The 255457-nt window shown below is 37.2% G+C and overlaps 3 protein-coding genes and 1 non-coding gene across 29 annotated transcripts in view; 3 read left to right on the top strand and 1 right to left on the bottom strand.

Moving 5' to 3' along the window:
* The first annotated feature begins 12083 nt into the window (after window positions 1-12083).
* On the top strand, window positions 12084-136359 carry LOC112665635 (mucin-19). 24 transcript variants are annotated; one of them, XM_049102619.1, is made up of 68 exons: window positions 12087-12203; window positions 14417-14449; window positions 17674-17700; window positions 20938-20958; window positions 23829-24011; window positions 24147-24314; window positions 24402-24584; window positions 25149-25265; window positions 26336-26453; window positions 28140-28186; window positions 29595-29654; window positions 30318-30546; window positions 31284-31398; window positions 31846-31906; window positions 32120-32217; window positions 33216-33426; window positions 34145-34267; window positions 34738-34861; window positions 36445-36580; window positions 37990-38082; window positions 38757-38844; window positions 39219-39356; window positions 40347-40496; window positions 48945-49039; window positions 49466-49592; window positions 51602-51848; window positions 54087-54139; window positions 54231-54331; window positions 54573-54724; window positions 55228-55366; window positions 56369-56473; window positions 56566-56760; window positions 57549-57788; window positions 57868-58024; window positions 59190-59315; window positions 60154-60295; window positions 60915-60946; window positions 61539-61568; window positions 62580-62621; window positions 63128-63160; window positions 63529-63573; window positions 70802-70840; window positions 71700-71795; window positions 72788-72886; window positions 73634-73672; window positions 74599-74694; window positions 75691-75726; window positions 76029-76127; window positions 76878-76916; window positions 80160-80255; window positions 81252-81287; window positions 81590-81688; window positions 82439-82477; window positions 83407-83502; window positions 83771-83869; window positions 84702-84740; window positions 85664-85759; window positions 87669-87767; window positions 106444-106539; window positions 128256-128309; window positions 129448-129477; window positions 131581-131612; window positions 131699-131861; window positions 132132-132169; window positions 133218-133328; window positions 134554-134593; window positions 135221-135329; window positions 135993-136359. In XM_049102619.1, the coding sequence occupies exons 1-68, from the start codon at window positions 12152-12154 to the stop codon at window positions 136174-136176; spliced, it is 6735 nt and encodes a 2244-aa protein (XP_048958576.1). In that variant the 5' UTR covers window positions 12087-12151; the 3' UTR covers window positions 136177-136359. The 24 variants fall into 24 exon arrangements, with proteins under 24 accessions (XP_048958597.1, XP_048958596.1, XP_048958598.1 ...); XM_049102620.1 differs by having other exon boundaries at window positions 23826-24011; window positions 63532-63573; XM_049102617.1 differs by having other exon boundaries at window positions 23826-24011.
* Window positions 136360-175250: 38891 nt separating this feature from the next.
* Window positions 175251-176018, bottom strand: LOC112667429 (BH3-interacting domain death agonist). The gene is given in 1 exon segment (XM_025459071.3): window positions 175251-176018. A coding segment is annotated over 1 exon segment (588 nt). The 5' UTR covers window positions 175948-176018; the 3' UTR covers window positions 175251-175359.
* A 55191-nt stretch (window positions 176019-231209) lies between these two features.
* LOC112667594 (small nucleolar RNA U3) lies at window positions 231210-231415 on the top strand. Its single transcript, XR_003141183.1, has one exon. It is a non-coding gene; the product is annotated as a small nucleolar RNA U3 (small nucleolar RNA).
* An 11764-nt stretch (window positions 231416-243179) lies between these two features.
* Window positions 243180-255457, top strand: part of CNTN1 (contactin 1) — a 349178-nt gene continuing 336900 nt past the window's right edge. The window contains exon 1 of one of the 3 annotated variants that reach the window (XM_025477276.3): window positions 243180-243339. The gene's annotated coding sequence lies outside the window, so the exon portion shown is untranslated. The remainder of the gene's footprint in view (window positions 243340-255457) is intronic. The other 2 variants (XM_025477273.3, XM_025477275.3) reach the window with 2 other exon arrangements.

Here is a 255457-nt window from a genome sequence, read left to right as displayed (position 1 = left end):
AAATGGTGTTGGGAAAATTGGATTGCCACATGCAGAAAAATGAAACTGGACCATTTTCTTACACCATACACAAAGATAAACTCAAATGCTTGAAATATCTAAATGTGAGACAAGAATCCATCAAAATACCAAGGATAACACAGGCAACAACCTTTTTGAACTTGGCCACAGCAACTTCTTGCTAGACACATCTGTGAAGGCAAGGGAACCAAAAGCAAAAATGACACTATTGGGACTTCATAAAGATAAAAAGCTTCTGCACAGTGAAGGAAACAGTCAATAAAACTAAAAGACAACCTATAGAATGAAAGAAGATATCTGCAAATAATATGTTAGGCAAAGGGCTAGTATCCAAGAACTTATCAAACTCAACACCCAAGAAACAATCAATCCGGTCATGAAAGGAGCAGAAGACATGAACAGACATTTCTCTGGAGATATACACATAGCCAACAAGCATATGAAAAATGCTCCACATCACTTGTCATCAGGAATGCAAGTCAAAACCACAATGAGATATCACCTCACACCAATGAGAATGGCTAAAATTAAGAAGACAGGAAATAGCAAATGTTGGAGAGGATGTGGAGAAAAGGGCACCCTCTTACACTGTTGGTGGGAATGCAAACTGGTACAGACACTCTGGAAAACAGTGTGGGGGTTCCTCAAGAAGTTAAAAATAGAGCTACCCTATGACTCAGTAATTGCACTACTGGGTGTTTATCTCAAAGATACTGATGTAGTGAAACACTGGACAGTCGCACCCTAATGTTCATAGCAACAATGTCCACAATAGCCAAACTGTGGAAGGAGATACAATGTCTTTCGACAGATGGATAAAGAAAGTGTGGTATACATGCAATGGGATATTACTCAGCCATCAAAAAGGATGAATACCCATTTGTTTCCACGTGAATGGAACTGGAGGGTATTATGGTGAGTGAAATAAATCAATCCAAGAAGGACAATCATCATATAGTTTCACTCATATGGGGAATATAAGAAATAGTGAAAGGGATTATAAGGGAAATGTGGGAAACTGAGTGGGGAAAAATTAGAGAGGAAGTCAAACCATGAGAGCATCGTAACTCTTGGAAACAAACAAAGGGTTGCAGAAGGGGAGGAGGGCAGAGTGGTGGGGTAATGGAGTGACAGGCACTTGATATGAGCACTGGTGTTATATGTTAGCAAACTGAATTTAAATAAAAAATTAAAAAATTATGGCAATGATTTGGAAAAGTCCAGCTGCTGAAAACTGAAAAGTTTAGATAAAAAGAAAGATCTGATAAAGTGCTATGGTAATATTAGGCCAAAGTCAACATGAGGGTTAGAACATGGTGATGTACATTTGTACACTGAACATTTGTTGATCCTAGCAAACTTGAGGGGCAGTCTCATCAGCTGTGAGTGGATTGGAGGGCAGAGGACATATCCCATCATACCCTGAGCTTGGGAATCAAATACACAGATGTTCCCATTAGGCAAGGGCTCTGACGGCATACATCTCAGAATAAGTGAGAAGCAGTAGAACTTCCCCATCCTCTCCCACTGAGACAGCATGGTCTTGAGATAACCTGTAAATTCTCCCTTCTAGAGCTACAATCCAAATTCATATCATCAATATTTTTAAAAACAAAATCATTCAGACGATTGATTCAATGACAAATAATTAAAGTCCTTGAATTAGGTAGGAACAGGGCAAATACATTTGGATTTTGATAAATATATATATTTTTCATTACTAGAGAAACCACTAAAAGAATAGGTACAGGGTGTATAAGTTCTAAAGTAGTTGAGGAGGAAAAGAAATTATAAAATATTTTTCAATCCAAATGAAGCAAGAAATTAATGAAATAGAAACATAGAAAAATTGGGACAGATAAGAAATATGCCATAGGTATAAAATTAAATATATCAGTTTTTACATTAAGTGTAAATAAACTTGATCCAATTAAGTAAAGATTTTTCAGATTTGATAAAAAAATAAAAATCCATCTGCACACTATGAGATATAACTATATTTTAAAAATACATAAAGGTTGAACATAATAGAAATATGAGCATACCTAGGTGATAATAAAAGAATCTGAGACACTGTGACTCTAAATCATAGCAGAATTATAGGCCAAATTGTTATCACACGTGTTTCCAAAAAACATCAGAAGATTTTTTATCAAAAGTAGTTCCACTGGTGGTATTTTGGTACCTGGAAGAAGAAAACTGACATTTACTGAAGGAGTATACACTTATTCTATCATTTAAATGATATAAATAAGTTTTTAAAAACAATAATCAGTGTAGTCCAAACAAATAAAGCCTCCAAAAAAAGAAGATAACATGAGAGAGAAGAGTCAAGATCATCTCAGAGCAGAAGGAGACTAGCTAAAAGTCTAATTATTATAATAGTGAAACATAAAATCTGAGACAAAAAGAAACTTGAAAATATCTTCAGAGTTATAATTACCATGAAATTATAGATATTACTGAGAAGATTTGATAAAGAATCAAGTGGAACTTCTGAACAAGAAAAAACAATAATTATAATTAAAAGTGTCATGGATGGGTTTAATAATGTTAGACACATAAACAAAAAGTTAATAAACTGGAAGATAAGTCAAAACAAATTTTCTAAAATGCAGCATGGATAGAAAAATAGATTGAAAATAGAGTAATCAAGAATCATGTAGCATGGAGTAAGAATGTCTCACATATGTCTGACTGGAATGCCAGAAGAGAGAATATAGGGGAGAGGTACATTTGAAGAAATAAAGGCTAAGAAATAGTTAGAACTGATGAAAGCTAGCAATCTATATATACACAAGAAGTCTTGAGAATCTTAATTAGGATAAACTAAAACTCATTTCTACACAGACACACAAAAATACAAATGCAGAATTTCAAATAAGAAGATCTGGATGATTCTCACAAGCATAATACGATTGAGAGTAGCAAAACAAAAGAACAAAACACAGAATGCTCCTATTTACATAAGGTGGAAAAGAACTGCCCTATTGTTTAAGGATGCATATATAGGTGGAAAAACACAAAACAAATAAAGAAATGATGATTACAAATGCTATGACAGTCATTATCTCTATAAAAAAGGAAAAGTATTGTGACTGAAAAGCAAGCATGTGGGGAATTCTGGGATTTCGGAAAACTTTGTATCTCCTGACTTAGTTGGTGTTAGATGTGTTTTTGTTGTATAATGCTTCTTTAAATTATGCACTTTTTATGTATTTATTCATGTACATCTCAATAAAAAATGGAACACACTAATTTACTTCCACCGAATGAAATAAAATTCTTCTGAAAACATTTTTTAAACTTCTGTAATTCTTATCCCCTCAGGTTTAGCTTTTTATTTTTTCCTAGTCTGTCAAGTGTTAGTAGGTTTAATAGGGTATAAATGATTCATTAATAATAAAATAAATCACTGTTTCTGGTTAACATCACTACATAATGCATCATTTATTTTTTAAGTAAATAATATGTTACATTAAAAAGTGAATCTGTTTATATTTTACACTTGCTCTCCTTTATTTTTTGGCTTAAGTCTTTGGGGGTCATATTTTGTCAGAAATTTTTTTAGATATTCTTTGGTTATACTTTAAGGTTTCATTATTTATTTATTTATTGAAGTATACTTGATATATGACATTAGTTTCAGGTGTACTACATAATTATTTGATATTTGTATATATTGTGAAATAATCACCACAGTAAGCCTAGTTAACATGTCTCCATATTATAGTTAAAAACGTTTTCTTCTTGTGATGAGGCTTTTGAAGATCTATTCTCTCATCAACTTTCTTTTTTTTTTTAAACGATTTAATTTATTTATTCATGAGAGATAGAGAGAGAGAGAGAGAGAGACACAGACACAGGCAGAGCGAGAAGCAGGCTCCACTCCATGCAGGGAGCCTGACGTGGGACTCGATCCCAGATCTTCAGGACCACACCCTGGGCTGAAGGCAGCGCTAAACTGCTGAGCCATCCGGGCTGCCCTCTCATCAACTGTCAAGTATGCAATGCAGTATTATTAACTGCAGTCACCATATTGTATAGGACTTATTTATGTTATAACTAGAACTTGTACCCTTTAACCTTCTTTACCCATTCCACCTACCCCATGCCCTACCTTTGGCAACCGTCAATCTATTCTCTATATCTACGAGCTTGTTCTATTGTTATTGTGTTTCGTTTATTTTTGTTTTTTTTTTTTTTTTAGATTCCACATATAAGTAAGATCATTATTTGTCTTTCTTTGACTTATTTCACTTAGCATAGTGCCCTTAAGTTTCATCCATGTTCTCACAAATGACAGGATTTTAACATCAAGTTTAAAATCATTCAATTTTAATATCACAGTTAAGACTATACATGCAAAATAATTCTGAAATTTTAAGGTTAAATTGTTAAGTATTGAAAACCTACTGGGAAGTAGAGAAGAGGAACAGGTTTGGTGCAGATGACTAGTGCCTACATGTTTATTTAAGCTTGCAAAACATACAGATAGAAATGTTCAGTAGACAATTACGAATGCCAATCCAAGACTCAGAAGAGACTATGGGGTCAGAGGTACATCTGCAATTGCTGAGAGGTCATTTGCATTAGTTTGTTAAGGACTGTTACAGCAAAGTATCAAGGATTGGATGGCTTAACCACGAAAGATCAATTTTCTCAGTTCTGGAGGCTAGAAATCCAAGGTCAAGGTGTCAGCAGGTGGATTACTTCCAAGGGCTGTGAAAAAAGAAGCTGCTCTGGGTTTCTCTCCTTGACTTGCAAATAACCATCTACTCCCTATATCTTTTGACTATCTTTCCTGTGTATGTATCTGTGTTTAAATTAACTCACAAGAACACTAGTCATATTAGGTTAGGGTCTACTTCAATAACCTCATTTTACTTTAATTACCTCTTTAAAGGCCATATCTCCAAATATGGTTACATTTTGAGTAATCAAAATATAGGGGGTAGGGTTTCAACATATGAATTTTTGAGGAGACACAAATCAGCTCATAACACCATCATTTCAAAATGCGGGAGAGTCTGAGATGGCGGAGAACATACTGTACAAAAAAAAATCTCCTGGAAACATCCATAGTCAGAAGCAATAGAAAGGGAGAGGCCAAGACAGAGATGATTTAAAGAAAGAGATGATTGGTGGACTCAAAAGTGTCAGAATAGTCCATGAGAATCCAACTGGACTGAATGAAACAAATGAGTATGGTGACCATTTAGAGAACAGTTTATAGGATGAAACTCTCTAACTAAAGTGGACAGAGAAGAATGTGTAACTAAGAAGATGCAGTGAGAATGAAAATACATTAGGGAATGTTGAGATGGAGAAGAAAGCTGGAGGGCAGCCCGGGTGGCTCAGCAGTTTAGCCCCGCCTTCAGCCCAGGGCCTGATCCTGGAGACCCAGGATGGAGTCCCATGTCAGGCTCCCTGCATGGAGCCTGCTTCTCCCTCTGCCTGTGTCTCTGCCTCTGTGTGTGTGTGTGTGTGTCTCTCATGAATAAATAGATAAAATCTTTAAAAAAAAAAGAAAAAAGCTGGAAAGAAGGAATTGATATAACTATGGGCATAATTATGCAAAACAAATGATAAGGTGATGCTTAAAATATGGCTTTAGATGAGGCACAAGAAACCATTTCTGTGATACTAATCCAGAGAGAAGACACAGATGATAAAATTTTTCTCTACAGATCTTCTTATTAAGAGAAGTCCAGTGTTCAAATTCTTAAATTTTTATTCAGGAAAGTTGACACTACAGTGATAAGTATCAATGCCTCTATGATATCCTGCTCAGAACTCTGAAAAAATGTCTTTACTCTTTAAAAAGTCACCATCTGAGAATCTATTCTAACATTACTAGTTTCTTCTGCTTAACTACTATGATAAACAATTTTGAGATGTTAAATTGGAGGTGGCAATTAACGTGAAAAATTATTTATTATTCATATATAATGTTAAGTATTATATATGTTAAATAATTATATCAAGTTAAATAGTATTTATTCAAGAATTTAATCGTATTTTTATTTTTCTTGGAGTGAAATTACCAATACAACAAAAATTTTCCAATATCTAGACACTCAACTTTCCAATATAATTTCAGATCATGATATATATGAAAGTAAGGAACTTCTTGTTCCATAATCCACATAAATATTGTTTAGCATTTTCTGTATTTGCTCCCAGTACAAATGTGCTTTAAAAACAATAAACTGTCTTGCCCATACTGATCCTATTGTTCTTTCAACTGTTGACTTTTCCTATGACAGTGTGTCATTAAGTGTACAGACACTTAAGCCACATTCTTTTAAATCAAGAAGGAAATATTTGACTATTGTTCTTTCTGATGGATGTGCTTTTACACTATGTACAAGTTGTTATGCAGTATATGTCTTAATATTATTAGATGGCTTTATCTGATTGATATACTGTTATAAGAGAGTTAGAGTGTTTAATTTCCTTGTAAAAACAAGCTACCTATGAAGAATTTCAGAACAAAAATGAGTCTGCCTCCCAGAAACATTAATTTCTTTTTAATAACCCTCTTCAACATTTGCTAAATTGGTGGTTTTAATTATTTTAAAAACTTTTCTCTTATAGTGATAAGACATGGACACTTTGAAATTTTTGAAGGTAAAAAAGAATAACGTGGTGAAATCTTGAAAGGAGTGGCTTGAGAATTATAAAGACATGAGAATCGAGCAAATGGGGTTGTAGCTTTCATATATAATCATTGAGTTCTCTGATCTTTCATGAAAATGGAAAGGCAACCAATATAAATATAGTAGATTGGCATTTTATTGTCATTTTCACTTTTGGCGCCAGTGTTGTGGGAGTGCTGAAAAGAGTGACTCCATCTTTGGCCCTCCATCTTGTTGATGCCCACGCAATGACCTCCCTAAAACATTTCATGTTTCAGGCCCTTTGGAGGTTAATGTATGCCTTGACCAAAATGTGAAAAGACTTGTTCTGATTGTCCCTAAAGTGGCACACAGATGGCACCACTTGAGGTAACCAGTAGAGATAATCTGTGCACAGAAGTTCCCATTTTAGGTAACTACCCCTGATCTCATACCCCTGATCTCAACCCAGTGCCCTTTCTCTATGGAAACTGTGGATCAACGTCCAAACTGGGCTGAGGATAGCCACACAACGCCTGGATTGCCTGCTTCCTGTCCCCAACCACCTTCAGTAAGTTACCCTGACTGACTTTATAAATGTATTGGAGTGGCTCACTTTGTTTTGGGGTCTTAAAGTAGCTTCTCAGTTTGGAGGATACTTTATTGTCCCTCCTCCACCTTTTGACAACTGTAAAGCCAATTTCATCTGTAATTATTAACATTATAGTGAAAAAGATCTAGGACTTTGACTACCAGGTAACTGAGCTGGTGAAATCAAACAAAACTGTTAACATCGCTGGTACAGCATTTCTTCCTTATAACAATCCAGGATGAATCTGGACTAGAAGTTTCAAGTGGTGGGAACCTTTTCAAAACCATCAATATCTCCTCAGTTTTACTCTAGTGTGTCTAACTCAGTGTATGCTATATTATATTGCATTTAATCTCAATATAAATAGTTTCAATACTAAAATCTAAAATGTTTTTTATCATTATTATGATTATTGCCATTGTTATTTAATGTAACTTTTATTTTTGAGCAGGGCAAAATTGTTCCTAAAATCTTCATTTAATATTTATTGAGCACCTATCATGTGCCAGACTCTTTTCTTGGCACCGGGACTCAGTAGTGAACAAAACACACGGAGATTCCTGACTTAATTAAATTTAAATTCTAGTACTAAACACAGACATAATTAAATGTATTAAACAGATTAAGTAAAAATATACATTAGATGGTGGTAAATTTTATGGAGAAATATAGAGGGAAGGAGTGCTGTGGGGTGAGGTTTGTAATTTATTCAAGGAAGGTATCCATGTGAAAGTGGATTTTGGGCAAGGACCTAAATGAGGGGAGGATTGATATCTGGGGGAAGAATTAGAAATTCTGTAAAAGTATGAATGACTTAGAAGAAATTGAAAAGGCTTTTAATTTTGAAATTAAAATATTTAGTTCTAATAGTATAAAATATTGATTGTGCCAAATATTGATTGGATGTCTGTTTAAAACATATGCAAATTATCCATATTTTAAATTTCTTACATAGAGATAGATTTTGACTCACTAAGGCTGAAGTTTAATCATAACCCTGAGAAAGGTCATTTTGGAGGAAAAATAATTATAGCATTAGAAGTAGATACTAGCTATTTGCAAAATATGTCATTAAAATGCAAGTTTTAATGAGGTTAAAGAACACATTCTGTGTATACCTGGAGAGAAAGTATTCCAGGGAGTAGAAACAGCAAATGCAGAGACTCTAAGGCAGGATTGCCTGGTGAGGAACAGTGACAGCAGGGAGGCCTCTGAGGCTGGAGCAGAGACAGAGCAAGCAGACAGGAGGTAAAATCAGAGTTGGGGCTGACGGAGTAGGGCCTTGAGGACCATATTAAAGATGTTAGTTTTATTTGGTGAAATGGGGGTTCCTGCAGGGTTTTGAGTAGAAAAATGAATGTTAAGAGTCAGTTTGCACAGGACTGCTCTGGCTAATGTCTGAGACTATAAAAAAGGAGCCTTGCTAGAAGTCCACTGTGGTAATCTAGGTCAGAGGTAGTGCGGCCGAATGAAGGGAACCAGGTGGTCATAGAGGAGTTGGTGCGCAGAGGTTTCACTCTGGGTTTATTTTAAATAGAGAACCAATAGGATTTTCTGATAGAGTGTGTGTGGAAGGGGTGGCAAAAGAAAAGGAAAATTCAAGATTGGCTATAAATTTTAGGGGGTAAAGTAACCCAGACAGATTTGCTATTAACTAAGTTTAAAAAGACACTAGGAGAAGTACATTTGTGGAAGGAGTGGGTTTAGAGTTTTATTTGGGGCACACTGAGTTTAGTTGCCTATTAGACATAGAGGTGAAGATGTGGAAAATAAGCTTGGAAGCAGGGGAATATTCCAGGGCTGGATATATGAACCTGGAAGTCATGAGTATCTGAATGGTATGTAAATCCATAGAACTTGGGTACAATCACCAAAGGTGTGAAGTGTCTAGAAAAAAAGAAGAAATCCAAAACTGAGTGTCAAGACCTTTATGTTAAGAGGTGCTGGAGATGAGGAAGAGTCAGCAGAGGAGAGAATAAGAGGTAGCAGCACATGAAACAGGAAAACCTGAAAATTGCAGGAGTCACAGTGTACTAAGAAGGAAGAATTGATCAACTATGTGTCGAATGTTGAGAGGTCCGTAAAATGAGGGCTGACAACTGACCACTGACTGGATTTACAAAAGATCACCTGTGTCCTTGATTCTGTGCATTGATGGAGAGAACTTAATGGGTGTTGAGTAAGTTCATGAGAGAATGAAAAATCAGGACTGGAGTCAGTGAACGCAAGGAACGCTTGTGAAGTTTAGCCATTAAGGGGGGTAGAGAAATGGGAAGGGAGCAGGAAGGAAGTGAGTGCAATTATCATTTTTTTTATGAACAGCTTTATTGACATACAATTCAGTCACCATAAAGTTGACTTTTTGTTACATTTATTTTTCTTAGTAAGAACAAATAACTGCATGTATTCATACAGTTGGAATAAATCCAAAAGAGGAAAGAAACCTTGGTAATATGGACACAGGTGAACAAATTACTGGCTCTAATGTTCTTGGATGGAATCCAGTACACAAATGACCTTAAATGGTGGCACAAAGAGTTCTTGTGTATTAATAATGCAGGCAGAGCAAAGGGTACAGATACCAGCAGATGGAGATTTTGGGGGAGGGGATCGTATAGAGTTTCTCTTTTGATAGCTTATATTTTCTCAAATTGGAAGTAAAGTCATTTCCTGAGAGGGAAGATGGAAAGGAGGCACTGAATATTGGAGAAGAGAAGAGAAAGCATGAAGAGTGTGAAAGCAAATGGAGCAGGAAATATAATTGCCTATCTTTAGGGCCCAGTTGGGGTCATAGACTTAAGAGAGAAAAGGAATGAAGGGTTCATGCAAGGGAATAATGATAATAATTAACTGTAGAATTTAAACCAAGTAAGTAAGAGAGTAGCTGAATTGCAGAGGGGAGCAAAACTGAATGGAATGCAGCAGAATCAATGAATTTTAGGTCCCAGTGGAGGCAATAGATTCTTGGAATCACACTAATAGAACAAGTGATCTAGAAAGTGAAGCGGGTGGTAAGACATTAGAATGCTTGAAATTGCATTTGACTTTTTCAGAATGCATTTTCCATTTAGAATCCTTCCTTGATTCTACATGTCCAGGTTTTATCTACTTTCTTTTCCCAGGTTCAGCCCTTGAACTACCCTCTCCATGAAATTTTTCCTGATTCTCGTAACCTATAAGAGTGCTACCTTCCTTCAAGCTTCCAAAGCATTTTACCCGATCCCTGCTTGTGGAAAATTTCCCATCTTGCATATAGTTTTAATTTCCTCAAAGCCTCAATGTAACTTTGTTTCATTCTGGTCTACATATCTAGGCCAACTGTTGACACATAGCAGAACAATCATGTCATAATGATAATCTGAGAAATGGCTCTCTAAGACCAAATGTCCTTCACAATGAAGTCATGTATGATTGAAAAAACAAAAGACCATTGTAAATAGTCATGTTTATATGAGTCATACGTCTCAAAGGGCAATATTCCCTTTTAACTAACTTTTTTTTTTCTGTTTTGGAGAAAAATCCTCAATATATAGTCTTTATTTGCAAAGTACTGAGACAATCAGAGTTGGGTTTTGGAAAAACTACAAAGTCAGTAAAGGCAGTCTTATCCCCTCCAATCTCTGTTACCTCCTTCTTTGCTCTTGGGGTGAGCCCCCTCCCCAGTACTCCTGTGTCTATTGTTTGCCCCCTTTCCAAATCCCTGCCCCACCAGGAAAACTCAGACACTTTCAGTGATGTCAGTTTAAAAAATGCATGGCCTTCAAGGAATGCATTACCTTGAACAGGAAAATACATTTAAAATATTTAAACCCGATAAATTCTGTCCCCCTTCAAGATGATTTAAGGAATCAACAAACAGACTAAGGAGATTTGATGGAGACAAGAAGAACAAGAGTAAAAGCATTCACAATGTATTGGTCAGGCCCTCTGACAAGGCAGGTATCATTTATTTCCTTCAGATTAGTTGAGAATGAGTAGATAAAGGGGAAGTTAAAGGATGCCTACCCATAGTTTTTGCATCACTAAACTATGGAGTTGGCTCTTTTAGTTTTCAGGTCTACCTTTCATAGCCGATTATCTCTGCCCTGCTCAGCACAGACCAGACTCTCTTCTCTTAGACCATGACTTGAACTTCCTCTCCCTACCCCAGAATATCTACATCTATAATTCATGGATGGTATTTTCCATTTAATTTTATTTTTGTTCTAAAACATTCTTTTTCTGACCTTCTCATTTTCATGTCTTCCAATTATATATCAGATTATAAAGTTCATCGTAAGCCTGTATATCATTGGAATGCCATGTGTCCTTGTGAGTAATAAAGCTATTACAGTAACCATAGTGCATTGTGTGTCTTAGTATATCTACAGCTATACTTATGCCTGTGCCTAAGTGATAATTATATACTTTTCTAAGGAAATACCTACTAATATATTGATAAATAAAGAATTCTTTGTTTCGAGGTAGGTTAATGTTTAAAGTACGTTTTGTTGTTAAGGGAGAGACAATATTACAATATTTAATCACACTATTTGAGTTTCTTAAGGTATGAAGACTTTTGCAATGATTAATGGGATACAGACAAATGTATATTATTGGCATATTTGGTTTTTAATCTTGGGGCTTTTAGTTCCTGCCTTTGCTGTTTGCACAGGGTGGCAAGAAGGTGTGCTCTGGGTTTGGTATAAGCTGGACTTGATCCAAGATAGAAGATGGCACAAATAAGACACTAAACTGACTTGAAACGGATTTCGTCTTTGGCATGCTATGATATTTATCTTTGCTCTTTCATCAACACGCCTAGCCCATGATGAGATACAGTGGTTAGAGTGGGTATAAAAACTCCAGCGAGAGGGTCCCTTATGGATCTAGTCCTCCAGGATGACTGGTCCCCATTTCTAGGTCCCAAATTACCACCATGAAGCTGATTTTTTTGTATTTGGTTGTGGGCTTATGTGTCTTCTGCAAAGGTAAGGTACTAATTTAAAGAATCATTTCAAATTTGATAGACATGTGTCCATGTTTGTTTAAATGTTTAGTGTTCTCTACCTCAAACATGTTTCTCCATCAGAAAACTTCCCTATATCTCAGTAGGATAAAAAGTAAGGATACTAGGATACTAAGAAAACTAGATTTTCATCCTGTTCAGCTTTAATAAGCCTTCTTAAGGAAATATTAGTGAACAGATTACTCAAGATGCATATAGTGTTTAGTTATATATTTTTATCACAGTTTATCTTTTAATAACTCAATCTTGAACTTAAAACTGCATTTACACCAAAGACCCACACTGGTAAATTGCCATTTTCACAAATCCTAAAAGTATCACCAATTAAAAGACTGGCTTATCACAAAACTTTTTTTTGTAGGGAAAACATTTCTTAAACTAACAACTTTCTTGGATATTTCATGAAGTCAGTTAATTTCTAAAATTAATTGAATACTAAGACATCATTAATTTTTTTAAGATTTTATTTATTTATTCATGAGAGACACAGATAGAGAGGCAGAGACACAGGCAGAGGGAGAAGCAGGCTCCATGCAGGGAGCCTGAGGTGGGACTCCATCCCGGAACTCCTGGATCACGCCCAGAGCCAAAGGCAGACGCTCAACCTGCTGAGACACCCAGGCGTCCCTCATTAATTTTGTTAATTAAAAATTGAAATGGGAAAAAAATCTAAAGAAACAAATGTATCACTTTCTCTTTAGTTCTATTTCTAAAAGGGCAGAAAAGCAGTAACATCTAAGCATAAGGAGAAAGGTCAGCAAAAGGGAGAATATTCCTTCTATATCTAAATTTAAAATCTATTTTCTAACTTGGGAAGTGAAGTGCATTTTGCTTTTCTATGAGAAGACAGAATGTGAAGGACTATGATATTTGTTATAAGAGAAAATATTTCTATCCTTAATCCTTAATTCAACTACCTGGGAAATCATCTAATAGACCATTAGAAAATGATTACTTCAAGTAATGGTGACCTTCATAATATTAAATAGCACTGTGTTATATTCTTTGTTTCTACTTGCATAAATGTATTTATTTTTTAAATAACAGTGCACAAAACACAGTATTTTCAAAGCATTTGTTAAGTGAGATCATATCCCAACAAAATGTTTTAAAAGTATTGAGTAAAGTATATTAAGTTCACCAGAGAATTGGAGTGTATTTCTAAAGTAAATTCTTAAATATCCCTGATCACTCTAAAAATGATTATGAATATTTCAATAGCATTTCCACAGATTGGTGATTCTTTTGACAAAATGCAGTGTTTATATGTATTAGTAAGACCATATTGAAAAATAAGAAACCTACCTGGAAAAATGCTCTGCAGAAATTCCAGATGCCTTAGTCAATGAGCTCTAAGTTCCAAATACAGATTCTTTTCATCTTCTGTAGGTTATAGAATGGTAAAGCTTTGGGGACTGCAAGTTGGTAAAGGCAGAAATTTAGGACGTCTTCATGTAATCAATAAGAAGAAAAAATTATACTGTTTAGCAATCATAACTGTACCAAAAAAAAGAAAGAAAGAAAAGAAAAGAAAAGAAAAGAAAAGAAAAGAAAAGAAAAGGAAAAAACAAAACCCTGGCTAAGTGGGGAAAAGCTTCAGTAATATGAGATACAGATCTGGTGTGAAATAGGTACATATAATCAAGTATTATTTTTTCCCACATTATTCTATCTTCTCAGTAGTAGAGTATAATCTATACAATTGATTATCTTTGTTTGTTTTGTCTTTTGTGTAATTTACTGCTTATGAACACACTAACCAGAAATGTTTAGGGGAAAATAAAACCAGATGAAATTTAAATCAGAAAATATACTTCAGATTGACAGCTGTAAAAAGTTTCAGTAGTATGAAAAAGATATAAAGTACCGGCTAATATAAATTTGTGGATTTAATTTATTTAGCCATATATTTTTTTCAATAATAAGTTGACACCGAAAACTTTGATTCTGAGTTTGTTGATAGGTAAATGCATTACATAGATCTATATATAAAAAAAGCTCTCAAATTAATGAATTAGTATTTAAAATAATAATTTTTATATATAAAAAGTTGATTCCTTGGATTGAATTTAAAAGAATGGGAACAAGAAGAATGTTATTTTCATTGTTTTAAAAAACATGCTATAGAGAAATATAAAATGACTTAATTATTGTTACTTTTTTCCTTTTTTATAGATGGGGAAGCCCTATTTTACAAAAAAAAGTCAGGTTTGTATCTTTCAGAAGTTAATCTTTACTTTGAGATATCGAGGTGTATTCTGAGCCTACTTCTTTTGGCACACAGGGATTTTGTTTTTCCAGCTTTGAGATATAATTGACATATAACGTTATATAAGTTTAAGATATACAACATGATTTGATACATGTATATGTTGTGAAACGCTGACCAATATGGTTGTTCAACACTTCTATCATCACACATAATCACCTTTGTGTGAGTGTGTGGTGAGAATTTTTACATCTATTCTCTTAGTAACTGTCAAGTATATGATACAGTATTATTACCTATAGTCACAGTGCTATACACTAGATCCCCAGAACTCATTCATCTTAGAATCAACTTTGATCAACCTCTCCCCATTTACTCCAACCTCCAACCCCTGGCAAACACCATTTTAGTTTGTTTCCATGAGTTTGAAGTTTTTAAATTCTACATACAAATGAGATTACACAATATTTGTCTTTCTCTGTGTGACTTATTTCCCGTAGCATAATGCCTTCAAGGTCCATACATGTTGTCCCAAATGGCAGAATTTTCTTTTATTATAGTTGGATAGTATCCCATGTGTCTATTACCACACTTTCTTTAGCCATTCATGTGTTGACAGACACTTAGGTTGTTGCCATGTCTTGGCTATTGTGCATAATGCTGGAACAAACATGGAACAGATATCTCTTTGAGATAGTGATTTTACATCCTTTTGGATATATACCCAGAGGTAGAATGTGTGGGTCATATGGTAACTCTATTTTTATTTTTTGAAAAACCTCCATACTATTTTCTATGATAGGCGAACCAATTTACATTCTTGCCAACGTGGAATACAGAAAATTGATACATTTTGTACACAATTGATTTGGGAATAAATTACTATGACTCCTTGCTCATCTATCCCATATGACTGTAAACTCCTCAAGGATAGGATTTTGATCTATCCTGTTTGTTGTGTATTCTTAATCCTGAGAACAGTGGCTGCAATGGAACAGATACTCAAATCATACTAGTTTTGAATTAACAATATAATTTGGGATTAGAGACTTGTTTTGTCCTGCATATAACATTTTTCTATTTGAAAATAACCCAAATCCTTTGCAAAGTAAAATTTATGAACTACAGATATTCTATATGTTTTTTAAAGATTATTATTTATTTATTCGAGAGAGAGAGAGAGAGAGAGAGAGAGAGAGAGAGAGAAACAGGCTCCTTGTGGAGCAGGAGCCGTGTGAGACTTGATCCCAGGACCATGACCTGAGCTTAAGGCAGACGTTTAGCAGCTTAGCCACCCAGGCGCCTGATATTCTTTTTACCTGAGAGACAAGGGACTTCTGAACATAGTCTAATCTTTTCTGGGGACACAAAACTGAATGTCAATTATCATATTATATATCATGCCATGCCATGCCTTGGGATCTAATGCTGTGTGTAAGATAGTTGAACCTTACTCAAAAGAGTATGGTTTCTATGTTTCTGCTTTTGATTTTCCTCTCTGTCTCCTCTGTTTCTACTAAACATTTAACTGTATATCCTGGTAGGATTACATCTGGTAACTGTAACCCAGTTACCAATTTTTACTTACTGCTTTTGGTCTTGTATCTGTTATAAGACTGTGTGTCCTAAGTGGAGCCTCAGAGACTTTTTTCTGTTGGGTAAAGTTCTTGGGTGGGTTTTGTAACATCTCTGTTGTAAGACAATTTGAGAATAACTTTTGACTGCAAACTACATTTTAGATAATTAGAATTTTTCAGGTTTTTAACCTATATGGAGAATGTTACTGTGTACTTTTCCTTAGAAGCATTTATATTGTCTCCAAACCATTCCTTCTTAGACTCTGGCTAAATATGTTATGTGTATTTGAATGTGTAATTACATACAACTTGGTTTTCATATGTTTATTGGAACACATGGGAAACTGTCTTTCAACTGGCTCTGTTTCCTGTTTTACTTAATATATGCCTATGTTTTTGGAATAGGTTTGGCATCAAAGTCCTGGATTTTTTAGGACACTAATTTCTGAAAGTTTATCTTAGTATCAGACCATATGCTTTGACTTTTGGGTTGGGTTTAGGAAATTTGTGAAGATTATAGAGCATGGAGAAACATTAAAAAAATCCACAATCTATGATCCATTAAGTACCAAACGGAAATGTTACCCAAATTTTTTTTTGAGTTTTCTTGAATATGTAATCAACATGTAGATTTTCTTTTTAAAGATTTTATTTATTTATTTATGAGAGATACACAAAGAGAGAGGTAGAGACATAGGCAGAGGGAGAAGCAGGCTCCCTGTGGGGAGCCTGATGTGGGACTCGATTCCAGGACCCCGGGATCATAACCTGATCATAACCTGAAGCAGAGGCTCAACCACTGAGCCACCCAGGTGTCCTTCAACGTGTAGTTTTCTGCAAAATTCTATTGCAATTGTTAAATGTTTCATTTTACATAATTCTTGAGAAAATTCTCAGGGAAACCAATGCTTTTATATACTTGATAAAAATGTTTATATCTGTAAATATAATTAATATATGTGCTTATATGTAAATTGTCATTTGTTATAAAGTACTTACTCTTAGCACGTTGATTCAGCTGTACTTATTAAGTATACTTTTACCATTTTAAAGGTAAAAGGTATAATTTTGACAAGCTTGCAAATTTACATACTATTTACTTAAATATGAAGAAAATTCACCTGGGTAAACAATAATAATACTTAAATTACTTGTACGTAAGCATGTAGTTTAATTTTGTATCCAGCAGCACAATAGAAATTGCAGCTATTTTATTCAAATTAAGTAGTTAGTTTCATCCAATATTTTTGAAAAAATCTTTTACCTAAAATTTCTGCATTTCACTAACAGAATAGTAATGCTTTGTACCTTTTCAGTTATCCAAGAATTATTATTATTATTATTATTATTATTATTATTATTATTTGCTATGTTCTAATTCCTGCATCTAGGGTTACTTTAAACTGTATGGAGGACCAATGAAGTCTTTTTCTTTTATGAGGGTATATATATACCATGGAGAGGTATAAATATACCATGGTCAATGAATAATTACCATATTCATGCCTCAGTATTGAATTCAATGAGCATATCTCTGTGGGAATATCTTCCAAGGACAAGAAATGGCTGTAATCAAAATTCACTTTTTGTTGGCAAATCTGTCTGATAAGCTACTAATGATAGCAATTCTCCCATTTTTTCCTCAGGTGAAAAAATAGCTGAAAGAACATCAGGTAAATTACTTTTATATTAAACAACAATAAAGTGACAGTGCTTTTATTTGGAGAGAAGGCATATCTCCCCTGAAAATAACATTAAAACATTTAAAATGAAATATTCCTTATTACAAGCAAATATGTGGTTTTTGAATATTCTGGGCCAGGTATTTAAAAATTTAATCAGCATTTTAAAGGTGTTAATATTTGAAATAGAAAATTCTGTGGTTACTTGCTTTTCTAAAATTTTTAAACTTGTAAAAGAAATGTGGATATAATTTAAGGATTCACTTTTCTTAAATAAGTATTTTGTATTATAGGATTAATTTCTTAGTGATCTGTTTTAATTAAAATTCATCCAGGTCCTGTTAGTTTTATTACAGATTCCCTCAGAAAATTGAATAACACTGAATATTAACCATTATTTGTTTCCCTATCCACCAAGATGAAAAAAGAAATAAGCCACAGCAACTCAAGACTGCTTTTATGGAATTTTTCTTAAATCTGAGAAATTTTGCTAATATCAATATAGATTCAATTTTATTCTGGCCTAATGCATATAGCAATCAAAATAGCCCAAGATTGCTTTTGTATGTTTTTTATGTGTTATTTTAGATATCTGTGTCTTTCTACAACCTAAAGACAGTAAAATATAATTGGAAAATGTGTTCTTTGAGGTAAATATAGACTGAGAATAAGCAACAGATCAGTTGTCTCATGAAGATGGCAAAATTTTCATTATGGACAGGACTCATTAGGTTTTACTATAATGATAAAGCAAGAGCTTCTTTCCTTCTAAGAGAACAAAATCTGACTGTTAATTAAATAATTAGGTCATTTGAGTCTTGAGTGTTCAACTAAAAGACCTCATTTGAGAAGTTTGTGTGAGGCAAGGGAACATTTAAAATTCTATAGTTCTCTGAAAGTCTTCTGAAATTATGAGTAATTGAGTTTTTTCCTATGTCTCTCAGGGAACATTCCAGGTATGGGTATTACTTAGGAGGGGCTTGAGGATCTCTAAGGTTAGAGCTGCATTGGATGAATAAAAATGCCAAGCAAGAAGCTTCAACCAAACCACTTAACCAGCCAACATAAAACTGGCCAAAATCCAGAACAGTGGTATCCCTCATAATCTTTATTCCTTAATGAGACAAAGATTCACATATTAAGAAAAGGATCCATAAGCCACCAGAGGACTTGTTCTTTGATATTTTTGATATTTTTTTTATATTTTTCAATTTTACTGATTTCAGACAATGTAACTTGTTTGTTGCCATTACCTTTAAAATCTTCCTTTCTAGGTAGCTTGTCCATATTAATCTCTCTCATCCAGCAGTTTTTCTCTATAGAGTGAAGGTGGAGGAGCAGAGTTATGTCTATTTCTGTTTTCTGTTTCATTCTGTGGTACGAAGTCTGTGGTATGAAGTAAACACTCAATCTTTAGCATTGTATAAGCAATTTATCTTTAAATGAGGTGAAGGTAGTATGCATTTTGCATGAGAAAAAAGGATTTCTTGGCAACTTTTACCATGTGACCTTAGGCAATTATTCAACTTCTTTTAAATATCTGTTTCCTTATCTATAAGTGAGGAATAGTAATAGTACCAACTTTTGGGGGGATTGTGAGGATTGAAGAGATAAGGCATGTAAGATACAGTTACACATCTAAGATGTGGTACATATAAAACACATACCAGCCATTACTGCTAGTGACTCTAATGGCAATATATTTCTGAGTAAGTTTTACATATGAAAGAAAAGGGACAAATTAGTTAGTAGAAACAAACATGGCACATTGGCTAAGATACCAGCCTATTCATTTTGACAATAGAATGAATAAATTCAGAGGAAACATTGGTTTAACAAAATGAGAGATCTAATGATTTATCCGTGGGGTTGAACTCAGGAGAGGTATAAGTATAATGAATACTTCTGAATTAAATGATGAAATAAAAAGATTCTGCATGATTTTCATGTGACAAGTTGGGTGAGGAAAATAAAATATCTTCAAAGATACTGTTCTTCCTTACTGAATACTTAGTATGTGCCAGATACTGTGCTAGGTGATTTCATCTTATTTGATACTTTCATTTAATTAATAACCACTATTAAGGTGGATAATGTTTTTTTTTTTTATCATTTATTAATGTAGTCTCCATTTAATAGATAAAGAAACTTTGTTTCAGAAGTACTAAATATATCTAAGGGCATAGCTGGGAGCAAGAATAGCTCATGTATAAATAAAGGAACAAAATTTAAAATAATTTTTCCTCCCAAGTTAACAAAAGCATATTTGTGACCACTGAGAGGGCCTGATTCTAATGCAGAATTAATTTTTAGATTACTGGAATTTAATGGGAGAACAGGGTGGGAGGTGCCCTTGACAATGTCCCTGTCCCCTTGTTCTTTCCATCCCTAGCTATACAGAAATATCCTTGCCTGACTGTCTCAACATCATCTATTTCTCCTGCAGAGAAGCACCTCCTGTTCATACCCCCAGGTCTAGGGGTTCTCATTGCTGCAATATGGTTTAACCTTGGGAAAATGATCTTGGAAGCATGCTTATGGATATCCTGAGAGCAGATTTGGAACTATGGGGATTTGAGGACTTAGTATGGTCTACAGTGGGGCAGGGAAGATGGCACAGCCTTTGAGTTAGTGTATCTTGACTGCTCTTTATTCTTTGCCCTCTGAGGAGAGCCATGGCATGAAGAAGGCCAAAGTAGGACTTGAGTGGTTCTGCGTAGGAACCCCCCACCTTGCTTGAGTCTAGAGAGGGATTATTATTAATTTTTTTTTTTTTTTTAGAGAGGGATTATTAAAGGCAATTCTGATGGTAGGTCTGGGAGTCCAGATAAGTTTGACTCAAATATCCATTGATTTCCCACTACTTAATACTGTATTATTTCTCCCTACTTTGACATCAAACTAAGATATTTAGATATTAAAATCTAATATCTAGACACCTGTGGTACCTCAGTAAATGGAACAGGTAAAAAACCTTGAGTTTATGGAGCTTAAAATCTAGAAGAAGCAGATAGGCAGTAAACAATAAAGCACTAAGTAGTAAACATGGTATATTACATGATGATAAAATCTCTGGAATAAATATAATGATAATTGGGAGTGTTAGAATGGGGATGGCAATTTTAAATTTCCAGAGTGTGTCTCATTGAGATGATATTTAAGCTAAGATTTGAAGGAAGTGAATGCTGCAATTTATGAGTAAATATTCTCATTGTTTTTTCTTTACAGGAAAACAGAAAAGACAATTAGGTATGTTATTTTAATTTTATCAGCTATAAATAAAGGATAAGCCAAGGATGGTGTGGATTCAACACAGCAGAATATTTTGATGGGGGGGATGTTGGACACTGGAACTCAGGGCTTAGCAATGAAAAGGAAACAGCTGGGGAGGTTTCTGCCCTCTTTATAAGAAGCATTTCTAGTGTAGGGTGGTGAAAGCTTCATAGCTCTATTCATCTCTCTTTCTTGAAGTCTTAGAATATGACAAAAAGGTGTGGATGTGGCAAGTAAGGCAATAAGCAATGTATGTCATTCCAAGGGCTTCCAGAATAACAGGGAAATAACATGCAGCTTTCTAAGTGTCACAGTCAAATCACCATTTTGTGCCAACAATACTTTTTTCAATTATGATCTTCTGTTATTCACATTAGGTGGCTTTTTGTTCAGTAGTCTGAACTTTGGTGACCCAAACAGAAGAAAGAAATCTCTGGTTGGTTCACTCCCTAACATTGTATTTAATGCTCCTGGAGGGGCTGAAGATGGGTCGAGGAAACATCGAGATACTGATAGTTTAGTGTTAAAAGACACTCCAGCAGGTACTGTTAGAGAAAAACGCTTACCTAGGAAACAAGTACTTCGTTTCATTTGGGATAACCTGATAATCCTGGCATTATTTGCAGCACATGGCCTTAATAGTAATAGTGGGGAATAGAGAGTCACTAATTCCAGGCCCAATGAGACTGATGAATTCTTCTTGTCTTTAGAGAATTTTGGCAAAGATGTTTACATTAAGTTACATTATTTTTCCTGATAGTTTTAGCGTTCTTATGCTATCTTTCTTCTTGGTGCTAATCTTATAGTGATCAATAATTTTTATGGTATTTAATTAAAATGCTTCCTTTTCCCAAATTTGATTCAAATTTGGCTCACATTTTATCTCCAACCACAACTTATTTTCTATACTGAGATTCTGTCTTTAAACTGCATGCTCAGCTTTATGAATAATATTATAAAACACAGTTCCTAAACAGTTTGTAGACTGATGTTTGATTTTATTTGAAAAAAAAATCAATTTTCTTTAGATGAGGCATGTTCTCCCCAGTTCTACATACTTCTCCCAAGTGGCCTACTTTTACTTTACTTGTGTGGTCCCCACAATCTCTATAGTTCATACCTGTGCCAAAATAGACAAGAAGGAGATCCAGTAAGGAAGATAACTTCAATATTTTATATTGAAATTTAATATTTGAGTCCAAAGGATGATAACTGAAAAGGGAGAAACATTTTGGGATTTAGGGGTAGAGTTGAACTATCTTCAGGAAGGACACAAGTGTCCTGTCTGTCCAGTCATCGATTTTTGGGACTGAGAAACTCAGTATGCCTAACAAGTTAGTACAGATACATTTGCTCTTGTTTATAATACTGAGGTGTTGTTTGCTCATGTTCTAAAGAACATAGTGAAATTTACCTTAAATGGCCCCAATGCTTTAGTTTTCTCATGGAATTCTCAAACCTCATGGTAAATCGGTTGCCATGCACACCCCCTGATTACACTGTATGGAATTATATATGGAAAGATATATAGAGAGCGATGTTTTGAAATGATAATGTAGGCCCAGTTTAAGCAATGTTTATTGAATAATATCTTGTACATTATGTATGAATGCACCTTTTTTCCTGATAATGATTATATTTTTGTATGGCAGAGAAAACCAATTTAGCAAGTGGTTTTGCCAAAAGTATATCTTGTGGTATTGAATTTGGTGGCACTGCTTCAAATCAAAATGACATTGGTAGGGGTCCATCTGGCCAAAATGGATTTAATGTGAATGCAGTAAGTAGATTAGCTGGCTCTGATTCTCCTCCCAGTGAAACAGGTATTCTAAGTTGTTCCTTAGTTTCTGCTTTTGACAGAAAAAAATCAACCATTTAGCAAAGCAGGGAAGATGGCATTGCTTTTACCAATACAGATTTAGAGTTAGATGAACTTGTGGAAATGATTTTTAAATAATATTTGATTCTTAAAAGATCTGTGTTATATTCAACAGAAATCAGCAAGTTGAACATTCTAGTGAAGAGGCAATTAGATTTCATTCTTTTGTGAAGGAATTTGAATGAAGGAAGACACCCAGTTTCTATCTCCAGTCTTTCCTGCTAACCTTCCATGGACTTTGGGAAAGCTACTTAAACTCTCTTATTCCCAAGTTTTGTCACAAGGAACAGAAAAAAATTGATTCTCATGTTTCTGTACTTTTGTGGTACTAATTTTTAAAATTTTGTTACTCATATTTCAACTAGTTTTCTTGAAAAAGAATTCCAGAAAAAATAACTTACAAAAGTGTGGATAAATAGTATTTTCTATTTAGAAATTAAAGTCAGTGAAAGAAGTTAGAGTCAGTAAAGTACAGTAAATCTTGCTATTTTTGTGTCAGAGCAAGTTATCTTAAAGAGGTGAAAATTGGTGGCAAGAGGAAAAACAGAAAGGAGTTTGTTGGTAAATCCATGAGCTTTGGTTCTTATATTAGTGACTCAGGAATTCTGACCCAGACTCTATTAAGAAAAATACAAATAATTTATATCCCTTGTTTTTTTGGTCTTGATAACAGTTGAATTTTACAATTGCTGATTTTGGACTTGGTGGTAGAAAGAAGGGTGATTTTGAATTTAGTCTTGGTAATTTTGGCTCATGTGGAATGGGTATCAGTGGTCTTGCATAAAAAGACTTTGGTGAAAATGAAATAGGAAACATTGGAAAATCAAATTCCAGTGATCTAATTATTACTATTTAGGTTTTGTGCATGGAAAGCAAAGAGTCATAAGTTGTATTTAATTATTACCTGGTATCATCTGGTAACAACCTTTCTTTTCTTTTTCTTTTTTTTTTTTTTTAATTTTAGCAGATAATACCAATCCAAGAAGTAGGGCTGGATTTAGTAGCAGTGTCTCTGGAAATTTGGGTTTTGGTTTGGGGGCACCTGATCCAAAGGGATTGGGCATTGGTAGAGCTGACTGGAGTGCAATGAGCAGCAGAGGATCTGCCGGTGGTGAATCAGTGGGTTTCGGATTTAATGCTCGTAGCTCAGGTACTTCAACTAAGACTCATTCTACAAACTTTGAAATTAATTAAAGTAACTAATTGATTAAAAATACATTTCTTTAGTATTTAATACTAAGATTATTAAGATTGATTTTTAATAACATTTTAATTTTTCTGTCAGTTGGAACTGGGTCTTTCGGTTGGGAACTTGGAAAAAGGAAGGGCAATGCTGCATTTGGTTTTGGAGCTTCGGGTTCAAGTTCATTTGGTGGCAGTGGTGGTAATGGCAAAATAAAAATTGAAGGAAGTCAAATGAGTAGTTCTGGAGGACCCGTTCCCCAAAAGCTAGGTATTGATATCTCATTTTTATGCATAAAAATTTCTGAATCATGAAATATTTTCAATACACTTGGTGACATCATTTTATATTCTGCAGGTGATACCAGTTTGAGAAATCAGAATACACTTGTTGGTGACAGCTCTGGAAAATCGGAAACCAACTTAGGGGTTTCTGATGAACAGGGATTTGGAATCAATGAAATTGGAGGGAATAGAATGAATGGCAGTAGATCTGCCGGGGCTGGATTCAAAGGCTTTGGATCTGACGCTGGTAGCTCAGGTACTCCACTGTCTCTGTTCCTGAGAAATTGGATTTCAAATATTTGTTATTTTATTTGATAATATTTTGAATTTCCTAGTAGTGAAAAGGCCTGGGTTTTTGATTTCGGACTTGAAGGAAAGAAGTTTGGAACTGAATTTTATTTTGGAGATTCTGGTTCAAATTGCTATAGTGACAATTGTCGTAATGGAATAAAATGTACTAGTGAATTTAGTTCCAGTGATTTAGATGTTGATGTTTAATTTCTGTGCCTAAAATATTTGAATCATAAAGTGTATTGGAATACGTTCTGATGACAATCATTTTACATTCTGCAGGCAATATCAGTGCAAAAATTGGGGATAATTTTGTTGATGACATATTAGAAAATTTGAAATATGATTTTTAGAAATTTGGTCAAAAGGGATTTGAAAGCAGTAGATTAGGTCAGAGTGATAAGAGCAGCAGGGACTCTGATGCCAGTGGCTCAGGTAGTCTAAGCGTCTTGGACTCTGCTCAGGTGAAATCTAAGTTGATTTCAGCCTTTCATCTATTATTGTATTAACATTTTTATTTCTCTGTTAGTGGAAAAGTCCTCATCATTTCATTTGAGACATGGAGAAAGGAAACGTGAAGTTGATCTTGGAGATTCTGGTTCAAATCGATTTGATGACATTGGTCTTAGTGAAAATGTAATAAAAGGTACTAGAAAACCTAATTTTAGTGGTATGGATGTTGATAGTTAATTTTTTGCTTAAGCATTTCTCAATTATAAAATTTATTAAGTATGTCTTATTGACACACTTTTAATATTCTGGTAGATGTACGAGTGCAAGAGGTGGCAGTGAACATGCTGGTGATAATTTTGAACATTCAGGATTTTGTGTTTGGGCATTTGATAAAAAGGAATTTGGAGGCAGGGAATTGATAGAATGAGCAGCACCATGTATGTTGTCCTGGATCCATGAATCTCAGGTCCAATGCCCATAATTCAGGCATTCTACTAACTTGCACTTGGTGAAATTGAAATGGATTTCAGTTTTTATCATTTTTAAAAATAACATTTAAATTTTCCATTAGAGGAAGGACTTGGTTTTCTAATTTTGAAAATGGAGAAAGGAAGGGCAAAACTCAATTTGTTGTTGGAGATTCTGGTTCAAATTTAATGGCTATATTAGTAAAGACTTTGATGGAAATAGAGTAGGTGGTCCTGGAGGCTCTAGCTCTAGTGCTTGATGGTTGATTTCTGTGCATAGAAAAATTCTGAATCATGCTATGCATTAAAAATAATTCTTGTGACCATTATTTTGATTTTTAAAGAAGATTTTATTTATTTATTTGAGAGAGTAAGTACATGAGCAGGGGAAGGGCAGAGGGACAGCACACTGCCTGCTGAGCAGGGAGCCCAATGCAGAGCTTGATCTCAGGACCCTGGGATCATGACTTGAGCTGAAGGCAGACAACCAACTGTGCCCCTGTGACCATCATTTTGTATTCAGCAGGTGACTCAAGTGCAAGAAATGGGGATGGATATTCTGGTGGTACCTCTGAAGAGTCAGGATTAAATTGGGGGTCATCTGATCAGCAGGGATTTGGAATCAGTGAAAATGGTGGGAATGGAGAGAGTAGCAGTGGATTCATGGGGGCTGGATACTTGAGTCCTAGTTGTGATGTCAGTGGTTCAGGTATCTAACCTGGACTCTATTCCCAAGAATTCCAAATTAATTTCTTCCTTCTTCATTTCTTTTAATCACATTTTGATTTTCCATTAGGAGAAAACGCTTGGTCTTCTGGTTCTGGAAGTGGTGGAGGAAGGAAGGGTGCAGTTGGACTTGGTGGTGCTTCTGGACCAAACGAATTTGATGAAACTGGTCTTAGTGGTACAGGTACCTGTGATACTGGAAAGGATATTACTGGATCTGGCTCTCAAGACTTGAGAATTAAGATTTGTGTCTGATGATTAGAAAGTCAGGATTCTAAAATACATTATAAAATAACAATGAAAATCACAAACATTTATAATGAAATAGAAAGCAAACTAAAATTCTGAAATGATAAACTACATGTGATCGGGGAAAAGTCATTTAATATTTTTAGCATAGAATGTGGAATGAATTTTACAACTCTGATTATACTGATATGGAATTGTTTATGTTGTGCAAAATTGATTTGGAGTTGCATTAGTTGAAGAGGTGGTTAGAGTAGCAGATAATCTGTTGGGTTTGAGCTTTGTATTCTGAGTCTGGTCTTGGTAGTTTACATTTTTTACATGTTTATTACTGACAAGAGTAAGGAACTTCCATCCCTTTTGAAAATCTCATAAAATTTAATATTTCCAGTTAATGGAAATATTAGATTGAATAGGAATTTGTGGTATATATTGTTAAAATAATATTTACCAAGGTATGGAAACTATTTTGATTTTGCTAGCAGTATTGGAAAGCCTTGGGAGCCACTAGACTAGATGACCACAGAACTGTGGCAGTAGACTTCTAATGACATGGGTGATGTGAAGAATATTCAGAATTCACATTTAGAACTCAACTTTAGGATTGATACATTTTTAAAAGGAAAAGTCTAATTAGCAAGAGATATAAGGTAGTGTAGTAATAGTTGATCTCAGTCAGGATTAACTATCAATGAATCTGCTCAAAAAAAGATTTGGTCATACAGAAATAATTCCATTTTGGGTAGTTCTTAATCTTTGGACCTCAGTTTTGAGGTCAATACTGCAATGGAATTGAGAAATTTGAAATCATTATTTATACCATCAATTTTGTTTAAACGCAGTCAATATAAATGGTTTAAGAGACTGAATATCTAAACCCCAGATCTGCTGCCATTAGTTCAGGTATTCAAATTTAGGATGTGTTCCTGAGAGATGTATTAAGAAGTAGTTGCCTCTCATCTTTTTATTGTGGAGTAGTTAATTTGAGATTTTTCTGCTGTTTGGATGCCAGCTTTTGACTGCTTTAATTTTTTAACTGAGACAGATTTTTATTAATTAGTGTCCTTTCAGATAGTATATCTAATTGCAGTGCATCTAGTGGCTTTGAAATGGCAAGTTCTAAATCTGTTGACATTATTGTCTCTTGACATTAGACACGTGATGAACATCTCAGCTCAACTAGATTAGTGGCTTTCATACTTCCAGTTTTTGTGTGTGCAAAATCCTTTGTTCAGTTGACATCTTGAAATGGTATCTAGATTTTGCAAATGTAAAGCAATTCAAAATGGAAGTAAGTGGGGTTAAAACTGGGATGGGAGACCCTGAATCCTGTTTACACAAACCTTTCTTGCTTCCTGAATACATTTTAAGGCAATTGATCTGAAATAAATTAATTTGGTATCAGTTCATTTGGTGGTGAGGCATTTCATTTTGTTTCTCCCACAGGTTGTTAAGTTGATAATATTTTTTTTCATATAGAGCTTCACATAATTCTAAATCTGCTATTAGCATTGCTGAATTTGGATCCATGATTTTACATCAGATTTTAAAAATTTTTTTTCATATTTTACCAAGTAAGATGTCCACATTTAAGAAACAGTTTAACTATTTTGTCTTAAAATAGGTACCACAAGGTCATCTGACAACAATGCCTCTGGACCACTCAGTACTCCAGGTAGTTTGATTTATGACTTTCAGTGTTTAAAAAATATACATATATGATGCATATGTATGTGTGTGTAGATATAGAATTTTGAAGTGTAAATGTTCTATGGATTATTGATTTACTAGGACATGATATTATGTCTTTTCCACGTTGAATTGAGCTTCTAAATGCTTCTCTTTGAAGTTTAGATAACCAACTGTATATTTTAAACAACTTCCTGAATAAGATAGATTAAATTATACTATAAGGGAACCTAAATAAAACATAATGCAGCATCTCCTTCACCATTTTAGATATATCATTTAAAAAATGACTTTATAAATAATTTTTTTTTATTGGTGTTCAATTTACTAACATACAGAATAACACCCAGTGCCCGTCACCCATTCACTCCCACCCCCCGCCCTCCTCCCCTTCTACCACCCCTAGTTCGTTTCCCAGAGTTAGCAGTCTTTACGTTCTGTCTCCCTTTCTGATATTTCCCACACATTTCTTCTCCCTTCCCTTATTTTCCCTTTCACTATTATTTATATTCCCCAAATGAATGAGAACATATAATGTTTGTCCTTCTCCGACTGACTTACTTCACTCAGCATAATACCCTCCAGTTCCATCCACGTTGAAGCAAATGGTGGGTATTTGTCATTTCTAATAGCTGAGTAATATTCCATTGTATACATATAAATTGAGTTCAATCTACTTCCACCCAATGTGAGAAAAGACAACCTGTAGTAAAGACAAGTGGCCTCAAGACACACAATAAATGGCATTGTAAAACATATTGAAAAATTCTATCAAAATATTGATTTTTGTAATTGTTGTTGCTCCTCTATTCTGCTTGATTTTAGACCTTGCTCTAAGATTTCATATAAATTTACTTGGTTACATAAAAGGGTCAGTGTGTTAGAAATAACAATCATGGGAAAGTATCAAGGGATATGAATTTTCCTCTTTGATCAGGAGAATTGAATTCTCTTTATATTTAGGTAATGGAATTATTAGTATTATGTAATAGACTGATTTAATAAAATCTGCCTTGGACCTGTTTAGCTAGTGGCTCCCAATAAAAGTATGCTAGTAAAGTTCTATTTTTGAATTTCAAAATACAGTTCTGTAGGGGATGCAGAGTATCTTAGTAATTGTACATGACCCAAAATGAATAAGCTCATAAGATTTCTGAAAATACTATGGCTAATTGTTCAAGAAAAAAAAAGTATGGATTTCAGAGATAATCATGTATATGACTTTGGTAAATCATAGCTCTCACAAAATGAAATTTACATATTTAAGATAAAGAAACTCATTGATGGCCTTCAGAATTAGCTTCTAAGTTCCCATGGAGAAGTCCAAATCTTCTGTATATTTAAAATCAATGTATCTCTTGAAATTTAAGTAATCTATTCATTGTGTTAAATAGCAGAAGGATCCAACATTCCAGAAGCAATTCCGAAATACTCAAAAATAAGCCCAATTATTGGTAAGTAAAAATGACTCTGATTTCTATCTATATTTTTATGTTCAAGCCAGCCAGTCCCTAATGGGGTTACAAAGTAACCAAAATTTGGAACTAGTTTTAAACTCATTACATGTTTGAACGGCATCACATTTGTACTATTTGTCCTCAAAGACACACATACACACACATGCACACACATATACACAAGACACCTACTCATGAACATATATACATATACATGTACATAGAGGAAAACGATTTTTAACACTTATTTGATATAAATGATAACCCACTAGAAAGATTATCTCTGCAAAAAGCAGAACAAGTTAGCAAACAGACCACAACTCCCTCCATATATTCCTTCCCACATTAGAGACAATTTCCCTTTTCTTTAGGAAAAAGATATTTATTCATATTCTGTTTGAGCCAGAATAAACACCATATTTTGTTTGAGCCAGAATAGACACCTGAGCCAGAATATTCCCAAGCATTTAGGTACTACTTTTAGTGTGTGTCTTTTTGCTATATGTGAGAAAGAAAAGTATTGATTTAAGGTGGTGGCAGGGAGAAAAGAACCTTTCAGTGATATTTTCTCTTGGTATATAAATACTTAAAAAATAAGAACTAGAAGTTATGTTAATGGTTCTAAATAATTATGAATATTTTACTCTAAATATTTTGTAGGTGAAGCTTCTACTTGGGGCAAAGGAGCATATAAAGCTTTCAATGGCCGCATCTTTTCCTTTGAGTCTTCCTGTGCATACACTTTCTGCCATCATTGCGTTGAATCTGGAGGAGATTTCAATATTGAAATCAAACGAAACAGTAACAGTGACTTTGAAAAAATAGCAGTTAAAATTGACAATAATGAAGTCTCTATTTTTGGTGATAACATTGTAGTCAATGAAAAAAGGTAAATGTCACAATTATGAATAAATGCTATAGAAGCACTTAGTACCTAGAGCAAAAAGAAAAAAAGTTGAATAGGGAAAAGATGGTATTCTTTTCTTATTTTGGTGCTCATATCGGTAACTATAATAATTTCGTGGACATAGTCTGATAGGAGATTTTGTTATATGTGGGATTATAAGATACTATATTTATTTTTATAACAAGGTAAGAAGAAAAAGAGTAGTTTTATTTGAGTATTTTGAATATCTAGATTTGGGCAACATGAATACTCAACAAATCTGTTAATATAATATTTCAATTTTCAGTTGTAAGTTTATCATTAAATATAAATATGAAACTTTCCCTATATTGAAACCTAGACCATTGTTTTTAGAAGTAGCAATTCATTTTTGGAAGGGATGCCATATTTGAATACTTTCTGGGATAAGAAGTTGAGGCATAATAATCTACTTGTGAACATTTCAAGTTTTTTGAACATTTATTTCTTACTGGACCAGTTTCTTCTTTTTTATTTCTCCAAAGCCCCAAGGATTTATTCATTGTTCTTTAAAGTCTTTCAAAAATTGGAAAACCAAAACTATTGTGTCCCCTTTCTGAAATGAGAGGGGGAAAAAGAAAACTTTAATATTTATTAGCCAGTATTATATTTATGATACTACAGAACATGAATTATTTAAAGAAAAACATGTTATAATACTATATTTATCATAATATGTATTTGAATTTTATACTTTTCAGTGTACAGATACCATATGACAATAAACTGATACACATTAAAAAATATGGAGAACATTATGTCCTGAAAAGCCGGAGAGGAATCCTGTCTTTGATGTGGGACAAAAATAAACTCTCAGTAAGTCTGGCTCTGATTTTCTTACATTCTTGTGCTTTTTGTTCTTTGCTTTCAGTTATAAAAACATTATATCATAAGGAAAATAAGAGCTAAGTTTTGTCGAAAAATCTGTATTATGCACTGTACTAAGCATTATCTTATTTAAACCTCAAAATACCTTGAAGTACATACTATCATTAATCTTATTTTACAGATGATGGAACTCAGAAAATTCAGGCTAATACAAGCTAAATAATCTACCCAAAGACACATAGTAAGGAAAAGAGTCAGGATCTTTCCAACTTCTAGATCCAAGTCCTTTAAGAGAGGTTCTGTTTACATGCCTAAGTAACCAGCTTAGGTAGACTTGAATATGAACAGACACTATCTTTTGGTTTGGATAGATTTTTCTCTTACGGTATTTTTAATATTTTATAAACATGTACATGTGATTTTTTTTCTTAAAAGCTTGCTCTTCACAAGCAATATCCAACTTGTGGTCTTTGTGGCAACTTCAATAGCACTCCAGGTAAGATTTCAGTATGTTAAGTCTAAGCAAATTGCTTCCCAAAAGAATTATAAAGTGATTGGTCATATTATTAACAATAATTTGCATTTGTCTAAGGAATAAGAAATTGTTAAAATAAAAAAAATTATGTTGTCAATTTAGCTATATTTAGCTTGAAAATAACATGCATATACATAGTGAGTATGTTGAACCAAACATTATTTTCTTTTTAAGGAGACAATATCAATGAACACATTGCCCGTAGTAAAATTCCTGGTGATTGTCCCAAAGCTGTTAGTAAAAACTATGAAGTTTGTGAAGATGGTGTACAGGTAAGAGATTTAAAATTCCTCTAGTAGCAAATTTCAGCACTATTCCCCTTGATTTCAATTTAGATAGCCAACATCCTCTTCTAAGCACGTGTGTCTTATTCTCAGAATTGTGCAACTGCTTTCTCTCCGATGTCCCTGCAGTCTTTCTTTTTCTCAGCTTTAGTTTATTTATTTATTTTTTAAGATTTTATTTATATATTCGACAAAGAGCACACAAGTAGGCATAGCGGCAGGCAGAGGGAGAGAGAAAAGCAGCCTCCTGGCTGAGCAGAGATTGCTTCAAAGCAATCTTTGAAGATTTTATTTCACTTACTCTTATATCTCACTTGGAGAATGTTATCAGTTGTCTTAGGGCTTCATTGGTACAAATTGTGCATTTGCTTGACAGTGGTTTCATGTTTCTCTGTGACAAATAGATTTAGAAAACAACTATGTGGTAGTTATGTTGAAATTTTAACTCCTATGAGTTCAATAATGTATGTGTTTTCCTCTTTAGCCAACATAACAAATACATTGTTTCCAGCACCAACTCACATGCCCCCACCAAGAAAGCACCCTACCACTCTATCTTGCTGCTGCATTTGCTCACTGAATATAAGACTGGCAGATAAAGGACTGGTTTTCCTTCTGTCTTTTGTGGTCTCAGTCGTTTACCATCCCACTCTCTGGCACTGACAACATCTCTTTTCTCTCTGCCCTTCCATTTTCTTAAGTTGTAAACTTCATGTCACCTTTGGAGAAATTTTGGATGAATGTAGGTATAGCCATTTCTGAAGTTGTTACGTAATACCCTTCAGAGGTGAAGTATGCTTTCAGGATTCACTGTGCCGATGAACATATTTCAAAAATGCTCCATGTCAACCAGCATTCAGCAACTCTCCCTGCCCCTAAAGTTATAGGTTATCATGCAAATACTTCTGAATTGATCTTTTCCTAATGTTCATTTGATTGTCAATTTTTTCTTATGTTTTAATAAAACTTCATGCTTTATTTGGCAGCACTGTGACAAAATTATTGGAACTTACTTTGAAAAATGTAGAAAGGTCGCCGCTTTTTCCACTGACTACAGAATGATCTGTGTTGATGACTACTGCCGAAATAGAGACAAAAATGCTACATGTGACACTTATTCAGAATTGTCCCGCCTGTGTACCTCAGATGGTCCTGGCATCTATGAGTCCTGGAGAGATGATTTGGATGTGACTTGCGGTAAGTTTTAAATTTGATTGCAGATTCCAAACCAGAAAGTTTTTGTAGCACTTTAAAGTTGAGCTGTATTTCAAAGTAATCTTCTCAAATAACTATTAGCCCGGAAAGGGATCTTAGATACAATGGAGTCTTATCTCTCACAGGTACTTATGAGGAAACAGTCCTGTTTTGGTGAAGTGACTTGCCATGGTTACAGTTTTTTGCTTTAAGATTTCAATTAGGAACTTTATAGCCTATAATTAGTAAAAGGCACTGGGAAAAATGAGAAATCCTGCAAAAAGTGAAAATAAGTAACTGGAAAAGTTATCAAAAGCATGTTGAGTACTACTCTGGTTTTCTTTCAAAAAATTAGTACAACATATAATGTGAATTTCACACAAGTGTAAAAATACTTTCAACTTATGCTTTACTCAATCCTTATAAGTTAAATACAAGCAGAGGATCCATTTCAAAGAAGATGAGATGTTATGACATATATAATATACATTTCTTCCTCACTTACGTCTTTACTTTTTTCTCCAAATTAAATATTGTATCATAAAATAATACATGAGGAATTGGCATAATTTAATTGTAGTGAGTATTTTTAAAGACTGACTCCTGTCTTGAAAATTAGACTCAAAGAATCCCATTGAAAATATCTCCATTGTAATATTATGTATTTATCACATTCATTTCCTTCTCATTCCCATGTATACGTATTTCTGTATTTCTTCAGGAAAACCTACATGCCCAGAAAAACACATCTACAAAGAATGTGGTCCCTCAAATCCTGCAACTTGTTCTGATGTGGCTCCTTTTCAAGACAGTGAATGTGTGAATGGCTGCATCTGCCCAGAAGGTAAGATACCCTGTGAGAATGTTTATGCTAAAACAACTGAAAACAGTGACTCAAGAATGGTGGGTCTTATTTCTTACTAGATTTCTAATGAAATCACCTCTCATAATCCATCCTTCTAGCAAACTGCAGAAGAGAGGTAGGAGAGGCTTATAAAGTTATTGTGTATATCTACCTCTATAGTACCTGAGGGCTCTGGAACTTCACATATGACCCAGTAGTTCTATATTGGGCTCCTAAGAATGCTCTATGGCCTAGAAAATTATATTCTTGCCAGTTCTCAAACTAGTTGATTGCTGAATGGAGCTTACCATTTTAAGTGGGTGTTTACACTTGAAAAAACTAGCTCAAGAGTGATTCCATAGTTCATTTCTTGAGAATTTATTGATGTTTATATAGTTCTTGTATAATATATTTATTATAATATAAATTATATTATAAGTAAAATAAATATATTATTATATTTATTCTAGGTTATCTATTGGATGATATTGGAGGGAAAGGGCAGTGTGTATTAAAAGCTGAATGTCCCTGCGATTTACATGGAAAGATCTATCAGTCAGGGGAAGTCCGAGGAGGTCCTTGTGGTTCTCAGTGGTATGTGCATGCTTTTTGTTCACATTTTATTAATAGTGAAATAATGCTAATATTTTGATCATTTGAAATAATTCCTAAATCCACCCTTAAAATAAAGTTTTCAGAAATAAACACTGAATTTTCTGTGTTGATAATTTATATTTTATTTCTTAGGGAAAGTGTAGTGTGCTTTTAAAATAAAACATATGAACTTTCTATGTATTTTTAAAATGTGATGTATTTCTCTAACTGAAATAGTGTTTCAAAGAGTAAATCAATTGGTGGTTGCAAATATAGAGCAAAGAATAATACAAGAGTATAGTTATAACACTGAAACAATTATACTAATTATCAAGAATATTAATAAAATGTATAATCAGAAACAACCCAATACTTTTTAAATAAATTTTATATGTGACTATATTGATAAATATATATTTAATCTTAATTTATATATTTGTATATATTTATATATGCTTATAAATATATGATCTTTATAGATTAGTAAGAGTGGATTTTAATGGGCCAAAAATTAGTGTAGATTATTTGAGTTCAGCAACAATATGCTGATCAGAGAGTGTTCAGCATTCTTCATTATGATTTTTCCCTGAAACTAAATTTCTGCAGAACCCCAAAGGACTTCCCTAAAAATGTATTGTGCCCTGGTAGGGAAATAATCTGACTCAATGAAAACTAATCTATTATTTATACTATAGTATGTTCTTTATAAATGAGAAGTATTGCTGTTAGTGTGGCAATAATATAATAGTAATAATTATGAATACAATAGGTATGATTTATTGAATATCTAGGACAATGCTATCCAAGAGAAATATCATGTGAGCCATGAATATGACCTACATACATAATTTAACATTTTTTAGTTGATGCATTTTTAAAAAGTGAAAAGACTGAGGTGGAATTAATTTTGGTTATGTATTTTATATATCCAAGATACAGTATTATCATCTAGAAATGGAATTTCTATATGATAGATTAGCTTTATAAAAAAGCTAATTAGAGATTTTACAATCTATTTTTCAAATTAAGTCTTAAAAGGCTGTATTTTGTATATATATCAGATGTCAATCAGGACTAGTCACATTTCAAGTAATCAATAGCTCTATGTTTCTATACTTTATTGAATAGTGAGGATCTACAATGCGGCATGTGGCAGGTGTTTTAGTACTAATAGTGAAAGGTATTCCATTTAAACAAACCTCTGAAATCGAGTTTAAAAGTTTTTATATGTTTAATGGAGGCAGAAGCTATTATTTTCATCCATGGAATTCAAGTCCTTTAAAATGCCAGGACGTCACCATCGATGTGACTTTTAATCCGATTTGAGATGCTGCGTGGAGAATAAGGGTAGTCTAACAGGGGTGTGTGGCTGGCTCAGTTAACAGACATGTGACTCTTGATCTTGGGGTTGTTTGATCAAGCCTCATGTTGGGTGTAAAGATTAACTTTTTTTTTAAAGATGGTCTAATAAAGCTTAAGTAAATGTCTTAGTTTAAGTTTTGATTTTTAATGTTGGGATATTTATTTTCACCACAGAGAAAACAAAACTGATGACCTTTAACATAACCATTGCATTTTAACAGCACATGCCAAGACGCAAAGTGGTCTTGCACTGAAGCATTATGTCCTGGAAGATGTAAGGTGGAAGGAAATTCAATCACCACCTTTGACGGTGTTAAATACCATCATCCTGGAAACTGTCACTACCTGGCCATCTATGTATGTAATAGCTTGGGACACTTGAGAAAATTGATGCACACACACACCGAGCTAGTCAACAAATTTGAACACAATCTTTACTTTAAATTACTATTAAAAAATAACAAGCAGCTCTTCAATTATTGATTACATATTTCAGTATCTGTTTTCTGTCACATATTGACATTGACAATTGGTATTACCTGTACTCCTTAGAAATTCCTTCCCAGGGGACACCTGGGGGCTCAGCAATTGAGTGTCTGCCTTGGGCTCAGGGCGTGGTCCTGGGTCTGGGATCGAATCCCACATCAGGCTCCCTGCAAAGAGCCTGTTTCTCCCTCTGTGTCTCTGCCTCTCTCTGTCTCTCGTGAATACATAAAATCTTAAAAAAAAGAAATTCTTTCCTAAACAAACAAACAAAACCCCCCAAATTTATCACTAGTAACTTTCTAAATATACTGGAAAAAATATTTCTTTTTTCTATTTTTCTTTGCATGTGTTCACTAATGCTTCAATTGAAACTATCTTTTATGTTCCATGAAACATCTTCCTTTTTCATCATTATCCCTTTACATTTATTTTTAGTTTTTATAATACAATTATCATCAGTATGATAGAGGCTATCCTTACTTTTAAATTCTTTCTCAGGACTAATAATTTAAGTAATCTGAATTTCAATAAAAGATGGATTCCATCTTATAGCTTTGTACCTTTAGGTAGTCTGAAAATACAATTGTATTTAATCTTATTGGTAAGAAACCAAAATGAGCAGAATCTGTGACTCCTGAAGTCAGAGAAGTGGGTCATACTCAGTAATCTAAAAAATGTAGCCACTGCTACTAAAAGGCAGTTTTCCAGATCTTTCCTTCCTTTTATATTCTTCATATAATCCATGAAAGCAGGGAATGAGGAAAACAAAAGGAAATATACCACAATACATGGAACTTTTGCTTCTTATATATTTGATTTCTGGATCTTGAAATGAGAACTGGAAGTCAGTGTTTGACATGGCTCATGTTATGGTTTTACAAATTCAATACCTCTCACATTGGATTTAAATAGACACTGTAGATTGTCTAGAGAATAAACCAGCTATGCTACCTCTAATTCCTACTAGTCTCTACAATGCAGCACTTTCCCTGGAAGAGAAGACAAAAAGTATTGATAAAAGAAAAAAAAACAGTGACTATGAAAATCCACTATTTAAACTATTTAAATATAGTATATGCAAAGCACTTGGACCTTCTATAAAACTTTTGGCCATTTCTAGACTTAGCACAGACTGAAAAGGTTTTATTTTCAGAAGAGACTGATTAGATGTAGGAATAGTGTGTGTTTAAAATGCAAACATGCATTGTGACTGAATCACATGGTAATAGCATATCATCAATGACATTTTAATAAATCAATGAAATTCGTTTTTTAAACAGGATAAAGATTGGTCTGTTAGTGTTGAACTTCGTCCATGTGCAAGTGGCCAGTCAGGAACGTGCTTAAATAGTGTTACACTCCACTTAAATTCAGTAAGTAATCAGCTTCCTAAAGTTTATCCAGAGTAAAATTGAATGATCCAATGAATTACTTCACAAATTCAGAATTTTAGTGGCTGAAGAGAGGCTTTACTGGGTAAGTTGAAATCACAAATGAGATTGTATAGAAAATTAGTAAAATCCCTGGAAGAGCTGGATAGTTCTAAGGCTCCTTAAGTATATAAAAATTATCATATACACACAACTGATGTGTTAATTACAGATCAACTCATGTGTTTATTAAATTATTAAACTCTGTAGACCATTTAAGAAGGTAATTATATTTGTTTAGAGTTTCATGTATTTGGAACTGACACTGTAAATGGAAATAGACCTAAATGGGGAGGGGGGGAGGGATGACCCCAAGATTGGCCTTTGGTACTTAGAAGCCATTTGATCTTTGGAAATGGAAGTCACTGTCTTGGATTGCAGTTTCCTCATCTACAAATTGTGGATGAAGATTCCTTTACAATTCTCCTCAAAGAATTGATATAAGAAACAATGAAGCAACATAGGAGTGCTTCAAAAGATGTTCTGTATTTTAGATAGTTAAAACTAATCCAATAAAATGAAACATTTTTATGGCACAAAAATTTAGGTTCATATATTACATTAAAATGAATTAATATTGCAAATAAACATGAACTAACGGTTATTTTCAATATTAGTCTGTTTCAGTTGACAAATATGTGTTTGATAGAAATGGAACAATCACAAGCAATAAGATTAAACACAAAAGCCGTTATGACTATTCAGGTAAGTTTAATACCATTAAAAAAAATCTAAGCTGCATTCATTTGTTCAGTTTTTAGGGACAGATAGGGACAGTAAAAAAATTTTTTTTTAAATTTTTTATTTATTTATGATAGGCACACAGTGAGAGAGAGAGAGAGAGAGAGGCAGAGACACAGGCAGAGGGAGAAGCAGGCTCCATGCACCGAGAGCCTGACGTGGGATTCGATCCCGGGTCTCCAGGATCGCACCCTGGGCCAAAGGCAGGCGCCAAACCGCTGCGCCACCCAGGGATCCCTAAAAATTTGTTTTTAATGGATATTAAAGTATAAAACCATTCTAATAAATAAAAAACTTAAATATTATAATCATTACTGTTAACATTATTATTTTAACAGATGGAGTGTATGTCTTCAAACCATCTTCCTCATACCTTCAAGTAGAAACAAACTTTGGTGTCAAAATGCAAATACAAATTGCTCCTGCAATGCAATTATATGTTTCACTGCCACCCAATGATTTCACAGAAACTGTAGGTAAGTCCCCTGGATGTGTTTTTATTTTCAAGGCTCTAATATAACCATCGTTTATTTTAATTTTCAGTTATCTTTCTATTAAGAACATGGGCTCATTAAGCATTTTTACTTAATGTTCCATTCAATATTGCAGTAAAACAGTTTCAACTGATAGTAAAGACAGTTTTATTTATTACAAAATCTATTCCCAAATGTTTTTCAGCAAGTGTAAACATTTTAAGGTTTTTAAATTAAGGTTGTTTTTTTTTCAAAGTGAGGTTTAATAATATATGTTATATCTCACTTTGTTAATGTAACTTACAAAAGCTTTTACCTACAGAAGAAAAAGGTGGAAATATTATACATATACATCTTTTGAATATCAAGTTTCAAAGACAAGCTATATTACAATTTGTCTTTCTGCTCATAGATGACACGGTTACCTCTTTCTCAGAGGTTTTCTGTCATAGAAATTACTTGTTACATACCATCATGGATGTCAAACAAAACAAACAAACTGTGGGGCAAGCCCACAGTTACTAGTTTCAGACCATCTGAGCTTTTGTGACATGTCTTTACTCCAGAAGGTGACTTACTTATACATAGAGAAAAAATGTAATTCATGGGTCAGAAGGCTCCAGATAAGAAAGCCATATAGCCCTTAACATGATTCAGCTCTCCACACTAATATTGAAAATATGCAGTCACAAATGCCCTGCTTTATAAGCATGCTTCCTACCTTGTTAAAGGAGGTTAAGTGATGGCGACACAGGAAAAACACAATGTTTGTGGCAAATGGTATCTTTGTGTTCCTGGAATTTGAATAAAATGGGCATTCATCTGAGGTGTCCTAAGATTATACTTATGTGTACAAAGGCTAACGACGACATTTTCTCAGATAGCTTCTGCTAGTTTTGATTTAAGCACAGAACTGAATGTGGTATGAGAATGTGAATCCAAAACACCGAGTAGGTTGAGGAAATGTTAAAATTTGTTCTGTGCTCTGTACAGGACTCTGTGGTTCCTTCAACAACAGAGTGGAGGATGATTTAATGTCAAGTCAGAATATATTGGAGAAGACGCCTCAGACATTTGCTGATTCTTGGGAAATGATGCCCTGTCCTAAAGGAAATCCCTCTTCATGCATCAGTATAGAAAAAGGTATCGGTAATTGAGCATCAAACTCTGTAATTTAATATTTGGTGCTAGGAATTCTTATTCTGATAATAACATGAGACTATCAGATAATCCTAGGTTTAGCTAGAGTTTATTGTACTGTCCCCAACAGTTTTACAGGGAACAGCAGAGAAACAGTCTGGCTGGCTGAGGGCGCAACTAGAAATCCCATCTTTAATCGATGAAGGGAGATCAACAGAGTTGTCTTTTCTATACCCATTCTGTTCCTCCTTGGACAGTTTTCTCTGTAGCTATAGAATAGTAGGGTCAGAGGAAATCTTACAGATCTTTAATTTAGGCATGGGAGTCATCATTGGTTGAAATAGGAAAACCCAAACTGCTGAGCTACTCAGTGATAGAGCTGTAGCTAGATCTAGGTCTCTAACTACTGCTTTATATATATTAATTATACCAAAAATCAAATATAGATTTTTTTTCATTTTTCTTTCACTTATTTTATTTTATTTAAATTAAATTTGCCAGCATATAGTATAACACCCAGTACTCATTCCATCAAATGCCTCACTTAGTTCCTGTCACCCAGTTACCCTATCCCACAACCCAACTTACTTTCCCTTTGTTCATTTCCCAGAGTTAAGTCTCTCATGGTTTATCTCACTCTCTAGTTTTTCCCACTCAGTTTCCCTCCTTTCCCATATAGTTTCTTTCACTATTTCCCCTTTATCCATATCCTCTCTAACATTTGTTGTCTCCTGTCTTATTAATTTTAGACATTCTCACTGGTGTGAGGTGATATCTCATTGTGGTTTTGATTTGTATTCCCCTGATGGCAAGTGATATGGAGCATTTTTTTCATGTGCTTGTTGGCCATGTTTTTGTCTTCTTTGGAGAAATGTCTGTTCATATCTTCTGCCCATTTCATGACTGGATTATTTGTTTCTTGGGTATTGGGTTTGATAAGTTCTTTATAGATCTTGGATACTAGCCCTTTGTCTGATATATCATTTGTAGATATCTTCTTTCATTCTATAGGTTGTTTTGTAGTTTTATTGATTGTTTCCTTCACTGTGCAGAATATTTTTATCTTTATGAAGTCCCAATAGTTTCAATTTTGCTTTTGGTTCCCTTGCCTTCACAGATGTGTCTAGCAAGAAGTTGCTGTGGCCAAGTTCAAAAAGGTTGTTGCCTGTGTTATCCTTGGTATTTTGATGGATTCTTGTCTCACATTTAGATATTTCAACCATTTAAGTTTATCTTTGTGTATGGTGTAAGAAAATGGTCCAGTTTCATTTTTCTGCATGTGGCAGTCCAATTTTCCCAACACCATTTATTAAAGAGACTGTCTTTTTTCCAGTGGATAGTCTTTCCTGCTTGTCAAATATTAGTTGACCTTAGAGTTGAGGGCCCATTTCTGGATTCTCCATTCTGTTCCAATGATCTATGTGTCTGTTTTTGTGCCAGGACCATACTGTCTTGATGATCGCGGTTTTGTAACTCAGCTTGAAGTCAGGCATTGTGATACCCCCAGCATTGATTTTTCTTTTTCAATATTACTCTATTTGGGGTCTTTTCTGGTTCCATACAAATCTTAAGATTATTTGTTCCAACCCTGTGAAGAAAATCCATGGTGTTTTGATATAGATTGCATCGAACATGTAAATTGCCCTGGGTAGCATAGACATTTTCACAACACTTATTCTTCCAATCCATGAGCGTGGAATGTTTTTCCATCTCTTTACATCTTCCTTAATTTCTTTCAGAAGTGTTCCATAGTTTTTCGAGTATACATTCTTTACCTCTTTGGTTAGGTTTATTCCTAGGTATCTTATGGTTTTGGGTACATTTGTAATTAGGTTGTATTCCTTAATTTCTCTTTCTTAAGTCTCATTGTTAGTGTACAGAAATGCCACTGATCTCTGTGCATTGATTTTGTATCCTGCCACACTGCTGAATTGCTCTATGATCTGGCAATCTTGGGGTGGACTCTTTTGGGCTTTCTATATAGAGTATCATGTCATCTGCAAAAAGGGAGAGTTTGACTTCTTTGCAAATTTGAATGTCTTTTATTTCTTTTTGTTGTCTGATTGCTGAGGCTAGGACTTCTAGTACTATGTTGAATAGCAGTGGTGAGAGTGGACATCCCTGTCGTGTTCCTGATCATAGGGAAAAGGCTCTCAGTTTTTCCCCATTGAGAATGATATTTGCTGTGGGCTTTTCATAAATGGCTTTTATGATATTGAGGAATATTCCCTCTCTCCCTACATTTTGAAGAGTTTTAATCAGGAATGGATGCTGTATTTTGTCAAATACTTTCTCTGTGTCTACTGAGAGGATCACTTGGTTCTTGTTTTTTCTCTTATTTTTTTAAAAGATTTTATTTATTTATTCATGAGAAACAGAGAGACAGAGAGGTAGAGACACAGGCAGAGGGAGAAGCAGGCTCCACACAGGGAGCCCGACGTGGGACTCGAGCCTGGGTCTCCAGGATCAGGCCCTGCGCCAAAGGTGGGGCCTAACTGCTGAGCCACCCGGGCTGCCCTGTTTTTTCTCTTATTGATGTGATCTATCATGTTGATTGCTTTATGAATGTCGAAACACCCTTGCATCCCAGGGATAAATTCCACATAGTCGTGGTGAATAATCCTCTTAATATACCGTTGAATCCTATTTGGCTAGTATCTTGGTGAGAATTTTTGCATCCATGTTCATCAGGGATATTGGTCTATAATTCTCCTTTTTGGTGGGGTCTTTGTCTAGTTTTGGGATCAAGGTGATGCTGGCCTCATAGAATGATTTGGAAGTGTTCCCTCCCTTTCTATCCTTTGAAATGGCTTTAGCAGAATAGGTATTATTTCTTCTTTAACATTTGATAGAATTCCCCTGGGCAACCATCTGCCCTGGACTTTTGTGTCTTGGGAGGTTTTTGATGACTGCTTCAATTTCCTCAGTGGTTATTGGCTTATTCAGGTTTTCTATTCCTTCCTGTTCCAGTTTTGGTAATTTGTAAGTTTCCAGAAATGCATCTATTTCTTCCAGAGTACCTAATTTGTTGGCATATTGTTGCTCATAATACGTTTTTTAAATTGTATTTCCTTGATATTGGTTGTGATCTCCCCTCTTTTGTTCATGATATTATTAATTTGAGTCTTTCCTCTTTTCTTTTAATATGGCTGGCTAAGGGTTTATCTATCTTATTAAATCTTCTAAGAACCAGCTCCCGGTTGTGTTGATCTGTTCTACAGTTCTTCTGGTCTCTATTTCGTTGAGTTCTGCTCTAATCTTTATTATCTCTCTTCTTCTGCTTGGTTTAGGCTTTATTTGCTGTTTTTTCTCCATTTCCTTTAGGTGCAAGATTAGCTTGTGTATTTTAGTTTTTTTCAAATTTTTGAGGATGGCTTGTACTGTGATGTATTTCCTACTCAGGACTGTCTTTGCTGTATTCCAAAGATTTTGAACAGTTGTATTTTCATTTTCATTAGTTTCCATTAATCTTTTTTATTTTTCTCTAATTTCCTGGTTGACTCATTCACCTTTTAGTAGCATGCTCTTTAGCCTCTATGTGTTTGAGTTGCTTCCAAATGTCTTCTTGTGATTAAGTTCTAGTTTCAAAGTTTTGTGATCTGAAAATAGGCAGAGGAAAATCCAAATCTTTTTTTTTAAAGATTTTATTTATTTATCCATAGAGATACAGAGAGAGGGAGAGAGAGAGAGAGAGAGAGGCAGAGACACAGGCAGAGGGAGAAGCAGGCTCCATGCAGAGAGCCTGACATGGGACTCGATCCAGGGTCTCCAGATCACACCCTGGGCTGCAGGTGGTGCTAAACCGCTGCGCCACCGGGGCTGCCCGGAAAATCCAAATCTTTTGGTATCAGTTGAAACTTGATTTGTGACCCAATATGTGGGTCTTATCTGGAGAGTGTTCCATGTGCACTTGAGAAGAATGTGTATTCAGTTGCATTAGGATGGAATGTTCTGGGTGTATCTGTGAAATCTCTTTGTTCTTGTGTGTCACTCAAGGCCTTTGTTTCTTTGGTGTTATTCTGCTTAGAACATCTGTCTCTTGCTGAGAGTGTTGTTTTGAAGTCTCCTGCTATTAATGTATTATTATCTATGTATCTCTTTTCTTTGGTTATTCATTGATTGATATACTTGACTGCTCCCACATTAGGGGCATACGTATTCATAATTGTTACGTCTTCTTGTTGGATAGATCCTTTAAGTATGATATAGTGTCCTTCTTCATCTCTTACTACAGTCTTTGATATAAATTCTAATTTATCTGATATGAGGATTGCTACCCCAGCTTTCTTTTGAGGGCCATTTTAATGATAAATGGTTCTCCACCCCTTCATTTTCATTCTTGAGGTGTCCTTAGGTCTAAAATTCACCTCTTGTAGACAGCATATAGATGGGTCTTACTTATAGATGCAGATACCCTGCATCTTTTGATGGGAACATTTAGCCCATTCACATTCAGAGTAACTATTGAAAGATACGAGGTTAGTGTCATCATATTACCTATACAGTTCCCATTTAAAAATACATCCTAAATGATTCCAAAGAAGTCAGAGACCAGAAAATAATAATAATAATAATAATAATAATAATAAGAAGAAGAAGAAGAAGAAGAAGAAGAAAACAAAATAAAACAAAAAGACTATTGATATGAAAGACAAATTTTAAAACAAAATCATAAGCATAATAATCAAAAAGAAAAAAAAGAAAAAGAATTGGGGAATGGTGAGAAAGTGGTGGTGGAGAGAGAATATAGTCTTTCCGAGGGGACCTAGAGGGTGATCCTCTTGGTTTTGAGTGTATTTTGTTCTGTGTGTTAGAAGATACCTAATTCCAAATTTATATAAATGAGCAAAACTTATACAGAGACCCAACATCGACCACAAAAATAGAAACAAGATAAAAGAGGGCAGCACAATCGGAAGGAAGAGAATATAGTCTCACAGAATGTACCAACACAGTGTTCCACTTGGTTCTGGATGTATTTTGGTCCATGTGTTAGAAGGTGTTAACTTCCACCATTGTAAAATTAAATGAGACAGAAAAAAACAAAAAAACAAAAACCCATAATTCATATACCTACCAAATTTATACCAAAATTATACCTACCTACATTATACCATATACCTACATTGAAGGAAATCCAATAATGGGATATATATCTAAGACATGTGATTTTAGAAAAATGAAATTCAAGAAGGAAAAAGCTTAAAATGAAGAGTTGGTAAACTATTGTAGTTAAGGCAGGAAAAGAGAAAAAAAATTGGAGATTTTTAACCTGACATATAAATGAATCATAATAAAAGAAGCCTCTAGTTCTATACACTATTTTCCCTTAGTCCTGGAGCTTTCCAGTGCTGTTTGGTCAGTAAACTTGCTCTTCCCTTGTTCTTCCAGCAGTTCTTCTGGAGGGTTCCTCTCTGCTCATTCACAGGTGTCTGTGCCCCGCCCCTTGCCAGGTGGCCTGGCTCAGTATGAACTGTTTATGCTGGGAGGTGTTTGCTCCCTAGAGGCCCTGCCTCTCCCAGGTGAAAGGCAAGAAGAAGAAAAAAAAATTTAAAAATGGTAGCACCCAGATCTCCAGCTCCTGAGCCAAGGGCTCCCTGAGAGTATGGAACTGCAATCTCCCAGTCCACACTGGCCTAGGTGCTCCTGGGGGCAGGTGCGGATGCACTGATCTGTACAAATTGAAGGGTGCCCAGTAACAGGAGAGCTCTTGATGTCCTGTGCCCTCCTGGGGTCTGTCTCTTCTGAAGCAAATTTAGGACAGGCTTCACTGCCCGTCCTGCAATTCTGCCCTATTTCCCTGCTGAGCACTTTTCAGAGAATACTCCAGAGCAGATTTTTAAAGTTCCCCCTTGTCCGGGGCTTGGCTTTTGTCTGGGGCTTGCTTTGTTTCCCCTTTCAGGCTGGGTTTTCCCAGCTTGCCGCGGTTCCCCTCCGTCACATTTTTTCTTCGCCTTCCTACCTTGTCAGAAGTGATCACTCTTCTCTCTGTAGCATTCTAGCTGTTCTCTCTTTGCATCTCAAATCAAATTCATAGGTGTTCAGAATGTTTTAAAAGTTATCTAGGTTAAGTTTGTGGGACCAGATGCATTGAGGACCCCTTCTCTTTTGCCATCTTCCCAAATATGAATCTCACGAGGAAACCTTTATTCTTGTGCGATTCAGCTCATGTTTTAGTATACCAAAGTCTTCCGTAAATGTCAATTCAGTTTATTCCCAAAATACTCATGAAAGGCATGGATAAGGTTATTATCTCCATTAATGTAGATTTTGATAATGGAGTCCAGATACAGTGTACTTAATAAGAGCTAAAGATGAAGTTGTAACCCAAGTATTTTATTATTTATTTATTTATTTAATATATTTTTATGGAAGTATAGTTGACACAATGTTACATTAGTTTCAGGTGTACAACATAGTGATTCTACAAGTCTATACAATTACAATGTCATACTCACTGCAAGTGTAGCTACTGTCACCATACCATGCTATTACAATATGACTGATTACATTCCCTGTAGTAGACTATTTATTTATTTGTTTGTTTGTTTATTTATTTATTTTTAATATTTTGTTTATTTATTCATGAGTGATGCAGAGAAAGAGAGGCAGAGACACAGGCAGAGGGAGAACCAGGTTCCCGGAGGGAGCTTGATGTGGGACTTGATCCCTTGACCCTGGGATCTCACCCTCAGCGGAAGGCAGATGCTCAACCACTGAGACACCCAGGTGTCTCTGTGCTATACCTTTTATCCCTGTGACATATTTATTCCGTAACTGGAAGCCTGTATCTGCCACTCCCGTTTGCCCATTTTGCCCATCCCCCCATCTGCTTCTCCCCTAGCAATCATCAGTTTGTTTTCTATATTTATGTGTCTGTTACTGATAACCCAAGTATTTTTAATTGAAATCTGTCTCTTATTGTTCCCTTAGTGTTGCTGACTTTAATGATCACTTTATCTTACGTTACTTCTTTCAAAAATAATGCAATGCAATGGAAAGTAAATTAGAATGTATTATGTTGGGATCCCTGGGTGTCTCAGAGGTTTAGCACCTGTCTTCGCAGGGTGTGATCCTGGAGGCCCAGGATCGAGTCCCACATCAGGCTTCCTGCATGGAGCCTGCTTCTCCCTCTGCCTATGTCTCTGCCTCTCTCTCTCTCTGTGTACTCTCATGAAAAAATAAATAAATAAAATCTTTTAAAAAATATATTATGTTTAGGGGATGCCTGTGTGGCTCAGTGGTTTAGCACTTGCCTTTGGCCCATGGTGTGATCCTGGCATCCCAGGGTGGAGTCCCATATTGGGCTCTGTGCATGGAGCCTGATTCTCCCTCTGCCTATGTCTCTGCCTCTCTCTCTCTCTCTCTCTGTGTCTCTAATGAATAAATAAATTAGATCTTTTAAAAATGTATTATGTTTATATGTTAGTTATTTATTTTTTAAAAAAATTATTTATTTATTTGAGAGAAGGGGCTGAATGGGGAGAGGAGAGGGAGAGAGAAATCCAAGCAGACTGTACTCTGATGCGGGGCTTGATCTCATGACCCTGAAATCATGACCTAAGCTAAAACCAAAAGTCAGATGCCCAACCCACTGTGCCACCCAGGCACCTCTAATTAGTTGTTTCTATATTAACCTGCTTATTTGAAACAAATGTCTGATCAGCTTTTGACAATATTTAAAAATTACAAAGCCATTCATTCCTTTTTTAAAGTTTCATTTAACCTGTTATGATTTATAGAATGAGTTGATAGAACCCCATCAACATGGTAATACATATTTCAGGGTTTAATTGTCATGTTATTTTGTTTTGCAAGTGTTGCAATGAGAATAATTAAAATAAGAGTAGGCAAAAACAAATGTATATCTCATAAGAAACCAAGCCAATTTATATTAAGAAGATTATATTAACACTTGAGAGCTATATAAATTAACAATCTCAATTTTCAATGTTTTTTATTTAACTTAATAAAATAAAATACAGACAATTAAACTATGCTTAAATAAGCTGTTAGTAGGATTTACATAAAAAATGGTGGTACCTCGGTACAAGTTTGTCAAAATTTTAGAAATAATTGTCCTCAATGTCCTTTTAATATATTCAGTCAGCTTCCTTTATTGCTTCCTGGTGACAGTAACTTTAGAAGCCAATCAATAGGGGATCCCTGGGTGGCTCAGCAATTTAGTGCCTGCCTTCAGCCCAGGGCATGATCAAATAAATAGTTTTTAAAAATTAAAACATTTTAAAAAGAAAGATTTTGCCTCTTAGCTGCTTAAGGTACTTCTGTTTATATCATGCTATATATATATATATATATATATATATATATATATATATAATAAATTAGATATGTTATAGCAAAAGCACTTTAAAAACACAATTACACTTTTTTAATTAAAAAATTATGACATTATTGATACTAATTTTGAATGCATGAATTTTCTTCCAGAAATATTTGCTGAAAATCATTGTGGAATTTTTCTTGATTCACCTGGGCCTTTTGCTTCCTGCCATCCAATTGTGAACGTTAAACCATATTATGAGGTATGTGAGGGTCTAAGATTAACAGCTCTTTTTGTGAAATATTTTGATAATATCAATAGAAGCCTATAGACATTAAAAATTTTCAAGTAATGGGCATTGTCTGTAGATTAAGACATGGGTTTAAATTTAACATTGGATTCCACTAATTTATTCAGTTGTTAGATATAGCAATTTTAAAAAATGGTACTGGAAAATAACCCCAAATGAGAAAAATCTTGAATAAGTTTCTCTGCTTTTTCCAAGTTCTTTGAAAACTTAGTTAATATTTGATTTGCTACTTTGCTTATTTCAAAAATAAATATTTCCCAAAGTTTTAAGACAGATTTTTTTTCAAGGAAGAGGAATGGTTATGAACTGAATTAAGATACCCAGTTTATCTGTTCTTGTGAATATTTTCATAATGAAATGTACATTAATTTCTTAAAGGAATGCAAAAGATACACTTGTACTTGTAAAAACAGTAAAGATTGCTTGTGCACGATTTTTGGCAACTATGTGAAAGCATGTGCTGAGAAAGAAGTATACATGGTGGGATGGAGAACTGGACTATGTGGTAAGTAGGACAGGGGCTTTTTAGGCTTTTTAGATAACTTTCCTTTCACTTTTACTATAGAGTGTGTCTCTGTGTGTGTGTAGTTTAGAAACACATACTTACAGATTTGTATTTGGTTTTTTCAAAGATGATTTTCATTTTTTTTAAAAAAAATATGTTTGAATGATGCTTGCATTTTTACTTCTTGAGTCTTTTATCTTGATTTAATATATTCATTTTTAAATAAGAGCAGAATATACATGGATTTATATATGAACATAGATTTCTGTTCAGTTTTATATGATGAAATTTAATATTCCAACTCCTACTACATTTTAAAAGGATAGTTAAATATTAATAACATTGTATTTTATTTATTTTAAAGATCTATTTATTCAGAGAGAGAGTATATGGGGGAGGAGTGCTGTGCAGAGGGATGGAGGGACAGAGTGAGGGGCAGACTCTCTGCTGGGTGCAAAACCCAAATTAGGGTTTGATCTCCTCTCCTGGAGATCATAACCTGAGCTGAAACCAAGAGGCAGACACTCACCCAACTAAGATGCCCTGGTGCTCTGATATTAATAACATTTGAAAAAACAAATAAAAATAATTAGGCACTCAACTATCATATTTATTGAATATTGCTTTAAATATTTATTGCAGTATTTGAATATGACTTTAGAAAAATACTTGGCTTACTAATAAAAAAACTTCATAGAAATACATTTTCTGTAGATTATACTTAATACCTCATAGCCCATATCTAATTAATAAAGGCTGTTAAGTTCACCTCCAAAATTTCCCTTAAATCCATTCACATTTGTCCATCTCTATGAGCATCACCCTAGTTTAAAAAAATTTTTTTTTCTCTTGGGTGATTGCAATTGCCTCCTTCAATATTCACTTTTTCTATAAAGAAATCAGTGCACTCTTTAAGTAAAACCAAATAAAACTAACCTGATTAGGTGACATTCCAGTCTATAACAAGTCAGTGGCTTCTCATTGTTCTTTTTTTTTTTTTTTACTTAAGTTTCAAGTGTTTATTTATTTATTTATTTATTTAGGTTTTGTTTTTATTCAAGTGTGATTTGCCAACATATAGCGTAACACCCAGTGCTCATCCCCTCAAGTGCCCTCCTCAGTGCCTGTCACCCAGTTACCCCAACCCCCCATCCACCTCCCCTTCCACAACCCTTTGTTCATTTCCCAGAGTTAGGAGTCTTTCATGGTTTGTCTCCCTCTCTAATTTTTCCCACTCATTTCCCCTCCTTTCCCTTATAATTCCTTTAACTATTTCTTATATTTCCCATATGAGTGAAACCCTATGATGATTGTCCGTCTCCGATTGATTTATTTCACTCAGTATAATACCCCCCAGTTCCATCTATGTTGAAGCAAATTGTGGTATTTGTCCTTTCTAATTCTATGTCTGGGGAACAGCCTAAGTCAGAAGAAAGGGAAATTCTTTCAAAGAACAAGTAGAAGAATAGAAGCTATAAATACAGAGACAAAAATCAGTGGTTAGAACTTTGAGGGCCTTCGATGTTCTTCCACAGATGAATGGATAAGGAAGATGTGGTATATATATACAGTGGAAATTTACTCAGCTTCTCATTGTTATAAGGCTAATGGCCATTTTTCTGCTTGCTCTTTGGAAGAATTTCCCTCTCTTCTGACAGATTTTCATGGAGTGCAAGTTCCCAGTTGTACATACTTAGAGCTTCCCATCTTCCTTCTTTATAGCATGTGCCATAATTGTCCTTCCCCCAGAAATATAAGCCATATGACAGCGGTATATTTCCTATCTTGTTTATGGGCTTAACCCCACCAGGATGTGTAAATATAAACATATAATAGGGACTCAATATTGACTTTAAAAAAAGAATGAAAAATAAAAATAACGAGTATTTTTTCTTGATTATTCATAACCTCAATTGTGAATAATTCACCTGTAAACATCAAGTTAAAGTAAAATTGTTAATTTTCCTGAATGTATACATATTCACTATTTTTTATTCCTATACCAACAGATTCCTCTTGTCCAAGTAACCTCGTTTTCAAGTACAATATAAAAGCCTGCAATAAAACTTGTCGATCATTGTCAGAAAGATATAGGAGCTGTGATATAGAAGGTGTTCCATTTGATGGATGCACTTGCCCTGATGGAATGTACCAGAATAATGAAGGGAATTGTGTTCCAAAATCTCAGTGTGACTGCTACGTAAGTGGCGAGGTCATGAAACCAGGAAAACTCATCAATATTAATAACAACAAATGGTATGGAAATTACATATATACTTGTTATGACTTCGAAATTAAAGGAAATTTTTTAGAGAAATAGACTTTTTAGAGAAATAGACTGTTCTTAAAGTCTTTGTTAGACCTGTCACTTTTTAAATTTTCTACTTCTTATTGAAGTTAGTTATTGCTCCCTTTAAACTTAAGTGCTCACTGCATTATAATGGCTCTAACTGATTTGTCCTACTTTTGTTTGGTTTTAAATACCAATAGAAAAACATTCTAGCAGTACGTATTCTACATACAGAGAATGCAAAATGATTTTCTATTGAGACAATGCTTTCTAGTTGTCTCTCAGCATTCACCATTCGACAAACACTTATTAAATAGATATTTGCCATGTGCCAGGCCTTGTGCTAAGGGCTGAATTTACAAAGATGAGTGAACATTGTCTTGGACTCACAGAACAAAGGTGCTGACTATTGCAAGGAGGTTTGTATACTATAATATGGGAGCAGAAAGGCCAGTCACTACTTGAGGAGATAATGAGAACTTCTCAGAGAAGAACATCATTTGAATTTTCCTAAGAAATGAAACTTTTTTGAGACAAAATTAAAGTGGGAAGAGAGATTTCCAGTAAAGTAAACAGAATGCATTCAAGTAGGAAATGCTTGAAAAGTGTTGCACATGTAGGTTCTTGTTATATAGGATCACACTGGAAAAGTAGACAGTGGCCAGGCTGCACTCAAGTTTTTGAACTTAGTTCCTGGGCAGTAAGAGAAATTGAAGAATTGACTTTTTTATAATGGCTAACTAAAGAGGTTGTGATTTTTACAATTTCAGGCAAAGTAATTTACCCATATTTTAATTCTATAAGCAGACATAGCAATTCTTAACAACATGAATGCAAAAATGAAGTAGCCATTCCAAAAAATTTTGGATGTACCTTCTCTCTTTTCTTTAGTTCCATGAAACTATCACTTAGCAATGAACGATTTTTCTTGGCCATTTAAAAGGAAACCATAGGTAACAACCCCTTTGCATCACAGCATACAAAAAACATTTGGTTGGGGTTTGATAATGATACTTTCTCTGCAGATGTTAAGGAATCATTAGGTTACTTTTTTAATGAAACTTAGGCTATCACCTCCAAATTATGGCTCCCTTTATTATTACCCTATTTCAGACCCACATGAGCTCTTACTGGCATCATTGTGAAGTATAACTTGCCTGTTCTTTTCTTTGCCTTGCTTCTGTCTCGTATTTCTTGCACTACCTCTAAAATGACTAACCTAAAACATTATTCCGATTGTGCCACTTAGCTGTTCAGGAACTTTAATGGTGACAGTTGCCGAAAGAATAGAAACAAGCTTGCTTGGCATTTAAGACCATCTAAAATCTGGCCCTGACTTGCTTTTACCACTTGCCCTTAGCATGCTTCTTGCCTCCTATCCAGACAAATCATTGGCATATCTATTGTTCTTTCCAGCATCACAGCTTCGCATCTTATCAGCAGTATCTGGTGACTCTTACTTGCCCATCAAGATCCAGCCATCATTTTCATGTTGTCTCTGATGTCATGTAGGACCTTGATTGTATATTCCTATGATATGAACAGGGCTGTATCTTATAATTGGGTACATGTAATAGAGTTTGTGAGGCACTGTGTCTCATTCATCTACTTGTGATAAGACTTGTGAATGAGAGGTTAAATTTGCTTTTTTGGGGGAGGGGAGGATCCAATCTCTTTATTGTCAGGGTATCCTCCCTGTGACCCTCCCCTCTCCAAACATATAGAAAAACTCAAAGCTTGAGAGTGTCTTGGGAGGGGAAGTAGAGTGTAGAGAAACCTCTGTGCTCTGCCCTCTGGCCTGGGCAGTGCCAACAGGGAGGGCGCAGGGGGAAGGGAGGCCAATAATCCAGCCTGCAGAGGGTGTGACACTGGCTGGGATGTGTGGGGGAGGAGGTGCCTGCTGCCAGATCTCCTGGGATCCACCAGGGGTAGTGTCCAGGGGTGGGTGTCTAGCTTTGGGCCTGGTCCAGTACACACCCTTCTCCTGCCAGTGGCCATTGCTTATATCAGGCTGGTTACCGCAAGGCCCCATCCTCTGCGTCCACGTCCTGGCTATGCTCCAGCTCTTCCTCACTGTGTGTCAGCAGCCCCTCCTCATCGCCATCTTCTGGAGCCTGTGCTTCTTCCTGGGGCATGCCAGCCTCAGAAGTTGTATTAAGAAGTTGTCATTGAAGTTTAAATGTATAATTTTCTTCTATTTCCAGTATCTGTCGGGATGGAATTTTTCTTTGCCAGACTCCCATTAATTTAGCCCAACGTAAGTGTTGAAATCATGATACAATCTATCTAGTTGGGTTAAAATAAGAAGATCAAGACGCCCTCGATTAACAATTTCCTTTATCCTGCAGAGAATTGTTCTGGAGGAGCCGAGTATGTTGACTGCAGGAACCCTAGGGCACAAGGAAGAGTTGATGGTAAATGTGGCACTTGGAGCATGCCTGGTTTTGATGTAAGTGACATGGCATTGCAGTTTAGCCTTTTCAAACATTTCATTGTGTCAAGATGGAAGCAAACTAAAACAAACATCAGTGAAAAATAATTGAAGGTCATATTTATTGTGTTATTTTGACTTGTCAAATGTTGGCTCTAAATGTATACTTGGTCTATATTTATGCATTGTAAATTAATTCTGATACTGTGACATGTTAGAATAGTACCTTACAGTGTACATTTTATATTTATTCTCATAGGAGAACTTGCCTTGCAAAGCTGGGTGCTACTGTCCAGTAGGCATGGTGCGAAATTCTAAAGGGAACTGTGTCTTTCCTGAAGACTGCCCATGTTCTTTTGGTGGATCAGAGTATGACCAAGGAAGTGTTACTTTGGTTGGCTGCAACAAATGGTGAATAATCAAGAATTACTATTTTATATGTTTTGGATATTAGAAAGTACAGTCTGCTTTTATTTTTATAAGAAAGAAGTCATACTTGGTTTGTGTGAAAAATAATGGTCAAATGTAGTTTAAAGTGCTCTTTTTAAAATAGAAACTTAAGATTATTTTATTTTTATTGAAGTATAATTGATATACAATATTATATTAGTTTTAGGTGTATAAATAACATGGTGATTCAACAATTATATACATAATGAAATGATCACGGCAATGATGTAGTTATCATCTGTCACCATATGAAGTTATTACAGTATTATGACTATATTCTCTCTGTTGCACTTTAGGAAATAGTTCATTTGGCATTTTATATGGTGAACATCATATAATATAATGACAACTGCAAAATGTAAATCAATATAAAACAAGGTTTTTTGCTTCTTTATAAAAGTAGTATGAATATGTGAATCTTGGCATAATATAATTACCACACTCTATCATTTTTTTTCTTTTAGTACTTGCATAAAAGGATCTTGGAGCTGTACACAAAATGAATGTCAAACCGTCTGCCACATCTATGGGGAAGGTCATGTTAGAAGTTTTGATGGTAAAAGCTACAGCTTTGATGGTCTCTGCCAGTATTCATTTGTTGAGGTAATGACTAGTGTATTTTGTTATAATGTTTTTATTCTTAATAATTAATTTGTAGATGAGCTCTGGAGAATTTTATTGTCAAAATGTGAAGTTTAAAGCAATAGTACCTCAAGTGTTTTTCAAAGAAAGTGAAATATTACACAATGGAATGCTGACTTGGGAGGCAGTAGGCTAGATTTCAGTCCTGACTTTATCATTTCTTTGATGTAACTCTGGCACATTCCTTAATCCCTCTGTGTCTCAGTTTCCTTATCTGTAAAATGGGGGGTGGAAATAGCCACCATAGTATAGTATTGGAACATATACTAAGTGTTTGATAAATGTTAGATATCACCATTTTAAGAGCAGCACTTACAGCAACAATGACAGTTACCATTTTATAAGTGCTTCTTTGCCAAGCAAATTTATTACATTTAATCATGACAATACTCAAAAGTTGTGAAGATGAAGAGATTGAGGTTTAGGGAAGTTAAGCAATATGAACTGCTCAGTAGAAGATGCCATATTCAAACCCAGATCTGTGTCATTCCAGAGTTCATGCTTAGCAGGTGCTAAGCTGCTTCCTAAGTCACATCTAATCACTGGAATTTGAATTGTTTTGTATTTATGTGTTAGTTTTGGCTGAATATCAAGTTTCATAAAAATCACAAAGGGAGGAAAACACCTTTATCATCTAGCTATTTTCAGAGCCTAGAACTAAATCAATGGTTATAAACTATATTATATAATTTAAGTACTGTGTACCTATGGTCTAATTCTGAACTTGTATAGAAGTAACAGGAAAACGGCCAAGTGAAAGCAAATTAACTAGGTTGGACTCAGCTAAGACTACTATCTATATATGCAGTTAAACTCTTGTCTTTTGGAAATTCCCTAATATAGCATATGGTAATTTATTTGAGTTTAAGGTATCACTGTCTAAGAATTAGTTGATGCAAATATTGTACTTGAGTTCCACATCACTGATATTTATTAACTATTATTATAATTTACTTCTTAAAGGATTATTGTGGTCGTGAAAATGGCACATTCCGTATTTTAACAGAAAGCATCCCATGCTGTGAAGATGGGCTTACATGCTCAAGAAAAATCATAGTTTCTTTTCAGGTACAGTACTATTTCTCTTTATATATTTTTTCCCTTAGATTATGAATAGCCAGATAAAAATGGTGTTATTGTAAGTCTATCTTAATTTACAGGATCAGAATGTTGTCTTGCATGATGGAAAAGTAACAGCATCCAAAATTACAGAAAGTAAGGAATGTGGATTCAATGGAAATACATATTCTGTGCATACTGTTGGCCTGTACCTGATTCTGAAATTTTCAAATGGAATAACCATAATTTGGGATAAGAATACAAGAGTTTCTGCTATATTGGATCCTCGATGGCATGTACGTATATCATTAATAAGTGATGAACGGGGAAGCAAAATAATTTGTTTCTGAGATAATTTGTCAATGGAAAGTGATAGAGTAGTAGTTTCTGTCATAGAACAAGCCCGCCACATACGGAACCTTATCATGAAACATGAAATGTAATCAAAGATGATAGAATCTGGTAAAAAAAAAATGCAATGAACCTGAGACATTCTAGTTTAACCTTGATTGGTTACTCTAGTTTAACCATGCTTGGGTACAATTTTAAGGTACCTGGTGAATGGATAAAATTAAGTGTATTTCTTGGAGCAAATATTCTAGGAACCTAGAGTGTATACTCCTGTATAATTTAAAGCTAGTGAATATAATTTGTTTTTTATGATTCTGAAATTGTAAAATTAAATTCTAATTCTCAATCTTAGTTAATACCAAATCATTTTGTGATATAAAATATCTTGGATTAAACAAGTGTAGACTCTTATCCACAGATTCTAGTTTCCTTACAAAATTTGGAATTTAAAATAGATTTGTGATAGGGTCACCTGGCTGTCTCAATCAGCAGAGCATATGACCCTTGATCTCAGGGTTGTGAGTTTAAATTCTATGTTGGGTGTGGAGCCTAGTAAAAAGAATAATAAAATAGATTCATGGTATTATATATAATCATAATTTCCTTATCTATATATGTCTATATACAACTGTAGTATTGCTCATTTTTAAATTTTCCTTTCTGATCTCATCTCTTAATATCTCTGTATCCATAGTACAACCTACTTGTTGATTTCCCTTTCTGATCTCTGTAGGGCAAAGTGTGTGGTCTTTGTGGAAATAATAACGGTGACCTCAAGGATGATTTCATAACAAGACATTCAACAGAAGCTATTGGAGCACTGGAATTTGGAAATAGCTGGAAAACGAGTCAAAAATGTTCAGACACACTACAACAAAATTTCCCATGTGACTCAAACCCATACTGTAAAACCTGGGCTGTGCAAAAATGTGAGATCATCCGGGACAGCATTTTCAAAGAATGTCACCACAAGGTAGTATGGCTCTGAGAGCCGTGACACCGTCCCCCACAAGGTTTTGCTCCCAGAGACTCATGTGCTGTACTCTATCTAGGTGGACCCCGAAGCTTACTTAGAAGCATGTATTGAAGAAGCCTGTGCATGTGACACGCAGGGGAAGTACTTGGGATTCTGCACAGCTGTGGCTATGTACGCAGAGGCATGCAGCGCAGTTGGAGTCTGTGTCACATGGAGAAAACCAGATCTCTGTCGTAAGTAAAGTCCATGTGTTGTTCTTTAAAAATGTAATGAGATCCAATTGTTTTGCTAGGTAATCAGTCTCCCTCTCATATTTCCTATAAAATACATATTCTTGGGCAGCCCAGTTTAGCGTTGCCTTCAGCCCAGGATGTGATCCTGGAGACCCAGGATTGAGTCCCGCGTAGGGCTTCCTGCTTGGAGCCTGCTTCTCCCTCTGCCTGTGTCTCTGCCTCTCTCTGTGTGTGTTTCTCATGAATAAATAAATAAAATCTTTAAAAAATATATATTCTTGTACCTAGAAAGTTTTAAAAACATGTTAATATGTTTATCATGGGAAAAGTACCTATTTTAAAAAATAGAGCACCCAGCACAGCACATCACCTTCAATTTTAGTTACAGAAGTTCTTGTGTTAACAGGAGAAAAATTAAATACTGATGGAAAACATCTCTTATTTATATTTAGATGAACAATGAACTGTTTACTTATCTTGGTATAGTCATATATCCTTAAACATTTACCTCATCTACTACTTTAGGTTAAAGTCCTCAAGCATTATTTTTTAAAACTTTTATAGAGCACTCGTCAAGACAAACTATAAAATGAATATAAGCTGAATCTCGGTATGTATGGAATATGATTAATTTAGCAGAAATCAGTCAACTCTTTCCATTCTAATGGAAAGTATCATGAGAGAGAATATGATAAATGAGAAATATTGCCATTGAATCCACATTTTGTTCAGTTTATCATGCAAAACTGAAATCTTTAGTTACCTCATTCAGGAATGGCTATTTATATATTAAATAAGCCTGATTTCCCCAGACTTATTTTTGTAACTTAAGCTTGACCATTGGAATTATGAATCTGGACTATTATCTAAAATATCTCAAAATGGGAAAATCAATAAACTTTTCTACTTCAAACCAACCTTAGTGTGAAATGTCAAAGGAAAGTGCTGTTTTGATCCTATATGCTTCCCCTCCGTTTTTTGTGAACTACTTCAGCTTGTATGGCAATTTGGGTAAAGCCAACGGGACTTGATAATTCAGACTGATATATTCTAGGTCTGTTTATTGTTAATATCATCCAAAATCCCTTTTAAGAATGCTTTGGAAAATGAAAGGTGAAAATCATCATATAATGAATGGCAGTAATTTGAAATGATTCAATTATAGCTGTCTTCTGTGATTATTATAACGAACCTGGGGAATGCAGTTGGCGCTATGAACCTTGTGGTACAGTGACTACAAAAACATGCAGAGACAAAGTTATTGGCCAGAAATTTTCTGCAGTTTTAGAAGGTAAAGTGTATTTTTGTAATATCTATGAAATAGTGCAAATTATATTGATATTTTAAAACTGAAAAATGATGTTAGCTTCTGCCAATTCAGTCCTATATTTTGTAAATTAATGAATAGATATTTATATTTATCATGACGTTAATATTTCTACATTAGAAACATTTTCTTTAGACATAAATAATTTGTTTAATAAGACAGATGGTGGGGGGAAAACACAGTGCTATGATCCCATTGTCAGTTTTTATACCTTCTGTTAGACAATATAATTTGTTGAGAATGTAGTTTCAGAATGCAATGTATAGTATAGTCCAGTTAACTATATCCCACACTTAAATAGTACTTTCTTCTTAGCATTACATATCTTAGGAAGAAGTGGCAAGAGAACAAGATGATGAAAAAACTTCCCAAAGTTGCCTCTGTGTTAGCTCCCAGGCTTTGGGATCTTTCAAACTCATTTTATTATGATATCTGGATCTTCATCTATCCTTATTAAAATAGATATTTAGAACTGGCATTCACATTTCAAGATAGGTGTTTATCAAAGCCTTGTATTATGTTCAACATCATGCCATCATTAAAGTAGCAAATTACTTTAAAATACCTTAGGAAACATTTTAGAAAAAAATAAACCAGCCAAAATTTGTAAGTTGTTAGGTTGATATTCCGTTGCAAGAGTATTTGAATCTTATTCAATTTATATATTTTCATTAAGAATGTGATATCATTTTGCTATTATCTGCTTCAGTTCCTGTAATCATTTACATAACTTTACAAATATATAATGTAGTATGACACATTTCTATAAACAGAAATGAACCGTGGGTCATTTTTCATACAGGTTGTTATGCTAAATGCCCGGATAATGCTCCTTATCTGGATGAGAACCTCATGAAATGCGTCACTTTATCTGAGTGCAGCTGCTTCTATAATGATATCATACCAGCAGGTGGAGTGATTCAGGATAACTGTGGAAGAACATGGTACATGTTCTATTAACTTTCCAATAAACCATTCTGTTTCTTACATTTTTATTTAGAAAAAAATTAAAAATATATAGATATAAATTTTAGCTCTCTTATTTCTAAATGAGAACGCTCATATTGAGTTTTACGTAGGTTGTGCCAGTTATTTTGTACTTTCAGTATATCAACAAATGGTTTGCTAAATCTTATAATACAGAAGACAGGACAGAAAAAAGTCACTTGTAATTTTAGGTAAAAAAAGTTTTAATTCTGTAAATATAAGATCATGTTTATAGGCTTCAGACAATGACATGGAAGCAAAGAGGGGAAGTCTATAGTAGAGCAGCATGACCATCAGTGTCATGTTTGAAGCCAAAAATGTAAGAACCAAACTTTACAGCTTGACTGCAAAACATTCCTTCAGGTATCAAGAATGCCTCAGTGAAATGATTATGAATAACAAATAGTACAGCATGTGAACAAAAGAAGCATATTCCCGGGGAAACAATTATTTACTGTGCTCTTATTTGTTTTTGTTTTGACTTTTCAAGGTTAGACATTTTGTTGTTAAATTTGGGAGGTGTATATCATTAGAAGTTAAAATTTCAACCTTATTTTTTTTTAATGTAACTTTCAGCTATTGCATCGCAGGAGAATTGGAGTGCAGTGGTGAGTACTTGCTTTTTACTTGACTTGAACTAGGGAAGGAGAGGTAAAGGCTAGGAATCTTTTCAGATCATCAACAGCAAAGGAGTAGGTACTTAAGGCTTCCAACTGCTCCTTCTTTACTGGTTTGGGACAATTCCACTGCACTGTATTTGTTCACTTTGGGTCACTTCAAAACCAAATCTGCTAAGGTATTCCAACAGCTGGCTAATGGAGGCAGTTTTGCTGCTGCATGGGAGACCCTGACCATATGTAGACACTGGGAATTGAGGGAGTGAGACATAAGTCACAATCATTTCATAAGGGAATGGAACAAAAGGTGAGGATTAGATGGATAGAATTAAATGATTGAAGGATCACTTATGAGCAACAGAGATCTTAAGAATAAATCTCAATAAGCTTTAAAAGAATACATGAGCTACTCCTTGTTTTGTATCAAAAAGGGTAGTAAGTAAGATAAACAAGATACAGATAATTCATAGGCATAGGTAAGTAAAATAAATAAGATACAGATAATTCATAGGCAAATTCATAGGAAATTGAGATTTTTTTCACAATGTTTCGTTCTTGTAATAGTAATTTATGATTATTTCAGAAACTACTTCTGCAAATTCAACATTCACAGGTAAAATCATCGTGATTTTCAATGTGTATTTCTGATTTCTTTTTGTGGGAAATCTTTTATAGTTTCACAAAAGTCTGTGCCAGTAAAAAGTATGCTGGTAAATCTGTTATAAAAATTTCAAATTAGAATGAATAGTTATTAGAAAATCTGTCAAAATATTATTTCACTATACTCCTGTGTATTCAGTTAAGAATATGATAGAACATACATTAGGTAATGTATGCTTATTAGTTAAATATCATCATCCAAAGCCTGACATTTTTAGATAGTAATTGGAACAAGTGGAATAAAAATGAGTTGAATGTGATCTCTCATGAAGTAAATATTTTAAAATCATGATTACACTGGGAAGTAATCTGAAAACATAGAAATTAAAAATTAATTTCTTTTTCTTAACTCATATATTTGCTATAAGGACATTACAGTTATGTCCATTCAATAGAGTGTGGAGAGAATGTAGTTCACCTTTAGTTTCAGGACATGTAATTTACTGGCAATATAAGTATACTTAGAATTGCTACAGTACACTTATATATTCCTGTTTTGCGTGATTCAAGGTGGGATTTTGTTTCCTATAGATTGATATACAGAGATAGTGTCAATTAAGAGACAGTAAATTAAATTGAAACTTAGATTTTGAGAATATATTTAAAATTGTGTTATTGTCTGTAAAATGCTATTTAAATTTTAGTTACTACTGATCACTTACCTATTGCTAAGTTATAACATGTCAGGGTTCTGAATCTTATTTCTTGGCCCTTAAATAGACCTTATAAAATTCCTATGAGATTTTGGCTAAGTGGTAATAACAGAAAATAGTTATTTTTGATGGACTTATCATAAATATATAAGGTTATTTGTGTTGATTTAAATGAGAGATTATTTTGTCACTTAACCTCTGAATACAATTTTAGAAATGTTTAGTTTATAGTAAATGTTTTTTTTAAACTAAACTTTCCAATAAAATTATTCAAGTAATTTAATTTTCATAGATATTTTCTTCTCCCACAGTTTCTACTACAACAGTTACCTCCATATTAAGCACTGAATCAGGTAAAAAAAAAAAAAAAAGTTTGCCTTTATAATTTCTAAATTGGCAGCAAAGTGAATTTGCAATTCTGGCAATTTGGCCCTTTTTTCAAATTTGTCATTCCCTATTTATTTCCTAAATGCCAAATAGCAGAGTCTATATCCAACTGTAATATTGGTGAAGAACATCTTCTCTATTCAGAGGTTATATATCCTAAAAAGAATATTCTGCATACTACTAATTTGGAGAAAATGAAGAAAATTCTATGTTAAATTCTTTAAAAGTAATTTGCCATTTCTCTTTTACTAATATCAAGGAATCTTAACTTTAATTGAATGATTTCTAATACAGCAATAGCCAAAGAACTAAAGTTTATTGAAATGCGTGAATATCTCAAAAACGAATTTAACTGTTACATTAATAATTATTTGCATTTTAGATATAAACATGTCACTAGATAAATATTTAATTTTGTCTTTTAACACAATTTAACATACAGTCTCAAATATTTGTCTCCTTCTTTGTATAGTAATTACATCAGTAACCAGTAGCTCAGGCACAGGTAAGTCATAATCTTCAACCACCCAACTTAATCAAGAGGGCATTAAAAAAAAAAACAAAACCACCTTTTGCAATATTATACCTTTATGATGACATTTTATGGGGAATTTTTTCTTGTTTTTAAGAATGTTTTAGAGGAACATTTTGGAAAAATGTTATACAAAATTATCTTTTATTTGCCTTTTACAGGTGGTCTAAGGATTTGAAAGCTTTAATTTTACATGCTAACATCTAATCACCTATATGATCAAATTTCTTTAAAATTTTAATTTCAAATTGATCCATTTGACATATAAATATAGATGTTCTCAGAGGCATAATTTCCCCACTATACAAAATTAATTTTTTCCATCATTTTCTCTAATTCAGCAGCTTCCATTCCAATGCTTATGACATCAAGCAGTGAAACAATAGGTAGGTGAATCAGAAAGCTTATAAAATGACAAATACACGTTTTACATATATTAAAAGCGGTTTTTTAAAATTTAAAATATATTTCAATCAACATTATCCACTCATTTGTACGTAGGACTTTTTCTTCCCCTAACTAAACACTATTTCTCTTTCTCTTGTTATTAATTACATACTCTATTTTTTAAAAATATATGTATATAAGGGTGCCTGGGTGGCCTAGTTGGTTAAGCATCCCACCCTTGATTTTAGCTCAAGTCCTGATCTCAGGGTCTTTATATCAAGCCCCATATGGTGCACTGTGCTCAGTGGGGAGTCTGCTTGTCTTTCACCTTTGCCCTCTGCTCCTCCCCTTGCATGTACATGTGTGCATGCTCTCTTTCTCACTAAAATAAATAAATTTATGATCATGGTATCTCCCCTGCCTTAAAAAATATGTATATATATTTAAATCCATGATATTTTTCATTGAAGTATAATTGACATATAACATTATATTAGTTTCAGGGAAACCTCATAGTGATTTGGTATTTCTATATATTACAAAATGATCACAAACCTAGTTAACATTCTTGAAATCTCAGACCATGTTTTGGAATCCCTGTATTTCCAACCACACCTAGTTCCAAGCTATATATTCAGTAAATATTGTAGAATAAATGGATGATATTTCTTTTTCCCTATCCCAAATTTCAAATTTGGATTTTTCTTTTTTTTTCTTTTTTTCTTTTTTCTTTTTTTTTCTTTCTTTCTTTTTTTTTTTTTTTTTTTTTTTGCAAGGGGGAGGGAAGAGGGAGGCACAGAACTTCTGGGGAAGGATAAACTATTAGATTTATTTATATTGATAAATCTTACACTTTATACATTTTATTCACTGATGCAATATTCTTTCTCTAAAATACAAATATATAGTGCAAAATGAAGACTATTTTTGGATTGTAATTTTATGTCATGATATAGAATTATGACTATAATTTTGGGTACTTTGGTAATTCTTATTGTCTGATTTATTTGACGATTAATATATGACTTATATTTAAAGGGCAAATATATGTATCCTAAAAGTATCAGCCATTATACCATGGAATATCATTAAAAATACCCAACCTAACAAGTTTAGTTCTTACCAAACTTTCTCTTATGTTGTATGCCATTAACAACACTAAGCACTACTGACTTGTTCAGTATAAATCTTAGAAAGACTGATAGGTTTTAGAAGTATTTTTCCCTATTCTACAGTTGTAAAGTTCCTTGCCAAGGCCTAGCTACAGTTTCATCCTGATAGTTCTTCTAGGTTGTTTCTTATACAATGCAGAATAAATTTCCAGCTACATATTATTTCAACCATAAGCAATGGGCTGACTTTCTAATTCTTGGCCTGGTTCTGTTTCCAAGATTAATTTCATTGCTTTATAGTTCTCTTTTGGTTAAAATCATTTGTTCAGCTATTAAAATTGTTGAATCTTGTGACCATGTAAGGAAATAAACCTACTCTTGACTGTTGATTTGTAAAATTGTATAGTTATGCATGAGTCACAAGTAATTTCAATAACTATTTAAGGTAAAGGTGTCATCCTTATCCTATATCACAGTAGGCACTCAGAACGAAGAAAACTGGCATGATTTTTCCAGTTAACACATATATTTCCTTTCATTTCTTTTCTTTCCCCAAGAATTCAGTTTTGAATATGATATTTGGCAATTTTATTTTTCCAACACTTGGTATTATAGCAAGCAAACAGTTTTATATAAAACAGAAGGTCATGAGTCAATTAAGGAGTTTTTGTGAGCAACTAATGAAGTTTTAGATAAAAAGTCTAATAAACTTTAAAACACTACAAAAATCTCATCAATTATCTCTACCATACTATTTAAAACTCCTAAATCTAATGTAGAATTGAGTTATAGTAAAAATTACTCAGACGATTTTTTCCCTCTGAATTCATGAGGTGTCATTTATGACATTTAATGCATAGCCTTGCTGAATCCTAGGGTTTTATTTAATTTCACTAAAGTTCCAGCAAATATTTCATGTTCTATAAGCATAATATTACTAATTTAGTAAAATGTTGTAATATACTGTATCACAAAGATCAGATGAAAAAGGAATTTTCTGGTGTGATGTAGAGAGAAATCAGCATTGTTTTTCTTTTCCTTGTTATCTGTATAAGCCAGAATTATTGCCAGAAATTATCATTTCAAAGATGTGAATCATTAAGGCTGTGTCAACATTTTTCTAAAATCAGGAGACAAAAATAATTTTTTCATGTTAAAATTGTCCATCTGTGCCACATATTGTATGTGTTTGAAATAAATTTACTCAAATAATCCCAATCTGCAGAAAAGATTGGTTATCAGGTTATCAAACAATGATATCTTTCCAGCATTCTTTAATAGTGTAATGTAGCTTATCTTACTGCTGGAATAAATCTGTATGTGCTTATTTCCCAGATGAACTGAGGCATACAAAATTGTGGTTATTAGTTAATTCTAAATTTTAAATGTGAACAGCAGTAGTAACACTTGTTTAACTCTTAGTTCCTCATTCTCTATCCCACATCTTTCTGAGACTATGCCCATATCATACATAACAGGAGGGAATTTAGAAGTCATGCAAGGAATCATTGATTTAGTTTTCCAAAAATCTGTGACTTTTAGGCTTGCATCATACCACTTGTTCATCTTTGTTGATTCACTTAACTAATTGAATTAAATTGTCTACTTCAGCTTGTGCTATGAACTCAAGGATTGGACACCAAATATTCAGACTGAAATGTGACATTTCTGAATTTGAACAACCATAAGAGACCACATGCCCATTTACTTCTGACTCAGAAATCATAGCAATTTATATAAAGTCAGTATGGCAATCAGGAGAATCTTAGAAAGTGCTAGTTGCATGTTTACTGGTTGGTATATTTTGAAGTTCTAAAAGGAAAAAAGAAAAGCCAAGTCTGGTGGTGGTGTTTTTCATTATCCATGTAGGAATAAAATACTTCATTTTAAGACACACCAACATAACTTTTTGTTTCCTTTTTAAACTTCGTGTTTTTTTCTAATTTCACCCAATAAGCATCATACCATAGTGAACATAAAACCATTTAAAATATTTGCCTTGTGAATATTTTTTAAAGAAATAAAATCTTTTTGTGGAACAATTGCCTTACACAAATTGTAGACTTGAAAGTCACTTTCCATTTCTTTTTAGTGACATTCATGGTGTAAAGGTTGAACAGCAACTGACAAATTGTGATGAATTCATAGCTGCATAATGATTTTTGTTTTTTAGCTTTTTAGGGGTGAGCTGCTTGATCAGTGATGAGAAAAGCAGATGCCAAAATAGGAGTGTAGTCATTATCACTATCAAAGTTTATTGTTACATTCTAAATATAGTATTCATCAACTAAAAATATTTAAATAGATATTTAAAAGCAGAAGCCTAACATTTCCAGATACAATAAAGCTAGGAAAGCACATCATTTTGAAGGGGTGCTGCCTCTTCATGAACTCTCTGCAATATGTGAAAGGATTCTTTCTTAGACATGGAAACCCATTTCACCCAGGATTTTACTTATAGATTAAGTGTTCTAAATGTAATTTCATTTTGGATAATATATATATGCTTTTGAATAGACCCAATGTGATTAGTGGTTTGATTTAATTTAGTCAAAGCTTTTTTACTTTTATTTTCTGCTTTAAGAAATGAGTTTGATATAAAAATATGATTCTAGAACATATAGGTAAGATTTATGTTTTTAAAAAATGTCTGAGCAGAGGGGACCTATAGGGCATTATCATGTTCCATGGATGAAGTAATTTTAATCAAGTACTGGATCAGATGCTTCCCTGAATCAAGGACTTTTCACTGACCATTAGTGTTTTGTTTTGTTTTTCATCTATAACTTGAAGGAGTTAAATTATTTTAAAGTTTCTTTCCATAAATTTAAATGAGCTTTCTCAGATGGATGGAAGACATTCTTGCCAGATAGAAGCAGAAATGACTAGGTCTTCAGGAGTGAATGATGTTTATTTGAGTTTACACTCAAGCCTCTTGGATAGAAGCTAAGGTATAATTACACTGTGGCATATATCTTTGAGGTAAAGAGCACAGAAATTAAATTCACTTTTAATGAAATTGAAAAACATTACAGAAAACTTTAAAACACATGGGAACAATAGGCAAAGAAAAAGCTTTCCTCCATTCATTACATATCTCTTTTCTTTTCTATTAAGTAAATGCTTTCAGAGGGTTAAAGTGCCCTGAGAGAAATCTAGCCAGCCATTCCAATAAGTAAGTTCTTGTAGAATAAAAAAATGTGCAATTGTGGGTTTTTTTTGGTATGTTTAATTATAAGATCTTGAAAGAGAGCTAAAATTTACTGAGCAGTATTATAAGTGTTTGATGCATTTGATACAAGGATTCTGCGAAGTAGATACCATAATTCCCCTGATATACTAACAAGGAAATGGAAGCTAAAAGAAGTTACGTTATGTTTCCAAGGATGTTTGCTAAAAAAGGCTGAGAGAGAATGAAACTTGAGGACATGATCTTCTAGATTACATGCCTAGTGCTGCTGTGTTATTTGAGAAAGAGAATACGGTTAAATTTAAGCAAAATCAATCAAGAAATGGAATATAATGGCATATTACAATTAAGATTTGGGACATATGTTAAATGGATGGTTTATGTAGTAAACTGCCTTTGAAATTTTAAAAGGCTCATTGAACCTATGGGATACTGGTTCATATAATTAAAAAGTGAGTTTCTGTTACATAACAATTTGATGGCTTAAAATGCGTATTTTATCAAAAGGTTAAAATCTCAGAAGGGTGCAACTATAGCTTATATAGGAATTTTGTTTGTATAAGGAGCTTATTGTAAGACAGCGTCCGTCATGGAAGGAACCTCATTACATCAGGCTAAGATAGAGAGCCACCTGGGTGGAGTGGGAAGCAGAGGTCTGAAAACCTAAGATTCTCAATCCCTTCTGTTCCACTTGCCAGCTGTATGAACCTAGTTTAAGTCTTTCAACGCTCTGAACATGAGTTTTCTCATGTGTTGGGTGGGGAGGACAAAGATCTATGTTAGAGGACTGGAGAAAAGAGTCGGTATGAGAGTGCCACTTGAGTGTTACACACACAGTTAAGTCCTCAGTAAAATCAACCTGATGACTACTCACCATTGTCCAAAGAGGAAATCCTGATGTAAATGACCTTAGGTTTTTAGCAAAGGAGTTAGATAGGTTTTCAGTAATCAGAAACAATTCTTCCTGGAGGAACATCAACTTCATGGGTTGTTTTTATCAGAAATATGATCTGTTGCAAAATCTGCAAACTTTGCACTATTCAAATTGTTGTTTGTTTGGGAACATGTTATGGATCCTCCTTCACCCTGATATTCAGACATATGTGCTGAGTCCAATGGAATCCACTCAGGGGAAATTAACAAAATAATTTTTCTATAAGAATGAAAGTGATTCTTAAAGTCATCAGGAAATGCTAGAAGTAGCAGAAAAATGAATTGCCAGGTTTTATTCTAATTGTTCAGTCTCTCCTGAGGTAAGATACAAGCAAGGCAAAAGTAATAAAATTGCTGAAACTCTTTGAAAGAAGTTTAGCAGAAGGAAAGAATAAATGGGCCTACACAGTCACTTGCAAAGGGTTGCAGGAGTACTACTGCATAATGCACAGAGATATCAATATTTTGGTAAAGGCAGCTCTTCCTATTAGCACTCATGTCTTGGCAACAAAAAAGGGATCCACAGGAATGACGATATCGAGTACTTTAGGCATATAAGTTCATTTAAAAGGGAAAGAAAAGCCGAGTGTCACGGCAGTGGTTATGGATGTCAAAAGGAAAGAGAACAGGAAGGTTCTTTCAGCTTTGATAAGGAAACCATGAAGAAAAGGGGATTGTTCTTTTGTATTCATGGTAGTAAAAGAGAGTCCCTATTTTTATCGCCACACCCACCATTTCTGACTTCTACCTTCGGAAGTTGATCTGGGGGTGAGGGTGGGGGGAAGCTGTGTTAGTGTAGCCCAACTGGTATGTCCTCCAATCTGTGACAAGTTTAGAGAACTCTTCAAGCCCTGATTAAAGATGGGTCTTTAAGGTCCCCATCTCAATCTAAGAGACCCTGTGGCCCTGTGAGCCCCACTCATCCCAAGGAAAGGCCTGGAGATGTGTTTTCTCATTCCTATGCCAAAATCACTTAATCTGTGCCCTACCATCTATGGTGAACTGCTGTGTTACCCTTTACTCCCTGTTGATCAGAGCCTATTCTGTTATGGCTTGTTTGAAGAAGAGTTGCTTATGTTCCATGGGAGGCTGCTGCTTTTCATTCAAGGTTGTTCAGTTCAAAGTGAATGAGCTCAAATGAGAATCATTGAAATTCACTCAAGGTTCCATCTGGTGTGGGAAATGGCATATGCACTAAAATGTTTTGTAGCATCTCTCTCTATCCTGCTACATCATTCTCAGCTTGATAGCGTCTGTGGGGCAAAGCCAAATAGTCATTCTAGGGGATCCTCACATCCAGATAGGCAATACATTTTAATTCAATGTCCAATTGATATTTGGTCAGTGAGGAAAGATCGGATCTGACTTGGTTGGTCTGTGGGTAGAGGATGCAAAACACCAAATGAACAATTCTTGCCAATGAAACCATGCCACTACTTTGGAGAATTCTCACAGAAAATTGCTCTCCAACTATCTTACATATTTATCATATCCTTCTGGTGCAGCAAGGAAGAAAGAACACTTTATTACTTATTTGATATGAAGTGGCATTTTATACTAGTCTAACCTAGAACGATTCCATGTATATGATGTATACATACTCAAAACATGACTTGAGGCCCATCATGATATGTAGAGGAAGGGTAATCTAAAAAGCAATATGGGTTGGACTCCTGGGGATGGGGTGATTTGGATCTAGTCCAAGCCTACACACTACCTAGCAGCTCTCTTGTAAAAGTCACTTCACTCTTCAGAGCCCAGGTCTTTGAAAGTGCTGGGAGGTGGTGGTGGAGGTGGTGGTGAGGGGTGGTGAGGGGGAGAGGCAGAGGGAGAGAGGGAGAAAGGATCTTCAGCAAGATCCATGCACAGCCAGCTGCCCAATGAGGGCCTTGATCCCACAAGCCTGAGATCATGACTCCAGCCAACTTTAAGAGTCAGACGATTCACATACTGAGAGACCCTGTTGACCCTCATTTCTCTTTTCATTCACAGGAACAACTCCAGGTCTTTGGAGTGAACGTTTTAGTACAGGTTAGTATCTTAATTACTGTCTTTGGAAGTAAAAAAAACATCTCCCAGTGCAAATTGTTAGTAACTTTGAGTTTGTGAGAAAAAATTGGTCGGGTGTATAGCTTCAGACATAACGTTGCAAACAAGTAACTTAGCGAGGTTTTGGCATGGATTGACAAACCAAGAAAATACAACATGAACTTAACTTGTCTATGACCAGGTCAGATGGATTGACTCTAATAGGGATTCCAGATTTATTTTCTTCAATGTCATCCACTAGTAATATAGAATTTAAAACACAACTAAATCACATCAAATGCCAAAGGAAAAGTATGAGATATGACAAAGCATGCCTATATCTAAACAAATCTGCTGATCTCAGTATAAAGGAGCAAGTGGCTATGTCCAACAATTCATCATAGTGACTATCATCCCTGAGCAACAGTGTCATTAGAGCTGAAGGTTCCCTTTCATTAAAAGAAACCTCATAGAGAGAAATATAAGAATTAGTACTGAAAACGGGTCAAGATGGAGAATATGAGATTAAAATGAATAAGTATAGATAACTAAATACATAGAGACATAGATAAAGAGATAGATAGAGATTAGTAGATGGAATAAATAAATAAGAATGAAACAATAAATAAATAAGTAAAAAAATGAATAGAGAAGCAACAAAGACAATAAAATAGAAAAAGGAGGGAAACCAAATCTAGGAAATAAGATGGACTTGAAGAAAAATTTAGGTGACAATGGACAAGAAGTTGCTGGATCCACGATTCCAGGTTCTGTAGTGGGAATTGAGTGAACAGTGAAATTCTTCTTGTGAAGTACAATGCAAATGTCATTGAAATGAGAAATTCCTTGTATATTTTTTCAGGTGTTGCTGGGAGTCCATTTCCAACGACCCTAGAAGCTAGAAACGAGGGCAGGGCTACAGAGGGACCCAGCTTCACCAGTACTGGGCAAATAGCAGGTGAGTGGAGTTCAGAAGCCACTCTACCATCCACACCTAAGCAACCAGCATTAGGCAAAGCTGCTGCTCAGTATCACAGTTGACAATCCAAAGACATCTGAGACCTTAGCTGAAGACATGTCAGCACTGGTAGATATGGCAGCAGGCGTATGCCTTTGCGTCACCATCAAGAGAAGGGTACCACTCAACACAGGCTTCAGAGGAGGTGGAAGAAAGAAATGAGTCAAATTCTAGAGCTTCCAGGACTTCAATCCACTAGGAGTCCTCCTTTCCCAGTCAGGAGCACCGACACCCTGGAGACAGTAGCATACGCTGAGAGTGGCTGGGGGTGGGGGTCGAGTGGCAGGCAGGTTGAAGTCAGCTGATGGATGAGTTGGAGACAACCCTAAATGTTAGGATTAGGCATTGTTTTCACATGTCCGCATTCACTCATCTTTCTATGGCACACTAAGCTCTGAGACTATGCTCCAAAGCCAAGCGAGGGTACGTAATGCACACTGACACCATGGCACTTGGGAAGGTCACTAGGTCTCAAGAAGGAGGAACAGCAAGAAAGACCTCTGGGTATGCAGGGGCAGGATTAGAAGCCAGAAGTCTTGGCCACGCATGGAATGGCGCCAAACTGCCACCATGGGAACCAACTGCATAGGAGAATGTGTCCCAGGAGAAGATAGGAGAATAGCATCATAGTGCCTCATGGCATCCATTGCCACAGGTGTTGCTTTCAGCACGAAAGCATCTCAACCATTGACCAAACAGAGCTGATATTGATGGACCTAGGAATGGCACTGAGCATGACCCAAGTCACGCTCCAGACTGAGCTGCTGATTGTAGGACTTGGAGATGAGCTAGCTAGCTGTGGACATCCTAGGAGTCCCTCGGTGACCCTTTGAGGCTAGGAAGCTCCCTGCTGTCCTCTGCACCAAGGGTGTGGTATGCAGGCAAGCTGCTGCCACGCTGGAGGTCAAAGCCTTTCCCCGCTGTCGTGACAGGGACCCCAGGAGTTTCCAAGGGCTTCACAGCAGCACCCGGCAGTGAGAGCACACGTGGAGACTCCGGCGCCCCAGGCACGACCTTGGGAGGCAGAGCAGGTATGCCAAGTTGGGAGCTTCTCCTCAGGCACCTCAGGCAAGCGGCCAGTGGCTAATGCCAGGAGGGAGTCGCTCCTGGTCAAGTGGGAGAGACCATCTTCATGAGCCGACTCTCCATGTGTTTGGGGGCCTTCATGGCAGCATGTCTGTCGCATCAGGTCAGATGTGAGTAGCTTGCGACTCACTCACTCTTTGGAGAGGTCTCAAAGAAGAGTTCTCCAACCACCTTCCCTATGGATCCAGCACATTCGGTGTAGTGAGGAGGAGGAAGTCTTTGTGACTTCTTGCTCCTGAGCTGCGCCTTTCTCAAGTCTAGTCTAGAAGGCGTTCCATGCTACCCGAGGTGAATGGGTAGTCCAAGCACACCGTGTGTCACCTCACGATCCAAAGGGGCAGCGTGAGCACAGAAGACATATGGGTTGGACCTCAGGGGCCTCGGTGACTTGGAGTTTGTTTGGTCCTGGCCTGGTCAGTGCCGTGCAGCTCTCCTGGCTGGATCAGTGACATACCTATTGGGAGCCCATTCTGGTGGGTGTGGGGGCGGTGGTGGAGCTGGTGGTGAGTTGGCGAGTGCAGAGGGACAGAGGGAGATAGGATCTTCAGCAGACTCCACACAGAGCAGGATGACCCCGAGGGCCTTGATCCCACCAGCCTGACGTCATGACCCCAGCTCACATCAACAGTCAGAGGCTTCCCGGACGGCGTCACCGCCCTTCTTGACCATCATTCTCTTTTCTTTGTGCGCAGGAACCACTCTAGGTCCTCGGAGTGAACCTTCTGGGACAGGTGAGTATCTTCCCTGCTGGCTTTGGAGTTCCAAAAGCAAACACATCTGCCAGTGCCCACTAGAAGTCCCGTTGGCTCTGTTAGGAAGCCCTGATAGGACATAGGAGGAAGGCTTCGGGACAGAGCGTTGCAGACAAGTAACGTGGCGAGGATTCGGCACGAACCAACGGGCCTAGTGGACCCGACTTGACATTAGCTTGTCTTTGATCGGGTCCTACGCACTGGCTCTAACAGCGTCTCCAGGTTTCTTTCCTTCATTTCGATCCCCGCGTGATAAAGAATCGATCCCAGAATTCACTAAATGCCATTGAGCCCCGCCTGAAAGCAATACGATGAGAGTAGACACAACGATGCCTCTCTCTCAGGATACCTTGTGCTCCTTGCGTATGTGAGGTGAAAGGAGCAAGTGGCTGTGTCATGACAGTTCTTCCCAGTGCCTCTCATCCCTGAGCGACAGGGTCGTCAGGGCCCAACGCTCCTTATTGCAAGCTCTCATGGAGAGCAGCAGAGGACGATGCGGGTGTCCCCACTTCGAGACGCAGGCCGCCACAAAGATTCCAATTAATCCATAACCAGAGACATAGAGAGATCGACAGGCGAGTCGATGACTAGGCGAGGAAAGAAATGAGGAAAGCAATGGGCATGACTGAAGAAAGTGGCCCCTAAGGAAGGAAGGCAACCAGTCCATCCGTCAATGGATCAAGTGAAAGGCTTGAGGCCCACCAGGAAAGAGTCAGGAGGGAAAGCCAAACTTGCAGGGAGGTCGTATTGGAGGAAAGGGCTCGCCGACCCTGGACAGAGAGTCCGTGGAACCACGCCTCCTCCACGTTCTGTGGTGGGCACACGTGAGGGAAGGGTGAAATCCCCCTTGGGGAGTCCAATGCCAGTGTGTTTGAGGTGAGAGGTCCCTTGTGTGTTTGTGTCAGGTGTTGGCGGGAGTCCGGTTGCCACGACCCTGGAAGCTGGCAGCGTGGGCAGGACCGCAGGGGGCCCCGGCTTCACCAGTCCTGGGCGCGTAGCAGGTGAGTGGAGTTGCGAAGCCAGTCTGGCTTCCACAACGAAGCGACGGGCATCGGGCCACGCTGCTGCTCGCGATCACGGTTGACAAGCCAAGGACATGTGAGCCCTTGGCTGGAGACTTGTCAGCCCTGAGAGTCTCTGGCAGCAGGCGTGTGCCTTTGCATCATGCTCCAGAGAGGCAACGTGGCGCGGGACCGCTCTCTGGGGATTGATGCATAAGGCGGAGCCCGCCGTGGTCTTGGTCTGTGGGGTCTCCCCTGCCACACCCCTGGAGACTCACCATGTGTTGCCGCTGCCCTCTGGAAAAGATGAGAGTTTGCACGGGAGGCTCGTGCCTAGAGCTATCCTCCAGGAGAGCAGTGCCAAGCCAGAGCCTGGGAGGCTTCCAGGTGGATGGGGGCCCTTAGGGCCAGGGGCGGGGCGTGATCATTGAGATTCCAACTCCACAAGGTGGAATCAGAAGGATGGGGTCATGCACACCACAGGGTCAGCTGCGTGTCTGTTTCGGCCGTGAGGCAGCATGGACAGGGGGTATGAGCAGGGCTCCTCCAAGGGGGGTTCACAGGGGAGCGCCATCCAGAGCTGGTTGTTCCTGGCCCGAGATGTGGCAGAAGTGAGGTGCAGCCGGCCAGGCGAGTCGATGTCTACGCAGGCATGGCTGAGGTTGCCTTTGGCTTCCCCGGTGGAACAGAGGGGCCCCTCTCTTCCTGGAGCACGGCCTTTGCCCCGACGCCTCCAAAGAGGGCAGATGGGGAAGTTGATGGAATTGCTCTCTGACCCCAGATGCCGCGAGAAGCGCTCTTAGCTGCGGTGGCCTGGGTTTGGCGCGGGGATGTGCTGCCCGCCAGCCCCGTGCCCTGGGCCACTGTGCCACGTCTGTGCCCTGGGAACGCGAATGCTGCCTGGTCTGGACGGGACGGCGTGGTTGGCAGGTTGGGAAGCGTTTGAGGTCTCGAGTGTCCGCTGATGTGCTGTCTCTCTTCTTCGGTTTTCTTCAGGGGGAACCGGCAGCCCGACCGCAAGTGCCAGAGGAGGTAAAGAAGGCAGCACCCCCATGGCCCCTAGCCCGGGAGGGACCAGGCTGCGTTCCCGAGAGCAGTCAGGAGAGACCTTTGAGGCCCTAGGAAATGGCCCTGAGCGGGACCCACGTCGCGCTCCAGACTGAGCTGCTGATTGTAGGCCTTGGAGATGAGCTAGCTAGCTGTGGCCATGCTAGGAGTCCCTCCGCGACCCTTTGAGGCTAGGAAGCTCCCTGCTGTCCTCCGCGCCAAGGGAGTGGTCTGCGGGAATCTGCTGCCACCCTGGAGGTCAAAGCCTTTCCCCGCTGTCGTGGCAGGGACCCCAGGAGGTTCCGAGGGCTTCACAGCAGCACCCGGCAGTGAGAGCACAGGTGGACACTCCGGCGCCCCAGGCACGACCTTGGCAGGCAGAGCAGGTATGCCAAGTCGGGAGCTTCTCCTCAGGCACCTCGGGCAAGCGGCCAGTGGCTAATGCCGGGAGGGAGTCGCTCCTGGTCTGTGGGAGGGCCCGTCCTCATGAGCCGACTACCCATGTGTTTGGGGCCATCAGGGCAGCGTGTCTGTCGCATTGTCTCTGACGTGAGTAGCTTGCCACTCACGCACTCCTTTGGAGAAGTCTCACGGAAAAGTGTTCTCCGACCACCATCCCTATGGATCCTGTGCATTCGGTGCCCCGAGGAGGAACGAACGCTTTGTGACTTCTTTGCTCCTGAGCTGCGCCTTTCTCGAGTCTAGTCTCGAAGGCGTTCCATGCTGCCCGTGGTGAGCGGGTAGTCCAAGCACGCTGTGCGGCGCCCTACGAAACTCAGGGCAGCGTGTGCTCAGAGGCCATATGGGTGTACCTCAGGGGCCTCGTTGACTTGGCGTTTGTTTGGTGCCGGCCCGGTCAGTGCCGTGCAGCTCTCCTGGCTAGATCAGTGACTTCCCTCTTGGGACCCCATTCCGATGGGGGTGGGTGTGGTCTTGGAGGTGGTGGTCAGTTGGCCGGTGCACAGGGACAGAGGGAGAGAGGATCTTCAGCAGGCTCCACCCAAAGCAGGCTGCCCCCAGAGGGCCTTGATCCCACCAGCCTGAGTTCATGACCACAGCTCACAACAAGAGTCAGAGGCTTCCCGGACCGGGTCACCGAGGTTCTTGACCTTCATTCCTCTTTTCTTTGGGCGCAGGAACCACTCTAGGTCCTCGGAGTGAACCTTCTGGGACGGGTGAGTATCTTCCCTGCTGGCATGGGAGGTCCAGAAACAAACACATCTCCCAGCGCCCACTAGTAGTAGTTCCTTAGGATTCGTCATGAAGCACTGACAGGGCAAAGGAGGAGGGCTTTGGACAGAGCGAGTAACATGGCTTAGTTTTGGCACAAATCGACGGGCCGAGCGGACCCGAAGTGACCTTAGCTTGTCTTTTTTGTTACATATAATAAATTTATTTTTTATTGGTGCTCAATTTGCCAACATACAGAATAGCTCTCAGTGCTCATCCGTCATGTGCCCCCTTCAGTGCCCGACACTCATTCACCCCCACTCCCGCCCTCTACCCCTTCTACCACCCCTAGTTGGTCTCCCAGAGCAGGGAGGCTTTATGTTCTATTTCCCTTTATAATATTTTCTACCCATTTCTTCTCCCTTCTTTTACATTCCCTTTCACTATTATTTATATTCCCCAAATGAATGAGAACATATAATGTTTGTCCTTCTCGGATTGACTTACTTCACTCAGCATAATACTCTCCAGTTCCATCCACGTTGAAGGAAATGGTGGGTATTTGTCATCTCTAACGGCTGAGTAATATTCCATTGTATACATAAAGCACATCTTCTTTATCCATTCATCCTTCGATGGACACCGAGGCTCCTTCCACAGTTTGGCTATTTTGGACATTGCTGCTAGAATCATCGGGGTGCAGGTGTCCCGGCATTTCATTGCATCTGTACCCAACAGTGGAATTACTGGGTCGTAGGGCAGGTCTATTTTTAACTCTTTGAGGAATCTCCACACAGTTTTCCAAGTGATTGCACCAGTTCACATTCCCACCAACAGTGTAAGAGGGTTCCCTTTTCTCCACATCCTCTCCAACGTTTGTGGTTACCTGCCTTGTTAATTTTCCCCATTCTCACTGGTGTGAGGTGCTATCTCACTGTGGTTTTGATTTGTATTTCCCTGATGGCAAGTGATGCAGAGCATTTTCTCATGTGCATGTTGGACATGTCTATGTCTTCCTCTGTGAGCTTTCTCTTCATGTCTTTTGCCCATTTCTTGACAATCAATGTGATTCATCATATGGCAAGGTAAAAACCAAGAACCATATGATCCTCCCCTTAGATGCGGTGAAAGCATTTGACAAAATACAGCATCATTCATGATCAAAACTCTTCAGAGTGTAGGGATAGAGGGAACATTCCTCACATCTTAAAAGCCATCCAGGAAAAACCCACAGCAAATATCATTCTCAATGCGGAAGCACTGGGAGCCTTTCCCCTAAGATCAGGAACAAGACAGGGATGGCCACTCTCACCACTGCTGTTCAACATAGTACTGGAAGTTCTAGCCTCAGCAATTTGTTGTCTAACAAAAAGACATTAAAGACATTCAAATTGGCAAAGAAGAAGTCAAACTCTCCCTCTTCGCCGATGACATGATACTCTACATAGAAAACCCAAAAGCCTCCACCCGAAATTTGCTAGAACTCATACAATAATTTGGTAGCGTGGCAGGATACAAAATCAATACCCAGAAGTCAGTGGCATTTCTATACACTAACAATGAGACTGAAGAAAGAGAAATTAAGGAATCAATCCCATTTACAATTGCACCCAAAAGCATAAGATACCTAGGAATAAACCTAACCAAAGAGGTCAAGGATCTGTACCCTAAAAACTATAGAACACTTCTGACAGAAATTGAGGAAGACACAAAGAGATGGAAAAATATTCCATGCTCATGGATTGGCAGAATGTATATTGTGAAAATGTCAATGTTACCCAGGGCAATTTACACGTTTAGTGCAATCCCTATCAAAATACCATGGACTCTCTTCAGAGAGTTAGAACAAAATATTTTAAGACTTGTGTGGAATCAGATAAGACCCCGAATAGCCAGGGGAATTTTTAAAACTAAAACCATATCTGGGGGCAACACAATGCCAGATTTCAGGTTGTACTACAAAGCTGTGGTCATCAAGACAGTGTGGTCCTGGCACAAAAACAGACACATACATCAATGGAACAGAATAGAGAACCCAGAAGTGGACCCGGAACTTTATGGTCAACTAATATTTGATAAAAGGAAGAAAGACTATCCATTGGAAGAAAGACAGTCTCTTCAATAAATGGTGCTGGGAAAATTGGACATCCACATGCAGAAGAATGAAACTAGACCACTCTCTTTCACCATACACAAAGATACACTCAAAATGGCTGAAAGATCTAAATGTGAGTGAAGTTTCCATCAAAATCCTCGAGGAGAACACAGGCAACACACATTTTGAACTCAGCCACAGTAACTTCTTGCAAGATACATCCATGAAGGCAGAAGAACCAAAGCAAAAATGAACTATTGGGGCTATATCAAGATAAGAAGCTTTTGCACAGCAAAGGATACAGTCAACAAAACGAAAAGACAACCTACAGATAGGAAGAAGATATTTGCAAATGAAATCTCAGATAAAGGGCTAGTTTCCAAGACCTAGAAGAAACTTCTTAAACTCAACACCAAAGACCATAGCTTGACTTTGACCAGGTTCGACGGACTGGCTCTAACAGGGTCTCCAGGTTTCTTTCCTTCCTTCCCATCCCCTAGTGATAAATATAATCCCCAGAATTCTCTAAATCCCAACGAGTCCCAACTGAAAGAAATAGGATGAGAGAAGTCAAAACCATGCCTCTCTCTCAGGCTATCTTGTGCTCCTTACATGTGTGAGGTGGAAAGGAGAAAGGGGCTGAGTCAAGAGGGTTCTTCAAAGTGACACTCATCCCCGAGTAACATGGTCGTCAGGGAAGAAGGTGCTGTTCCTTTACAAGTAACCTCATCGAGAGCAGCAGAGGACACTGCGAGTGTCTCCACGTCAAGACACAGGCCACAAAGATTCCAATTATCCATAACCAGAGACATAGAGAGATCGACAGGCGAGTCGATGACTAGGCGAGGAAAGAAATGAGGAAAGCAATGGGCATGACTGAAGAAAGTGGCCCCTAAGGAAGGAAGGCAACCAGTCCATCCGTCAATGGATCAAGTGAAAGGCTTGAGGCCCACCAGGAAAGAGTCAGGAGGGAAAGCCAATCTTGCAGGGAGGTCGTATTGGAGGAAAGGGTTCGCAGACCCTGGACAGAGAGTCCGTGGAACCACGCCTCCACGTTCTGTGGTGGGCACACGTGAGGGAAGGGTGAAATCCCGCTTGGGGAGTCCAATGCCAGTGTGTTTGAGGTGAGAGGTCCCTTGTGTGTTTGTGTCAGGTGTTGGCGGGAGTCCGGTTGCCACGACCCTGGAAGCTGGCAGCGTGGGCAGGACCGCAGGGGGCCCCGGCTTCAGCAGTCCTGGGCGCGTAGCAGGTGAGTGGAGTTGCGAAGCCAGTCTGGCTTCCACAACGAAGCGACGGGCATCGGGCCACGCTGCTGCTCGCGATCACGGTTGACAAGCCAAGGACATGTGAGCCCTTGGCTGGAGACTTGTCAGCCCTGAGAGTCTCCGGCAGCAGGCGTGTGCCTTTGCATCATGCTCCAGAGAGGCAACGTGGCGCGGGACCGCTCTCTGGGGATTGATGCATTAAGGCGGAGCCCGCCGTGGTCTTGGTCTGTGGGGTCTCCCTGCCACACCCCTGGAGACTCACCATGTGTTGCCGCTGCCCTCTGGAAAAGATGAGAGTTTGCACGGGAGGCTCGTGCCTAGAGCTATCCTCCAGGAGAGCAGTGCCAAGCCAGAGCCTGGGAGGCTTCCAGGTGGATGGGGGCCCTTAGGGCCAGGGGCGGGGCGTGATCATTGAGATTCCAACTCCACAAGGTGGAATCAGAAGGATGGGGTCATGCACACCACAGGGTCATCTGCGTGTCTGTTTCGGCCGTGAGGCAGCATGGACAGGGGGTATGAGCAGGGCTCCTCCAAGGGGGGTTCACAGGGGAGCGCCATCCAGAGCTGGTTGTTCCTGGCCCGAGATGTGGCAGAAGTGAGGTGCAGCCGGCCAGGCGAGTTGATGTCTACGCAGGCATGGCTGAGGTTGCCTTTGGCTTCCCCGGTGGAACAGAGGGGCCCCTCTCTTCCTGGAGCACGGCCTTTGCCCCGACGCCTCCAAAGAGGGCAGATGGGGAAGTTGATGGAATTGCTCTCTGACCCCAGATGCCGCGAGAAGCGCTCTTAGCTGCGGTGGCCTGGGTTTGGCGCGGGGATGTGCTGCCCGCCAGCCCCGTGCCCTGGGCCACTGTGCCACGTCTGTGCCCTGGGAACGCAAATGCTGCCTGGTCTGGACGGGACGGCTTGGTTGGCAGGTTGGGAAGCGTTTGAGGTCTCGAGTGTCCGCTGATGTGCTGTCTCTCTTCTTCGGTTTTCTTCAGGGGGAACCGGCAGCCCGACCGCAAGTGCCAGAGGAGGTAAAGAAGGCAGCACCCCCATGGCCCCTAGCCCGGGAGGGACCAGGCTGCGTTCCCGAGAGCAGTCAGGAGAGACCTTTGAGGCCCTAGGAAATGGCCCTGAGCGGGACCCACGTCGCGCTCCAGACTGAGCTGCTGATTGTAGGCCTTGGAGATGAGCTAGCTAGCTGTGGCCATGCTAGGAGTCCCTCCGCGACCCTTTGAGGCTAGGAAGCTCCCTGCTGTCCTCCGCGCCAAGGGAGTGGTCTGCGGGAATCTGCTGCCACCCTGGAGGTCAAAGCCTTTCCCCGCTGTCGTGGCAGGGACCCCAGGAGGTTCCGAGGGCTTGACAGCAGCACCCGGCAGTGAGAGCACACGTGGAGACTCCGGCGCCCCAGGCACGACCTTGGCAGGCAGAGCAGGTATGCCAAGTCGGGAGCTTCTCCTCAGGCACCTCGGGCAAGCGGCCAGTGGCTAATGCCAGGAGGGAGTCGCTCCTGGTCTGTGGGAGGGCCCGTCCTCATGAGCCGACTACCCATGTGTTTGGGGCCATCAGGGCAGCGTGTCTGTCGCATTGTCTCTGACGTGAGTAGCTTGCCACTCACTCACTCCTTTGGAGAAGTCTCACGGAAAAGTGTTCTCCAACCACCATCCCTATGGATCCTGTGCATTCGGTGTCCCGAGGAGGAACGAACGTTTTGTGACTTCTTTGCTCCTGAGCTGCGCCTTTCTCGAGTCTAGTCTCGAAGGCGTTCCATGCTTCCCGTGGTGAGCGGGTAGTCCAAGCACGCTGTGCGGCGCCCTACGAAACTCAGGGCAGCGTGTGCCAGGAGGCCATATGGGTGTACCTCAGGGGCCTCGTTGACTTGGCGTTTGTTTGGTGCCGGCTCGGTCAGTGCCGTGCAGCTCTCCTGGCTGGATCAGTGACTTCCCTCTTGGGAGCCCGTCTGGTGGGTGTGGGGGCTGTTTTAGGAGCTGGTGGTGAGTTTGCGGGTGCAGAGGGACAGAGGGAGAGAGGACCTTCAGCAGGCTCCACCCAGAGCAGGCTGCCTCCCAAGGGCCTTGATCTCACCAGCCTGAGCTCCTGACCCCAGCTCACAACAATAGTCAGACGTTTCCCGGACGGCGTCACCGCCCTTCTTGACCATCATTCCTCTTTTCTTTGGGCGCAGGAACCACTCTAGGTCCTCGGAGTGAACCTTCTGGGACAGGTGAGTATCTTCCCTGCTGGCTTTGGAGTTCCAAAAGCAAACACATCTGCCATTGCCCACTAGAAGTCCCGTTGGCTCTGTTAGGAAGCCCTGATAGGACATAGGAGGAAGGCTTCGGGACAGAGCGTTGCAGACAAGTAACGTGGCGAGGATTCGGCACGAACCAACGGGCCTAGTGGACCCGACTTGACATTAGCTTGTCTTTGATCGGGTCCTACGGACTGGCTCTAACAGCGTCTCCAGGTTTCTTGCCTTCATTTCGATCCCCGCGTGATAAAGAATCGATCCCAGAATTCACAACATCCCATTGAGCCCCGCCTGAAAGCAATAGGATGAGAGTAGACACAACGATGCCCCTCTCTCAGGATACCTTGTGCTCCTTGCGTTGTGAGGTGAAAGGAGCTAGTGGCTGTGTCATGACAGTTCTTCCCAGTGACTCTCATCCCTGAGCGACAGGGTCGTCAGGGCCCAACGTTCCTTTCGTTTGCAAGCAACCTCATGGAGAGCAGCAGAGGACGATGCGGGTGTCCCCACTTCGAGACGCAGGCCGCCACAAAGATTCCAATTATCCATAACCAGAGACATAGAGAGATCGACAGGCGAGTCGATGACTAGGCGAGGAAAGAAATGAGGAAAGCAATGGGCATGACTGAAGAAAGTGGCCCCTAAGGAAGGAAGGCAACCAGTCCATCCGTCAATGGATCAAGTGAAAGGCTTGAGGCCCACCAGGAAAGAGTCAGGAGGGAAAGCCAAACTTGCAGGGAGGTCGTATTGGAGGAAAGGGTTCGCCGACCCTGGAGAGAGAGTCCGTGGAACCACGCCTCCTCCACGTTCTGTGGTGGGCACACGTGAGGGAAGGGTGAAATCCCCCTTGGGGAGTCCAATGCCAGTGTGTTTGAGGTGAGAGGTCCCTTGTGTGTTTGTGTCAGGTGTTGGCGGGAGTCCGGTTGCCACGACCCTGGAAGCTGGCAGCGTGGGCAGGACCGCAGGGGGCCCCGGCTTCACCAGTCCTGGGCGCGTAGCAGGTGAGTGGAGTTGCGAAGCCAGTCTGCAAGCGGCCAGCGGCTTATTCCAGGAGGGATTCGCTCCTGGTCAAGTGGGAGCACCCATCCTCATGAGCCTACTCTCCCTGTGTTTGGGGTCTTCATGAGCTATCTAACTTAGTACATCCTTTGAGTCCCTTTGAGCCGCTTTGAGGCTAGAAAGCTCCCTGCTGTCCTATGTATAATGTGTGTCGTATATAGGAAGGATGTTGTCATTCTCAAATAAAACCGTTTTTGGCTGTTGTGGCAGGAACTCCAGAACGTTCCGGGGGCTTCATAGAAGTACCTGGTAGTGGGAGCACACTTGGAAACCCCAGCACGGCAGGGACGACCTTGCGGTTCAGAGGAGGTATGGCTTTCAATGTAGTCGATGTCTTCTTCTCAGGGACCTCTGTGCAGCTGCCAGTGGCTAATGCCATGAGGGAGTCATTCCTAGTGAAGTGGGAGGGCCTTTATTCGTGAATTGACTCTATCCATGTTTGGTTGCTTCATGGTAGTGTGTTTCAACTGTCAGCTGAGATGTGAGTAGTTTGCCACTGATTTGCGGAATTCTCACAGAAAAGTGAGGGGGGCACTTGACGGGATGAGCACTGGGTGTTATTTTGTATGTTGGTAAATTGAACACCAATAAAAAATAAATTTATTATAAAAAATTTTTAAAAAGTGTTCTTGAACTACTTTCCCTATGGATTGTATGCATTTTCTGCAGTGAGGTGGAAAGAACACTTTATGACTTATTTGCTCCTAAGCTGCTCCTTACTCTAGTGTAATCTGGAAGCGTTCCATGCACTTGTTGAATGGATAGTCCAAACACGCTGTGAGGTTCATCATGATCCATTGAGGCAGCGTGACCTCAGAGGCCTTATGGGTTGGTGTCCAGGTTACTGGGTGACTTGTCTTTTTGTTCCAGCCTTGGTACTACCTTTCAGCTCTCTTGAACAAGTGACTTCCTCTTGGGAGCCCAGTCCGGTTGGTTTTCTTGTGGTGGTAGAGTTGGTTGTAGAGATGCAGAGGGAGAGAGGGAGAGAATCTTCATCAGGCTCCATGCACAGTGGGCTGCCCCCTGAGGGCCTTGATCCCACTAGCCTGAGGTCATGACCCCAGCCCACATCAAGAGTCAGACACTTCCCGGACTGGGTCACCACTTTTCTTGACCCTCATTTCTCTTTTATTGTGCGCAGGAACCACTCTAGGTGTTCGGAGTGAACCTTCTGGGACAGGTTAGTATCTTCCTTGCTGGCTTTGGAGGTCCCAAAACAAACACATGTCCTATTTCCAATTAGTATTCGCTTTGGCTTCTTCAGGAAGTGCTGATAGGGCATAGGAGGACGGCTTCGGACAGAGCGTTGCAGACAAGTAATGTGGCAAGGTTTCGGCACAAATCGACGGGCCTAGCAGACCTGACTTGACCTTAACTTGTCTTTGACCAGGTCTGATGGGCTGGCTCTAGCAGGGTCTCCAGGTTTCTTTCCTTCCTTTCCATCCCCTCCCGATAAAGAATCGATCCCAGAATTCACTAAATGCCATCGAGCCCTGACTGAAAGAAATACGATGAGAGAAGACAGAACCATGCCTCTCTCTCAGGATACCTTGTGCTCCTTGCGTGTGTGAGGTGAAAGGAGCAAGTGGCTGTGTCATTACATTTCTTCCCAGTGACTCTCATCCCTGAGCGACAGGGTTGTCAGGGCCCAAGGTTCCCTTCCTTTGCAAGCAACCTCATTGACTCCAATAGAGGTCTATGCAGGTGGCCCCAAATCGAGACACAGGCCACAAAGATTCCAATAATCAATAACCAGAGACATAGAGAGATCAATAGGCGAGTCGATAAATATGTGGGAAAATAAATGAATAAATAACTGGGAATGACTTAATAAAGTAGCAAATATGTAATGAAGTCAATCAATCCATCCATCAATCAATGAAATTAAAGGCAACGAAGCCCACCAGGAAAGCCTTGGAGGAAAAGCAAACCTTGCAGGGAGGTCGTATTGGAGGAAAGGGTTCGCCGACCCTGGACAGAGAGTCCATGGATCCACGCTTCCATGTTCTGTGGTGGGCACATGTGAAGCAACTGCGAAATCCCCCTTGGGGAGTCCAATGCCAGTGTGTTTGAGGTGAGAGGTCCCTTGTGTGTTTGTGTCAGGTGTTGGCGGGAGTCCGGTGGCCACGACCCTGGAAGCTGGCAGCGTGGGCAGGACCGCAGGGGGCCCTGGCTTCACCAGTCCTGGGCACCTAGCAGGTGAGTGGAGTTCAGAAGCCATTCAACCCTCCACGCCTAAGCGATGGGCATTAGGCCACGCTGCTGCTCACTATCACGGTTGAGAAGCCAATGACATGTGAGGCCTTGGCCGGAGATTTGTCGGCACTGACAGACTTTGGAGCAAGCTTTACTGTTTGTGTCACCCTAAAGAAAAAGGCAGCACTCAACATAGCTTTCTGAAGAGTTGGAGCAAAATTTAAGAGAACTGCTATGGCTTTTCCCAGCCTCATTTTTCCAGTAGTCCTCCTTTGCCGGGTTGTATCACTTCTTCCCTGTCTTATTTGCTAAAGTGGTTTAGTGCTATGGCAAAGTCAGCCTATGGATGACTTTGGGACTTCCTTAAGTGATAGGTATATTTTACATATTTCCTGATTCACTTATATTTATATGGCACCCTATGCTTGGGCTAATGTTCCAATGTAAATGGTTGAATTTAATTCACACAAATACCATAGTTTGGGAAGGTCCCTTTCTCTCTAGATGTATGAATGGAAAGCATGGCGTCTGGACTAACAGTGGCTGGATTATAACCCAGAACACTTCCTCTCCTCTGAATAGCCCTGACTTCTAGTATAGGACCCAGCTTCACTGGAGCATGCCTTTTAGCGGAAGCAAGGAGAATAGGCATCTCCAGTGCCTCATGGCCTACATTTCAATTCCTCTTTGTTTAAGCACAAAACTTATGGACATTCTCTAAGTAGAGTTGATTTTGTTGACAACCCAAGAAGCCCGAGTTCCCTCCCACCCCTTATGCAGCCAGTCACCCATTTTGACTCCCTCTTAAGGTTCCTCTCATCAGCATCCCTTTTCCCTGTGATTTTGCTGGGCTGTCAACTGTCCTAATAATCCCTGCAGTTGTTCCCCTAGCTCATCTTCACCTAACCTAGAGCTGTTCAAAGGGTGTTTCCCAGACTAGAACATTAAGCTTCATGGGAACTTTGGGGAAATGCACGTTTTCGGGAACAGTCAGAAGCTGTGGAGGAGCCCAGTGCACTGTATGAACAAGCACTCTCAGCAACCGACATGTGGCACGGTGGACACCTTTTCCTCTCTTTCCTCTCACATCTGTCCCAATGTTCCCTGAAGTCCAGAGTGAGACTTGGGGAACCTCCAGAAACACTTTCATCACAAAGTCCTCAACCAACTAAAATCCTCCAGTCCTTCTGATTGCTTTCAGGACAAGCCAGAGGTCCTGTGGCAACCGTGAAAAGTCACTGTTTTAGTAATCCACCATGGGATTGCTCTTTCTGGATTCATAAACTAAGCTGGTGCCTGAGTTCCTTTTCTTCCTTTGGTTTTCTCTTGCCAACCAGTTGATATAATATGTATTTTGCAAATTCTGTCTGGAAGAAATTAGAGTTTACATGACAGTAACTTGCCAAATGATATCCCCTAGAGCAGCACAAACCCAGAACCTTGGTTGCTTCCATGCAGATTAGTGCATTTACAGATATTGTAGGGGCATATCCTTGAGATTCCATCTCCAAATGTTGAATCGTAGTGATATTTTTACTCAGTAGAAGTCAATATCTATGGCTTTTGTTTGCCTTGATCTTTCAAGGTGTTTTTTATTTTATTTTTTTAAGATTTTATTTATTCATGAGAGACACAGAAAGTGAGAGAGGCAGAGACACAGGCAGAAGGAGAAGCAGGCTCCATGCAGGGAGCCTGACGTGGGACTCGATCTCGGGTGTCCAGGATAAGGCCCTGGACTGAAGGCGGCGCTAAACCGCTGAACCACCTAGGCTGCCCCCTATATGTGCTTTTTAGTAGCGTACTCTAATTTGTATAGATCTTTTATATAAATAATATTCGTTTTGTCATATATAAAGTGTGATAATCAGAATCTTGCTATTTGGAAATAAATGCCTTTCTCCACTTTTTTCAGTGACCTCAGAAGGTTCAGAGTCCTTCAGAAAAGCATCGGGGTTTGAGGACACAAGTGGTGTCCCAACTGCTCCAAGTTCATCCTTGGGCGTCAGACAAGGTATGGACATGAAACATCTAAATCCTCTCTCTACTCATCTTAGGGTAGTTTCTAATGTCTTCTTAAGATTTCATTATTGATGATGTACGTGTGCACAGCTTCATGAACTGACTCTTCTTATTGTGGTGAACCTAATATCTTGTTTCTCTCACATTAGCTCAGACATGGTGTATTTTGCAGTCCTAAATTCCCACCTTTTGGCTTCTGCACCTGAGTCTTGGGTGTGATACTGTTTTGAATTGACCTCTTGGCTACAAATATGAGTCCAGAAATAATCCAGAAATAAGTCCAGAAATAATCAAATACATGAAACAATGTCATCAATGTTTATTTGGAAAGTACTTTAAAACAGGGTATAACACCAACACTTCTCCTTATTTAAATATCTCATAATACACAATTTTTTAAAAGATTTTATTTATTCATGAGAGACACACACACACAGAGAGAGAGAGAGAAGCAGAGACACAGGCAGAGGGAGAAGCAGGTTCCATGCAGGGAGCCTGACGTGGGACTTGATCCCGGGTCTCCAGGATCAGGGCCTGGGCTGAAGGCAGCACTAAACCGCTGAGCCTCCCGGGCTGCCCCTATAATACACAATTATATATTTTGACTAGAAGAACTTGATCACTGGCCGTTTCAAATCTGGTACTCCAAGCAATGAAATGATACCATCTCAATCATGTTGAATTGGTTTAGAATTTCATTCAGACCATGACTTTTGTAAGAGCCATACATGTAAAACAAAACAATGAGAAGTCTCTTTTATCAGAACCCAATATACAAGAGTGATGTAGATGGATATAAAAACTGTCGACCATTTTAATAATATATTTCCTTTACTGGTTTCTATATGTTTCCTTTTAAAACTACTAATATACCATTTTAAATCTACAGTAATATATATGATGTACCAGTACTGTTTATCTACTAGTGTAACAGGAGTGCCTGTTGGAAGTACCACTGGAGCTATTGATGCCATCACAACTAGATCAACTTTCACTGGCATCAGCTCACCTGGGCTATTTGGTATTGCTCTATCATATGCTTAGCTGTGACCTAAAGTTTTCATGAGAAGCTTAAGTGAACTTAACAATGCTGTGGTTTTAATTGCTGTGATTTTAGGACAAGTGAAGAGGAGTAGTTTGATCATTTTTATCTCAACTGTCTCAACTGTCTTAGATACTATAATTGCCAGATAAAGGTGCAAGATGCCATTGAAATGTGAACTTCACATAAATAAGGAATACCTTCTTAGTAAAAGAATGTCCCATTGAGATGTGATTGTTATTTATCTGGAATTCAAATATACTCAGTGTCTTGTGTTATTATTCACTAAATCTGGCAACTCCATTGCGGACTGATAGCCATTGTTCTTTTCAATTGGGATCAGCAGAAGAGGGGTTTGTAGCCACTGTTGTAGCTACTGGTGACAGCACTTTTGGAGCCGAATGAGCACAATCAGAATAAATCCAGACAATGAAAATGTGATTTCTTTACTTAAAATTTTATAGAGACAATGTGTCCTGAGGAATTTAATTATTATTTTTTGTGTAATGTCAAAACTGGAGATCAGAAATAAATCAAGAGCTTTTTGTTGTGTACATAACATCATACTGAGTACTCGAGAGAACAGAATAGTCATGTACTTGTTCTCTTAGAACTTGATTTTTGAGCAAGAGAAATGAATATTTATATACATGCAAAGGCAAATTCCAGATAGGGCACACATAAATCAAAATCAAGGAAATGTTCCATGACAGGCTTTTGAATGGGAACTCAGAGGAAATTCTAGTAAGAGAACCAATAAATTGGAGTTTAAAACAGCAGAGTTATTCTATTTTGGAAATAATATTATATTATGATAAGTGCAGTATGACTACATGTGCTTTAACTTGGGCAAAAACTCACAACATGAGTGAACTGAGTGAAATTGTAGGATATGTTGAATTTCATGGCAATAAAGAGCAGTCATATTTCAGCTGTTGGGGTCATAGAATTGAAAACAAAACCCTCTCTGGAACCAGAAGCCCAGGTCCCAAGACTAGAGAAAGAAAAGAGTTTTATAATTGAATAAGTACTAAACTAGAAAGGATGCAAATTACTGGCAATTCACTAAGATTGTAAAGACAGGAATCTCACAAGCAGACAATGCTTTACATATATTTTTTCAAGAAAAATGATTACTAGTTCTCAAGTGAGGGGACTTTAAAACACCATTTATTATACACAGTTTATCCTAAATTCACCTGGTAATTGGGGTGACAATTTGATTATTTAACTAGCTTTATACAAGGGCAAAATAAACTCCAAAGGGAGGAAGGTTTGTAACTAGAGGGAGATAAGGGTACTATCTCCATTCATGTTTACATTTCTAGGATACAGCTCCTAGAGTCTTGGGAAAGACCTTCCTGGGTCATCAAGCTGGAAGAGATCTATTCATATTTTTAAAAAAGATTTACATACATTTTAAAGACAGATAAAAAAATCTAAAATGACAAGTTTTCTAAAGCAAATGGTCTAAGAAAAGGAAGGGGGGTGTCTCTCCTTATTTCCACCAGAGAGAATTAAGCCTCTTATTTTAAATGTTTATTTGTCCTTACACAAACCATCCTCCAAAGATGATCAGGTTCATATTTTAATTAACTAACTTGTTTTTTTATTGTAAAATTAAGCCATACCTAAGGTCTTGTTTGAAGCAACCCCTGGAACTGGAAGTGGCAGTACCCCTGGGAAAGCAGGCACTAGATCCCCAAGTACTAGGAAATCAGGCGAGTCTGGTCCTCACTTTCAGCTGTGTCCAACCATACCTCCCTCAGCAGGGTGTGATGTGGACTAAAGGATTTTTAATTTGCATTGATGATCTTAGAATTGGGTAGCATTTAAGCTCAATGGGGAACCAGTGGGGGTGGAAAAGAGCTAGGAAAACAGTGGCTGTATACATTGACATCTACACAGACCTTCTGCAAACCATAAGTATCACTGGGCCCACATCTATAGTGTTTAGAGGGACAGAGAAGACTGAGACTCCGATGACTAGGATAGATGGCTCTGGATCTCATAGTGGAGTTGAGGGCATCTCAAAGGAGAGGGGAGTATAAAGAGGTGCTTAATAATGGTAGAACATAGATAGCATCAACTAGAGTTTACTTCCAAGGTTGAAAGGCCCCAACCTGAACAGAAAGTACTGAGAGAAGGTCTGAAGCTAGCAAAGCAGAGCACTGGTTGTCAGAAAGAAGAAGGAGAAGGAGAGGATTGGGGGAGAAAGAGGATGAGGAGGAGAAGGAAGAGGAAGTGCAGGAGGAGAAGGAGAAGAAGAGGAGAAAAGAAAGAAGTCTTTAAAGCTAAGGGCTCAAAAAAACAATAGTAATTAAGAGTTAGAAGACAGACAAAGGAAAGATGCTACTTGAAAAAAGAACCCTCCCTTCACCATAAACAACATAAGAGGAAGCCCTTGATCTGAGAAATCTGGTGAGCCACACAAAAGGCTCTCTCTCCCCACTACGTAGGATCACCTGCTATGATTCAGGAAAATCCAAGGCAGAAAAACATGAAAAAGAAAAATAAAATTCCAATATATATAGAAAGCTATTCATTTGCATAAATTTTTAGCCATTCTCAGCAATAGCAAGCAAACTTTAAAATCTGGTCATGAATCAGAGGAAACAAAACATTAACGAGAGTTTAAACTGCAGATATAGACATCAGAATTATAAATTTAAAACACCGAGGGTCAAAATAGGTAAACAATAGGAAGATGTTAAATTAGACCTGATGAAAACACAGGAGAAATATTGAAAAATAAAGAAAAATTATCTAAAAACTACAGACCAATTAAAGGCTACCACCAGAGAATGCATATGAGACTGAAATTCAGCATGGCAGGAGACATAGAGAATAGAATTGAAAAGATCCAAAAAATACCACAGGCATTTTTTTAAAAAAGGTAAAGTGAATCAGAGTCAGACATCACTACAGGAAACAGACAAAAACATCTAACATATGTCTTATTGCAGTTTCTGGAGAAGCAAAAGCAATGAAACAGAATATTTAAAACTGCAAATCAGGACAAGTTTCCTGCAATTAAAAGAGAAATCCTAAATTTACATATTGAAAAGATCTGTCATATACCTGGAAAATTAAATCCTGAACAATTTGGTGAGTTATTTTATAAAACTGTTAGAGAAAGAAAGAAAGAAAGAAGGAAAGAAAGAAGAAAGAAAGAAAGAAAGAAGAAAAAGAAAAGAAAGAGAAATCTGTTAGCCTTGAAGAATACATTCTTTAGAACTTGAGGTAAAAAGAAAAGGCATTTAAAAAGACAGAAAATCAGGTTGGCATCAGACTCATCAAGACAGGGTGGCATTAAGAAACTCAAGGAAGGGGACACCTGGGTGGCTCAGTGGTTGAACGTCTGCCTTTGGCCCAGGGCATGATCCTGGAGCCCCAGGATTGAGTCCCACATCAGGCTCCCTGCATGTAGCCTATGTCTCTCTCTGCCTGTGTCTCTGCCTTTCTCTCACTGTGTCTCTCATGAATAAACAAATAAAATCTTAAAAAAAAAAAGAAACTCAAAGAAGGAAAATGTGGAGTAAGGGTTGTTACTGAAGCTAAATGTAATTCAGGTATCAAGCTCTAGGAAAATAGTTGAAAACATGAAGGAATTCAGAGAATTATGTACCCATGAACCCTTCATAATAAAAACACTAGAGGATGAGTATTAAGCAACAAAGAGATGCTTTGAAAATGACCAAAATGATTATAGCACTATTTTTACCTGTAGCTCTCAAACTAGAATCAAAGTTGAAAGGTGGAAGAAAACTACATAATTTAAATTTAAATTTATTTTTATAATTTACATACTTGACCAACTAAAAATATCATAGTAATAAATAGATGGGGAAGCTGTGGAAAACAAAGGCAAATGAAAAAATAAATATCCTTACTACTTACAACGCATTGACATGTCCTTGAAATAGGTAGAGTGACAGTTCTTAAAGAATTCAACTGACTGGATGTTAATACTTTGCTTAGGGCAAAAGATAATCTTAGCCTGATGCCCAGGATCCTGTAAGTCTACTTTAACATGTATAAATTCTTTTGGAATCTCTACTCCCCAACATACATGTTGGCAATCATCTGCCAAGCATATGACCCACCCATATTTATTGGAAGGGTCTCATGACTAAGGTTTTATTAGATGGTAATAACTTTTCCCAACAATACCTAGCCCTCTCAAGGTTTTAAAAACCTTGCTTCCAAAATTTCTTAGAGATTTTCAGTATCCTTAACTCCCTCTCAACTTGAAAGTGTATAATGGGCCACTCCTCATGACCCCAGTACAGTTATTTCTGCCCATGGGGCCTGTCCTTGTGCTTTAATAAAACCACCTTTTTGCATCAAAGATATCTCAAGATCTCAAGGATTCTTTCTTGGCTGTCCACTCTGAACCCCAACATCTTTCCTACATCAGCAATAAGAAGGAAGATGAAATAATATTGGTGATTAGGTAATAGTCAAACATATTATTTAAAGCTCATGAACCAGATGAGAGAAGCTCAAGTTTATTAAACTAGTAAAAACAAATAGAATTAAGAAAGAAAATGGCATTTGAATTAGAAAATACAGAATAAGGGGAGGAGAAGGGAAGAAGAAATATAATAATAATATAATAATTATTATTACTTATTTAGGGAGAACCAGTAGATACTACCTGAAAGAAAATTGGGAGAGTGCTAAAGGGGTTATATAAAAATATTACTATAAAATATAACTTATCAAAATAGAAATAAAGCAAAAAGCCAAAGAAGGAACAATTTAAGAGTTGCATAGCAACTAACAAATGGCTGAAATTAGAATCAAAAAGCACACAAAATAAGGTTTAATAATCATTCCCACTAATTTTTAGGGAAACTTTTTTCAAAATTAGAAAATCTATTAATAGAGTTTGCACTAACAAACCTAAGGGAAATAAAAACAACTGTTATCTACATAGAGGCTAAAAAAGACATTTGACAAATGTTCAATAATAATTTCTAATGGGGAAAAAATCCCAAAATAAACCAGCTGCCCAAGCTGTGTTCATATATAAACACTTTTCCTAGAACCAGTATCATGCAATTAAGCAAATGAACCCCTCAACCTCTGTAACCTCAGTTTTCTTATCAGTAAAAAATATAATCTATTGAGTGACATAGTGATGAGAATACAATGAAATAATGAATAAATGTATGTCAAAGTGCATCTTTGGAAATATATAAAGGGTAATATTGCTGTAGGAAAATGGAAATTTTTGTAGTATTTTTGATGGAAGTTAATTTAAATCAGAATTACCTATCTCCTAGCTTAAGAAATTCTGGGAATGAGGCTTTCTCATTTTCTCCCTTTATAGTAAGTACATCTGAAACATCTGGTGGTGTAACCAGTGGAGATGAAAATAAACCTGCATCACCCAGCAGCAGTACTACAAGCTCTTCAGATAAACCAGGTGAGATTAGCTAAACACAAAAAGTCACAAATATCAGATATTTACTTAGTTGGACATCCTTCCTGCTTAAAAAATAGCATTGCAATTCAAATATTATGTGAGTTAGAAAGATTGCCATTAAATTCTTTGTTACTCAGTATTTAAGAACTATTGGGTTATCAGTGCAACACATGATTCACAGATAATGAGAGTAATCTGAAAGTTCAGGTGATCTTCATTACTAAATAAGACTAATGCAGAATTTTGAATCTGATATTCTTAGATGGCCAATATAGAAATCACTAGAATGTTACCTGATGCAACTTTAACTGAGTTAAGTAAGAAAATAGTAGTGACCATCTAACATTTCATATTATATTTGGTTCTTAAATGTTTTTTTGAGTTAGGGACATTTGCTCACCCAGTTAGTTACATTTTTTCATCTAAGGTTTGCATTGCTCTACACAAAATCACTTAGACAACATACAAATTAAGAGTATTAGACAACTACAAAATGATATGTAAGCTATTTTTGCATTTTATCAATGATATCTTTTTCCCCTAATAGAAATATTTGAGAGTTTGATAAATTATTTTTTCTTAAATAATAGGCTTCTGGATATTAAATAGTTATCACACATCAGCAAGTATATTCAAATTCAAGTTAGAATTTTTCATCTTGCAATCTTTAGTAGTACCTTTAGTATTCAGAAAATTTCATGATTTAGTATGAGAAATGTCATGATTTAAAATATTAACATATTTCTTTATAAGTTCTTTATTGAACAGAAAAGTGATCAGGAACCTTGATGAACAGTTTCCCCATTTCTAAGAATAATCAGTAATATTGCCTTCTGAAATGTCTAAAAATCCAGAAAATAATTTACTCCTTAAAATCTGTACACACTGGTTAAAAAAATTCTTCTTTTCTAGAATTTGCAATAGGACATGACTATACATGCCTCATTTGCTTAAAGCTCATCTGATGGGGAAATATGCAATGAGTGTATGCACTGTGCAATGGTTATAGCCACCCTTTAGTAAACAATGTTTGTGTCTCTTGATACTTAACTTCTTTCAAGGGACTAAAGATATGGACCAGAGAGGAAAAAAAAAAGGAAGAGAAAAAGAAGGGGATTGGTAAATATTTCTCATGAAATAGGCAAAAAAAGTGCTTGAAAAATGTAATTGATAAAATAAAATAATACTGTTTTTATACTTTATTTTTTACTGGATATATTGAGTACAACAGGAAGGAAGGCAACCAGTCCATCCGCCAATGGATCACAGTGAAAGGCTTGAGGCCCACCAGAAAGAGTCAGGAGGGAAAGCCAATCTTGCAGGGAGGTCGTATTGGAGGAAAGGTTGCTCGGACCTGGACAGAGAGTCCGTGGAACCACGCCCTCACGTTCTGTGGTGGGCCACGTGAGGGAAGGGTGAAATCCCGCTTGGGAGTCCAATGCCAGTGTGTTTGAGGTGAGAGGTCCTTGTGTGTTTGTGTCAGGTGTTGGCGGAGTCCGGTTGCCACGACCCTGGAAGCTGGCAGCGTGGGCAGGACCGCAGGGGGCCCCGGCTTCAGCAGTCCTGGGCGCGTAGCAGGTGAGTGAGTTGAAGCCAGTCTTGCAAGCGGCCAGTGGCTAATGCCAGGAGGGAGTGGCTCTGGTGATCGGAGCACCCATCCTCATGAGCCGACTCTCCCTGTGTTTGGGTCTTCATGAGCTATCTAACTTAGTACATCCTTTTAGTCCCTCTGAGCCGGTTTGAGGCTAGAAAGCTCCCTGCTGTCCTACGTACAATGTGTGTCGTATATAGGAAAGATGTTGTCATTCTCAAAGTAAAACCATTTTTGGCTTTTTGTGCAGGAACCGCAGAACGTTCCGGGGGCTTCATAGAAATACCTGGTAGTGGGAGCACACGTGGAAACCCCAGCACGGCAGTTACGACCTTGGGGTTCAGAGGAGGTATGGCTTTCAATGTAGTCAGTGTCTTCTTCTCAGGGACCTCTGGCAGCTGCCAGTGGCTAAAGCCAGAGGGAGTCATTCCTAGTGAAGTGGGAGGGCTATTCGTGAATTGACTCTATCCATGTTGGGTTGCTTCATTGTAGTGTGTTTCAACTGTCAGCTGAGATGTGAGTAGTTTGCCACTGATTTGCGGAATTCTCATAGAAAAGTGAGGGGGCCACTTGACGGGATGAGCACTGGGTGTTTTCTGTATGTTGGTAAATTGAACACCATAAAAAATATATTTATTATAAAAAATTTTAAAAAGTGTTCTTGAACTACTTTCCCTATGGATTGTATGCATTTTCTGCAGTGAGGTGGAAAGAACACTTATGACTTATTTGCTCCTAAGCTGCTCCTTACTCTAGTGTAATCTGGAAGCGTTCCATGCACTTGTTGAATGGATAGTCCAGCACGCTGTGAGGTTCATCATGATCCATTGAGGCAGCGTGCCTCAGAGGCCTTATGGGTTGGTGTCCAAGTTACTGGGTGACTTGTTTTTGTTCCAGCCTTGGTACTACCTTTCCGCTCTCTTGAACAAGTGACTTCCTTCTTGGGAGCCCAGTCCGGTTGGTTTTCTTGGGTGGTAGGTTGGTTGTAGAGATGCAGGGGAGAGAGGGAGAGATCTTCATCAGGCTCCATGCACAGTGGGCTGCCCCCTGAGGGCTTTGATCCCACTAGCCTGAGGTCATGACCCCAGCCCACATCAAGAGTCAGACACTTCCCGGACTGGGTCACCACTTTTCTTGACCCTCATTTCTCTTTTATTGTGCGCAGGAACCCTCTAGGTGTTCGGAGTGAACCTTCTGGGACAGGTAGTATCTTCCTTGCTGGCTTTGGAGGTCCCAAAACAAACACATGTCCTATTTCCAATTAGTATTCGCTTTGGCTTCTTCAGGAAGGCCTGATAGGGCATAGGAGGACGGCTTCGGACAGAGCATTGCAGACAAGTAAGTGGCAAGGTTTCGGCACAAATCGACGGGCCTAGCAGACCTGACTTGACCTTAACTTGTCTTTGACCAGGTCTGACGGGCTGGCTCTAGCAGGGTCTCCAGGTTTCTTTCCTTCCTTTCCATCCCCTCCGATAAGAATCGATCCCAGAATTCACTAAATGCCATCGAGCCCTGACTGAAAGAAATAGGATGAGAGAAGACAGAACCATGCCTCTCTCAGGATACCTTGTGCTCCTGTGTGTGTTAGGTGAAAGGAGCAAGTGGCTGTTGTCATTACATTTCTTCCCAGTGACTCTCATCCTGAGCGACAGGGTTGTCAGGGCCCAAGGTTCCCTTCCTTGCAAGCAACCTCATTGACTCCAATAGAGGTCTATGCAGGTGGCCCCAAATCGAGACACAGGCCACAAAGATTCCAATAATCAATACCAGAGACATAGAAGATCGTAGGCGAGCGATAAATTGTGGGAAAATAAATGAATAAATAACTGGGATGACTTATAAGTAGCAAATATGTAATGAAGTCAATCAATCCATCAATCAATCAATGAAATTAAAGGCAACGAAGCCCACCAGGAAAGCCTTGGAGGAAAAGCAAACCTTGCAGGGAGGTCGTTTGGAGGAAAGGGTTCGCGACCCTGGACAGAGAGTCCGTGGATCCACGCTTCCATGTTCTGTGGTGGGCACATGTGAGGCAACTGCGATACCCCCTTGGGGAGTCCAATGCCAGTGTGTTTGAGGTGAGAGGTCCCTTGTGTGTTTGTGTCAGGTGTTGGCGGGAGTCCGGTGCCACGACCCTGGAAGCTGGCAGCGTGGGCAGGACCGCAGGGGGCCCTGGCTTCACCAGTCCTGGGCACCTACAGGTGAGTGGAGTTCAGAAGCCATTCAACCCTCCACGCCTAAGCGATGGGCATTAGGCCACGCTGCTGCTCACTATCACGGTTGAGAAGCCAATGACATGTGAGGCCTTGGCCGGAGATTTGTCGGCACTGATAGACTTTGGAGCAAGCTTACTGTTTGTGTCACCCTAAAGAAAAAGGCAGCAGTCAACATAGTTTCTGAAGTGTTGTGCACAAATTTAAGAGGATGCTATGGCTTTTCCCAGCCTCATTTTTCCAGTAGTCCTCCTTGCTGGGTTGTATCACTTCTTCCCTGTCTTATTTGCTAAAGTGGTTTAGTGCTATGGCAAAGTCAGCCTATGGATGACTTTGGGACTTCCTTAAGTGATAGGTATATTTTACATATTTCCTGATTCACTTATTTTATATGGCCCCCTATGCTTGGCTAATGTTCCAATGTAAATGGTTGAATTTAATTCACACAGATACCATAGTTTGGGAAGGTCCCTTTCTCTCTAGATGTATGAATGGAAAGCATGGCGTCTGGACTAACAGTGGCTGGATTATAACCCGAACACTTCCTCCTCCTCTGAATAGCCCTGACTTCTAGTATAGGACCCAGCTTCACTGGAGCATGCCTTTTAGCGGAAGCAAGGAGAATAGGCTCTCCAGTGCCTCATGGCCTACATTTCAATTCCTCTTTGTTTAAGCACAAAACTTATGGACATTCTCTAAGTAGAGTTGATTTTGTTGACAACCCAAGAAGCCGAGTTCCCTCCCACCCCTTATGCAGCCAGTCACCCATTTTGACTCCCTCTTAAGGTTCCTCTCATCAGCTCCCTTTTCCCTGTGATTTTGCTGGGCTGTCAACTGTCCTAATAATCCCTGCAGTTGTTCCCCTAGCTCATCTTCACCTAACCTAGAGCTGTTCAAAGGGTGTTTCCCAGACTAGAACATTAAGCTTCATGGGAACTTTGGGGAAATGCACGTTTCGGGAACAGTCAGAAGCTGTGGAGGAGCCCAGTGCACTGTATGAACAGCACTCTCAGCAACCGACGTGGCACGGTGGACACCTTTTCCTCTCTTTCCTCTCACATCTGTCCCAATGTTCCCTGAAGTCCAGAGTGAGACTTGGGGAACCTCCAGAAACCCTTTCATCACAAAGTCCTCAACCAACTAAAATCCTCCAGTCCTTCTGATTGCTTTCAGGACAAGCCAGAGGTCCTGTGGCAACCGTGAAAAGTCACTGTTTAGTATCCACCATGGGATTGCTCTTTCTGGATTCATAAACTGCGGGCCTGAGTTCCTTCTTCCTTTAGTTTTCTCTTGCCAAAAAGTTGATATAATATGTATTTGCAAATTCTGTCTGCGAAGAAATTAGAGTTTACATGACAGTAACTTGCCAAATGATATCCCCTAGAGCAGCACAAACCCAGAACCTTGGTTGCTTCCATGCAGATTAGTGCATTTACGGGTATTGTAGGGGCATGTCCCTGAGATTCCATCTCCAAATGTTGAATCGTAGTGATATTTTTACTCAGTAGAAGTCAATATCTATGGCTTTTGTTTGCCTTGATCTTTCAAGGTGTTTTTTATTTTATTTTTTAAGATTTTATTTATTCATGAGAGACACAGAAAGTGAGAGAGGCAGAGACACAGGCAGAAGGGAAGCAGGCTCCATGCAGGGAGCCTGACGTGGAACTCGATCTCTCGGGTGTCCAGGATAAGGCCCTGGACTGAAGCAGTGCTAAACCGCTGAACCACCTAGGCTGCCCCCTATATGTGCTTTTTAGTAGTGTACTCTAATTTGTTATAGATCTTTTATATAAATAATATTAGTTTTTGTCATATATAAAGTGTGATAATCAGAATCTTGCTATTTGGAAATAAATGCCTTTTCCACCATTTTTCAGTGACTTCAGAATGTTCAGAGTCCTTCAGAAAAGCACCGGGGTTTGAGGACACAAGTGGTGTCCCAAACTGCTCCGAGTTCATCCTTGGGCGTCAGACCAGGTATGGACATGAAACATCTGAATCCTCTCTCTACTCATCTTAGGGTAGTTTCTAATGTCTTCTTAAGATTTCATTATTGATGATGTACGTGTGCACAGCTTCATGAACTGACTCTTCTTATTGTGGTGAACCTAATATCTTGTTTCTCTCACATTAGCTCAGACATGGTGTATTTTGCAGTCCTAAATTCCCACCTTTTGGCTTCTGCACCTGAGTCTTGGGTGTTATACTGTTTTGAATTGACCTCTTGGCTACAAATATGAGTCCAGAAATAATCCAGAAATAAGTCCAGAAATAATCAAATACATGAAACAATGTCATCAATGTTTATTTGGAAAGTACTTTAAAACAGGGTATAACACCAACACTTCTCCTTATTTAAATATCTCATAATATACAATTTTTAAAAAGATTTTATTTATTCATGAGAGACACACACAGAGAGAGAGAGAGAGAGAGAGAGAGAGAGAAGCAGAGACACAGGCAGAGGGAGAAGCAGGTTCCATGCAGGGAGCCTGACGTGGGACTTGATCCCAGGTCTCCAGGATCAGGGCCTGGGCTGAAGGCAGCGCTAAACCGCTGAGCCTCCCGGGCTGCCCCTATAATACACAATTATATATTTTGAATAGAAGAACTTGATCACTGGCCGTTTCAAATCTAGTACTCCAAGCAATGAAATGATACCATCTCAATCATGTTGAATTGGTTTAGAATTTCATTCAGACCATGACTTTTGTAAGAGCCATACATGTAAAACAAAACAATGAGAAGTCTCTTTTATCAGAACCCAATATACAAGAGTGATGTAGATGGATATAAAAACTGTCGACCATTTTAATAATATATTTCCTTTACTGGCTTCTATGTTTCCTTTTAAAACTATTAATATACCATTTTAAATCTACAGTAATATATATGATGTACCAGTACTGTGTTTATCTACTAGTGTAACAGGAGTGCCTGTTGGAAGTACAACTGGAGCTATTGATGCCATCACAACTAGATCAACTTTCACTGGCATCAGCTCACCTGGGCTATTTGGTATTGCTCTATCATATGCTTAGCTGTGACCTAAAGTTTTCATGAGAAGTTTAAGTGAACTTGACAATGCTGTGGTTTTAATTGCTGTGATTTTAGGACAAGTGAAGAGGAGTAGTTTGATCATTTTTATCTCAACTGTCTCAACTGTCTTAGATACTATAATTGCCAGATAAAGGTGCAAGATGCCATTGAAATGTGAACTTCACATAAATAAGGAATACCTTCTTAGTAAAAGAATGTCCCATTGAGATGTGATTGTTATTTATCTGGAATTCAAATATACTCAGTGTCTTGTGTTATTATTCACTAAATCTGGCAACTCCATTGCGGACTGATAGCCATTGTTCTTTTCAATTGGGATCAGCAGAAGAGGGGTTTGTAGCCACTGTTGTAGCTACTGGTGACAGCACTTTTGGAGCTGAATGAGCACAATCAGAATAAATCCAGACAATGAAAATGTGATTTCTTTACTTAAAATTTTATAGACACAATGTGTCCTGAGGAATTTAATTATTATTTTTTGTGTAATGTCAAAACTGGAGATCAGAAATAAATCAAGAGCTTTTTGTTGTGTACATAACATCATACTGAGTACTCGAGAGAACAGAATAGTCATGTACTTGTTCTCTTAGAACTCGATTTTTGAGCAAGAGAAATGAATATTTATATACATGCAAAGGCAAATTCCAGATATGGCACACATAAATCAAAATCAAGGAAATGTTCCATGACAGGCTTTTGAATGGGAACTCAGAGGAAATTCTAGTAAGAGAACCAATTAATTGGAGTTTAAAACAGCAGAGTTATTCTATTTTGGAAATAATATGATATTATGATAAGTGCAGTATGACTACATGTGCTTTAACTTGGGCAAAAACTCACAACATGAGTGAACTGAGTGAAATTGTAGGATATGTTGAATTTCATGGCAATAAAGAGCAGTCATATTTCAGCTGTTGGGGTCATAGAATTGAAAACAAAACCCTCTCTGGAACCAGAAGCCCAGGTCCCAAGACAGTAGAGAAAGAAAAGAGTTTTATAATTGAATAAGTACTAAACTAGAAAGGATGCAAATTACTGGCAATTCACTAAGATTGTAAAGACAGGAATCTCACAAGCAGACAATGCTTTACATATATTTTTTCAAGAAAAATGATTACTAGTTCTCAAGTGAGGAGATGAGGGGACTTTAAAACACCATTTATTATACACAGTTTATCCTAAATTCACCTGGTAATTGGGGTGACAATTTGATTATTTAACTAGCTTTATACAAGGGCAAAATAAACTCCAAAGGGAGGAAGGTTTGTAACTAGAGGGAGATAAGGGTACTATCTCCATTCATGTTTACATTCTAGGATACAGCTCCTAGAGTCTTGGGAAAGACCTTCCTGGGTCATCAAGCTGGAAGAGATCTATTCATATTTTTAAAAAAGATTTACATACATTTTAAAGACAGATAAAAAAATCTAAATGACAAGTTTTCTAAAGCAAATGGTCTAAGAAAGGAAGGGGGGTGTCTCTCCTTATTTCCACCAGAGAGAATTAAGCCTCTTATTTTAAATGTTTATTTGTCCTTACACAAACCATCCTCCGAAGATGATCAGGTTCATATTTTAATTAGGTAACTTGTTTTTTTTATTGTAAAATTAAGCCATACCTAAGGTCTTGTTTGAAGCAACCCGTGGAACTGGAAGTGGCAGTACCCCTGGGAAAGCAGGCACTAGATCCCCAAGTACTAGGAAATCAGGCGAGTCTGGTCCTCACTTTCAGCTGTGTCCAACCATACCTCCCTCAGCAGGGTGTGATGTGGACTAAAGGATTTTTAATTTGCATTGATGATCTTAGAATTGGGTAGCATTTAAGCTCAATGGGGAACCAGTGGGGGTGGAAAAGAGCTAGGAAAACAGTGGCTGTATACATTGACATCTACACAGACCTTCTGCAAACCATAAGTATCACTGGGCCCACATCTGTAGTGTTTAGAGGGACAGAGAAGACTGAGACTCCGATGACTAGGATAGATGGCTCTGGATCTCATAGTGGAGTTGAGGGCATCTCAAAGGAGAGGGGAGTATAAAGAGGTGCTTAATAATGGTAGAACATAGATAGCATCAACTAGAGTTTACTTCCAAGGTTGAAAGGCCCCAACCTGAACAGAAAGTACTGAGAGAAGTTCTGAAGCTAGCAAAGCAGAGCACTGGTTGTCAGAAAGAAGAAGGAGAAGGAGAGGATTGGGGGAGAAAGAGGATGAGGAGGAGAAGGAAGAGGAAGTGCAGGAGGAGAAGGAGAAGAAGAGGAGAAAAGAAAGAAGTCTTTAAAGCTAAGGGCTCAAAAAAACAGAATAGTAATTAAGAGTTAGAAGACAGACAAAGGAAAGATGCCACTTGAAAAAAGAACCCTCCCTTCACCATAAACAACATAAGAGGAAGCCCTTGATTTGAGAAATCTGGTGAGCCACACAAAAGGCTCTCTCTCCCCACTACGTAGGATCACCTGCTATGTTTCAGGAAAATCCAAGGCAGAAAAACATGAAAAAGAAAAATAAAATTCCAATATATATAGAAAGCTATTCATTTGCATAAATTTTTAGCCATTCTCAGCAATAGCAAGCAAACTTTAAAATCTAGTCATGAATCAGAGGAAACAAAACATTAACAAGAGTTTAAACTGCAGATATAGACATCAGAATTATAAATTTAAACACCGAGGTCAAAATAGATAAACAATAGGAAGATGTTAAATTAGACCTGATGAAAACACAGGAGAAATATTGAAAAATAAAGAAAAATTATCTAAAAACTACAGACCAATTAAAGGCTACCACCAGAGAATGCATATGAGACTGAAATTCAGCATGGCAGGAGACATAGAGAATAGAATTGAAAAGATCCAAAAAATACCACAGGCATTTTTTAAAAAAAGGTAAAGTGAATCAGAGTCAGACATCACTACAGGAAACAGACAAAAACATCTAACATATGTCTTATTGCAGTTTCTGGAGAAGCAAAAGCAATGAAACAGAATATTTAAAACTGCAAATCAGGACAAGTTTCCTGCATTAAAAGAGAATCCTAAATTTACATATTGAAAAGATCTGTCATATACCTGGAAAATTAAATCCTGAACAATTTGGTGAGTTATTTTATAAAACTGTTAGAGAAAGAAAGAAAGAAAGAAAGAAAGAAAGAAAGAAAGAAAGAAAGAAGAAAAGAAAAGAAAAGAAGAAAAGAAAGAGAAATCTGTTAGCCTTGAAGAATACATTCTTTAGAGCTTGAGGTAAAAAGAAAAGGCATTTAAAAAGACAGAAAATCAGGTTGGCATCAGACTCATCAAGACAGGGTGGCATTAAGAAACTCAAGGAAGGGGACACCTGGGTGGCTCAGTGGTTGAACGTCTGCCTTTGGCCCAGGGCATGATCCTGGAGCCCCAGGATTGAGTCCCACATCAGGCTCCCTGCATGTAGCCTATGTCTCTCTCTGCCTGTGTCTCTGCCTTTCTCTCACTGTGTCTCTCATGAATAAACAAATAAAATCTTAAAAAAAAAAAGAAACTCAAAGAAGGAAAATGTGGAGTAAGGGTTGTTACTGAAGCTAAATGTAATTCAGGTATCAAGCTCTAGGAAAATAGTTGAAAACATGAAGGAATTCAGAGAATTATGTACCCATGAACCCTTCATAATAAAAACACTAGAGGATGAGTATTAAGCAACAAAGAGATGCTTTGAAAATGACCAAAATGATTATAGCACTATTTTTACCTGTAGCTCTCAAACTAGAATCAAAGTTGAAAGGTGGAAGAAAACTACATAATTTAAATTTAAATTTATTTTTATAATTTACATACTTGACCAACTAAAAATATCATAGTAATAAATAGATGGGGAAGCTGTGGAAAACAAAGGCAAATGAAAAAATAAATATCCTTACTACTTACAACGCATTGACATGTCCTTGAAATAGGTAGAGTGACAGTTCTTAAAGAATTCAACTGACTGGATGTTAATACTTTGCTTAGGGCAAAAGATAATCTTAGCCTGATGCCCAGGATCCTGTAAGTCTACTTTAACATGTATAAATTCTTTTGGAATCTCTACTCCCCAACATACATGTTGGCAATCATCTGCCAAGCATATGACCCACCCATATTTATTGGAAGGGTCTCATGACTAAGGTTTTATTAGATGGTAATAACTTTTCCCAACAATACCTAGCCCTCTCAAGGTTTTAAAAACCTTGCTTCCAAAATTTCTTAGAGATTTTCAGTATCCTTAACTCCCTCTCAACTTGAAAGTGTATAATGGGCCACTCCTCATGACCCCAGTACAGTTATTTCTGCCCATGGGGCCTGTCCTTGTGCTTTAATAAAACCACCTTTTTGCATCAAAGATATCTCAAGATCTCAAGGATTCTTTCTTGGCTGTCCACTCTGAACCCCAACATCTTTCCTACATCAGCAATAAGAGGAAGATGAAATAATATTGGTGATTAGGTAATAGTCAAACATATTATTTAAAGCTCATGAACCAGATGAGAGAAGCTCAAGTTTATTAAACTAGTAAAAACAAATAGAATTAAGAAAGAAAATGGCATTTGAATTAGAAAATACAGAATAAGGGGAGGAGAAGGGAAGAAGAAATATAATAATAATATAATAATTATTATTACTTATTTAGGGAGAACCAGTAGATACTACCTGAAAGAAAATTGGGAGAGTGCTAAAGGGGTTATATAAAAATATTACTATAAAATATAACTTATCAAAATAGAAATAAAGCAAAAAGCCAAAGAAGGAACAATTTAAGAGTTGCATAGCAACTAACAAATGGCTGAAATTAGAATCAAAAAGCACACAAAATAAGGTTTAATAATCATTCCCACTAATTTTAGGGAAACTTTTTTCAAAATTAGAAAATCTATTAATAGAGTTTGCACTAACAAACCTAAGGAAATAAAAACAACTGTTATCTACATAGAGGCTAAAAAGACATTTGACAAATGTTCAATAATAATTTCTAATGGGGAAAAAATCCCAAAATAAACCAGCTGCCCAAGCTGTGTTCATATATAAACACTTTTCCTAGAACCAGTATCATGCAATTAAGCAAATGAACCCCTCAACCTCTGTAACCTCAGTTTTCTTATCAGTAAAAAATATAATCTATTGAGTGACATAGTGATGAGAATACAATGAAATAATGAATAAATGTATGTCAAAGTGCATCTTTGGAAATATATAAAGGGTAATATTGCTGTAGGAAAATGGAAATTTTTGTAGTATTTTTGATGGAAGTTAATTTAAATCAGAATTACCTATCTCCTAGCTTAAGAAATTCTGGGAATGAGGCTTTCTCATTTTCTCCCTTTATAGTAAGTACATCTGAAACATCTGGTGGTGTAACCAGTGGAGATGAAAATAAACCTGCATCACCCAGCAGCAGTACTACAAGCTCTTCAGATAAACCAGGTGAGATTAGCTAAACACAAAAAGTCACAAATATCAGATATTTACTTAGTTGGACATCCTTCCTGCTTAAAAAATAGCATTGCAATTCAAATATTATGTGAGTTAGAAAGATTGCCATTAAATTCTTTGTTACTCAGTATTTAAGAACTATTGGGTTATCAGTGCAACACATGATTCACAGATAATGAGAGTAATCTGAAAGTTCAGGTGATCTTCATTACTAAATAAGACTAATGCAGAATTTTGAATCTGATATTCTTAGATGGCCAATATAGAAATCACTAGAATGTTACCTGATGCAACTTTAACTGAGTTAAGTAAGAAAATAGTAGTGACCATCTAACATTTCATATTATATTTGGTTCTTAAATGTTTTTTTGAGTTAGGGACATTTGCTCACCCAGTTAGTTACATTTTTTCATCTAAGGTTTGCATTGCTCTACACAAAATCACTTAGACAACATACAAATTAAGAGTATTAGACAACTACAAAATGATATGTAAGCTATTTTTGCATTTTATCAATGATATCTTTTTCCCCTAATAGAAATATTTGAGAGTTTGATAAATTATTTTTTCTTAAATAATAGGCTTCTGGATATTAAATAGTTATCACACATCAGCAAGTATATTCAAATTCAAGTTAGAATTTTTCATCTTGCAATCTTTAGTAGTACCTTTAGTATTCAGAAAATTTCATGATTTAGTATGAGAAATGTCATGATTTAAAATATTAACATATTTCTTTATAAGTTCTTTATTGAACAGAAAAGTGATCAGGAACCTTGATGAACAGTTTCCCCATTTCTAAGAATAATCAGTAATATTGCCTTCTGAAATGTCTAAAAATCCAGAAAATAATTTACTCCTTAAAATCTGTACACACTGGTTAAAAAAATTCTTCTTTTCTAGAATTTGCAAATAGGACATGACTATACATGCCTCATTTGCTTAAAGCTCATCTGATGGGGAAATATGCAATGAGTGTATGCACTGTGCAATGGTTATAGCCACCCTTTAGTAAACAATGTTTGTGTCTCTTGATACTTAACTTCTTTCAAGGGACTAAAGATATGGACCAGAGAGGAAAAAAAAAAGGAAGAGAAAAAGAAGGGGATTGGTAAATATTTCTCATGAAATAGGCAAAAAAAAGTGCTTGAAAAATGTAATTGATAAAATAAAATAATACTGTTTTTATACTTTATTTTTTACTGGATATATTGAGTACAACTTAATTAAATAAAGATATGAGGTAGTCATTTACCATCATATAATATCATTTGTAAAGTCATCTTAATCTGTTTTTGCAAAAATAAAACGATAATCACAAAAAGTATATTAACCATAGAATGAACAAAATACTTTCACATATTTTTCCTTTCTTTTTTTTAATTTATTTTTTATTGGTGTTCAATTTACTAACATACAGAATAACCCCCAGTGCCCGTCACCCATTCACTCCCACCCCCTGCCCTCCTCCCCTTCTACCACCCCTAGTTCGTTTCCCAGAGTTAGCAGTCTTTACGTTCTGTCTCCCTTTCTGATATTTCCCACACATTTCTTCTCCCTTCCCTTATATTCCCTTTCACTATTATTTATATTCCCCAAATGAATGAGAACATATAATGTTTGTCCTTCTCCGACTGACTTACTTCACTCAGCATAATACCCTCCAGTTCCATCCACGTTGAAGCAAATGGTGGGTATTTGTCATTTCTAATAGCTGAGTAATATTCCATTGTATACATAAAGCACATCTTCTTTATCCATTCATCTTTCGATGGACACCGAGGCTCCTTCCACAGTTTGGCTATCGTGGCCATGGCTGCTATAAACATCGGGGTGCAGGTGTCCCGGCGTTTCATTGCATTTGTATCTTTGGGGTAAATCCCCAACAGTGCAATTGCTGGGTCGTAGGGCAGGTCTATTTTTAACTGTTTGAGGAACCTCCACACAGTTTTCCAGAGTGGCTGCACCAGTTCACATTCCCACCAACAGTGTATGAGGGTTCCCTTTTCTCCGCATCCTCTCCAACATTTGTTGTTTCCTGCCTTGTTAATTTTCCCCATTCTCACTGGTGTGAGGTGGTATCTCATTGTGGTTTTGATTTGTATTTCCCTGATGGCAAGTGATACAGAGCATTTTCTCATATGCATGTTGGCCATGTCTATGTCTTCCTCTGTGAGATTTCTCTTCATGTCTTTTGCCCATTTCCTGATTGGATTGTTTGTTTCTTTGGTGTTGAGTTTAGTAAGTTCTTTATAGATCTTGGAAACTAGCCCTTTATCTGATACGTGATTTGCAAATATCTTCTCCCATTCTGTAGGTTGTCTTTGAGTTTTGTTGACTGTATCCTTTGCTGTGCAAAAGCTTCTTATCTTGATGAAGTCCCAATAGTTCATTTTTGCTTTTGTTTCTTTTGCCTTCGTGGATGTATCTTGCAAGAAGTTACTGTGGCCGAGTTCAAAAAGGGTGTTGCCTGTGTTCTCCTCTAGGATTTTGATGGAATCTTGTCTCACATTTAGATCTTTCATCCATTTTGAGTTTATCTTTGTGTATGGTGCAAGAGAGTGGTCTAGTTTCATTCTTCTGCATGTGGATGTCCAATTTTCCCAGCACCATTTATTGAAGAGACTTTCTTCCAATGGATAGTCTTTCCTCCTTTATCGAATATTAGTTGACCATAAAGTTCAGGGTCCACTTCTGGGTTCTCTATTCTGCTGCATTGTGTATGTGTCTGTTTTTGTGCCAGTACCACACTGTCTTGATGACCACAGCTTTGTAGTACAACCTGAAATCTGGCATTGTGATGCCCCCAGATATGGTTTTCTTTTTTAAAATTCCCCTGGCTATTCGGGGTCTTTTCTGATTCCACACAAATCTTAAAATAATTTGTTCTAACTCTCTGAAGAAAGTCCATGGTATTTTGATAGGGATTGCATTAAACGTGTATATTGCCCTGGGTAACATTGACATTTTCACAATATTAATTCTGCCAATCCATGAGAATGGAATATTTTTCCATCTCTTTGTGTCTTCCTCAATTTCTTTCAGAAGTGTTCTATAGTTTTGAGGGTATAGATCCTTTACATCTTTGGTTAGGTTTATTCCTAGGTATCTTATGCTTTTGGGTGCAATTGTAAATGGGATTGACTCCTTAATTCTCTTTCTTCAGTCTCATTGTTACTGTATAGAAATGCCACTGACTTCTGGGCATTGATTTTGTATCCTGCCACGCTACCGAATTGCTGTATGAGTTCTAGCAATCTTGGGGTGGAGACTTTTGGGTTTTCTATGTAGAGTATCATGTCATCGGCGAAGAGGGAGAGTTTGACTTCTTCTTTGCCAATTTGAATGCCTTTAATGTCTTTTTGTTGTCTGATTGCTGAGGCTAGGACTTCCAGTACCATGTTGAACAGCAGTGGTGAGAGTGGACATCCCTGTCTTGTTCCTGATCTTAGGGGAAAGGCTCCCAGTGCTTCCCCATTGAGAATGATATTTGCTGTGGGCTTTTCATAGATGGCCTTTAAGATGTCGAGGAATGTTCCCTCTATCCCTACACTCTGAAGAGTTTTTGATCAGGAATGGATGCTGTATTTTGTCAAATGCTTTCTCTGCATCCAATGAGAGGATCATATGGTTCTTGGTTTTTCTCTTGCTGATATGATGAATCACATTGATTGTTTTACGGGTGTTGAACCAGCCTTGTGTCCCAGGGATAAATCCTAATTGGTCATGGTGAATAATTTTCTTAATGTACTGTTGGATCCTATTAGCCAGTATCTTGTTGAGAATTTTTGCATCCATGTTCATCAGGGATATTGGTCTGTAATTCTGCCTTTTGGTGGGGTCTTTGTCTGGTTTTGGAATTAAGGTGATGCTGGCCTCATAGAACGAATTTGGAAGTACTCCATCTCTTTCTATCTTTCCAAACAGCTTTAGGAGAATAGGTATGGTTTCTTCTTTAAACGTTTGATAAAATTCCCCTGGGAAGCCATCTGGCCCTGGACTCTTGTGTCTTGGGAGGTTTTTGATGACTGCTTCAATTTCCTCCCTGGTTATTGGTCTGTTAAGGTTTTCTATTTCTTCCTGTTCCAGTTTTGGTAGTTTGTGGCTTTCCAGGAATGCGTCCATTTCTCCTAGATTGCCTAATTTATTGGCGTATAGCTGTTCATAATATGTTTTTAAAATCGTTTGTATTTCCTTGGTGTTGGTAGTGATCTCTCCTTTCTCATTCATGATTTTATTAATTTGAGTCTTCTCTCTTCTTTTTAATAAGGCTGGCTAATGGTTTATCTATCTTATTAATTCTTTCAAAGAACCAACTCCTGGTTCTGTTGATCTGTTCCACAGTTCTTCTGGTCTCGATTTCGTTGAGTTCTGCTCGAATCTTTATTAACTCCCCTCTTCTCTTGGGTGTAGGATCTATTTGCTGTTTTTTCTCTAGCTCCTTTATGTGTAAGGTTAGCTTTTGTATTTGAGTTCTTTCCAGTTTTTGAATGGATGCTTGTATTGTGATGTATTTCCCCCTTAGGACTGCTTTTGCTGCATCCCAAAGATTTTGAATGGTTGTATCTTCATTCTCATTAGTTTCCATGAATCTTTTTAATTCTTCCTTAATTTCCTGGTTGACCCTTTTATCTTTTAGCAGGATGGTCCTTAACCTCCACGTGTTTGAGGTCCTTCCAAACTTCTTGTTGTGATTTAGTTCTAATTTCAAGGCATTATGGTCTGAGAATATGCAGGGGACAATCCCAATCTTTTGGTATCGGTTCAGACCCGATTTGTGACCCAATATGTGGTCTATTCTGGAGAAAGTTCCATGTGCACTTGAGAAGAATGTGTATTCAGTTGAGTTGGATGTAAAGTTCTGTAGATATCTGTGAAATCCATCTGGTCCAGTGTATCATTTAAAGCTCTCGTTTCTTTGGAGATGTTGTGCTTAGAAGACCTATCGAGTATAGAAAGAGCTAGATTGAAGTCACCAAGTATAAGTGTATTATTATCTAAGTATTTCTTCACTTTGGTTAATAATTGATTGATATATTTGGCAGCTCCCACATTCAGGGCATATATATTGAGGATTGTTAAGTCCTCTTGTTGAATAGATCCTTTAAGTATGATATAGTGTCCCTCTTCATCTCTCACTACAGTCTTTGGGGTAAATTTTAGTTTATCTGATATAAGGATGGCTACCCCTGCTTTCTTTTGAGGACCATTCGAATGGTAAATGGTTCTCCAACCTTTTATTTTCAGGCTGTAGGTGTCCTTCTGTCTAAAATGAGTCTCTTGTAGACAGCAAATAGATGGGTCCTGCTTTTTTATCCAGTCTGAAACCCTGCGCCTTTTGATGGGGTCATTAAGCCCGTTCACATTCAGAGTTACTATTGAGAGATACGAGTTTAGTGTCATCATGATATCTATTCAGTCCTTGTTTTTGTGGACTGTTCCACTGAACTTCTTCTTAAAGGGGAATTTAAGAGTCCCCCTTAAAATTTCTTGCAGAGCTGGTTTGGAGGTCACATATTCTTTTAGTTGCTGCCTGTCTTGGAAGCTCTTTATCTCTCCTTCCATTTTGAATGAGAGCCTTGATGGATAAAGTATTCTTGGTTGCATGTTCTTCTCATTTAGGACCCTGAATATATCCTGCCAGCCCTTTCTGGCCTGCCAGGTCTCTGTGGAGAGGTCTGCTGTTACCCTAATACTCCTCCCCATAAAAGTCAGGGATTTCTTGTCTCTTGCTGCTTTAAGGATCTTCTCTTTATCTTTGGAATTTGCAAGCTTCACTATTAAATGTCGAGGTGTTGAACGGTTTTTATTGATTTTAGGGGGGAATCTCTCTATTTCCTGGATCTGAATGCCTGTTTCCCTTCCCAGATTAGGAAAGTTTTCAGCTAGAATTTGTTCAAATACATATTCTGGCCCTCTGTCCCTTTCGGGGCCCTCGGGAACCCCAATTAAACGTAGGTTTTTCTTTCTCAGGCTGTCGTTTATTTCCCTTAATCTATCCTCATGGTCTTTTAATTGTTTGTCTCTTTTTTCCTCAGTTTCCCTCTTTGCTATCAACTTGTCTTCTATGTCACTCACTCGTTCTTCCACCTCGTTAACCCTCGTCGTTAGGACTTCTAGTTTGGATTGCATCTCATTCAATTGATTTTTAATTTCTGCCTGATTAGCTTTAAATTCTGCAGTCATGAAGTCTCTTGAGTCCTTTATACTTTTTTCTAGAGCCACCAGTAGCTGTATAATAGTGCTTCTGAATTGGCTTTCTGACATTGAATTGTAATCCAGATTTTGTAACTCTGTGGGAGAGAGGAGTGTTTTCTGATTCTTTCTTTTGAGGTGAGGTTTTCCTTCTAGTCATTTTGCTCAGTGCAGAGTGGCCAAAAGCAAGTTGTATTGGGAAAAAGAGAAAAAGAGAGGAGAGAAAGAAGGAAAGAAAAGAGAAAGAGAAAAAAAAGGTAAGAAAAAAAAACGAAAAAAAAAAGAGAGAAGAAAAAGAGAAAGAAAAAGAAAGAAAAAAAAAGGGGGTGGGGGAAGGAAACAATCAAAAGCAAAACAAAACAAAACAAACAAAAGAACCACCGGGGAGTATCTTCTGATTCTGTGTACTTTAAGTCCCTTGGCTTCTCCTGGAAGTTGTCCGTCAGCTGGTCTTCTGGGGGAGGGGCTGCTGTGCTGATTTTCAGGTGTTAGCAGTTGGGGGAGCTGCTGTGCCCCTGCCTGGTGCAGGGCTCAGTGGGGTTGTTTACCCCGTGAGGCCGCAGGAGGAACAGCCCCAGTGGCGGGGCAGCTCTGGAAACCTGGATTCAGCTCCGGCAGGAACTCCGTCTGCAGGGCCTGGAGGCTCCAGGGCGGGGCCGCTGATCTGCTCAGCTGGGGCAGGAGCGTCCTTGCTGTCCTGGGCCCTCCCGGCCTCTGCCTGTCCCGGGGGAGGCGGGATCCTGGGCTGTGTCCCGGCGCCCTGTGCTCCGGAGCCTGCGCTGGTGGATTCGCGCTCCCGGGCCGCGCAGCCCCCTCCGCGGAGCCGCCGCCCGAGCCCCTCCGAGCTGCTCCTGGAACCGCGCAGCCCCCTCCGCACGGAGCCTCTTCCTCTGCCCGAGCCCCTCCGAGCTGCTCCCGGGGCCGCGCAGCCCCCTCCGCGGAGCCGCCCCCGAGCCCCCCCGAGCTGCTCCCCGCCCCGCAGCCCCCTCCGCGGAGCCGCCGCCCGAGGCCCCCCCCGCCCCCCGAGCTGCTCCGGGTCCCCCGTGCGCTGCAGCCTTAGGGAGCTCGGCGCACTCTCCCGGGGCGCAGGTGCCGGTTAGTGTCCCCGAGAGCCCGAGGGCATCCCGCCCTCCTGGGTCCTGCTCCACCTCCCCGCGAGCCCCTTTCCCCCGGGAAGGTCGGTGCAGCTCCTGCTTCCTCCGGGACGGGGCTCTCCTGTCCTGGGGACACTCGCCCCGGCCTCAGCCCGGCTCCTCGCGGGCCCCTCCCCCTCGGAGGCCTTTGTTCCTTTATTTCTTTTTCCCCGTCTTCCTACCTGATAGAAGCGCGAATTCTTCTCACTGTTGCATTCCAGCTGGTCTCTCTTTAAATCCCAGGCCGAATTCATAGATTTTCAGGATAATTTGAAGGTTTTCTAGGTAATTTGGTGGAGACAGGTGACTTGGGGACCCTACTCTTCCGCCCTCTTGCTCCTCCCCTCTATTTTTCCTTTCTTGAATCCTATAACCACCTGTGCAGTTGACAGTATGTTAGGGATTATTTGATTATTCACATTTTGTAAATAAAAAATCAATATGTTTAGTCATGAGTATGTTTTAGGGCTACAACGGGGCCTAGATGGTTGATTATTCATCCAGTCATTCTCCATTATGAGACAGGCCACCAACATGGTGGATTTCTGTCAAACTAGAGACAGAAGTTCTTTTTGCCTTGCTTATTCTAGTTTACAGTTATGTTCCCAATGCCTACCTCAGTACCTGACTTGATGAATATCTGGTGGATATCTGGTGAATATGTAAAAAAAAAAAATGAATAAGAGTTCCAAATATGGTAAAGGATTCAGAGGTTTTATTTTTATTGAAATAAAAACAACAGACTGTATGGAAGAGAACCTTCCAGAAGGATTAGAGATATGGGAAGGAATAGGCTATTTGCTGCTCTGCTCAAGTAGTGAAGGTTTGCTGGAAACAGGTACCATCCACATGTATTATTGTAGAGATCCATGTCCCTACAAATCTAAGGTTTTGATCCTCATCTGTTATCTTAGTGGAATTCTTAATAATGGGATCTCAGATCCAGAGCATTCTGGCTGATGCCACGTTGTTGTAGAATTGGTTGCATTAAGCTAAGGCCAGGAGGAGGTAGAAGCATTTTTTTTTAAATAAGCATATAGAAGAGATTTGTTTAAATCATTGTGGATTCTACAGGACAGGATAGAAATAATTGTGATACAGAATGGAAGCAGGAGCTTAGAATAAAAGACACAAAGCCCAACATGGTCTTAGAATGCCAAAGATGATAGAGGAAACCAAAATTTATATAAACTTAATGTTAAAGGATAACAGGATATAAGGTATGGTAGGACTAATTGTTTTAAGACTTCAAGCAGAACGGTAATTTAAAGTTTCTTCAATGAAAATAAACTTGAGGTTTCATGGGCTACCTGGGTTGCTCAGTGAGTGAAACATCTGCTTTTGGCTTAGGTTACAATCCTTGGGTCCTGGGATGGACCCCTACGTAGGGCTCCATACTCAGTAAGGAGTCTGCTTTTCCCTCTCCTGCGCCCCCCTGCTTGTATGCACTATCTCTTACATACATACATACATACATACATACATACACAAAATCTTATTTAAAAAAAAGAAATTTGAAGGTTCAGAGGCTATTAGAGTATTAGCAAACTAGTATGTTGAAAAATGCAAGAGCATGACTTGTATGATGGGATATTACCTTAAGCTGAACTTGGAGAGAAGCTTCTGATAGTTAGATATGAGACAGGACTAGTGGGGGTAGTCACATAATCTGTAGGAAGGAATTAAAGTATAGGAAACCTTTAAAGACATCTTGGATGCAAATTTCCAAATATATGTCTCTAATCTTGACTTCTCTAAAAGTCTAGATTCATACTCAATTTCTAACCTGACATTTCCTTTGGATATTTAATAGGTATTCCAAAATTGACATGACCTAAACAGAATTCTTGTTTACTTCATGCCTGCAACCTGTTCTCCCATATCAATCCCATATCCCTGTTCTTCCCCGTATTAATAAACAGTACCATCACTGACTCAGTTTACTCACAAAATTTTACAATTACCCTTGATACCTCTCTTCTTTTATTTTGCACCCCCCACACAAAACAAAGGCTGTCAATGCTACTTCTAAAACATAAACCATTCATTGTTCTCAAACTCCTTTATCATCATTCTACCCCAAAGCACTCATGAATAGTCTGAATTCCTGAAATCACCTCAAACTAGTCTTCCTACTTTTACCCTTTATCATATCTTCTATATAGAGCAGAAAAGAGGGATTTTAAATATATACAAATATTCTTTTGCATAAAATTACATTCCATTGCATTTAGAAAAATGTCTAATTTCCTCCCCTGGATTCACAATAACTTGAAAAATTCCATGTATTTGTCCTCACATTCTAATAGGACTCCCTGTAATCTCCAATGATTCAAATACATTCACTTAGTTCTACCTCTCTAGCACATGTACTTCATTTCAGTCTATGGCTTTCGCACTGGCTATTCCCATGCCCTGAATGCTATTCCTTAGAGCTTCACATAGCTTTCTACTTCTTAGCAGATCTCAGAATAAAAGACTGTTTTATCTGAGACCATCATCTGAAGGATCAGAAACAACTAAAACATCTGTTATAGGTTCAGAGGCAAACATACTATCATCTGGAGTGCCAGGGACATGAGATGACAGGACCAGTGGCTGAAGTATTAGGAATAACTAGATCGTCAGCTCGTATATCAGGGACAACTGGACCATCAGTTGGATGATCAGGGACAACTGGAACATCTGTTGTACAATCAGAAACATTGTATCATCAGCAGGATTCACAAGGACATCAGGATCAGGACTTGGGTTAGGAATAACTGGACCATTTGGCTGAAAGATCAGGAACAATTGCACCATCTGTTATAGGATTAGGAACATCTACACTATCTATAGGGTTGACAGGGTCAACTGGACCATCCATTGGAGGACCAGAGACAACTGGAACAATAGCTAGAGGATAAGGGACCATAGCACTATCAGCTGGAGCATTAGGGACAACTAAAATATAAGTAGCTAGAGGAGGGACACCTGGGTGGCTCAGTGGTTGAGCATCTGCCTTTGGCTCAGGGCGTGATCCTGGGGTCAGGATCGAGTCCCACATCGGGCTCCCTGCATGGAGCCTGTTTCTCCCTCTTTCTGTGTCTCTGCCTCTCTCTCTCTGTGTCTATCATGAATAAATAAATAAAATCTTTAAAAAAAATAATTAGCTAGAGGATCAGAAAAAAGTGAAGGTCTCTGTCGTAACAGTAGGGACTACTGGAACGTCCATAGGAAGATCACAGACAACTGGACAATCACAGGAAGAATCAAGAACATCTGTACCATCAGGAGAATAGACAGAGACCTCTGAAACATCACTTGAGCTAGTAACAACTGGACCATCAGCTGAAGGATCAGTGATAAACTAGATCATTTTCTGGAAAATAAGAAACAATTGAAACCTCTGTTTTAAATTCGGGGAACACCAGACCATACATAGGAGGATCACAGACAACTGGATGGTCTGCTGAAGAAGCAGGGACAACAAGACCAGCAGCTGGAGGATCAGGGACGCACAGGAAAATCTATTTAGGTTCAGTTGGAGTGACAGGATAATTAGCTCATCAGCTGGAGAATTAGAAGCAACTAGATAATCAGCTTGTAGACCCAGAATCATCTAGAATCTCATTAGAAATGAGAGAATGTCTGTCTTATATTCACATGATCCACTTCCAGGAGGTTAACTCTGATTCTCCAGTGGAAGAAACCCAGAGAAAATTGCATCTAAACTTATGATCAAGAATGAATTTAGGCTCCAACTTCCACAGAGACAGAGAGAGGTTAAGCACAAGTTCTACAATTAATAACAAAAAAAAAGGAAGAGAAAAAGAAAGGGGATTGGTAAAGTAGTTCTCATGAAATAGGCAAAAAAGTGGCTTGAAAAATGGAATTGATAAAATAAAAGAATAACTGTTTTTATACTTTATTTTTACTGGATATATTGATACACCTTAATTAAATAAAGATATGAGGTAAGTCATTTAACCATCATATAATAAATTTGTAACATCATCTTAATCTGTTTTTTTTTGCCAAAGTAAAACATAATCCAAAACGTATATTAACCATAGAATGAACAAAAATCTTTCACATATTTTTTTTTTCTTTTTTGTAATTTTTTATTTTTTTGGTGTTCAATTTACTAACATACAGAATAACCCCCAGTGCCCGTTACCCATTCACTCCCACCCCTGCCCTCCTCCCCTTCTACCACCCCTAGTTCGTTTCCCAGAGTTAGCAGTCTTTACGTTCTGTCTCCCTTTCTGATATTTCCCACACATTTCTTCTCCCTTCCCTTATATTCCCTTTCACTATTATTTATATTCCCCAAATGAATGAGAACATATAATGTTGTCCTTCTCCGACTGACTTACTTCACTCAGCATAATACCCTCCAGTTCCATCCACGTTGAAGCAAATGGTGGGTATTTGTCATTTCTAATAGCTGAGTAATATTCCATTGTATACATAAAGCCACATCTTCTTTATCCATTCATCTTTCGTTGGACACCGAGGCTCCTTCCACAGTTTGGCTATCGTGGCCATTGCTGCTAGAAACATCGGGGTGCAGGTGTCCCGGCGTTTCATTGCATTTGTATCTTTGGGGTAAATCCCCAACAGTGCAATTGCTGGGTCGTAGGGCAGGTATATTTTTAACTGTTTGAGGAACCTCCACACAGTTTTCCAGAGTGGCTGCACCAGTTCACATTCCCACCAACAGTGTAGAGGGTTCCCTTTTCTCCGCATCCTCTCCAACATTTGTTGTTTCCTGCCTTGTTAATTTTCCCCATTCTCACTGGTGTGAGGTGGTATCTCATTGTAGTTTTTATTTGTATTTCCCTGATGGCAAGTGATGCAGAACATTTTCTCATATGCATGTTGGCCATGTCTATGTCTTCCTCTGTGAGATTTCTGTTCATGTCTTTTGCCCATTTCATGATTGGATTGTTTGTTTCTTTGGTGTTGAGTTTAATAAGTTCTTTATAGATCTTGGAAACTAGCCCTTTATCTGATATGTCATTTGCAAATATCTTCTCCCATTCTGTAGGTTGTCTTTGAGTTTTGTTGACTGTATCCTTTGCTGTGCAAAAGCTTCTTATCTTGATGAAGTCCCAATAGTTCATTTTTGCTTTTGTTTCTTTTGCCTTCGTGGATGTATCTTGCAAGAAGTTACTATGGCCGAGTTCAAAAGGGTGTTGCCTGTGTTCTTCTCTAGGATTTTGATGGAATCTTGTCTCACATTTAGATCTTTCATCCATTTTGAGTTTATCTTTGTGTATGGTGCAAGAGAGTGGTCTAGTTTCATTCTTCTGCATGTGGATGTCCAATTTTCCCAGCACCATTTATTGAAGAGACTGTCTTTCTTCCAATGGATAGTCTTTCCTCCTTTATCGAATATTAGTTGCCCATAAAGTTCAGGGTCCACTTCTGGATTCTCTATTCTGTTCCACTGATCTATGTGTCTGTTTTTGTGCCAGTACCACACTGTCTTGATGACCACAGCTTTGTAGTACAACCTGAAATCTGGCATTGTGATGCCCCCAGATATGGTTTTCTTTTTTAAAATTCCCCTGGCTATTCGGGGTCTTTTCTGATTCCACACAAATCTTAAAATAATTTGTTCTAACTCTCTGAAGAAAGTCCATGGTATTTTGATAGGGATTGCATTAAACGTGTATATTGCCCTGGGTAACATTGACATTTTCACAATATTAATTCTGCCAATCCATGAGCATGGAATATTTTTCCATCTCTTTGTGTCTTCCTCAATTTCTTTCAGAAGTGTTCTATAGTTTTGAGGGTATAGATCCTTTACATCTTTGGTTAGGTTTATTCCTAGGTATCTTATGCTTTTGGGTGCAATTGTAAATGGGATTGACTCCTTAATTTCTCTTTCTTCAGTCTCATTGTTAGTGTATAGAAATGCCACTGACTTCTGGGCATTGATTTTGTATCCTGCCACGCTACCGAATTGCTGTATGAGTTCTAGCAATCTTGGGGTGGAGACTTTTGGGTTTTCTATGTAGAGTATCATGTCATCGGCGAAGAGGGAGAGTTTGACTTCTTCTTTGCCAATTTGAATGCCTTTAATGTCTTTTTGTTGTCTGATTGCTGAGGCTAGGACTTCCAGTACTATGTTGAACAGCAGTGGTGAGAGTGGACATCCCTGTCTTGTTCCTGATCTTAGGGGAAAGGCTCCTAGTGCTTCCCCATTGAGAATGATATTTGCTGTGGGCTTTTCATAGATGGCTTTAAGATGTCGAGGAATGTTCCCTCTATCCCTACACTCTGAAGAGTTTTGATCAGGAATGGATGCTGTATTTTGTCAAATGCTTTCTCTGCATCCAATGAGAGGATCATATGGTTCTTGGTTTTTCTCTTGCTGATATGATGAATCACATTGATTGTTTTACGGGTGTTGAACCAGCCTTGTGTCCCAGGGATAAATCCTACTTGGTCATGGTGAATAATTTTCTTAATGTACTGTTGGATCCTATTAGCCAGTATCTTGTTGAGAATTTTTGCATCCATGTTCATCAGGGATATTGGTCTGTAATTCTGCCTTTTGGTGGGGTCTTTGTCTGGCTTTGGAATTAAGGTGATGCTGGCCTCATAGAACGAATTTGGAAGTACTCCATCTCTTTCTATCTTTCCAAACAGCTTTAGGAGAATAGGTATGGTTTCTTCTTTAAACGTTTGATAAAATTCCCCTGGGAAGCCATCTGGCCCTGGACTCTTGTGTCTTGGGAGGTTTTTGATGACTGCTTCAATTTCCTCCCTGGTTATTGGCCTGTTCAGGTTTTCTATTTCTTCCTGTTCCAGTTTTGGTAGTTTGTGGCTTTCCAGGAATGCGTCCATTTCTCCTAGATTGCCTAATTTATTGGCGTATAGCTGTTCATAATATGTTTTTAAAATCGTTTGTATTTCCTTGGTGTTGGTAGTGATCTCTCCTTTCTCATTCATGATTTTATTAATTTGAGTCTTCTCTCTCTTCTTTTTAATAAGGCTGGCTAATGGTTTATCTATCTTATTAATTCTTTCAAAGAACCAACTCCTGGTTCTGTTGATCTGTTCCACAGTTCTTCTGGTCTCGATTTCGTTGAGTTCTGCTCGAATCTTTATTAACTCCCCTCTTCTCTTGGGTGTAGGATCTATTTGCTGTTTTTTCTCTAGCTCCTTTATGTGTAAGGTTAGCTTTTGTATTTGAGTTCTTTCCAGTTTTTGAATGGATGCTTGTATTGTGATGTATTTCCCCCTTAGGACTGCTTTTGCTGCATCCCAAAGATTTTGAACGGTTGTATCTTCATTCTCATTAGTTTCCATGAATCTTTTTAATTCTTCCTTAATTTCCTGGTTGACCCTTTTATCTTTTAGCAGGATGGTCCTTAACCTCCACGTGTTTGAGGTCCTTCCAAACTTCTTGTTGTGATTTAGTTCTAATTTCAAGGCATTATGGTCTGAGAATATGCAGGGGACAATCCCAATCTTTTGTTATCGGTTCAGACCCGATTTGTGACCCAATATGTGGTCTATTCTGGAGAAAGTTCCATGTGCACTTGAGAAGAATGTGTATTCAGTTGAGTTTGGATGTAAAGTTCTGTAGATATCTGTGAAATCCATCTGGTCCAGTGTATCATTTAAAGCTCTCGTTTCTTTGGAGATGTTGTGCTTAGAAGACCTATCGAGTATAGAAAGAGCTAGATTGAAGTCACCAAGTATAAGTGTATTATTATCTAAGTATTTCTTCACTTTGGTTAATAATTGATTGATATATTTGGCAGCTCCCACATTCAGGGCATATATATTGAGGATTGTTAAGTCCTCTTGTTGAATAGATTCTTTAAGTATGATATAGTGTCCCTCTTCATCTCTCACTACAGTCTTTGGGGTAAATTTTAGTTTATCTGATATAAGGATGGCTACCCCTGCTTTCTTTTGAGGACCATTCGAATGGTAAATGGTTCTCCAACCTTTTATTTTCAGGCTGTAGGTGTCCTTCTGTCTAAAATGAGTCTCTTGTAGACAGCAAATAGATGGGTCCTGCTTTTTTATCCAGTCTGAAACCCTGCGCCTTTTGATGGGGTCATTAAGCCCGTTCACATTCAGAGTTACTATTGAGAGATACGAGTTTAGTGTCATCATGATATCTATTCAGTCCTTGTTTTTGTGGACTGTTCCACTGAACTTCTTCTTAAAGGGGAATTTTAAGAGTCCCCCTTAAAATTTCTTGCAGAGCTGGTTTGGAGGTCACATATTCTTTTAGTTGCTGCCTGTCTTGGAAGCTCTTTATCTCTCCTTCCATTTTGAATGAGAGCCTTGCTGGATAAAGTATTCTTGGTTGCATGTTCTTCTCATTTAGGACCCTGAATATATCCTGCCAGCCCTTTCTGGCCTGCCAGGTCTCTGTGGATAGGTCTGCTGTTACCCTAATACTCCTCCCCATAAAAGTCAGGGATTTCTTGTCTCTTGCTGCTTTAAGGATCTTCTCTTTATCTTTGGAATTTGCAAGCTTCACTATTAAATGTCGAGGTGTTGAACGGTTTTTATTGATTTTAGGGGGGAATCTCTCTATTTCCTGGATCTGAATGCCTGTTTCCCTTCCCAGATTAGGAAAGTTTTCAGCTAGAATTTGTTCAAATACATATTCTGGCCCTCTGTCCCTTTCGGCGCCCTCGGGAACCCCAATTAAACGTAGGTTTTTCTTCCTCAGGCTGTCGTTTATTTCCCTTAATCTATCCTCATGGTCTTTTAATTGTTGTCTCTTTTTTCCTCAGTTTCCCTCTTTGCTATCAACTTGTCTTCTAGGTCACTCACTCGTTCTTCCACCTCGTTAACCCTCGTCGTTAGGACTTCTAGTTTGGATTGCATCTCATTCAATTGATTTTTAATTTCTGCCTGATTAGCTCTAAATTCTGCAGTCATGAAGTCTCTTGAGTCCTTTATACTTTTTTCTAGAGCCACCAGTAGCTGTATAATAGTGCTTCTGAATTGGCTTTCTGACATTGAATTGTAATCCAGATTTTGTAACTCTGTGGGAGAGAGGAGTGTTTCTGATTCTTTCTTTTGAGGTGAGGTTTTCCTTCTAGTCATTTTGCTCAGTGCAGAGTGGCCAAAAGCAAGTTGTATTGGGAAAAAGAGAAAAAGAGAGGAGAGAAAGAAGGAAAGAAAAGAGAAAGAGAAAAAAAGGGAAGAAAAAAAAACGAAAAAAAAAAGAGAGAAAAAGAGAAAGAAAAAGAAAGAGAAAAAAAAGGGGGTGGGGGAAGGAAACAAATCAAAAAGCAAAACAAAACAAAACAAAACAAAAGAACCACCGGGGAGTATCTTCTGATTCTGTGTACTTTAAGTCCCTTGGCTTCTGCTTCTCCTGGAAGTTGTCCGTCTAGCTGGTCTTCTGGGGGAGGGGCCTGCTTGTGCTGATTTTCAGGTGTTAGCAGTTGGGGGAGCTGCTGTGCCCCTGCCTGGTGCAGGGCTCAGTGGGGGTTGTTTACCCCGTGAGGCCGCAGGAGGAACAGCCCCAGTGGCGGGGCAGCTCTGGAAACCTGGATTCAGCTCCGGCAGGAACTCGTCTGCAGGGCCTGGAGGCTCCGGGGCGGGGCCGCTGATCTGCTCAGCTGGGGCAGGAGCGTCCTCGCTGTCCTGGGCCCTCCCGGCCTCAGCCTGTCCCGGGGGAGGCGGGATCCTGGGCTGTGTCCCGGCGCCCTGTGCTCCGGAGCCTGCGCTGGTGGATTCGCGCTCCCGCCCCGCAGCCCCCTCCGCGGAGCTGCCGCCCGAGTCCCTCCGAGCTGCTCCTGGAACCGCGCAGCCCCCTCCGCACGGAGCCTCTTCCTCTGCCCGAGCCCCCGAGCTGCTCCCCCCCGCAGCCCCCTCCGCGGAGCCGCCCCCGAGCCCCTCCGAGCTGCTCCGGGTCCTGCCGTGCGCGCTGCAGCCCTTAGGGAGCTCGGCGCACTCTCCCGGGGCGCAGGTGCCTGTTAGTGTCCCCGGGAGCCCGAGGGCATCCCCGCCCTCCTGGGTCCTGCTCCACCTCCCCGCGAGCCCCTTTCCCCCGGGAAGGTCGGTGCAGCTCCTGCGTCTCCGGGACGGGGCTCTCCTGTCCTGGGGACACTAGCCCCGGCCTCAGCCTGGCTCCTCGCGGGGCCCCTCCCCCTTGGAGGCCTTTGTTCCTTTATTTCTTTTTCCCGTCTTCCTACCTTGATAGAAGCGCGAACTCTTCTCACTGTAGCGTTCCAGCTGGTCTCTCTTTAAATCTCAGGCCAAATTAATAGATTTTCAGGATAATTTGAAGGTTTTCTAGGTAATTTGGTGGAGACAGGTGACTTGGGGACCCTACTCTTCCGCCCTCTTGCTCCTCCCCTCTATTTTTCCTTTCTTGAATCCTATAACCACCTGTGCAGTTGACAGTATGTTAGGGATTATTTGATTATTCACATTTTGTAAATAAAAAATCAATATGTTTAGTCATGAGTATGTTTTAGGGCTAAAACGGGGCCTAGATGGTTGATTATTCATCCAGTCATTCTCCATTATGAGACAGGCCACCAACATGGTGGATTTCTGTCAAACTAGAGACAGAAGTTCTTTTTGCCTTGCTTATTCTAGTTTACAGTTATGTTCCCAATGCCTACCTCAGTACCTGACTTGATGAATATCTGGTGGATATCTGGTGAATATGTAAAAAAAAAAATGAATAAGAGTTCCAAATATGGTAAAGGATTCAGAGGTTTTATTTTTATTGAAATAAAAACAACAGACTGTATGGAAGAGAACCTTCCAGAAGGATTAGAGATATGGGAAGGAATAGGCTATTTGCTGCTCTGCTCAAGTAGTGAAGGTTTGCTGGAAACAGGTACCATCCACATGTATTATTGTAGAGATCCATGTGCCTACAAATCTAAGGTTTTGATCCTCATCTGTTATCTTAGTGGAATTCTTAATAATGGGATCTCAGATCCAGAGCATTCTGGCTGATGCCACGTTGTTGTAGAATTGGTTGCATTAAGCAAAGGCCAGGAGGAGGTAGAAGCATTTTTTTTTTAAATAAGCATATAGAAGAGATTTGTTTAAATCATTGTGGATTCTACAGGACAGGATAGAAATAATTGTGATACAGAATGGAAGCAGGAGCTTAGAATAAAAGACACAAAGCCCAACATGGTCTTAGAATGCCAAAGATGATAGAGGAAACCAAAATTTATATAAACTTAATGTTAAAGGATAACAGGATATAAGGTATGGTAGGACTAATTGTTTTAAGACTTCAAGCAGAACGGTAATTTAAAGTTTCTTGAATGAAAATAAACTTGAGGTTTCATGGGCTACCTGGGTTGCTCAGTGAGTGAAACATCTGCTTTTGGCTTAGGTTACAATCCTTGGGTCCTGGGATGGACCCCTACGTAGGGCTCCATACTCAGTAAGGAGTCTGCTTTTCCCTCTCCTGCGCCCCCCTGCTTGTATGCACTATCTCTTACATACATACATACATACAAACATACATACACAAAATCTTTATTTAAAAAAAAGAAATTTGAAGGTTCAGAGGCTATTAGAGTATTAGCAAACTAGTATGTTGAAAAATGCAAGAGCATGACTTGTATGATGGGATATTACCTTAAGCTGAACTCGGAGAGAAGCTTCTGATAGTTAGATATGAGACAGGACTAGTGGGGGTAGTCACATAATCTGTAGGAAGGAATTAAAGTATAGGAAACCTTTAAAGACATCTTGGATGCAAATTTCCAAATATATGTCTCTAATCTTGACTTCTCTAAAAGTCTAGATTCATACTCAATTTCTAACCTGACATTTCCATTTGGATATTTAATAGGTATTCCAAAATTGACATGACCTAAACAGAATTATTGTTTACTTTCATGCCTGCAACCTGTTCTCCCATATCAATCCCATATCCCTGTTCTTCCCCATATTAATAAACAGTATCATCACTGACTCAGTTTACTCACAAAAATTTTACAATTACCCTTGATACCTCTCTTCTTTTTATTTTGCACCCCCCACACAAAAACAAAGGCTGTCAATGCTACTTCTAAAACATAAACCCATTCATTGTTCTCAAACTCCTTTATCATCATTCTACCCCAAAGCACTCATGAATAGTCTGAATTCCTGAAATCACCTCAAACTAGTCTTCCTACTTTTACCCTTTATCATATATTCTATATAGAGCAGAAAGAGGGATTTTAAATATATACAAATATTCTTTTGCATAAAATTACATTCCATTGCATTTAGAAAAATGTCTAATTTCCTTCCCTGGATTCACAATAACTTGAAAAATTCCATGTATTTGTCCTCACATTCTAATAGGACTCCCTGTAATCTCCAATGATTCAAATACATTCACTTAGTTCTACCTCTCTAGCACATGTACTTCATTTCAGTCTATGGCTTTCGCACTGGCTATTCCCACTGCCCTGAATGCTATTTCCTTAGAGCTTCACATAGCTTTCTACTTCTTAGCAGATCTCAGAATAAAAGACTGTTTTATCTGAGACCATCATCTGAAGGATCAGAAACAACTAGAACATCTGTTATAGGTTCAGAGGCAAACATACTATCATCTGGAGTGCCAGGGACATGAGATGACAGGACCAGTGGCTGAAGTATTAGGAACAACTAGATCGTCAGCTCGTATATCAGGGACAACTGGACCATCAGTTGGATGATCAGGGACAACTGGAACATCTGTTGTACAATCAGAAACATTGTATCATCAGCAGGATTCACAAGGACATCAGGATCAGGACTTGGGTTAGGAATAACTGGACCATTTGCTGAAAGATCAGGAACAATTGCACCATCTGTTATAGGATTAGGAACATCTACACTATCTATAGGGTTGACAGGGTCAACTGGACCATCCATTGGAGGACCAGAGACAACTGGAACAATAGCTAGAGGATAAGGGACCATAGCACTATCAGCTGGAGCATTAGGGACAACTAAAATATTAATTAGCTAGAGGAGGGACGCCTGGGTGGCTCAGTGGTTGAGCATCTGCCTTTGGCTCAGGGCGTGATCCTGGGGTCAGGATCGAGTCCCACATCGGGCTCCCTGCATGGAGCCTGTTTCTCCCTCTTTCTGTGTCTCTGCCTCTCTCTCTCTGTGTCTATCATGAATAAATAAATAAAATCTTTAAAAAAATAATTAGCTAGAGGATCAGAAAAAAGTGAAGGTCTCTGTCGTAACAGTAGGGACTACTGGAACGTCCATAGGAAGATCACAGACAACTGGACAATCACAGGAAGAATCAAGAACATCTGTACCATCAGGAGAATAGACAGAGACCTCTGAAACATCACTTGAGCTAGTAACAACTGGACCATCAGCTGAAGGATCAGTGATAACTAGATCATTTTCTGGAAAATAAGAAACAATTGAAACCTCTGTTTTAAATTCGGGGAACACCAGACCATACATAGGAGGATCACAGACAACTGGATGGTCTGCTGAAGAAGCAGGGACAACAAGACCAGCAGCTGGAGGATCAGGGACCACAGGAAAATCTATTTTAGGTTCAGTTGGAGTGACAGGACAATTAGCTCATCAGCTGGAGAATTAGAAGCAACTAGATAATCAGCTTGTAGACCCAGAATCATCTAGAATCTCATTAGAAATGAGAGAATGTCTGTCTTATATTCACATGATCCACTTCCAGGAGGTTAACTCTGATTCTCCAGTGGAAGAAACCCAGAGAAAATTGCATCTAAACTTATGATCAGGAATGAATTTAGGCTCCAACTTCCACAGAGACAGAGAGAGGTTGCTATTGTTCTCAATAACTATATTTCATAGAGACAGACCATGGAGGTAGGTCTTTGAGGAAGACATTCTTGGTTGCAAAACTATTCAGAAACTGGGGAAAGATTTGTATTTCAAAAGAAGAGAGAAAGAATTTACAGCTACAGGTTTTCTAAGTAAATTTGCCAAGAAAAGGAAGTCTAGGCACCTATAATCAGGAAGAAACCTGTCTAAAATTTTGTCAAACTGTTTTTTATGGCATCTTGATCAACACAGATGTTTTCTGATTTTTTTTTTTACTCTATTATAACTCCGCTAAAACCTAATACAGGACAACCAGGAAATCAAGTTATAGGAAGTAAAAGATTTAGTTGTGAAAAAAGTTTGTATCATTTAAAGAAAGTGACCTATAACTGAGAAATTTACCAGGGTCATGGGAAAATATTCAATTTATTTCTATCAGCAGGGGATTGTTAAAGTAGAGCTCTTATGTTTCAGCCACAGAAGCATGCACTAGCATTAGTGAATGCATTAGTACACTGTAGGTGCTTTGAGACTCTTGTTTCATTTGGAGATATCTTAGGACATTTTCTTCTGAGACCATAAAAAGTTCATTGCTCTTCCTTTCTTCATTTTTAGGGACCTCCAGGGAAGCATTTGAAATAAAAACTGCTCCTGGAATTTCTGCCACAGGTAAGTCAAATAATAATAAATGAACTTTCCTTGGTGGCATCTCAGAAGACAGACCAGTTTACCAGAGGGCAAACTCTAGCTTCTTCAGTTGCCACTTCTGTGTTTCCCTTAGCAGTCCCTGATTCCACAGGAGTCAGGGAAACCTGAAACTGGAATGCAAGTAAATGAGTGCTGGCAATATGACTTCCTCAATGATCATTGTACCTATGTCTGTTAGGTCATTTCTCTCTCCTAGTTGCTGGTTTCTGCTAATCTGCTAAGCATTTATAATTGGGGATTAGTTTAGCCTCCCTCAGTAATGAGAAAAATTTGTTCCCCCAGACTCCCACATCGTTAACTAACTTCCTTTCTGTTTTTCTGTAACTATTGGTTGTTGAGTCCCCTTTTCCTAAACATGTAACAATTTTAAGTTCCTTTCAAACATTCCGTTACTTCTAGGCTGACTTTTTGCTTGGTAGGTGGAATAAAAATATTAATTTGATTTTTTAGAAATTTTGGAAATAGAATTTGAAATTTTTTTGACTAAATTGTTGAGTTGACCACAATATGTGATATGTGAAGACTTAAAAAGAAAAATATAGCCAACATAGAGCATTTGGTGCAGGTGGAGATGGAGTAAGATTAAAATATTTCAGGAAGTTATACAGAGGATGAAAGTTCTTAAAGGACCAAAAATGGAGAAGTAATAATACTTAACATTTTTCCTATATCTTAATTATCTTTTTCCTTTTTGAATATATATTTTACTGTCTTTTTTTGTATTTTTTTATTGGAGTTTGATTCGCCAACATATAGTATAACATCCAGTGCTCATCCCATCAAGTGCCCCCCTCTTACTGTCTTATTAATTGGAAACATCTGCTAAAATAAATTTGAAGAGAAATTTACCTTGATGTTTTCTCATTTCTCCTTTAGACTGCCATATTCCCCTCTCATTAAAATTTGAGCTTCAAAGGGAACATTCTCTAATGGTGGAATTTGAAATGCCATGAGGCGCAGAAAGGGAAGTTAGACAGCAATATGTCTGTTTGTAAGACTAGGGATATAACCAGTTATTTTCAGATATTAGATAACTATTTTACCCCAAAACAATTTCAATAACTTTAGAGGCTAATATGAGGTGTCTGTTTTTACACAGGGTGTCCACCATCACATCCACCACCTCCAGGTAATGATACTTCCACTTAAAATTCAATCATTCTACATTAACTGTTCTTCTCATAAATCAAATATTAGAGGTCATGCCAAAAAAAGTCACTAGCTAAAAAAAAAAAAGTCACTAGCTGTGGAAACATTACAGGATAGGAATACTGAAATGGATGAATTTAGCTTTTATGCACCAAATAGTGAATGGTAATCTGTTTTCTCACCCACAATCTAATACAACCAAATCAAACAAATGCATCTTGTTATTTGCCCAAAATAGAGTTTACCTACTAAATAAAGTGTTTTATGTAATTATATAATATCTTCATCAAAAATTACAATTTGATAGTATTTTTTAAACTAGAAAATTCCATATTTTTTGAGGATTGAATTGTAGCAAGAGAAATTAAAGTTAATCAAAGTTCAAAAATTTTAGAGGATTTTGAGTTCCCACTATTCTCAAGCCAACATGATGTGTTTTGTGAAGATAGAAATTACCCCCCAAAATCATTCTCTCATCTTAGGATATAGTGGGAGAGGGGTATTTTAGAAGAAACATAGACAATTTTCATATAAGGCTGAAAATAAATTTCACAGTAAAAAATGTGAAATATGTATTATATATTTTAGTATATGTGCTGCCGAAGCAAGTACTAGATATGTTTTATATAGAGAGCACATTTTACATGTCATATTTGTGTTACTTATCTTATGTACTTTGGAGAAGTCCTTAGTATTTCACTACAGAATTAGAATTTTAGAACAATGCATAGACTAGTTCAGAGTATATAAATGAGAGAAGTGAGACTACATTGAGAAGGGAGATTGAAGCCATACTGTGTTAGACCTCAGAAGCTAGAATGGTATTTCTTTTAGAAGTTTGTAAGGGGCCATCCGACGTTTTTAACCAAGGGCTGCTCAGTTGGTTAAGCGCACAGCTCTTGGTTTCAATTCAGGCCATGTTCACATGGGTTGTGAGCTGGGCTCTATGCTCAGCAGGGAGTCTGCTTGAAGATTCTCTTCCTCTGCCCCTCACCCATGCTCTAGCTTTCTCTCAAATAAACAAAAACTTTTTTTAAAAAGTTTTTAACCAAGGCAATGAGGAGATGAAAATTAAACTTTAGAAAAAATATTCTACCTCTGATACTGAGAATTGGTTGGATCAGGAAGAGGTCTGAGTCAGAGTTACCTTTGGAAAAGCCCAACTATGCTAAATTAAAGAGAACAAAGTCCTAGAGTAGTACTGCAGCAGGTATAACCAGGAAAGGAAGGGATTGAAGTGAAGATGAAGATACAGGGTTTTGTGGTCAATAAGATGCCAAGTGATGGAATGGAAGGAATCAAAATGACTCCTAAGTTTTAAGCTCAAATAATTGAAAGACTAGTCTGGTTCTCAGCAGGAGGAAGCCAGTTTTGATGAGAAACTGGTTTCAGGGGCAATATGATACAATCTGTTTTGTGCATATTGAGTTTGAGGGTCTCATCTGCCTCGATACTATTAGGCCACAGGAATCCTGGGACCATAGTTAACAAGCAGTGTCTGGACTGGAGCTACAAGTTTGAGAGTCATCACTTGACATTACAGTGGACACTGGAGATTGGTAGAAAGTACCAGGGAAAGGGCAGAGACAATGAGAGGGAAGGGAAAGAGCTGCTAATAAAGAAAGGAATTTCAAAGTATTGAATTTGAAGGAAGGATAACATTTTCAAGAACATGAGAGTTAAAAATGTCAGTAATTGTAGGGAACTTGAAAAAGTGATAAAGGGCCTTAAAGACTGCTAATTACAAAGTCTTAGTGACTTTTAGGATTATGGTGATAGAAGCCAGACTGCAAAAGAGTAAGTAAAATAGTAGTGATAAGATTCATTGACCACTACCAACAGAAATTACTAACTATCCTATACTGCGATTGTAAAATAGGAAATATATCTAAACTCATTAGAAACAGTTTACTCAAGTAAGTGGATGTGATTTATCCACCTTAAGGTGCCATACAATTCTCCATAATTCTATTTCTGAAACCCTAGTTCCAATTGCAATATTGGCCACCTGGTGGTTATCTACACATAATCAATGGTTCTATTTTGCCAAATTTAATTAGCATTTATCATCTCTTGTTAACAGTTTGTCTTGGTCCACTGGGAGAAAAGAAATCTGTAAGTACAGTTTTTCTCTGCTTTAACCCAAATTTGCTGTCATTCCTGTATTTGAATAGAAGTCTAAACTTGGTCTGTGTCTGTAGCCTGGAGAAGAATGGACTGCCAATTGTTACACATGCACCTGTACTGATACAAATACTGTAGACTGTAACCTAAAGAAGTGCCCTTCTGCACCCACATGCAAAACTGGAGAGAGACTTGTAAAGTTCCAAAATAATGATACCTGCTGTGAAATTGGATACTGTGGTATGTATTCAGAATACATTATATGAATTGAATAGTTGTTTACTTATTCACACATTCAAGAGATATTTATTGAGCTTCTAATATATGCCAAACTCTATGCTAAATGGGTGTGATCCTAACAGATTTGTACTTGCCCTCTGAAAGTTCACTATCTTTGGAGTGAAGGAAACCCAGCATTAACAACTATGAATATAATCAGTAGATTATTTTTCTAATAAAAACAGAATTATAAAGTTTATCTTATGATAAAATAATGTATTTATTTTTCAGAACCAAGAACATGTTTGTTTAACAGTATTGATTATGAGGTAAGGCTGTTTTTACTTTAAAATATTTTTATTTATATAATTATGAATAAATGCAAGCTCTTTCAGCTTATAATATGGAAAAAATCATACATAATGGTGGAGCAGAATATGTTCATTTTTTTCCTATATTCATTTCAAAAGGAGCATCAAATGTAGTACTCAGCATGGCTCACTTCAAAGGAGAAAAATATACTTGATCATTAACTACCTAACTTCTGAATAAAATTTCCCAGGGGTATGACCAGATGGAGAAGGCACACTCTGTGACATTCAAATCAATGAACAGAGTTAAACTGTAATTATTACCAGAAAGATCAGAAGGCCAAACTGTCAGAGATCAAATGAAAAAACCCCAAAGACTAGAACCCCATTATGTGAATACATCAACATGTATATTCAGGGCTGGATTTTGACAACTGATTTGGCATTTTGGAAAGTAATTTAACTTTTTAGAAAAAGTATCAGGAAGTCATAAAACTCAGATGGTTCTCAAATTGATAATACATTTGAACTGGTGATACTAAATATTAAAAAAGTCTAAAATAAAATCTATGCAGTATGCTAAGAAATATATAAAATGGGGATGGCTGTGTGGCCCAGTGGTTGAGTGTCTGCCTTTGGCTCAGGTCGTGATCCCAGGGTCCTGGGTTCGAGTCCCACATCAGGCTCCCTACAGGGAGCCTGCTTCTCCCTCTGCCTATGTCTCTATATCTCTCTCTGTGACTCTCATGAATAAATAAAATCTTAAAAAAAGAAAAAATACTTGAAAAATATAATAGGGTAACTGAATAGGTTACTAGAGCATGTGAATCTTCATTTGAGGATTAAAAATCTTGCCACCTTCTGTGCTTTCAAGGAAGCACATTGGTTTATTCATGGAAGTAGAAGTCTTTCAATCTACTTTTTCTTAAAAATTAGTCACTGAAAGTGCCTCTGGAAATTCATTAAACATTATGAATTTTAATTTTTTTTACAGATTTTATTTTCAATCTCAAAAAGAAATCAAAGTGAATAATTACTTTGTTCTCTCTTCCTCCGTGCCTCCCAGATTGGTGCTTCGTTTGATGACCCCAACAACCCATGCATCTCCTACTCCTGCTATGACACTGGTTTCGTTCCAATAGTCCAAGACTGCCCAAAGCAGACCTGGTGTCCAGAAGTAAGTCATCTTCTTAAGTAATGATCAACAGCATCCATTTCTTATAAACACAAGCTGTCTTTTTTCTCATTTGGAAAAGTATGTGTCTGGCCAACAGACATAAATTCCTTGTAGATTCTGTTTCAGATATGTTTTGCACCTTTTATTGCCAAGTATATTTTTCATACCAAAGTTATATTTGCAGGCTCTGTAAAACTTAATTTAGTGCTATTCTAGAAGTAAGTTACTTTAGAAAGCATTGTACTATCTTTAAACAAACAAACAAAAATTCTTTTTTTATTTATTTATTTTTTTATTTTTCCAAGACTCAGAGATTCCGGGTTGTCAATTCCTATAAAAATACAAAATTTTCATAAAATCACATTTAAGTATACTGTTCAGATCTTTAATTGTACCACAGTCTTCATTTTTACCTCCTACAGCAATATGGTGGGGGTTTTATATTAATGAATACTAAGTTTTAATCAAAGTAATTAGCTAATAATAAATGATCACATTTTAAGGTTCAACTTAGCTTTGATTTTTCTTTCTGAAGATATAATTGGTAATATTGCTTAAAGTTTGATTTCAGGGATCCCTGGGTGGCGCAGCGGTTTGGCGCCTGCCTTTGGCCCAGGGCGCGATCCTGGAGACCTGGGATCGAATCCCACGTCGGGCTCCTGGTGCAAGGAGCCTGCTTCTCCCTCTGCCTATGTCTCTGCCTCTCTCTCTCTCTCTCTCTGTGACTATCATAAATAAAAAATACATAAATAAATAAAAAGTTTGATTTCAGTACTCCAATGTTGGATTTAAGTATTTATTGAGCTTTTACTTTGAGACATTGATGGGTGTAAAATTAAAACAATGTGTAAAGTAAAAATCCTGCCTATGAGAAACTTATAGTGTCTAGTAGTAATATTATTATTAAAGTATTTTTCATTAAAATAAGGGAGGAGTATTTTTTTTTACTTCTTTGCATGTTATTTTATTTTATTTTTTTTCTTTGCATGTTATTTTAAAGAATAATTTAAATATGTTTTCCCTTTCTATTCACTATTGAAAAATTTTAGTGTAAATATACAGACTCAATGCTCTTTCATCCATGCTTCCTGGATCTGAGATCAACCTGTTTATCTGTTCCATTTTCCCCTTTGTAGTGTTATTTCAGTAAGTTAAGAAATGTTGTATTATTTATACAAAATATAGACATTTTTAAGTCTTTTTTCTATTTCTCTTACCCCTATAGGAAGACAGAGTCTATGATTCAAAAAAATGTTGCTATACATGTAAGTAGCATCAAGCTCCACATGTAGAGGAAATGTCAATTGTTGACAAAAAATTAGTATTTGTTTAAAACAAAATGGCAGATCATTAATAGAAAATTTCCTGTGTTTTTAACATGACAGATAATCTAACCTCTATGTATAAACAATTGATACTTGTTCCTAATGAAGTTACTTTTTCATGTTGGTTGAAACATTCTTCCCAGTAAAAACCAGTATGTTTATAAAAGAGAAATTTAATTCTCATGAAAACAATGTAGTTTGCTTTCCTAATATCAGCAGGTTGTGTTGTAAATTGATATACTAGATTATAAGGATGATCAAAAATGAGAAATCGATGTCAAAAACAATTCCTTTCATCTTCCCTTCCCTCCCCCTTCTTCCCTCCTCCTTTCTCCCTCCTCCTTTTCCTGTGATAGTAATGATAAATAAGAAAAAGATAACATTTATTAAAGATAATTATTGAATATTAGCTGGGTCCCTTGTGTTGGGTGCTTAAGTAGTTAATCCCTTTAACAATGCTGTGAAGTATTTTTTCTTGTTATTTTGTACTTAAGGTTAAGAAAACTGAACCTTAGCAATTGTTAATGTGAAACCTCATTTCTGACTCTGTTATCCATTTTGTTTTAGGTAAGACTAATTGTCGATCTTCACTCATGAATGTGACTGTTAAGTACAGTGGTTGCCAGAAAAGAATTGCGATGGCAAGATGTGTAGGGGAATGCAAGAAGACTGTCCGGTGAGTTTTTCTTTGAATGTGTACTGTGCATTAATTTTGTAAAACTGTTGGAGGAGTTTAAAGCTTTTAAAATATTATATGGAATATTTTTTACATAACAGCTAATGACTAAGACCTGATGAAACAAATATCTAAAATATTAAGATTTGAGAAATAAACATTTTCAATAGTGATGGATCAATTAAAGTAGTTTTCTAAATAAAGCCAACATAGTATGTTCATGCCAAATGTATTTATTTTCACACAGTGATTACCAAGAGTACTTGAGCAAATACTGCTGCTCAAAAATGTGTTTCTAAACTGTCACTGGCCTTTTAGACAAAATATTTTTTCCTTCATGGATACTTTAATGTATAGATTAATATATGGAGAATAATAATTTGGCATGAAGTTGTATATTTAAAATCTGTTTATAGTTTTGCACTATAATGCTCTAATTATGAGCTTATACATTTCCATTTTGGATTCTTTTTGTTCTTACATAAAAATATCACTGATTCACGTCAGAAGTTCATGGTAAGAGGGAAATGCAAGGTGTAAGAAAGAATAAGTTGGTTGGAAGGATTGCCAAATCACTTTGACAATTACAATATGAGCATTGGTGTTAATTTACTTCAGAAGATATCCCCAAAATATTTATTGCTGAATTTTCTTTTCCTTTAGGTACAATTATAGTCTCTTTCAGCTGACAAATTCATGCCTTTGCTGCCGAGAAGATAACTACGAGTTCCGAGAAGCTATTCTTAATTGTCCTGGTGGCAGTACAATACCTTACAGATACAGGCATGTCACATCGTGTTCTTGCTCAGACATATGCCAACGATCTGTAACCCCAGCAATCAGTTAATGCTTTATAACCCTTCCAGGTAGAACAAGCCAGCTATTTATTTTATAAATGAACATAAATGATCACTAAATAGAATAACTACTAAACATTTGTATCACACTCAAAAAGTGAGGACGTCTCCTTATGAGGCATTTTGTTCTCTCGTTAACTGGATCTGAAAAATAAATACAAGTTTGCAAGCAATTAGTGTGCGTATGTTTTTATTAATAGCTATAAGAATGCTATACCGCAAGGAGAAACTGAGTCATGTCATGGCTTTCCAATATATTTTTCTACTCTTTTATCTTGTGTAAACATTATCCTTTTTTGTCCTTTCCCTTCACAGCTAAACTTACTGAAACTAAGTTTTTGTTCTCTTTCTTGGCTTTTCTATGCAAGTTACATCACCCCTTTCATTCTATGACAACTTCTCTGCTTAAAGCACCAGTGGCCTTCTAATTCTTGAAGTAGGATCTGATTCTATTTTCACTCTTTCTTTCTTGAAACATTTTCCTTGCTGTTTCTGTGATATCATTTTTAAAGCACTCCCACATTTGTAGACACTTTCACTGTTGCCAGTCCTTGACATCTCAGTTCTCCGAAGTTGCATCCTGTTTCTCCTCTCATATTATTCAGGCTCCTTGGATAACTTTCATCAACCCGGTGGATGTGTTTATACACTGAGGATTTCCAACATGTGTCTCCAGTCCCAAGCACTTTTCTGAGTTACAGACACACTGATACTACTCTGAATTTGCACCTCTAACTGGATGTTCTATAGACACCACAAACTCAGCAAGACTAAAACTCTCTGCTTGTGTTTTGATTACCATTGAAGTAGTTAGCTAGAAGGAGAAGTTGAGGTTTAATAACATCATGACTGTCATCTTTAGTATATTCTAACATCTTGCTGCCCACACACATATCCTTCTTCCTATGCATATATTTCTAATTGTGCCTTGTACATTATTTACATAAATAAAAATATACATTTATTAACAACTGCCCAATCTAATTTATCATAATCCATATGTGTACCACTCACCTTTCTATGTAACTTGGACTGATGGTAAATTTAACATTCATTATATACTATGCCCAGTGGTAGGAAAAGAAAATTCATATGTTAGTATGCTGGTTACTACCAACAAAAGATGAATAATAGCTAAACATAGATGTATATTTACCAGATGTCACTTCTATAGTTGCTTCCAAGGCTCTTGACTTTCCTCCATGTCTGTCACTCATTCCAGCTTTTTTACCTTTCAGTCTGTACCAGAGCTTGTCAGTTAGAAAAATTATGAGGGATTTGAGCCCTCAAAAATCCAACTGGATAAGTTGTAGGAGTTTTTCAGTATCTTTTACCTCAGAGAATGATAAAACAGAGTAAAAACAAAAAACAAACAAACAAAACAAAAAACAAACAGAAAACCACCTACATCTCAGCCCTTACCATATGGCAGTAACTCTATTTTCCCTTGATAGCCAGAATTGATCATCCCAGATAGTATGATGATAGCCTTTTCTGCTTAGAAAGGCTGCTTTGCAGAAAAAAAAAAAAAAAAAAAAAAAAAAAAAACCCAAAAAACTCAAAATGGCTAGCAGGGAGTTTCAGGAAATGGAAGAAAATGTCAATGTTGACTTACAGTTCAGCTAAAATCACCTCCTGCAATCAACACACTGAAATTGCCGGACAGTATCCTTCAGCTGGTGTCAGAGTGGAATTCTCCATAGGTCAATCTTTCAAGATTTAGTATCATGAAAAATAAGGAATTAAAAAATAAATGATGCAATATATATCTGTTGCCTTTTTTATTTTGAAATAAGTTCCTTGGTTAGAAGAAGTGCTGTGCAGCATTTTATGGTAGTGAATAAAATACTCAATAAGCCCGTGGATAGCAGCACTTTCTGGGGCATATTGGACATAAAAGGAAAAATCAAAATCAATAGCATTTTATATCAGAAGAAAGCAAATATTGCCCTCTTCCTAACAGAAAAGGATCAAAGTTTTATTCACTTGTTACCAGGTGGCTGACTGGCATCCATGGTGATGCCAAAAGGCAGATCATTTTATGTTTGGCATTGTGGTATCCATACTGGCTCCAGTAAAGTGAATTTAGTCTTTCCAGCCCATGGATGACCTCCATCCTACCCTAGCTGCTACCTTATTCATGAACCTCATTTGTCAGCTACTAAGTAGGATGGGAAAGATTTACTGACAACCACAAATGTGATGACAATTAACACATACTGCTAATTACCTGATTCTCTCATGAAAATTCCTGGTAGGAAACCTCTGGTAAGCACTCACGTATTTACATTCAGACCTGGATCTATTCTGGTTGACCCAAATGATTTTGCTAAATCTTCGTGTCATTCTCCAATTTGTATCTCACTCAAAAAGTGAGTTCTAATTATGAGATACGTTCTCATGTTGAGTGGATCTGAAAAATAAATGCAACTTTGCAAACAATTAGTGAGCATATATATTTATTTGATAGCAATAAGAATTCCACATATCAAGGAGAAACTGAATATCACGGCTTTCCAATATACGCTTCTACTCTTAATCTCATGAGGTCATTATCTTATTTCATTTCTTCCCTTGGTTATTTATACAAATTATTTGCTACTTCTTGGGAATCAGTGTAAATCTTGATTTCAAGCCAACCTTCTACCAAGCATAATGACCAATGAGAAATTTCCTTCCCTGTTGTCTTTGTTGATCATGCCTGAGGCAAACTATAATGCCACACAACTCACTTTTCACAGATACCGGGGCCATTGGTAATCTGGCCTTGGGGTTATCAGTAATCTGGCTTTAAGCCTTAATCCTTTTATGTGGACTGGTCATAAGCAAGTTCCCCCTTCAAGAAAAAAGGGCATAAATTTTAAAAAAAGAGGTGGCAGCCAGATCGGTGGAATCATATTTGTAGACATTAAAAACCATCCATGGATCTGCCTTTTCCCTTTGAGACTTTAATGGGGATAGGGGGTTCATTCTGTATATATGACTTCTAATTGATAGGAGATTGCTGCTACAAATGCCTAATTTCATGGATATATAAACAAGATAATGCCCCATCCAGAATGAGTTGCTTTGGTTCATGGTTACCTGTTATTGCCAGGAGCCAGCAAAAAGCTAGTTTTTGTTAATAGAATAGCTGCTCCAAAAGGTGGTGTGGCCTTGCTCCAAAAGCCTCCCATGTTAATTGCAGAATTATTCACAATAGCTTAGGTTTGGAACTGTTGACAGATGAAGGGATAAAGAAAATGTGGTATATGTACATAACAAAATACAAAATATTATTCAGCCATAAAAAAGAAATCCTGCCCTTTGTGGCAACACAAATAAAACTGGAGGGCATAATGCTAAGTAAGATAATTTAGCCAGACAAAGGAATATAATGCATGGTATCACTTGAATGTGGAATCTGAAAAAAAAAAAAAAAAGGTAGAACTTATAGAAACAGAGTAGAAAATGGCTGCCAAGGTTTGGGTAATTAGGAAAATAGAGGTTGGTAAATGCATCCAAACTTTCAGTTGTGAGATGAGTAAAATCTGAGGATTTAATGTACAGCTGGGTGGCTATAGTTGATAACACTGCATTATATTATTGAAATATATTAAGAGATTGGAACTTACATGCCTCACCAAAAAGAAAAAAAAAAGGCAGTAAAATGTAAATATGTAGGTGATGGATGTGTTAATTAACTTGATGAGGGAATCCTTTCATAATGTATACATATATAAAATTATTGTGTTGTACACTTTAAATATCTTACAACGTATTTGTCAATTATACCTCAATAAAGCTGAAAACTTTTAAATGTACATATTTAATGTATGCAACTAATGAATTTGGGGAAAAGTATACACCTATGAAACCATCAATGAAGGCAATAAATATATCCATCACCTTCCAAAGTTTCCTCTTGTCTTCTTTATTATTATCTTAGGTTTGTTTGTGTGTGGGGGAGGAAGTAAGAACACTGAACATAAGGTTTGCCCTCTTAATAAATTATTATACTATATAATTAAGCATATTGTTATTAGCTTATTTATTATTAATTAGTAGTTTATTATTGTTATTTAGAGGCACTATGCTATACGGTAGATCTCCAGAACTTATCTTCCATACTAAAACCTTATGCCAATTGGCCATCACTTCTCAATTTTTCCTCTCCCTTTGGGTCCTAGCAACTACCATTCTACTCTTTGCTTCTATTGATTTGGCTACCTTAGATTCCACATGTAAGTGAGATCATAAAGTATTTGCCTTTATGTGTCTGGCTCATTTCACTTAGTACAATGTCCTTCAGGTGCAACCATGTTGCAAATGGCAGTTTCCTTCTTTTTAAATGCTGAGTAATATCCCATTGTATGTATATATCACATGTTCTTATTGACTCATTTGTCAATAAGCATTTAAGTTGTTTCCATATCTTGGCTATTGTGGATAATCTTTCAGTGAACATTAAAGTACAGGTATCACTTTCAGATCTTGATTTAAATTCCTTTTGATGAATATCCAGTGAGGGGACTGCTGGTTTCTATTTTTAAGCTTTCCATACTGTTTTCCACAATGGTTGCACCAATTTACATGCCCTGCAACAGTGCACTAGATTTCCCTTTTCTCCACATATTTACCAACATTTGTCTTTCTCTTTTTTAATAGCAGCCTTCTTGATGGGCATAACATGATAACTCATTGTGGTTTTGATTTGCACTTCCCTGGTGGTTAGTGATGCTGAGCACCTTTTCATATACTTGTCAGCTACTTTTATGTCTTCTTTGAGAACTCTTTTCAGGTCTCTTTGTCATGTTTTAATTGGCTTATTATTATTAATCAATTCTATTGGCTACTGAGTTATATGAATTCTGTATATATTGAACATTAACCCCTTATCAAATAGCTTTCCTATAAGTTGTCTTTTCATTTTGTTATTGTTTTTGCTGTGTAGAAGCTTTCTAGTTCAATGTATTCCCATCTCTTTAGGAGGGGTGCATGGAGAGAACGATAAACAAATATATGTCTGGTGGTGGTAAGTGCAGGGCAAGAAGTTAGAGATAACATCTTCTAGGAAAGACATTGAGAAAGACCTCTCTGTTAAGGTGAAGTTTGTAAAAAGATGTGAATGAAGTGAGAGGATCATGTGGATTTCTAGAGCCAGAGCTACCTAGAAGGTCATGTGTTCTTTGCACAGTAAGGGCAAAGTTACTGAAGTACGACCAGATTATTGTTTAAGATAAGAAATTAGGGCAGCCCCGGTGGCACAGCAGCCCCGCCTGCAGCCCGGGGTGTGATCCTGGAGACCCAGGATTGAGTCCCACGTCGGGCTCCCTGCATGCAGCCTGCTTCTCCCTCTGCGTCTCTTTCTCTCTCTCTCTTAATAAGTAAATAAATAAATAAATAAATAAATAAATAAATAAATAAATCTTTAAAAAAAGATGAAATTAGAATATCTTGGTACAATGAGAAAGAAGAGCATGAGTAGATGAGGTCAGAGATGTCTGCAGATTTTGGAGGACTTGGAAAGATTTTAGACTTGATACTTGGAGCAATGGACTTTGAAAAGAGGCAGGCGAGGAATCTGATCTGACCTTCATTTTTATATACCATTGTAGCTACCATGCAGATACATGTACTAGATAAGAACAGAGGGAAAGAAAGACCAGTTAGGAGGCTTTTACAATGTCTTGGTGAAAGATAATGGTAGCCTGGATGAAGGTGATGTTCATGGCAGCAGTGAGAAGGCCAGATTCTGGATGTATTTTGAACACAGAGCCAAGATTTGTGATGGTTTGGATATGATGTGTGAGGGAATAAGAGGAATCACTAATAGGAAGTTAATAGGTACTATTCAATTTTATCTGCAATGAAATATATATCCTCCAGGTTCTTGCCTGTGATTATAATTAATTATAACTGATCATTACCAAAAGCTTTGTTCATAGAAATATTCAGCCTGGCCCTTCCATGTACACTAAATTATATCCTAGGGGCAAGGAGATGATAAAATGATACCAGCTAGTATATTTCTTCTCACTAGAGATAGAGAAAATAGAACCATTAAAATTGCAGGCTCTAGAACTAGATTGCTTTGGTTCAAATAATAGCTTACCCTGCTCCAATTTTGTAATACCACATAAATTCCCAACCTCATATTAAAAATAACATCTTTATTGATATATAACCAATAAAGATGATACGCCATTGAGATATAGCATAAAATTCACCCTTTTAAATCATACAACTTGGCAGTTTTAAGTATATTCACAAAGTTGTAACAACTATCACCACTACATAATTCCAGAGCATTTTCATCACTCGAAAAAGAAACTCCATGCCATTAGCAGCCACTCTCCATTACCTCCAACCCCTGGCAACCACTAACCTGCATTCTGTTTCTATGGATTTGCCAGTTCTGAACATTTTGTATAAATGGAGACAAATAATATGTGGCCTTTTAAAAGAAATGATTTAAATTCAATTTAGTTAACATATTATTAGTTTCAGGGGTAGAATTTAGTGAGTCATCAGTTGCATATAACACTCAGTGCTCTTGCATCAAGTGCCTTCTTTCATGCCCACCACCCAATTATCCCATCCCCCAACCAACTCCTCTCCAGCGACCTTCAGTTTGTTCCCTGTAGTTAAGAACTCTTATGGCTTGCTTTTTGTGTCTGGCTTCTTTTGTTAGCATAATTTTCCCATTTCATCTAGATTGTGGCATATGTCAGTATTTCATTCCTTTCTATAGCTGATTTATATTCTATTACTAGGCTCTCTGATTTTTAGTTTATTCATTCATGAATATTTTGGGTTGATTTTTTTGGTTATTATGAGTAATGCTACTATGAACATTTGTATGCAAGTTTTTATGTGGACATATATTCTGAATTCTTTTATGTATATATCTCAGATCATATGGTAGCTCTATGTTCAACCTTTTAAGGAGCTGCCAAACTGTTTTCCAAAGTAATTGCACCATTCTACATTCCCACTAGCAATATTTCTCCACATCCTTGTTAATACTTGGTATTATCTGTCTTTGTTATTATTATTATTTTTAAAGATTTTAATTTTCTTGGATTATCTATTTCTTAGACCTATATAATAGGTCTTCTGTAATTTTCTTTTAAGATTTATGTCTTTACTCATGAGAGACACAGAGAGAGAGAGAGAGAGAGGCAGAGACACAGACAGAAGGAGAAGCAGTCTCCATGCAGGGAGCCTGAGGTGGGACTCGATCTCGAGTCTCAAGAATCACGTCCTCAACTGAAGATGGCGCTAAACTGCTGAGCTACCTGGGCTGCCATTATTATTATTATTATTATTATTATTATTATTATTATTATTGCCATCCTAGTGGGTTATTTAACTTCTCTTTAAGACCCAGGTTTCTCATTTGCAAAATGGGATTAATAAAAATATCTACTTCATAGTTTTATTTAAGGCTAAAATGAGAAATATGTGTTATATATAAACATATGCTATCACATTGCCTAGCATAATATTGTTCTCAGTGTTATTATTCTCTTTCCTCAATGCTGCAAAGCAATCTTACAATAGTTCTATGAACTGACTTACATACTACTTATTTTACTTCAACATACAAATGGAGAAATTGAGAAAACAGAAGTGAAATGACATTTCTAAGTATTTAGAAATAACTATTGTCTCTCATTGTTTTGTTTCTACAGGAAAACCTATATCTTGTGGCAAAATTAAGAGATTAAGAAATTAAGGTTAAGAGATAAATAATACAAATCAAATAATTTAGGCAAGAACCTCATACTTTTTTCATTTTAATTGGAAGCATTAGTTTTATGAACTCTGTATTTTTTCATTCCAAAAATATATCTATTTCTTAGTATTATCTGTATAGTTGTCTAGAAGCAATTACTAACTAGTAGAAATGGGACTCCTAGTGCCATTTTCATCTTCAAACATGATTTCCCACAAAAAGGAACTAGGTCTCCTTGGAAAAATGGCTGATTCTTCACCTGGGCAGTAAGATGAATATAAGATTAATCTGAGACATCTTGTCATCTCTGAAATCAAGGAAACTAAAAAAACTCTTGATACTTTATCATAAAGAAACAGAAGACAGCATGAAAGGGCTCACACTGGTCAAAGATAAACCATTTTGATCATCAAAATAGTAGTCATTCAAATGCACTGAAGCAGACTAAACAGATAAAGAAAACATGGGTTTATAATGGTACTTAAAAAAAAAAAACAACTCTTTAGTCACCTAGGCTAAATATCAATTGCTAAATATCAGTTGCAAAATATCAGTTGGTTTTTATAAAACTTAATAAAGGGGAAGAATCAAATATTTGTCTAGCCAATCTTATATGTATATATAAAATAACAATAGTTCGAAATTTCTTTTTAATAGAAATTAATACATGTAGAAGGAAGGAAAGAATTCAAAGATGGCTATGTTGCAATACTAATGAAATAACAAATCTAGGGATGCCTGGATCTCAGTGGTTGTCTGCCTTTGGCTCAGGGTGTGATCCCAGTCCCAGGATCAAGTTCCGCATTGGGCTCCCTGAGAAGAGACTGCTTCTCCCTCTGCCTGTGACTTTGCCTCTCTCCGTGTGTCTCTCATAACTAAATAAATAAATAAAATCTTTAAGAAAAAAGAAAAACAAATAACAAATCTAGGCAATGATCATCAGTAACTGCCTAAACCATCATGTAAAAGATCAGAATTGTGCTATAAAAGTTAAGACCTACTTGTCCATTTTTTGTAGTAATAATATTATTAACAATCAGATATATTTGAGATAGATATTATATTTGGTGCTGCTCTAGCAAGGAACAGCACTAGTTATAAGCTATTCTAGCTGAAAATACTGTCAAAAATTCAGAAATAGTGAAATTAAAATCACCCACTCAATAAATAGTAAAAGTTTATTGTGCATGTAAGAACAGTTCACAAACAGAGCTTTCAAATTTAAAACTAAAAAAAGCTAGGGGAATGATATTACAAGGATGGCTTATAAAGTGAAAATGAAGATGTTGTTTAATAATGATTTACAATGATTGGTTACGACAGGGGATGGTTTCCAGATGGCTGAGGATTGATTAAAAGTGATAATCTCATTTTATTTTTAGGAAGAGGACTTAGTTTCTTTTAGGATTATCAGAGTCAGTTACAAGAAACAGCATAAATTGTACTTATATTTATGAAATATGCTAGATTTAGTTTTGTTTACCTGGCTAAAATGTTTTTTCTCCTCGGGGAATTTTCAAGTCTGGCCTCCATTTTATACTTAATTTTAACAGTATTGAACCTGAATCCAGTCAAGCTTCTAAATCTAAATACCAATTATAGAAACATGTTCAATGTTTCTGTGAAGATAAACTGTCAAAACAAGGAATAATGACCCAGTTTCTTCAGCAAATAGAAGTATAAAGGAAGAAGAAATGTTATATTAAAAAGGACATACAAATCACATGAATTAGATGCAATGTATGGATATGGTTTGGGTCCTGATTTGAATAAAACAATAAGAATACATTTTTAAGACAGGGAAAAACAGCATAGATTGTGTAGTAAGTGATATGAAAGAATTGACATTAATTCCTAAGGTTGTGATGATGGTATTGTGACTGTATTTTCTACTTTCCTTTTAAATCCTTATCTGTTAACCACACATACCTGAGTATTTACTATGACATTTCTGATCTGCTTTAAAATTTCCTTGGGGGTGGAGGTGGCAGGAATAGGTGTTCCTATGTCACATGTTGGGTGGAATTTGGCAAAAAGGGTTCTCTAGAGACAATGAGGTGCAAAGGGGATAATGTCAGGCTTTGACTACACAAAGGTTTGAAATAAAATTTATTTATATTTCAGAGAAATACCCAGACTGTCATTTTCTTCTTTTTATAGGAAAGTTACACTAAATTCTCAATATGTTATTCATTTCACACTTTCAAATATTACAATTGCTATTTGAATACTTGAAGGGATGAAAGACCCACAATGCCATGAAACCAATTTACGGCATTTACAGTAACATTCACTCTCACAGTGTGGCAACAGCTCACAATGTGTGTGGAACATCAGCTTGTCACATCGTTGCTTTGATGGTTCTGTAGCACTGTACTGCTGTGGTTTAGTGCCCTGTCCGTGCCCTCTTCTACACTCACATGTCAAAAGTTCTTGCATATTTTAATAAAAATGAGATCTATTTTTAGCGCCAGCTTGAAAATTTCACTATCTGACATTGTCATCATAATATGCACATTTAATTAACTTATGTAGAACAAAAATGTATAGCCTGCTTATAAAGTTTTAGGCATACAATTTGAGCACTCGAGGGTGACATTACTGTAATTGTTTTGGTAGCTATTCCCAAGAACAAAGCTACTTATATATCTTGTTGATTCTCTCCTCCCCAAAATACTGAAAAGGAATGAACCATGTGACATGGTGGAAGTTCAAACAATTCCTTTGGAATAGTCAATAGGCTGTTTTTTTTTTTTTTAACATTTATAATAATCTCCTGTGGCACAACATAATAATGGTGTAAGCCCTTTATGTGGAGGAACTGGTTTTCTTTGTTTTAATCATGCTAAATTACTAGTTCTGTCAGTCAACATGGTCAAATAACTATAATTCCTCATAGTCCCATGTGATATTTAAACTATACCTATATATCGGAGAAACTTATTTCTCTATTACTTTAGAATTTTTGAAGAGAAGCATAAATGCTTAAATTACTGTTGTGTACCTGAAGCCTTTAGTAAGTAATTCTTTTTGGTAAAAATTTAATATTATCCCCATCTTTTTACAATAAAAATACTTGAAAGAGTATCCAGTAAGAGGCTAAACACTGATATTGGATAGGAGAGTCGTGGTAGATGTGGGAAAGAGAGAAGGGATAAGGCCAGATTCCAATTTCAGGAGTACACAACTGGAAATCAGAAAACATGTGGTTACACTGAGGGTCTGACAGTGGGAGAATCCAATTAGGAGTTAAAGCTAGAATTTGGAAGGTCAAGATCCCTGCCTCACTCACCCAAAATCTTTAAAAAGCCATATCCTGGGTCTGATGTGACATTGTGATTTATAATAAAATAAATATATTTGGTTTTGCACCCTATTCCTGGCACAGAGCTCCCCAAATTCCTGAAATTTCCTAAGTGATGAGAGCTGTAAATGTCTCTGTTGTCAGTTTAATGAGGTGACTTTTGGAAAACACCTAAGGTAGAGCTGGTGACTAGGAGAATCAACCATGTGATTAGAGAGTTGGAACTTTCATCTTTAAATCAGTACTCCAGCTGATGGTCATGATTTAACTGGACACAATCAATCTGGACTAGACATGACCTATGTCATGGAGAAATGTGGAGGTAAGGCAGTGGGGCATAAAAGTTGATGTCTTCTCCCCAAGGACAGATTATTATACATGTCTATAAGCAAAAATAAATAGTTTAGATTTCCCAATCTGTATTCATATGGGTTATTTTATTTTCTGACTTTGACCAATTATAATACAAACATGCTGACAAAAACTGTTTAATATCTTACACTGATGAGTCTGCCAAGAATTCATTTTCTAATTTAGATTCACTTGGAAAGGGAGAGTGTTTGCATGATAAAAGCAATTAAAATAATCAAAGCTCAGGAACTTATTGCTAAGGAGGCTGGATTTCAAGGACTAAGTGAACACAGTAATAACTTAGACTCTAATGTAAAGTAGGATCCAAACTCATCCTATATCTAAACCTTGAGTGATTGGTAATCAAATTTGATGTACACAATCAAAACATGATGGGAATTAATTCATTTGTAAAAATAATACAACAGTTATTCCTCAGTGCTTTAACTTAAATTTATAGTATTTTCAATCTTCAAATAGAGACACTTAAAATAATTAAAACCAAGCACTGACAAATAGGTCCTCCCTTTCTGACATTCAATTTTATAAAAGGACAGAAGACCAGCAAATGTATATTTGAAGGATGTTAGAAACTATTTTATCTACTGCCTGGACAACCTAAAGAATTCTCTGGAGCAAGAATGTGGCAGGTTAATTTATTTCACATTGACCCAGCAATGAATGTACACGGTACTATTGAAACCTTTGTCTATTGCCATGGCAGGGCTAAGAAAAAGGAATTCCTCTGTGGTTTGCACCTTCGGAACTTTTTCAACATTTTCTAAAATATTTGATGTGTGTTTCCACAGAGGCTTCTTTTCTTGCTACCAGAAACATATTTTGTTTAATTAAAAACTAACAAAACATAGACATGCATAGCAAGTTAGCAACAAGCAGTGGTAATTTATAATCCAGGCTCAAATTTAGCCATAATAATTGTATAGAAAGAAAATACCTTTCTCAACACATTGACCACTGCAATGAGTGGAATCAACAGGCAGTTCTCAGGAACCACAAGCAAATAACTGAAGAATTAGTGCAGGATGTACAGTTGATTTCACTCTCAATGTTCTCTTTTACGTCTTCTATTGTTTTTGGTGCAAATTTATTCACTTATTTCCTTTGGTGTCTGCCATTTCATGAAGCAATATTCGATGCTAGATATTCTTCCCTGGTCATGCTACGTGAAGGGTTAGACAGATACTTCTTCAGTCTTGTTCTTCCTATTTACTAGTTACCCTAAATATTTAGGCATCCTCTGTTATAAATAATCATAGAAAAGTGCCTACATTTTCTTGAACATGCTCTTTTATATCATCGCTGTGTCATTTACCTTTTTATCTTTCCTACTTTGCCCATGTGATAAATACCAAGTCACCTAGCTTTGCCTGCCTGTTCACAAGGTCTTCTCATGACAATACATAACTCAGGGAGAAAAAAAAAAACTCAGGGAAAATAAAAGATTCACCTAAAGATTCTGCTCCATCTGAGCATGGCTGACTGTATCAGCATGAGTGACGGAAACAACCAGGGCTAATCAGATTCTCTTGCTCCGGAATTTGGATTTGGGACACTGAGGGGCTTATAAAAACAGATACTGGAAAAGACAAAACCAGTGATGGTTATGGGAATGGAAAGATCATGTAGAAGTGAGTATAATCAACACCAACAAGCTGCAGCCACATGCAAACTGAAATAATGGTGGAGCATAAACTAAGTCTTAAGGAAGAGAAAAGAATTGAAGAAGAATTGAGAAACCTGCCGTCCTAGAGAAGGAGTCAGAGAGGGAACAAAGACATAAATGTGTCATTCTCAAGAGGCCAAGCTGTTTGCTTCTGCAAAGAAAGGGATTGGCTTCCTTCTATTTTTTTTTTTTTCTGAATTCCTTTTCAACTTGAGCTCTCTGGAGTGGGTTTCTGTACTTCTTAACCAAAAGTTGGTTTTCTTAAAAAAAAGAAAAAAATTTGGAGTAAGGACACTTAACAAGAGATCCACCCTCTTAAATTTTTAAGCGTACGACACAGTATTGTTCACTATGGACACAATATGGTACAGCAGATCTCTAGAACTTATTTATCATGCTTAACTGAGACCTTATGCCCATTAATTAGTTTTGATTAGAGCACCATCTTTCTACCTTTGCTCATTTCTACCCTTTTAGTTCTACAGCCATCCCTCTCCAAGAATGCCTTTTTTCCTCTTTCTTTTCCCAGTAAAAAGGGCCCCCCCTCTGCTCAGGTGCTTCATATATCCCATGCAAACTTCTTTTACAACATTCCATAAACCATTCCTGTATGTATTGTTACGTGTCTGTCTCCCCCACGTTAGATGGCAAACTTCTAGAGTTATACTTTTATTTTTTTATTATTTTTATTTTTTTAAAGATTTATTTATTTATTCATGATAGAGAGAGAGAGAGAGAGAGAGAGAGAGAGAGGCAGAGACACAGGCAGAGGGAGAAGCAGGCTCCATGCCAGGAGCCCGATGCAGGACTCGATCCCGGGACTCCAGGATCACGCCCTAGGCCAAAGGCAGGTGCTAAACCACTGAGCCACCCAGGGATCTCTAGAGTTATACTTTTAGGTTATATCCCTGGCACCTAGTACTGTGCCAACCACATAACTGGGTGGTTACCAAATGTTTATAGGATAAGTAAATGAAAAAATGGATGAATAAGTGAAAAGTCTTGACTGTATGTTTTATTAAAGCTATTTTCTTATCATTCCCTTTCCTCCTTCTTAAAGTTCTAGACTATATTAGCATTTTCTGAATGTGAGTCTACAAACAGATACTTTCTTGATGCTTAATAATAAGACTGTTAAAAATTCAAATTTAGTGGGATAGGGGTTGGGGCTGCACATTTGTAATCTTAAGCATGTTGGGGAACTCGTGATTTCAGATAATATAACTTTAGACTGTTTCTGCTTTGCCCCAAATTAATGAACTTCAAATAGCCAAATACCACAAATCCTTTCTACTTCCAATTTTTTGGGCGTGACTTTTCAGCAATAGCCACTGTTACTTCCTCCCATTTAAAGGTTTCTCTGTTTCAGTGGATTTGGAGGCATATCAATGTTAATACTCATTCTAGCTTTTTAAATTCCCTTAGTCTTGACCTTTGGCTTCTCTTCTTAAATGTCAAATGAATATGCCTCAAAAATTGTTGTGCAAAGCACAAAATAGGCCAAGAGATAGCATATTTCAGGGTCAGGCATGTGGGAAGGAGGTTATGTGGTGGTGTTAAAGTTGGAATGGTATCACACTGACCTCGCAGGGCCTTCAGCTCTGCTGTTTCTCACTGACTCAGAGTTTGGATGGATTTCATGCATTTACTCCAACCTTCTAGTTTAAATATAGGGAATTTGAACCCTGAGAGGATAAATGACTTGCCCTATTACAGAGTTGGTGGCAGAGCCAGAGGCATAAATTCCTGATGGTACAATCCAGTGCTCTTAATGATAAATCAGAACTTCTTCTCTTATTTTACATTTTTACTTCCCTCCCCCCTTTATTATCCAAATAATACATGAATATGATAATTTTTGGAAGACTGCTTGGCAGTATCCACTGAAGCTGAGCCCCTGCAAGGCTGGGACCCAGCAATTCCACATTTCCAATAGAAATGTGCACATAGGGGATCCCTGGGTGGCTCAGCGGTTTAGTGCCTGCCTTCAGCTCAGGGCGTGATCCTGGAGTCCCGGGATCAAGTCCCACTCAGGCTCCCTGCATGGAGCCTGCTTAAAAAAATAAAAAAATAAAGAAATGTGGACATATATTTACTAAAAATATGCATAGTAGCACTAATTCTAATAGTCCCCAAAAGGAAACACCTCAAATGCCTATCAACATTAAAATGGATAAACTATATTCAGTCACAGAATGGAATATGACAGAAAGCAATGAGATAAAAAAAAACTTGCAACTCCTTACACAAATGCAAATTTTACACAAAGCAATATTAAACTAAACAAACCATGCACAAAAGAATGTATACTTTATGACTCCATTTTTTTGGAAGTTCAAAAACAGGCATAACAAATCTATGATTAAAACAGAGAGTAATTACCCTCAGGTGGTAGTGTGACTGGAGGGGCACAAGGGACTTCTGACTTTCAGGAATGCTTTGTTCCTTGATCTGGATGCTGGTTACACAAAGGTTACAAAAATTCACTGAGTTACAAGTTTTGCTGTGGAGTGCACATTTTTTGTAAATTTTATTGAAATAAAACATCTATTAAATACTATTAAATACCCTTAGGATAACTAATCTCTGTAGAAAATTGGGAATGCACAGGAAATACTAAATAAGTTAAAATCAATTATTAATATTTTTGCATTTACTATTATATTTTATGCATATACACCCTGTCGCACTTTTGTAATCCCAAAAGGAGCAAAATCAAATATTTTTCATAGCTCCCATGGCAACAAAAACCTGACCCACGTTGAACTTATCTAGTAATGAAACTTGACCTCAACTGACAGGAGGTTGTTTGTAATCTTAATATATCCCACTAGGGCTGAATTCATACATTTACTGCAGAAAGATTAATGTGCTTGAACATGGGATGCTTCAGATACCATTGAGTCTTTATAATCTTTGTAATTACCTTTTAAATTGTACTAATTCTGAATTCCAAAATACTTTTGGTTCTAAGGATTTAGTATGTGGCTTTATGTACTTTATTCTGAATGTTTTAAAACTTTTATTCTGACTTTCAGAGAATTCAAAGAATATATACAGATAGAATCTGATAACACCTGCGGAGTTATTGTGGCTTTGTGTGGTAATCAAAATAAAGTCCTCCCCCATCCCAATCAAAGATGTCTACACTCTAATCCTTAGAACCTACAGATATTTTAGGTTACATGGAAAAGGAGAATTAGGGTTGTAGAAGGATTGGCATTGAAAGATTCAGCCAAACATTGCTGACTTTGAAAATAGAGGATGACGACTAGGAGCTGAGGAAAGCAAGAAGCCATTGGCAGCTGAAAAGGCAAGAAAACAGATTCTCTCCTGGAAAGAAAGACATCCCAAGGAGACTGTTTTTGCACTTCTGACCTCCAAAAATGTAAGATGATGATTTTGTGTTGTTTTAAGCCGCTGTTCATGGTAATTTGTAACAGTATGAGATTACAAAAGTTAGTATACACATATTTGTGTATATGGTACATATATGCCATAAATTTATACATACACATCCATATATTATGCATACATACGTGTACCTACATATGTAGTTGGTATATATGCTTAGATACATTTTTAACCAATATCTGAATCACACAATACCCGGCAAACTAAAAATGAGAATTTTAAATGAATGAATGAATTAATTAATGCTCTATGTATTATAAAAACAGATAGAGGGATCCCTGGGTGGCGCAGCGGTTTGGCGCCTGCCTTTGGCCCAGGGCGCGATCCTGGAGACCCGGGATCGAATCCCACGTCGGGCTCCCGGTGCATGGAGCCTGCTTCTCCCTCTGCTTGTGTTTCTGCCTCTCTCTCTCTCTCTCTCTGTGACTATCATAAATAAATAAAAAATTAAAAAAAAAACAGATAGAGATGGGGATACAAAGGAATTGAGAGTGGAGAAGAGTCAGTTTTCACCTGTGTAATATCCTGCATAAAAAATTCAACATTTCTGTGGCAAGCAATAACGAATGTAGTTGCTAGAGCTCACAAATTTTTTTTTAAGGTTTTATTTATTTATTCATGAGAGACACACTGAGTGAGGCAGAGACAGAGGGAGAAGTAGGCTCCTCACAGGGAGCCTGATGTGGGACTCAATCCCCGGACCCGGGATTATGCCCTGAGCTGAAGGCAGATGCTCAACCACTGAGCTACCCAGACATCCCAAGAGCTCACAAATTGGTAGGTCAGCTAGAGTAACTTAGCTTTTACTACATGTCAGATAGTTGGTTTTACTGTATGTGGCTCTCAGCTTCTTGTTATGGTGGAGGCAGATGTTGGCGGTGGCATGCCCAACCACCCAAATGCATAACCTGCATCTATCAAGTCAGCTACCTCACTGACTGAAGTAGATTATATGGCCAAGTCTGAACTTAAGAAGTAGGAAGCATATATACCTTTTGTGGGAAGAATTTCAAAGTTACATAAAAAAGATATGAATATGGTGCTCCTGGGTGGCTCAGCTCATTAAACATCCAACTCTTGGATTTGGCTAGGGTAGTGATCTCAGGGTCAGGAGATTAAGCCCAGCATCAAGCTCTACATCAGGCTCCGTCCTCAGTATGGAGTCAGCTTGAGATTCTCTCCCTCTGCATTCTGCCCTTTACCTCATTCTCCTTCTCTCTCTCAAATGACTAGATAAATAAAATCTTTTTTTAAGACAAGGAGAGATGAAGAATTGAGACCTAAGATTTAATTTATCATAACTTCCTTGCTGTTTGTCAAAAATTACTGCTGAAGCCAAATATAAACATTGGGGTATGCCAAACTAAATAATATCTTCAAGGACCCAAGAGGGGAGCTGTATACTCTCATGGAAGACATAATATAAATGGGAAGAGAATTTTATCTGATTAGTAAGGAATTAACTACGATTGAGGATTGATTTAAATAGCAATTTATAAACATCAGGAAAAGCATTTCTTTGTTCCTCTTTTACATGTATTATATTTTTTAGAGCAGTTTTAAGGTTCACAACAAAATTAAACAGAAAAAGTGGAGCATTCCAATATACCTGCTACTTGCCCTGCTCTCTCCCACCACTATCAACATTTTATACCACAGTGGTACATTTGTGAAATTGATTACCATATATTGACCTATTATCATTATCACCCTAAGTCCATAATTTATATTAGGTTGACTTTTGGTATTGTACATTCTATTGGCTTGGACAAATGTATAATGACATATATCCTCCATTATAGTATCTACAGAGTAGTCTCAGTGTCCTAAAAAACCTCTATGCTTTACCTAATCAATCTTCCCTCCCCATTAGTCCCCAACAACCACAAATTTTTTTTTAGTCTCCACAGTTTTGCCTTTTCCAGAATGTCATGTAGTTGGAATCACACCTTTGTCACATTGGCGTCTTTCACTTAGTAATATGAATTTAAGGTCCTTCTTTGTCTTTGAATGGTTTGATGGCTTATTTCTCTTTAGTACTGGGTAATATTCATTACCTGCATGTACTGCAGTTTATTTACTTATTCTTCTACTGAAAGGCATCTTGATTGCTTCTGAATTTTGGCAATTATGAGTAAAGCTGCCATAAACATCTGTATTCAAGTTTTTGCATACACATACATTTTCAACTCCTTGGGTAAATACCAGGAAGAATGACTGCTGGATTGTATGGTAAGAGTATGCTTAGTATTGTGGGAAACTGCCAAACTGTCTTCCAAAGTGGCTATACCATTTTGCATTCTGTTCAACAATGAATGAGAGTTCCTATTGCTCCGTATCCTTGCCAGCATCTGGTGTTGCCAGTGTTCCAGTATTGGCCATTTTAACAGGTGTGTAATGGTATTTCAGAGTGTTTTTGTTTTGTTTTGGTTAAATAAAATCCACACTCAGCATGGAGCTCACCACTCTGAGATTAAGACTTGAGCTGAAATCTTGAGTCAGATGCTTAACCCACTGAGTCACTCAGGTGCCTCTCTTGTTTTTAATTTGCCTTTCCCTAACAACATGTGATATCTTTCACATGCTTATTTGCTATCTGTATGTCTTCTTTGATGAGGTGTCTGATTTGAATCTTTTGTTCATTTTTTAATTAGCTTGTTTTATTTTTAAGAATTCTTTGTATATATATTTTTAAGATTTTATTTATTTATTTATGAGAGACACACACAGAGAGACAGAGACATAGGCAGGGGGAGAAGCAGATTCATTGTAAGGAGCCTGATGCGTGACTTGATCCCGGATCCTGGGATCACACCCTGAGCTGAAGGCAGACCCTCAACTGCTGAGCCACCCAGGTGTCCCTCTTTGTATATTTTGGATGAATATTTACTAGATGTGTCTTTTGCAAATATTTTTCCCCAGTCTATCTTGTCTTCTCATTCTTATAACATTATCTTTCATAGAACATAAGCTTTTAATTTTAATGAAGTCCAGTATATCAATTTTTTCATAGATTGTGCCTTTGGTGTTTTATATAAAAAAAATCATCACCTTGCTCAAGGTCATCTAGATTTTCTATGTTATCTTCTAGGAATTTTATAGGTTTGCATTCTACATTTAGTTCTATGATCTATTTTGAATTAATTTTTATAAAGGTCATAAGATCTGTGTCTCTACTTTTTGCATATGGATGTCCACTTTTTGCAGCACGTGTTGTTGAAAAGACCATCTTTCTCAATTGTATTGTCTTTGCTCCTTTCTCAAAGATCAGTGGACTATATTTATGTGGGTCTATTTCTGGGTTTTCTTTTCTGTCCAATTGATCTATTTATTCACCAATATCACATTGTCTTGATCTCTCTAGCTTTATGGTAATTATTCATGTTGGGTAGTGACCCTCTCTTGACTTTGTTCTCTTCCTTCAATATTGTGTTGGCTATTTTAGCCTTTTGCTTCCCCACATAAACATTAGAATCAATTTGTTGATGTTCATGACTTACCTTGCTGGGATTTGGAATCAGATTATGTTGAATCTATAGATCTGGTTAGGAAGAAGTAATATCTTGGCAGTATGAGTGTTACCACCCATTAACATGGAATAGCTTTCCATTTGTTTAGCTGTTCTTTAATTTTTTCAGCAGAATTATGTTATTCTCATATAAATCTTGTACATGTTTTGTTAGATTTATCCCTAAATACTTCACTTAGGGATAAATTTTGTGCTTTAAGTTTCAAATCCCACTCATTCATTGCCTATACATATGAAAGCTATTGGTTTGCATGATGATATCCTACAACCTTGCTATAATTGCTTATTAGTTCCAGGAGGTTTTGTTGTATTTTATTCTTTAGGGTTTTCTACACAGACAATCATGTCATCTGCAAAGTCAGTTTTATTTCTTCCTTATCTGTACACTGGTTATATACTCTTCTTATTTTATTTCATTAGCTACAACTTACAGTATGATGTTGAAAAGGGGTGTGAGGAAGGCCATCCATGTTTTTTTTTTTTTTTTTTTTTTTTTTTTTTTTTCTAATCTTAGTGGGGAAGCTTCAAGTTTCCCACTTAAGTATGATGTTAGGTACAGGTTTTTGCCTTCTTATTCAACTGAAGGCAAAAGGCATTCTCTTTTGTTCAATTTTTTATTTAAATTTTAAAGTGTAATACTGGTTTCAGGAGTAGAATTTAGTGATTCACCACTTACATGTAACACCCAGTACTCATCACACACGTGCCCTCCTTAATACCCATCACCCATTTAGCCCATCCCCTGCCCATCTCCCCTTCATCAGTTCACAGTTTGTTCTCTGTAGTTAAGATCTCTTATGGTTTGCCTCTCTCTTTGACAAAAAAAGACATTCTTAAAGGTGACAACTACTACATTATATAAAAATTGTGAAAAGTACAGTATACACTCCCTTAAAATATTTCAAAGATGATCAGATTTATGCCATGTTTTCTTAATTCAAAATTGGTTTCAAAAGTCTGTGGGTTAAGCAATTTTATCTTTACAAAGAAGTATTTCAGTGCCCTCAAGTTCTTTTACCACTCGTGGGAAAGGTGTGCAGTGCCCCTAACATGGATTTGCAGATTCTCTCTTATGACTCAAAAAACATTTCCAGGTTCTGCCTCTGACCTCTTCTCTTAATGCTTTTGCTCAGACTTTCAGTTCTTTCTTGTTTCCTTCCACAGCCACTTCCACAGCCACTTCAGATTCAGGCCAAGGATACAATTTCTATTTTATTTCTGAAAACCCTGTGTCAGACTATCCTTACCTCCACCTGCTATTCTGTGTATCTCTTTCCTCAGCATTTCAGCCGCAGCTTGGGTCCTCAAAACACTGGTACAGTCCAACATTTCAGGCTCCAGTTTATTAACAAGAAGAGACCCAAGGATGTGAATAGGTTGAACTATTAATACTAAGTAAATCCTTTATTTGTGCTTTTGTACTTTCTCAGGATTCTGTTTCACATCTTACTAATGGAATATATGATGCACATCATAAGCAATACTGTGATAATTTGCACATGTTAGATTCATCAGGGCCTTTTAAAGACTTTACTCATCTGAGTCTTTCATATGATAGAGTCTAAAAATACACCATAATTTTGGCTAATGGTATAAAATTATCAACTTATTCTCAGTAATCAAATTTTATGAGATTAATGGTCTCGCAACATGAGCAATTTTCATGAGAAACCATAATCCAACCACTACTTGGGAAGGATAGAACCAAAATAAATGAATAGAGGTATCCTGAAATAGTATTTCCTGCCATAGAATACCCCTGCCTGTGCAACTGTGAAACTTGAAACCTCTGGCTAAGCTTCTGCCACTGAAAAGTACCTACTTTCACTACTTACCAAATTTCTTTTCTATATGCTGTGTGCATGACTTATCTTGTCAGCTCCGCTCTTTGGATATATTACATATGCCAAAGTAAGACTTTGAATACATATCTTCATTAGAACCTATTTGCTCAGGAAACCTATTAGTCAAATATGTTCCTGATCTCATAGGTAAGATGGTTTTAGATAGTTCACTTTATTTGTTATAGACTGATGTTATTAGATTAAAAGTTTGGGTTTGAGGAACCTCACTGATTCTCTCAACAAATACTGAGTGTCCACTATGGCACTATTCTGAGTATTGGTAAAATACCATTACATTTTTTAAAAAAAAGATTGTGGAGGGGCATCTGGGTGGTTAGCCTGTTAAGCATCTGACATCAATTTGAGTCATGATCCCAGGGGCCTAGGACCAAGGTCCCAATCAGGTTCCCTGATCAGTGGGAAGCCTGCTTCTCCTTCTCCCTTAGCCACTCCTCCTCCTTGTGCACACTCTCTCTTTCAAATAAATTAAATAAATAAATAATAATAAATAAATAAATAATAAACAAACAACTAAATAAAAAGATTGTGGAGGGATCCCTGGGTGGCACAGCGGTTTAGCTCCTGCCTTTGGCCCAGGGCGTGATCCTGGAGACCCGGGATCCAATCCCACCTCGGGCTCCCGGTGCATGGATCCTGCTTCTCCCTCTGCCTGTGTCTCTGCTTCTCTCTGTGTCTCTCATGAATAAATAAACAAAATCTTAAAAAAAAAAGATTGTGGAGCTTATATTATGATGGAATAGACTACCTTTACTTAAGCAAACAATTATAATGTAATATGAGCAATAAAGAAAAAGCAGAGGATGGACAGAGTTGGGAGGGAATGAGAAAGAAGCTATTTTAGATTGGTATTATCAAAGAAGTTCTCTTAGAAACTGATTGTTGAATTCAGGCATGAAAATAATGAGCAAGTATGTTTCATAAATGCAGAAAAATGATGACTGAAAAATATTCTAGGCAATGATAACTTGAGTTCTAGGCAGTGAGTTGGGAATATGACATGTTTTTGAAGGTGAGAAGGCATCTAGAGAAATGAATGAGAACAATATGGCAGAGAATCAGATTTTATAGGACTTTGACCACCATGGGCAGGACATTAGATTTTTTTTTACTAAGTGTTACGGAAAACAAAAGGAGGTTTGAAAACAGGAGACATGACAAGATTTAAATTTTTTTTTTAAGATTTAAAATTTTTAAAAATATTTTATTATTTCTTTTGAGAGAGTACACAGGGGAGGGGGAGGTCCAGAAGCAGAGGGAGAAAGAGAGAATTCAAGAGACTCCCCTCTGAACCCGAGCCAGACAGGGGGCTCAGTCTCAGGACTCTGAGATCATGACCTGAACTGAAATGAAGAGTCAGATAGTCAAGCGACTGAGCCACCTATATGCTCCCCTGGATTTAAATTTTTTAAAGGATTACTAGTGGAGAGCCTGAGTGGCTCAGTCAGTTAAGCATCTGCCTCTTGGTTTAGGTTCAGGTCATGATCTCAGGGTCGTGATGGGCTCTGCACTAAGCCTAGAGCCTAAGCCTCTCCATTTGCCCCTCCCCTATTCTCTCTCTCTCTCTCTCCCCCTAAAAATAATATAATTACTATTATTATTTATTTATTAAAAAATAGAAGGATTACTAGTGACTCTTATAGTGTGGGTTGTAACATGAAGACTACAGAAGAGAAAGCAGGGAGACCGATCATTTAGATTTTGCAGTAGTTCAGGCAAAAGATGGTGTTAGCAGGGGCTGTGGCACTGAGAAGTTAAGGAGTGGCAAGGATGATCTGATAGTAATGACATGATGATGACTCTTTGGTTTTGGCTCCAAATAACTGGGTAGTACCCATTTTCTGAGATGGGAAATAACTAAGATAGGATGCATTTTAGGGGAAGCGTTTTGCATATGTTAACTTTAAGATGCCTATTTAACAACCAAGTGGAGATGCCACAGAATGCATTGTATATCTGAGTCTGATTATCAGGGGATGGTTTGTACTGCAAATGTATGTGGAAATGCGTGTCATTCATGTGCTACAGATAATCTTTGCAACCATAGTCCTGGAGAGGATCACCTACAGATTGAGTCTAGCTAAAGAAATTTTGAGGTTGGATCCATGGGCTCCTCCAACAAGCAAAGAGGGCTCAGATGAAGTGGTTCATGACCGAGGAGGAAAGCCTGAGTTTCCACCATGTGTTTTTTAAAATTTATTTATTATTTATTTATTTATTTATTTATTTATTATTTAACGAAGACACAAAGAGAGCACAAGTGGGGACAGTGGGAGAAGCAGAAGCAGACTCCCCACTGAGCAGAGAGCCCAATGTAGGGGTTGATTCCAGGACCCAGGGATCATGACAGGAGCCAAAGACAGATGCTTAACCAACTGAGCCACCCAGGTGCTTCCCACTATGTGTCTTTACACCATTCACCCTGAATGTCTTTGCTAATCCAGTCATTAGAATTTGACTTGATCACTATTTCTCCAAATATTTCTACATTAGGAACCAACATTCATGCCAATGGTTATTAACACATGAAAAGAAGTTTGAGACATCAACAGAACTACCTCTTCCACAGAATAACTAAGAAATATATAATAAATCCTACTCGTCCTCAAAGCCCACTCCCCATTAAGTTCTAAATGTGAGCGGGAAATATCAGAGAGGGAGACAGAACATGAGAGACTCCTAACTCTGGGAAACGGACAAGGGGTGGTAGAAAGGGAGGTGGACGGGGGGTGGGGGTGACTGGGTGATGGGCACTGAGGGAGGACTTGATGGGATGAGCACTGGATGTTATTCTATATGTTGGCAAATTGAACACCAATAAAAAATAAATTTAAAAAAGTTCTAAATCTAAATTGAAAAGAGAACACTTATTATATATTAAATATGTATAAACCTCACTCACTTGAGAGTAAACATAACAATTTATAGATATTCCAAACAAGATTTATGATTAATGTGGGAATTTGTTCATTGACACATAGTAATGGGCACTTAGATATAATAATCAGATACTGTGTTCTGGTAATCTAGATGCAACTTGAGTGGTGAGAAAATCTGAAACTAACTCAGATTATTCAAAAAAAGTGGATATGTCAATTGTGGATAATCTCAATTTTATTTTATTTTTTTGTTTGCTCTTTGTTATTCTTCTTTACCATTGTTCAGTCTCTGGAATTTCCAACAGACTTAATAGCACTGGTTTACAGAAATGTTATTAAAAACAAATATTTAGAATGTGGCAAAAGCTGAGAGAAATTTTAAAAGGTTAAATATATACTGAAAATTGAGGATAATTATTTTTTAAGATGTATAATTTTGTCAAATACCTTTGAAGAAATTAAAAAATAACTTTAATTCAGTCCACGAGAGGAAACATATTTTTTAATAGAAGGAAGTTTCTGAGAAAGGAATTAATTAGTCATAAGGGCCATTAAATCTCCTAAAATGAACAAAGGGTTCCACTGGAAACTATATAAATATTCATAAAAATATTACTTTTACTGACAAGATGTCATTTGCTTTATTAAAATCACCTAATTTGAGTAAAGTATCCTCAGAGATATACGAGAACACAGGGTGGTAGGAATATTAAATATGATAAATTTTTAACACTTCAATCCTCTTCTTTAATACTTCTTATTTTTCTTTTCTGTAGCAAATGAGTTTAACGAGTTGCCTTAAAACTTAGAAATTATTATAATGTGTCCCTTCATAGCCTTTGGCACAATGGCTTATTGGTAATCACCAGTTACTCCTGATTGATGGCAAAAGGGGATCTGTCTAGGAAACAGCTTGACAAGCATAGGATGGCAAATTAGCATCCCTAAATTCTACTTCCAAGTCATTCAAGGAATTATAAAGCAGAGTATATAAAACTGGGTTTGGCCTATCCACTCTGGATAATCTTAGACAGACAGTTTGGTTTTTAGTCATGGAAATTCAAACTGTATTTCTGGATTCCAGGTGTAATGATTATTTATAGTAGAGTTGCATGGGATTTTCTTAATTAAAAATAGATGATTTAAAGATCATCTCAGCTATGAGAATACATATTTTTCCATGATTAGTTTATGTTTCTCTAGAAAAAAATTTAGACTCAGCCTATCCTACAATCAGCACTAAGGATATATCAAAGTTTTAAAAATTACATAGAGAAAGAAAAAAATCCTTTCTTCTGAAAACTACAACTTTCACTTAAATTTTACTATCCTAGTCTCGGGTACTATATTATTTCTATAATAATATAGGTGAAAGAGGTTAGAATATCATTAGAATTGATTTACTTTGTTAAAAAATGTATTATTGCAGAGGACCCAAAATCTGTTTTATATGTGTCTCCAAAGCAGAAATAACTATTCCTAAGATATTGGCAATTTTCACCAGACTCAAATTGTGCTGCCCTTTTAAATCACATTCAATTAATACTTTACCTTATTAATTTGAAATTTTCATATTATTTCCTGTTCCTATTTCCAATGTTTCTGTTATTTTGGAATGGTATAACAACAACAACAACAACAACAAAACATACACTGGGTGGTCTCAACAACAGATATTTATTTCTCAGTTCTGGGGCTAGGAAATCTAAGATTAGGCTGCTAGCAAATTTGATGTATAGTGAGGACATTCTTCCTGGTTTGCAGACATCTACCTTTTTGCTATATCTTCACATGGTAGAGAGAGTGAAGACCCTGAACTCTTCCTCTTCTTACAAAGGTGCTAATCCAATCATGGGGACACCACCCTCAAGGTTTTATCTAAATCTAATTACATCCCAAAGATTCCATCTTCAAATACCATCATCTTAGGGGCTAGAACTTCAATATATAAATATTATGGAATATGAGCAGGCCATAAACATTCAGTCCATAGCAATCTCTTTTTAAGAATTTAAACCAGTAATAATGCCAATAATAACAACTTTTATTTTGTGGAACTTTTGATCTGAGCCAAACATTATTCTGAAGATACTTAATACATAAAGGCTTATCTAATCCTCTCAACAGCTCTGTGAGGTAGGATATTATTATTATCTCGATTTTACAGATGGAAAAACTGAGGAAAATTCTATTAATAGCTTGCTCAAGGTCCTTTAGTTGGGAAGTTGGCAGTTAGGATTTAAATTCAGTCTGGTGTCAGAGTGTACATAGTATTTATTTGTTTTTGTTTAGATTATTAGTAACTTTTTTTTAAAAGAGTGTAGTACATAATGCTAAAGAAAGTAATCTGTAGTTCCTCATTAACAACTGATCATTAGCTCTAGTAATTTTTAAACATATAACTACTTCTTTTTTTTTTTTTTTTTAAATTTTTATTTATTTATGATAGTCACAGAGAGAGAGAGAGAGAGACAGAGACATAGGCAGAAGGAGAAGCAGGATCCATGCACCGGGAGCCCGACATGGGATTCGATCCTGGGTCTCCAGGATCGCGCCCTGGGCCAAAGGCAGGCGCCAAACCGCTGCGCCACCCAGGGATCCCAACATATAACTACTTCAACCAAAAAAGCTCTCCCACAAATCAGTGAATGTATTTTGGGGCTCTACGCAGTTACTGATTTGTTTGATTACTACTGAGTTGGGATAACATGATGGTCTTTTTGCATAGCACATAGGTAAGTGCATATAAGAAACATTTCTAATCTAGATTGGACAATTAAGGACAAGATGGGCACCAGATTAAAAGCAGCCCAGATAGGCCAAATTTCTCTCTAAATTTGGGGAATATTTTTACTAGCAGTATTTAACTTAATTCAGGATTTTTTTAACATGAAATTCAATTTATGTAGTTTCTTTTACGAATTAAGTATAGTTTATGTAATTATGGGTTTCCCTGGATAACCCAACAGTATATTAGTAACAATACTTTCATTAAAATTGCCCATATCAAAACAAGGAATAAAGCACATTTTTGTTTATGTCCTCTTTTTATTTCAAAACCATTTTGATTATTCAGCTGTGAATATTTTAGAGAAATGCCTAAGAAGATCTTCTATACTATTAATTTTCAGTTATCCATAATAGTGTTACTTGCTGGTCTTCAAAGGGCTTTTCAACAAAATGTTATTACGTTAAAGATATTGGCAGGCATCACCAGCCGGATCATGGGCAGTCACTCCTGAGGCATAGACATATAGGTATATCTTGTGTGATAATACAAAGCAAATCAATTTCAGAGCTAGACTGCTGATCTAATCTGTATCCATGGAATAATCTGATAAAAAGAAGTTAAAATTCTCTTGAAAGAAAAATAATAATATCAGGAAAATATCTGTTTGTGGGGCACAGAATTTAAGTACATATAAATGTGCATTTATAGAATTTTTTGGTTTAAAGGGAACTTAGGTAGGAATCTTGTCAAATTTCTTGGTAATTTCCAGGTAAAAATAGATTAAGTGATTTACCCCCAAACCACATAGTTTTCCCATGATAGAGAAACTACTAGGTACCTGGGTGGTTCAGTTGGTTAAGCATCTGCTTTTGGCTCAGGGTCCTGAGATCAAGCCCCACATAGAGCTCCCTGCTCAGTAGGGAGTCTGCTTCTCCCTCTCCTCATGCTCTCTCTCTCTCTCTCTCTCTCTCTCCTTCACTTGCTCATTTTCTCTCAAATAAATAAAATCTTTTTTTAAAAAAGAGAAAGTACTAGAATTTCATTTTATGTTCATTCTACAATTATTGAGAGGCTACTATATGTCAATTTTCTGCTGTGTGGCAGAAATCCAAAGATGACTAATGCAGTAGGATTATAGTAGGAGAAAAGGAAGATAAAAACAAGATAAAAAAATCATGTTGTCATGATTGTTCTATGAGAATTAAGAGTCCCCTCTTATCCCTAACACTGCCCTGCCCCCATACCACTGCTTCCTCATATTCTAAGTCAGGATAACAAATATACTGTTGCTCAAATGATTAATTTCTTATTTGAGTATAATTGACACTCAATATTACATTAGTTTCAGGTGTACAACATAGTGATTCAACCTCTCTATATGTTATGCTATGCTTACCACAAGTATAGCTGCCTCTGTCACCATTATAATATTTGACTATATTCCCTATGTTGTGCTATGATTTATGTTAAAATGATCAGTGTTTGCCTGGAAATTACACTCATAATTATACTTTCAAACCAGAATCTGGAAAAGTCAAGATTATAGTCGGCAAAGTATTTGTTCAAATTTTGTCAAATATTATCTTTTTAAAAAGATTATCCATTAAGTATATACATATGGATATAAATGCATGTTTTTGTTTATTAAAGCTATTAATCTTATTAAAGTTTATTAAATTTATTAAAGATAAATTGTGAGATATTTTATTCCTTTGGCCTAACTATTGAATATCCATGTCTGGGTTTTATGTCCTAAGCAAATCATCACAAACATGAAGCTTTCCTCTGAAGCTTATATTTTCGTTATCACTTACCTATAGATGCACACACCAGCCAAAAAAGAAACACTGAATAGATGAGGAAGGTCAATAATTAATTTAAATTATTTATTTTAATTTGAGGCTTTGGGAGTGCTTATGGATTTTGTAGTAGAGGTAAGCCTAGCAGGAAAATGATGAAATGGAAAAAAATCATCACTCAAATTCACCTCCAGGATTTCTGGAGAAATTGTGGCAGCAGTGAGGACTGGTACAATCAAAACACTTTTAATCATGAAAGTATATAAATTTGATCAGGTGCCTTAAATAGTACAAGCACCTGGTATACATTACAGTTCCTCTTACAGTCTGATACTAAAAATTTTTATATCCACGTATTCCCTTAGTACACACCATTCTTTAAAATTCAAACTAAATTCATACTTCTAAGGGTAAGATAATAGCTTAGAATCTTCTATAATCCCAAATTATATTTTGCATAATTTTATGCTCCCCTTTGAGCACATTATTATTACCATTTCTTAATATCTGATCATCAGCTGCTGATCCCAAGCATACCAAAGATAGCATATCATTTCCCACAGATGTTAAGTTTGTAAAATTAGTTTTGCCAGAAACATCTCTAATATGAAAGGAATATTTCTCACAGAGAGGGTTGCCACCAGCTTTCTAAACACCTCAGGCATGTCACTGAACCTTTCTACGGTTAATGTGTTTCTCTCTTTTTGGACATTTTTCTTAAGTATGAGAAAATCTCGGGGGTTTTAGAAAAAGTCATTTCCGAGAGAGAAGAGCAGTACCCTGGTGAGAATTCTCTTAACATCCCGATATTACTAACATAAGTTTGATAGAATGTAGTAGGATATAGAGTATGAAGAAACCTGGAAGAGAAAGTGAAGCCCAAGTGATGAAGGGCAATTGGCAAGTCCTTCAGGATGTAATTCTCTGCTTGTTGTTTATTCTTATAGTACCCATTTGTCAGTATTGTCTCAATCTTAGTTTTTCTAGGCGGACGTATATGCCTAAACTCATTTTTTTATTGTAATAGATGGTATTACATGCAAAAAGACATTAAAATCTCAAAAGAGAAGTCTCAGAACTAAATGCTATGATTAATAAGATCTATGTGATTAAAAAAGAAAAAAGCAAGTGGAACTTTGGTTCATACAAGGGACTATTTACAGTTATCAGGATTTAAATCAATATTTAATTTATTAAAGCTAAAATAAAATAACCTTATTTTCCATATGCCTTGAAGTTCTACTTACAAGTCTCATTATGATATTTATAGAGAGAGTAAAATGAGAATATTTGCTTTCAGTTTTTCTTGGATTAGTATTTGATTAACTTACATCAAACAGAATACAAACCAAAAAATCGGACTCTTAAATACAGAGAACAAACCAGTGTTTGCCAGAGGGAAGATGGGTAAGGAAGATGGGTGAATAAGATAAAGGAGATTTAGAAGTATAAACTTCCAGTTATAAAATAAATAAGTCAAAGAGATGAAAGATACAACACAGGGAATACAGTCAATAATATTGTAATAACATTGTATGGTGACTACTTATTGTGGTGAGTAATGTATGAAATTGTTGAATCAATATGTTGTGCACCTGAAACTATATAAATATTATATAAATAATATGACATTGTGTATTAATTATGTTTTAGTTTAAAAATTAAACAGAATTTCCTTAAACAAGTAATTTCATTTATTAAGTTAATTAATTGAATTTCCTGGAGAATTTTACACTGCTTTTATAAATAAAACATATTTAAACTACGAAACATTGCTGAAAGAAACTACAAAATGCCATCGAAAGATATTAAAGAAAATCCAAATAAATTAAGAGATAGTTCCACATAGGGAACTACCAGGATCAGAAGACTCAACATTATGAAGATAGCAAATCTTCCAAGTTGATCTACAAATACAGTAAGGCTTAGCAAGAATCCCAACTGACTCTTTTTTGTTGAAATTTATAGGCAATTCTAAATTTATATGGAAGGGTAAAAATTCCTGAAATAGAACAAAATTGGAAGCCTTACATTACTCAATTTCAAAAACAATTACAAAGATGCAGTAATGAAAACAGTGTGGTAAAGACAGACAAATAGATCAATGAAAGAGAAGTGAGAGTCCAGAAATGAAAAAAATATATATATCTGAGTTCACTGAAAGAGAACTGAGAGTGCAGAAATGAATATATATATATATAATAGATCAATGAAAGAGAACTGAGAGTCCAGATAAAAAAAAAATATATATATATATATCTGAGTTCACATATAGGTAATAAGGCAATTCAATCTGGAAAAAAATAGTCTTTTCACCAGAGAATGCTGAGAAAACTGATTTTTCATATGCAAAATACGAATTTAGACCCTTACATCATATACTACACAAAAATTAACTCAAAATGGGCCATAGACCTCACTTTACCAGCTAAAACTCTAAACTCTTAGAATACATCAGAGTAAATCTTCATTATCTTGGGTTAGGCCAAAATTTCTCAAGGGTGATGCCAAGCAGGGGTGCATGTGTGGCTCAGTCACTTAAGCACCTGCCTTTGGCTCAGATCATGATCTTGGGGTCCTGAAATGGAGACTCAAGTCATATTCCCCTTTTGCGGGAATACTGCTTCTCCCTTTCCTCCCTGCTCATACTCTCTCTCTCGGTCTCTCTCTCTCTCTCTCAAATAAATAAATAAATTTTTTGTAAAGAAAGAATGATGCCAAGCACAAGTGATTAAAAAATATGATAAATTTAAAACTTTGTGTTTCAAAAGACACCATTTTAAAAATGAAAACACACAGAAAGGAATAAATATTTGTAAATCATATATTCGGCAAATGACTTATATCCAAAATACATAAATGATTTTTGTTGTGCCCAAGATTGTGAATTTGAGAAACCACTAAGGAGCCGACACCGACGCAAGCGCCCGAGGGTTTATTTGCAAGCTGGAGCTTGGGTCCAAGTATACCCGACACAGCGGAGCAGGGACTTGGGCCCCCAAGTGGGTTTTTTATGGGCTGGTCTAGGGGATTTTCAGAAGGAGTGGAGGAATTTCTCAAGTTCTGTTTACATTCTGATATGGGGCTTTCAAGGGCATTGAGCTCCGTTCTCATTTTAATATGGGACTTTCTACCAGAGCGGGCGTGGGCTCTGTTGTCTTTCTGATATGGGATTCTCTGCCGAGGACATTCTGCAGTTTTTCCTGTAAAGTTCAGCGCTTATTCACAGGGGCCTAAGATGGCTGTACTTGTGTTAATGCTAAACTTTAGGTGGAATGGTCTTAATTTTTCTCGACCTCCACAATTTTTATAACTCAATAAGAAAAGAAATGACCCAAATTAAAAAATGGTCAAAAGATTTGAATGGATATTTTACCAGAGAAGATTTATGGATAAGCACATGGGAAGATGCTTAGCACAATTAATCATTAGGGAAATGCAAATTAACACCACAATGAGATATCACCTTACATCCACAATGATGATCATCATCATAAAGAGAGACAATAACAAGTATTTATGGTCATACAGAGAACTTGCAAGCCTCATTCATGGCTGGTAGACATTTAAAATGGTGCAGTCTCTTTATAAAACAATTTGGTAGTTTCTTAAAATAGTCAAATATAGATTTACTGTATGACCCAGCAGTTCTACTTCTAGGTGCTTATCTAACCAAAATGAAAACATATGTCTACACAAAGGCTTCTATGTAAATGATCATAGCAGCGTGTTCATGATAGTCAAGATGTGGAAACAATCCAAATATTTATCAACCAGGGAGTAGGTAAACAAAATGTGGTGGATCTATATAATAGAATACTATTCAGCAATAAAAAGAGAAATGTTATATCATAGATGACCCTCAAAACATTATGTAAGTGAGAGTAGCCAAACACAAAGATCACATATTGTTTAATTCCACTTACATGAAATGTTCAGGGAAAACAAATCCATAGAAACAGAAAATAGATTAATGGTTGCATGGGGTGTATAATAGGAAGTGAGATAACTGAATAGTGGCCTCCCAAGATATCCATGTCTCAATATTCAAAGTCTGTGAATGTCCTTTTACCTTACATGGCAAAAGGAATTTTGCATATGTCATTAAGTTTATCATCTTGACATGGGGAGATTATTCTGGATTATTTGGGTGGGCCCAATATAATCACAAGAGTGTTTATAAGAGGAAGCAGGAATGTCAGAATTAGATTAAAGATGTGTTTCTGGATTTGAAAATGGAGGAAGACCAATAGAAAAAAAAATGCTGACAGTCCTCTAGAAACTAGAGTAATGAAAGAGACAGGGCTATCCTTGTAAGAAACCACTAGCCAGGGAACAGATTCTCCCTTCAAGCTTCCAGAAGGGATGAAATCCTGTCAACATTTGATTTTAGTCCTGTAAGACACATTTTGGACTTCTGAACCCTAGAACTATAAGATAACAAATTTGTGTTTCTTTAAACCACTAAATTTGTGGTTATAGTAATTGTTAGTATAGATAATAGAGTATAGTAATAATATAGTATAGTAGTTGTTATAATAATAATAGAAAACAGGTGTCCATCGAAAGATGAATGGATAAAGAAGATGTGGTTTATGTATACAATGGAATATTACTCAGCCATTAGAAACGACAAATACCCACCATTTGCTTCGACGTGGATGGAACTGGAGGGGATTATGCTGAGTGAAGTAAGTCAGTCGGAGAAGGACAAACATTATATGTTCTCATTCATTTGGGGAATATAAATAATAGTGAAAGGAAATAGAAGGGAAGGGAGAAGAAATGGGTAGGAAATATCAGAAAGGGAGACAGAACATAAAGACTCCTAACTCTGGGAAATGAACTAGGGGTGGTGGAAGGGGAGGAGGGCAGGGGGTGGGGGTGAATGGGTGACGGGCACTGAGGGGGGCACTTGACAGGATGAGCACTGGGTGTTATTCTGTATGTTGGCAAATTGAACACCAATAAAAAATTTATTATTAAAAAAAAAAACAGAGCTAGAGACTCTAGGGAAAATATGTTTCTTTTACTTTTCTTGATTCTAGAGGCTGCATGTATTCTTTGGCCCAGGGTCCCATATCACTGTCTTCTGCTTCCATGGTCACAACCCTTTCTCTGACTTCTGCTTCTTCTCTTACCTATAAAAACCCTTGTGATTACATGAGGCACGCTCAGATAATATATGACAATTTTCCCATCTCAGGATTCCTAAATTTATTACACTTGTAAAGTCTTTTTTGCCATGTAAGATAATATATTTAAAGGTCCCAAGATGTAGACATCTTTGGAGATCATTATTCTGCCTACCAGAATTTCTACAATTGCTTATTCATCTGAGAATTAAGATAAGGCTATATGAATGGGGTCTGTTATGTACAGGAGTTAATGAGGCTTATTTTAATGGTTCCTTGATATGAAGGTTTATGTTCTTAGGCTATAGATATATACTGCTTTGCAAATATGTGTCCACCATATTCAAGCAGCCATTTGCCTAATTTTTCCATATATCAACCCGTTTCCACTTTATATGATTCAATTTATCTATTAACTGTTTGATTTAATACTACACTATTTTTTCTTTCCAGTAAGCTCACTGTAACTCTAAAGCAATTCTTTTTTTTTATTATGTTTTTTATTTATTTATTTATTTATTTTTTATTGGTGTTCAATTTACTAACATACAGAATAACACCCAGTGCCCGTCACCCATTCACTCCCACCCCCTGCCCTCCTCCCCTTCTACCACCCCTAGTTCGTTTCCCAGAGTTAGCAGTCTTTACGTTCTGTCTCCCTTTCTGATATTTCCCACACATTTCTTCTCCCTTCCCTTATTTTCCCTTTCACTATTATTTATATTCCCCAAATGAATGAGAACATATAATGTTTGTCCTTCTCCGACTGACTTACTTCACTCAGCATAATACCCTCCAGTTCCATCCACGTTGAAGCAAATGGTGGGTATTTGTCATTTCTAATACCTGAGTAATATTCCATTGTATACATAAACCACATCTTCTTTATCCATTCATCTTTCGTTGGACACCGAGGCTCCTTCCACAGTTTGGCTATCGTGGCCATTGCTGCTAGAAACATCGGGGTGCAGGTGTCCCGGCATTTCATTGCATTTGTATCTTTGGGGTAAATCCCCAACAGTGCAATTGCTGGGTCGTAGGGCAGGTCTATTTTTAACTGTTTGAGGAACCTCCACACAGTTTTCCAGAGTGGCTGCACCAGTTCACATTCCCACCAACAGTGTAAGAGGGTTCCCTTTTCTCCGCATCCTCTCCAACATTTGTTGTTTCCTGCCTTGTTAATTTTCCCCATTCTCACTGGTGTGAGGTGGTATCTCATTGTAGTTTTGATTTGTATTTCCCTGATGGCAAGTGATGCAGAGCATTTTCTCATAAAGCAGGACCCATCTATTTGCTGTCTACAAGAGACTCATTTTAGACAGAAGGACACCTACAGCCTGAAAATAAAAGGTTGGAGAACCATTTACCATTCGAATGGTCCTCAAAAGAAAGCAGGGGTAGCCATCCTTATATCAAATAAACTAAAATTTACCCCAAAGACTGTAGTGAGAGATGAAGAGGGACACTATACCATACTTAAAGGATCTATTCAACAAGAGGACTTAACAATCCTCAATATATATGCTCCGAATGTGGGAGCTGCCAAATATATAAATCAATTATTAACCAAAGTGAAGAAATACTTAGATAATAATACACTTATACTTGGTGACTTCAATCTAGCTCTTTCTATACTCGATAGGTCTTCTAAGCAAAACATCTCTAAAGAAACGAGAGCTTTAAATGATACACTGGACCAGATGGATTTCACAGATATCTACAGAACTTTACATCCAAACTCAACTGAATACACATTCTTCTCAAGCGCACATGGAACTTTCTCCAGAATAGACCACATATTGGGTCACAAATCGGGTCTGAACCGATACCAAAAGATTGGGATTGTCCCCTGCATATTCTCGGACCATAATGCCTTGAAATTAGAACTAAATCACAACAAGAAGTTTGGAAGGACCTCAAACACGTGGAGGTTAAGGACCATCCTGCTAAAAGATAAAAGGGTCAACCAGGAAATTAAGGAAGAATTAAAAAGATTCATGGAAACTAATGAGAATGAAGATACAACTGTTCAAAATCTTTGGGATGCAGCAAAAGCAGTCCTAAGGGGGAAATACATCGCAATACAAGCATCCATTCAAAAACTGGAAAGAACTCAAATACAAAAGCTAACCTTACACATAAAGGAGCTAGAGAAAAAACAGCAAATAGATCCTACACCCAAGAGAAGAAGGGAGTTAATAAAGATTCGAGCAGAACTCAACGAAATCGAGACCAGAAGAACTGTGGAACAGATCAACAGAACCAGGAGTTGGTTCTTTGAAAGAATTAATAAGATAGATAAACCATTAGCCAGCCTTATTAAAAAGAAGAGAGAGAAGACGCAAATTAATAAAATCATGAATGAGAAAGGAGAGATCACCACCAACACCAAGGAAATACAAACGATTTTAAAAACATACTATGAACAGCTATACGCCAATAAATTAGGCAATCTAGAAGAAATGGACGCATTCCTGGAAAGCCACAAACTACCAAAACTGGAACAGGAAGAAATAGAAAACCTGAACAGGCCAATAACCAGGGAGGAAATTGAAGCAGTCATCAAAAACCTCCCAAGACACAAGAGTCCAGGGCCAGATGGCTTCCCAGGAGAATTTTATCAAACGTTTAAAGAAGAAATCATACCTATTCTCCTAAAGCTGTTTGGAAAGATAGAAAGAGATGGAGTACTTCCAAATTCGTTCTATGAAGCCAGCATCACCTTAATTCCAAAGCCAGACAAAGACCCCGCCAAAAAGGAGAATTACAGACCAATATCCCTGATGAACATGGATGCAAAAATTCTCAACAAGATACTGGACTGGCCAATAGGATCCAACAGTACATTAAGAAAATTATTCACCATGACCAAGTAGGATTTATCCCTGGGACACAGGGCTGGTTCAACACCCGTAAAACAATCAATGTGATTCATCATATCAGCAAGAGAAAAACCAAGAACCATATGATCCTCTCATTGGATGCAGAGAAAGCATTTGACAAAATACAGCATCCATTCCTGATCAAAACTCTTCAGAGTGTAGGGATAGAGGGAACATTCCTCGACATCTTAAAAGCCATCTATGAAAAACCCACAGCAAATATCATTCTCAATGGGGAAGCACTGGGAGCCTTTCCCCTAAGATCAGGAACAAGACAGGGATGTCCACTCTCACCACTGCTGTTCAACATAGTACTGGAAGTCCTAGCCTCAGCAATCAGACAACAAAAAGACATTAAAGGCATTCAAATTGGCAAAGAAGAAGTCAAACTCTCCCTCTTCGCCGATGACATGATACTCTACATAGAAAACCCAAAAGTCTCCACCTCAAGATTGCTAGAACTCATACAGCAATTCGGTAGCGTGGCAGGATACAAAATCAATGCCCAGAAGTCAGTGGCATTTCTATACACTAACAATGAGACTGAAGAAAGAGAAATTAAGGAGTCAATCCCATTTACAATTGCACCCAAAAGCATAAGATACCTAGGAATAAACCTAACCAAAGATGTAAAGGATCTATACCCTCAAAACTATAGAACACTTCTGAAAGAAATTGAGGAAGACACAAAGAGATGGAAAAATATTCCATGCTCATGGATTGGCAGAATTAATATTGTGAAAATGTCAATGTTACCCAGGGCAATATACACGTTTAATGCAATCCCTATCTAAAGCAATTCTAATGGTATCTCTTTAGAATGCTTTCCTGTCCCATTTTGTTCCTCCTATTATAGCAAAAATCTCCATGCTAGTGGTAACTTGGAGGCTGTCTTGAAACTTTACAAATACTTCTCTAAACCAGTTTATACCTCTCCTTACTTTGTGAATACAGTTCATCAAATTGAACATAACCATTTTTTGATAATATATTATCATGTTTAAAAGTTGTTCTGTGTTTTTTGATATTGATAATTTGCTCTGGCCTAAACTGCTTCATAGGATATATGCCAAAATGTTCTTTTTTTTTTTTTTTTTGAAATCTATGATCTCTAGTGGATTATTGCTATTTTTTAAAAAGATTTTATCTATCTATTTTAGAGATAAAGAGAGAGAGCACAAGTTAGGGGGGTAGGGACTAATGGAGGGGGGAAGAGAGAGAATCTCAAGCAGACTCGGTACTGAGCATGGAGCCCAATGTGGGGCTTGATCCCACGACTCTGAGATCATGACCCGAGCCAAAACCAAAAGTCAGACGCTCAACCAACTGAGCCATCCAGTGCCAATCTACTGGATTATTTTTATTAAAAGGAATAGAAAATATGCTTGAGAAGTATGAGAGTTTTCAGCAAGATTAATTGCTATATTAAGTGTTGAGGTATTCTGTGGTTATATTGTATATGTGTAACATATATACATGTGTACAGTGCACTGCATCACATTATACATAACACATTATATATATAAATTTTTTTCTTCTGCCTTACAATCTGTTCTTAAATTTAATTTTCTAGTGAAGACCCGTATAGCTGAAATAACTTAAAGGCACAATGTGTAGTGGATTTGGATTTAGAAGATGGTTATAAAACTCATTCAGATATGAGCAAGCTGACATTTTCATTTAAGTATGTTAATGTAAAGATTTCTAAATGGATCACCTGCTTAAAACAACATCTTTAAAATAGTAAGAAATAAATAGCTATCATCTCATGCCTATTTTCTCTAAAAACTTTATGTGGCCATGGCTCCATCTCCGCTGGAGGCAGGTGTACTGTCGTCACCATATCAAGTTTTAACCAGTTGTGCTTTTGCAGAGGTGTCCACTCAATCCATCTCATTTCTGACTAAGTTTCTCACATAGGTGAGCAGGTTCTGGCTAATAAAGTTCATTATTGTGTGAAAGACGTCACAGAGCAAGGATGGGGTGTGGTCGGCCACCTTCTTGGCCAACAGCATGGCCAACATCAGCATGGTCTTCTCCTTTTCCGTGTCCTTAGGATAAGTCTGCATGGCCTGCTCAAGCACAGCAGCGAGATGCTTCCTTCTGTCTTCTTCCGATAGGTTCACATTCATAAACTGCATTGCCAGGTTATTCACCAGTCCTGGGTGGATGCTGTGATCCATCCTATCCCCTATTTGTGCCAGCTGCCTGGCGATATCCTGGATGATTTCTTCTTGACTTTCTGAATCTCTCACCCCACCATCCAGGAAGTAGCTGCACCGGTTGCCATCTGTCTATAGCTCATTGTCGTGGTCCTCCTTCAGGTAAGCTGGCACGGGCAGTTCATGGCCCAACAGCTCCAACTCTTCATGGAGGTTATAGTTGGAGCAGTTTTGGAGGAAGCCAAACACTAGCAAATTGGTGATACGCTCATCCTGGGGGCCTGAGCCATTGCTCACCTTAGATTCCATGGCACGGGCAGCCTTGCGGGGCTCTGACTTGCTTCTGGCTCTGTGGACGTCCCAAGTCAGCGGCCACCCACCAGCCAGTTCTGGCACTGTATTTCCAGATTCTTTGTGTGGCTGTGTTAAAGTGACTAAGGCTTGAACACTCTCATCTGCTACTTTAAATGTAACTGAGGAAACGGTAGCTTTTAAAAAATTGTTTTTTTAAAGGTTTTATTTATTTATTCATGAGAGACACACAGAGAGGCAGAGACATAGGCAGAGGGAGAAGCAGGTTTTGTGCTGGAAGCCCGATGTGGGACTTGATCCAGGAACCCCAGGATCGCGTCCTGAGCCAAAGGCAGACGCTCAACCACTGAGCCACCCAGGCGTCCCCCCAAAAATAGTTTGAAATGTGACTTACTTTCCTTTTTATTGCAAAGTACTAATTATTAATTCTTGTATTTATGAATAAGGACCCACTGTGTTATTGGTATGATCAAATGGACATGTATAATGCTATTATAATGGACTAATGATTTTATTTTTCTCTATATTTGATACTCTATGTACAGTATAAGTCAGAACTCATTAAAAAAATGAAGAATCAAAAAAATCAGTAAATCAGTATATATACTGATTTAATTTGTAAATCAGTATATATACCTACTGGTTACACATTAGTTTGTGCATAAACAAGATCAGAAAGTCATGATGTAGCAGAAGCATGATTGAATTCAGTCCTGGGTTCCCATCCACACACATCTTATTTTTTATACTGAAAAGAATGGAAATAATACCTGTTTTTTAGTGGTATTTTAAAACAATATAGCTATAAAGTATGGATTATGAAAAGAGCAAATCAAATGTTAAACTTTCCAATAAAGTCATATGCTTTAGCCATCCCAGGTAGCTGATTCTAATTCTCCCTATATTGCATTAGGCACTTTTGAGCTCCAGAGGTGGGAAACTCACACTTCTTATGGAATTCTATTTCTAGAGATACCTATCAGTAAGTTCTTTCCTTTATTGACTCAAAACTGTCTTCTATTTTAAAGCCAACTCTCTTAAAAAGTCAAGAACATCTCCTGGAATTTAAATACACTGTATGATAAATACTTTTCTATTCATAGTGTTGGATTTGGAGAATTGTTATTATTATTAATATAATTTTTGTTTGTTTCAAAGGCAATTATTTCCTCATATGTTTTCCATTGCAGTAATATTTCTCTTCAATATTTGTTGCCAATATGCTTCTAGCAAATAACTGCCTTTACAAATTAACTTTGATGTTACCTAATTAATGAATATGAATGTGTCCAGTTTTCCTATTTCCTTTCAAAGCAAGCACATCTGGTACTCAGAAACATTGCTGCAATCTCACACAAAGAGAGTTAGTTGATGAAACTTCTTGAATATCCCAAGTGCCAATGAAAGCAACTTGGCTTCCTCTGAATACTCTATTTCATGCCCCAAATACTGTGTGAGTGTCTAAAACTGCACATGTCTTTCTGATAGTTTTTTGCTTCCCTGATACTCAGGCCAATCTCAAAGGCATTCCTCTATCTTCTTGGTGCATAAGCTGGATCCCAGGGTATCTTCCAAGCCTGATGTTTTCATGGGACTCAAAGTCAATAGGCCCATCTGCCCCACCGGAAGTAGCTTTGCCATCTGGCTTTAGGAAATTGGGTCATGTCTTACTGGTTTAAAGTGAATTGGTAGTAAATCTTTCCTATATTGCAGAACAAAACACAATCATGAAAAGACTGCTTTTATAAGGTAGAGAGACACATCTTTGGATTGATCCTTAGCTCATTTTACCCACATATGCTGACCAGGAAGTCATCAGTTTAACACCATTTATGAAACGTCTATTATATGCCAGATGTTTCGTATTCATTGTATTCATTATCCTTAATACTCATAAGGACCACATGTAAGTTTTCTTTTCCCACTTAACAGATGTGTTCCTAGTCTTAGAGAGATGAACTGAGATGCCCAGGGATGTACAGCCAGCAGAAGCATGTCTTGGTTCCAAAACTGTGTGGGTCTCACAGCCACACATACCTGCTTTCCATGAACTAATATCAGATTGTGATGACATTCTTCTAGTTTCTATGCCATTCACTTATACTGTGGTCAAAGGAAGTTAGTGGGGTTTATAAATTTGCATTTATTATTTGTAAGATTTTTTTCCCTGAAATAATAAACAAGCTTTGAATTTGAGCAAAGCAAAATAGTACTTGCACTCTAACATTGTCCAAAGCCAGAACAAAAAGAGACAGTCCTTGAAAGGCTTCCATGGGTTTTCTTTTTGTACTTTGTGACTTTGAGCTCTTCCTCAACTGCAAAGATTTGTTTACTTACTTGAAAACAGAACGTTTTAAACCAATTTATCAGTATTTATTTGGATAGAAGGGAAACTTAAAACTACCATGCAAATGTGATTAAAAGGAAAAAAATTATTATTATAGTTAAAATTACTTAATCATTTCAAATGATAAGACTCAGAAAAGAATGAAGGCTAAAGTCAGATGTGCCACCATCCAGCTAGGGAAGAAAGGAGTCCAGAAGGAAATTGCTGTTTTGTTTAAAATCATTATTTATTAGAATTTTTGTGAACAGTAGACTCAATGGACACTTAAATCTGACCCTCTAATCTTTGTTGCTGATTGGAGTATAAGAAAACAATTTATTCACAATTTCTAATAGCATTTATTCAGTTGAAAGTATCAAATATACGTTTTAGAACTCTTAGAATATGAATGTGAGAAGTCATTTTTTTTTGTGGCAAATTGTATACAAGAAAAAATATTTTCCATGTGGTCTCTAGGTTTTTTCTATCCCTTTTAAATTCATTCTAGTGTTAAGATATAGAATTTGCATGTGCTTTCAGAATAAGTGATATGTTAATATTCAGAGAAGATATATGGGTATATTCAACATAGCAGAATGGCATGAATTAAAGCGATAAAAATAAAGATCAGAAATCACTAATTCCATGCAGATATTTTCTTTTTACTAGCAAATTTCTACTTTCCAAAATGAACAGACTTCTAAGACTAGAACCTGAGAAATTTTATTTTTCATGGAGATTTTTCATGACACCCTTCCTTCATAGAAATCCTCAGGTCACCCAATCTACTGGCATAGACTTAAGTTTGTTTGGATCTGGCCAAAAGCCAGAGTGGACAGTTATCCAGATTCAGGACTCTGACTGCAAAAAGAAACTAGGAAACAGGGCCCACAGATGGAAAATATAATTCACCTGCAATGGCTACTGATCAATCTTCAGACAGAAGCAGGTTGGAGGTCAGACCTAGAAGATGGGATAGAGATTACAGTTTGTTACATAGCTGGAGGCTTAAAAAATGGGTTGCATACTATACAGTCACAGTCAGTGGGTTGAGAGAAAGAAAACAAGTGTGAGGCACATATAACAGGATGTGATTCCTATAGTCCTGCTTTGTTTTGTCCTCTTTCACTATATATATCCTCCTCCCTTCGTGTATTTTCAGTTATCATGGATTAAAATAACATCTTTATGTAATGTTTGTTTCATTGACAAAACCCAAAGGTCTTTCAGCCTAAAGTCCAGGCCTCGCTTCATCTTTCATCACTCTTCCCATCTCAACATACCTCTCCAACATCCTCTATGTGCTGAATTTTCCAAGCTCTGTCTTATCTCATGCCTTTTACACATGCTATCCTCCATGTCTAGAATGTACTTATTCCAAATTTCTGCATGACTAGCTCATTCTCTTCCTCTAGGTCTCAAATTCACTGTTACATTTTTCTGATCACTTTTCCTAATGCAGGTTCTTATCTGATATTCCTTCAGATACTTTTTGCCTCCAAAACAGCTGTTAAAATGTTCAACTATTGATTTATTCATCCATTTCCTTTTTTCCCTACTGCCTTTACTACAATGTAAGTTCCATGTCTTCATTGTTTACCAAAGTATCTCAACATTTGTTAAATGAATGATCAGTGCTCAAAAGCCTCGATTGTTTGTACCAAGGAATCATTTGAGAAGATGGAACAAGAGAGCTTTCTCTGGTTACAGGCAGTTTCCAAGGAGTTCTGAGTTGACAACAGCCAGGAAGAGGAGCTCCTCCAGGATTCCTTGTTATTCCTGCCTTGTCTCAAAGGAATCTGCTTCCTCCCTTACATGAATTTTACTGACATTCTATCTGCTAATTGTTAAAGAAGAAATGCAACCATTGAACATTTCAAGAACTATGAAGGTCAGAGAAGTTTTACGCCAATTGGAACAAATACTCTTGGATCCTCAACAGACTGTTCATTGGCTAAACTGACCTATTATCTTCACCAGGGCTTGAAGTGGGACCAGAAGAAACAGTCCAGTGGCAAAATGGGCTGCCATCAGATGGCAGCAAAGAGTTATTTCTTCTTGCATGGCTAACTATTAACTTTGTCCCCTTTTAAGAATATTGAAATATGTTTCATTTTCTAGATATATTTTAAGAATTAATGAATTTCCTCATTTGGCATTTATATCTGTTTATTCCAAACACTGCCAGTTTGTAGAATCAATGGGAAAATTCCATTGCATAAAGGAATCTTTTTAGAAAAGAAAAAATCTTAAAGTTGCAAATTTATTGAATTAAAATGATAAATTTTTCTTTCTAGAAAATTAATTTTTCTCTAAGAAACTTTGCATAAACATAGACTATATATGAGATACCTGTTATGATATAAATGTTTTATATTTGAAGATGAATTAATTCACTTGACAACAATTTTAGTCAAAGAAAATAAAAGGTACATGTGTTGTATCAAGTGCTTACACTAGTAATATGCTAACACCTGTGCAATTTTATTAATTGTTATGATCATTTTGCTCCCCTGTTAGAACTGAACTACTTAGGAGATAGCATAAAAGCTTGTAACATCCTGAACCTGAATTATCTTTACCAACAGTAGCTATAATCATTTCCTTCCTCATCTAGTCTAGTCACAGAGAACTCACCAAGCCCCAAACACTTCATTCACTTCAGTGCTTTCACCTGTACCAGTCCCAGTTCTGGGAACAATCCACCAGCTCTTTCTACCTGACATCCTGCTTATTTTTCAAGACCCATAGTAAACATAATTTTCTCTGAAAGCTTTCCTCCCTTTCATTTTCCTTTGAGCAAAAAAAGACTCTCCTTTTTTTAGTTTCTATATTATATATAGAATGGCACTTCATTCGATCATTCATCTAATAAGTAATTATTATTTAATTAACCACGAACTACACTTGGTGCCAAGAAATACAATGATCATGTCACTGCTGTCATAAATATTAGCAAGGTAAGGAGACATTATATGAATAACCAGTAGTATGATTAAGGATATGAAGACATATAGGAAAACATGTCTTTTACATATAATAGAGGCATTCTTGGGGTATGACTCTAAAAATGAGAAGTTAGCCAGCCAAAGAGACAAGCATTTCAGGCAGAGGAAAGAGCATACAAAACCCCCCTCAGTTAAAAGATGTTAATTTGAAGAACCACAAGAAGCTCCTTGTCCTAGAGCAGAGAAAGCAAGGTGAAGCAAGGTGAATACCCACATGAGGTGGAGACTTGGCAGGAGCTGGCTTGTGAAGGTTTTTTAAAACCTATTGAGGATACTGGACTACTTAACAGTGAGAAGAAATCATCAGAAAGGGTTTTTTTTTAATTTTTATTTATTCATGAGAGACACAGAGAGAGGCAGAGAGGTAGGTAGAGGGAGAAGCAGGGTCCCTACTGGGAGCCCAATGTACAACTTGATCCTAGGACCCCAGGATCATAACCTGAGCCAAAGGCAGATGCTCAACCACTGGGCCACCAAGGTGCCCCCAGAAGTTTTTAAAAAGAGAAATAAATAGCCATATGTTGTGATTTCAATTACTGTGCAAAATGGAGAATGGATAGAGGAGGAGAACACAGTGCATTTGGGAAAGTGTAGGGAGGTTTTTGTAATAGGTTAGGCAGGAGAGTTTGGTAGATTGGACTAGAGCTGTAACCATGGGGATGGAGAGAAGTGGGTGATTTGAGTGTTATTTAAGAGGCAAAATTGACATGACCTGGTGATTGGCTGTGAGGAGTGAGATTGAAGAAGGAATCAAGGGGTACTTTGAAGTTGCTGTTTGAGCAACCCTGATAGATAATTGCGCTAATTCTAGAAGCAAATGGATTTTTATATTACCAACTAATATTTACAATTAATTGATATTCTATTTTTAATGTGGTCAGGGAGTATAAGAATGAATGTAAGTAAACACTAAATCTAGGATATGGAATTTCTAAAATTCATATTAAAAAGAATTTCTGGGATCACAAAGTAAAAAGAATTATAAGATTTTTTTTGCCATGATAATGGATGGACATAATGGACTGGACATATTTGCAGTAATAATAATTTCTGCTGCCATCAACCTCTCTGTGGCTGCTTCTCAAAGGAAGCATTTGCAGCTCCCTCTCTTTATTTTCCTGTTCCTAGTAAGGTTCACACCCTTCTGCATTTTGCATACATAATACCTTAAAGATTAAAAATAGAATCTCCAAGCTGCAGAGATTCTAATTGAACATTTTAATAACTTCTTTTTGTGTGTGTGTTAATCAACTTTCTAAAGTGTGAGCTATTTTTAGCACCAGTTACATTTGTACCTTTGGGTCCAATTCTAATTCTCTTCACATCCCAGACGATCTCTCTGCAGTAGTCTCTTTGAAATCAATCAGTGCTTTCAGGAGAGAAAGTTATGCAGTGAAGGATAGAACTGGGTCATGGCGAGCATTCTTCCTCACATAATGCTGAATTCTTTTACTTCCAGGTGCAGAGACAGGGTTAGATGATTACTATTTAGAGAGCACAAAAGAGGCCATTAGAGTAGACCAAAGAAAGGAAAAAAACAAAACAAAATAAAACAACTTACCTCAGTAAGGTTATTTCAGATTGGCTGCGCCCTTGTTTCCAGAATTTTAACTTCACAAACAGATTAAACTGAGTAAAATTGCTATTAAAAAAATCCTTAGTCTTAAAAATGGCAAGCAGTTTCTCAGGCATCTTCCTCACACCCACATTTCCTATTGACAATCTTGAGAAGGCCGGCAGACAATCTACTGCATGACAGATCATCTACTTCCAGTGACTTTAGAAATTTTCATTAATTTTAAGTTTAATGGGATTTGGAGTGAGAAATGTGTAGTGACTTGCCTACTTTTCTTTTTTAAGGGAAAGAAAGCAAACCTTCCCATCTGAAAGAAGTTTGCAAGATCTTTCATCTTCCCCCCACTGTCTATCTTTTTACTAGCAGTTTGGGTTCTATATCAACTAGAAAAAAAATAAAATCGTTCTTTTGCTATATTCATCTTGATTTTGAATTGATCAGAAGGCTCTTCTCTTGGATTTTTCTTCCCACCCCCATCATTCAAGCAAAGCGAAGCAGGTTAGGTTGGGATAGACAGGAGTCCTGAAGAATCCAGGAGGAGATTCTAACTGCATGTACCAAATTAATTCATTTTAGAAAAACAAGCAGGGGATGCAGAAGCATATTTTTGCCTCATAAAAAAAAAAGTCTATGAGAGGAACATTTGGGAAATGGTATGAAATTTGGAGCTGTGGCTTCTAATTTTTCATAAAGATGTAATTTCTTATTTATCCACCTACCACTGACCCATTGAAACATCTGCTCCTTATTACTTTAAGTGCCTTTCTATTGCCTCTGAAAGAGAGGACACTAAACATTTTGGGAAAAATGTATTTCTGAATGATTTCTTAAGTTACAACATACCAGGAAGAACAGTCTCAAAATAGAAGAAAAAGAAACATAATTTTAATTTCCAAAGTAAATACGTAAATATAAAAATAGAAGCTTTGAGTTGCCTGAGATAAAACTTAAAGGAAGAAAATGTAACGGACTGGAGAGAAAGTAGATGTGGAGTCAACTTCTGATTCTCTCCACTGTACATATCTTCCCCTTACATGGCACAGAAGATAGATAATAAAAGTCCTTTATGGTCTAAGGCAAAGAGGTTGAAATTTGGGAAAGGAAAGATTCTTCCCATGTGGGCACCTGGGAAAGATATGTTGCCTTTATCCCTTTCAAGGCCAAAGTCTGGGTTGGGCTTGTAGAAAGCTTTAAATGGGGTTGACGATTGGAAATTAGGAGTGCACTGTGCTCTATCTCTTATCTGACTTGTTGAGAGGGGAACATCAACACAGAGCACCCCAGTTATAGTGGAGGAAGAATGGAGCAGTGCTGTTCTAGTAGGGAGAGGCTATTACCCATTTCCTCCTGCTCTTCATGAGCCAAGAGCAGTACAGATAAGCATCTGAATGATTTCTAGGTCCCCTTGAAAATGACACAGAGAAGACTGAGAGAGTACAGATGGCTTTGCATGTGCCTTGAAGCTTGGATGAGGAATATGTGGGGTGAGCTACATTGTCCTAGTGAATAGGGAGCAAAACAGGTATCAGTAGTAGATGTCAGAGGGAATGAATATTGGTCATTCTAGAACAATATGGATTATATATCCAGTGAAGATAAACTAGGGAAGAAAGTGGCAATGGATAGATGCTAACTATCCCTTGCAGCCTTAGATGTATGTAAATAACTTTCTCCCCTGGGGAGAAGGGGATTGAAAGAGGGAATAAATATTCTTTAATGAACAGTTATGTTTTAAATTCAGTACAGACTGAGTTTAATGAGAACTTGCAGATTACACTGTGTCCTTAGTAAAAACAAAATGGAGCCTTGAAGGCTAAGTTTAGTTCGGAGAATTAAGGAGAATCAAAAGAAAGTTCAGTTTTTGCATATCTGACTTTTGTCATTCTGAAGATCTTTAGATGACACATAATATTCAGCATGGAGCTTACCTTCTGAGACTGTGTTACTACAATACTCCAAAGGGTGATATTCTTGGCTAAAAATGGCCTATATATTCTGTTTTCTGGCACAAACAATAAATGTGGCAGCTTTGGCCACATTTATTGTTGAAAAACACAGTGGAAAGAGCACCCTCACTGTGGGATTTCTAAGATTAGGAAAACAAGCATTACCTTTAAGAGAAAGAACTTCCCAAAACAAACAAACAAATAAACAAACAAAAACAGATTCTGAGAAACTAATTATTATGAGATAACATTGTGGCATCCTAAAGGAACACATAGCTACAATAAAATAAGTTGACTCCAGGACATAAAACAATGGATTTTTAAAAAGTGAATAGTGTTGGCAAAACAAATGCAAGACAAAACAAAATAACCACTCCCCCTAAATTGCCATCAATGAATGAATTAAAATATATTTTGCAAAGAGGTAAGGTACCAAATTGGCTCTTGGAAGAAAAGGAACCACTGATATTGGGAATAAACTGGAATAGCACTTAGTGAATACAGAGAAAAGAACAAGGAACTGAACTAATAAGCTAGGAGATAATGGATCTAGAGGATAGGAGAAAATTTAAAAATCAAGATTATTCTTTTTATAAAAAAAGATTGATTTTAGAGAGGGGGAGGGGCTGAGACAGCACCTCAAGCAAACTCCCCACTGAGCATGGAGCCTGATCCCATGACCCTGAGATCATGACCTTAGCCAAAATCAAGAGTCAGAGGCTTAGCTGACTGAGCCACCCAGGTTTTCCAGAATCGGGTTATTCTTAAAGACAAGATACACTGAATATAATAGAACTGATTGTTAGAGGCAAAATTGAAGATAAAAATTCTGACTCTCTTCTTCCCCTCCCCTCCCTTACAAAGGAGATCAAATAATTTTAAAAGTGCCTCATTCTCTTTAGGTATTTGATTTTTTGTGCTATAGATAGCTAGCGTGTAGATTGGTTCTTGTTTCCTCCATCTGAATCCTGAATAACAGCACATGCAGCACCATATGCAGAAAGTGATTATAGTCAATGGACCCTCATGGATGGAAATCTGGGATTGGATATTTGATGAAGTTTGGGTATAAAGGTGGGGAAGAACCAGTTGCCATTAGAAAATGAGGCACTGGGCAGCCCGGTGGCTCAGCGGTTTAGCGCCGCCTTCAGCCCAGGGCCTGATCCTGGAGACTCTGGATCAAGTCCCATGTCGGGCTCCCTGCATGGAGTCTGCTTCTCCCTCTGTCTGCGTCTCTGCCTCTCTTTCTCTCTGTGTCTCTCATGAATAAATAAATGGAATCTTTGAAAAAAAAAAAAAGAAAATGAGGCACTGGATGGTATATAGTGACAAAGTAGCTCTTGAACTTAGCACTTTTGGTCTGGGTGAAGTGTCTTTCTATAGGCAAAGCTTCATGGATAAAGTGGCTACTTTTATAGAAATAATGGATATACTAAAAATCAAGACTTTAAAAGAGTAAATGTTATGGTGTATCAAATATACATAAATAAAATTGTTATTAAGAAAAATAAATTGGAGCACTTGGATGACTCAGTTGGTTAATCGTCTGACTTCTGCTCAGGTCATGATCTCAGAATCCTGGGATGGAGCCTTGAGTTGTTGGACTTCCTGCTCAGCCGGGAGCTTGATTCTCCCTCTCACTTTGCCCCTCTCCACCACTTGAGCTCCAGGTCTCTTTCTCAAATTAATAAATAAAACCTTTCAAAAAAATAAAGAAAAATCAATTTAAAAAAGAAATAGAACTTTTTGGAGAATTAACAAAATCCATGGAATTGATGTTATGAATTCATATTTATAAAGTGATCATAGAGTTTGGGGAGTTACTAAGTGATAAAGTTATAGACTATGAAAAATCACCATTTATGCAGTGTTTTTCAAGAGGAATTTATTGAAGATGCATGTATTTTATTGGACAGTGACAGCCTGGAAAGGATAAGGAATTTATTGCTAATTATATGCAGCAAAAACAAAAACAAGAGGAGTCAAGTCAAAAAGAAAAAAGAAATAGTTCTGGGAAGGGGATTAAGGTCTCCATGAAAGGTCATCCCTGAGTATTATGACTATTAATGAAAATACAGATTTAGCTTTTGTGACAGCCTATCTTCTTCTGTCTGTTTCCTATTGACTACAATTCTTTCAACACAAAGCATGGCTTCTTTTCCCTTCAGTTTCTCCAAATGGTACCAAAAAAAAGTGTTGGTCTTTAATTCCTTGACAATTAGTTATTAATGAAATAAAAGAAACTGGGCTCTTGCTGCCAACTTACTAAAAGAGGTTTTTACTCAATCATAGTAAGAGAAATCCTATAAATGTTGCCATAATTACTAGTTGATTACAGAGTAGCAGAATCATTAAATTTAAAATAAGTTTTTGTGTATCAACAAATTGTGCAGCATTTGTCAGCACCGCTCAGAGGCAGAGCCTTAACCATACCTCCCTGAGCTATTTTGTAGCTTGCTGAGGGAAACGAACAAACAAACAAAAAACCCACCCAAAACAGTTTGCAATAGGGCATGTGATATGTGCTTAGTATTGAAATACTAGCTTAAAATACTGTGTTTGAAATTCGAACAAATGGTGAAGTAGATTGTTAACCTCCGAATGATGTTTTTTTTTTTTTTGAGACAGAGAGAGAGAGAAGAGGTAGGGAATGAAGGGGAGGGGAGAGAAGGGTTGAGGGAGAGGGAAAAAGAATCTTAAGCAGCCTCTATACCCAGAACAGAGCCCAACTTGAGGCTCAGTCTCATAACCCTGACACCAAGATCTGAGCTGAAATAAAGTCAGATGCTCAACTGACTGAGCCACCCAGGTGCCCCCAGAATGAAAATATTGAGGTTGAAAAGTCCATATCCTGGTGATTTACAAATTAAAAGATGAAGCTCTTTAACTTTGAAGCCCTGGAAAGGGGCGTTATGATCTGTGAACTATCTTAAGAGCTATGCTATAAACAGTATAGTTGATATTTATTAAAATATTTATAGTGAAGCAGCAATTCAAATGGGAGAATTTTTTTTCTCTCTTTCATTAGCCTGATTCAAATGTCTGAGAAACAGAATCTCCTTTGTCTCCTAAACTGTAGTGAAACCACTATCTCAGGGAATTGGCATTTCCTTTCCTTTGCATAACATGCTCAGCAAACTGTACCAGTTAACTACCAATTGGTAAATTGGTATTACTATATTTGTGACATCTGTAATTTTGATTTTGTTTTGTGAGTCAACTGGTTTAATAAAGTCACAAATGTGAGAACCTAAAAATAATTGCATGTGCAGGATTTATGCATGTCTCTCAGTCTTTCTTCCAGGGCTTATTCAAGGGGCTCAGGGACAAAATGGCCATGCTGGCACTTATGTATAGGCTTTCTCTCACCAACACTAATTCGGCTAACAGTACTGTTAAATGTCCCACCTGTCAAAACAGAAACCAATCCTGTACATAAATATGCTGGCTTACACCAAAAAACACTGGGAGCAGGTTAATTACTCTGAGCCACATCATAGTGATTTATTCTCTCTGGAATAGACCCTTATCTATGGAATTACTGAATAACTCATTCACAGTTGGAGGATTCCTTATAATGTTGTTTCTAAACAACAGACTTGTTTTCTAACCAGAAAAGTGAGACAATGTCCTGAAGCCTGAGGAATTTCCTGGTTGTACTATGTCTCCTGTTACCCCAAAGAAGATACCCTTTTAGAGTAATGAAAGAACATTCTGAAGACTCAATGTCAGCACTTTCTGGAAGACAGTACCTTGTGAGGTTAAGAGGCTCTTTTGGAGAATGCATTATATGATCTTAAGCAGTGATTCATGCCCTAATTGGCCTGAATTATAAGGAGCATCATTATTTTAAGTACTATTGAGAAAGAAAATAAATGTTACCAAGTAAATTATGATCCGCAATCATTGTAACATGAGGACCAATGTCAAAGACATAAAAATCTACAACAGAACAAAAAAGACTTAAAATAGAAGATGTATAGTAAATGTTGCTCCCTCCCCCACCCCCACATAGCCATAATATAAAGTTGAGGAACCAAGGAGCAGAAATGAAAGTAATACTCTAACCTACAGTAGCAATATCACCTTCAAAAAAAAATCTCTGCCATTTTTTTAAACCTGTTCTGACAATATAATTATGTGGACTTGATAAAACTTTATTTCAAGGTTATTCAAGGGAAGGGACCTAAGCAGACCAATTCAAAGGTTTATCTCTTTCAAGTTCCATTTACAGAAAAGTATGGTTAGATAATAAAGAAAAGACTTTCTGATTAGAGATCATTAGACTTCTGACAGTCGACTGACAGTTAAATGGTGGATGAGTGAGTATTTTTCCAGAACAGATCTTAGGCTTATTAAAGTTCATCAGGCAAGTATGCAATGGTGCCTAAGTAATTTCATTAGAAATGCCAATTTCTTTTTCTCAGAAGGAAGTTAGGAAATACATACCCCAGACCAGGTTCAGGGCAATATTTTAAGTTACTTAAGGAACAAATGCTTCTACAGGGGACATAGTAATGGTTGCATTTTAGGCTCTTCTTGCAACAAGCAAAGCAAAATAAAACTAATCACTATCAACTGGGGTGAGATTAGAGTAACTGTGTTCTTCAGTGATTTATCTAATTACCAGTGGGAAATAGGGCTAGTATTTTACAATGGGAACAAAGAGGAATGTGTCTGGGGTCAAATGATCTCTGCACTGTCTTCAATACTGACTAATCTAGCAGTAAAAGTTAATGGAAGACCAATTGAGTATTCAGGCAAGACCATGAAAGAGCCAGATATCTTTTAGGAAAGGTCTTGGATCTACCTACAGGTCAAAGAAATAAACCAACAAAAGTAGCAAGCTAAGGGTTGCATGAAAGCAAGACCATGTGGCACAGATCTCATGACTACTAATAGAAATACATAATTTCTTTTTGTTTATGTTAGGTATATATCTAACCTACTAATTACTTTTTCTCCTTTTCCCTTCTGTCATTTTCTAATAGAAGATGTGTCATTGATGTCATTTTTTAATTGAAGTGTTAGATTTATGCATAAGAGAACAATCTCAGCTGCTGTAGTAATAGAGTCCAAAATAGAGTGCCTTAAAAGTTATTTCTCTCTCATATTTTAATTTGGGTTGTGGTCTAAGGCTGGATGATAGTTTGAGCCATTGCCAGGGATTAGAACTCCTTTCATTGCCTATTGTCCCATTCCTAAATGCTGTCCCTACCCATCATGCCAAAAATAGCTCAACTTTACTTCCATATTCAGCCTGGAGGAAAGAGGAATGAAACAATAATGGGACAACATGTTTAAGATGGCATTTGGGCTGAACAGAAGAGGAATGAGTATTACCTACAGTGAATATAATCTCTGATGACTCCGATTCTACCCTCTTGGAGAGAAGGTAAACACGTTCATATCTGTATGGCAATGGATAGTTTAGGTTGCCATTGTTATTGGAAGTTGAAGTACAAGGAGAAATGTGTGTATAAATGTTACTTTTCAAAAGGATTGGATGTGGTGAATATAGTGAAATGGCACTCATATTCACTCCAGCTTTCTCCCAATGTGGCCTCCTACACTGCAAAAGTCTGAAAACAAAAACTCCATTTTAAAAACTCCTTTGAACTAAAAGAATATGTGACCTCCAAACCAGCTCTGCAAGAAATTTTAAGGGGGACTCTTAAAATTCCCCGTTAAGAAGAAGTTCAGTGGAACAGTCCACAAAAACAAGGACTGAATAGATATCATGATGACACTAAACTCATATCTCTCAATAGTAACTCTGAATGTGAACGGGCTTAATGACCCCATTAAAAGGCGCAGGGTTTCAGACTGGATAAAAAAGCAGGACCCATCTATTTGCTGTCTACAAGAGACTCATTTTAGACAGAAGGACACCTACAGCCTGAAAATAAAAGGTTGGAGAACCATTTACCATTCGAATGGTCCTCAAAAGAAAGCAGGGGTAGCCATCCTTATATCAGATAAACTAAAATTTACCCCAAAGACTGTAGTGAGAGATGAAGAGGGACACTATATCATACTTAAAGGATCTATTCAACAAGAGGACTTAACAATCCTCAATATATATGCCCCGAATGTGGGAGCTGCCAAATATATAAATCAATTATTAACCAAAGTGAAGAAATACTTAGATAATAATACACTTATACTTGGTGACTTCAATCTAGCTCTTTCTATACTCGATAGGTCTTCTAAGCACAACATCTCCAAAGAAACGAGAGCTTTAAATGATACACTGGACCAGATGGATTTCACAGATATCTACAGAACTTTACATCCAAACTCAACTGAATACACATTCTTCTCAAGCGCACATGGAACTTTCTCCAGAATAGACCACATACTGGGTCACAAATCGGGTCTGAACCGATACCAAAAGATTGGGATTGTCCCCTGCATATTCTCAGACCATAATGCCTTGAAATTAGAACTAAATCACAACAAGAAGTTTGGAAGGACCTCAAACACGTGGAGGTTAAGGACCATCCTGCTAAAAGATGAAAGGGTCAACCAGGAAATTAAGGAAGAATTAAAAAGATTCATGGAAACTAATGAGAATGAAGATACAACTGTTCAAAATCTTTGGGATGCAGCAAAAGCAGTCCTAAGGGGGAAATACATCGCAATACAAGCATCCATTCAAAAACTGGAAAGAACTCAAATACAAAAGCTAACCTTACACATAAAGGAGCTAGAGAAAAAACAGCAAATAGATCCTACACCCAAGAGAAGAAGGGAGTTAATAAAGATTCGAGCAGAACTCAACGAAATCGAGACCAGAAGAACTGTGGAACAGATCAACAGAACCAGGAGTTGGTTCTTTGAAAGAATTAATAAGATAGATAAACCATTAGCCAGCCTTATTAAAAAGAAGAGAGAGAAGACTCAAATTAATAAAATCATGAATGAGAAAGGAGAGATCACTACCAACACCAAGGAAATACAAACGATTTTAAAAACATACTATGAACAGCTATACACCAATAAATTAGGCAATCTAGGAGAAATGGACGCATTCCTGGAAAGCCACAAACTACCAAAACTGGAACAGGAAGAAATAGAAAACCTGAACAGGCCAATAACGAGGGAGGAAATTGAAGCAGTCATCAAAAACCTCCCAAGACACAAGAGTCCAGGGCCAGATGGCTTCCCAGGGGAATTTTATCAAACGTTTAAAGAAGAAACCATACCTATTCTCCTAAAGCTGTTTGGAAAGATAGAAAGAGATGGAGTACTTCCAAATTCGTTCTATGAGGCCAGCATCACCTTAATTCCAAAACCAGACAAAGACCCCACCGAAAAGGAGAATTACAGACCAATATCCCTGATGAACATGGATGCAAAAATTCTCAACAAGATACTAGCCAATAGGATCCAACAGTATATTAAGAAATTATTCACCATGACCAAGTAGGATTTATCCCTGGGACACAAGGCTGGTTCAACACCCGTAAAACAATCAATGTGATTCATCATATCAGCATGAGAAAAACCAAGAACCATATGATCCTCTCATTAGATGCAGAGAAAGCATTTGACAAAATACAGCATCCATTCCTGATCAAAACTCTTCAGAGTATAGGGATAGAGGGAACATTCCTCGACATCTTAAAAGCCATCTATGAAAAGCCCACAGCAACTATCATTCTCAATGGGGAAGCACTGGGAGCCTTTCCCCTAAAATCAGGAACAAGACAGGGATGTCCACTCTCACCACTGCTGTTCAACATGGTACTGGAAGTCCTAGCCTCAGCAATCAGACAACAAAAAGACATTAAAGGCATTCAAATTGGCAAAGAAGAAGTCAAACTCTCCCTCTTTGCCGATGACATGATACTCTACATAGAAAACCCAAAAGTCTCCACCCCAAGATTGCTACAACTCATACAGCAATTCGGTAGCGTGGCAGGATACAAAATCAATGCCCAGAAATCAGTGGCATTTCTATACACTAACAATGAGACTGAAGAAAGAGAAATTAAGGAGTCAATCCCATTTACAATTGCACCCAAAAGCATAAGATACCTAGGAATAAACCTAACCAAAGATGTAAAGGATCTATACCCTCAAAACTATAGAACACTTCTGAAAGAAATTGAGGAAGACACAAAGAGATGGAAAAATATTCCATGCTCATGGATTGGCAGAATGAATATTGTGAAAATGTCAATGTTACCCAGGGCAATATACACGTTTAATGCAATCCCTATCAAAATACCATGGACTTTCTTCAGAGAGTTAGAACAAATTATTTTAAGATTTGTGTGGAATCAGAAAAGACCCCGAATAGCCAGGGGAATTTTAAAAAAGAAAACCATATCTGGGGGCATCACAATGCCAGATTTCAGGTTGTACTACAAAGCTGTGGTCATCAAGACAGTGTGGTACTGGCACAAAAACAGACACATAGATCAGTGGAACAGAATAGAGAACCCAGAAGTGGACCCTGAACTTTATGGTCAACTAATATTCGATAAAGGAGGAAAGACTATCCATTGGAAGAAAGACAGTCTCTTCAATAAATGGTGCTGGGAAAATTGGACATCCACATGCAGAAGAATGAAACTAGACCACTCTCTTGCACCATACACAAAGATAAACTCAAAATGGATGAAAGATCTAAATGTGAGACAAGATTCCATCAAAATCCTAGAGAAGAACACAGGCAACACCCTTTTTGAACTCAGCCACAGTAACTTCTTGCAAGATACATCCACGAAGGCAAAAGAAACAAAAGCAAAAATGAACTATTGGGACTTCATCAAGATAAGAAGCTTTTGCACAGCAAAGGATACAGTCAACAAAACTCAAAGACAACCTACAGAATGGGAGAAGATATTTGCAAATGACATATCAGATAAAGGGCTAGTTTCCAAGATCTATAAAGAACTTATTAAACTCAACACCAAAGAAACAAACAATCCAATCAGGAAATGGGCAAAAGACATGAAGAGAAATCTCACAGAGGAAGACATAGACATGGCCAACATGCATATGAGAAAATGCTCTGTATCACTTGCCATCAGGGAAATACAAATCAAAACCACAATGAGATACCACCTCACACCGGTGAGAATGGGGCAAATTAACAAGGCAGGAAACAACAAATGTTGGAGGGGATGCGGAGAAAAGGGAACCCTCTTACACTGTTGGTGGGAATGTGAACTGGTTCAGCCACTCTGGAAAACTGTGTGGAGGTTCCTCAAAGAGTTAAAAATAGACCTGCCCTACGACCCAGCAATTGCACTATTGGGGATTTACCCCAAAGATACAAATGCAGTGAAATGCCGGGACACCTGCACCCCGATGTTTATAGCAGCAATGGCCACGATAGCCAAACTGTGGAAGGAGCCTCGGTGTCCAACGAAAGATGAATGGATAAAGAAGATGTGGTTTATGTATACAATGGAATATTACTCAGCTATTAGAAATGACAAATACCCACCATTTGCTTCAACGTGGATGGAACTGGAGGGTATTATGCTGAGTGAAGTAAGTCAGTTGGAGAAGGACAAACATTATATGTTCTCATTCATTTGGGGAATATAAATAATAGTGAAAGGGAATATAGGGGAAGGGAGAAGAAATGTGTGGGAAATATCAGAAAGGGAGACAGAACGTAAAGACTGCTAACTCTGGGAAACGAACTAGGGGTAGTAGAAGGGGAGGAGGGCGGGGGGTGGGAGTGAATGGGTGACGGGCACTGGGGGTTATTCTGTATGTTAGTAAATTGAACACCAATAAAAAATAAAAAATAAAAATAAAAAAAATAAAAACTCCTTTGAAGCTGAGATTGAGGATAAGAATTAGGTTATCTCTGTTAGATGAGACTGCCTATGATAGGGAAAGCACCCGTGTGTCTTTGGGTGTTGTTTCTGGCAGACACCATTGTATACTTGTTAGTTTTTTTTCTAAAATGGCATTCCAGTCACTGACTTCTAGAGTAGAGATTGGCATTACTTTTTCTTTAGAGGGCCCAATAGTATATCTGTTACATTCTGTGGAACAAGAGGCCACACACAAGCTCTGTCGCAAAGCCTCAACGCTGGTGTCATGGTGAATGAGGCCATAGACAAATTGTAAACAGAGGAGTGTGACTGTATTTGCTGATTGGACTAGGTCTGGGGAACATAGTCTGCCAAGTTCCTTTCTCGAGCATGGTTTACAGAGGCAGATGCAAGAAGCATTTGTGGTCCAACTCAGAATTTTGTTCTTTAGTCACTCACTTCATGACTGTGACTGCCAGGAAGTAGTTGTGGAGGTACTGGCCTCTGATTCTCTGGAATCAGCTGTTCTTTGGGTCACAGCTTCAGAGGTCCCCTCCTTGTCTCTGTAATCTCTAATCTAATCTCCTACTTTTAGTAAGGATTATAGTTTTCTGGTGGGTTATTTCAATGGTATTGCTCTAGTAGTCACTAAAGCCTGATTTCCCTTCAGGGATTTTTGTTAGCACCCAATTCCCTGTGTTTTGAACCAATGTCTTTTTAAAACATATCTAGAGTGTGTTGTTTCCTGCAACTGGAAATTGTCTGATCCTAGCTTATCTCTATGTATTATTTAGAGACCATAAATCCCAACAGTCAGCATACAAGGAAAGAGACACAAAGGCTAAGTGCATTCTGGGATTTTTGGTAGCCAAATATTTTTTTTTCTCAGTAGAAAGCAGGAATAACACTGCCAACAGTGCCTGTTGGTAATTAGCAAGGAAAGTATAACAGCTGATGTTAGACTCCTAAAAATCACATGCTTAAGTATCACCCATTGGGCCCATCAAGCTTCCTTTTCATTTGTACAGGAAAGCTACCAATACCCAAGTGGGCAATAAGTGGTACAAGAGATAGTCAACTTTATCTTTTAACAGATCCCAGACCTGAATTGGTGGTTCACTATTCCAAACTAGCAAAAGGAAAATAATTCATGCATATGTTTAAAAATGCTAATGGCTGAGAGTTATAGTTGCAAATATTGACTTCCATTATAAACAAAACATTAGAAATTGTTAGAAGACATCTGACTGAAGCAGATATGAACTAGTAAATATCCGGGGGTGAGAAGTAGAGGCAAGGAAACAAAAGGAGATGGCAGATGGGAACATTACAGAATCTGAGCAATCACAAATTAAAAATCAGCATTGGAGAAGAGAACATAATAAATTTATAGAATATCAAATCAGTGACATATGGTGGAAGGACTTCAGTGTTTCTTCAGAATATAGAGGACATAGCTGAAAATAAGGGGAAAAATGTTATTTAGAAGGAGAGAAAAACAGAGATCCAACCTAAGAAATATTCTGAGGGAGGCTGAACATAATAAGCAATGACTTCATAGAAAACTCTTGTGAGGTGAAGAAGAATCTGCATTAGATTAGAATTATTAGAGAATTAGAATTATTAGAATCTGTTAGAGTGCATGTGCTCACCAAACTCCAGACAATAGTAATGAAAAAAACAACAACAAAAAGAAGACCTATGAAAATTTACATTTAAAAGAAAAAAAAAAGTTCAAAATGTAAAAAGCAACCTTAAGAGAGATAGTTATCTCTCAGCCCTTCCACCATGTGGTGATACAACAGAAACTTAGCAGTCTGCAACCTGACAGAGGGTTCTCAGCAGAACCTGACCTTACTGGCACCCTGGCCATAGACTTCTAGAACTGTGAGAAATTAGTTGTTTATAAGTCCAAAGGAAGAAGAAGAAGAAGAAGAAGAAGAAGAAGAAGAAGAAGAAGAAGAAGAAGAAGAAGGAAGAAGAAGAAGAAGAAGAAGAAGAAGAAGAAGAAGAAGAAGAAGAAGAAGAAGAAGAAGAAGAAAAAGAAGAAGAAGAAGAATTAGGATCAAAATAATGCATTTAACAATTGGCTGGCACAGAAATGGAACAACATGATGGATACTGGCACTGGCTTGGCATGACCTTCCTAGTAACTACTGGCTGAACAGGTTATAGACATAACTGCACATGTTTGCACATTTGTCTATATTCAGTGAAAGGTATTTTTAAGTATCCAAGGTCTTAGATTATATATTGATAAGAATATCTGCTTACCAAGAAGACTACTTGAAAGTGCTCCCAACAAACAAGAGATGGATTAAAATCAATATTTGGTGGGGATAATTGAAAAAAATTAAATATAGAGATTGAATTACAACTACTGTGTATAAAATCATATAGTTACATGCAAAACCAAGAATTATTATTTTACCTAAATTCAATTTATGTACAATGAAATACACAAATTATAACTTTATAGTTTGAGACAAATATGTCTACATATGGGAAACCACCAAATGTAACTAGATAGATAATATTATTAGCATCCCCAATGGCTCTCTTATGCTCCCCACACATGACTGAGCCCTCAAGAAAACTAGTTTTCTGATATTTATCTTTAGTTTTGTCTCTTTTCACTATTCACTTTCTTATAGTACCTTATAATGATAGAATTTCTTAATTTATTGAAGGACAATTTAATGGTCTTTCTTATTCTGATGTTTTATGTTCTGTTTAGAGATGTTTGCGTACATCAGGCCATAAAATTATTTACCTGTGTTCTCTTCTAAAAACTTACAAATTTATTTTTCACAATTAGGTCTGCGAATTTATTATTGTCCATGATGTAACATGGAAATCAATATTTGTTTTTTCATATGGATACACATTTGATCCAGCACCACTTGTTGGGGAAAAAAATCATTTCCGTACTCATCGTCAGTGACACTTTTTGTCATATATTAGATTGATAGTATGTATGTGTCTACTTCTGGTTTCTCTGTTCTATTCCATTGGTTTACTTGTGCAAGGCCACAATGCTGTAATTACTGTAGCTTTAGAATAAGTCATGATAACTGGAATTTTAACTTCTCTATGTATATCCTTTAAAATTTTTTTTGTTTGTGTGTGTGTGTGTGTGTGTGTGTGTGTGTGTGTTTTAAGAGAGAGAGTGAGAGGAGCAGGGGGTTGGGAGAAGATGCAGAAGGAGAGGGAAAGAGGCAATCTTAAGCAAGCTCCATGCCCTGCACAGAGACCAACCAGGGCTTGATCTCACAACACGTGAGATCATGAGCTGAGATGAAATCAAGAGTTGGAGGCTTAACAGACTGAGACACCCAAGTGCCCCCCTTTTGTGTTTTTTTTAAACTTCTTTTTTAGTTCATATAAATTTTAGAATTAATTTGTCAACTTTCACATACATGATAAGAATTTAATTGTGATGATACAAGAACTATAAATCAATTTAGAGAGAATTGAAATTATCTATACTACTACAAATACAACGATGGTTAATCTCTTGATAGATTTGTAATTGCAATGGTTACAACAGCTTAGAGAAAATAAGGACTAGCTTTAAAGTGTCTTTTGAAATCATGAGATTTGTTAGCTTAGAAATATACCCTGGACTCTTTAAAATCAAAAATAGTAACTTTTATCCTAGGGAACTATACATAATAACACAGTGAAAATATTGCCTGATACAATACTTTTTCTTCAAAAGAACCTAGGACTAGCAGCATTCTAAATAATTATACTGATTTATGGTTACTACTACTAGCAAATGCTTACATGAAGCTTTCTACTTAAATTATAGTTTTATGGTGTAATTTCTGCTATAGTTGCTGAACTTCCTGTAGTGGTACTAGTGGAAGTTATTTAACTACAGTTTACAACAAAATAAACAAAGCCAAATAAAGGTCATTTTCTCCTGACTGAGAAGATGAGATATGTGTAAAGATACAAAGTTTTTAAACAAAATATTTTAGACACTGGGGAGGGTGATCAGTGGAAAAAGAAATATGCTTTAAATATTAGAAAAATAATTAGGGCACTTGGTTGGCTCAGTCAGTAGAGCATGTGACTCTTGGTCCTTGGTATAGTTTCTAACATCTGTATTTGCTTCTACTTCCTACTGCCACTGCTACATTACATCGTCCAGTCTCTATCACAGGTGCAGCAATTAGACTGAGTTTAATGGTATACAACATTTGTAATCCTCACCCCTAAAATGCCTTTCAAAGTCCCCTTTCTCTTGGTCCTCCCTTCTCTGTAAGTCAGACATGGAAGACCTAGGTGACAGAGTCATTGGATAAAAGGAGCCCGAGTGCCTGGAAGACCATGTTGGGCAGGGCAATCAACTTCCCAGTGGTTTCACATCAACCAGCCTCCAAATTGGACCTAGTTGGGAGTTCACAGTATCTTATTTTGTTAAGTCACAGGATTCAGGAGTAGCAGAAGTTAGAGTATTTTGAGAAATATGGTGCTATTTTCAAACTTATTAGGGAGGAGTTTGGGAACCTACAGACTATTGATCAAATCTGGCCATGGCCTGTTTCTATACAGCCTTCCATCTAAAAATGTGTTTAATTTTTTTTTAACAAGAGGTTTGCTTAAAAAGTGAAAAAGGAAGAGGAGGAGGGGGAAGAAGAGGAGAAGGAGGACAAGGAGGACAAGGAGGAGGATGGTGGGAAAAGGAGACACAATGTGACAGAGATAGCATGTGGTATGAAAACCAAAAATATTTACCATCTGGTCTTTTACAGGAAAAGTTTTCCAACCTCTCCTCTAAAACATTGACAGTCCCAAATCCTTTGTAAAAGCCTCAGTGTGCCACGACTGTCCATCTAAGATCACCAATTTCATTGCCAAGAATACTGACTCCATATGCTACCACAGTTTTAAGCATCCATGTATCTGGACAGTACAGGGCTCTCTGAAGAGACAAGTTCAGCATGGAAGGAGGTGAGTGTCCTGATGTAGCCCTGAGCCCTTCTTTTCCACCTGGGACCCCAAGGTAGCTCTCTTTGTGTTTAGAGTCTCACAACTTCTCTTTAAGTAAAGCTATAAGCTTTAGTCTTAACTCTCCATGGGCTGAAAACCAGTCCCAAATTCTTGGGGAAAGAAATAGTCCTCACACTGTCTCTCTCACAGTTTTCATGTTCTAATTTAAGTACTAAATATCTTTTCTCTATCAGAGAAAGCTTTTGTCCCCACAAAAGCTCTCGCGGACATAAATGCAAGAAGGGAGAGTACCTGATACCCGTTCTGTATGTAAAGAGGATGTATCTGAGCCTCTGTGTGTGTGTATGTGTGTGTGTGTGGGGGGTATGCATAGGGTATTGTCTATGCTAGCAAGCAGCTGGTTAAAAATATTGCACATTTGTATTTATATAGGGCTGATAATCTAATAAAAATATTTAAGATTTCAAATGGCTAGTAAAGAAGATATTTATGCCAGGCATTGCATTTTGGAAGCATAAGTTTCCTGTCCTTGAAGCTATAAAAAAATTGATAATTACCGAGTTAAATATATTTAAGAACATTCTGAAAAGTGAATTGAGGTACTGGGAATAGGGAGAAAATACCTCAGCTTCTCTTAGCTAAGAAAAATCATGTGTACTCCAGTATTTAATGAGAGACATAGACATCTGAGATACAGGAATGAATTTTATAATGGAAATATCTAACCCAAACTGTCTTATGGTTTACCAAATCTGGCAACTGAACTATCATAGAATATAAAACACAATTTACAGTCAATGAAGAGCTTTAAAATCTCTTGCCATTTAAACTAATGCTGTACTAAATCATAGTTTCATTAAAATAAATTTAAAGGCAAAATAATAGTATGAAGAAATGGCTGATTTCCAAACAAGTACAGACTTCATGACACCTGCTGACTATGCATTTATTTGGTCTTTGTAGTGTTTGGTTGAAAAATAAAGCTTATCCCAGACACGTAATGATACCCAAGCAATCATGAATTTTTAATGAGGTTATATTGGGAAAGTTTTTAAGCAGAATTAAGTTTTAAATCCTGAGTTTCAGAGAACATTCGAAACAATCCAAGAGTTATTATGCTTTACAGATATTTTAAACCTGGACCAGAATAAATCACCTATTTCTCCAAAGTAAATGGACCACCAAATGTGATGGCCAACTTGCTCTTCCATGTCTGAGAGAAATATTGCAGAGCCAAGGAGACTTTGTGCACTGAAGAACACATGGATGAAAGAAATTCTGTTGCCAAGCTCCCTCCACTGACTTCCAGGGAATTAACATTGACAGGTTTCCTGATGTCAGTCCATCTCCTCCCCCAGGCTTCTTATCCTTTTTAATTCCCTGATGGATTGACTGGATAAACAAATCCACACTATGTTGGCATCAAAAACTAATATTTTATGTGCCTTCAACAAATTTAATAACTTTGGCTTTTTGACAAGGTTTGCTTTCTTAGGGAATAGAATGTCAAAACCTTTTGTAAAATCCTACAATTATTTCTACTTGTTTAAAGTTATTTTAAACAGAATGCTTAAAGGTAGAAAAATTGGCATGAACTGTCAGCTCTTAAGGTTGTTGATTTAAACTGGAAGCAACATGGCATATAATATCTTTCTGTTTCTGGGGATAATGGTGATGTTTCCCAGCAGGTAAAAGTCTTAGAATTTATAAAAGGGATTTTAAAATTTGCTCTTTTTTCCTAAAGGATCTTTTTTTGGTAGAAAACAGATTTTAACATCCTTAAACATATTTTAATCATTCCTAGAATGACTGGCTAATTTAAACCTCAGTTCAGAATAGTACGAAGAATGAAATTCTAAAAAGACTGGCATCAGAGACTAAACTGTGGACAGGGCTACTATTTCTTGCACATGATCGAAATCTAAAGCCAGCCATATGGCTTCTATAGGAGGGCAGTTTGCCTGAATGAGCATGTCTTGGAATGACACACCATTACTTGCTTACAAGCCATTGCCATCTTTGTCATAAAGAAAGTGGGAGAAATTTTCTTCTGGTATCTATTCCCTTGTTTTCCAATCACCTCCTTTTCCTTCTCTTCAACAATAGAGCCTTTGAATAGAGGTCTCTAGGAAGACAGCATGCTTCTCCCTCCCCACTCCAGACCCTTATCTTAAAATTCTATAGCTTTGGATTTCATACTCTCTAGTGCTAATTCTGATTTGATCTTAAAACAGTATTCCCTAAAATTGAGGTTAATTTCTCTTCCTCCATAATGGTTTAGATTATCTATATATTTTTAGAACTATATTATAAAAGCTCATTTATCATTATTTGATATTATATTTTATTTTTTCCTGTATTGCTTCATAATTTATTTGAATAATTGATAGCTTCTCATAAAATTGAGTATAGATCTTCGAGTTTTTAATGTCAATTTTCTTTTTAAAAATTGGTATATGAAAACTGTATATATTTAATGTATGTATTTTGATGAGTTTGGACATATGTATATACCTGTGATACTATCACCACAGTGAAGGGACTGAACATATCTGTTGTCTCCAAAAATTTCCTTGTGTTCTTGTGTGTGAGCTGGGGAAGGGCATTTGTGGTAAGAACACCACAATGGGATAATATGGGATTTATCCTCAACAAATTTTAAAGTGCACAATATCATATTAACTACAGTCACTATGTTGTACAGCAGCCAGACCTCTAGATCTTATTCATCTTGAATAACTGAGACTATATACCTAAAAGGGCAACAACTTTCCATTTCCCCCTTCCCTCATGTCTGTTTTTTGTTTGTTTGTTTGTTTGTTTGTTTGTTTTTTAATAATCTCAATATTTCCATGGCTTGGATACATGGCTATAAAAACCAAGTCTTTGTAGAAGAATCATTTACAGTAATAATTTTGATAAAATGATAATTTAATGCAATTTTATATTTTTAGATATAGTTTAATTTTGTATTCTGCTATAAAATCACAATGAATGATTTCTTAGGAATAGCTATGAAATTGCAAAGCTGTATTTTACTCATACATTGAAGAAGGCAGGAGTCACATAGAATATTTTTTTTTCACATAGAATATTTTGTTTCACCTAAGCCCTGAGTAAGAATAATATAAAATACTTCATTAAGTCTGAGATGGTTCATAATCTTGAATAAAATTATTTGAATCAAGCTAAGTACAGACAATTGGGACATAATCAACAAGGAGAATGTGACGATTTAGATGAGAATCAACAACAGAAGCCATTCATCATCCTGCTGTGAGAGGTAATTTCACAACCTTGAGATCTTTCTGAAATGATGCAAGCAAGGCCAGACAGATGAGAAAGCTGATGTGTCTGTTAAGAGTTCAAGAATTTTTTGTCCAAGCAAAAATAATATGTGTCTGGTGAATGGGAAGAGAAGATTGAATTTACTTTCAGAGTAGTTGCCTAAAGGTAGCTATCTTTTTTTTTTTTCCAGACTTGAGATATTTTGAGATACCTAAGTTCTTATATTTATAAAACAATATAAAAAATTGCTATAACCATATTACCCCAAAAAGTTTCTGTTATTTTAAAATAAAGTGCCTGATATATTAGAGGAAATGCGTTCTCACGTCACCGATTCCATGATGGTATTAAAAAAACAAAAACAAAAACAGGGTCAATGGGGGAACTTTCTGGGAGGTCATACAAAATCTCAGGGGCAGAGATACTATAAAAATAGTTAAGAAATTTCAAATGCAAGTCAGAATTAAAGCAATGGGATTCTGTGACAAATAGCAGACTTATGTTTCCTATAAGTGCATGAATTTATCACACCTTCTACTGATAGATGGAGGGAAAGGAAAAAAATAATGTATTGAAATAAAAATTCCCTGTCAGTATCTTATGGTAATGAGATTTAGTGCCTGAAAAAGGAAAGAGAGAAAAGGAGGAAGGGGAGAGAACAATTTAAGAATGAGGAAAGGAGGGAGGAAGAAGAGGAAAGGGAAGAGAAAAACAAAGAAATTAACCATTTTCTGAGGGCTTACTATCTTTAGGCACCATGACCCATGCTTTCCTATATGTCATTTGATCTAATCTTTAAAAGAATTTTCTAGATAAATATTATTATCCCATTTATATAGATGAAGAAACTGAGACCCATGAAAAATTAAACTGAAGCCGGGATTCAAATTCATTTTGACTGTTAAGCTCATTCATTTTCCGTGCTCTCATAATTCATCCTTTGGAAATCATAAGATTAATCTTCTTGCATTTAAATGACTAAACATTGCTCAGCGAAGTGGATTTAAGTCCTAGAGATGCTCATTTTCCATTCAAAGCTTGAATCTCCAAAGGGACCTCAGTGTTTTGGCTCCAAAACACGTAGAGTGTGCTTTAACTGTGGAATCCACATTGTGGGCATCAGGGTTGGTGCTCCAAGGAGACTTTGGCATCCATTACATTGTTAGATGTGCTGAGGGAGAAATCTCACTATGATGGCTGCTGTTTTCTGAGTCAATTTTAATATATAAAATACTGTAGCTTCTGAAAGGGAAGAATTTCATTGTGGAGAAGTACTCTCCTTTATAATTAACCTCCTGATTCCTGGACCAGATATAAATGGCTTTGCACCCCAGGATTTCTGTTGTCTCCTATATTGCTTTCTCTTTGATTTTATTCCCTATGTCCAGCTGTATTTCTCATAGCCTCCTTTTACCAGTTACTAACCAAACCCTCTTCCTGTCCCACATCCCTTATTGAAGGTCATTTTTATTCCTACTCTGTTTCTTGCATCTTTCCATTGTGGATTCCACCTTGGCTCCTTATCTGGATTTGCCTCATGCCCCATGTTTTCTCTTTTGGACCACACTGCCTATCCCCCTTCCCTCCCCCAAAAGGAGGGGGGGATCTTTGGCAGCAAGATCCAGTATTTTATGTGATTTCTTTCTTTCTGCATTCATGCTAAATTTGGGGGGTCCTTACTAAAGTTGGGATACTGTGGACAATATGTACCTAATGACTGTGCTGGAATGTATTGATTTAACCATTCTCTTGATACTCTCGTCCCTTTTCTCTTCCACTATCCTGGCCTTCATTCTCAAGAGAACCTTCAATGTCACCTAGCAACCCTACTAGGTTTCCTTAATATAGTCACTTATCTGCTATCATATATGACTATTTCATACCTTCATTTCTGTACTCCAATCATCAGTATCTCCTTTCCCTTTTCCAATCTCAACTGTTGGCTTTTCTTCCTCCACAGAAAATAGAAGTGACCACATGGAAAAATTCCACATCCTCCCCACACCATCCCTAGAAACCTATGGGTAAATCACCTTTCTCTCATCACTGTGGATGAAATATGCACCATTCTACCTAAGGTCAATCCTTTCCTTTGGACCCTGGATCCCAACCTTTCATTCCAATTCAAATACATTAATTCAGCCAGTCTCCTCTCTATGGCAGCATCAATTTCCCCTTTTAGTGGATCTTTCCCAGCATCATGCCAATTTGCCATATATCCCTAATCTATGGCTTTTTTGCTACTGTCCCATTTTGCAATCCCCTTTCCAGTAAAAGTTTTTGTAAATGTTGTCTATGTTTGCTGTCTCTATTACTCTCTTCTAATCTTGTTCTGAACACATGCCAATTAGGCTTTTAATTCACTGAAACAGCTCTTTTCAGGGTCTTCAATAACCTATTCGCTGCCAAGTACAATGGTCAATTCTCTGTTCTCATCTAATATTTAATGAAGTTGAACATTTCCTCATCCTCACTTTCTTTATGTGGCTTCTAGAATTGATCAAATCCTCTCTCTGTTTCCTCCCATGCCCCATCTCTCTCCCCTTGTCTCTTCTCATTCCTCCTCTCTCTTCTTCCTTATTAGCCACTCCCTCACAAATTCCTTTGCTGGTTCCTACTCATCATTTCTCCATCTCTCCTAACTCTAAATTGGAGGGCTCCATCACTCAGTACTCAGGCATCTTCCATCACTCCTTAGGTGATCTCAGATTCATGGCTTTTAACACTCTGTCAATTTCAAATGTATACCTTTAGCTCGGGTGTCTGGTATCTTCAGACTCGTATACCCAAGTGTCTACTTGGTATTTTCCACTTAAATGTCTAATAGGCATTTCAAGCTTAACATATGTAAACCAAATGCTAATTTCTCATATCCCTGCCCCCACCCCCAGTCCTGTAAGCTCCCCCATATTAGTAAATGGCAATTTCATTTTTTCATTGCTTAGAACAAAACATTACCATTCCCTTTCTCTTCTACCATATTCAATGTATTAATTAATCCTACTTCTTGTACACTCAAAATATATCTAGAATCTCACTACTTCTCATCAACTCTTCCATTATCACCATTGTCCAAACTACTGTAATGTTGTTTGCGTTATAGTAGTAAGTTATTAACTAGTCTTTCTATTTCCACGCCTGTTTCAGTATTCAGTCTAATTACTACATAGCAGCTAGAATGACCTTTTCAGAAATGTAGGGTCATGTCCTATTACATTACTGATCAATCATTCCATGACTTCCTAACTAAGAGTGAAAACCAAAGTATTATAGTGGCTACAAAGCCCTCCTTCCTCTACCTAATCTTTCAACCTTTTTTCCTACCACTTCTTCCTCACTGTTTATTCTGCGTTAGCCATACCGGCTTTGTTACTATTCTAGTGAAAGTTCTTCACATAGTTTCCTCTATCTGGAATGCTCTTCTGCTGACAGTTTCATGGTTTCCTTTTTCACTTCCTTCAGGTCACTACACTCATGTAGCCTCCATCAGAAAAACCTTCCTGACCCAATGTTAAGAGACATCCACACCTCACAAGCATCCCCTCCATTCTCTGCTTTATTACACCATTCTTTCTTCACATGTTTTGTCAATTTTTTGTTATTAGTTATCTCCATTCCCTACATTGTAAATGCCACGAGGGAAAGAAGATTGACCTATTGTTTGATATGTCCCTCATGCCTCAAATAATATCCATTTTAGAGTAAATTTCAATAAATATTGTTAGATGAAGAAATGAATATCACAATAAGATTAATCTGATCTATTTGTGAAGAATACTTTCTTAGAATGAACAATAAGCTGTAAATATTAAAAGCCTTAAGCAAAAGAAAAATGATCACATCTAAGATGTCTGGGTAACTTTCTTAGGTTGTTATGAAATAAACCTTTGTGGTTTTGTTGTTGTTGTTGTTGTTTAATCTAGGAGTCAATAGAAATTCAATGAGTTTAGCCTCTGTTCCATGAGGAATATTGTCATCTCTCAGACACAGCTGGAGTTGTTCATGGTATACCATTATCTACTAGGGGTCAGAACTTGGCTCTGGAGACAGAATAGCCCATTAAATCAAGCATCTATCACATGTAGGTCCACCAAAGAGAAGATGGAAAGGGGCAAAATTAAACAGGTAGGTAGTCTAGGAAAGCAAGTCTCATGGGGATGAGGGTATTAAAGTAACAGTATTCTGACACATGGATGGGACAAAGAGATTGCAATTTAGGAATCAATTTATTAGTCAGGAATTTTTCTAGTGTTAAGAACAGGACCCCCACCCCTACCCCCACCCCCACCCCGGCCAAAAGAACAGAAACCCAACTAAAAATAGCTTTCTCACAAAAGGGAATATAATCGTCCATGTACAAAGACTGAAAGCACTAAAGTTATAGTCACAGCTAGATGCAGGGGCTTAATGAAGATATTTGTACTCTGCTTTGCTCTTCATCTCTTGAAGAAACAAATGTTTCATGGTAGGGCAGATGGCTTGCCATAACCCCACTTTATCCCTATCAACCTCAGAGTCTATTAACCCCAATGGGGTAGATTTTTCTGATAGAAAAAGAACAAATATTACAGAGAAAATTCTGCTTGGATAGGCTTAAGCCTTGTACTTGTTCCTGAACCAATCACTATTTCCCGGAAAATGGGGGACTTACTGAGTATGGATCATATTCCCTTCCCCATGATTCATGGGGAATAACCAGACTCATATGACCACATAAAATGGGCTTCCCAAAGGAAAGAGGAGTTCTATTATAGAATAAAGAGGGAAAGCTGCATTGATAAAAAAACAATACACATCTCCTTTATACATAGGTAATAAAAATTTAAAAAATCAGTCAGGTATTTGACATGAAGGAAGGTTTTGAATGTGAAGAAAGAAAAATAAATCCTTTATGCACTCTAAGAATGCCCATAGAGGATAAAAATAGTAATGAAGAATGGACAATATGCCATTGTAATATTTATTTTTCCCTAAATTTTGTATCAGTAAGCAATAATTAAATAACATCAGACTAAAAGATAAATGATGAATTCTCAAAAAAACGATAAATTCTCTACTGACTTTTTTGTCTTTTATGTGAGTGGCAGGTAAAAATATGTTCCCCCAACATGGAATATTAATTTAAAACTAGCTAAATTTAAAATGTCAGAGAAATGTCATAAATACGGATTTTCAGTATAGTTAGTGAAAATATAAAGTATTTTATGGCCTAAAAATGAAAATTAAAAACAGACCTTTTTTTTTTATTGGAGTTCAATTTGCCAACATATAGTATAACACCCAGTGCTCATCCTGTCCAGTGCCCCCCTCAGTGCCCGTCACCCAACCCCCCCACCCACCTCCCTTTCCACTACCCCTTGTTTGTTTCCCAGTTAGGTGTCTCTCATGTTTTGTCACCCTCTCTGCTATTTTCACCATTTTGTCTCCTTTCCCCTTTATTCTCTTTCACTATTTTTTATGTTCCCCAAATGAATGAGACCATACAATGTTTGTCCTTCTCTGATTGCTTCTTTCACTCAGCATAATACCCTCCAGTTCCAATCACGTCGAAGCAAATGGTGGGTATTTGTCGTTTCTAACCCTTTCTATTATTAATAATGATTTACCATTTACCTGTGGTCCAATTTTTAATTATAATTACAGAATTATCTTCTAGAATTATATTCTATATTTCCTGTATAATTCATTATAGTCTGTAGTTTCTTTGACCATTTCTATTTTTACATATTGCCTCTTACATTTAATTAAGGGATATTTCTCTTCCAGTGTTGAACGCAAAGACATCTGTAGTAGGAGAAGAAAGAGATCAGATTTGGGGTTACGGGCTGATACATGCTTTCCTTTGAACTATTGTTTCTAACAAGGAGTGAAAGCATATCCTGGATGCAGCATTAATTAGATATTGTTCAGTTCTGGAATTTCCTGAATAATGAGGAGTTGATGAAAATAAACATTAGTGATGAAGTATTACTGACCAGGAATTCTTAAACTTTGTGAGTCATTTTGCTTATGTCTGGTTTTTGTTTTTGTTTTTGCTTTTTTTTAGGATTTAATGTCCCTAAATTCTTTAGCCTTTTGTGTCACTTCTGTCTCTAAAACCCAACTAATAAGAGTTTGCATTTTTCTTTCTTGTTTGATTAATAGGAAATAGTGTCTTTTATTAAGTCTTCTTCCCCAAATATTTCTTGGTAACTTTCAGGAACATTTTCTTGTTCTACAAATATTTCCTGTATGTCACTTGGCATCTTCAATTTAGGCTGCTTCTCTTGGCTTCTATATGGATCACCGCTTGCCAGGTCAATATTATTCCTCCAGGACACTGGAGCTCTCTTAAGTGTGAGAACATATCCATCCAATTATTTCTTAAAGTTTACTGCTTCGCAAAGTTTACTCAAAGGCCTGAGAATAGAAAAAGTTACTATGTAGACCAGGGAAAGGAAGCATGGAAATCTCACCATTCCCCTTCTTACCAGATAGTAGACATAACAGTTGCTAGAATCCATGAGCCATAACCCTCTTCCAGGGATCTGCTGTCCTAGGCTCCAGACTTGCCACTCAGCTGCAGGGACCTACTTCTCTTGCATGATCATATTCCTCTCCATTAAGACTTTCCTACTCAGAGTCTACACATACCAGATATGCAGAACATTTAGTACTTCAATACACAAAAATTCTCCTTTTTAGAATAGATAGAATCGACTTTTCAGTTTCATAAACAGAAGACCTCCTTACAGAGTTTCCCAGTTCACACTGAGTCACATATACGATCTTCATGAAGAGACCAATTGTTCTTCCATAAAAAAAACAACAACATGTAAAGTAGTAGTTTGTCCTGAAAATACTATTTAAGAGGAGAAGTCAGTAAATATACTTTAAATGATGAATTGCATTTTGGAAATGAAAATATAAAATTGAAGCCTCTCTGGGGATGCAAGGAAGTAGAATGTACTCTCTCATTTTCATGAATACGCCTTTGTTCTGTCTAAGAATGATCTTGACTTTCAAATATGCAAATGTATCACTGTGAATATAAGGAGGGAATGACCGCCACAGTTGAATCTCCAATTCTTTTTATGGGCCATTTCTAAAATTGCCATGATTTGGAAGTCTATGGAGCAGAAAGTGAATTACTAGAGTCTATGTTTGCAAAGGGTCTGATGATTTTTTAATAGTTCCACATTGATATAATTATGAAAATATGTGACAATAATGCTTCCTTTTCTGAGGGTTTTGGAGTATTTACACTAGAAGAACAGCACAGTCAAGATGCAATGTCAGAAGATGGCGCTACTCTCCAAGAGAGAGGGGATTTTTTTATCAAGCATGGTTTCTGTAATTTCTGGCTGACCCATATATAACAAGCAACAGGTGGCAAGACAACTGATGTGTGCATGAAACTGAGATGGAAAAATCTTAATGTCTAACCAGGATGGTGGTTTTACAAAGAAATGTAATCATTTACTTTTTTTATTCAATACACATTTTTTAAGCACTTGCTATTTGTAATGTTCTGAATTGTGGGGGATATAGACAAGAAACAATGCCTGTTAAAAGCTAACAGCTTATCAACGCTGTGCACATACACATTCTCATGCATGCACACGGGACTGTTAAATATGCTAACATGTTATACAACAATAAGGAAAGCAGAAAATGATTAGGCAGTCCAGAGGACAGCCAGTCTGGACAGAGAATAAAGACAAAATTAGAAAGAGCAAGAGAAATAATTTTACTGGAAAAACAGAGAACATTCTGGTGAATGATGGAATATGAGACTGGGAAAATAAGTTGACCTGAGCTTGGAGGCCTCTGAATAACACACAGACATGCTCATACATTATTTCATAATAATGAGGTTCCACCAAAGGCTTTTGAGCCAGGTAGTGAGCTATCCGAGCTGTGCTTTGGAAGTCAACTTGTTTGATGGTGCAGAGAAGGTAAGGTTAGAAGAGAGGAAGGTAAGGAAAAGACTGGGACAAAATTGGCATACTAACAGCTGGCTCTTGAAATTTGTCATACAGCTATTATTAATACATTTTGCATGAGGAAAAATGCTTTGACCTTTAAGAGTCTGCATTCAATGTTTAGCTGGGCTTATGTAAGTTATTAAGGTAAAACTATTCCAGATGTTTTACAATGTTTACTAAACTTAAGTTTCTTCCTGCTATTTGCAAATATATCACAATAATATGATAAATGCTTAGAAGTGAGAGAAAAAGAAATCTGCCCTTTACCTCTCATGTCAAACATATGCTTAGTGGCTGCGGGAGCAGTCTAGAGCATCACTCTGAAAGCACAGAGCCAACCACATTTGGTCTGTGATAAAGAATGAAGAAGGCGTTCATAGTTTCTTGGGAATATACTTGGTATTATTTCTCTTCTCTCCAAACCCTTTCCAGATTGAACAGATTTTTTTAAAAATTTTTACTTGTTTATTCATGAGAGGCAGAGACAAAGGCAGAGGGAGAACAGGCCACTCAGGGAGCACCATGTGGGGCTCAATCCCAGGACCCTGGAATCAGGCCCTGAGCTGAAGGGAGATACTACTCAACCACTGAGCCACCCAGGAGTCCCCATGTTGAACTTCAGCCTTTGGAGAGTTAAGAGAGTGCTGGGAAGATGGGATTGAAAAGCTGCCTCAGGAGAATTTTTGTGAAACATAGCAACAATAATGTTAGAGCTGAAGGAGGCATTATTATTATTATTATTATTATTATTATTATTACACCGACATGTCTGGCAAAATATATTGTTAGCATTAATGCTAACAGGAGTTGAAAAAAAGTTCATTCTCCAGCAATGATTCTTCTTTATTCATTCTTTCATTTATCTAATAGAAATTTATGAGTAGCAAGCATTCATTAGCATGCTGAAATCTGGAAAGATGGTCAAGGACTCCAGCTTAGGGCACAATTGGTAGTATTATAGCTGAAGAGTGTGTTCAGGAATGAAAAGTGCCAGGGAATGAGACTGATTAGAAGGCAGAGACCAGATCATGATACGCTTTGCATAAATCATTAAAAAATCTAGAATTTACCCTGAGCAAGTATGATTCTTTGGATGGCCATTTCTCATACTCAAAACCTGAAATGTATAAACAACATACTTACAAACAAAATCTGTTCTGGTTGGCACTCCTTTGGAATTCTTCTGAATTTGAGTGATTCATATCCAATTCTTCTGAATTCGTATATGAGTCACTCAATATTGACACAATAAAAAAAGACAGTTGCTAGAGCTAGAGCTATCTGCTCTGCCAGAGTTTTGGGTGGCTGGTTTAGGCCTCGAAATGGGAAGTTGGGCAAATTGAAGTACTTTACAGTAGAGGATGGTTTTTGGTCAGACCAGCAACATCTGAGCATGAAATGTAAATTGTGAAATATGCAGTGGAAGGAGAGCTAAGAATGCTTCTTTAATTTGCTTAAGTCAAAGAGTTTAATTCCTGTGAAGTGCTTACAACAATATTTGTCCCATAGCAGCACTCAACAAATGTTAGCTACTAATAGTAATAATACGCATTAAGTTTTTAAAGGAAAATTAGGAAGAAATAAAGACGATTATGCACATGGAATAGTATTTGGAATGCTTCTTAATACAGCTTGAAGTTATCCCAACTGATACGTTCACGACAAACTCTTATGGGCACAAACTCCATGCGAGGCACTGTGCCTAAAAGCCGATAGGACACAGCAGGGATTAAAGGAGACAAAAAGACCTGCTTTGGGGAGGTTTTATTCTGCATGTTTGGCCTAGGCTTTAGGGTCTAGAGAAAGGGTTATGTGATCGACTTCCAAATATGTGGGTACCGCAATGGTTCTTCTCACTTCCTCTTGCAAAGTCTGTCAAAGAGGATTGTGGTGAGGATCAAGATAATTGCTAGAAGGGATGGCAACAACCCAATGACTATCACCTGAGTGCAGGACTCATTATTCTTCTGGCTGCTGCTTCTGGAGCTCCTGGCTCATCACTCATCTCCACTCCACAACACTGCTGACTTCTCCCTGCGTCAAGTGGTAGTCCTTTCAGAGTATGTGACTCCTTTTGTGTGATGATGTTGCTCTTGCTGCGTGGTGGGTACTGGTATAGCTGAGTTCAATTCTGAACTGAATGCTAATCAATTACCAGATCAATTATGACTTAGAAGCTTTTGAAGCATGTTTTTCCAAGCAGCCTGACCTAGTCTGTCATTGCCAAACTGATACCTTCCAGGAAAGAAAAAAAAATATTTTTTCTTTCGTGTAGAATATATACTAAAATTGGGAGTAGATGATGTTAAGAGAATTAAGAGATTATTTCATTATTGTTGAAACCTTACTTTCCTATGTAAAACTAAACCCTTACTTTGAAAACTAAAAATTTAACACATACATTTCTGAAAGTTGTTAAATTGCTTGTACTTAGCAACGATTCTTTTATATCTGTGGTCTGTATTGGTGTCAAGAACTTGCATAATGCTGTTTGCTCCACAGAGACATTCAATGCATACTTCATCAATCCAAGTACCTAAAAGAATTCTTTTTGGTGTCTTTTTATCTTTTTACCTACAGGAATATGGGATAAATTATATTATTGATTCTGAAGTGGTTCTTCCCCACTCTCCCCTGGCCCCAGAGAGAGGTAGTGGGAGCAGAGAGAGAGAGAAAGAGAGAGAGAATCTTTAGTAGACTCTACGTGCTGAGCACAGACCTCCACTCAGGGCTCCATGACAGGCTCCACCTCAAGATCCTGAGATTATGGCTGTGAGATCATGACCTGAGCTGAAATCGAGAGTCAGATGCTTAACTGACTGAGCCACCCAGGTGCCCCATTCTTAACTAGTTCTTAAAGCAGGAGGTATACTCGGGCTTTTGAGATTGAAGCCTGGAGTTTGAAATGGTGTGAATAGATTCAAATAACTCTTTTATATGTGTGCATGCATGTACACACACACACACACACACACACACACACACACTGTCTTCTGCTAATAATTAGGCTGAAGTAAGACATCCGGTAAAAGAACAGGAAATCCAGAACAATTGGTTTGTGATAACTTAGAATGAAAAGTGTTATTTACTAGAAAATGAAATCACTAAGTGTAAATTAACCTAAATTATGCTCATTTTAGGGAGTGTGGATAAATAGATTGCTAAATCAGTAGAATTATATATATTACTGTATACCACTTTTATCAAGCTTCTTAACAAAATGTCTCATTATTATTGATGGATATCCTCAGAGCTATGTATATTGGATGACAATACAACCAGGAAAATTTTAAAAATAGATGAACATTTGTTTCCAAATATATTCTAGTAAGATATACTGTAAGAGATCTTCTTCTGTTTAACACGGTATCAAGAACATAGTGACATAAGCTATCTTGCCAAATCTATTAATTAAACAAAACTGGAAGAGAAAGATAATACAGTCAAGATTCCAGGGAATTGCCCAAGAACCCAACAGTTCAAAAGATTGCAACTAACAGTTACAATTAAAGCTTTGTATTTGAATAAAATAGTTTTTAATTAAAAAAAGTATAAGGTGGGAGGTACCTGGTTTCATAAAAGTTTATGTGAAAAAAGGGAGTTTTAATAAGCTAGAGGTATAAATGTCTCATGACTATTACAAATATTGTATAGATGAAGAAAGGCAATATAATGTTCATCTTCAGGGATTGTGATAAATCTATGGTGTTATGTTTAGTACAAATGATTCCCAACTTAAGATGTTTCCACTTACAGTTATTTGAGTTTATGATGATATGAGAGTAATATACATTCAGTAAGAACTGTACTTTGAATTTTGAATTTGGATCTTTTCCTGCACTAGTAATAAGCAGTATAATACTCTCTCATGGTGCTGGGCAGTGGCAGTGAGCCATGGCTCCCGGCTAGTGGTGTGATCACGAGGGGAATAAACTGATGCAACCACTCTGTACCCATACAACTGTCTGTTTTTCACTTTCAGTACAGTATTCAATAAATTATGTGAGATGTTCAATACTTTATTATAGGATAGAGTTTGTGTTATCTGATTTTGTCCAACCATAGGCTCAAGTAAGTGTTCCGAGAACGTTTAGGGTAGGCTAGGCTAAGATATGATATTCGGCAGGGTAGGCGTGTTAAATGCGTTTTCAACTTACAATTTTTTCAACTTAACGATGGATTCATTGGGACGTAATCCATAATATTTGAGGAAGATCTACACTTGATGTAATATTTTAATGGAAAAATCTGCAAACGATAGTATCTCCAAAGGGATGAAAATGATCTGGTGAAAAGAATGGAAACCATCCAATGGGAGGAAGCCTGAAGGATCTGAGAATGTTTAGACTGTAGAAGATAGTGAGTGCAAAAGTAATCAAATTTCCACCTAGGGATATTTGAATTTATGATAATGTGAAAGTAATATGCATTATGAACTGCATTTTCAAGTTTGAATTTGGATCTTTTCCTGGGCTAGAGATAAACAGCACAATACTCTTTCATGATGTTGAGCAGTGGCAGTGAGCCACAGCTCCCAGTCAGTGGTGTGATCACAAGGGGGAAACAACTGATACAACTACTCCATACCCATACAACCATTCTGTTGTAATCAAATATATAGAACAACATAGGTCAATAAAAATTTAGAATTATTCTACATTGGTCAAAAAGACAAATCTAGAATCAGTAAATAAGAATTATAAAGAGGTATTTAACTCAATGTAGACTTTTCTATTTATCAGAATTGTAATGGAAGGAATCTTAGGATGAAAAGTTTTTATCACTTTATCACTGGAAATTTTCAACTGGAAATTAGATAACCATGTGTTTAAAGCTGTAGAAGAAAGTATTCCTATACTGTGCAGAGGTTTGAGTCTTAAACTAGTTGGACTCTTAGGAACACTTCAGATACATTTAAAATTTCTAAAATTGTTCAACTAATATTTTAATTTCCATATTTTTTTAGTTTTTATTTATTTATTTAAGAGAGTGAGACAAAGCACAAATGGAGTGAGGGGTAGAGAGGGAGAGGGAGAAGCAGACTCCCCATCAAGCAGTCCTGATGCAGGACTTGATCCCAGGACCCTGAGATAATGACCTGAACTTGAAGACAGATACTTAACCAACTTAGCCACCCAGGTGACTTAATTTCCATATTTTGATATATAGTTCTCTTAAATAATCTCCTTTAGTTAAAAATATATTTATATTTTTCATTGGAAGATAATTAACTTTTAAAGTCAATCTAGGGATGCCTGGGAGGCTTAGCGGTTAAGCGCCTGCTTTCGGCCCAGGGTGTGATCCTGGAGTCCCGGGATGGAGTCCCACATTGGGCTCTCTGCAAGGGGCCTGCTTCTCTCTCTGCCTGTGTCTCTGCCTCTTTCCGTGTTTCTCATGAGTAAATAAATAAAATCTTTAAAAAATAAATAAAGTCAATCTAAAAATTTTAAAAACTAAACCCACAGAAAATGTAAATGCAAAATGGAGGCCAGTACTCTTTCCAACTCTTCCAGTGATAGCAAAGTGAATCTTTTTTTTCCTTTCTCAGCTTGGCATGGACAAGCAAGCTTACATTGAAATTATGCAAAGATAAGTTTTTTCCAAATAAACCCACCAGTTTTTCTTTAACCAACATACTCAACATGCCTTAATTTCAGTTATATGTATGTAAAGCATTTTGATCTCTGCTTGGAAATACTCTATTTTTTTCTTTTCTCTTTTTTTGGAAACTACTTTTTTCTTTCTTATTCTTAGAAAATCAAATTTGCCATCAAAATTACAACCCTAATTTCTCCCGTACACCTGTTTCCTGGAAGCATTTTATAACTACACCCTATGCCTGGCCACATGTACCTCTTCTTTCAGTTCACTGAGAGATAAGCCAGAGTCAGATAACTCAAGGTCTTTCAAGGCATGGGGAAAATTTTTAATTTTTCCTTCTAAGAGCTGGAAAGTTATTAGAGGATTTTTGAGAATACGGATGGCATGATCTATTTATACTTTCTTTACACTGATCTTTACACATGATCATTCTTTACACTGCTGAGTGGTGAAATGATGGCAGAGAGCCAAGAGGAGGCAGGCAGGCAGCCAGGGACAGTTATCAAGCCAGAACTGACTAGCTCAGGCTGAAGTAGTAGTTAGGAGTAGGGGTGTTAAGAAATGCTAGGATTTAGGATATGCTATATTTTAGAATATGTCTCATAAAGCGTTTAACTGGTATGAGAGCATCTTTTGTTATAAAGGAATTGGAATTTGCTCTTCGAAATTATTATTTTATGGCCTCCCTGATTTGATAATTACTAACAAAAGGGAAAACTTAAAAGGACACAGTATTGTACTAGTGAGCATTTCTGCAAAAGGGCTGAGAACAGTTTTAAGTCATCAGTCTAGCCTTTCTTTGCCTCTTTTTCTTAGGAAAAGAAAAAATTGGACTCGTTAACACTAAAGAAGGCAGATACAGAGGCAGATAAAGTTATAAAGGCATGATTTTTATATATGTTCACTTTCGTGTTTTTGTCTTTATTTTTCCTAGATAATACACACAAAGAATCATCTGCATTAGCCGTCTTGTTGGATAGATGACCTGAGAGACTCATGAATTTTCTGAAAATATAAGCACTTTGGCATATAAATGGAAAAGCATTAATAAAACAGGACTACCTCTCTACCATTAGTCTGCTTAGATATTGTATGTAATTACTTGGCAGCAAGTCAATATACCTTCCCTCTTAGGTTGTGGTAAATTTGGCAGTTTTGAATTCCCTAATGTAAGAAGTATATGGTATATAATTTTTGGTCTAAATTCCTCATTAGAGTTAAGAATTAATGTCCTCAACAGATAATCTGTACCTCAATTCTTCAAGTAACTGTTTTGTCCAAATATCCCAACATTTTATTTAGGATGTTTGGTTCGGTCAACAAGAGGGGAGGGTGGATGAATCTATTAATGTAGTCTTTTTCCTGTCTCATCGTAACCAGTGACTACACAGAAACTTGGAGTCTACCTGGAGAAACCGCTAGTTACTGACAATTTGATAGATTTTTTTTTTAACCTTTTGAGAGGGAAGTGAATATTTGTCTTAAGTTTTCATGGTTTGGGAAATAATGCAAAATTTATGTAACTGGGATATTTAGAAAAAATGGGAAATTACTTTGCTACCATTGGGAATAGTTCTAAATAAGAGAGTTTGTGAATTATGTGCTTACTTACTAGGATGAATGCACAAAGGTTTTCTTTTTTGTTTGTTTGTTTTTTGGCTTTTGGATTTTTTTTTTAGTATAAGCTGCAAGATTTCACTTGGCACAGCTCCTAGAATGTAAGGGAAATTTAGAAGCAGTTCGAGTTGCCCTCCTTTTCACTTTGGTTGAGATTGATGCCTGAGGCTGGATAGAATACAAATTCAAGCTACTCCATCTTGCAAGTGGGAACATCCTGTTTACTTAGGCACAAGGCACATGTTATTGTGTTGATTTGATTCTTTGCATAAATGATGAGAGCAGGAAAGTCAGCAAAACAAAAGAGGAAAGAGAAAGCAATTGTCGACTTGCTAAACTTGAGTAAGCTGTAGGGAAGCAACGTGAAGTAATGCAGAGGATGGTGGAATCTGAGTGCAAATATCTGGATCTGAATCACAGCACTAACACTCATTAGATTGAAGGCCTTGGCAAGCCATTTGCTTTCTCTGAGTTTCAGTGTCCTCATTCATAAAAATGAGGATAACGATGTCCATCTTAAAGATCGGTGATGAGATCCTGCCTCAAAAGGAACTGAGCACATAGGGGTTGCTCCAGACTAGCTGAATCTGAGGACTCCTCCTTCCTTTGTTCCAAGTTGCCTGGCTTTGCCATATTTCATCATTTTTGAAGGTTTGGCTTAAATATTTAGCAATAATGCTTCAAAGTAACTCCAAGACAAGACAAAAGAAAGTATATGCAATGAGCTGTAGATTTGTTTTTCTCTATCCTCTTTTCCTAGAAGGTTCTTGTTGGTGCCTCCTGATCCCCCTTGATCTGGCTGGCCCAACATTCCGATCTTTTTGTTGTTATAGAGCATCAGTTCAGAGCTGGCTACTCCCTGCTGAGTAGGGGGGCTTTGGGGGGTCCCTCGGAAGTGAGCAAGCTTAAAGATTTGGACAGTGTACTTCTTGTTTTATTCCTTTGGTGGTGACCTATACAATGAAAATTGTCTTTCAACTGATTTTATTTAATGATCAATGTTTAAAGCTATTGTCTTCTGCTACATGTGTTCCTATTATCTGGTGTTTCTGTTCTAGATACCTTAGGTTGTTCACTGTCAGATATTTTATAATAGTTTTTTTCTACTTAAAAAAATCTTATTCCCAGATATATTTTTTGAGGAGCATAAAAAATGTCTGTTTTTAAAAATAAGTGGAATATTATGGTTATGAACAAATAGAAGTAATTACAAAATTGAAGGTGTCTTTTCAAATTATATCTATACTTTGATACTTAAAATTTCTAGACTTTCTAATATTCTGTCCCTAAGGTGATGTGGAAGAGGTCATTGAGAGGATGTGACCACCAGTTGACCTCCAACCTGGACTTGGGGAATCAGAGGCTCCTGACCCCCTTTCCTGTCCTTAGAAGAAACATTTTGCTCATCATTCCCACAGTAGCATCAATTTCAAGTAAAAGAGGACTTCAACTAACTCTATTTTGACCTCAAACTTTCTAATTGATTAAGTTCTTCTTTCCAGTTATCTCAATTCAGGCAAGGGACCCTGTGGGCAAAGCATCTCTTGATAGGAGCCAAATCTATCCCCTCAAGCAGTGAGAACTACCCTGAGCTGGCAAGACCCCATGACTCTAGGACAATAATCAATTTGACCTTCACTTCCCACCTGCATGTCACCGCCTACCTTTTGTCCTATATTATTTTTATATAAACCTGGAAGTGTTTCTGGTGTTTTGAAGACAGTTTTTGAGACATTAGTCAGTCTACTGTCTTCCTAGCATTGGCCTCACTGAAAGAAATTCCTTTCTTGTTTCACCACACCAGTCTCTCTGCCTTTGGATTTTGTCAGTGGTGAGTAGCTACAACTTGTCTGCTTGGGAACCCCAGAGCGGGGTGCTTTTGCACCCTTGAACCCCAGCTATACAAGGAAACAGTGTTGAGAGAACAATGTATTATTGGTGAGAACTAAATTAATTATCCGATCTAAATTATGTGACCTAATCCAGTTCATACCTCTACATAAATTTTTAAGATTCTAGCAGGCAGAGACAGAGATCTATGTCTTGTGGCTGCCCAAGACAAACCTCATAGGTTCCCTTGCATATTAACCTGCCACCTGCTGGTCTGGAGTGGCCTGCCACTTCCTTCTACCTCTCCTTGCTCTCCCTTTCAGATCACCTGGGAGGGTCCAGAGGTTATAACCAACAGATAATTTATCCAATCCCTCTGTCTCTTCCTCCTGCCTGAAAATCCCTCTTTTAGTCCTGCTTTCCTTTACCTTTTGTATATTAATCCATTTTTAGTGCCTTTGCAGCTTTGTATTTTTCCCCTTGTAAAGATGCATAAGTATATACTTTATGAGAACTGAATTTCTAAAATTATATTTCTTTTGTCATTTCAAAGAAATAGAAAAGTGGATCTGACTCTCAAAACAAAAGCAAAGATAGGATCAGTGAAAGCTCAGTGTCAAGATGAGGTATATTTATTTATAGTTCAGGTAAGACTAAGAGAAGCTATTTTTTTAAAGTGGACTCCACGCCCAATGTAGGGCTTGAGCTCAGAATCAAAAGTCACATACTCTACCAACTGAGCCAGTCAGGGACCCCCAAGAGTAGCAATTTTAAGTCATTAGATTTATAAAATATTTCTTGAGCTGTGACTTTTTATACCTATTTCATTATATTATTGCATTAAATAACTCTAGGAACTTCCAGCATTGTGTGTTTACTTAGCTAGACAAGAAGAGAGAGGACAAAGTTACAAGTATACATCTTGATCCACAGTGAAGAAATGGTAGGAAAAGAAGGGGGTTGGTGGACAAAAACATCGGGCATAATAAAAAAAAGGACAGAGGAATGACCTAGGGTATCAATCATCCCAGGAAAATAGTTCTAGAATGATACCACCAGATTATTCTGTGATAGTCTGAAATCTAGCTCTTCAAATATGTCACCATTGCATGAACAAATTCCTTGTAGGGATACAAAGTATGAACAAATGTCCCTTCGCTACCCACCCTCTCACTCTCAATTTCTGTTTTCCTTAGGCCAAACTTTTAACTCTTTTGATTATTTTTTTCTGGTATTTATTTCTACAATAATAAGTTGTATGTTTATTTTATAAAATATCGATTGTCTACATGTCATTTTCAAAATATCTAAAGATCTAAAGATGAAGACTGACCTCTCCTATGTTTCCTTCAGAACCATCTACACTCTTTCCTTCCTCTTCTTGTAAAACTATTTAACCATTTTTTTTCAAAGTAGAAGCTCTTCTTGTGTTCTATGATGACATCTCCTTAGCTGAATACATTTCCCCCCTTTGGAATTGATAAGTATTTTTTTAATAAATTTATTTTTTATTGGTGCTCAATTTGCCAACATACGGAATAACACCCAGTGCTCATCCCATCAAGTGCCCCCCTCAGTGCTCGTCACCCATTCACCCCCACCCCCTGCCCTCCTCCCCTTCCACCACCCCTAGTTCGTTTCCCAGATATAGGAGTCTTTATGTTCTGTCTCCCTTTCTGATATTTCCTACCCATTTCTTCTCCCTTCCCTTCTATTCCCTTTCACTATTATTTATATTCCCCAAATGAATGAGAACATATAATGTTTGTCCTTCTCTGATTGACTTATTTCACTTCGCATAATACCCTCTAGTTCCATCCACATTGAAGCAAATGGTGGGTATTTGTCATTTCTAATGGCTGAGGAACATTCCATTGTACACATAAACCACATCCTCTTTATCCATTCATCTTTCGATGGAACCGAGGCTCCTTCCACAGTTTGGCTATTGTGGACATTGCTGCTAGAAACATCGGGGTGCAGGTGTCCCGGCGTTTCATTGGATCTGTATCTTTGGGGTAAATCCCCAACAGTGCAATTGCTGGGTCATAGGGCAGATCTATTTTTAACTCTTTGAGGAACCTCCACACAGTTTTCCAGAGTGGCTGCACCAGTTCACATTCCCACCAACAGTGCAAGAGGGTTCCCCTTTCTCCACATCCTCTCCAACATTTGTGGTTTCTTGCCTTGTTAATTTTCCCCATTCTGACTGGTGTGAGGTGGTATCTCATTGTGGTTTTGATTTGTATTTCCCTGATGGCAAGTGATGCAGAACATTTTCTCATATGCATGTTGGCCATGTCTATGTCTTCCTCTGTGAGATTTCTGTTCATGTCTTTTGCCCATTTCATGATTGGATTGTTTGTTTCTTTGGTGTTGAGTTTAATAAGTTCTTTATAGATCTTGGAAACTAGCCCTTTATCTGTTATGTCATTTGCAAATATCTTCTCCCATTCTCTAGGTTGTCTTTGAGTTTTGTTGACTGTATCCTTTGCTGTGCAAAAGCTTCTTATCTTGATGAAGTCCCAATAGTTCATTTTTGCTTTTGTTTCTTTTGCCTTCGTGGATGTATCTTGCAAGAAGTTACTGTGGCTGAGTTCAAAAAGGGTGTTGCCTGTGTTCTTCTCTAGGATTTTGATGGAATCTTGTCTCACATTTAGATCTTTCATCCATTTTGAGTTTATCTTTGTGTATGGTGAAAGAGAGTGGTCTAGTTTCATTCTTCTGCATGTGGATGTCCAATTTCCCAGCACCATTTATTGAAGAAACTGTCTTTCTTCCAGTCGATAGTCTTTCCTGCTTTGTCGAATATTAGTTGACCATAAAGTTCAGGGTCCACTTCTGGGTTCTCTACTCTGTTCCATTGATCTATGTGTCTGTTTTTGTGCCAGTACCACACTGTCTTGATGACCACAGCTTGTAGTACAACCTGAAATCTGGCATTGTGATGCCCCCAGATATGGTTTTCTTTTTTAAAATTCCCCTGGCTATTCGGGGTCTTTTCTGATTCCACACAAATCTTAAAATAATTTGTTCTAACTCTCTGAAGAAAGTCCATGGTATTTTGATAGGGATTGCATTAAACGTGTAAATTGCCCTGGGTAACACTGACATTTTCACAATATTCATTCTGCCAATCCCTGAGCATGGAATATTTTTCCATCTCTTTGTGTCTTCCTCAATTTCTTTCAGAAGTGTTCTATAGTTTTGAGGGTATAGATCCTTGACCTCCTTGGTTAGGTTTATTCCTAGGTATCTTATGCTTTTGGGTGCAATTGTAAATGGGATTGACTCCTTAATTTCTCTTTCTTCAGTCTCATTGTTAGTGTATAGAAATGCCACTGACTTCTGGGTATTGATTTTATATCCTGCCACATTGCCAAATTGCTGTATGAGTTTTAGCAGTCTTGGGGTGGAAGCTTTTGGGTTTTCTATGTAAAGTATAATGTCATCAGAACTGATACAGTTATAACAGATTCAATGCCATCCTTATAAAAATTTCAATGGCATTTTTCACAGAGATAGGACAAATAATCTTAAAATTTGCATGGAACCACGAAAGACCCTGAATAACCAAAACACTCTTGAGAAAGAAAACAAAGCTGGAGGCATCATACCACCTGGTTTCAAACTATATCACAAAACTATAGTAAGCAAAGCATATGATACCGGTATAAAAAGAGAAAGGTAGTTGAGTGGAACAGAATAGAGATCCAGGAAATCAACCCACAGATACATGGTCAGTTAATTTACTGAAAAAAAGCAACAATATACAATGGGGAAAGGACAAGCTCTTCAATAAATGTGTGGAGAAAACTGGAAGCTATAAGCAATAAAATAATATTAGACCTATCATCTTACACCATACGCAAAAATTAACTTGGAATAAAGACTCGAATGACCTGAAACCATAAAACTTCTAGAAGAAAACAGAAGTGATAAACTTTTTAACTTCAGTCTCAACAATGATTTTTTGGTCCTAACTGCAAAAGCAAAGGAAACAAAAGCAAAAATAAACAAAGGCAACTATATCAAACTAAAAAGCTTTTACCCAGCAAAGGACATCATCAACAAAATGAAAGGTAACCTATTTAAGGAGATAAAATTTTTGTAAATTATATATCCAATAAAAGGTTAATATCCAAAAATATAAAGGATACATACAACTCAATAGCAAAGAAACAATAAAAAAATGAGAAGATGACCTGAATAGACATGTTTCCAAAGAAGCTATACAGTTGGCCAATAAGCACAAGAAAAGATGCACATCACTAATCATTAGGGGAATGAAAAATCAAAACCACAATGTGATACCACTTTATACTTATTAGAATGGCCATTATCCAAATAGAAAGAAAAAAAGAAGTGTTGGGGAGGATATGGGGGAAATGGAAACTTAGTGCACTGTTGGTGGGAAATGTAAATTAGTGCAGCCACTATGGAAGACAGTATAGAGTTTTCTTAAAAAATTAAAAATAAAACTACCATATGATCCAGTAATTCCAGTACTACATATTTATCTGAAGAAACAAAAACTGTAATTTGAAAAGATATATGCACTCCCATGCATTATTTATGATAGCCAAGGTATGGAAACAAGTTAAGTAACCATCAATTAATGAAAGGATACAGAAGATGTGATACACACACACATACATACAATGGAATACTACTCAGCCTTAAATAAAGAATAAAATCTTGCCATTTTTAACAACATGGGTGGGTCTTGATGGAATTACGCTAATAAGTCAGAAAAAGAAAGACATACTGTATGATTTCAGTTATGTGTGGAATCAAAAAAACCAAAATAAACAAACAAAACCCATAGATACAAAACAGATCAGTGGTTGCTAGCAGAGAAGAAGTTTGGGGATGGGTGAAATGAGTTAAGAGGCATAATTTCATATTATAAAATAAATAACTCATGGTGATATTATGTACACCACGGTGACTGTACTCAGTAATGTTGTAATGCATATTTGAAAGTTGCTAAAAGAGTAAATTCTAAAAGTTTTCACGCAAGAAAAATATTGTAATTTTGTATGGTGACAGATGGTAACTAGACTTATTGTGGTTAGCATTACTACACAGAGTCATTATACTATATACCTGAAACTACTATAATGTTATATGCCAATTATACCTCAATAAAACAAAAACCAAAACAAGCAGAAATAATTGATATAGTTATGAATAGTATACTCTCCAAAATGCCTATAAGGTTTTATTTGATTTTCTAAAAAATAGATTGCGGATATTTAGTCAAGTTTAAAAGTTAGTTGGGTTAGGTCTCCCTATACCACCTCAGTATGATTATGTAATTCATTTGGGTTCATTTGCTTTTGATTGCATAAGGTTTTAATTTCTTTCATTTTCGTATTTTAATAAGGAGAAAATTAATATACTTCTACAAAAAATGTAAACCAGACATGCATCATTCTCAGCTGTATGCCTTTTACTGTCTCCTACTCCCATGTATCCTTGCCAGTAACCAATTTCATTGTTTTCTGGCATCTTCCCTGTTTCTTTTTGCAAAAGAAAGCACGCACATGCACACACACACACACACACACACACACACACACACACCACATACACAAAGAGTATGTCATATATTGATACGCACTTTGTTTTATTTTTATTAATATATCCTAAAAATCACCCTATCCAGAGAAGTTTTCCTAATTTTTTTTTTTACAACTACATAGTCTGCCACCATGCGGGTGTAGTTTAGTAGACCAAACCTTCTATTTAGGCATTTAGGTAATTTGCAATAATTTGTCATTACAAATAATATGCAACGTGAATTTTCATACTGTTCCAAACATACCCTCCTAGAGGTGGGATTTCTGGTACAGAATGTAAATGCATATATAATTTTGTTGGATATTGCCAAATTCTCCAGAAGAGTTGTACAATTTTGCTTTACCACAGACAGCAATGCATGAGAGTGCTTGTCTTTCCACGGCCTTGCCAACAGAGTGCATTATTAAGTTTTTGAATTTCTGTCAATCTATTGTGAGAAGAGGTAACTTAGTGAGGTCCTAATTTAATTTTCTGGGTGGCGCAGCGGTTTGGCGCCTGCCTTTGGCCCAGGGCGCGATCCTGGAGACCCGGGATCGAATCCCACGTCGGGCTCCCGGTCCATGGAGCCTGCTTCTCCCTCTGCCTGTGTCTCTGCCTCTCTCTCTGTGTCTCTTATGAATAAGTAAATAAAATCTTAAAAATAAATAAATACATTTCTTTTATTATTTTTTTCTTTTATTATAAATAACATTGAATGCCACTTCATGTGTCTAAGGATCACATGGTCTTTGTGAATTTATCTATATTAATGTATTTTGCCACTCTTTCTATAGAATTTTGATTTTTTTAATCTAGATAAAAATATACTTCTTTATATACTAGGTATATTATCCCTGTATCTGTTGATTTATGTTGCAAAAAATTTGTTTTGTTTTGTTTTTAATCTGATAACTTTCACTGCATCTTTTACAGAAATTATTCTATTATCTACAGGACAATTTTGATAAATTTTATTTTTCTAGTGAACTATTAATTATTAATTTCATATGTTTTCCATTTTTTACGCAGGTGTGCAAAATTTGTTTCTAATTATATTATGTACATAATATGATTTGATTTCTCCCCCTGAATTAATAGTTATTTCTTCCATGTTATTTCTTCTCCCTTTTAAAAAATATTTTCATTTAGCTAATATTTTGCCTAATTTTTTTACCTTTTTTTACAATTAAGATTTTGATTTAATTTAATAGACTATTTTCTGTTCCCTTTTTAACTAATCTCTGTTTATCTCTATCATTTTCTTCATTGTGCTCATTGTGCTTCCTTTTTAAAATTTTTTTAAGTTGAGGATTTACTTATTTCATTTTTATCTATATTTCTATTGCTATGGAGTGAGAAGAAGCAAACTGTTTTTTGTAAAGACCTTATAAATAGTATAAATTCTAGGTTTTATGAGCCATATAATCTCTGTTACAACTATCCAACTCTGCAGCTGTAGTGCAAAAGCAGCCATAAGACATATATAAATAAGTGGAACTGTTTTTGCAGATCATACAAAACAGGCACTGAACTGGATTTGCCCCTGAGGAATGTAGTTGTCTGACTCTTGATATAGATATTTAAGACCAAATTTCCGCCATTATTACTTTAAATATACCCCACAGATTCTACAATGTATTGGTTTAGTTACCTTTCGTTTTTCAGAGATTTTGTAACTAATCATTGCATTTCCTCTTCTACTTTATTTAATAGAGGGTTTTTAAAATTTTCCACATGATATTTTTTTAATTTCTAGTTGTTTTGCACTGTGATCAGAGTGTTGTTGCAATTGCTTCTAATATGGAAATTACTGATGTTTTCTTTGTGACCTAATATATGGTTAATTTTTGTGAATATTCTATGTGCATTTGACAAGGAAACATATTCTCCATATTGCTGTGTAGTGTTTGCTATATCTCCATACATTCTATATTGTTGATTATGTTATTTAGATTTTCTCTAGCCCAAATTTTTAAATTTGGTTTGTCTTGAACTAAAAATACTGTGTCAAAATCTCCTATTTTTAATGTTACTATTTCTTCTTGTTTCTCTTGTGGTTTGTTCTCAATAAATGGTTACAGTATTATTTGGTGCATAAATATGACTTTTATTTTCTCCTTGTGAATTGTGGGTTCTAGCATTTTAAAATGCCCTTTTTGTTCTCATTTCATGTTTTTTTGGCTTGAATTTTACTTTGGTATCAGAAACACAGGCCCTGCTTCCTTATTGTTCCCATTTGCCTACTATGTCTTTACCCTTGCCTTTATGTTTCAAACTTTTGAATTACTGCTTTAACTATATCTCTTGTGCACAGGGGAGAGCTGGGTTTGCTCTAGGAGCCAATTTGAAAATCTTTTCCTTTAGTATGTAAGTGAAACCTGTTCATACTCATTATGATTGATATGGTGTTTTGTAATGTTATAATTACGGTGTCTAGTGTGCTATATTTTCTGTACCTCTTTCTGTATTTACCTCTCTCTGTATTTATGAATGCTTCTTTCATTTATTCAACATTTCTTTTGATATTGAGGGAGTTTTGTCTTATGTTTTATTCATATATGCCTATTCACATATACCTTTTATAGTGCCTTTAATCATCTTATTTCTTACTTAATGTATCACTCTGCCATTTGTGAAAAGTAAATGGCATTCTTTGATTCCACTCATTACATTTACAACAGCTGATGCTCTTATTCCACTTTCTTCTATCTATTTTGTCCTTCCATTTATTAGTTGCATTATTTTTCTTGACGGAATATTTGATGTTTACATTTCTAAACTTACACCTAAACCTGTATTAGTTCTATAATTAAGTATATGAAATGCTCATCTTCTGTCCTTTTGTAGAAGCTTCTTAGTTGCCTAGTTTTTGATTAAGCTCATCTTACATAGAAGCCTCATGAAGAGCTCCTGGTTATAGTGTATCTTGAGTTCCTTCTCATTCAAAGTTGTTTATGTTTATAGACTTGATACTTGAAGGGTTGCTTGGTTGCATATAAAATCTTGGTTCACACTTTGTCAGATTTTTTGAAATGCTGCTATATTGTGACTTTGCCCTTGAAAAGTCTGACGCCAGTGTAATTTTTTTTTATTTTTCTAATTTAATGTTTTTGTCCAGGAATCCTTATGATTTTGTTTTTTCTTTGAAGACTAATAGTTTTACTAAGATGTTGAGAATCTATTGCTCTGAGTTAACTTTCTCAGGTACACTAGGGGCCCTTTCAGTATATAAATTTAGCTGTGTTTTGAAAGCTTTGTTAGATTATGGTTTTAAATATTACTGCTATTTGATTGTTTTGCTTTTCTTCAGAAACTAGTTATATGCATGCTGGACCTTCTTAGCTTGGCTTCTGTTTCATTTACCATCTCTTTAATCATTTTTATTTCTTTATCTTATTGCATTTACTTGATTGTTTTTCTTCCTTTCTTCAATAGCCCTGATTAAATTTTCATTTGGATTTATTATCCCTTGAGTATTTTGTAATATGTTATTTTTTTAAGGAATGGTTTATCTCTTTGTTAAACTTTTTTGAGCTAGTTTAACTCTTGTTGCTTTCTTCCTATGAGATTTTTGTTGTTGCTATTTTTAATTTTTAAATTTTTTGATTTTTACTTTTTTTTGGTTAAAAGATTTTATTTATTTGAAAGAGACAGTGAGGAGAGCACCAGCAGGAGAGGGAGAAGCAGACTCCTAGCTGAGCAGGGAGCCCTACATAGGCTCAATCCCAGGACCCCAGGATTATGACCTGAGCTGAAAACAGATGATTAGCTGACTGAGCCACCCAGGCACCTCTGATTCTTAGTTTTTAAAAAATGCCTTTAAATTCTTGTTGAGGATTTAAAATTCTGATTCAAGTGTTGTGTTGCAGTTTTCTCCATTTGTGTGTGTGTGTGTGTGTGTGTGTGAGAGAGAGAGAGAGAGAGAGAGAGAGGAGAATTTTCTCAACTGAAATATTTGATTCACAGTTTGCATTTTCTTCTTTCAATAGCTCTATATGAAATTTGACCTTTTTCTTTTTCTTAACATCTAATGGACAAGGTTTGAGAGCTACCTCTTTTAGTTTATCAAACTATTGTTTAGTTAAAGGATATTATTGTCTCTTTTTAGTGATGGTGGAGCTAGCCAAGTTGTTTTATTTTTGCCCTCTTTGATTCTGTGAGATTGTTACTTTTCTTTTCTACTTTTTTAATTTACCTTTTCCTCCTCTCTTACTACCACATCTTCCCAAGAGACAAATTTTCTCTATTAATTTTTCTCCCCCAGTAATAATTCTATTAAGTCTTCTGCCACTTTCTCATTTTTGAGTACCTTCCAGATGCTTGGTGCTGTGAATTCCCAGATTCAGGCCAATATTTGGATTTTGTTGGTGAAGTCTTTTTTTCCTAAGGTGCTTTTCCTGCAGTTCATATGTGAACTGTTCCCCCAAGGAATCTCTTAGCCTCCCTTCTCTTACTCTTCAGACACAACATAGGCAGGTAGCAGTAATGAGAACTCTGGAATTTGGTACTTATTTATTTACTTACAAGTAATTTGAATTTGATGGTATTTTCTCTCTTCTTGTAATGCTGAAGATTTGGGTCACATGTGGCTTTATTTGACTTCCTTGTTGCTCTTATGTTTTGGAGGGTATGGTGTGAAGAGATTTATATTTAGGCAATCATTATCTTTTATACATGAATTTTTAGGTGTTTTGAAATTGAAACTATATTAGAAAATACATGGCAAAGTCTCCATGTGTATTGTCCTACCAAGACAATCCTCTCAGTTTGGAGGTTTGTATTCGGAACATTTCCATTTCCTTGTAGTATAACAATATTATTTTATTCTCCTAGGAATGCATCTTTCTCTGAATAAGTTAATATGTTTCAAGAAATGTTTCTCATAAATTTATAATGGAAATAAATTAGAGTTAGTATCTCTGGACTCAATCTTGTAGTTGTGTTGCTAAATCTGGTCTGGTTATGGGTTAACTGAGTAGCTTTCCAGCTCTTCCTTTCTTCCCTTTCAAGTAAAACTTATGTTTACTCAAAGCTTAGGGAAATTTAGTCTGTGTAGAGTAGTGAAAATTTGGGTACATAATCAGAAATTATGAGGTTATTTCAATTATTTGAAGGAATTAGGAAATGACCACCACTGGTAAATAAAACACCAGGTTGTTTAATATAAAAATGTCAGAAAGCCTTTCTCAGATGTACTGTAACAATGGAGTGCTAACTCTGGAGCCCACCAACTGCCCAAGTCACAAAACCAAGCAGCCTGCTCTGGAGGGTCCAGATGGATAACTCTACAGGACAGTATATCCGGGGGGAATTGTCAGTCTGGACAGTGTGAGTGCTCACCAACAGTGTTCACTGATCATTATATAGCTTGCCATGGATATTTTAAAAAAGGAGCCCCCTTTCATAATTGTTGTTTAGCTATTCTAAAACATTTGTTGAAATATTTGTTGTGCAGTACCATGTGCCATGTACTATTCTAGCATTAGGGAGATAGTAGTTAATAAGACAGCCAAGATCCTTATCCTCTTGGAGCATATATTCTATAGGGAATAAAAGAAGATATACAGACAAACCTTTAAATACCAAATATTACATCTCACAGTGAAGTGCTATGAAGGAAAAACAATAGCGTGATATGATAGAGAATCTGAGTGGGGGTTAGGAGTGATGTTAGGAGTGTCATCACAGGAGTCTTCTGTGAGAGAGGACACTTAAGATTAGACTTGAAAAAATCATAGAAAGCCAATCATATGAAGAACCAGGAGACTTTTAGAAAAAAGGAACAACAAAGACTATGCTTTCAGAGGTCATTTCTATAGTTTGTTAGTAGAGAAGTTTCTTTGAATGTAGAGTACCTGAAACCATGAGGAGGTGGCACAGTGTTCTCTCCTCAGCATGAAGCTGGCTTTAGGTGTTGCTTCCTCAACTGTCTATTGCCATTGATGATTGTTCTTCTCCTCCTTCTGGGGAGTAAGAGGACACAGTCTGAGTGGAAGGGGAAAAAATAGAAAAAAGGAACAAGAAACTGAGTTTGGCACATTTAAGGAACAGAAGCAAGGCCAGAGTGGCTGGAACACAGTGAACAAAGAGCTGAGTGGTTGAGATGAGGTCAAAGAGGTGAGGAGGAGACAGAGTGTAACGGAGAAGTTGGACATTCAAACTATAATGCAAAGTCTTTATAAAATATTTGATGGGTGAGTGGTCTAAACTGATTCCTGTTTTTCAATGATTACTCTGGGTGATTTGACAAATAGCTGGGAATGGAAAGGAGGGAGACCAATGACCAGGTTATTGTACTAGGTTTAGAAAAAGAGAATGGTAGCTTTGATCAGAGTGACGGCCCTGTGAGACATTTGAATATGATCTGGAGGATGGATAATAGGAATTATTCTATTAAATTATCCTATTAAATCATAAGTGAGGGAAAGGGAAGAATGGAGGATGACTTCTACATTTTGGAATTGAGCATTTAATTGAATGTTGGGAAAATAATCCAAGCAAATTGGCATTTAATTTTGCAAGAATTGTTGCTGATACATTGCAGCATGATCACAAAAGGAGGAAGGAGGAATGAAAAAAAAAAAAAAACAGGGGGATCCCTGGGTGGCGCAGCGGTTTGGCGCCTGCCTTTGGCCCAGGGCGCGATCCTGGAGACCCGGGATCGAATCCCACGTCGGGCTCCCAGTGCATGGGCTCCCAGTGCATGGAGCCTGCTTCTCCCTCTGCCTGTGTCTCTGCCTCTCTCTCTTTCTCTCTGTGACTATCATAAATAAATAAAAAAAAAAAATTAAAAAAAAAAAAAGAAAAAAAAAGAAAAAAAAAACAGGAGACTGATAGGAAGTTTCACTTTTTGTTTGTTGCACTGATTGAATTTATGGTTTAATTTTACAGTGTTGTCAGGATTGGGCTGATGGCCCAAGAGCAGTTGTTCCTGCTGTAACATGCCCAGTCGTGTTGTCACCAAGTCTTCTCTGAGAGGTAACATGTAAGCTTGGACTTGAAAAATCATAGAAGTCTAGTCATAAAAGAGCCAGGAGAAGAACCTTTTCGGAAAAAGCAACAGCACTGAATTTGGCATTCAAAGTTTATAATCAAGACCAATTGTGGCTGGAGCATAGTAAGTGAAGAGCTGAGTGGTTTGAGATAAGATCAGAGAGAGTGAAGAAGCTGAGTGGTTTGAGATAAGATCAGAGAGGTAGGCAAGATCCAGACCATTTATAATGGGAAGAGTGGGGCATTCAAACTGTAATGTAAAGCCATTAGAGAATTTTACTTTAAGATTTATTTATTTATTTGAGAGAGAGAGAGAGAGAGAGGGAGAGAGAGAGAGCCTGAGGGAGGAGCAGAGGGAAAGGGAGAGAGAGAATCTCGAGTGGACTCCATGCTGAACACCGAGCCCCATGTGGGGCTCCACACAGGGCTCAATCCCAGAACCGTGGGGTCATGACCTGAGCCAAAATCAACAGTCAGATACTTGATTGACTGAATTGCCCAGGCACCCCATTAGAGAATTTTAAATGAGGGAAGACTTAAACAGTAGGAGGTTCAAGGTTTTTTCAGAGTGAGAGGCCATCCCAGAATGCATTAATCCTTGTGTCAACAGCCTTGTATGTCCTATCAATCCTGTTGACCTCTGCAAACATCCTCTCCAAAGAATGGTGAAGCACATGCGAAACTCCAGGCTTTCATATCATTTTCAAGCCTACAGTCCAAATGAACCACTGTAGTCTCCTTTTCCTGTTGTAACTGACCAGTTCCATGTCCTAGTTTCTTTGAGTTCACACCGAAAATTTGCTACTTAACAAAAGAATCCTTGATGGTATAAGAACCTTCTCAACCTGAGTGACAAAAAAAGTTGTAAACAGCAGTAGCAACATAGAAAAAATTCAGGCATTCAGGGAAAATAGAAAGGTAAGGTAAGCAGTTTTTAGTCATGTATACATGATTGATATACTATTTAAAACATATATATATATATCTCCCAACTTTCTTCAGGTAGATAACCAGCTGGAGAGGAATCCAGGCTTTGAGCCAATTTTATTGCAATGTCAAATGGTACAAATTTTTGGAAAAATGAATGATTATGTCCATGTAAAAGTTAAAGTAAATTTTCTTGTAAGTGTTGCTTCTAATTTGACAATTGGATGGCAGCAAAAAGCTCAGATTTCTTCTTAAACTATACTTTGTGCTTTCATTATATGCTGAGATACTTGTGCTACACATTCCTCTTAGTGTTACTGAATACTCAAAGAAAGGGCAATGGGACTAATGCGATGGCTTTTCTGACCTTCTTTTCTTCAGAAACAAGCAATAATTCAGAGTCCCCAAATTTGAATTTTACATATTCTCTACTTGTTCACGTTGATTTATGATTTTCCATGCTTTTATCAGCAAATTTTCACATTTCTTATAATGTTTTTTAAGATTTTATTTATTTATTCTTAGAGACACAGAGAGACAGAGACACAGGCAGAGGGAGAAGCAGGCTCCATGCAGAGAGCCTAACGTGGGACTCCATCCAGGGTCTCCAGGATCACATCCCTGGGCTGCAGGCAGCGCTAAACCGCTGCGCCACCAGGGCTGCCCATATTTCTTATAATTAACCTTCAAGTTAATGCTTCATTAAGGTAAAAGGTGATAGAGATATTCTTTCTATAGTGAGTAATTATTAACATGATCTTCAAAATTCAATGAATTCTGTTTCAAACATAAGTAAACTAAAAAAATTTAAAAAATGAACTCTCATGAATAAAACCATATCTATGTCATTCCTTATTATCTATTTAAATTCATTTGCTTTTAAAGATCTAATTCAAAAGTCACCCTTCTGAATACTTCTAAGATAACACATAATAAAAGAAGAGAGAAGTAACAGATGTTTTAGTTCTTACCAGAATTCCCAACCAACCAAATATAATCCTTGTCTTGAAAGCGCTTTTTATTTGTAATACTGTAACAACAAATGGTAACATTTATACCAACAAATGCATACAATAAAATGTAATAGTGGTATAATAAATTTATGTGTAAAATGTCAAAGTACAGAAGTGGTGGTGACTATCTGGGAGTGGTGTAAGAGGAAAAGTAGAAAAGTGTAGGTTTCCCAAAGGAAGTACCAGCTAACACTGTTTTAGAGAATAAACAAGAGTCTACCCAGTTGAAAAGTCTGAGTAACGAAGAGGGAGGAATAGATCTCAGGTTGAGGTAACAAGTATGAAGACAGAGTCAAGAAGAAAGCATGGCATTAGGAGTACTCTGTTTTAATTGGGTTCTTAATTCTTCAATCCTTCCTTTTTCATGGTCAACAAATATTTATTGAGTACCTATTATGCCCCATGTACTGTTTATGAAGTGAGCATATTGAAATGAACAAAAGAGAGTCAGTTTAAGCCACGGTGGAGCTTAAATTCTAAAGGAAAGATAGTCATATTTTACAAGATAGTCAATAAATCAAATGAGTACAAAAAATGTACAGTATTATAGCTAATGAAAAATACCATAGTCAAATAAGGAGGAAGAAAAGGAAATGAGAGTTCTAGGGTGGAGGGATGTCAATTTTAAGTGAGATGATGAGGGGTAGGTTGATTGAGAAGGTAACATTTTAATAAAAATCTGAAAAAGTAATTCACACAGGAATTGAGGATAACTATTTCTGGAAGGGAGACCAGCAGTACAAAAGCCCTATGATTGATTGGAGTGTGCCTCAGTTGAGGAATAGTGAAGAGGCCAATGTAGTTTCCAATCTGTTTTTCATTCTCTTTATGCTTATGCTTTAATCATAGTCAAATCTCAATCTTTGAGCATGCCTTGCTATTTTACATTATATCTTTTACACTTTTTTTCTTACTAGAAATGTTGTCTTAAGTTCTAGATACTGATAATTCTTCCTGTAAGAATATATCTAAACATCATCTCTATTTCCTTTTCCTCTCCCAGGTATATTAAGGTTCTGTTTTCATAATGTTCCTTTTTAACTTGTACCAAGGTAATTTTTTTCAGTTTTGGACATTTTGAGTTTGATATGATTCTGAATGATCCAAGTACATAAATGGACATATGAGTCTGCAGTGCAGAGTAGATCCAAGGTTGGACATGGAGATTTATAATATATATCATATATATATTATGGATATCATATAGTATACTATTCATGTATATATATATATAAATTTAGAAACCAAAGAATTCATAATATCATACAGGAGAAAATATAAAGTGATGAGAGTTAAGAATCAGCACAATTCTACATAAAATTAATATTGAGAGAAAGTGGAAGAGAGATACAAAGTAAGAGAATTTGGGGAAGGTGCTTTAGAGTTCTTACAGAATTAGAAAGAAACCCAGGAGAGAACTGAAAGGTGATAAGGACATATGAGGGCCACAGTAGAACATTTTCAGTTCTCTGGGTCTTGTATTGTAAATAGAGGGAAATACAGGGTCAGAGTAATTTTCTGTGAGGAAGGTTTGAACATACTTTTATAATAAGGGCAAGTCTAGAAAAATGGGTGTTGAAAATATAGGCAGTATTAATAATTGATGAAAAGGAGACAGGAGGAGAAGGGTTAAAAAAAACACAATATATTTGGTTGTAGTAGAAACTCATCAGCTTTTATTGGAACATCCATGAAAATTCAGAGAAAATTTAGTTACAAAAGCTTAGTAGGTTAAGTAATATCTAACAGGAATTTATCAATTTCTGGGTAGATTTCTTTCCAACTACTATGTCTTCTAGTTTTTTATATGTTATATAATGAGCATGAGTAATTTATTAAGTTGTGTTGAATTATTCAGGAAACAGTTTCTAGGGTGAAGATTTGTATGTAAATTTCCAACTTATTTGGGAAAATATCCATTGTAGACAAATTTTCCATTTTGCCCTAGAGCATAACTATAATAGCAGTTTTTAAATCCTTGTCTCCTAAGTATAATATCTGTGCTTACTCTTCTTAAGTATGAATCTCATTTTGTTTTTGTTTTTCTCTTGAGAGGCAAGCAATAGTAGGGAGAGGCAGGTATAGTAATTTTAGATTATATCCTGGACATTGCAATAATACACCATAGAGATTATGGATTCTGTTGTGTGTTTTTGAAGAATATGAATATGTTTCATTTGTTTGTTTAGAAGGTAGTTAACTGGGAGGTACTCAAATTCCAAACTCTGTCTTCCCTGTGGCAGGCAGCAGTTGAAATCTCTGTTAAATTCTTGTAGTAGTTCGCTATTGTTGCTGTAACAAATTATCACACAACAAAACAACTAAATGTATCCGCTTACTTAAATCAACAAAATGTCTTAAAACAAAAAAAATATTCTCTCACAATTCTTGACTCTGGAATGTACAAATCAGCATCACCGGGCCAAAATCAAGATGGCTCAGCATGGCCACCCTCCCTCAGTGGCTCTAGGAGAATCCGTTTTTTGCTTCCTCCAGATTCTGGTGGCTGCAGAGATTCCTTGGCATATGGCTGCACCATTCTAATTTTCAAGGCCAGCATCCTCAAATCTCCCTCTGCTCTGTCTTCACATCACCATCTGCTCTGTATATAGTAAAATCTCTCTTGGCCTGCCTCTTACAAGGATGCATGTGATCACATTTAGGACCTAGTTGGATAATCCAGGATAATCTCCTGATCTCAGATCTCAATTCCTTAATCACTTCTGCAGAGACTTTGCCATATAAAGGAACATTCACAGGTTCCAGAGAGTAAGAGTCCATTATGCATCCTATTATAATTCTTTTTAACTTTATCTGTACTGCTTGGAATCTGTCCTGTGTATATATAGTTTAGGAGTCACTTTAAAATTTGTGTAGAGTTTATACTCTGGACTGATGATTCTCCCTGTCTGGATATCTCCTTTCTGGGACATTCTTGTCTCATTTTTTTTTTCATCATTATCTACAACTCTGTTTTCTAGTTCTTCAAGCCAGAAATATCCCCCCACCCCCTAGATTTATTCATCCTGTTTGGAACCCATCAGACCTTTTCTCAGGACCAAAGTGGTATAAAATGGGAGACTCACCTTTTCCCATCTCATTGTTTTCGTGTATAGACACCTCTTCAGGTTCTGCCTTCTTTGGGTTATTATCCAATGCCCTCAAATAGGTCTTCTCCTTCTCCTTCTCCTTCTTTCTCCTTCTCCTTCTCCTTCTCCTTCTCCTTCTCCTTCTCCTTCTCCTTCTCCTTCTCCTCCTCCTCCTCCTCCTCCTCCTCCTCCTCCTCCTCCTCCTCCTCCTCCTCCTCCTCCTTCTTCTTCTTCTTCTTCTCCTTCTTCTTCTTCTTCTTCTTCCAGAGCTTATAGGAGGGTGGATGGTTCAATAATAGCTACTTCTTTATTACTGGAAGCTGATACTCCCACATTCTTTTTAAGAGTACAAGGGGCATTAACCAAAAATGCTAATTTTGCATTATAAACAAAGCCTCAACATATTGCCAAGAGTTAAAATCTTCTTAGAGTATTTTCCTGAGAAAAGTAAAAATAAAATTTTGAAACAAAAAATAAGTGGAAAACTCCTAAATTACTATAAATTAAATAATGTACTTCTAAATTATCTTTGGATTGAAAAAGAAAAGCAGAGATTAGAAAATATTTAAATGGAATTATAATAAAGGTAACACATATTAAAACTTGTCAGATATAAAAAAGCGCTGCTTAGAGAAAATATTATAACCTTAAAGGCAATATTTAAAAAGATGAAATGCTAAAACATCAATGATATCATTTTCTACTTCAAGAATAGAGGAAAAGAACAAATCCAAACTAAGTAAGTAGAAGGAAATAATGGAGGTAAGGGCAGAAATCGATAAAATAGAAAACACATATTACAGAAAAATTAAAAAGTCAAATTGATATTTGAGATAATTAAGAAAATTTCTAAATACTGGAAAACTAATAGGGGAAAAACCTCACAATTTATCAACATCTAAAATGATAATTGGATCACAAATACAGATCTAAAAGATATTAAATACACACAAAAGGGGGTTTTATGAGCAACTTTATGGCAATAAACTTGAATTCTTTCCTCTGTACCTCTCCTTTTGCTTCTTTTGGTTGTTTTTTGGGGGTAGGATGTATATGTGGGTAGATGACCTTTTATAAAGATGCTAGTGCCATATTATTAACAAATAGTTTCACGTCATTCTGCCTCTCATTATATGTCATAGGAAACTGAGGATCATAGTTCTATCCCTAGCCTCTCAGCTATTTACTAGTTTAGAATAGAAGAAAGGTCTTCTAATGTCTCACCCTATGTCCAGTCCAGATGTGAAGGTATTCATCATTTCAAGGGTATACTTAGAAAATGAAATTTTCAGTGTTTATAGCGGTTGTTAGGAAAGAATGGAAAGGACATGTTAATTAAGGTTGACAATGGAGTTCACTATTAATAACTGACTCCCTACTCTCCGTGAATAACAGAGACCAAGCTCCAATTTAACAATTGAATTGAGCATTGTCCTTCTCCGTAAGTTTCATGAGTTGAAAAAAAATTGGAGGACATATTGGCTAAGGAGTAACATACCTTTTTGTTACATCACACATTCATTCCTGTTATGCAAATTGGGATGTATTAAGGAGAAATAGTGGATTCTACTGTGAGACAATGGAATCTGTGAAGATATCCTTGCAATGTCAGTAATACCTGTGGATTTCTATGAATCTGCCCTTTTGGTGCACAGCAGTCACTGACAAAACAAAAGGAATTCTAATCCTACTGTTTTTTTTTTTTTTTTTTTAAATTTTTTTTTAAATTTTATTTATGATAGGCACACAGTGAGAGAGAGAGAGAGAGAGGCAGAGACACAGGCAGAGGGAGAAGCAGGCTCCATGCACCGGGAGCCCGATGTGGGATTCGATCCCGGGTCTCCAGGATCACGCCCTGGGCCAAAGGCAGGCGCTAAACCGCTGCGCCACCCAGGGATCCCCCTACTGTTAATCTACAAAAATATTGCAGGGGCCCTGGTGAGTAGGAAACTGCTGCTGTTGACTGTATTTACAGAATTTAGTATTTGAAAACTATCTTCCCAGCCTCTTCCTCCAGTCACATGGTAGGGTGTGTTTGTGTGCATCCCTTAGCAATCATTTCTTATCGGCTATGTAAAAAGCTAGGTCAGTGGGCTGATGTGATCTTCTTTGAGATGCTGCATCCTGGGTTTAGCATGACTCTCTTTATACTAGTGGGCAGAGTCTCTTGTCTTTCTGCTCTGTTTAAATTTTTGATTGGAAAAGCCTCTTTTTTTCCCCCTTATTTTCCCCTCTTTGCTACAACAGGCTATGCTAGCAACTGTTCTGGGAAGCTTCGTTGTGAGGAACTGGTGGGTGGAGCAGAGAGAAAGAAAAGAAATATATACTGTGGAAAGCGGTACTGCTGCTGCAGTTTCCTTTCCTCTCACCAAGATTTAATCACTAGGTTGGAGGAAATTGGAATGTTTCAAGAAAGAGGGCCAATGCAGGCTGGAAGAAGGACGGGATGGGTGGCAGGAGAATTCAATAATAGGGCCAAAGGAAGTTTAGCAATGTAATAGCCAATAAATTGTGCTGTAGAACCCTGTGAGTTATTAGGGAATCAGAGCCAGCCAGAGAACCAGGCAAAATTTTCCTACTGTTTCTTTTAGAGATTTGCAAATGGGTTTCATGCCAGGCTGTCAAATACAGAGGATTCAGACGAATGTTTCTAGAGTTCTCTCTTTCTTACTTTAGGGACAGTATGTTCCAGAGGCAATCTGCCTAGCTAGTCACCCATTTCCATTAGCTTTCTTTATACCTGAACACCAGCCCCAATTCCTCTGATCCCAGTCTTATGAGGCAGACCTCCAACTTACAAGCAAACTTAGTCTCAGCAACTGATTATGTCCTGCCTAATTTCCAGTTAAAGTGGCATGCTTTCGTATATTTTTATAGATGCTGAGACATGAGTACGCTGCTGGATCAGTCTTGATAATTTCAAAAGGCGAGGTAGTTCAGGGAGAAAAAAGGGCAAGAACTCTGCTGGAAGAGATACGAAAGTTATTGTTCATTGTGATGAAAAAAATAAAGAAGGAGGAGCCCTAAGATCTGGGTTCTAGACTCATCTTTGCTTCTAAGTAGGTACAGGATCCTGAAAAAATTATAATTGATTCCTCCACAAAACAATGGGGGAAACTGATAATTTCTAAAGTTCTTTAAATTCTCACATTTTATAAACCATGTATTCACTTGTAAATACTGAATGTCTCAGGACATGGGTGGTTCAGTGGTTGACTGTCTGACTTCAGCTCAGAGCATGGTGCTGGGGTCCTAGGATTGAGTCCCACATCGGGCTCCCTAGGGGAAACCTGCTTCTCCCTCTGCCTGTGTCTCTGCCTCTCTCTCTGTGTCTCTTATGAATAAATAAAATCTTTAAAAAATAAAAATAAATGCTTAATGTCTCTTATACACCAAACATAATATACATAACTATTTTTTAATTACCATTACTTTCAAAGGAATACATTTCCTTGGCTACTTCAATTTCCTCAATTGTGAAAGGGAGCTAATAATGACTCTTCTGCTTACTTAAGAAAAAAGGGTGGATTTTTACCTGGAAGTGATTTGAAAAATGTAAAATGTACTCTAGCAGATACTTTTATTATATTCATATATATAAGAATATGTGTATTCCAGGAACATACATGCAGGTTTTACTCTCTGAGATAATAACCAATAACCTGGAGATAGTCTGTTCTATCTGAAAATATGAAAATATATGAGGTGCCTGATGCCCAGAAAGAAATTATAATTATCTTAATATTGTTCCCAATTTTTGTATATCTATGTGTGCACACAAACATACTCACACGTGCAGAGCTGTAATTATATCAGTGAGTATGCAAAGTAACATCGTCTGTTTGAAAAATAAGTATGCTCCATGACAGCTTGCCTACCTTATTCATCACTATATTTATAATAGCAATATTTGTTGAAGAAGGAATGAATTAAGGCATGAAAGAATGAGGATAGCAGAGATTTCTTTAGTATTCTTTTCACTTTCAATTTCAACTTTTGTGCTAACCTCAATGTTCAGCTCCTTTTCCTTGATACTCACCTTCCCCTCACTGCTTAAATCTCAGGGAGGGCCTGCTAGAGTTCATTGTTACTCAAAATAATTTAGGTTTAGGAATCAAACAATGTTAGCATTGAAAATGCTTATTCTTTACTATAGTATTTTACTATATTCATTGCTTCCTGATCCCTCTTTGATGTCTTTGTATGTATTATTCTTATTTAGTTCCCTAGCACCTAACACAGGGTGTGGCACAGAATAAGTACTCAGGTAATGCACTACGTAATGCATGATTTTTCCAATTCAATGGGACAGGCGGTGTGGAGTAGAGATGCAAGACCAAGGGACATATTATGTAGAAACATGACTGATTGGTTTTGAAACTTGCCATTACATTTTTAGTTATTCCCATTCAGTGGTAGGTGCATTCCCAGTATCAAAGCCGTACCTATTGTTCTCTATCTTTAGGGTCTCTTCTCACTTCCAAATACACTAATCTAAATCATCCAGTTTTATAAAGAGAACATTTTATGAGGAGTCTGGCCTAATAAACAACCACAAGCACTAAGGTAAGAGCTTACACTTATTTAGTATTTAATAACAATACCAACTTCTCCAGCAGTTGTCCAGTGAGTTGTGTCATGTTCAGCCCCAGTTAAGAAACTATTTACTTTAGGTGGATGAAGAACTTGGCTATCTGCAGAAAGGAGGCAGCCTGCAAGTGAGAAGACTGTTTCCTTATATGGCACTAAAATAAGATACTTCCCTTCCTCCAATCTGACTGATCATCTTTCAATCATTTCCCCCCACTTAAGAAGTGCCTTGAATTCCACAGCTTCCTGATTCCACCTGGACAAATGGCTGGGATGAAAGATGGGAACAAAGTTGTTTTATCCTTGGCTCTCTTCACCTACAAGGTAGGCTTGGGATCACCTAGGTTTGTGTTGGCTTATACATCCTCTGCAGCCTCAGGGTTTGAGCACAAAAGGAATGAGGGACTAAAATTAGTAGAAAAGAAACAGGTTGATTATCAGTCTGGTGGTGATTATTTTAAGACCACCAAATGGGCTACCAAGGCAAGTCCCTTATGCAGTTTGGCCTTAACTTTCCTTCCTTTACTCTTTCTGGTTGTTATTGCAAAGCTTTCCCATTTAAAACAGTTTCTACCAGGGGATATTTCGGAGTCTCTCTGCTGTACAGAACAATCAGTAGTGCAACCTTTCCTCTCCAGGAAAAACTGCCATGTTGCATTGAGGCAAAAAAAAAAAGGAAACTTGAAACAAATAAACAAACCCTTCATGTCTTTTTACTTCTTGTGATTTTTTTTTTTTCTTGACTTAAGTATATGCATTTCTGTATTTTGCTCCATTCTTAACTGAAGTTCGTGTTTCTCTGTCAAGGCACTGCTCCTGGTATTTTCTCCTGTAAAATCTCTGGACAGGGCTGGGTGTCTGGTTATGCCTGGCCCTTCCCTCTCTCTTGGAGGGGGAAGAGGGGGGTCTCAGATGACAAGTCATCAAGCCAGTTTCCCCTCCTCTTCGGGGTTCTTGATCCGGTGGCAGCAGGGTTGGGTTCCAGGGACTGCAGAGACCCTTCGCAGTTGGGTTTCGCAGCTGCCTGGGTCCGCAGCGAGCCCTGGGCCGGGGTGAGAGTGGCACCCCGCCTATCCAATGAGAGACGCGGGTTTCTCTCCCGTGCCCGCCCCGCTTTCCCCGCGGCCCCAATGACCGCTCTAAAAGGGCCGGCTTCTGCTGTCAAGTAGCTGGGCTGGGCTCCGCCGAGGCTGGGAGGGACGCGGGGTGCGGAGATGCGCTCCCAGGTGTTTGCAGCGCGAGTGGGAAACCTGTAGGTGATGGTCCAGCTGTGCCGCGCCGACCCGAGCAGGAGCAGAGAACACAGGTAGGAGGCAGGACTTTTCCTTCTTTGCAGATAGGAGGAAAAAAAAAAAATGCATGCGTATTTTCCTGCTGCCGCTGCCTGCCTTCCCCTTCCCCTTCCCCCAGCCCTGCCCCGCCCTCGGCACCCCCAAATCTGATGTGGTCGCCGCAGCTCTCGCCGTGAAGTACGGTGGAAGGACTGGGATGGGGGCTGTCTGGGTGCTGGGATGGGGGGTGCCGGAGCCCCGGTGTCGGGCGGGGCGGGGCAGCAGCGCCCCAGGCCAGGGCACCGCCGAGCCTCCATCTGTGTCTCGTCAACTTTCCTCCCGAGGCTCCGGCTGCCGCGGCCGGTGACGCGCCCAGGGAATGCCCGGCCTCAGGGGAGGGTTTGGGGGCGCAGCCCGGTCTGCAGCCGGGAGCCCGCGGGGAGCTTCCTCCGCTCCGCACCTGCTGGTTCTCCCTGTCCTACCTGGCGTCTAGACCCGCAGCACATCCCTGCAAGGACGGGGGATGAGTGCGCGGAGGGCAGCGAGGCACTTGTTCAGTTCCCCGGCTCCTCCGTTGAGGACTGGCTCCCTCCAGGAGCGGGGGGTGGGGAGGAAACCCCGCACCTCTAAGGGCATTTACCGGTTGATGATGTCTCCATTGAGAAGACCTGGCCCTTCTCCCAGGATCTGCTGCAGACCGAGGTTGGGAGAGGCCGGGCAGGCATCTCCTCTCCTCTCCACTCCACTCCTCTCCTCTCCTCTCCTCTCCTCTCCTCTCCTCTCCTCTCCTCTCCTCTCCTCTCCTCTCCTCTCCTCTCCTCTCCTCCCAGCCTGGTGCTGCCTATGGGAAAGAAACCACCTTTTCGCCTAGTTTCTAAAACAAATGGGTTTATCCTCGGGGATTCCCAGAGTCAAGTAATTGTGCCCGGATGGGCTCCCCGCGGCTGCTGCGAGGCAGCCTCCCCGGGTGACCGCATCTGGGTGCATCTGGGTAGTAGGTGTTGGCCCAATGCCGGTTCCTGCAGGAGTCAGATTGCTGGAAGCAGTAGGCAGAGGAATTGCAGAGAAATTAGAGGCTGCATCACTCAGGGGAACCAACCGATGACATCCTGCTTTGAAGATTACTGAAAAATTGGGGTGATGAGGAAAAAAGAGAGGGGAAAGCTGCAACCTTTTCTCATTTATCCATGCCCAATCCAGCATGGGCATTTGTATGTCTGCTCGTGTGTGCACATCTCCAAGGTGGAGCTATATATAGCTCTTGCACACCCAGCCCTGTTTGCCTGCTGCTGAGCAGGCTGCCTGGGCCTTCTGAAGCAATCTGGAAGCACTGAGTGGGAGGGGCAAAAAGGAATCAAATTCTCCATTGGGGGAAAAGCCGGAGAAGATGTGTTCAGACTGAGGAAACCTGCAAGGAATAATGTCTCTGTAACGCACAGCACATGAATGTCAGTATTTCCAGATACTATTTTAAATACATTCTTAGAGTGCTATTTGATCTTCATCCATTTCCCTGGTTTTTTCAGCTTTACAGTGTACACACGAACCTTACCAGCCTGAAACGAACGTAGCACACATATCAAATAAACACATATATCTGAGGTATTTTATTAAACTCATCAGAGCATAATGGCTTGCATATGCCCTACCTTCACTGTTGGGTTGTAAATTTATTTGGATGGTAACTTACAGCTAGTGCATTTGGAGATCTGGAGGAAAAGATCCACCCACCTTGCAAGATATAAAACTGAGGGGCCTTTAGAACCTTTGAAGATAGCTTTAATCTATTTCTTGGTATAAATTTTATTTGTAGACCCGATATTTAAATGTGTGCTGCTTTTTCACATCATGTCTATTTGCATTACATGTCTTTTATAGATGTATATGCATTTATTTTCCCCATTGCCTGAAGTTATTTAATCCGGATGGTAACTTTTTCATTTTCTTTGATGAGAAAACTAAGATTTAGAGGATACAAGAAATTTGCCTAAAGCCTTCTAAAATTCCACTATTTCAACCCTAATATTTCAGCAACCTACTATGGATTATATTGCATAGCAGTGTCCCCTTGAATAAAATACTTCAACTTCCTGTGATTTTTGGTATTGATAACAAAATTTGGTCAGTGTTACACCAGTAACAATACAGGCCAAGGTTATTCGGTTATTTGGATGCTCAGTCTTATTTTATTTATTTATTTCTTTAACCCTTATATGTATGTCTGATTTGTCTTCTAATTAGGCAAGGAAGCACTTCGCAGAAAGACTATGACCTATATTTTTGTATACTCCACCACACTGAACACAGTTCTAGGTAGGCTTGAAGATTCTTATTGAGGATGTCTCATCATAAGGAATCATTTGGAGCAATGATTGAAGGATAATAAGTTTATTAATAGGATAAATGTGTTGGGAACTACATTTGGAAACTTCCTTTGGATTTATCCTTTCCATGAGGAGGAATGGCTGACATGAGGCATTTCTGTAGCTTTCCACAGAATGGTTCAATTTTCCAATAGGAGTTATGGCTCTGTACAGGTTATTCTATACAGTGTCTCTTATCTGTGCCCCTTGAGACTGACTAAAGAGCAAGTTGAAAGACCATTTATATTTTTCTATACAAAACATGCTATGTTATATTGCTATTAAAAAAGAAAACAACAGTGTCTATCCATTTCCCATCACCATCTATTTCTGTATATAAATTGTCCATGGTTTACATCATAAAAAGGAACGCATTCTAAGTCATCAGTAAGTTCTTTAAATTCAATGTTTGTTTTTTTTAATTATTGCTGTATTATTCATTTTTCTTCCCCTTTGAACTACCATTTTTCATACTTTCCATCTCCTCCTGGAGATTTTACCTTTTTTTTTTTTTTTAAGATTATATTTAGTGTTCATGAGAGATACAGAGAGAGGCAGAGACATAGGCAGAGGGAGAAGCAGGCTCCCATGGTGAGCCCACTATGGGACTCGTTCCCAGGACCCCAGGATCCCAACCTGAGCCAAAGGCAGATGCTCAACCGCTGAGCCACCCAGGGGTCCCAGATTTTACTTCTGATACCACAATCATCTAATGTTATCATTTTTCTCTTACTTTTTCTAGACTTCTGTTCTTGGTCTCCCTCTTATCTCCTCTTCCTGCTTTAGGTTTTCAAGTGAATTCCCCAAATTGCTGCAATTTATCTTCTTGGAAACACAATTCTTCTGCATTTCTTTCTTAATATCTCCTCCATTAGCCATTCCAAATTATTAACCTAACAGCTAAGAGCACAGGCTTTGGAAAGAAGCCTACTTGCGTTAATATCTATATGTTATTATGCAGATAAGTGAATGTCAGTAAGTCAACTGGGGATTATAATAGCACTTACCTCAGAGTTTTTTGTGGGTTTTTTAATTAAATAAAATAATCCATGTAACACATGGTTGTATTCATTACTCATAAATAATTGCTATTCGTAGTAAGTCATAATTTTTTTTTGTTTTTTTTTCCCATTAATATTCATCACCCTTAAACTGGCTCTTAGCAAAGGATACCTCAGTTTTCCAGGCTTCTAATTTGTGATTAGTTTTCTTTTCTTTTTTTTTTTTTTTTCAGATTTCCTTCCTCTATCTCCAAGTGCCCACCATCATCTATTCAGTAATTAATTTGTCCATTTTAATTCTGATCTCTAACTTGTATCATATGTTTTCCCCAATACCAGTGTATATGTCCTTGCATGCCTTAGATTAGTACAGTAGGCAATTAATTTATCAACTCTCCCAATGTATGTCTTTCTGCTTAATCTAAGATGCCACATATTACTAACATATTTTTAATTTTCATTATTGATTATACTCTTGCAACTTTCATTGTGATTTACTTCATATCATCATATCCATACTGTGAACTTTGGAGCAGGAACACTTGGGTTCAAATTCTGAGAATAGCACTGACTAATTGCGGGACTTTGGAAACATAGCAGGAGGAAGATGGGTCACTATTTCATTATGATTGTATGAATAACCTATTACATAAAATAGCACTTAAAAGTATACTCATATAATATTACATTAAAACAACATTTTTATAATTATGAGAAAATACAGGATCTTTCAAGAAGAATTCAAAGTGAAAGAAAATTATACCATGCAGAGAGATCCACGCTCAACCTTCCAATTTTATTTTTATAAATATACATAGGTATTTTAAATGTGCAAATTTGGAATTAGAGTGAATATTCATTTTTATATTTAGCTTCTCCACCTTAACATCATACCATAACATTAGTTTATTTAATATTCTTACTAACCATGTTTTTTCATGGCTGTCATCTATTGTCTTATATAGTTAGAATCTTAAGATTGTTTCCTGTTTTTCACATTTATGGAAATGAACATAATTGTTAATTTTTGCATTTTTGACCATTTCCTTATAATAACTTCATAGATGTTACTGGATCAGATTTTTAAATATTTCAGACTCTTAATGCTTGTTGCCAAATTGCTCTAGCAAAAAGTTTATGCACAAATTAATACTCAGTATAAACCAGTTGGGCAGTAATCTGATTAACATTTGGAATTGTGGTTTTAAAAATTGTGACTGACATTTTGATAGTAGAAATTGTGTATCTGGTTATTTTGAATTGTGTTTCTATGATTTTGAATGATTTTGGATGATTTTGAGAAATGTTGTCATGTTTATTGGCTCTTTGTATTTCTTAATTTGTGGATTTCATTTGACTTTTGAGTTATAGTTTCTAACTCAATAGAAAAATCCATTTGTATACTGTGAAAATTTTCTTTACCTTTCTTTTTGTCTTTGATCTTTTATGTTTTTGGACATACAGATATTTGTAGCCTTACTATAGTTTAACATATAAGTCTATTTGTAGTAGTATTTTTCATTGCTTTCATACTCAGAAAACTTTCTTCTACCTGACAAAGAATTGAACATAAAAATACAAATTTGAGGGTTCTATTGCTGAACTTCTTTTATTCTTTGAAGTGGGATTTGGCTTATGTATATTGTGTATATATCACTGTGTGAAATGGCTCCTGGGGACATATAAAATACCTTCTCAGTCTATTAAGATCCCATTATTATTTATGTGGCTTTCCCAAGAAGTGAATAGTATCTTAATTCTTTCTGAGCTACTATCGTCCATTTCAAAAATGCCACAGGGCAAAACGTACTATGGAAGATATTAATGACCAGGTTACTCAACCAGAGCAAGGCACATTGTTTGCACAATTATCTGAGTGACTCAGGCACTAAATCTGCTTTTACTGGGATTATCCAGATGGTCCTTAATTCACTGGATAATTGTTCACCCCTGTACTTGATTTTGTTGATGTATACCAGACTGTGTCATTGCTTTTCCTACACAGTTTTATTTGTTACTAGTCTCTTATACTGAGGGTTAGCCACATTCATTTCTTTTATGAGTGGCAGTTCCCTTGGTCCTTGAAGAACACACGTGTTAGAGTTATGCAGAACTTTACAGGAAACCCAGTTTGGCCAATTAACAAACTGTGTGATGTTTGGCAAATTACTTAATCTCTTTAAGTCTTTGTTTCCCATGTAGGAAATAGGATATTCAGAGTTAAGAGTACTTATATCAGTCTCCCTCTCTTATGGTCTTCTTCTCAAGCACATTCTCCACACCATAATCAAAGTTCTCTCTCTAAAACCAATTTCATCTAGTGTCTTCTCTACTAAAAATAAGATGCCCAGAGTCCTTTGCATTTCACCTAAAGTTCTGTATTAAATGGTCCATGAAAAAACAAACAAACAAACAAACAAACAAAAAAAATAAATGGTCCATGATTGGGATGCCTGGGTGGCTCAGTGGTTGAGCATCTATCTGCCTTTGGCTCAAGGTGTGATCCTGTGGTCTGGGATGGAATTCTGTATCTGGCTCCCCACGGAAGCCTACTTCTCCCTCTGCCTATGTCTCTGCCTCTCTCTGTGTCTCTCATGAATAAATAAATAAAATCTTTAAAAAAAATGGTCCATGATTACTTCTCTAAATTCACTTTTTTATTTTTATAGACTCTTCTATTTCCGGTTTCCCACAATGCCAATAACACAGAACTATTTGCATTTCTCCTAATGCATCATATTTTCTCTCTTTTCCCCCCAAACTTCACTCTGAGTCCATACTCTCTTCTCTGCCATAAAGACCTTCCTCTTTCCTATAATGTAACTGAGACTGCCTAATGTCTTCAAGGCTCAGGTTAGTTGCCACATTCTCTAGGAGGATTTCCCTGAACGTGGGTGAGTTTGGAGTCCTTATTTAGTGCTTCCATAATAATCCATAGACACCCCAACCATAGCACTTACTATGCTAAATTGTAACTGATTGTTTACTTGTCTGTTACCCCACCATAAGCCACTGAGGATAGAAACCTCTTTCCTTTTAGTGTCCAATGAAGGCTCTGACTTAAAGTTGATACTTAATAAATATTTTTGGAACAAATGAATAAAGGAAAGTTAAGATTAAACTTGTTTTTAAGATTTTAAGGAATAGGGGTACCTGGGGGGTTCAGTGGTTGAGCATCTACCTTTGGCTCAGGGCATAATCCCAGGGTCCTAGGATCGAGTCCTGAGTCAGGCTCCCCGAAGAAACAGAAGCCTGTTTCTTCCTCTGCCTATGTCTCTGCCTCTCTGTGTCTCTCATGAATAAATAAATAAAATCTTAAAAAATATTTCAAAGAATAAAGGATTTATATCTCTATCTTGGAAACAAGCAAATAAAAACTAGAATCTATGTCAATCTTCACATTTTCTTTTAAGAGTTAACTTCATGGTTCTGTTGAGTTATATGAGATGCCTAAAAGAGAGTTCTTTAATAAGCAATTTTAAATGAAAATTCATGCCTTAGACATTGAATAATTCCCAAATGCTAGGCCGTTAGGTCACTCTCCTTTAAATAATTCTACATTTTAGAAAGAATAAGACATGTATAGTTACATGCACAATATGTGTCTATAATTTAGCTGTGTTGGAACTAATATCGACCAAATTAACCCCCTTTTTCTACATTTAATAAGAGATCTTCCATTGGTGTGATCTCTAGAAGTTTACAAACATGGTCACATGCATAGCTGCATTTGATTCTTTGCAACAATTCTAAAAGTTGGATAGAAAGGCATGATTATCCACACAGATAAGGAAAGAAGCTCAGAGAAATAAGTAGTTTGCCTAAAAGCATATTAGTTAGTGGCAAATTCGGACAAGAAGTAAAGTAATATTACTTACCGTTGCATGTTTTAGGTATTATCCTTAGCCAAAACATCTCACTGAGAGTTCTCAGCCACCATTCTGTCCAGGTCAAGGACATTGGTCTTGATAATCTGCTGAGATTCCTGAACAATCCAGTAAAAATTCACTGCACTAATATCCATATATGGTTTTTACTTTGGTTTTTAATCATCTGAGATGAAACCCACTATTTTATTTGATTATTTGCACAACATATGTGTATGTATGTGTGTATGGGTACATATTACACTTACAACTTTTTTTACTTCGAGTGTATTTCTTTTTGTTTCTGCCAAAAAGTACAATGCTCTTTCATTCATGTTTTCTTTACTAGAATTTTTTTTTTTTTAATTTACGATAGTCACAGAGAGAGAGAGAGGCAGAGACACAGGCAGAGGGAGAAGCAGGCTCCATGCACCAGGGAGCCCGACGTGGGATTCTATCCCTGGTCTCCAGGATCGCGCCCTGGGCCAAAGGCAGGCGCCAAACTGCTGCGCCACCCAGGGATCCCTCTTTACTAGAATTATTAAAATACCTTTCCAAGATAATCTTAATTAAGAAGACAATATTCACCTTTCCAGCTTGGTTTAGTCTAAATTCTGTATAGTGTTAGGGAATCTGATGAGTGAAATATGTTTTATAGAAATAATGTTGAAAAAGACATTTATGAAAAATAGATGGATACTAACGTAGAGCACTGATCTAGCCTAGTTTGAAAATCAAAAATACTGAGCTATAAGACTGATTTTCTGTTTGACTTTGTAAACAATGTGTTATCTAAAATCTCACTTCAATTATTGACAACAACCATTTCCTGAGCATTCATTCACTCTGTGTTGGGCATTGTTTTAAATGCGTTCAATGTGGTATCTCATAACTTAACCAAATATAGTAAGTGGATTTTGATTATAATTTTTTACTATTTTATAAGTGAGAAAAATTAGATATTAAAAAACTAATGATTACAGAAGCTAGAATTCTGTATCTGGCTCTAGGTTATCCAGGTTATCTAACTCCTAAGCCCTAAATTATTAGGATTAATGCCTTTCCATGACATCTGGTTTTAGTGTTCTGTGAGTCACATTCTAAATTCTCTCTATGTTAGGAGACTAGTATCTATCTCAAATAAACTTAGTATCCACACAAGAGATTAAAGCGTTCTAAATTTATGTATATTTTATTTATGGATATCTTATAAACAAATGGTCTTCTACTACAGTGATTTACATGAGGCAGTTTCCCAACATGAATTAAGCAATTGCAATGTGCGATTTTAAAATTCATTATTTTAACTTAGAACTAAGCCTCAGAAGTTTTATGTATTTCTGCCCTAATTTTGCTTCCTAACACCACAAACCATCAACAGTAATTCTATCTTAAGACATCTAATCTTATAGTATTTAATCGTCATGGTTACTGAAAGTACAGGTTTGCTATCTGTAACACATAAGATTGCCTGCTAAAATATTGTAAACAATATTTATAATATTTCAGTTTAGGACTCAACTTGTTTAATATAACAGAATTTTATATCAGATAAAAAGTTTTATTGTATAATTTTTATATATTAAATATAATACTATATTTTAATTGAAAATCTTTAAAAATATCTACTGATTATATTTTTCTTTTTGTTTGCATATATTATTTTAAAGATCAGAATAACTCTTTTGGTACTAGAACTTACCCAGTTTTTGCAAACAAGTTATTTTCAAATTTTGGTTTAGTCACAAGTTGAATGGTAATGAAACTAAGGCATCTGCTTTCAATAAAACATTGTACTGCTTTTTCTTAAACCTTTTTAATTTAAGAATAACAGAAATACAGAAACGTGCACAAAAAAGGGTCAGTTCCGTGAGCTTTAAGAAAGTACTTATACCCATTAAATCAACACTCAGGGATCCCTGGGTGGCGCAGCGGTTTAGCGCCTGCCTTTGGCCCAGGGCGCGATCCTGGAGACCCAGGATCGAATCCCACGTCAGGCTCCTGGTGCATGAAGCCTGCTTCTCCCTCTGCCTATGTCTCTGCCTCTCTCTCTCACTGTGTGCCTATCATAAATAAATAAAAAATTAAAAAAAAAATAAATCAACACTCAGTTCAGGATAAAGAACCTTGGCTGTACCCAAGCCCCTCCTAATCACTACTACCTTGCTCTTTCCCAAAAGCAGCAACTCTTCTGATTTCAAGACTCTTGAATAGTTTTGCTTGTTTTTGAAATTAATATAAACAGAATCATATATTATGCATTTTTTGCATATTATTTATTTTGCTCAACTTTTTGGATGAGAAATATCCATGTTCCTGCACATATAGTAGTTCATTTTTATTCTTCTGTAGAATTCCATGGTATGAATACTCCAAAATGCATACATCTATTCTACTTGTTGGACATCTGGGTTGTTTCCAGTTTTGTATTATTACATTTGTTACTGTATGTGTCTTTTGTAGTATATATATGTAATTGTGTTTTTGCTAAGATTGAACTAAGATTGAAATTGCTGACTCATAAGATACAGCTTAGAAATTGTTTGCTTTTCCCAAGTGGTTGAGCCAATTTTCAGTCCAGTCTGTAGTGTGTGAGATTTCAAGTTGGTGCTTAGCTTTGCCAACACTTGGTATTAATAGTGTTTTAAACTGAAACTACTTAATGGGGATGGATATCTAAGTATGGTTTTAATTTTTTTTATTTATAAGAAGTTGAACACCTTTTATATATGTTTTGGCCATTTGAATATGCTGTTTTGAACTGTCATTCAGACATTTTGTTCATTTTGCTATTGAGTTATCTATCTTTTCCTTTTTGATTCATAAGAAGTTCCTAATATATTCTGAATTTGAACCCATAGAAAATACTTGCAAATATCTTCTCCCACTCTATGATTTGCTTTGACACTCTTTTAATGTTATCATTTATCAACAAATGTTCTCAGCTTAAATGTAGTCTAGAGCTGGTATTTTTTGTCTTGTTTAATAAATCTTTCTTACTACAAGTTATGGAGATTTTTTTGTATTGTGTTCAAGACATTTTATTGTTTTACATTTCATCTGGAATGGGTGGTTTGAGTTTTGCTTTCTTACTTTTATGGATATAAAATTCATCGAGAGACATTTATTAAAAAGGCTATCCTTTCCCCACAGTTTGGCAATGCTACCTCTGTCTTAAGTCTTCCATGTATGGGCAGACCTGTTCTTGGACTTTCTACTATTTCACTGGATTACTTGAAAATTATTATTCCCATAGACACAGTCTTAATTACTGTGGATTTGAAATATATATTAATATTTGCTAGAGTAGCTCCTCTAGTTTGGTTATTCTTTAAGTTTGTCTGACTGTTAATGACTCTTTGCCTTGTTGTATACATTTGAAATTCTACTTTTAGTTTCTACAAAATCCTTGTTGGAATTTTATTATGATGGCATTTAACCTAGAAATAATATGACTATAATTGACATGTTAAAAAATTGAGTCCTTTAATTTGTGTAATGGCCTATATTTATCATTCCTTCTAGATCTTTTAAATTATTAAAAATGATATTTAAAATTTTCAGCGTGAAAATTTTGCACATCTTTTGCTATATTTATTCCTAGGTATTTGATTTTTTTATGCCATGATAAGCACAGTACTGCAATTTATAAATTTCAATTTCTAAATTTCATTTTCTTAATCTTCGCTAATAATAAAAAGAATATAGCCAATTTTATGTTGACCTTTTTATAGAATTATAAATCTCTCTTATCAATGTTAATTTTTCTGTTAATTCCTTTTAATTTTCTGGATTCTTAAATATATCATTAGAAAATGAGCTTATTTCGTCTTATCTATTCTTAATAACTTATTAAAATTTTGCCTTTTTATGTTGGCTAGGGTCTCTAGTGTAATGTTGAGTAAAAGTGATGAAACTGATCTTTGTATCATTTTTTGATCTCATAAGAAAATTTCTCCATACTTCACTATTTCATAGATAACCTTGACCAGGGTAAGGAAATTCCCTCCTATTTCTATTTGTTTAGATTTTTTAAAAAATTAATAATTTAAATTTATTTAGATGACCATATGATTTTTCTCTTATGCTAAGTTAATGCAATGGGTAATATGGATTGATTTTCACATGTTAAACCAGGATTTCTGGAATAAATTTAACTTATTTATGATCTGCTTATTACCCATTATGTATATTACTGAGTTGAGGTTGATAATATTTTACTTAGGGATTTTTTAGCTTTTTTTTTCAGTTTTTGTAATTTTATTTGGCCACATTTTGGTGTTAAATTTGTGCTGGTTGAACTCTTGAAATGAGTTGGGATAGATTGCCTCTTTTTATTTCGATAAGAATGTGGATGGTTATGTTAATTTCTTAAATATTTTATAGAATCTACTATAAAGCCATTTGGTCTTAGAATTTTTGTTGTGGCACAATTTTATTTTATTTTATTTTATTTATTTTATTTTATTTATTTTTTATTTTTTATTATTTTTTAAGATTTTATTTATTTATTCATGACAGAGAGAGAGAGAGAGAGAGAGAGAGAGGCAGAGACACAGGCAGAGGGAGAGGGAGAGAAGCAGGCTCCATGCAGGTAGCCTGACACCGGACTCGATCCCGGGTCTCCAGGATCACACCCCAGGCGGAAGGCGGCGCTAAACCTCTGGGCCACTGGGGCTGCCCTGCGGCACTATTTTATTTTATTTTATTTTATTTTATTTTATTTTATTTTATTTTATTTTTTTTGCGGCACAATTTTAAATGAAATAAATATCTTATGAGTTATGTATTTATTTATATTTCTTAATTATTACTTAATCTTTTTTGGTAAGAAATTTATCCATCTAAATTTTCAAAAATTCAATAGTATTTTTCAAAATAATACCATTTTATTTTGTAATAGCTGTAAAAATTTTGATGATG

This window comes from Canis lupus, chromosome 27, assembly GCF_003254725.2.
Source record: "Canis lupus dingo isolate Sandy chromosome 27, ASM325472v2, whole genome shotgun sequence".
Taxonomy (NCBI): domain Eukaryota; kingdom Metazoa; phylum Chordata; class Mammalia; order Carnivora; family Canidae; genus Canis; species Canis lupus.
The sequence above is the reverse complement of the archived record's forward strand: the minus strand, read 5'-3'. Positions and strand labels throughout refer to the sequence as shown.

Coding starts and splice junctions, on each gene's coding strand:
- LOC112665635 (XM_049102617.1), top strand. CDS start 12,152: ATGAAGCTGATTTTTTTGTATTTGGTTGTGGGCTTATGTGTCTTCTGC. Junction 72,887..73,633: donor GACCTTGGGAGGCAGAGCAG/GTATGCCAAGTT, acceptor CTTTGTGCGCAG/GAACCACTCTAGGTCCTCGG. Junction 84,741..85,663: donor GAGTGAACCTTCTGGGACAG/GTTAGTATCTTC, acceptor TGTTTGTGTCAG/GTGTTGGCGGGAGTCCGGTG.